The 288358-nt window shown below is 39.7% G+C and overlaps 2 protein-coding genes across 2 annotated transcripts; one reads left to right on the top strand and one right to left on the bottom strand.

The window, feature by feature from the left end:
* Positions 1 to 47002: 47002 nt before the first annotated feature.
* On the top strand, positions 47003 to 75610 carry LBR (lamin B receptor). The gene is made up of 14 exons (XM_060754189.2): positions 47003 to 47158; positions 56115 to 56292; positions 58635 to 58832; positions 58972 to 59058; positions 59430 to 59610; positions 60592 to 60788; positions 62251 to 62305; positions 64449 to 64643; positions 67032 to 67135; positions 69619 to 69744; positions 70880 to 71048; positions 72076 to 72156; positions 72243 to 72365; positions 73138 to 75610. The coding sequence occupies exons 2-14, from the start codon at positions 56128 to 56130 to the stop codon at positions 73296 to 73298; spliced, it is 1842 nt and encodes a 613-aa protein (XP_060610172.2). The 5' UTR covers positions 47003 to 47158; positions 56115 to 56127; the 3' UTR covers positions 73299 to 75610.
* A 1525-nt stretch (positions 75611 to 77135) lies between these two features.
* On the bottom strand, positions 77136 to 281964 carry DNAH14 (dynein axonemal heavy chain 14). Its single transcript, XM_067463629.1, is given in 87 exon segments — positions 77136 to 77348; positions 81436 to 81582; positions 82607 to 82764; positions 84192 to 84325; positions 90622 to 90734; positions 92130 to 92326; positions 93654 to 93835; positions 95277 to 95473; positions 96398 to 96595; positions 97429 to 97656; positions 99559 to 99661; positions 100669 to 100879; positions 104091 to 104247; positions 105468 to 105565; positions 106523 to 106732; positions 107860 to 108100; positions 108103 to 108575; positions 109401 to 109645; positions 110211 to 110332; positions 111139 to 111369; positions 111593 to 111808; positions 115714 to 115854; positions 117616 to 117711; positions 119426 to 119557; positions 126254 to 126413; positions 129426 to 129520; positions 129883 to 130008; positions 131524 to 131632; positions 133492 to 133673; positions 135212 to 135400; positions 140905 to 141066; positions 141918 to 142115; positions 144263 to 144352; positions 144936 to 145103; positions 147443 to 147613; positions 150599 to 150766; positions 151939 to 152079; positions 153178 to 153306; positions 154368 to 154552; positions 157325 to 157401; positions 158151 to 158271; positions 159731 to 159877; positions 162785 to 162901; positions 164337 to 164566; positions 164950 to 165067; positions 169200 to 169452; positions 172934 to 173151; positions 175166 to 175235; positions 177423 to 177638; positions 181255 to 181386; positions 182192 to 182281; positions 182587 to 182758; positions 183428 to 183461; positions 183464 to 183483; positions 186157 to 186236; positions 189107 to 189293; positions 189993 to 190061; positions 192837 to 192982; positions 194045 to 194098; positions 194715 to 194943; positions 203218 to 203468; positions 209672 to 209759; positions 212263 to 212337; positions 217576 to 217694; positions 217785 to 217889; positions 220298 to 220469; positions 221964 to 222085; positions 222456 to 222701; positions 224313 to 224503; positions 226253 to 226646; positions 227909 to 228250; positions 229945 to 230289; positions 236313 to 236485; positions 237622 to 237719; positions 239145 to 239199; positions 239948 to 240218; positions 241572 to 241737; positions 244411 to 244667; positions 256700 to 256831; positions 258651 to 258789; positions 263545 to 263607; positions 267035 to 267147; positions 269147 to 269311; positions 273114 to 273247; positions 275321 to 275452; positions 275854 to 275895; positions 281832 to 281964. Coding segments are annotated over 87 exon segments (14019 nt in total).
* Positions 281965 to 288358: the final 6394 nt, after the last annotated feature.

Raw genomic sequence — 288358 nt, 5'->3', positions numbered from 1 at the left:
ATCTTTCGCAGTGAGACATACATTTCAGATTGAAGGCAGTCCCGACAAAGGTTCGCTTGACGTGCACGTTTCTCTCTTTCACCAAAATGACGTGCACGTTTCTCTCTTTCTCTTCAAAATCTGAAGCACTGTAATAAGCTAAATTGTAATAAGGCCATCCCATTACCCACCTTCCCCATGGCCTGATTCCCACTGTTTCCACTCATTCTCTTTTTCATCTGCCACAGCTGCAGCTACGGAGCAGTCTCACCCAACTCAGAGATAGACAGGTACTAAAGCCCTTTTTTCAAAAATGGCTGTGGCTTCATCTTTGGTGTTTCATAAGAAATGTATTTAGTTGAACTTTGTTAAGTATTTATTTATTTAAAACATTTATATTCCGCCCTTCTCACCCCAAAGGGGACTCAGGGTGGAAACATTCAATGCTGGAACAAGAATTCATATATGCATACATAAACATTAAAAAACATGGTCCCATCTTTGTACATTATCCACCATTGCCATACCCTCCAAAATTTTACAGACGAAAAACAGGACGCATGGCCATGTAACATCAGTGTCTCAAAAGGACAAACACACAAGTTTCCAGAGACTGCACCACTTTCCTTTTTGCCTATTGAAAAGGGCAAGATTCCAGGTTTTTTTCTCCTCTTCTGCAGCATTAATTCAGCTCAATCCACCTTTGCACTTTGATCTCAAGAGAGCAACTGGGTGGTTTTAAAAGCAGTTGAACTAAGTGAAAGGACAAAGGACTAATCTGGATTTTCCCTGCCAAATGGTAACATTTGGGAGATATGCATTGCCAGATAGACACAGGGGAGCACATGCAATCTTTGGCTGGTAAATTGGCTCAGTAATCTCTCATGTGTGAGAGTCAGCGATCACAAAGTAGAGACAGAAACTTGCTTCTCTATTTATTTATTTCCCATACTTGTACCCTGTCCTTTTCACCCTGAAGGGGACTCAGGGCAGCCTTTTTGAGTTTTGGAGGGAATAGGAGCCTTTTTGAGTCAGTCCACACACAGCAGCTTTCCATGCAGGACATAATACCAAGAGCTCCTGTAGAAAGCTTCGTCTTCTATGGCTTGGCCGGGGAGTTGTACAGCCCTACAGCTTGGCTGGGGAGAAAAGGCTCTACAGCTTGGTCAGGGTTATACAGCCCAAAGCTTGTCCGAGGATCATACAGCCTTACAGCTCCTTTGCTGAGGGACTTCATCCAGCCATCACCAAAACCTGAACTCCTTTCCCCTGGAAGTCTACAAATCTCTGCTTGGTAAGGGTCGCTCGCAGATGCAGTTGGTACCGGGTGCAGGGGCTCCACACCAACAGAGGCAAAGACAGACTGCCCAGATTAAAAGTTAAGGATTTCCCCATTAGTTAGTATACAGTTATGAAGATAGTGCCTGTTCCCAGTGAACAAGATTGCAAGAGCCAATAGACTGTTAAAAAAGCTTGAAAGTACCTGCTTGTTTTCATCAATAAAGAACTTTGTTGGACTTACTTTAAACCTCTACAGAACTTTGTTTTGGGGAGGTCCAAGGGCCTTTAATCTGAGGCAGCCCCGGCGTCCCGTTGGGCACACAGAATTTATGTCCTGTCTACAATCATATGCACAGGCCCAGCATGTGACAGCACATGTATGCTTCCCTGAACGATGTCTGGTGAGCAATCTGGCTGCTGCCCAAAGGACTATTTGAAGTTTCTGAACAGTCTTCAAAGGCAACCCAAATATTTTTACTTTAACTGCATTAAAGTAATAACACCTTTCTGTTTTGTTTTGAGTTAATTATTTTCAACAAGAAATCACCCAATGCTTTTGTCTCACAGCATATCTTGCAATAAGTATTATCGAATTCAATTCAGTCCTCAAAAGGTTCTGCACCTTTAAGTTACAGCAGGAATGGGAAGTGTGTGACATCCTAGACATTGTAGGGCTGTAACTCTCATCAACTCTAGCTAGCTTATCCCATGGAAAGAATTCATAGGAATTGCACTCTAAAATATCTGGAAGGGCCACATGATCATACTTATATCACCAATTTTGGCATCACAATTGTTAAGTTGTCTCTCTGTATTTACAGATCACATTATAGATGGCTTGAATATATATATTTTTTTAAATCCAGGAAGCAAACCTTGATTTTGCCTCTGTATAAAGGGGCAACGTTTTCCTGTGGCATTGTAAATAATGGGATTTGAGCCTCCCCAGATTTTTGTATCCACACTTGGTCTTAGAACAGGCATGGACAAACTTTGGCCTACCACTGTTAGGAATTGTGGGAGTTAAAGTCCTGAAGGGCCAAAGTTTGTGCATGCCTGTCCCAGAACCAACCACAGTGCATGCCAAAGGAACACTGTATATATTCATTTTATCCACCATTCGTTTGAATGTATATTAAAATTCATCCCTCGCAAATTCCACATTTTCTCTTTATTTGTCTTTTAATCAATTTAGCTTCTGAAATCCAAACTTGTACTAACAAGGGATGTTCTAAAGTACTACTACTACTACTACTACTACTAATAATAATAATAATAATAATAATAATAATAATAATAATTTATTTGTATACTGCTCTATCTCCCCGAGAAGACTCAGGGCAGTCTCCAACATAGGTAAAGCATTGCACTTACATACAGACATATAGAATATTCATTAAAATAATTAAAAAACAAAAACATCATACTATGTATTCATTCAGCCCACTAGAAGGAGCTGGACTGCAACTCCCAGCATCCCTAACCAGGGCTGGAGCTACTTGGAATTGCAATTCAGCAGCATCTGAAGAGCTGCAAAAGTCTCACCTCTAATATAAAGTATTGATCATCTTAACTGGAGCTGATGAGTTATTTCAATGCGTCTGAGGCTGGTTCAATATTGTGGAATTAATGCCATTTGACATCATTTTGTTAGCCATGACTGTGGATTCCTGGGGTTTGTAGTTTGGTGAGGCACCAACATCTTTTGACAGAACAGTTAAAGCGGTGAGAAACTGTATTAATTCTACAGTGTAGATGCATCCTGGGATATCCCATGCTGGGAAACGCTGATCGAAATAACTGTATAATGGTTTTTATGAGCTTTCGCCTCTATTTGAGCCTCTCCCCAAATCTCTCCATAACCCAGGGAGTGTTTAAGAGCAGTTTGCAATACGGCACAGAAGTCTGATGTTCAAAGTTTAAATAGATAAATTTCATTAGCCATGGTCAAGATTCTGGATATAAGCCAACGGTGGCTGAATGTTTACATTTTGGAAAAGAAAGATCTTTTAAGTGTTCAAATGCTAAACATTATGCCAAGGAACATCAATTTGGTGATGTTTAACAAGCAAGAGGTATGTAACAAGCCCATGGGCAGAAGAAGATGAAAATTACTCCACCATCTTTGAACAAGAGCATATTGTTGAATTAAGGGCTCTCTAAAGATGACCAGTTCAAAACAGGTGAACTTTTATTGAATTCTTCTGAATGTGCACTGACTGTCAAACTGGCAGTTCAGTGAAATCACCCAGACAGCCAGGCAAAGGTTCATGAAATTGTGTGAAAGCCCCAATCCATTAGTAAAACAATGCCTAATACTATGACAATGCGATACATGACTACAGACAAAGAGTCTGTGGGAAAACGAAAATGACACATATAATAAGGATGTCTTTTCCACTCCACTGATTACATTACAATGCAGAGATTCCACACGGCTGATAATTCATTAGACAATGTTCCAAGAAAATTTCTAAGATGTTCCATCAATGGAAAAAAACTATAATTTTAATATATTATTATATATTTATTCTGAAGTTAACTGCCTTGAGAGGGTGCAGAAAGGTGATGGTGGAAAGTTTTAAATAAATATTAGTCATTTCAGCAGCTTTCTGGTCACATACACATACATACACACTCACTCACATATATAAATGAACCAAGGCAGCTGTCAACATAAGATGAAAGAAAATACAGCTAAAACAATTTGTAAAAAATCTAAAAAAAATAGCATCTCACAAATGTAAAGCTGTTTTAAAAGCTATACGTATAACATGCTCAAGTTCCACTATGAAATGATTCCAAAAGCCAGAATAAGCCCATCAAAAACAGTCACTTTCTTACATTTCAACAGGGTTTAAATACCTTAAGCAGTGGTTCCCAATGTTTTTTTTCTTTGACCAGGGACCACTTTGACCAGGGACCACTTTCCAACATTAGTACCAAAAGGATTACAAATCAAGTTTTGATCAACTTCAGATTTGGTTTGGTTATTTAGGGTGCTGATTCAGAAAAATGCATTGAGTAGACCACATCAGCTCTAGTTTCTGATACAGAACATATGGCATCCAGTAGTCAGCATCTGCTCACCCACAGAAAACCATATTCAATAATCCTCAGCACTATAAGAGGTTTTCGTGAGACCAGTCACTCTCTTTGTAATGGTGTTAGTTTTTGTGGACTACTTGTGGTCCATGGTGGTTGGAAACCATTGCCTTAAAGGCATCAACTTCTTTCTGATCTCAGAAGCTAAGAGGGGTTTGTCCTAGGTAGTACTTAGATGGGAGCTGTCAGTGAAGAGTAGGTGCTGCAGAGAGTCCTAGAGAGATATGATATTAGGTTTTAATTTTTTTTTATTTGGGGGCTTTCCACTGTCTTGGGGATCCTACACTCCTAACACAATTAAAAGTGGAAATCTGACTGTATTTCTATTTAGAGCAATCTCCTGAGGTAAATTCCATCAAAGTGTTTCCTGGACAAAACTTGTTCAGAGAGGGTTTGCCATTAACTTCCTTTGAACTGAAAGAAAGTGATTTTTCCTAGTTACTCAATGAGTTTCCATTACTAAGTAGAGATTTGAGCTCTGGTCTCCCAGAGTCTAGGGTGCATCTGCACTGTAGAATGGATGCTGTTTGACATCACTTTAACTCCCTTGGCTGAATACTATGGAATCCTAAGAGTTGTAGTTTGGTGAGGCGCCAGCATTCTTTGGCAAAGAATGCCAAATAACTTGCAAAACTACAGCTCCCTTGAATCCATAGCATTGGGACATAGCAATTAAAGTGATGTCAAGCTGAATTAATTCTACAGTGTATATCAGCGTTTCTCAACCTGGGGGTTGGGACCCCCGGGGGGGGGGGGGTCGCAAGGGGGTGTCAGAGGGGTCACTGAAGACCATGAAAAAACACAATATTTTCTATTAGTCATGGGGGATCTGTGTGGGAAGTTTGGCCCAATTCTATCATTGGTGGGGTTCAGAATGCTGTTTGATTGTAGTTTAACTATAAATCCCAGCAACTACAACTCACAAATATCAAGGTCTATTTTCCCCAAAATGCACCAGTATTCACATTTGGGCATATTGAGTATTTGTACCAAGTTTCGTCTAGATCCATCATTGTTTGAGTCCACAGTGCTCTCTGGATGTAGGTGAACTACAACTCCAAAACTCAAAGTCAATGCCCACCAAACCCTTCCAGTGTTTTCTGTCGGTCATGGGAGTTTTGTGTGCCAAGTTTGGTTCAGTTCCATTATTGGTGAAGTTCAGAATGCTCTTTGGATTATAAATCCCAGCAACTACAACTCCCAAATGACAAAATCAATCTCCCCCAACCCCACCAGTATTCAAATTTGGGCATGTCAGGTATTTGTACCAAATTTGGTCCAGTGAATGAAAGTACACCCTGCATATCAGATATTTACTTTACAATTCTTAACAGTAGCAAAATTGCAGTTATAAGGTAGCAACAAAAATAATTTTATGTTTGTGGGTCACCACACTATGAGGAACTATATTAAGGAGTCACAGCATTAGGAAAGTTGAGAAACACTGGTAGATGCATTGCCACTACAACAGTAAACACCACTTAATTATGATGTTTGACAGAGAGAGAGAGCAACATTAAACGTACTGTTGACTTTCTCATTGAACAAATCCTTTCAAGTATGGAAAACTGTGTTCCCCAAATTGTGATCTTCCGGGTATTTTGGACTTCAGCTTCCAGAATTCTTTATCAGTGGCCAAAGCAACTGAAGCTTCTGGTAACAGGAAGATTGGAGTTTGGGAATTATTATTCCTGATTATATTTGGCTAACTGGACCTATCCATATCTTTTGGCCAGCTTCCATACTCTGTGTCATTATGCTGGCTGGGGTTTATTATCATGGAAGAAATTTTTTTTGGAGGATATCCAGTTGTCCAACCCTTATTTAGATAATCACTTCTCCATACAAGGTCCAAGTTCTAGAGGTTCCAGCTGCAAGATCAATTAAATGTCTTGAGAGCTTGTGTGTGTGTGTGTGTGTGTGTGTGTGCATGTGCTGATACTGTTTCCTTTCCCCATTGCAAGAATTTATACTTGTCACATACCACTCTTTGGGAAAAAAACCCTGAGTTATCCCAGTTATTCATTTGAATTAAACCACTTTCCAAGCTATTACAGCTGTGGAAGAATTTCCCAAGCATACGCATTAAACTAAGACGTGTGTCAATGCCAGCAGTTGCCTTGCTGATATTAAAAACATGACACTCACATCAATCCAGGTACATACAAAAGTAATATCAGTTGGTATAAATCAACATATTGTACACCACAAAATAGTTCAAAAGTGAAACCATGAGGCTGTCAATGTTGTTCCTAAACAACCGGAAACTAGTCTGTTCTTTTTATTGCACTTTTCATAGATCAACAACTTTAAATAAAAGTGTAAATTCTGCCTCCTACCTCAGGATGCTTTGGGCTAAAGTGGGGATGCAGCCATCAAGCTAAATCTCGCTGAATTATTTGGAATAGAAAAGCTATCCGCTTTGCAAGCTGATGCAAAGTGTGCACATATCCTGGAGATGCTGAGAAAGAAAAGCAAAAACTGAATGCTGACATCTGCCTGTGTATTTGCTTTCAAGATGCCTTGGTTTGACTTAGGCCCAACTCCATTAATTAGATAGGGTTTTCTTGACAAGGAATAATAAAGGTGGTTTGTCATTTTCTCTTTCTGAAATATATGTAGCATAATGTAAAATAAACCACATGTAGTTCACGTTTGATCAGCCTACACACAGCCTTGTCAGAGAAAGAAAATATGCCACGCAAGTGAACAGTAAAGAACAAGTAGTTTACTCTTCTTAGTTCAGAACAACATATGTACAATATGATTAGTTGTACTGGTTGCTGGTTGCTGATGACTCAATAAATAAATAAATAAATAAATAAATAAATAAATAAATAAATATGATTAGTAGCACCAACTCATATAATGTCCTTTCATAAGAGATTTAAAAATGGTCTTTCTTTATCCATGTGGAGAATCTTCCTCCAGCAGCTCATGAAGCAAGAGTACACTCCAAACCAGGGGTCCTCAAACTTTTTAAACAGAGGGCCAGGTTACAGTCCCTCAAACTGTTGGAGGGCCGTGTTATAATTTGAAAAAAACATGAATGAATTCCTTTGCACACTGCATATATCTTATTTGTAGTGCAAAAGCCACTTAAAAAGAATACAATAATTAAAATGAAGAACAATTTTAACAAATATAAACTTATTAATATTTCAATGAGAAGTGTTGGCTGATGAGACAAGATTGTTGTTGTTGTTGTTGTGTGCTTTCAAGTCGTTTCAGACTTAGGTTGACCTTGAGAGAGGGCCGGGTAAATGACCTTGGAGGGCCACATCCGGCCCCCGGGCCTTAGTTTGAGGAACCCTGCTCCAAACCATCTCTCTCTGCTTCACTCTGCTTCTCTGCAAGCACCTGCATAGCTCAAGCTTGAAAAATGTAACAGTATCCAAAAGTCCCAGGCTCAGCCAGCTCCCCAGGCATAGCATCTTATTTTACAGTTGATACACACGCACTAATTGATTTCTTTACCTGCTTCAACAATATGGGCTGCAGCACCTGGCATTCCTACAACAACTTTTTCAAACTACTAAGCAAACTTTATCCTGATTAAATTCCAAGATCCGATGGGATCTGGTGCCTTCTGGATAATTTTGGTTGATACTTTATGCCTTTTTAAAGAGAACTAATGAAGAGTAGTGGCTGTAATTTCTTGTGGTCCCTATGGGGTTTGTGCGTGTGCATAAAGTATCATGCTGCTTGCTTCTGCTTGTGTCCAACTTGTGTCTTTGTAAATAAACTTTATTCAGCATTAAAAATGTCAGTACCGTAAGTCTCCAAAACTTTCCCTTGCACTGTTCCTGGTACATCTCACTGATTAAGTACATTCAGGGGAATATGGCAGTAGGCGAGAGGCAAGGAGTTAGAATGGATAAAAATGAGAATGGGGGATAGCAGCAGGCAAAGCAAAATTGTATTAAACACTGTGTGTGTCTTTAAGTACAATATTGTGTGATTTTCCAGTGTTACTTGAAGCAAAATCTGCCATAACCCTTGCCTAATTTCACAGCCGAGACGTATTTCTTTACAATACGTGGCTGATGCATTCCAGGTGGCTAGACATTCATATATTTGTACCAGCTGCTTTCCATTTTATATTTTCATCCAAAAAATGTTTGGTTTTGGACAGTATCCAGAGATCTTTTCAGTCATGGGCTATATCTCTACTGGTAGAGGTTTTGTTCGCACGATTTGCTGTGTTTTCCTTTTCATGGTGACTTTCTGAATGTTATGCTCTTTTCATGAATTCTGTAATAACTGGATTCAAAAATTCAAAGACATTGAGAATTCATATTTTGCACTATATATCTCAGGATAGCAGCTGAGTAACTTTCTAGACTCTGCTCTGCACAATTAGCTGATTTTCAAGCCTAGACTGATGTTTATTGCTGCACACAAAAATATAATCTGCACACATTTGTGTTTGATCATTATAAGAATGAACTTCCAAAGATGTGTGATTGTTTAATAACAATCAAGGAAATAGAATTTCTAAAAATAGCAGCGTGCAAAGGTATGTAGCACTTTGAAGTTTGAGAAGACAAAGTTGGGAGCATGCATCCTCATATCTCATCTACACTGCCATGTCATCCAGTTTCTGAATTCAGATTATCTGCTTTGAACTGGATTATACAGAAGTGTAGACTCATATCCAGTTTAAAGCATATAATCTGCATTTAGAAACTGGATTATATGGTCAGTGTAGATGTGGCCTTAAATGCATGGAGTGAAGAGTTTAGGAATACACTTTTATTGGCAGACTGTGTGTGTGAATAGTCATAGAAATGCAAAACCTTGTTAATGAGGTGGCAAATTCAATATTAAAGATGATTACTGGGGGACATTATCTAAAGGCAAAATTAGTAGATAACTATATGAATGGTCGAGGGAGTTATTGGAATGTAAAAGCAGTCCATGGAACAACAGACTGGTTCAAGATTGGGAAAGGTGTACGGCAGGGTTGTATACTCTCACCCTACCTATTCAACTTGTATGCAGAGCACATCATGCGATGTGCGGGGCTTGATGAATCCAAGGCTGGAGTTAAAATTGCTGGTCAAAACATTAACAACCTTAGATATGCAGATGATACAATTTTGACGGCTGAAAGTGAGGAGGAGCTGATGATCCTTCTAACCAAGGTGAAAGAAGAAAATGCAAAAGTTGGGTTGCTGTTAAACATAAAAAACCAAGATTGTGGCAACCAGACTGATTGATATCTGGCAAATAGAGGGAGAAAACGTGGAGACAGTGACAGACTTTGTATTTCTGGCCGCTCTTAATGAGTTCAAGTCCCCAGGGCCAGATCAACTACACCCCAGAGTATTGAAGGAACTAGCGGAAGTCATTTCGGAACCATTGGCAACCATCTTTGAGAGTTCTTTGAGAACGGGAGAAGTTCCAGCAGATTGGAGGAGGGCCAATGTGGTCCCAATCTTCAAGAAGGGAAAAAAGGATGACCCAAACAACTACCGTCCGGTCAGCCTCACGTCGATACCGGGCAAGATTTTGGAAAAGATTGTTAAGGAAGCGGTCTGCAAACACTTAGAAACAAATGCAGTCATCGCTAATAGTCAACATGGATTTATCAAAAACAAGTCATGCCAGACTAATCTGATCTCTTTCTTCGATAGAGCTACAAGCTGGGTAGATGCGGGGAATGCCGTGGATGTAGCGTACCTGGATTTCAGTAAGGCCTTCGACAAGGTCCCCCATGACCTTCTGGCAAGGAAACTTGTCCAATGTGGGCTAGGCAAAACTACGGTGAGGTGGATCTGTAATTGGTTAAGTGGACGAACACAGAGAGTGCTCACTAATGCTTCCTCTTCATCTTGGAAAGAAGTGACAAGTGGAGTGCCGCAGGGTTCCGTCCTGGGCCCGGTCCTGTTCAACATCTTTATTAATGACTTAGATGAAGGGCTAGAAGGCATGATCATCAAGTTTGCAGACGACACCAAATTGGGAGGGATAGCCAATAGTCCAGAGGACAGGAGCAGAATTCAAAACGATCTTGACAGATTAGAGAGATGGGCCAAAACTAACAAAATGAAGTTCAACAGCGACAAATGCAAGATACTCCACTTTGGCAGAAAAAACGAAATGCAAAGATACAGAATGGGTGACGCCTGGCTCGAGAGCAGTACGTGTGAAAAAGATCTTGGAGTCCTCGTGGACAACAAGTTAAACATGAGCCAACAATGTGACGTGGCGGCAAAAAAAGCCAATGGGATTTTGGCCTGCATCAATAGGAGCATAGTGTCTAGATCTAAGGAAGTAATGCTACCCCTCTATTCTGCTTTGGTTAGACCACACCTGGAATATTGTGTCCAATTCTGGGCGCCACAATTCAAGAGAGATATTGACAAGCTGGAATGTGTCCAGAGGAGGGCAACTAAAATGATCAAGGGTCTGGAGAACAAGCCCTATGAGGAGCGGCTTAGGGAACTGGGCATGTTTAGCCTGAAGAAGAGAAGGCTGAGAGGAGATATGATAGCCATGTATAAATATGTGAGAGGAAGCCACAGGGAGGAGGGAGCAAGCTTGTTTTCTGCTTCCTTGGAGACTAGGACGCGGAACAATGGCTTCAAACTACAAGAGAGGAGATTCCATCTGAACATTAGGAAGAACTTCCTGACTGTGAGAGCCGTTCAGCAGTGGAACTCTCTGCCCCGGAGTGTGGTGGAGGCTCCTTCTTTGGAAGCTTTTAAACAGAGGCTGGATGGCCATTTGTCAGGGGTGATTTGAATGCAATATTCCTGCTTCTTGGCAGGGGGTTGGACTGGATGGCCCATGAGGTCTCTTCCAACTCTTTGATTCTATGATTCTATGATTCTATGATTCTAGGCGTGAAGATTACTGCAGACGCAGACGGCAGCCAGGAAATCAGAAGATATTTACTTCTTGGGAGGAGAGCAATGACCAATCTTGATAAAATAGTTAAGCGTAGAGACATCACATTGGCAACAAAGGTCCACATAGTTAAAGCAACGGTATTCTCCGTAGTAACCTATGGAAGTGAGACCTAGACCATAAGGAAGGCTGAGTGGAGGAAGATAGAAGCTTTTGAACGGTGGTGTTGGAGGAAAATTCTGAGAGTGCCTTGGACCACAAGAAGACCAAACAAATCCATACTCCAGGAAATACAGCCTGACTGCTCATTGGAGGGAAGAATATTAAGGTCAAATATATACTTTGGCCACATAATGAGAAGACAGGAAAGCTTGGAGAAGACAATGATGCTGGGAAAAATGGAAGGAAAAAGGAAGAGGGGCCGAAAAAGGGAAAGATGGATGTGTGGTATCCTTGAAGTGACTGGCTTGATAGTGAAGGAGTTGGAGGTGGCAATGACAAACAGGGATCTCTGGTGTGGGCTGGTCCATGAGATCATGAAGAGTTGGAAGCGAATGAATGAATAATCAACAAAAGCAGATGGCAGGTTGAAATGGCTAGGAAACAGAAGGTAGGTTGACATTGTTTTAGCTGGGTATGCATAATGCATTTTTTAAAAAGTAACAGAGAATAAAGTATACTAAAAATTGTGATTGTGAGTGGCTTTGCTCACAAAAGGCTTAAGGGGAAAGTTCCAGAGCTAGTAGTATTATACATTTGGTGCATGAGTTGAAAATTAACCACTACTAAAACAATATTAAACCACACTGAAAAAGTAACCAAGGCGACAGCAGTTGCCAGGTGGGATTGCAAAGAAAGAGTAAATGAGAAGTAAATGTTACATTGTGCCAAGCTGAAATTAATACTTGTCAAAAATGTTTTAAAAGCTTACTTTTGTGGCTATATGCCATATGAGAACTATTTAATGCACACAAAATAAGAATGTACATTGCTGTGAGGGTCATTTAAAAAAATCGTCAACAATAGAACTGTCATGTTTGAATGGATCAAAGTTGTTCATGACTAATATTGGTTCATCAGTGTTCTGCATAGAATTCAAATGGACAGATTTCACCCTCAAGGAGTTTACAATCTACAACATGGCCTAGGGAAATACCAGAAGAAGTGGATGTTTCTGTTTACTAAAACAGGCCAAGTAGACATATGAAGTAATTAGCACACTATACAGTGGTGGGCTAATTGTAAGTCCCTGTTTATAATCTCACTGCTTCTAGTGTGAAAAGTTGCTCCTAGTGTGAAAGAATTGGTCTTCTACAGAGATGTTGCCCAGGGGATGCCGGGATGTGTAAGCTAGGAGGCTTTTTTCATGTCCCTGCTAGAGCTGACAGATGGGAGCTCACCCCATCTCATGGATTCGAATCGGCAACCTTCAGGTGAGCAACCCAACCTGTTCTCAAGTCGCTTCTGAATGATAAAAAAAAAATCTCACTACATGGCTGAGACCTTATATTACCACAGTGTTGCACAAATAATTCCCAGCAGGGTTACGTTCTGCTTGTGTGAGGCAATCCTTATATTGAATGCCACTGTAGTGCAATTCAAGTGAATCACTCCTAAACATGCATGGCTGACACTGCATCACATGATTTCAAGACATAATGGCATAAGCACCTTGTAAGCTAAACAGAATCAGCTCAGGTTAGTACTTACCATAGATGGGAGACCGCAATGAATACTAAACGCTGTATTTTAGAAGAAGGAACTAGCACAGTTGTTCCAACCTTTGGTTCTCCAAGTGTTTTGGACTTCAACTCCTAGAAATCCCAGCCAACTTACCAGCTGTTAGGAATTGTGGGAGCTAAAGTCCAAAACACCTGGAGGACCAACGGTTGGGAACCACTGAACTACCAAAATGTCCTTGGTATAATCTCAGCCTAAGAAAACCCTATTGGGGATCACCATAAATCAGCAGGTGACTTTCACGACACACACATTCTCTATACAGAGTTCTGCTTTCATTCCCATCGACTGGATATGACTGTTGTGTACTATTTTTAAAAAGCCCACTGTATGAGTAACACAACATAAACTATATGTTACTAATAGGAGACTGGCCCATATAGGCTGACTGATTTCTGAGCTTTGAGCTTGCAAGCTTGATGCATATAAAACCTCATTAAGGTGAGAGAATAGCCACTTATGAAACTTCTTAATTGAGCAAATGTGTTTTCTTTTAATAGAAAGACTCCTAGAGAGTCTTGTTGGTTTCTGGGATGAATCAAGCAGTATGGCTTGATGATTGAGTTGTATTACAACACATTGGGGAAAACACCAGGTTGGATACAGCTTCCATGCATTGTTCCAATTATTATTATTATTATTATTATTATTATTATTCACTGTTCACACTGGAGTTTTACAGTAACCTTTTCTTCAAGACTCGTCACAGTTAAATACTAGGTTTCCCAGAGAGGATCATGTTAGTCTGTTACAGGAAAAAAGGAAGAGTAAGAACAAACTGAGTCTCGCAATACCTTTAAAGCTGATGGATTTCATAAACTTTCATGAATATCAACAGTTGGGCCACACAGTTTAAAGAAAAAAAACCCCACACACGAATAGATACCTACATAAAAACTCCAACCATCACCCAAGTAAAAAAGAAGCACAATTAAAGCCCTGGCAGACTGCAAATCTGGCTACATGTATTAAAAACTCTAAAATCAGGACAGTAAATAAAGAGCAACACACAGAGAACCAAGGCATTCCAGATATGAAACAATCAGGGCCAGCTAACACCTCCCAACAAAGGATTCCCCCAGGCAGGAATTAGCAAGGCTTTGAAGCTAAAAGGCTATTCAGTGCTAATCAAGCTGGCCAATTGCAACATTCACATTTGCCTCAGGCAGGCAAGAACTCTTTCTCCCACCCTGGACATTCCACAGATTGATAAACCTCACTTGCCTAGTTTCCAACCTCTGAGAATGCATGCCATAGATGTGGGTGAAACGTCAGAAGAGAATGCACTCATGGAATATGGATAGATTACTAGCAGCAGTTACAATAACAGTGAAACTGAAAAGCTGTTAAAATGTGTTTTCCTGTGCCACTCAGGTAGGCACAGCCTTGCCGCTATTGTTCTGAGGTTGCCTGGGAGATCAACACTTCCTTTTTTCACAATGCAGTAATGTAGTTTGTGCCAAGCTAATTTAGGATGTGAGGTAGCAGGCATATAGTATCAAGACTGCATGCCATTTTCAAACCAAATGCAAACTCAACTCAACAGATCAATCATAATCAGAAACATTATGATTAATAACTTTTTTCCTGCACATTTAAATAATAATAATTAGTCTTACAATAAGTTCTAAAAAGGTGTTCTATTGATGTTACACTTGGGGCATATTTTCACTGACTACTTAGGTCAGTTTGAAACCAGTATTGAAGGAAGCAGTGCATATGACTCGATTGTAAACCCTGGAACCAGTTTGAGACTCAGGTGGTAATTACATACAGCACAGAGGTTGGCCTCAAATCTATTTCTGGATCTGCTCCAGAAAGAGAGAGAAAGAGCCAGATCCTTTCTCAAAGCAGCTGGAAAACATGGACTGTCTATCTGGGATCTGGCTGTGCTCTCCCCCCGCCTCCAAAATCCCCTCCCTTCAAGATTGTACGTTTCTGCTTGGTAAACAGAGGGTAGGCATAGATGGCCTAGGGCGTCCCAATGAAGAAAGCAGGAAGACAGGCAAACCAATTCTCCGACCGTCCAGGCAAGGAGAGAAATATACCTGCCAAGAAACTTAAAAAATCTGATAAGACATTCCTTTCTTGTGCCTGGTACAAAGCAGTTAGGGGGAAAAATTCAGAAAAGGTTTTCATTACATACAAATATTCACATCTAATTTTATATTCCTTATTATCTGGAAAAATTTTCCTGATAAATATGTATAAGGGGTTGCTCTATATGACGTAATGCTGCTTTTCATAGCCCATCAACAGAGGCTTTATGTAAATATGCAAGGCTGTAATTCAAATTCAAGTTTAAGTACTTAAAAAAAAGTACATTAGACAACTATTCCCCCCCCCCCCATTCTGCAGAATGCTAAAATTAAAGGCTGATTGATTTCCTGTATTTGAAGATTTTAAATACAAAACTGCACTACAACAAAGGCTCCTTCCACACATTTTCTGCTTTGAATTGGAATATATGGCAGTGTGGACTCAGATAACCCAGGGCTCTTTCACATAGCCCTATATCCCAGAATACCAAGGCAGAAAATCCCACAATATCTGCTTTGAACTAGGTTATCTGAAGCCACACTCAGATAATGTGGGATTTTCTGCTTGATATTCTGGGATATGGGGCTGTGCGGAAGGGTCCCTAGTTCAAAGCAGATATTGTGGGATTTTCTGCCTTGATATTCTGGGTTATAGGACTGTATGGAAGGGCCCAGAGACAAACCTGACAAGGCTGAGGTGGTAACAGGAAGTTATATAGAATTCTCAACCACAGAACTTTAGTGCTTATGAAACTGCAGTAAGACCTCATATTTGCTGGGGATACATCCCCGGCTGGATGGTATCTTCTCCGGGAGGATATTTTGGAGTCTGTGAGGGCAGAGCTACCCTATTGCTACCCACACATTCATGCCACATTTTCTGTGCCATCATTTTGAGGCCTACAGCTGCTTACTACCAATGGAAATATGTAATGAATCTACCTGTTAGCTGGCTAGGCCGAAGCCTGCTTGGCAGTGGCTTGCCTCCTGGCTGTTGTACAGAGAAGGAGGAGGAGTCAGGCTGACTCCTGATTGGGTGCAACAATCAGGGGTGGAGTCAGCTGAATGGAGGGAAAGGAGCTGTCTTATCTGACAGAAGGGAGAAGAGTCTGCGATTGAGACAGAGTAGGATGTAGATTTTTAGAGCAGGGAACTGACAGAAGGGAAGAACCTTTAGCTAGTCTCTAGGTGTAAGGTATATGCTGAAGACATTAGGCTAGAGCTTTACTTAGTTAGAGAGACTAGTAAAGGAGAGAGCTGTGTCTTATTGAGCCTAGGAGAGGTTTCAAAGATACCTTATAGCCAGTTGAGGGAGGCAGACAGGGGTCTGTGCTCTGTGTAAAACTGTGTCTAATAATAGAACAGTTAGTTAAAGGGACTCAAGCTGAGAAAGCTATTCTGTCAGAGAGGACTGTTTGATTTAAGCTACCAAGTTACTGCAACTGCATCAAGATTTTGTACCACTCATTCCATCAAGTTGTTGTTATTCTCAAGTTAAAATAAACTCTTTATTAGTTTACTCCTAACTGTTGTTCGCCTCAATCCATTCGTTTCCCTCACAAATCATTCTCTCAACACAGTTTTAATCTCCAGTCAGCCATTGAAGTTCAAGTGCTCAAACATCCTTTTACTTATTATACAATCACACCTTTTTGGTTCCTCAGGCCGGCAATTCTGAGGTGGTGGCAGCTATATTTTTACCAAGTGCTTCGGTCACTTAGGCTCAGCCTTTTGTTCCACGCTATATACAGAAGGGCAGAGGTGTGATCGTGGTGTCCACCCTGCCTCGATATTCTTTTAATTTTATTATAAAATACAATAGTAGGGTTGTGTTTTTGAAGGCTTTCATGGCCGGAATCACTGTGTTGCTTTCAGTTTTCTGAGCTACAGCCATGTTCCAGAAGCATTCTCTCCTGATGTTTTGCCCACAGCTATGGCAGGCATCCTTCGAGGTTGTGAGGATTGTTGGAAAACTAGTCAAGTGGGGTTCATAGTAGGTTTTTTTATGGGCTTTCAACAGACACATCTCTGAGGTAGATGGGTTCCTTCTTTGCTGTCTGATTTGCCGATGGGTACCTATGTCATATTTTGACCTCTTGAGATTACCATTCAAGAGGATTAGGGCAGCACTTTTAAGACTACTACAAACGCAAGTTTTTGCATCACAACTTAGACACTCTTGTTGTCTGCCAAAATGATTGTTCTTTTAATTCTTATGTCACCCCAAATTAATACATATTAGAAAGATGCTAGCCAAAAAGACTTGGAGTGGCCTTTGGTTCTGTCATCTGGCTTCCAGAAGGAAACAAAAAGTAGGCAAATGCCGAAAGGAATTGTAAGGAGATGCAAAAGGAAAGGCCATTTCCAATTAGGTTTTAAATGCTGTATTGTTTATTGCCTATTGCGTATTTTTTGTTTTTGAATTTATTTTAACTGTTTTGTATTGACTATTGTTATTGCTTTTGTTTATTGATGTGCTGTGGGCTTGGCCTCATGTAAGCCGCACCGAGTCACTTGGGGAGATGGTAGCGGGGTACAAATAAAGTTTTATTATTATATTATTATTATAATTAGATCTATTGCTTTCAATGTGCGGCAGTATTGGAAGAACCAGCTCAGTTGCACCTAGGTTTACTGCTATACCTGACACGGACTACATCAGTGGTTCCCAACCTATGGTCCATGGACCACCAGTGGTCTGCAAGAACTAAAATAGGGTCTGCAGCCTCACCATTATTACACCGTTGCAACGAGAGCGATTGGTCTCACAAAACGTGGGTAAGTGGTAGGCTCCTTGGCAGCCCCCTTGGTCTTAAGGTCCTGTTGATTAATGCCAGATCCGTTAATGGTAAGACCGCGGCCATCCAGGACTTGATCCTGGATGAGAGGGCGGATCTGGCATGCATTACCGAGACCTGGTTGGACGAGGTGGGGGGTGTAAACCTTTCCCAGCTGTGTCCTCCAGGTTTTGGAGTGCATCAACAGGCCAGACAAGGGGGGCGGGGAGGAGGGGTCGCAGTGGTCTTCCGGCAATCCATCGCCGTGACCAGATGCGTTGTCCCGCAAGCTTCTGGGTTTGAGTGCGTCCACTTGAAGGTGGGGAGCCGTGACAGTGTGGGGTTCCTGCTGGTGTATCGCCCACCCCGAGATCCAGCAGCTTCCCTGTCTGAGTTAGCGGAAGTGGTCTCCAATTCGGCCTTGGCCTCCCAGCGCCTGGTGGTGCTGGGAGACTTTAACATCCACGCCGAGACCACTTTATCTGGCGCAGCTCAGGACTTTATGGCCACCATGACGGCCATAGGACTGTCACAGATAATATCTGGCCCCACGCATCAAGCTGGGCACACTCTCGACCTTGTCTTTGTGGCGGACGATGAATTGATCAGAGTGGAAGATCAAAACATCCTTCCAGTGTCATGGTCTGACCATCATCTGATCACATTTAGACTTACTGCGACCCTAAACCTCCGCAGGGGTGGAGGACAAATTAAGATGGTCCGCCCTAGGAGACTGATGGATCCGGACGGATTCCTGAGGAATCTTAGGGTTCTTCCTGCCTTGGAGCCTGGCGATTCTATCGACGCCTTGGTAACTCTCTATAACGGGGAGATGGCCAGGGCGTTAGATACGATCGCACCCGAACGCCCCATCTCGTTGCGTCGTGACAGGCCATCTCCTTGGTTCACCGAGGAGCTGGCTGTGATGAAGCATACGAGAAGGGGGCTAGAGCGCAAATGGAGGAAATCTCAAGATGTATCTGATCGAACACGGGCTAGAGCCTCTCTTAAGGCATACTCCGTGGCCATGCGGGCGGCCAGGAAGTCATTCACGACCGCTCGTATAGCATCTGCAGCAAATAGATCATCGGAGCTGTTTCGGGTCGTGGGAGAACTCCTCCACCCACCTGCGGTGGAGGAGGTCCCTGACGACCCCGCAACTCGGTGTCGCGATTTCGCACACCATTTTGCAGATAAAGTCGCCCAGATACGCCTCGAGCTCGACTCCAATTCCATCGCAGTGCCAGAAGAGGTGACGGAGGCACCTGCTTGTCCAGTTTTATGGGATTCTTTTAGGCTTGTTCTCCCTGAAACAGTGGAGGAGATTCTTGGGGCTGTGAGAGCGACCACCTCATCTCTAGACCCATGCCCATCTTGGCTCATTAAATCAGCCAGAGGGGGGTTGCTTGATTGGTTTGTACTGATTGTCAACGCATCGCTGGAGCAAGGAATTTTTCCATCCAATTTGAAGCAGGCCGTGGTCCGTCCACTTATCAAAAAAGCTTCCCTTGACTCCACGGTGCTGAATAATTACAGGCCGATCTCCAACCTCCCCTTTTTGGGTAAGGTGCTGGAGAGGGTGGTCGCCTCTCAGCTTCAGGGTTTCCTGGACGATACCAACTACCTAGATCAGTCACAGTCTGGTTTCAGGCCTGGTCATGGCACCGAGACAGCCTTGGTCGCCTTGGTGGATGACCTCCGCAGAGAGCTGGACAGGGGGAGTGTGACCCTGCTGGTTCTCTTGGACATCTCAGCGGCTTTCGATACCATCGATCATGGTATCCTTCTGGGTCGTCTCTCCGGGATGGGCCTTGGGGGCACGGTTCTGTCGTGGCTCCAGTCCTTCCTGGAGGGACGAACTCAGATGGTGAAGCTGGGAGACGCCTGCTCTGACCCCTGGCCTTTGACCTGTGGGGACCCGCAAGGCTCTATTTTGTCGCCCATGCTTTTTAACATCTACATGAAACCGCTGGGAGAGGTCATCCGGAGTTTTGGAGTTGGGTGCCATCTCTACGCGGATGACACACAACTCTACTACTCTTTTCCACCTAACTCCAAGGAGGCTTCTCAGGTGCTAGACGAGTGCCTGGCCGCTGTGTCGATCTGGATGAGGAAGAACAAGCTGAAGATCAATCCCGACAAGACAGAGGTCCTCCTGGTCGATCGCAAACCAGATCGGGGTATAGGGTGGTCACCTGTGTTGGACGGGGTTACACTCCCCCTGAAACCACAGGTCCGCAGTTTGGGCGTCCTCTTGGATTCTTCGCTTACACTTGAGGCTCAGGTGTCGGCAGTATCCGGGAGGGCCTTTGCGCAACTGAGACTTGTGCGCCAACTGCGACCATACCTCGTGAAGGCTGATCTGGCTGGGGTGGTCCATGCCTTGGTCACCTCTAGAATGGATTACTGCAATGCGCTCTATGTGGGGCTGCCCTTGAAGACGGCTCGGAAACTTCAATTGGTCCAGCGGGCAGCAGCCAGGATACTAACCGGAGCTCATTATCAAGAGAGGTCTACCCCTCTGTTTAAGGAGCTCCATTGGCTGCCATTTGTTTTCCGAGCCCAATTCAAGGTACAGGTGCTCACCTACAAAGCCCTAAACGGTTTGGGACCACCCTACCTGCGTGACCGCATCACCATCTATGAACCCACGCGCTCGTTACGGTCATCTGGAGAGGCCCTGCTCGTGATCCCACCCACATCGCAAGCGCGCTTGGTGGGGACACGTGACAGGGCCTTTTCTGTGGCGGCCCCCCGACTTTGGAACGCCCTCCCAAAAGATCTCAGACAGGCCCCCACTCTAGCCGTTTTCAGAAGGAACCTAAAAACTTGGCTGTTCCGTTGTGCCTTCCCAGACTAGGAATCCCCACCCCAAGTCCTAGTAGCACCTTAGCATAACAAATTGTCACTGCACATCGCACTTTTAACCCTACGTGCCTCCTGCCATTCAGCACTTTTAACCCTTGTACCCCAGTGCGCCGGCCGAACCAGTTTTTAATAATGTCCTGATGTACTGTCTTTGTTGTTATTTTGCTTATTGTTTGATTTGCTTAGTATTGTGGTGTTATGTTATTTTGCTTATTGTTTGATTTGCCTTGTTGTTGTGATGTTATACTTTCTACTGTATTGTGTTTGAGGCTTCGGCCTGTGTAAGCCGCATCGAGTCCTCCGGGAGATGCTAGCGGGGTACAAATAAAGTTAATAATAATAATAATAAAACCTTCTTATAGTGCCAAAGCTTATTAAACATGGTTTTCCGTGGGTGAGGAGATGGTGACTACTGGATGGCATATGCTCTTTATCAGAAACTAGAGCTGATATGGTTTATCCAATGCAATTTTCAGAATCAGCACCCCAAATAACCAAACTGAATCTAAAGTTGACCAAAAACTGATTTGTAACCCTTTTGGTACTAATGTTGGAAAGTGGTCCCTGGTCAAGTGGTCCCTGGTTAAAGTGGTCCCTGGTCAAAAAAAGGTTGGGAACCACTGGACTACAGTCTGATTTTAGTGCACTGAGGACGTTTCCTCCTAACTATATTTGAACTCTTCTGTGAACGTTTTTGTGGTGTGCTGAATGCTGTAAACTTAAAATATCTTGGCAAACAAAAATCAATAATATTGAGAACTTTCTTTTGTGCCTTAAATCTTAACTGCTTCCAAGTGCAATTTCAGCTGTTTCGTGCCTGTATGAGGATTTACAGAGACTGGGAATGAATCTGCTAACTTACTTGAGAAAAGTCACATCACAGGTTTTTTTAAGCAGCACTGCCAAGAAAGCAACAGGCAAACCATACTGGCAGGAAATGATCTAAACCACAGCCCTGACACAGATGTGTGTTTGCCTGCCAGAGAAAAAGCTCTCATTTGGTAAAGCTAAAAGAGAAAGAACGAAGGAATTAAGATCTCCCTGTTTTGCCAATGAGTGTAATGGTCACAAGAAGAGAACAGCATGGAAAATGCAATTTTAGATCTTGGACATAAATAAGTGAGCTGTGTTCAGTACTATTCAGCTATAAACAATACAGTATTTATGTCAGATGGAGAGTCAAGCATTACTGTAATCATCCAATATCCTTTAGCATAGCAATCTGTCCAAGTTTGTTGATGGTCTCTCAGAATTAAGATGAATAGTCCTATTCAGATGCTTAAAATGTGATTAAGAAAACGCATGAGGAGGAGCAATATTCTAGCCTGTTTTACTGTACTATCATTTTCCTCCTTTAAGGAACAACACCGCCAGCCCTCCACATTTGGTGGGGTTAGGTGCACAGGATCTCAGTGAAAGTGAAGAATTATGAATTAGAAATGACTGCTTTTACATCTCTCTAGGGATATCTAGGTCTTCCAGCTAACCATAGAATCACATTGAAGGGCCAAGAGATTCCTAGTGAGAGCATTTTAAATCGAATCCATAAAAATAAAAACTGCCAATGTGAGAGGACAAGTGTAATCTGAGGAAGGCTTCTTCTATCCACAGAGGATCTTAACACAAACTGGAATTCCGATGGCTTGTACATCAGAGAATTACCAAAGGGCATCCTCTTTTCACTACAGCTTTTCACTACAGCTTTTCATATTAACAGAGCAAAGTTGCAGAGAAGTAAAACTAAAGTGTTCCTGCTCTGGAATTACTTGTATTTAAGTAGTCTTTACCCAAAATGCTTGAAGTGTTTTGAATCTTGGAATGCCTGTATTTTTTATATATGTGAACATAATGGGATATCTTGGTGATGGGAATCAAGTCTAAACATGAAACTGATTTATGTTTCACATACACCTTACATACATAGCCTGAATGTAATTTTATACTCGATATTTTAAATAGGTGGTGCATGAAACAAAGTTGTGTATATCTAACCATCAGCAAGTGAAGGCGTCACTATCTCAGTCACCTATATTGACAACTTTGGATTTTGGAGTATTTCAGATTTTGGAACCATGTATCTCTCTGCTTCTAAAGCAATTTCCAGAGCAGTGAACTCTGTTAGCCTGCTACTGAGGGGGTGGGAGGGGGGGATGTCTTGTGACACCTGAAAGATTCACACATTTGTGATGGCACAAGCTGTTGTAAACTACAGACTATGTCACCAATTCAGGTTGTGCCATAATAAATATGGTCATTTTTAAGGTGCCACTAGGTTCTGAGGATGGGCATTCGTCCATTTGTTGCACCTCAGATTGTATAAGAGGTGTCAGCTGGTCTTGCAGAACTAATGGCTCAGAAGCAATGGTGTGATCTTTCTTGGACTTTGTTGATTGTTTTTTTCCCTTTTGAGTTTGTCCAGTAGAGGACGCAGTGTGCACATTATTACTAGATGGGGGCCACTGCGTAAGCAATGGTGCTCCGCAATAAAGCATCTGTCCATTCGGAGCCATCTGCCAGAAACCTCCCTGGTACATAAAGGGAGGTGGGGGTTGAAACTGTCCACCTTGAAACATGCTCGCCTGGTTTGCAAACATCTGGGAGGGTTGACACTGATTCCCCTGAACCATTCCTCCTTGATTCATAAAGGGATGAACAGACTGGGGTTGACCTCCTTGGATAACTCCTCCATAGGACATTAGCGGAGGTAGTGGCTGGCAATGGCCACTCTGACTCACTGTCCCCCAGTCCTGGCTTCCTTGAATAGCACCAGTAGACGAGGGCATATTTTTCCCTCTGGATATATGGGAATTACTCCCTGGGCTGACATGGGCTCTCCCTTTCTTGCTTCGCTTCCTCAAAGGGGAGGAGCCAGAACTAGAGGAGGAGTCGGAGGAGGAGCTTGTAAGCTTCGGCGCCGAGCGGCTCCGACGCCGGCGTCCTCCATCTTTGGACGCAGTACGCGAAGGAGCACGGCCTCGAGCGCGTCGAGGAGTCATCTGGAGGATTCTAGTTGGCGAGGAGAGGGTCCTCGACACCGAAGCTGCGGTATCGTTAGGGCCTTGAGCCAAGATCTGCGTCGATGCCGAGGCCAGCAATGGCGCCGCGGCTTTTGGACCCGTCTCAGCAGGTAGTTGAAGGGTCGCTCCCTCACTCTTTTCCTCTTCGTGAGCCGTGAACGCCATTTTATTGGGCGGTTGGCTCTGTAAAGCCGTTTCTCCCTCCTTAGAGGGGTTTTGAGGCTTTTTCGGTTGAGAGTTTAGAGCCCCTTCACCTCTTTCAGAGGGCTTATTGGCTTTAATTTTATTTAGCTTTATTACTTTCTTCTTCTTAAGGGCCGGATCGGCCTTATCTGATGTACTCTCTATCGGAGGAAGCAGAGCCTGTTCATAAAGCGCTGCTTTTAGTCGCAACTCTCTATTTTTCCTCGTTTGCGGTGTAAAGGCTCTGCAAATGTCACATGGTTGGGAGAGATGTTCCTCTCCCAAACAAACAAGACAATGAGGATGAGCATCATTGTCCGGATATTTATTCGGACACAAAGCACACCTCTTGAAGGAAGTTGTACTCATTTCAGAAATCCTTGTACTTTCCTTGATGCTGCCGTTTTTAGCGCGGATTGAAAGAACTGACCGCAGCCCCTCAGGAGGGCTATTTATAGAGGGGAGAGGGGCGGGAGGGGCTGCTCCAACTGATCTCTTGGCTCGTGAACTTTCCGTTGCTGCCGGCGCGAGCGCCGGATATTACCATATATGTGTAAATTGCAGTGACCACGCAGGGAAAACAAAGTTGTGTATATCTAACCATCAGCAAGTGAAGGCGTCACTATCTCAGTCACCTATATTGACAACTTTGGATTTTGGAGTATTTCAGATTTTGGAACCATGTATCTCTCTGCTTCTAAAGCAATTTCCAGAGCAGTGAACTCTGTTAGCCTGCTACTGAGGGGGTGGGAGGGGGGGATGTCTTGTGACACCTGAAAGATTCACACATTTGTGATGGCACAAGCTGTTGTAAACTACAGACTATGTCACCAATTCAGGTTGTGCCATAATAAATATGGTCATTTTTAAGGTGCCACTAGGTTCTTTTCTCTGATTTTACACTGCCATTCAAAATCAAATAAATTTATTTGGTATTGTTAACATTTAGCTGTTGCCTTGCATTTGTGAATAAACTGTAACCTCTTCAAAGCCAACTCAATAATTGTCACATTATTAACTATGCCTAATTTTTCCATTAACAACTGTATTGCTTATGAAACCTCCATTGATTCTGTCATCACTAGGAATGCCTGCCCTGCTGGAGTTGGCCTTAATTGTACTGTATGGAACAGAAGGTACATCACAGGGCTGGCAAGAGCCATATGGGTCAAAGACATCTCTTAGTAGTTTCTTAGAAATTCTAGTCACGTTGGCTCTCTCTGTGTGTCTGGTTATCAATAACTAATCCTACTGGACCTTTAAAGAACCAGTCTGTTCACCAGAAGCTTGCCCTCATCCATTTTCAGCGGCTTTTCCATATAAATATACCTCAATGGCAATGCTCTTTTAGCTTGTAATCTAATGTGCAGGCTTTGCAATGCTGGATAACAAAAACACCACCACTTTCTTTATTACCCACCCTATCTCCCCTAGGGGACTCAGGGTGGTTTCCAAATAAAAGTGGCAAACATTCAATGCAAACAATAGGAGCATCTGGATAAGAGCACCACCACAAATGAAAACACTTGTTATTGTTTAGCACTAGAAGAACCTCTCCTAAGTACTTCTTGTGCCTCAAGTCATTTCCGACTTATGGCAACCCTAAGGTGATCCTATCATGGGATTTCCTTAGTAAGATTTATTCAGAGGTGGGTTTGGTATGTCTGGTACTTCAGTAAGAGTATTCTTCACATGGTTTAGATCAAAGTACAGTGAATGCACAAGCAGGAGGGAGTGTGCCTGCTCCTCCAACCCCCTTGGACATTTTGTTTGCTCTCGAGATATGGAGGATAAGATTTATCTGAATTCACCTGAGTCTTCTCAAGCCATAGAAATTTCGGTGCACTTTTCTTCAAGAGGCACATCCTGAATGTCTTAATGCTAACAAGCCTTGTTTTGAATATATTGTTTTTAGTTCCAGGCAAAAGCTAGGAAGGATGTGGAGGACCTCTTAAGAGGCCAGGATAATCCTAGTTTTATTTAAGTCATTTTTTTCAACACTGGGACTGGCATCTTGTTCAGTAGTTACAAGATTGTAAACTGGATTTATGATTTTATAAATTTGGGGGCTGCATCCAGACTCATTGAAAATTCCCAGATTTTATTCCTGCTTTTTGCCAACTTTGTATGGAGTCAAATAAAACAATCTTGGATGCTTGTATAAAAGGCCTTAGGAGTTGGCAAAAACCATTGTGATGTGAACAAAATGTATGTAGATCTCCAAACTTAAACTGGACAAAAAGATGAACAAACTCTAGGATTTTCCGGTCTTTTTAATCAGCCTTTTTGCATAGTGTGATTGGGTTTTAATGTCTAACAGCCAAACATGACTCAACCAGGCAGCAAACCAAAAATACTTTTTAGTCAGGGAGAACCCCATGTTAGGACATGGAGAATAACAGTGCTCACCTATCATGGGGCATTGAGAACAGGAGCTGGAGAGACCCCTTTCAGGTTTCTGCTTTGGGCCTTTCTACACTTAACTAAAACCATGAGGAAGTGGGTTAACCCTCCCCTCGCTTCCTCCCAGGTTTCAGTCCCCACCCTCTCCCACAACCCCAGGCTTTCCCTCGGGGGATGGCTAGATGCCATTCTAGGTCAACCACATTTCCCTCCGCTCTGCCTCTGGACGCGTCATTTTAGAGCGTCAGGAGGACTCTACAGAGGGGCGTGTGTGGCCAGCAGGCACCTCGGTTAAGTTTGGGGGGGGGGGGCTGGGGATGGTTGACACGGAATGACATATAGCCATCACCCAAGGGAAAGCCCAGGATTGTGGGAGGGGGTGGGGACTGAAACCTGGGAGGAAGCAGCTTTTTAAACCTACTTCCTTCCAGGTTTTAGTTAAGTGTGGAAGGGCCCCCAGTTTACTCTGCATTAATTCGGGTTTACCTGTGACATTGTTTCGATGCCTGAAGTAAACCCGTTACCTATTACGGGTTTTAGTGCTTGTTTAGAAGGGCCCCTGTCTCTTCTTCCTTTGGTTGGGGTGCTCCCTGGTTGAACAGATAAGAGATTTGTGTGTCTGTGTGTGTGTGGTACTGTCAAATGAAGGAGATTTATACAAGATATCAGCCAGCAAGTTCTGTTTTAAAAGAGGTTTTAACAAATAATAGGATTTGAAATCAGTAGTTTTTAGTGCTGATCCCCATATCTATGTTTCCAAAATGTGCAATTTGCAAGCACAGAAAAATATTGTGTAAAATAACATGGATATTCTTTGGGCCGAGAAAAGGCTCTCTGATTGAGAAATGCAACCACCTTTTGATTGAGGGAACATCTTCCTTTCTGTGCACACCTACACCTACAGTGTTTTGGAATGCCCATGAGAAGTATAGAATCTTTTATGTTATTTTTCTTCGGTCAGTTTTAATTTATGTGAGTTTTGATGGCAAATTGTCTCATTGTACTATTTATAACACCTTCTGTTCTGAAAATAATAAACTAAAATATAAATAAATACAAATAAAATAAATAATACACTGAAATTAAAATAAATATTAAAATAAAAGTAAAAATTAAACAATAAAACGAAATGATAAACAAATTTATGCAAATACACATGTAGAAAACTGATGTTGAAAATGTGTGTATGATGTCCTAAATATTCTAGGGTTAGCAGGTTCTAATCTAGTTCTAGACAAGGGAGCATTTCCTCATATAGTGCCTCAGGATACCACACTGGTGTAATAATCTGAGAGCTGCTTCCTGAATATAGGGTGGCGTCCATTAGCCCATTTCCTCTTAATTTATGAAAGAAAAAGTAGAAACTGAGCTGAAGCATAGCAAATTTAGGCTGAAATTACATTTTAAAAATGTTTAGTTTTATTTGCTTTTTAAAATATCAAGACTTATTTTTGTAGCATTGCTTGCTTTGGAATACAGTGTTATATACCATTGATGTGGGGGGGGGGGGGGCAATTCCTACAAAAGATAATGAGTATAGAATCATAAGAGTTGGAAGAGACCGCAAGGGCTATCCAGTCCAACCTTTGCCATGCCACCATCAATACATTCCTGACAGATGGCCACTCAGCTTCTGTTTAAAAACTTCCAGACTTCCCCACACTCTGAGGAGGCAGCATATTATACTGATGAAGAACATTTACCATTGGAATTCTTTTTCTAATGTCTAGTTGGAATCTCTTTTCCTGAAGTTTGAATCCATTGCCCTATGTCTTAGTCTTTGGAGCAGCAGAAAACTAGCTTGCTCCCTTCTCAATATGACATATTTCCAAATATTTAAACATTGCTATCATGTCAGATCTTAACCTTGTCTTCTCCAAGTCAAACAACCCCAGCTTCCTCAGCCGTTCCTCATAGGCTTAGCTTCCAAACCTTGAATCGCTTTGGTCGCCCTTCCCCGGACAATTTCCAGCTTCTCAATATCCCCTTTGAATTGTACTTTCCAGAACTATACACAGTATTCCAGCATTATTATCCCCCCAATCTCAATAAAATAGTGAAGAGCAGAGACATCATGCTGGCAACAAAGATCCACACCATTAAAGCAATGGCATTCCTCGTAGTAACCTATGGATGAAAGAACTGGACCATAAGGAAGGCTGAGCAAAGGAAGAGAGACGCTTTTAAACTGTGGTGTTGGAGGAAAATTCTGAGAGTGCCTTGGACCGCAAGAAGATCAAACCAGTCCATCCTCCAGAAAATAAAGCTCAACTGCTCACTGAAGGGAAGGATATTAGAGGCTTTGGCCACATAATGAGAAGACAGGAAAGCTTAGAGAAGACAATGATGCTGGGGAAAATGGAAGGAAAAAGGAAGAGGAGCCAACCAAGTGCAAGATGGATGGATGATATCCTTAAGTGACTGGCTTGACCTAGAAGGAGCTGGGGGTGGTGACCACTGACAGGGAGCTTTGGTGTAGGCTGGTCCATGAGGTAATGAGACACTATACTTCTATAGATGCAGCCTTTTTTAGCTGCCACACTTAAAACTAATTTCCTAAGTCACCAGTAATAGATAAAAACAAATCCACTTTTCTTGTTCCCTAGCAATAAATCAAAGAAATATTATTAAAACTGCTTTTCTCTAAAATGAAACAAGAGCCAAAAGTAAAAAAAAGAGGTGTGCTACAATTGCTTGCTGAACTTGAAGTCCCATTATACTCAGCGAGACTTACTTGCAAGTGAAAATAGCAGGCTAAGTCAATTTTGCTTAATTCATTTGATATATTAATTGCAGGAGAAAATAAAAAAAGTCATTTTTGTTTCCCTCAGAACAGCTCTCGAACACAGGTGGGCTTTCAGGTAATTATGAAATGCTAATGGTCAGTTTGTAGTTACACAAGTTGAGAGGCCTAGTCATTCACTTACATATAAAGTTCTATTTTTTCCTTTGACCACATGGCAATTATGGCAATCATCTGCCTAGCTTAAAAAAAATCCTTGACCAATACATCTTCAAGGTGCATCTACACTCAGGAATTTAGTTGGACAGCATATAAACTGCCCTGGCTCAATGCCATGGGAGTTGTAATCATGGGAGCTGGAGTTGTACAAGGTCTTTAGCCTTCTCTGCCAAAAAGTATTGGTGCCTCCGCAAATTATAGATCTCAGGATTTCATAGCATTGAGTCATGGCAGTTAAAATGGTGATGAACTAAATTAATTGTTCAGTGTGTGGATGCACCCTCAATCCATTTCAATTAGCTGATTTTGAACAGGCACTTCAGTTTGAGAGGCTCCCTTAAGTTTGATATGATAAACCAGCATAAATGCCATAATGTTTAACTACAAGAAAAGCTGATGTGAAGTTTCGGTAGAAGAAAGAGTAACATCTGCAGCTTGTAATAAAACTTTAATTAAAGGAGAATCCATTTTCTGTGCTCCCCTTTAATTAAATCGAGACAGAGATGATGTAATTATTAGGCAAACTTGTCTGCACAAGAAACATCCACCATTGTCTTTCAATACACTGTAGGCTTTTATAGAAATGTTGTGAAGTGTAGCTTAAACCAACACTGTAAAATGTGGCAAAAGGACAAATGCAAAAGGAAATCTGAAATGCAAGTATTGAACTATTAGCAAAATTCAAGAGGGTTGGGAAATGAATGATAATTCTTTAATGTTGTTCTACATATACTACTATTGAAATACCATATCCTCAGAATTTGCAAAAGCTTGGAAATATTACTTTTTTGTTTTTACTTTCACTCCCATCATGCCATACACAGTCCTTGTTGGCTGTAGGATTTTGAAAGCTGTGGTCCAAAGAAGAAGAAGTAGTAGTAGTAGCAGCAGTAGTAGTAGTGAAGATTCACAAAGTTCAAACCAGACTAAAACAAACAGGATTTATTTCAATTTAAGCAGAAAAAAAGATCAGATGTACAAATATAGGATGAGTAAAATACCTGGCTTCATGGTGGTGCATGTGAAAAGGAACTAGGAATCTTAGTGGACCACAAGATGAACATGAGTCAAATTTGACATGCAACAGATAAACAAAAGAACAACAAATAGACAAAAACCCTAAGCTGCATCAACAGAAATATGCAGTAGAATCCAGTTTGAGATTAGTAATGGTACCACTTTTCCTTACCTGCAGGGTGGGTGCACTTAGTCACATAAAAGAACTGATTTACATGGGAAAAGCAAAAAATCTTACAATGTCACAATTCATCCTTACAAATGACCTGCTTTTCTATATGTACATTAATTTAGCAATACACTTTTTTCTCAGGTTATGTAAAGTTTAACCTTTAGGGTGTTTTTTTTCTTCCATCCACTGTAATGGTAATTCATATGTGAGAGCTTTAAACATAGACTCAGCATCCCACTGACCTATTGTTCTTCCTGCAACACTTTGTATTCCTATATGATTACCTTCCCATAAAGTTCTGCCATGTTCCAACAAGTTTTCTTGTAAGAATACAGCCAACGGGTGTGGTTTGACATGACTTTAACTGCCAAGGGTCAATACCGTACTTTGGTATCATGGGAGTTGTGGTTTTACAAAATCTTCAGCCTTCTCTACCAAATGCTGAAACCAAAACAAATCCCAGGATTCCATGACATTGAGCCACAGTAGTTAAAGTGGTGTCCAACAGCATTAATTATACAGTGTAGATGCACCCAACATCTGAAGCAGAGGCATGTCTGTATCATTCACACTTTGATAACTTCTCACCATAAAACCTATTCAGCAAATGTGCAGAGTGGAGGAAGGTTCAGAACAATCAGTTCCTCTTCACTTTTATCTGTTGCTCTGTGCATTATCTGCATATGTTCTGTGCAGAAGTCCATATATAACTGTGGGAATGATCTCAAGTTTATTTCCTTCCCATGTATTTATTTCCTGATCATCTGAATAGGAAAGTTGTCTAAAGTTAGAGAAAGGCAACATGTCACCTTTTATACATTGCTGGACAGCAGCTTTCATTCACCCTTGCTGTTGAGCATGCCAAAGCAACATATATATAATAATAAAATAATAATATTATTTGTATTCTGCTCTATCTCCTGGAGGGGATTCAGGGCAGATTCCAGCATATACAGAGACACAAGGCAAACATTCAATGTTTTGAAACAATGAAACACGGACACATAGATAAAGGTAAAGGCTTCCCCTTTCATCTCTGGCTCTGGAGGTGATACTCATCTCCATTTCTAAGCCAAAGAGCCTGCTTTGTCCATAGACACCTCCTGATCATGTGACTGGCATGACTACATGGAGCACCATTTACCTTCCCACCCATTTGAGATCCAAAGGCTGAAACTTGGGGAGGGTTGCATGTTGCCAACCCCTTGTGCAATGAATTTGGGAAATGAGGCAGGAAAGATCACAGAGTTAAAAAGTGAGCTTGGTCACAAATACATTCTATGTTTTCAGGAACAGTCACAGTATTTGCAGGGGCCTAGTGTCAGCAGCAATTTCCTATGCAATCTGGCTTAACATTTCAGCCTGGATGGGAGAAGAAGTATTACCCTACATGGGCACCCAGTCAATTATTTCTCTACAATTATTTCCTCACATGACATTCCTTATCTAGTAGAAAAAGCAATGATAAAACTCTCTTCAATGAAGGAAGAAATACAGAGTGCATGTAAAGAAAAATACTCTATGTGCACTTGGAAAGCATACTACTGGTGTACAAAATACTAGCATACACTTCAGAGGAAGAATATAATATAGAAGTATACATTTTTCTTAGTTAGCTATTTTACTAGCCCATTAAAAAAAAAAGAGACGTAAGAGGAATCCAGAGTATGTCTGTTTTGCTTAATAATTTTGGTTGCCTCCACTATGTTCCCTCATATATAGTTTAAAATTGTGACCTTTACAGCTTCTTGTTCCAGGCATATGCTCACTCTGGCGATGTATTTTAAGAATGAAGGAAGGTGATATGGGTTCTGTGGTGAGAAGTAAACCGAGCAGGGGCATTTGAAGAGAAATATGATATAAGCAGAGGAAGGACAGTCTGTGACCCTGATTTCTTTCCACTCTCCAATTTTCTGTATGAGCCCACGTACTATGGACACTGCCTCAAATCCAAATTCAGAATCTGTTCCGTTTACTTCTCCTGATTTTTTTGCTTGCTCTATTTTGACCGGGGGTGGGGTTAGGGTTTGAAGCAGAACTACCTATGCATGGACAGACTTTAAAACAATTAATGTGCAGTAAAACGTATGCCATTTTATAATGTGATAGTAATTCATGGCCAAGTCAGAATGCTCCTTTCCTTACTTGTTCCTTCCTGGAAAATCCTGTGTTTAAAGTACAGAAGGCATTATGTTTTTATGCAGCATACAATGGCCTAGAGCCAAGCTGCATTTCTTAGAACATTAGCATCAGCCAGTGGAGGGTGCGGCTGTTTTGATTCTGGCAGAAATGTTATCAAATTCCATTTAATCACTGTCTCGCCTATAAAAAGTACTTACCATTTGATACTTCAAACAAGTTTGGAGATCTGTCCCATATTAATTGAGTGGTATAGATTACATGACTAATGTTACAGGTATAATTTTTTTAAATCAGTAGAAATTGAACCACTTGTTGAAAGGGTGCTCCTTTAATAAACGCTTTTAAAAACATAACTGTCCGTATCAGATCTGCTTCCTGTACCTGTGGATGTAGTGAGTATCAAACAGGAAAGTGCATAAAACACGCCCTAATGTATGTGAAGAATGATTGGGGCAACCAGAGTGAAACTCTTTTTTTCCTTTTTTTAAAAAAGAGGAAACGCAATGTTGAAACAAAGGCATTTGGCGCATGAGAACATTCAAATGCTTGCTAACAGCTGTGCACAGGAAGCCAAACATGAAACATTCTGCTTCAAAGTAACACCCTTTTGAAATGTCTGAGTTCCAATAGGTTGTGAGGAAGGCTGGATTTTTTAAATAAGTCATTTCATAGGCATTACTTACAGGTTACTTTCAGCCATTCATTGTATTTCAAAAGTATACACACACACACACACACACACACACTACTATGAAAACTACACAGCTAACTGGCCTTGTGGCCTATTGTTATTAATTTTTAATATCAAAACTACTAGAAGTATAGTTCTCTATACTGAGAGTATCTCATTAGAAATTAGTATCAAAGATGGGGGAAATTAGCATAGATTTTTATAAGCTCTGATTAAAATACCCTGTGACATCTATAAAAGAGTAGCCATTCCTTGCTGACATGTTTATAGAAATCTACAAAAAGACATGTTTCTTACTATTTTATTACTTACAATTCTATGTTGTTCTGTATGTTTGCCAGTACTTGAATGTATTTCAAATGCATCTTAAATTCACAAATATTTATTTACTTATTTACTTCATTTAAATACTGCTATTCTCACCCCTGGGGAGACTCAAAGCCGTTTCCTATATATTTACGGCAAAATTCAATGCTTTACAAAACATGAAAACCTAACATAAAACAGTAAAATAAAACTATAAATCAAATCATTAAATGTAACTATTTATTTATTAGATGCACTTATTGACCGCCATTCTCAGCCCTTACGGGCGACTCATTTAAACATTAAAACAAGGGATTTAAAACATATTAATATAAATATTTAAATTACACGATCCAAAAGCATCCATTGGTATTATAGAAAAAAGCACTTCAGTGCTTTTCCTTTGAGTTATTCTGTATGGTAAATAGTAGGCTTGGTTGATCCCAAAAAAAATGGTTAAAAACTCGTTTCAGATGTAGGAGACACTGGTGGTTTGATTCTAAAGTCACTTCCAAATTTTTCCGAAAAAAGTCAGAACTTTCCGAAACTTCCGAATTGCTTCGTTACTGGCGGATGCGATTGTACAATACACAGAAAACAGCACTGGCACTGGGGAAACTCCAGGCAAAAACATCGGGTTGTTTCCTAATTATGCCACATCCGAGTGAGCCTATCCAATCCTAGTAAATTGACTTATTGACACTGGGCTGAACTGACCAGGAACATATATATGTTGAAAGCATTTGGAACTGGTGCCAATGCAGATCCTTGCAAGAATCCTTTGTTTCTGCTAGTGAGCACTACTTGAAATATTTCCTCCTGCCTTCAGTAAAACATCATTACATGCAAAAGCATTTGGAGAGTACGGCTACGTTCCTGATCTTCCTGTGGAGAAAGAAGCCAATATGTCTGTTACAGATTATCTCCACTGCATCTCTGCTGTGCAATCCAGATTAGAAGATACTGAAGCAGAGCATTAGCCAACATAATGTCTAATAGGGAGGGGAATTCATAGGGAGGAGGGAGCTGGCTTGTTTCCTAGTCCTGGAGACTAGGATGTGGAGCAATGACTTCAAACTGCAGGAAAAGATAGTTCACCTGGACGTTAGGAAGAACTTCCTGGCTGTGAGAGCTGTTCAGCAGTGGAACTCTCTGCCCCAGAGTGTGATGGATATTCCTTCTTTGGAGGCTTTTAAACAGAGGCTGGATGGTGCTTTGAATGCAATTTTCCTGCTTCTTGGCAGGGGGTTGGACTGGATGGCCCACGAGGTCTCTTCTAACACTGTGATTCTATAAATTAGAAATGACTTGAAGACACAACAAAAGGTCCCATTCATTTGAGCAGTGTTTCCTTCTAAGGCATGTTGAGCTATGGTCATTGGCAGTTTCTCTGGTAGAGTAATTATAGGAGTTGGAGTGGGCTTATCAGAACCTTTACATGGCAGGAAAGGGTTACATGCACGTTTCCATGTTCCACAGTCTAGCTCTGATCCCTTCCCTTTGGGATGACTATTAAGTGTTAAAACAACTTCAACCAAACAGATACATACACTGCATGTCACCTAATAGGATACTAACAATTGCGGAATATTATTTGGAATGCAATAAATCAATGGAGGCTGACAACTCCCATCTAAGCTGGGCTGTGAATCCATTTCAGGTTCTGAATGGCTTTGAAAAGGCTTCTGAGGGGTCTGAATCTATGTGCAGGATAGAGCTCAGCACCTTGGAGAGTTCATTTAAAACCTGGATTAAAATTTGCAGTGGATTCACAATCCCACCCTCATAAGAACCACCAGTCTCTTCTAATGTAACAAACAGTGACTTCCGCATGGTTCCCCATGTTTTCAATTTACAATTAGTGACTATTGAGAAAGTGTATTTACAGATACCGCATTAGCAACAGTTGTTTGCCATACTAGCAGAATATAGTTGTCATTTTTTAAAAATAAAACTTCTACCATATTTATGTCTTCAGTGCAATATTGCTGGCATCTTTCAAAATGACACTTGCTTTTAATCAGCATTGGGCATATTGGAATAAGCATTCAACCATAAGCAGGAAACATCTTTGTTTTCATGCAAGGCTGCTTAGTTCTGATGCCTCTGTCAGTTCATGTTAACCCTTTTTTAGAAGAAAAAACAAAGATAATCTCGGCTATTCCTCATCCAGTATTACATCATTACTGCTGTGTATACAATAGAAGGAGAAAAGGAGACTCACTGGCCTGCATTGTTCGTGGGTGCTCTAAAGGAAATAATGATGATCACATTTGTCACAAGGACTTTTGACCATAATAGTCACCCATCTATTAATGTATTTACTGTAATATCTTGTCTTTACCTCCAGAACGCCGATTCAGTGGAGTTTAGAAAATTAAAACAATTAAAATACAGATAATATACAGGTTGAGTATCCCTTATTCAAAATGCTTGAGACCAAAGGTATTTTAGATTTAGGGGTTTGTTTGTTTTTTGGGTTTTTTTTGTTTTTGCAGTATTTACATATACATCATTAGATGCCTTGGAGATGGAACCCAAGTCTAAAACAACATTTATTTATGTTTTATATACTCCTTATACCAGTGGTTCCCAACCTGTGGGCCCCTAGGTGTTTTGACCTACAACTCCCAGAAATCCCAGCCAGTTTACCAGCTGTTAGGATTTCTGTGAATTGAAGGCCAAAACATCTGGGAAGCCACAGGTTGAGAAACACTGCTTTATACTCATGGCCTAAAGATGATTTTATATACAACATTTTCAATAATTTTGTTCATTAAACCAAGTGTGTATACATTGAACCATCAGAAAGCAAAAGTGCCCAGTCTTAGGTTCCCATGGGGAAGATTTTGGTTTGGAACATTTCAAATTTCAGATCTCTGGATGAGGGAGATTAGACCTGTGTGTGTGTGTGTATGAGAAAATGTTCTTTGAAAAACTTAAATAATTAAAAATAACAAATGTAAATAGAATATGTTTTTTAAAAATCCAATTACTGTATATTTTATTAACTCCCAGCCTTTTGTCATTTAAGAAAAGATTCCAAATGAGACTATGGGAAATGGCCCATCACAGATGTGACTAGAATTCTATTGACAGGGAAATTAAAGGGAGTAAATAGGCAAGGATATCCAGCATGGTATCATGGTTTGAATGTTAGACTAGGGAGAACTTTGGAGACCAGTGGTCAAAACTTTGCTCTGCCTTGGAAACTCACTGGATGATGTTGGGCAAGTCATACTCTCTCAATCTCAGAGAAAGGAAGAGGCAAAACTCTTGTGAAGAAAACCCTTTATATTGAAAACAACTTGAAGACACATAACAGCAGACAGATGGACTGGTGAGGGTCAGGCTTCCCCTTCCCTTCCTTTCATTGCAAAGGTGGTGGATCTGTGAGAGCATTTGTGGGTCACCAACATTAAAGAGCAGCCAATAACAGCTGCTATTTTTTAAAAAATGGGTCCTCCTTGGGCAGCAGTTGGGTGCATGGCAAGTTGTATCCTCTCAGCCTCAGAGGAAGGCAGAACCAAATCATCTTCAAAAAATCTTGCCAAGAAACGATTGCTATACATTGGAAACAATTGGAGGACACACAGCACACTGGGAAGGGTCATATTTCTACATCTGTTTCTACATCTGGTCATGTGAGTTTCCTTATAAAAGTAGCCGTGGGGTGGTGGTGGTCATTCTATTAGGGCCCATTTCCCCCCTGAAATCCTCCAATCTAAATTGCTGTTTGCCATAATTTAAAAAAATCCATAATTATCTCAAATTAGTGGTGGACAACTTGTTGTCCACTAGACATTGCTGGACTGCAAATCTAATTAGCCTTAACAGCATTGCCAATGGCAGGAGACAAGGGAAAATGGAAGGACATAAACCTTCCACTCATACTTGTAAGCTGAATATGTGATTAATATGATTTTCAAAATAAATATACCAAGATAGCCAAATACAGTAAAATGGCTCAAAATCAAGTATTGAACTTATAAAATAATCCAAAACTTCTTTAGGTGTTAGCTAATACAAAGTATTACAAAGTGCATGCGTATGCAGAAGAAATTATTGCATTAAACATAGCTTGCTGCACCTGTTTCAAAGGTTGCTCCAGATTAGCTTTTATATAGATATTACTTTTTTTCAAGTCTGTACATTGTTCGGACGCACAATTCCTCTGACTCATTTGCTATGGACGCTGAAAAAAAACATGTTTTGCGGAGTGCTTTGAAAACCTGGACCTGTTTGACTAGAAATCATTGTGGAACAGAGCAAACATGAAGGCAGCAGCAGTATTTTTCAAATCTTTTAAAAATGATGGAATGCAGTTTTGTGTGCTTCCCAAACTAATCCTTTAACCAGGCTTGGTTTTGCAAGCTTTGCATGAAGGATTTGTTAGAGTTACTTCTTCCCATTACTCTTCAGTATTGGCTCTGTAGGCTGTGGCTGATGAGAGGTGAAGTTCACAATACCTAGAAGTGAACAGGTGCTTGTCTATGTGAAACATCTATGACTCAGTCTTCTGCAATCCATGTTTCTCCTAATCATCTGGAGAACATCCAAATAAATAGCTTTTTTCCCTATGTACTACAGCAAAAAATATGTTTGCCAGGTTAATGAGTCAGGTAGTGTTCTGAAAAGAGTATTTCTACACATAACAAGTTGTTGGCAATTAGCTTGACAGTTGCTTTTTTGTTTTTTAATAGGCCAATTTCTTGCTTGCAGCTTGGATATGACTGCCTCTGCTGCATTAGTGCTGCATATTAATGAGACAAAACCAGATGGTGCTTGAGATTAGAAGCTGGGCGCAGAACCTTCCCTTTCTAGTCTTCCAGTAAGAATGTAGGCCAAGGGAGAAGCTGATTGCCAAGTGACAGCATGGTTGCTTACAGTGTGTATAGGAGTAAATGGCTTTAGTCCAGCTCCTGGAAGATAAGCATTACATGAATCCTTTGAGGTCATGACTGAAAGCAGTCTAAGAAAAACACTGGTAAGTCATAGTGCCTTTTACTTGAACTTCTTAGAGGCAAGCATTATACCAATTATACCAACAGTTTGCCTGAGCTTCTTGTGGGATACATTGAATATAAGTAAACATATTTTTCAAGACTAAATATTTACTGGAGTAAATGGAGAATATTTTAAATTAAACAGACAAAAGCACCACCTCCCTCTGCTTTTGAAATCTTATTGCCAACCAAGTCATTTGATATTAGTCTGGTAATTCTACCTTGTAATGAGAGATGGAAACTTTTCTCGGGAAGGGGTGTGCCTTTGTTTTGCATTGTGTGTCTCAGGGGTTGTGTTACTAGTTTTCCAGTCTTTTCCAATATTCCTGTCTAGTATTATTCAACAGATTTAGAAGATACATTTAGAAAATGTTGGAAGCATTAATCGAGTTTGAAATGGGAGTTCAAAAGGATATATGTGCAATAAAATAAATAATTTCAATCCTTAAACTCAGAGATGATCAGAGAATGTTGTAGAAAGTGAAAATAATTGCAATTGCCAAAAATTTACTTAGGAATGATGCCAGTTGTCTTTCTCTTGAAAAAGTCTGGTACTACCTTTGAGAAAATCTTACTTCACATCTTGCTAATCAAAATATACCTATAAATATCAAATACCATTCTGTGCTCCAAATGAAACAATGGGATCCCACATAAGAAAAAAAAACATATTCATATGCATTCCAGGAGCCCCTTAAGCCAAACTTGAAGCAAAGCTATTTTAGAGCCTGCATTTTCTGTTTAACTTGTCTGAGGGTTCACCACTTCTATGGAGCCATTTCTTTTGGTCAGGTGACTGTATTTTAGGGCAATGAGGGAGTACTTTATTGGGGCCCTCAGCACTACACAAATTTACTGCTTTGATGTTGTTGTTGTTCATTCGTTCAGTCATTTCCGACTCTTTGTGACTTCATAGACCAGCCCATGCCAGAGCTCCCTGTCGGCTGTCACCACCCCCAGCTCCTTCAAGGTCAATCCAGTTACTTCAAGGATGCCCTTGGTTGGCCCCTCTTCCTTTTTCCTTCCGTTTTCCCCAGCATAATTGTCTTCTCTAAGCTTTCCTTTCTTCTCATGATGTGGCCAAAGTACTTCAGATTGGTCATTGCTCTCGTCCCAAGAAATAAGTGTCTCCTGATTGACTGGCTGCAGTCTACATCTGCAGTAATCTTTACTCCTAGAAATACAATGTCTGTCACTGCCTCCACATTTTCTCCCTCTATTTCCCAGTTATCAATCATTCTTGTTGCCATAATCTTGTGTTTTTTGATGTTTAGCTGCTATGACTCCACATTAAGTGCCATGTTAAGTGCCATCTTATGTTTAGACTTCTCAGCTAGAGACCTCTAGTGCCTCATGAAACTACAAACCCAAAGTTTCATGGGGTGCAACCATATCAGCTAAAGTAGTATCATACTACTAGGACTTCATCAGATGCACGCCCCCCCCCCCCCAAGATTCTACACATTTTAAAAACAATTTAAAGATGGAGTCCCATGGAGCCCATCATACGACACAAAACTACTTCTGGTAGTTAATAGGGCTGGGCAATTCGTTTCGTTAATTCGTAATTCGTTAAAAAATTCGTTAATTTTTGAATTACGAAACGATTACAAAACTTTTTTTTAACCTGGAAGTGTTTTTAAATATCGAAACGGCAGGCGCCAAAAAATTTTGTATTTCTGTCCATTTCGGAAATACGTAAGATGGCCGCCTGCCGATGCTTGCTGGGAGCTGTCCTCTCTCGGCGCCGGATGAGCAAGCGAGCGAGAGGGCGAGCGAGAGGGGCGAGCGAGCGGCAAGCGAGAGGGGCGAGCGAGCGGCGAGCGAGAGGGCCCGCCAGAGTGAGTGCCTGCCTTCCCTCCTTAATAATAATTTTAATTTCTCCTCCCTATTCTACTAAATTAATAATTAAATTTAAAAAATATTTTAAAAATATTGAAAAAAAAGGGCGCCATCTTTACAAAATGTTTTGTAAATATTTACGAAATTTCGTAAATACCGAACTTTTTTTTTGGAAAATTTTGTAATTATTTTAAATATCGAAACAAAAAAAACCCCCCAATTACAAATCGATTTTAGAAACAAATTTTTGCGTTGTTACCCAGGCCTAGTAGTTAACCATGGGACTCAGTCTTAAAATGTGTTTCAAGTTATTATTATTATTATTATTATGAAATTTATTTATACCCCACCTTTCTCCCTGTAGGGACTCAAGGCTGTTAACAATCCTACACTTTAGTCAAGTTTGAAAAGTGCAATGCAAAAGTCAAAAACAATTAAATATTAGTGTGGTAAGAAAATATTAAAATATAATAAATGCACTTAAAATAGCCTTTAAAACTCACAGTCCCCGCATATATTTTCCTTATAAATGGAACGGAATGAAACACTGATAAGAAGGCAATTTTTCCCATTCCCATCTCTCTCATGGGATGAGGTCCCTAGAATTTCAAAGTGAAAGGGCCCTTAATAAACTGGGAGCATTTTGTTGCATGTATGGATATGTTAGCCCCCTTCCATACAACTGAATAGTATCTCACACTATTTGCTTTGAACTAGAATATATGGCAGTGTGGACTATGATAACCCAGTTCAAAGCAGATATTGTGGAATTTTCTGCCTTGATATTCTGGGTTATATGGCTGTGTGGAAGGGCCATTAGATTCTATAATTTGAGAACTGAAGCCAAGCCTCTTATTTCTGCATCTCCAACTTGTGACACTGTAGCCCTCTATCCCTGCACCAGGCAGTAAGTTCCATGTAGCTAGCCAAAGCTGTTTCCATCTTAGACTATTTCCTGCTTCTTCTTCCACGCTTACTCCATATCCCCCTTTGCAATTTCAAATTTATTTATTTTTAGGGTATAGAACTATACAATCTGATCAACTTAAAATCAAATTGGAACCAGTAAAACCATCATGGCTGCAATTAATGCAAATAAATGCCATTCAGATTAAACTGTGCAGAATGAAGGACCTATCTAGAGCTCTAACTACCCTTAAAAAGAGCTAACGATGCTCTAAAGCAGTTCAAAAGGACAAGCTTCAAAATTATACCAAATAATCCAAGAGGATGAATTTGACAACTCTAAAGGAACAAGACTCTAGTAGTCAGGTTCCATCAACAAAGACTTTCTCACAAGATCGGTCACTGAGCAATGAATCATGAGCATGTATGTCTGAGAAGAGATACTGTGCCAAATCATCTTATCATAATGCACAGAAATAGACGGGTTGCACCAGCTTTCTCGTGCAGCAATGGGCTTGCACACTTCCATAGATAAACAACACTTGTCACTGACATGCTGTTATGAAAAAATTCCTGATTGTATACACAGTGACTTCTTTTAAAGAAGAATTTAACATTTGTTTGTATATTACATTCTGGTTACCATTTTTAAAGCACAGCCCAAAACATGAGCTGTTCATAGCATGGCTACTATTTTTTAAAAGGTGTTTCTTTAGATAACTATTGGGAAGTTTTTTTTAGTAAGCAAGTGCATGTATATGTTGCTAAATATTACAATAATCATACATTTCACATTTGTATTCTAGGAATATATAACTATATAGTTTATATATATATATTAAAAATTATATACCTTTTGTTTTCTCATCTTGTACATTGCTTCCTACTTCATTAGCCAATGTTTGATTCTTGCCTATTCCTGTTCCAAGTAATACAATACTGAGGGTCCTTCAACACAGCCATATAACTCAGAATATCAAGGAAGAATAACCCACAATATCTGCTTTGAACTGGGATATCTGAGTCCACACTACCATGTATCCCAGTTCAAAGCAGATAATATGGGTTTTTTTTCAGCTGTGTGGAAGGGGTCAGACTTACTCCGAAAATGGCTTATATAACTTTGCTAGCTGATCCTAAATTTTTAACATCTAAAATTATTTCAACAGCAAGCTAATTAAAGGCAGATCAAAAAGTCCTATTGATTAGTTGGGTTGAGGTGACACTTAAACTACGCTAATATGAAAATACCTTCTAAATATCTACCACTGATATAAGTGAAGGCATATTGTGATATCACCACTTTAATCACCATTCTTTCTAACAGGATTGTAATGATAATTTCTGAAATTAGGCACAATGAGATGCTTTATGTTGTTCATCTTTCATAAAACAAAGTAGTACATTTTGCAAGGAATGAGGCAGTAAAAATCTGCTTTTGTCTTAAAAAATGTTTCTTCTCCTAAAAATGCAAACAATATTTGCCTAAAAAACATCAGAAACCATGTTAAGGGAATGAACATCTAGTATTGTGGATAATGTGATTAAGTCCTGTGATGACATTCCCCAAGTAGATGTGTGGGCAGAGTTGGCATCAGAGTTTGTGGCCAGGTCTTGCACCATATGTTGTGTCTCCTCCTGCAGCTAAGCAACCTTTTGAGATTGGAAGGCTGTCTGTAGATAAGTACAGATCTACAGACTGCCTCTCGCTTCCTTTCGGGTTCCCAACCAGCATAACACTATGGGTGGGCCTACACAGTAGAATTAATGGAGTTTGATACCACTTTAATTGCCATGGCTCGATGAGAGCTGTAGGGTCTTTAGTCTTCCCTGCTAAAGAGTACCAAATTACAACTCCCTGGATTCCATAGCATCTGAGCCACGAGGAGAGGCAGGTAAGAAATATAATTATAATTATTATGCCATGGCAATTAAAGTGGTGTCAAACTCCATTAATTCTATGGCGTAGATGCACCCTATGTTCCAATAACTCCCTCCACCATTCCTGTGGTCATCTTCTCACCATGGCTTTAGGCAATATTTTATACCTGCTTTTGTCCCATAATGACCATTATTGAAACTGAAATGCATATCTATCCACCATATCCGCATGTTTTGCATTCCTATTGCTATTCACATATACCTTTTGTTCAGTCATAACTATGAAGGTCTGTCCTAGGCACTTTATGCATCTGATGAAGTAACTTGAATCTATGAAATCTTACGTTACAAACTCTGTTAATTTCATAGATGCTACAAGATTGTTTGCACACTGATCCATGGCTATGTCTCTGAATCCTATATATAGGAAAAGTTGGGGTGCACCTACACTGCAGAACGAATGCAGTTTGATACCATGTTAACTGCCCTGGCTCAATGCTATAGAATCATGGGAATTGCAGTTTTACAAGGTCTTTAGACTTCTCTGCCAAAAGAAAGTCGGTGCCTCACCAAACTACAACTCCCATGATTCCATAGCATTCACCCATGGGTAGCTATAGTGGTGTCAAACAGCATTAATTCTACAGTACTGCAGTTTCTGTGCTTTGAACTGGATTATATGGCAGTGTAGACTCATGTAATCCAGTTCAAAGCAGATAATATGGATTCAGAAACTGGACTATATAGCAGTATAGATCCAGCCTAAGGCCCCTTCTACACTGCCATATAAAATCCAGATTATCTGCTTTGAACTGGATTATATGGCATATAATCCAGTTCAAAGCAGACAATGTGGATTATCTGATTCGAAAATCTAGATTACATGGCAGTGTAGAAGCCTCAGGCCCTTCCACACAGCTGAATAAAATCCCACATTATCTGCTTTGAACTGGAATATATGGCAGTGTGGACTCAGATAACCCAGTTCAAAGCAGATAATGTAGGGTTTTCTGCCTTGATATTCTAGATTATATGGTTGTGTGGAAGGGCCCCAAATTTCATTTTATATCAAAGCGACTAACTACTGCACCTGCCATTTACAGTTTCCATCCCAAACGCTCACAAAATAAATTGGCTGTAATTGTTGGTTAGTCCCAATTTATGTAGATCCATTGAACCGCATGATGAGTTGACACATAGGTAAACCTAACTGATGTAATGACTCTGTACTAGCTGGGATTAAAGCCAATGTCTACAGTCAAGCCCACATCTGTTTATACTTATTTTACACAGTCTCACAGCATAAGAATTTACTGCAGGCACATCTCAAAGTTTGCTATCCACCCAATGCATTTCAATAACTGCAATCCTCCAGTGTCCTCTTCCCAAAGGCCAGGCCAATGGAGCATTGCAATGTACCAGTGCTCTCTGGCTGAGAAGGCTGAAGACCTTCTGAAACTACATCTCCTATGATTCCACAGCATTGAGCCATGGCAGTTTAAAGTGGTGTCAAACTGCAGTAATTCAACAGTATAGATCAGGTATGGGTAAACTTGGACCCTCCAGGTGTTTTGGACTTGAACTCTCACAATTCCATTGTAGAAGTTAAAGCCCAAAACACCTGGAGGACCCAAGTTTGCCCATGTCTGGTGTAGTTGCACCATGTGTCTGCAGGGCGATATGCTTCAAGGCCTCCCGTGGATATTTGAAACTGCAAACCCTGTATATTTTGACTATGCTTGGGCTGGAAGCATACCATCAAACTGCAACAGAAAGGGAATATATTTTTGGAGCCATGGCTTAGTAAGTAAAATATAGCTATTAGTGGCCACATAGATGAAAACATAGTTCTCCAACATGTGCATATTTCAATTATGCATATTTTAAAAGCTATGTCAAAGCTGAATGTTTGTAACATCTATCTATATAAATAAAAATGTAATGTTAGTTCGTGCTACCATCAGAACTCAAAAACCACTGGGGGAATTGACACCAATTCCCTTGTGTCTACAAATTTGGACACAAGACACCGAACAGTCCAATTTATGTCCTCCACTCAAAAAAATTGATTTTGTCATTTGTGAATTGTCGTTGCTGGGATTTATAGTTTACCTACAATCAAAGAGCATTCTGAACTCCACCAATGATGGAATTGGGCCAAACTTAGCACACAGGGCTCCCATGACCAACAGAAAAAACTGAAAAGGTTTGGTGGACATTGACCTTGAGTTTGGGAATTTTAGTTCACCCATATCCAGAGAGCACTGTGGACTCAAACAATGATGGACCAAACTTGACACAAAAATTCCATATGCCTAAATATGAACACAGGTGGAGTTTGGAGGAAATATATCTTGACATTTGGGATTTGTAGTTACTGGGATTTATAGTTCACTACAATTAAAGAGCATTCTGAAACCCACAAACGACAGAAATGGGGCAAACTTCCCACACAGAACCCCCATGACCAACGGAAAATACTTAAGGCCATCCAGTCCAACTCTCTTCACCAGGGCAAGAAAATGTAATCAGAGCCCTCCTGACAAAGAGCCTTCCAGTCATAAATATAGATAGATAGATATGATTCTCTCTCTCACACACACAGATATAGTATCATAGATTTGAAAGAGACCCTTAAAGAAGGACTATGATATGTTGCATATTCCAGAGTAGGCAAACCAGACACTCTCCACATCAACACTGACAAAGAAACAACAAGAAATACTGTTTACTCACAAGCATAAAGGAATGACATATATTAGAAATCACCACTTTCTCATTACTTTATTTTCAAGATCACCAGATTGGGCCACAGCAACGTGTGGCAGGGGACAGCTAGTATATAAATAACAATGTAATGTTTGTTTGTGGGATTAACATAACTCAAAAATCACTGGACGAATTGACACCAAATTTGGACACAAGACACCTGTCAGGCCAACGAGTGACCATCACTCATTACAACGCATGCGCAAAACCACATATATAGGTGCACACAGGGGCGGCTCAACCCATTACGCAAAGTAAGCATTTGCAGTATAGTTGATTTTGCCCAGGGGTGCTCTTGAGGCGCTTTTGGGGGAAAATAGACCTTGACATATGTGAGCTGTAGTTACTGGGATTTATAGTTCACTTACAATCAAAGAGCATTCTGAACTCCACCAATGATGGAATTGAACCAAATATGGCACACAGAACTCCCACGACTGAACAGAAAACATATATCAGTGATTGCTTTGGGGCGGGGGGGGGGGGGATACTGCTTGCTTACCCTTGAAAATTACCTAGGGCCGCCTCTGTGTGCACACACACATATACACAAATATATACACACACAAAACACATATACACAGACTAGGCCACAGGAATGGTGGGAGTTGACGTTCAAAACACCTAAAGGAAGGACCCCAGTTTTGCTCACGCCTGGTGTAGATGCCCCCTTAAACTCTCTACTGGCAGTAGAAACAAGTTTAGAAAGATGTTAGCTATGACATTTCAATTCTAGATGCGTTTCCAATCGCTAACCGAGGGAAAATGCTGCCCGAGGAGGGCCAAAGGAAGGGCGGGAGGGGAGCTCTGGGACGACGCTCGCCCTCCTTCCCGCGAAGGGATCTCTCTCTCTCTCTCTCTCCCCCTCCCCCTCCCCCTCCCATTGGCTCCAGCGGAGGCCGAACTTCAGCGCGGAGCAGCCCCGAAGGGCCCGGAGAGGGAGGAACGCGCCATCCACGCTCGACCAATCACGGCGCGCCGGGAGCGATTCAAACGCGGCGGCTCGACCAATGAGGCGTCTTGGCGCCTCGCCGCTCGCGCCAGCCCCCGCCTCACTTGGGGGCGTGGCTCCTCTCGCGCCCGTAACCGTCGCTGAAGGCGGTTGGCTCTCGCGCCCGTTCAAACCTTCGGCGTCTTTTTCGTCCGGCGGAGGAGTCGTCCGTGGCTCGGGTTTAGTCCAGGCTCAAACGCGGCAAGTCAGCGGGCCCGGCGGGCAGGTGAGGGCGCGTTGCCGGAGGGACCGGGCAAGCACACCCCTTGGGCGCCTTGCCCGGCAGAGAGAGGGAGAGGGAGAGGGAGAGGGCGGGCCTCCTCCTCCTCCCTCCTCCATTTTCTGAGGCCTTCGCAGGGTCTCGAGTTAGCGCCGTTCTTGCCTGAAGGCCGCGTGGGGGCGCCACCGAACCTGCAGAGATAGCTTCTCTTCAGGGAGGCGGACGTGGAGAGGAGAGGGGAGGGAGATTGAGATTCTACACCAGGCTTGGCCAAACTTGGGCCCTCCCTCCAGGTGTTTTGGTCTTCAACTCCCACCATTCCTGACAACCTCAGGCCCCTTCCTTTTCCCCCTCAGCCGCAAAAGGAAACGGCCTGAGGCTGTTAGGAATGGTGGGAGTTGAAGTCCAAAACATCTGGAGAGCACAAGTTTGCCCACTCCTGCACTACACAGTACAAATCCCAGGATTTCATAGCATAGAGCCATGGCAATTAAAGTGTTGTCAAGCTAAATTAATTCTGGGTTGTTGTAGGTTTTTTCGGGCTGTCTGGCAATGGTCTAGAGGCATTCTCTCCTGACGTTTCGCCTGCACTTTGGCAAGCATCCTCAGAGGTAGTGAGGTCTGTTGGAACGAGGCAAAAGGGTTTATATATCTGTGGAATGACCAGGGTGAGACAAAGGGCTCTTTTCTGCTGGAGCTAGGTGTGAATGTTTCAACTGACCACCTTGATTAGTATACAATGGCCTGACTGCGCCTGGGGCAAACTTTTGTTGAGAGGTAATTAGATGTCCCTGCCTGCTTCCTCTCTGTTGTTGTGCTGTTGCAATTTTAGAGTTTTTTAATAAATTAATTCTGCAGTGTATATATAATGCAGCTTGAACTTTTTATTTCATTTTTGGTGGGCAGTGTGGATCTATATATTATTTATTTATTTTCTACATTTATATGCCGCCTTTCTCACCCTGAAGGGGACTCAGAGAGGCTTACAAGTTATATATGCATACAATATATTATATTACTAGCATAGCACAATATTAGTATTACATATTACTGTATTGTACTATACCACTATGCTGTAATAATATTAGTAATGTTACATGTAATAAGACATATAAAATATTATATTGTATTGTTAGTATTGTATTCTCTTGCATTATAATATAAATATTATATATGTATACAATATATATTATTAGCACAGTACAATACTAGTATTATATATTACTATATTGTATTATACCGCTATACTGTAATACTATTATTATCACATCTGTATAAATAAAAATGTAATGTTCGTTTGTGGGATTAACAGAATTCAAAAACCACTAGACGAATTGGCACCAAATTGCACATGATACACTTAACAACCCAATGTATGTCCTTCACTCAAAAATTGATTTTGTCATTTGGGAGTTGCAGTTGCTGGGATTTATAGTTCACCTACAATCAAAGAGCATTCTGAACCCCACTAACGATGGAATTGAACCAAACTTGGCATACAGAACTCCCATGACCAATAGAAAATACTGGAAGGGTTTGGTGGGCAATGTCCTTTGGTTTTGGAGTTGCAGTTCACCTACATCCCGAGATCACCATGGACTCAAACAATGATGGATTTGGACCAAACTCTACGAATACTCGATATGTCCAAATGTAAACACTGATAGAGTTTGTGGGAAATAGAATCTTGACATTCGGGAGTTGTAGTTGCTGGTATTTATAGTTCACCTGCAATCACAGAGCATTCTGAATCCCACCAACGATAGAATTGGGCCAAACCTCCCACGCAGAACCCCCATGTGGGCCACAGCAAAGCATGGCAGGGGATGGCTAGTGTAACATAAAATATGTAATAGATCTAGCCATAGTTCTGTCTATTCTATAGAATTCATGCAGTTGGTACCACACGGCTCATTGTTATGGAATCCTTGGGGTTGTAGTTTGGTGAGGCAGGTGTCCTCTGACAGAAAAGGCTAAGGGCCCTGTCAAACTGCAGTTCCCATAATTCGAGTGGAGTCAGACTGCGTTGATTGTACAGTTTAGGGGCACCCCATGATGATGATGATGATGATGATAAAACTTTATTTCTACCCCGCCAACATCTCCCAAAAGGGACTCGGGATAGCTTACAAAGCTATCGTAATGTAACAATACATACGATGCAATAAATACAGATACATCAATATCAAAGAAAAATATAATTCACATCATCAATACATAAAACAATATGAAATTCAGTCAGTCCCATTGAACTCTTTCTGTCTCTTTTAACGTTGCGATTCCATTGTATGCAAGGATCTAAATATCCAAAAGGCAGAAGTTTTTAACCAGGACACTGTGGGAAATATATTTATTTATTTACTGCATGTTTATCCCACTTTATCTCAACCGGGGGGGGGGGGGGGGGGGAGGACTCACAGCAGCTTCAAAATTGGCATTTTTCAATGCTGCATTAAAACATAGAACTACATTATGCATTAAAATCATGAAACATCATAAAACAATACCATATAAATACATTAAATAAGCTGTTAAACATTGCACATAGACCCAAAATAATAATTTAGTTATTATTTATTTATATATTTACCCTATTTATGCCTCGCCTATCTCTACCCCAAGGGGTACTTAAGGCAGCTCACATAGGGCAATTATTCAATACCTTAAAACACATAGAAACTTTAAGTTGAAAATCAATTGAATTAAAATTAATACATATTAAACATTTAAAATTACATTAAATTTTAAAATAATGCCATCCAAAAGTTATAGTCTAAGAGCCCCTGGTGGCGCAGTGGGTTAAACTGCTGAACTTGATGATCGGAAGGTTGCAGGTTCGAATCCAGGAAGAGGTTTGAGCTCCTGCTGTTACCCCCAGGTTTTGCCAACCTATCAGTTCGAAACATGCAAATGTGAGTAGATCAATAGGTATCGCTCTGGCGGGAAGGTAATGGTGCTCCATGCTGTCAGGCCGGCCACATGACCTTGGAGGTGTCTATGTACAATGCTGGCTCTTCGGCTTAGAAATAGAGATAAGAACCAACTCCCAGATTTGTAGACTTGATGTCAGGGGAAAAGCTTTTCCTTTAGGCAGTTCTGTAGTCACTGCACATATTCTAATTATATTATTGCACTGTGCTATTCTCTGAAAGCCTGAACCCCCCAGAGCCAGGTTTTTACTCTCTTTTTGAAGGCTAGGAGGGAGGGGCTGATTTAATGTCACTAGGGAGGGAGTTCCACAGCCGAGGGATCACCACAGAGAAGGCCCTGTCTCTCGTCTCCACCAGTCGTGTTTTTGAAGAAAACACGACGATCTTAATCTCTGAGGTGGTTCATAGGTGAAGATGTGTTTGGACAGGTAAACTGGACCAGAACCGTTTAGGGCTTTATAGGCTAAAGCCAGAACTTTGAATTGTGCTTGGTAGCAGACTGGCAGCCATTGGAGTTGATGTAACAGGGAGGTTGTGTGCTCCCTCTACGCTGCTCCGGTGAGCAACCTGACCAATTGAAGCTGCCAAACAGTCTTCAAAGGCAACCCCACGTAGAGCACATTGCAGCAATCTATATGAATGTAACCATACCATGGACAACCGTGGCCGTTCTGGTTACATTCCATTCCATTCACTTCATAGCTAGGAGCCCCTGGTGGCGCAATGGGTTAAACCCTTGTGCTGGTAGGACTGCTGACCAAAAGGTTGGTGGTTTGAATATGAGGAGTAGGGTAAGCTCCCATCTGTCAGCTCCAGCTTCTCATGTGGGGATATGAGAGAGGCCTTCCACGGGATGGTAAAAACATCCGGGAGTTTCCTGGGCAACGTCCTTACAGATGGCCAATTCTCTCACACCAGAAGTGATTTGCAGTTTCTCATAGCTTCATAGCTGCATGTTGCCCTGTAGTATTCTCCAAACGCTTGGTTCCATAGTCTGGTTTTAACTTACTTTCTAAAGAACAGGAGGGTAGGAGTCAATCTGATTTCACTAGGAAGGGAGTTCCACATTCGATGAGCTACCACAGAAGGCCGTGAGAAATACATTGGGGAAATATGTCAGGGGGTTCTTGAGTGAAAATGTAAAAAAACCAAATCAACTGATTATATTTATTTTCCGACCTTCACTAATGTATACAATACATTACAGTCGTATTCATTTCATATCATGTTATGGTTGTTGCATATCTAAAAAAAAAAAAAACCTATTCTTCTCCATGCTTTGAAATTATGATAATTGTTAGACCTGATGCTGGATCACACATGATCCCAGTCTTGCTGTGTACAAACTGCTGTGTGACTTAGTATGGCAGCATAGAATATGTAAAAATGGAAGGAGATCTCATGAGTTTCATCTTTGATCTTATGAAGTATATGGGTGGGATTGAAATTGTGGGAAAGTTTGTAAAACATAATTTTGAATCTTCCTAAAATTTGATTTAAAGACATGCTAGTGTTGAGTGTTATCAAGCTGTCTGCTGCTACACCTGTTTTTCACCTGACTGGCAAAGGTGTCCGTGGAACAAAGAACCTCTGCCCTAAATTCCTAATCTCTGGCCTTTGGCAATGATCAGCAATTATTAGAACCAAAATTGGAAACATCTGCAGGACTAAGTGTTTTGGACCTCAACTTCTGGAAGTTTCAGGTTTTGGACATTGATCAGGGATTCTGGGAATCAAAATCTAAAGCACTCAGAGGACCAGAATTTGGTAATCATTGCTTTAAATGCACCATATTCTACCTGATGTTGGAAGCTAATCACGGTCAGTCTTGATTAGCACTTAGAGCAGTGGTTCTCAACCTGTGGGTTCCCAGATGTTTAGGCCTTCAACTCCCAGAAATCCTAACAGCTGGTAAACTGGCTGGGATTTCTTGGAGTTGTAGGCCAAAACACCTGGGAACCCACAGGTTGAGAACCACTGACTTAGTGGGGAGGCTGCCTTCAAATCCCAGATACTGTAGGCTTTAGAGCAGTAGTTCCCAAACTTTACTCCTCCCAAGGGTTTTGGGCAAGCACATACAATTCCTGGCAATTGGAGAAGCTTGCTTGGCTTTCTGGAAGTTGAAGTCCATTTATCTGGAAGATTAGTGTTTGGGAACCAGTGTTTTAGAACAGCTACCTCTGAAGATTCCTTGCCCAAGCAAAACACCATAAGATTCATGGAATCACCATTAATTGACAGGTAGCTGAAAGGCACATGCCCCATTGTTTGCACTTTCCATGGTTCTTACTTTGTAGGTTTCAGAATCAGAGATCAGGAGACTTGTAAGGAATCACAAGGCCATGTGGCAATACACTGCTAAAGCACTTGAAATCTGTGTATCTTTTATGTTATGTTTTCTAAGGTTTCTGAGAAGAAGCAAACAAATGTCTTTTTGTATCGTCAAAGGCTTTCATGGCTGGCATCTCTGGGTTTTTGTAGGTTTTTCAGGCTATATGGCCATGATCTAGTAGCATTCTCGCTTGACGTTTCGCCTGCATCTATGGCAAGCATCCTCCTGAGTTGTGAGGTCTTTTTATTGGCTTAAACAGGTATGGGGAAACTTTGGCCTTCTAGGTGTTTTGGACTTCAACTCCCAGAAATCCCAGCCAGTTTATCGGCTGTTAGGAATTGTGGGAATTAGTCCAAAACACTCAGAGGGCTGAAGTTTCCCCATGTCTGGTTGATAAACTTGCATTTGAAATAACCCACACTTTTGAACTGTGTGGACTCTATATTTGATACCGCTGATCAGAACAAAATTCAAATTTATAAATGACCAATTTGTGAATCCTAATACTGTTTTGTTAAGAACCCAGATTGCTTTGTTTTTGCTAACTGTTGACAAGTTGACTTTGACTTGTGATTACCCTATATGAATATTAGTTGTACTTATTATTGCGAAATACATATGGCTTCCTATTACGAAACTTGTTCCACTTCTAAACTAATTTTCTATGAACAAGAAGATCGATTTGCAGGTAAGAGTGTGATATCTGATACTATAGTAACATTTAGAAGGTGAGTGCCACAGTGTATTTGTGATTTCTTCCCCCCCCCCCCCCCCCCGAGCAAAAGGAAACATGATAGCTGATTCTGAACTTGTTTCCAAATCTCATTAAAGTAATAGAAAGGTGCAATCATTCCCTATATTGCAAGGGTGGTCACCGAGAGGGATACCAAATCTACATATTTTTGGATTGGTTATGGAACAATATGCATTTTCTTGTGTGCTCCATTATTCTGAAAAGGGGGCGGGGAGTCTCAGAGGCACCTTAAAGTTCAGTAACTGCAATTTCCTATAATTTTCCTTATTAATACAAGATGAAATTAGTGAAAATGTGGGACTAGTGCATCTCTTAAATGCAAACATGAAAGCCCCGATTTGCAAACTGAAATATGCCATAATATACTTTATATGGCCCTTGCACTACACAGCTATAGCATTGTGATTCCACTTTATCTGCTGTCGCTGTATCTTTTGGAATTCTGGTGTTTGCAGTTTGCGGAAACACTGCGTTTGTCTGGCAGGGAATTGTAAACAAGTCTCCCTAAACTGCAAATGCTGGAATTCTGTTAGATGCAGCTATGGTGATTGCGTGGAGTCATTATAACTGTGTAATATAAAAGTGCCTAACTACAGGGACCATAGTTTATTATGAGGGATGATAGAAGTTGTAATTTTGCAGAATCTAGAGGGACTCATAATTCCCAACCCCTTGTAAAAGTTAAGATATATTTTAGTAAGCTATAACTGAAATTAGGTAGCTAGCATGGTGTAGTGTGGGTCCCCAGGAGTTTTGGCCTACAATTCCCAGAAATCGTAGCCAGTTTACCAGCTGTTAAGATTTCTGGGAGTTGAAGGCCAAACATCTGAGGATCAACAGGTTGAGAACCACTGATTTAGTGAAAATGTGATGATGATGATTTAGTGCTTTGAGATTTGGACTGTGTGATTCTTGAAAGTATTACTTGAATCCCTACTTGGTCATGGAAGTCCATAGTTCTCTTTTCCACATGACGTCTTTTCAGCTATTTGAAGACATAGTATCTTCTCTATGCAATACCCCTGAGTTCCCGAATCAACTCTTATTTCCATGCCTTTTGCCATCTTGTTTACCTCTGGACACATTCTATCCCATCAGTGTACTTGTTAAAGTGTAGTGCTAGATAAAATGTCTGCAAATTCCAATTGATTCAGTGAGCCTTTGCCACTTGAGACCAACAATTGGATTTATTTAAAAAATGATGTTATGGAGTATTTATTTCTTAGGTTTCATTGTACACAGCATCTTTACATTGATGCAGGTAATTAGCACATTGTATTCTGTTTTCTTAACTGATAAATAGAAAAGGATCTCTAAATTTTTACCATCCAGATCCCTTTTCCCTTGCCTTCCTTGCTTCCAAAACCTCATTTTCCTTTCACCACTCGGGGTGCTTTAATTGTGCTTTTCCTGTATGGCTGGAGGAGGTGAACATCCAGGCTCCTGAGGTCTTCCACTGAAATACTGTTAAGTTTATATTGATCAAAAAGTTTGCCCATGCTTGATATATAAACATTATATATAATATATATTATATAAACATTTCTTGCGGTTCCACGAGAAACTTGCTTCATTAAGTGCACTGTGACTGAAAAGTTTGAGGAAACCCTGGGTTAGAGTTGTTGACAGAAAGAAGCGGGGAAATGAAACACAGGTCTTAATTCCTTAGTCCATTTACGTTGTCAAAGCTGAAAAAATGTTTTTATGTAAATGTGTATTCAATCTTATTTCTTTAATCCTGTCACTTTAATATTGAAGCAGTATGATGTGCTCAAGTAGATAGTATCTATTTTGTAAAATATTATAATTTGATAGTAATTTAAAAAAATTACATGGAGTTAGTGGATTCAAAGCATGCCAAGAGTATGACGTGCCAATTTGGCATGAAGCTGTAATAAATCCTAAAATAGTTATTATAATAGGTAGTATAATGTGCTGTTAAGTGAGTTGTGTTATGTTTCAATTAGATGAACCAAATGGAAGGTAATAAAAGTTGTTTGATCGTGTTCATCTTTAAGAAGTCTGATCTCAAATATACTGATTTATGTTTGTTTTAACATTATTATGTTTATTTATATTCTGCTTTTTCTCTCCACATGGAGACTCAAATCTGAAGTATTTGTGCACTTCTGCTTTTGAACTGATGTTTTAGTGATCAATATAATTCTGAAAATTGACAGATTGGTAGACAGCAGTGAGGAAAATGTTTCTTGTGGGAAGCTTCCTTGTCTTACATCCTCTTGTATTAGAAGTGAAAATATGTATCTGGTTTTCTTTTATATTTTACTTTCTCCTTCATTGCATACAAATTGATGTAATAACATTTTATTGACTTGTATTGGGGAAAATAGTAGAGGAAGGTTACATGGAGCAAGGTAAGCAAGAGTTCACTCCATCCAAAGAGAATGTAAAAGAAGCACAAACCCCTCTATTCTTTCTGCTACTGATTCTGGACTTTTAAAATCCTTGGGCAGGGAAAAGGTAGAGCCATGAGCAACGTGTGTGTGTCTGTTGAACTATGAGATTTGTACAGATAGAGAATCACACCTTTTAGAAATCCTTGATTAGGCAGGAATGAGATCATTGTCATTCAACGGTGTACAGACTGTATGTTGCCTCAGGTCCATTTTGTCCCCATCTCAGCTAACCACACAATTAAGAAAAAAAAACTTTTGAGTCAGGAAAAAACGTGGCCACCTGAGTTTGTATTTTGTGAAAAAGGGCCGCCGCCATAGTTGCCAACTCGTAGACACTTGCAGTGTTCTAGCCTTACTAGAAGCTAAAGGGCTGGTAAGAGTACTCCCATTTTTTTCTGATATACATAGTGTGGCAAGACACTTGGGCTGAATTTCTGTTCTTTAGAGTAGGGAAACAGTGAAGATGTGATTGAGTTTCTGCAACTTCACGTGCGTTCAACTTATTCTCCTCTTTTCCTTTTCCTTTGAGGATTGTTTGAAAAATGCCCCGGAGAAAGTTTGCTGATGAAGAAGTAGTAATGGGCCGCTGGCCTGGAAGTGTTCTATACTATGAAGTTCAGGTAACCAGCTATGATGATCGTAACCATCTTTATACAGTGAAATACAAGGATGGAACTGAACTTCAGTTGAAGGAAAGTGATATGAAGGTAAGTTTTCTCCTGAATGAATAATTGGACTTTTGTTTGGTTTGTTCCTGCAGCATTCTATTGGGACTTAAACTGTGAGATTTTGCATACATACAGTGATCATTATTTTCATTTTGCATTTTGTTTGCTTATTTAGCATGTTTTGAGGTAAATTTTTTGACATTGTATGTTTTGAAATACATCCATTTTCTTTAACAACTCATGTAGAATTAATTTTTTTTCAAGAGCATGTACATTTCCTTTTCTAAAAGGATGGCAATCATGCAGGATGCATTTCCTATAAAATGCATGGAAATCATGCAGCCATCAAGGTATTGTGGAACTGCAGTCAGCCTTCCTCTTTATTAGTTATGCTGCCTAGGATTTCTGGGATGTGTAGTGTAACAATATAGCTGCAGCTCAGGAATATTTATTCAACTCACAGTTCATGTTTTACTATTCAAGATCTCTCTAAAAAGAGAGTATTTGCTACTGTCTTTTTACTGTCTCAGTTAAGCTGCAGCATTGTACTCTTGGTTGCAGTGGAGATTGGCATTCCCTCCCAGATCTCTCATAGAGTCATTGGCTATGCCTCTAGCCCATACTCTTTTTAGAGAGATCTTGAATAATAAAATATCTGGGTCCCCAGATGTTTTGGCCTACAACTCCCAGAAATCCCAGCCACTTAACCAGCTGTTAGGATTTCTGGGAGTTGAAGGCCAAAACCTCTGGGGACCCACAGGTTGAGAACCTATGCTCTAGTCAGATGTAAAGTAATTGCATTAGCTGCTGAGAGTTCAAGGAGATGCAGCATATGATACAACTGTTTTCGTTTGGCTACAAGGACATAGCCAGACATTTGTTAACCTGCTGGATCTTCTGAGGGCATGAATGCCTCAGCAGCTGTATCTTAGGACCTGGGGTAATGTAATGTTGTTAAATGACAATGAAGACTAGATACAGGCAGTACATTTTAAGTGTAACTCCAGCCATATATGTGTGTGTATATGTGTATTTATTTATTAGGAAATTTCTATATCACCTTTCTCTGGGGACCCAAGGTGGTTTACAACAACAGATAAACATGCAATATAAAATTTAAGCCATTAAAATAATCCCATATGTTCCTGTCGAACATAAAATTGTCATTAAAAGGAGTGGATAGATAGATAGAAGATAGATAGATAGATAGATAGATAGATAGATAGATAGATATGTAAACACACACATAGCTACTTGCATGCATGCTTTGGATAGCATAGGGAAGGGTTAACACCTCTATGGTGTTTGTTTTGTTATCTGTGCCCCTGTTCGGAAGGTTTCACCTCACTTTCTGTCCCTGTGATAATTGGGATAGCCCATGAATAAGTGAATTGACTTGACATTTAAAGATGCATGGGATACATTTGGCCAGATGCATTTGGCCAGTATGGAGCAATTAGCTCTATTGATGCTCTCTCACTGTATTTTGAGAAGAACCCATGGTATGATATGTATAGGAGGGAAAGCTTTGTGACCAAGAAATTGTTAGTGCATCATCAGCATGTGTACTTCCAGTCCTACCAATATTTTTTTAAAGCCTGAGAGTTTTTGACCATGACAAATCCTTCTACCTACAAACGGTCCCAATTTCTTCTGAAGTTGTTGAAACACAGGGAAATTAGGAGATAGTTATCGGAGCATAATCTATTCAGACTCAAATGATTTGTTTGGATTTCGCTCTTTCCTTCCAGATATGTTACTGTTCTTGAATTTATGTTTCTATCTGCCCGTTGAAACAATATGTCTGACTCTCTCATTAGAGTCTCAATGCAGACCTACTTGATTCAAAACATAAGTTTGGCTTGTCATATTTTTTTGTCCAAACTTGTACGCTGTACTCCTGAACCTTATGTAAAAATAGCAGCACTAGTCTGTCAACTTCTAGCTAGTTATACTTTCTGTTTGAAACTGACCAACTGTTTTAAGCATCATAACTTAACAAACTGACTCTGTTTTAACATTTATTTTATAAACTATCATCAAAAACATTCCAACGTCAAAGTTTAGTCTTTCAACCACAATTGTAACCGCTTTCCTGCCAACTCATCTCTGATGATGTAGTAATAGTTTTGGAATCTTCTCCTGGGAAGTAGTCCTGTTATCTCAGCCATCAACATCAAGTTCACCATTTATTTAGATAATCCCATTCTCACAATTTTCTTCAATATTATTTGATTCTAGGTGCCAGAAAAAGAGCACCCCCAAATGAGTAATTGGGATCCTTCGTTGCACACAATTTTTCTTATAATTGAGTAAATAGTAATTAATTACTATTTTGAAAAACTGAAATAGTGTAAGCAATCTCTCTCTCTTTTTTTTAGGCAGTGTCATCTTTTCGCCTTAGAAAAAGCAGCTCTTCCTCAGGTTCTCCATCACGACGCAGCGGTAGCAGATCTAGATCAGGTTCTAGATCTCGATCACCTGGTCGACCAGCAAAACACAAAAAACGTTCTTCCTCTCAAAGCAGAGAATCAAAAAATGAAAAAAATATGGTTGAGGAGCCGAATTTTACTCCTTTGGTATTTAATTTTTATTGATTGATTTGAAGTTGTCTAGTTTACTCTCACTTGCTTGTAGCATTAGTTTGCATTAGTTGCAAAATCTATTTTTTTGAAATATTTTCCTTAATAGAAACACTTATTGTTCTTCTCTATCTAGAAACCTCATGAAAACAATACCAACCAGTATAATGGGGAGCCAGAGATAAAAGAAGTGAATTTCCCTTCTCCTCGCAGCATTTTAGAGGTATGAAATAACAAAATGGTAGTGTCATACATATGGATTACAAGGAATGCTAGAAATCCTGTGGCTAAGTGTCTATGCTTATTTTTTTTCTTTTGGAAAGAAACTCTTTATATTGAAAGTATGATTTAGTGAACTATAATTCAGATTAAACAACGGTCTTCGGTATGTTGCAAAGCATTGCCAATTCTAATTATCCTTAAATTCTGTTCATTAATATTATATGAAACAACTGTGGAAAGTGTCAGAAAAAGGAAAAATAAGGGAAGCATTTTAAAAGAAGAATGTTTGAGCAGAGGGCTTGAGTTTGATTTTCAATAGATAATGTTTTAAAATTGCAAATTGTCCACTCTTTTTTACCAATTTTATTTTAGCGCCAAAGAATTGATTCTGAGCAAGCCAGAGAGCGCATTCTGGAACGATACAGTTTATATCCAAGAAAGGAGGAAAAGAAAACAAAAGAAAAGTATTCTGAAGAGAGAATTTTTGAGTCACCAAAACCCATTGGGAAAGTATGCCCAAAGACAAAAGAACTAGAATTTGGAGGAAAGATTGGTATGATAATCTTGGAAGTGGCGATTTATAATTGTAGATTATTTCAGAAGCTTGTGGCATATACACTGCAACATTCATATGACATTTCTGCATTTGGAAACAGCTGAGAGATAAGTTCTGAAAATACAGATTCTTTGTTCAGAGCTATCATTTTCGTTGAAATAAACCGGAAAATTTACTGACCTGTCACAATTGCTGTGAGTGACAGAAGTCTGTTCTTCCATCAGTTGGGATGCGGCAGACTGACATTTTCACACGTCTCCCGTAACAATTTGTTGCGTGAAAAGGGATCCTGCTCCTCACGTTTGCACAGGAAAACACTTTTGGGAGGTGGAAACATTGGTTTGCTGTTTCCCAGTCAGTTGGAGCACAGACCCCACCCATCACTTGCAATGGCTGTAGGTGTATTCCTTATAAGATTGGACATAAAGGACATTTTTATAAATAAACCACTTTTTATAAATGTTGCTTTTCACATTGTTTCTTAAGATCTAAATGTATATGTTCCTATTCTGACTTTTGTTCATTTTTGTGCTGGTCATTAACTGAGATATATATATATATATATATATATATATATATATACACACACACACACACACACACACACACACACAAAGAATCAATCAGAGATATAACTGTGAGTCTATATTATAATAACCACAGTTCCATCTTGGATTCAATTTTTCTTTGTAAATACTCTAGTACAGTGGTTCTCAACCTGGGGTCCCCAGATGTTTTTGGCCTTCAACTCCCAGAAATCCTAACAGCTGGTAAACTGGCTGGGATTTCTGGGAGTTGTAGACCAAAAACATCTGGGGACCCCAGGTTGAGAACCACTGCTCTAGTATTTTATGTTTAGGCTTATAACAAAGGAAGTATTGTTTATGTTGAAATCAGTTGTTCTTTTGTTTTCTATTTAACTTCTAATTATGTTACTTTTAATGTACTCCCTTTTGTTTTTGTTGTTTTTTTCTTCAGGTGCCTTCTTCATTATACTTCTTCAGCCTGCAACAGTGCTTTATTTGTTGGTGTTGTGCTCACAGAAAGATCCCAGTGTTCTAAATATACCTCCTTCCCTCCCAGCTTTTGAAAGTCTGTGGGAGGCAAGAGTGTTTGGTGTCTATTTGCTTTGGTTCTTTCTCCAGGCCATGTTTTACTTACTGCCTATAGGAAAGGTAAAGAATTTCAGCAAATAAAGATGTGGATTTGTATGGTGTATGCCTGCAGTTTTAAAATGGTTGTAAATATATATAGAAACAATTATGGTATACACAGGCAGTCCCCGAGTTACAAACATCCAACCTACGAATGGGCTCATAGTTACAAACCAGGGTGAGACAGCAGGAAGTGAAGGACAGAAAATGAGGTGAAATATTCTAAACAGGCACAGGCAGCTAAACAAACACCACAAGGGTGTTAATCTTTCTCTTTGCTATCCAGATATATATTTATGTATATGTTTGGTGTTACACTTAAAAATGTACCTGTTCCAACTTACAAACAAATACAACTAAAGAACAAACATACAGAACCTATCTTGTTTGTAAGTTGGGGACTGTCTGTATATGGTGGTGAAAGACAACTCAATTTGCAGTTTTCATAGTTGTTGCTATAATTTGCCCAATTCGTACATGTCAAGTTAAATGGTTTATTAGGAAATGTAGAATTACTTCATTGTTTTTGTGTGTGATGTTTTAATTGTAATTTTGGGCTTGTCCCTTGTAAGCCGCCCCGAGTCCCCTAGGGGAGATGGTTGGCGGTGTATGAAAATAAAGTTATTATTATAATATTACTACTATTATACACAGTTTGCTGGATTTTTGTGCTTTTCTTGCTGAGAGTGAACATGTCTGCCATACACATATCTTCCTACAAGGCATTGCTTAATTTGTAGTGTCACTGGGCTACTGTAGATTCAGCAAAAAGCTTCAACTGATAAATTTCCTTTTGCTTCTTAAGAGAATGTAGTAGAGCTTCCCTGTGGTTTCTCTTCAGATCATATAAATCTTTCGCCTTTTACTCCTAGTACTGTATTGTTAAGATCTCAGATTTCTGCTGGCAAATTGACTTTGATTTATGGTGACCCTATATGAATGTTAACATGTTTATTTTTGTGCAATGCATATGGCTACCATTAACAAACTGTTATTCTACTTCTAAATGTATTTTTGTGAACCAAGAAGGTAGAGAGGCATATGAGAATGTGACTTCTAATAATAATAATACCATAGTAGCATTTAGAAAAGGATTGCAACAGTGTATTTGTGTTTTTTTCTCTCTGCCAAAATAGAAAGAAATATAATCCATCAATCTTGTATGTTGATGACAATTTGGAAGATTAGCAAACCAGTAGGAGAGGAAGTTTTGGGGCTTTAGAAAGAAGGGGGACTCTACAAAGTTTTCCCCTTTGCCCCATTCTACTAGCAGGAGCTTTCTGTGCGATTTTCATTCAAGGATATCCCATTAGCAGGATAAAAACTCTAGATCCAATTCTCATTGTGCTTTAACATGTAGAAGGACAGTGCTACTTTTTCAAAATATGGTTGTTATTGATAATATGCTTCTTGCAGTTCTTTCAGTGTATGAAAACTGATGTACTAAAATTCTAGTTGAAAACTGCTCTTATGTTTATTCCAGGTTGTAGAAGGAACACCCCTTTTGGATGGAAGTAGATTGCTGTACAGGATAAATGGTAAGTATTATTTAAAAACAGTAGCTTTAGTGCCAGAGTACAAATACTATGGAAATAATAGTAATAGGTTAATGTATTACAAAAAATAAGAGCCATACATGTGTTTCAACAAGCTATTTATCCAGAACTAACAATATACACATGTGAAACTAAATAACAATGTCAGGCAATCCTTGCATAAATAAATAACATTTTGAATCTTCTAGTGACTACTTTGAAGTCTCTTCCAAAATGAATCCTAGAGGGTTTTTTTAAAAAAACTTCCTTTTCAACAGCTTGCACTTACGATTTCTATTTTGGTGTCCAAACTTGTAGACCTATGCTTTTTTAATATGCCAGGGTAACTGGTGAGGGAGGCTAATCTGCCTTTTCCCTTTGTTTCTGTTTTGCTTTGTACATAAAGATTCTGGAGGCAGCTGTTTATTTTGCCTGTTGTATGTAAGTGCACACATTTAAAGGAGGATCACATAGAGTAGAATTCCATTCCTATCCAGGTTAAGCATTATTGCATTATTTTCTGCATACACAGTATTTACCTAACAATCTCTTTTTCAAGCACTCCTTTACCACTTTCCCAATGTTCATGCTGCAAAAAACTATCTAGCTAGAAAGAGGACAAGAAAATTGGGGCTAGAGTGGGCTCTCAAAAAGATTGTTTTATAAAGGAGCTGCTTTGTCAGTGGCTTTGTTAACGGAGTTATGCCTATACTTAGATAAGCCAGGAGAAATGGGAATTGAGGAAGTTGTAAATGGGGTGACTACACACACACACACACACTGAAGTGTGCTCAAGATGTTTCTCTGCTATACCAGATTAGAGGCAATTTGAAGTAATGGGATGATGAGGATATTGTAACTCATTTCTTTCCGCCTGCAAATGACAAAGCTGAACAAAGAAGGCTGTTTGCATGGTTTAAAGTCAAAATCAGAATTTTTGTTCTGCCTGAGAAACTTATATTAAATTTCAGGTGTCAAGAGGCCGAGAGTGGAAAAAGTTTAAGAAGCTCTGGTCTGCCATGCCAAACCATGATTTGCAAAACTGTTCACCCACCTTCTCTTGATTCCTTGTTTGCCACCCAGTTAAACTGCTGGTTTAGCAATTCATACATTCATTTACACCACAACTGGTGTAGAGAACTTAAATATACATTATTCAAGATGGAAATGTTAGAATGTTGAGGATTCTGTACCAATCTGTTTAAAAACCAAGACAACTGAAGAACCAATAATCTTTTATATGACTTATAAAGTTTGTGTTAGCAATTTAAAGTGATTTTTAATTTCTATTTGGTATTAAGTTTATAGTAATGGCTGGTTTTTTATATGTCTTGTTTTGATGTAATTGTTAATAAGTCTCTTTGTTCAGCATTGAATGTTTGCCATATGAGTTGGAAACTGCCCTGAGTCCCTTCGGGGAGATAGGGCAGTCTATAAATAAAGTTTTATTATTATATTTTATATATGAAGGATTTTAAAGCACTAAAAGTATAAAACAAATTTCTAATGTAAGCTGAAGCTATATTATAGATGGATTTTTAAAGGTTTTGTTATGTAGTTTAGGTCATACATGTTAACACAGCTGAAAGATACCTGTTTTTATCTTATGGGATGCCCAACTTTTATTTAATTACTGTATTTATATACTGCTTTTCTCACCCCAGGGGGGACTCAAAAGTGGTTTACAATAAATAATGGCAAAATTCAATGCCTCACATACATATAAACCAAACTATTGGGGGTTAGGGTGCTGCATTTGTCCCTAGGAGATGTTAAAGGATACCTTCCCCCAAAAGTGAAACTTTTTTGCCCCAACATTTCAAATCTTCTATAAGCCATTCTTTTTGGCTTTATATCCAGAACATTTTAAACCCAACACATGTATATTTCCCACTAGAAGTAATCTACAAGGTCACCTGCTCTTAGGGAAGGCCTCTTTCCTGGGTCTGAAATAGCTGCAGGGACCAAAAACAGGTCAAAATTGCCTGCTTCCTCCAGGGGGAGTTCATTGGCATTATGGGTGATTTTTGTTTAAAATGGCAGGGCCATACATGGCTGCACTTATTCACCTATGCCTTGTAATAACAGATTTTTGACCTGTGCCTTGTATTAATTGTGTGGTGTTTTCCTCCCCCTTCCTTTTAAGGATTCTACGTGTTTATCCTAACAGCTGCAGCAATAGGAATAGCTCTCTATTTTGAAATAGAATTTTATTACATATATGACCATTTCCTTCAGTTTGCTGTCTGTGCCACAGTCTTCTCTTTGGTATTCAGCATTTATCTCTATGTCCGTTCCCGGAATGCATCTGGGAAGGAATTGTCATCAGGGGGAAATTCTGGTAAGTTAGCAATCTTGAAAACCTTTCCTGCTTTCATTTTTGTACGAAGTGTTTTGTGTTTATAAATATTGTCATGCTTTGTTGCCTTTGCACTAAAGTCACTGGCCTTTCAGTGGAACTTTAATGGGAATCTTGAATTTAATTTCTTGAACATGATTCCATGCAAACGATTGCATTTTCTTTAATCAGTCATTTAGATATTCTTTACTAAAATTGTACTATGTTTAAAAGGATACTGCAGAAGAATGTCTGCTTCTTTTCTTAGTATACTTAAGAATTTGCGATATCTTTTTCATAAATATGCCTTGTAAAGAAGTCCATCAGGCATGGAAATAATTTCTACATTGCATTCTACAGAACACTTATTTGAACTAAAGGTTTCACATGGGAAATGGATTTCATGAATAAAGGAGAAATCATCACATTATAATTGTCTGAATGGGAAGGGAAAAATGGAATGGATCAAGTAATTCAGTGGCTAGGATTGAATAGCATCAGCACTGTTGCCTGTATATTGTATATAAATATGCCTACTTGAAGGGCTCTGAGAGGAGTTGAATTTAAATACTAATGAAACAGATCTTTACTTAGGAATCCAAATATTAATGAATAAAATATTTTATATAATTACTTTTAAATTTAGGATTGGGATTTTTCAAAGTTTTTCAGTTGGCAAAGTGTCCAAATATGACCTACAATGCAGTGATAGGATCCCCTTTTCCGAAACTCCAGTCACCCATCTTACCCCCCAGTTGAGAAGTTGAAGCTGCATGCAGAGTAATGTTGCCGTTTCCCTTGATCTCAGTTAAGAGAGCTGAGGGAACAGGTTGAATTCTAGAGAAGAGGAAATGATGTTTGAGAGAAGTGGAGTTAGGGGATACCTTCTGAGGGGTACAATGTGGGTGATCCCTATGATAGCATTTGGCCTCATAAGCCAGTTTTAAACCTCATAAGCCAGTTAGCTCTTCCATCTCTGGTTCATTTTGATGATCAGAGTGGGGTGCATAATGGTGAGAGAAAACAACTTGAACAAGGAATTAAAATTGCTTTAACTGCAAGTGAATTAAACACAATAGAAATGCAGATTTTCTGAGGTAAATTGATCCATTTGTTGCTTTTTAGTTTTCTCATTCTAGTCCTCTGGTTAATGCAGTTCATGCCAAGCCCCTCACTATCATAATTGGATGCCTCTTAAAGTTATTTACCACTTTGAATCTCAGTTCTGAGAAAAATCAGGGTAAGAATATAACAACACCAACAATATGTTATTCAATAGCTTGTGCTGAAAATATTTCACTTTACAAAAAATATCAATAAAGCCAGATGAAACAAACTTTTGATAAATCTAGTAGCACAATAATCAAAGCTTAATACATAATTACAGAGTAATTGAAATTAATACTAATTAATTAGACTACAATAAATGTTTTAAAAATGGACTCTACTGGTTTTGCTGCACTCCAAAGGCTACAACACTTTGGAGGAGGCCTTTAACCAGGCTAAATGTGGTTCCTTTGTCCTCCATAGAGAAAACTGATGCCAGCAAAAGGGGAAAGGGATACAGCAATAATGGCAGGAATATTTCTCTAGTCTTTCTAATGTCTTGGCTCCCAATAGTAGTCTTATTGCACCTATCAGGCCAAGACAGCCTGGTGATACCAGGCTTAATAGAAAAACAGTTCCCTCACCCAAAATGAGTTTGGTAGCTCTAAGATGTAGATGAGCTGAGTAAAAAAGGGAGGAAAAAGGCATGTTAGCATGGGATGGAAAAAATACAGAAGCATGAAAAATAGAGCATGGATTTTGCATGGGTTAGAAGTGTTATCTTCAGAATGAAGAGAATTTTGCGAATGCCTGGATATCTCCTATTTTCTATAGATGTAGAGCCTTATGTTGCAGGAACATGATGCAGTGTGGCTTCTGCCCACCCTTTTATGCAAAAATATTGACAGTAGTCTCTTACTTCAGTAGGACTCTGTTGGATTATAACTTGTCTGTCTAACCTTGCCTATTTAGCTTTTTAACTTTTCTGTGTGAAGAATTGATTCAGATAAAAAAAAGTTTGGTTGTACCCAAAAGCCTAAATTTAAAGCAAACTTTGTTTGTTCTTGCATGTGTTCCTAGATAGCTAACATGAAAATAATGAATTCTTGTATTGGTGCTGTTAAGCATATTCTAATTGCATTGTGAAGGAATTGCTTCAAATTATTAAATGCTGGCAGAAATGCCCTCAGACTGACAAATCCTCATCATGATATTGGTAGATATTAACAATATGCAGCTCATTTGACATGAAACAGTTGTTCAAAAGTTATTTATTTTAACAGAGGAACAACCAAGTAGTCATCAGTAATATTACAGACTAATATATTCTTTTTTTATTTGTAGGGAATATCATTTATGATTTTGTAATGGGACGCGAGTTAAATCCCCGCATTGGAAATTTTGACTTGAAATATTTCTGTGAACTACGACCAGGCCTAATGGGATGGGTAAGTAAAAATAGAAATATATTGTTGAACATTTTATTTTACAAACAGACAGCAGTTACTAAAATGAAAATTACTGTGAGTAAAGTGTGTAAAATAATGGAGTGATGGAAACATCACAATAATCATGCTGGCATTACTTGTATGATAATCAAAATACAAAGATCACTGCTTTAATACATTTTTATAAAGATTAAAATAGAAAGTATTGTGAAGCAAACACAAACATGAAATAAAAAACTATACAAATGTTTTTGTACATATGTTAAAATAGTTTGTATTCAGGGAGAGGTCCTTTAAAACAATTCAGGAACCAGATTTATGTCACTGCACCTGGGATTTCTGCCAGTGTACTTTCTTATCCTCCTGCCCAGTGAAAGCCCTATCTGAGCCCTTGGAGGTGTGTTGTTGGTGACCCTGCAGACCAGGGGACTTCACCATTCACATTTAACTGCCCAAAGAACTTCCCATCCACTGATAGAATCATGTAATATTTAAGCACACCACTAGCCTAAGGCATTCTGCACCTGATTTTCTCTCATGGATAAGTAAATGAGGTTTTGTAATGGAGAGGGAGTGAAATCTTGATTTAAGAATATTGATATACTGTGTTTTTATTTATTTATTGTTTATTTAAATATTAATATATTTCTGCCCTGCTCTTTATCAGATAGACTATATATATTTTTAAACTATGAAATATTGCACATATTATGTATTACTCTATATAAAACCAGATCACCTTGTCAAGCAATGATGCTTGAACCTTTGTGCAAAAGTAAAATTGTAACTTAATGATGAATTGAGGTTGGTATCTGCACCAAATTGGGCTCCATGGGGAGTTGTATCCATACTTGGGGCACCACTACAAAGGTCTCTGTGTCTCTACATAAGGCACTACTCTCATTAGTAGGAAGCAAATATGTATTTCTGTTATAATGTCATATCTGATTTGTCTCCTGGTAGTCAGGGAAGCTGTTGGCAATGAAATAGTCTCCGTATAGAGATATTTGAACATAGAGACAGTATATTTTGATCATTCTATCTTTTGTAGCTGTCCAGCAGAGGGCAAAGTCACATGGGCTGTGACAGAACATTATACGGCCAGCTATCTACTTGGGGGGGGGGGGGGGTAGGAATGCAAGGGCGCAGTTAAAGTTCACAAAGAAAATACCATGAAATTGGGTGTAAAACCTGAAAATATGGAAGGCTGTCTGTATACTTATGTTACAGAGCCAAGTGTCCTGATTAGAATAAGGTTGTTTGGGATCAATACTGATGAGTGGTGGTTATTGACTGTAATAATAAATTGTCAATTCCTTGTTGATGGATGGAGGTAGTGCTCATGGTCTTGGAAGAGATTTGTAGGGAACTGGGACCAGGGAATCTGCATTATCTACTGCATAGAGAAAATTATAGCAAGGTTGGCTGAAGAAAGATGGAGGTGGCAGCAGCAATTACTGAAAATGTTGAATAACTCCAACTCAGGTTGCAAGGACAGGGAGTGACAAGTGAAGACTAGATGAATTGACAGGGATGAGGGTGAAAAAATGGATGGGAGGATGATCTTGGGATAGAAGTTTGGATGCAGAAGAAGGAAGAGATTCAAAACAGTGAGAAGGAAGGGATGGGAATAGCTGGAGGAGGTGAGAAAACGTAGGCAGAAGGCAGGAGCAATAGTAGTGAGCTGCAGACATGAACAAGAGGAATTCTGGATGGGAGCTGAGCATGCTGTATACTGCCTTAGTCCATGAACATGGGAGGGGGCGGGAACTAAGACAAACTTAATAAATTAAAAAAGATAACAATCTATGAGATAGAGGTGCTGGAGGAAGTCCATTGCTGGACAGCAAATCTCAGTTAGGGGAAGGAAGCTTTGGAGAAGAAAGGTAGAGATGTATGAATGGGATAAATTGGAGAGGGGTACTTTGTGAGAGGTTAGAGACTAAATCAGTAACTTAGCTTCTCTGGAAACAGGTCTATGAGAATTCCCATTCAGTCTCAAATAATCTCTTTGAGTAAACGATCTAAAGAAACTAGTAACTGAAATAGTCTTGGGTAAGATAGTGGATTACATTTTCTGAGAAAGAGAAACAGAGTGGTTTCTTGTCGATTTTCTCCAGAAGTTCCATTAACCAGGATAGACCAACTCTCTGCTTCTCCTTCACTCTGCGTGCATCCCACTGTCAGCTGGTGAAAGGGGCAACAACTGTGCTCATCAGCCCCTGGACTATTGTTGGACACTGAGGGATGCTTCCAGGCTTGAGTGGCTTCTATTTAGCAGTAGAACATGCCATTCAAAACTGGATATTATTTTAATATTGCTACCTACTTTAGGACTTTTAATAAATGGAAAAATACATAAAAATGACAATATTAAATGTTTGAAATTGTAGGCTTCAGTGGTCGTTTACAACTCTGTTATTTTAAGAATTACAAATAATTTTAAATATAAACTGACATTAATATGCATTTTGATTTTTAAGGCTGTTATTAACTTTGCAATGCTCTTGACTGAGATGAGAGTACACCGTCTGGATATGCCCTCTTTGTCAATGATCCTAGTGAATAGCTTCCAGCTCCTCTATGTGGTTGATGCTCTTTGGAATGAGGTAAATTTGCTTTAGGATTTGGAGTTATACATATATTCAAATTGCTGAAATAGCATATAGTGATTTACGTATTTGTTATATCTCCAAACTTCTGTTTATATTTGTTTCTGTGAGTGTAACGTTATTGCGAGACCGTGCAGCCAAGACAAGAATAAGGCCCTTCCTCTTCCACTGAAGGGAGTAAAATCTATCTTGAAATTGGTTGCTTTTTCCACTTATTACACAGAACAGACCAAATGATTCACTGAAAACTCCAAATCATCACAGGCTAATTGGGCTTAAATTTAGAGTTGTTCTTGAGACTGTTACATTATTGTGTGAAATATTCCTCTACTTTTCCCAGTGTGTGTGTGTGTGTGTGTGTGTGTGTGGGAAAGGGGGTTTGTAGCTTTTCCCAGAGTGTTGCATCATGAATGAGGGATTAAAGACTATTCCTTGCTGAAAAATACTAACCTCTGCTATCATGTTGTGATGCAATAGAAAAATCAACTGAGGCTCTTCATTAGGAGATATATATGTGTCATGTAGCTTTATCTGTAACTGCATCTCCCAATGCTAATTGCCCCAAACCTATCTTATAAGCAATATTGGCTCTACCACCCCAAACACAGCCATTTACATGATGTTGGATAACGGGTGTTTCAGTGGGGACACATCTGGCTATTTTCTTGTAATATATGTGCTGCAACAAGCCTCTGTGGGGACTTCCAGTGGTCCTCAAGAAATCCCTGCAGTTGACATGTGCTAACAGGATACCAACCTTTGCTCAGATTGACCTGAACCAGACCTAAGAAGGTTGCTATCTATGTGGCACATATCTGTGCCTCCCACCCTCACCCCATATTCCCAGAACACAAATGTAAGTTAGGAGTTTGAAGGATTCAAAAGGAACTTTTTTCAGAACTCCTTAACTATCTTTGGCTGGACAATGTGAACAAAGCTCTCACTTGTGTCCCCTTTCCCTGTTTTAGTCCTGTGAACATCCAGGTAAATGTGTGAATGGGGGTTTTCTCTTTGCAGCTTGGTGTAATTTCAGCTTGTAGATACCTAGAACTCTGCAGCAATTATAAATAATAATGAGAAATACGGTGGTCATTTGTAAAATGTCTGTCTAAATGCTAATTTAATTTCTTAGGAAGCTATTTTGACAACTATGGACATCATCCATGATGGATTTGGTTTTATGCTAGCATTTGGAGATTTGGCGTGGGTTCCCTTTCTCTACAGCCTACAAGCTTTCTATTTAGTGAATCACCCCAATGAGATATCTTGGCCTACGGCGTCAGGAATTATAGCTCTGAATTGTAAGTGATGAGTTAATGATTTAAAATGAAATAAGCAAATGAATTTTCATTTATTTTTAAACAGTCTTAATTTTATTTTTTGGTCTTTTTTGAAGCATGATCATTTTTATACTGCAGTTTTTCCAGGATCCTTGTGAGCAGAAACACAACTCATAAAATTTATAACTGTTAAATAATAGGTCAATATATGTGTAGTGTTTCTTGATTTTTAGTTTGTTTTCTTCTTCTTTCTTCTGTTTAAGAGCCAAAAAAAAGAGAACACATTCTTTCACCTCCTTAGTGTAATATATAGATATTTTCCTGTAGTGATGCTTTTTACGATGTTCACATATAGTTGACAGAGGAGTGTAATAGGATGTTGTCCAATCTTAAAACAAATAAATGTGCCAATATTATTGAAAACTGTTTTTCTGCAGCTGTTTCCATGCTGTTCAGCAAACGCTTACCACATTGTGACTTGCCTCATGGCAGCTTCATCTCACCACCTTCTCCCCTTGCACCTACGGTTCTTCATCGGGTTGAGTTCAAAACCTGACTTGCATGGATGCAGTACTAATGCCATTGTCACTCAACCCAATGAAGTGCATGCAAGAGGAGGGAGCAGGTGGGCAGATGAAGCTGCCATGAGGTCAGTCACTCAATGTGGTAAATCTTGCACCATCCCACACTAGCTTAACTGCACACTGACAGTGTACATGTGCTGAGAATTTTAAGCTCAAGCCACTGGTAAATGCATTGCTACTTTTAAGTGGCTTGACGTACAGAATTTCCCATGCAACAATTAGGTGATAAAAGGCTAAAAAATAATTTTGGGACTGTGTATATGGAAACCAGGATGTCACTAACCTATTTAGTGCAGAAGCAGTTCCATTAGATTAGTGATTATAGAACTGAAAAATAAATTCATCAAGGAAAATAAAGTTGTCTATGTTGCTATTACCAATATAAAATGAATAGGCTAACAGGATGTAAGCTGTTCTTAGTGTAATTTCTACAGTGTAACACTTCCTTTTTTCTTTTTATGAAGTTCTTGGATATTACATTTTCCGAAGTTCAAATTCACAAAAAAACTCTTTCCGAAGAAACCCAAAGGATCCAAGACTTAACCGTAAGTACTGTTTTAGGCAAACAAGTATTATTCAGATTCTGTGTTCTTCTGGGTAGTATAATACATGTTTATCTCTTACAATACAGATTTGAATATTATTCCCACTGCAACTGGAAAAAACCTCTTGGTTTCTGGCTGGTGGGGCTTCGTGCGTCATCCTAACTATTTAGGGGATATTATCATGGCCTTGGCTTGGTCCCTACCATGTGGTAAGATCATAAAGTGTCTTCTGGTGGCATAGCATTTTTCTTTTATTTTGTTTTTGCCTGAGCTGCTCGTTTTCTGCCTTTTGCATTGTTGTGATAGTTACTGAACCAAATAATTTTAGACAGATTGGATGAAATGAAAAAGAAAGGCATTTTCATAGAACTTTGTTGAGATAATATTGTTGACATCTAAATGCAAGTTAGTTAGCATAATACTCCCTTTTTATGCATTGTCAGCAATGTTATTTACCAATTGTTATATAAACACAAAATTCAGAAATGACAAACATTGATGATTGCATACTCATAGATAGTTTGCTAGACTTCAATGTTAATTAAGGAAAAGACTTGAATTTTGATAGGTCTTGGTAGTTGGACATTACTGTGTGTCTTCAAGTCATTTTCAACCTATTGCAGTCCTGAGACAACCCTCTCACAGGATTTCCCCCCTCAAGATTTGTTCAGAAGAGGTTTGTCTTTGCCTCCTTCTGAGGCCAGAAGAGTGTTGCTTGCCTAAGGTCACCCAGAGGGACTCAAATTCAAATCTTAGTCACCAGATCCACAGTCAAAAACACTATACTGCTATGGCTCTCACGCATTAGGTTTTTTTGTTTGTTTTTGTTTTAAAAGGCCAGTAATATTTCATACCAGCTGCCTTTTGCAAAGCAAATTATTTTTTATTAAATTGTTTTGGACACTGTGATTATATTGTAACTCATTTTGAATTATCAGAACTGGGTGGACAAACCAGTAACATTTATATATTTTCTTTCAGGAGTCAATCACATTTTACCATACTTCTATGTCATATATTTTACTGGTCTGCTTATTCACCGTGAAGCCCGTGATGAACGTCAGTGTAAGAAAAAATACGGCTTGGCTTGGGAGAAATACTGTCATCGTGTTCCGTATCGCATATTCCCTTATATCTACTGATCCCTCTTAACCTGGTGGATAATAAATACGCAGTTCCTGCAGTTCAAATTTTGTTTTTGCCATAAACAACATACCTCATACCATTGCACTTGGCACATAAGTTAATTCTGCTGCATTTTCTTAAAGATGAGTTCAGGTATCTTTACCAATAATCTTAAGAGATGCAATCTTTTCTGTGTTTTTATTGACTTGCCCATTTGAAGCAGCAACTAATTCTGGTTGTTTAGTGTGTTAAAAAAAGAAAAAAGATCAGGTGCTTTGTGAATTGGTTGTCCTGTAGATGACTTAAAAATGTGAATGAAAGGGCAATTGTAAATTTAAAACTCAGACCTTGCCTAATCTGTAATTTTATTTTTTTATAGAAGCAACATATATAATAAATTAACCCTGTAAGTTCCAGCAGAGCGAATTTGATTCAAGCCCAGCCCCTTAGTTGGAGTGGTGCTTACTCAGGTCTGTCAAGCACAAGTTCCCTCTGACTGTTTGCACTGGTGGCATTAGTAGGAGAAAGTAGGATTTCCAGGGCAACCAGCACATAGGTGTCTTTTTATATCCCTATTTTATATAATAGGGAAACATAATCCCCAATTTAAATTTAGAAGGGCCATTACATGCCTGTTGGGAGTTGTTAGTGGAAAAGATCCATGCCCTATGCATTCTGCTATAATCACTAGCTGAGTTTGTGATGTAAATGGGCTTTTAAAAATGTTCTTTTCAACTCACTCTTTGTGTCTCGGGCCTCAAATGCAAGTGGCAAAAAACAAAAGTGCTTCATCAAGTGATTAGTTAATAGTGCAAGGTGTGGCTTATTGTACAAAGAGTGAAAAAATATAGGTGCAGCTGCTTTTTCCAGTTAGGATTATAAACCAATGCTTTGTACCATAGCTTTCCTTTATATTATGACATTGAAATATTTTGATGTACAGATTGGAAGATGCAGTAGTTTTTTAGGACTAGATGATTTTTAATTTTTTACTAAACCATTTCCAGTATTTTTGAAACGTTTTGTAAAGTATTGCTACGAAATAATTTTTTCAACAATTGAACTGCTCTTTTAAATATTGTAATGACAAATGCATTATGAACATAGGAAATTTATTGAAAGTTGTGTGAACTGGCATTGCTACCTCTGTAGGTTATTTTGCCTTTTTTGATACTGTTGGAGATAAAAAAAATGTTGATATCTCACATTACTATTTAAATCGGTTTTCTAACGTGAATTAGTGATTAAAGTGTGCCACTTCTCTACTAATATATTTTTGTATATTTAATTATCCTAGCCTCTTACTAAAGCTATGGATTGTTTTTACTCCTTAATAGCTTTAACATCTGAATATTATTGAAATATTTTTACCAAATTGGCTATGATTGAAAGTGGAACAATTGTCATTTAATATATGAAGTTAGAAAGACAGATGTATTGAAATGATTTCTTCATAGGACGAATTCATAGGACGAATTCACACACTTTTTGTAGTCAATGAAAGACTTCCCATTTGATGACAATGTGAAAGTAGCAGTTTTTAATTTGAGTAGTGATATTTTGCATTAATGTATTTGTAGCATACATCTTAATAACTTTTGGGGTTTTTTGTTTTAGTTTTAAAGTATGTGTAAGGGTATGCAGGCACTGTGACAGGATGTTATGGGTGGTGTCCTTTTCTTGTCTAACCTGGAGTTTGGCTTGGTTTGAAGAACAGGGCTCCCTTTTTATGCATTTGAGTTGGGGAGAAGCAGGATTCGTATGTTCTGTGGTGATGATCTTTGCTGTGTCCTATATTTTTATATGAGCCATTTTAGTTACTACTGTACAAAGTTATTTTTGTACAAAATTGTATTAGTTTGCATATGTGGCATAACAGTTCAAGACATTATCATGACAACTTTCTTCAAACTGCATTATGCCTTCCTGTAACCTCTGTTTGTCTTGGATTACAAATTGTATCATCCTGATCATATGCAGTGCTGCCTGTAACTGAAGGAAGTTGTAACCTAAAACATTTTGGGGACGCCAGGTTTTAAACCTTCTGTGCAGCAGTTCAAATTATTTCTGTAAATAGTTATACGAAGACTGCCTTGCAATATAACCATTTTAGACATACTACTGTTTTTCATGTGTTTCTGGAGGAAAAACCCATCTAAAGGAAACCTGGGTTCTTTTCTGTTTTTACATAAGCATGTTTCTCCAGGAGTGTAGTTCCTGACTAATATAAACTGCAGTTTGTCATATTTCTTATTTTTTATACATTTACAATGTATATTCTTTAGATTGAATGAAATATATTGTATAATTAAAAATTGTCCAATAATGATTTTGTAGAGGTCTGATTGTTTTACTTGGAAGATACATTTCCAGCATTTTTGTTTGTCTTCTTAAGCAAGTCCTTTGGGGGAAAGGATGCATTCTTTCCTAGGAGCAAGGACTTGGGAAATGTAGGTGGGATGCCTTACTAATTTCCTGCCCAGAAGACGCTTGGGAGAAATTATCTAGCTGCCACACCTATTCCTGACATTGGAAAAAGCAAAAGAGCACAAGATTTCTTCTCCCAGTTTCAATGTAGACTTACAAGATATTATCTACAGTGCTATTCAACATCTTTATTAATAATTTGGACAATGGAAAAAAAGTTGTACTTATCAAATTTGCAGAAGACACCAAATTGGGAGAGGGACAGCTAATATCTCAGACACCAGGATCAATTCAAAACAAGAGCTGGGCCAAAACTAACAAAATGAATTTCAAGAAGGAGAAATGTACAATTATATACTTAGGCAATAAGATGAAACACACATATATAGAATGGGTGGCACCTGGCTTGAGAACTTCATGCGAAAGAGATCTAAGAGTCTTAGTGGACCACAAGCTGAACATGCATCAACAATGTGATGTAGCGGCTAAAGCCAATCTGATTTTAAGCAGCATAAATAGAAGAATAGTGTCTAGAATAAATTGAGGGAATTCATAGTCCCAGTCTATTCTGCTTTGGTCAAATCTCACCAGGGATAACATTGTCCAGTTCTGGGCACCACAGTTCAGGAAGGATATTGACAAGCTGAAATGTGTCTGTGGAGCAACCAGAATGCTCAAAAGTTTGAAGGCCAAGCCCTATGAGAAATGGCTTAGGGAGCTGGATATGTTTAGCTTGGACAAAAGAAGGCTGAAAGGGGACATAATAGCCCACGGATGGATGGGGCTACTGCTGAAAACTTATGTAATAGCTCTGGACAAACTTTGGCTCTCCAGCTATTTTGGACTTCCAACTCCCACAATTCTTAACAGCTAGAAGGTAGGCTATTAGGAATGGTGGAAGTTGAGGGCCAAAGTTTGCCCATGCCTGTTCTAGAACTTGTTTTGTGCCATGATATTTTATGTGGCCTGTGAGGCTTTCAATGCCAGAGCAACAGTTACATTTCTAAAGTCTTACAATTTTAACTGGCTCTTTGAAGGCTGATGTCCTCTGTGAAAATGAATCTGACATGCCTCCTCTAGAGGGTTCCAAATACATAGGCACAGATAGCCAGTTTACAGATGACCACCTAGAGCCAACTGTTGGTAAACTGCCCTAGAATATTTGAATAGTTGCTCATTGCCTAAGCAACAGTGCATGAATGGTGTTATGTCCTGACATCAGGCCTGGGATGGAGTAACTAAATAGACATGAGATTAAAGCAAAGAAAACCACAATGCAAAACTACTTACAGAGCAAAGTTGACACAAACTACTCACAGAAGATCATATTTATTCTTGAACATCAAACTTAAAACCCGGGTTGCGCATAACATAAGTTAAAACAAAGTATTTCAGAGGGGATTTATGATCCTGAAGAGTGGTGGTTCTCAGTCATCTAGTTGGCACAACATTGCAACTCCTCTTGTTATCCAATGACTCGGTGCAATAAGAGTTGGTAAATTGACTGCAGTTATAAAATTAGTTGACACACCAGTAGAAGATAGCATTCCGGATCTTTGGGGTGTTCTGTATAATGGACATTCATAAATTAGCAAGACTGCTTCCTCCTCTAAAAAACGGCATCTGGAGTTGTATTCCATCTATGTTTTTAAAAAAGATTCATAAATTATAAATGCACACCAAAGAAAAAAGCATACAGATGTGATTTCTATACTCTCCCCCCCCCCCCATGTTTCAATTATGTTATATGTTGGCAACTGTGGCCCTTCATATATATGTAGTCAATAGCAAGAGATTATTAATAGGGCAAAGTCATGGAACGTGTGGTGGCAACACAACTCCAGGGATTTCTGGTAGACACTGATTATCTAGATCCAGCACAGTCTGGCTTTAGGTCGGGACATGGAACTGAGACAGCCTTGGTCGCCTTGGTAGATGATCTTCACCGGGAGCTTGACAGGGGGAGTGTGTCCCTGTTAGTTCTGCTGGATCTCAGCGGCCTTGGATACCGTTGACCATGGTATCCTTCTGGGACGCCTTGAGGATATGGGACTTAGGGGTACTGCTTTGCAGTGGCTCTGGTCCTTTCTTGAGGGACGGTCCCAGAAGGTGTTACTGGGTGACACCTGTTCGGCCCCACAACCGTTGTTGTGTGGAGTCCCTCAGGGTTCAATTCTGTCCCCGATGTTGTTTAACATCTACATGAAGCCGCTGGGAGAGATCATCCGGAGTTTCGGATTGAGGTGTTATCTCTATGCAGATGATGTCCAAATTTGTCACTCCTTCTCACCTGTTACCAAGGAGGCTGTCCAGACCTTGAACCGGTGCTTGGCTGCTGTGTCGGACTGGATGAGAGCTAACAAATTGAAACTGAATCCAGACAAGACAGAGGTCCTACTGGTCAGTCGTAAGACCGAACAGGGCATAGGGTTATAGCCTGAGTTAGACGGGGTTACACTCCCCTGAAGACGCAGGTTCGCAGCTTGGGAGAGATCCTGGACTCATCGCTGAGCCTGGAATCCCAGGTCTCAGCGGTGGCTGGGAGAGCTTTTGCACAACTAAAACTTGTGCGCCAGCTGTGCCCGTACCTTGGGAAGTCTGATCTGGCCACGGTGGTCCACGCTCTTGTTACATCCTGAATAGATTACTGCAACGCGCTCTACGTGGGGTTGCCTTTGAAGACTGTTCAGAAACTTCAATTAGTTCAACGGGCGGCGGCTAGATTACTCACCGGAGAGTCATACAGGGAGCACACCACCCCGTTATGTCAGCTCCACTGGCTGCCGTTCCAGTTCCAAGCACAATTCAAAGTGCTGGTTTTGACCTACAAAACCCTTTACGGCTCTGGCCCAGCGTACCTGTATGAACCTGTCTCCTTCTACATCCCACCTCGGAGTTTAAGATCTTCCGGGGAGGCCCTGCTCTCGGCCCCACCTTTATCACAAGTGAGGCTGGTGGGGACGAGGGACAGGGCCTTCTCGGTGGTGGCCCCTCGCCCGTGGAATGCGCTCCCTGGGGAAATTAGGTCATCAACATCCCTCTTCTCCTTCAGGAGGAAGTTAAAAACCTGGATTTGGGACCAGGCCTTTGGGTAAGCTGGCAGATGGACAAAAGACAATGATGACCAGAGTAGGAAAGGACAAAGACAATGCTGGATGGATTATGGATTTATAAATCGGTGAACATTGACCACAAAATGGCCGGTCCAGCGGAGTTGGTGGCGGAGGACCATTGCTTCAATGCTGGTGGTCTTTGCTTCTTCCAGCACGCTGACGTTTGTCCGCTTGTCTTCCCAAGAGATTTGCAGGATTTTCCGGAGGCAGCGCTGATGGAATCGTTCCAGGAGTTGCATGTGACGTCTGTAGACAGTCCATGTCTCACAGGCATAGAGCAGGGTTGGGAGGACAATAGCTTTATAAACAAGCACCTTGGTATCCCTACGGATGTCCCGGTCCTCAAGCACTCTCTGCTTCATTCGGAAAAATGCTGCGCTTGCAGAGCTCAGGCGGTGTTGTATTTCGGCGTCGATGTTGACTTTGGTGGAGAGGTGGCTGCCAAGGTAGCGGAAATTATCAACATTTTCTAATGTTACACCATTAAGCTGTATCACTGGCATTGGAGAGGGGTTGGCTGGTGTCTGCTAGAAAAGCACCTTGGTTTTTTCAATGTTCAATGACAAGCCGAGCTTCTCGTATGCTTCTGCAAAGGTGTTTAGAGTGGCTTGTAGATCTTCTTCTGAATGCGCACAGACGACGTCATCAGCATACTGGAGTTCCATAACAGATGTTGTTGTGACCTTGGTTTTGGCTTTCAGTCTGCTGAGGTTGAATAGCTTGCCATCTGTCCGATAGATGATTTCCACTCCGGTGGGAAGCTTCCCATCAACAAGGTGAAGTATCATAGCAATGAAGATGGAGAATAAAGTTGGGGCAATAACACATCCCTGTTTGACACCTGATTCCACCTTAAATGGGTCACTTTGGGAGCCATTGCTGTCCAAGACTGTTGCCATCATGTCATCATGGAGGCGCCGCAGGATGTTCACAAATTTGCTTGGGCACCCGATTTTTTGGAGGATGGTCCAGAGAGCGCTGCGATTCACTGTGTCGAATGCCTTTGCAAGGTCGATGAATGCCATGTACAGAGGTTGATTTTGTTCTCTGCATTTTTCTTGGAGCTGTCGTGCAGTGAAGATCATGTCCACGGTTCCTCTGGAGGGGCAGAAGCTGTTCTGGGATTCTGGGAGGGTGTCTTCTGAGAGGGGCAGAAGGCGGTTTGCAAGGATTCTTGCGAGGATTTTCCCAGCAGAGGTTAGAAGGGAGATACCTCGATAGTTTCCGCAGTCTGTTCTTTCCCCTTTTTTGAAGAGGGTGATGATGGTGGCATCCTTGAAGTCTGCTGGGATTTTCTCGGTCACCCACACTTTTTCTATGAGCTGGTGGAGTTGGTGTGTCAGCTCAGGTCCTCCCTCTTTAAAGATTTTAGCAGGGATCCCATCCGGTCCGCTGGCTTTGTTATTCTTTTGTTGGCTGATGGCATTGCTGACTTCTTCCAGACTAGGCAGTGCTGCAAGCTCGTCCCTGGTTTGTTGTTGCGGGATTTGTGAGAGGACCTCTTCGGCCACATTGGAGCTGCGGTTCAGGAGGCTTTGGTAGTGTTCTTTCCAACGTAGTGCAATTGACTTTTGGTCCTTCAGGAGTTTGGTTCCATCTGATGAGCGTAGAGGCTGTATGCCATGGTTTCTTGGTCCATAGATGACCTTTGTGGCTTTGAAGAATCCCTGAGCATTATGAGTATCTGCCAGGTGTTGGATTTCTTCAGCCTTCTTTGTCCACCAGATGTTCTTGAGTTCTCTTGTCCTTCTTTGGACTTCAGCTTTTGCACTGGCGTAGATCTTTTTCTTAGCAGCACAGTTGACGTCTCTCTGCCATGTTTGGAAGGCTTTCCTTTTCTTGTCAATTAGCTGTTGGATCTCGATGTCATTTTCGTCAAACCAATCTTGATGTTTCTTGGTTTGATATCCAATAGTTTCTTCGCAGGCTGTGATGATGGAGGTCTTCAGTTTGTTCCAATGTTCCTCAACATTTTCAGGGTGTTCTGTGGGTAGATGGTTTTTGATGTAACTAAGGCACGGACCACCATGGCCAGATCAGTCATTTTGAGGAACATTTTGAGGAACAGGCGCAGCTGGCACACACAAGTTTTAACTGCGAAAGCCCTCCTGGCCACCGCCGACACCTGAGCTTCAAGAGTCAGCAGAATTCAAGTAGCAGAATTCAAAGTATATTTTGCTGAAGTATAATAAGGGGCAGGATAGAAGTTTCCCAATTTCAATTATGAGCACTCCTGGCAATGCTTTTGGGTCCCTTTTATTTTATACTTAAATACTGCTACATTCAGATTTAAAAAAAATCATTGATTTATTGAAATCATCAAATAGCCTGACCCTCCCAGAAATAAAAGGTTTGTAGTTTTCATTTATGATTCTTATTTGTAACTATTATTTATATCCATGTATCTGCTATTGTAACATCTATTACATCAATAGGACTTCTTTATTTTGATCCGAATAAGGGATGGGAAAGTATAGTGCACAAAGTAGCCAACTAGTATAAGAAATAGTTGAATTTTTCATTTCAGGGTAAGCACTTAATTGGTAATTTACAAGCTTTGTATAATTAACATTACGGCTACATGCTCTGAGGTTAAAATGAGAGTCTTAAGTACCTGTTGTGGTAAAAAAAGGATGTCTGGTAGTGCATGAAATCTCTCATGAAGTTCAAGCTCCTCCAATGACTCCGTAATGGGGCTCCAACATGCACCATCTATGTATAAGCCAAAAATTCTAATTCCAGTTTCGCACATAGAAGGTTCCTGAAAACCAATAGACATGACAAATAAGTGCCATATTGTATTTTCATATATACATTGAAGACAAGGGCCACACCAGTAGATATTGGTGATATGCACTGGTGTAACCTCCCAGACACCTTCCCACTACTGTCTAGCATCTGAGTGAAACATTATTGTCCTCACAAGCCTCCAGTGCAGGCATGTAGCTGGGGGGGGGGGGGGGGGGCTTGAGGGGCTTCAGCACCCCCCCCCCCCCCAAATTCTCATGGTGGTTCGCGAAAAGGCCTTACTGGTGCATTATTTAAACTTATGTTTATTCATATCATGATCTGATCACCATACTCAATATATCCCATATGCATGGGGGTATTGGGGTAATGCTACAAAAGGTTTGCTAGGGTAGACCCTCTTTCACTCAGACTAAGCCCCCCCAAAACTCAGCCCCCCCCGAACCCCGCTGAAAATTTTTTAGCCCCCCCCCCCCGCAACGAAATCCTGGCTACGGGCCTGATCCAGTGTACTTACTGGACACTTGGGAGAGCAATGGCTTATTTCTCACAGATGCAAACATTGTTTCTTAATGACTAAATGTATATGTTCTTATTCTGCCTTTCGTACATTTCTTGGTGCTCGTAATTAACTGTAAATAAATGTATAATAACCGATGCAAACCTACAGCTGGATGGTTCTTTGGAGCTTTCTAATCCCTGGCTACTGACAGGCCATGTAGATGTGCTTTCGTGATAAGGAACTGTCTTGTGACATTGGATATGGTTTCACAGGGTGAAACTTATTGAAATCTGGGTGAAATTTTTCAAGTGATTGTTTCAAGTGTGTGTTCTTGTAACCCCCAACTTCTCCAGTACAACCTCAATACCTCCAGAGATACCATCAAATTGTATTGTCCTTCACTCCAGACAACATTCATCTTCAAAATGTCAAATTGTGCTCACCAAGCTTCCAAGGTGTTGAGGCTATTTGCCCTCTGCACACAATATTTGACTCCCAAATACCATTGTTATAGAAGCCGGGGAATCTTCCTTACCTTAAAAGCTTTGTTTAAAATGGTTTCTTTTCTCTTTAAGCTTCTGAGATTTTGTTCCTCATCCTGACTGAGCGGCAGAACTTTGTGGACAAAAGTAAGAGAATCGACAGGTATTTCATTCTGTCGAGCATAATTCTGAAGGGCAGCAGTAAGAAACCCTGTAGGAATAAAACCCACATTGCAGCGAGCGGCAAGTGATGGGATAAAAGTCAAAGAATTGTCAAGGGGGTGGATATTGGATGCTTATTCTCTGGTGTACTATGCTAACTACAACTAACTATTTTACTAACTACAACTTATGAGAGCTTAAAACTGTCCTTTAACTATATGGAGATATTTTAATTTCTGCAGGAACGAAAAAAATAAACAATTTCCATATTATGCAATGTTTACCATGATGTCAGTCATCTAGCTATTAAAATTAAATTTTAAATAGGGCCTATGATATCTCTTACAGCAGGAATGGTAATCATGGGCCCTCTAAATATTTTAAAGGTCATTTTATGTGATTTTATTGTATTTTAATTCTGTTTTCACCACATTGCTACTATTTACCGTATATACTCAAATATAAGCCGAGTTTTTCAGCCCCTTTTCAGGCTGAAAAATCTCCCCTCGGCTTATATTCGGGTCAGGGAATGACGGAGGAGGAGGGAAAGGCGTGCACAGGCTTCTCTGCTTCCTCCTGCCGCTGCCCCCGCCACCGCAGCCGTGCATGGGACCAGGAAGAAAGAGAACAAGCCTGCGGAAAAGCCTGCCGCAGGGGCTTCCTTCTCCTCTTCCGCCGCCGAGGACAGCTCATGCTCCACGAGGGAGGAGGGAATAACAGAAAGACTGGGTGGTCATCTGTCAAACTGACCAGTAGCGGCTGCATTTTTCACCCTTGGCTTATACTCGAGTCAATAAGATTTCCCAGTTTTTTGTGGTAAAATTAGGTGCCTCGGCTTATATTCAGTTCGGCTTATATTTGAGTACATACGGTACTTGTTTTTTAACCTTTGTATTGCACTTTTAAAACTTATCTAGTGTGGGATTGTTAGCTGCCTTGAGTCCTCACAGGGAGACAGGTGAGGTATAAATAAAATTAATAGTAATAATAATAATAATAATAATAATAATAATAATAATAATGTTGGAGTGCAAAACCCCTACTTCCTCACCAGTTACTGATCTCATGGATCACAACACAGATAGGCATCTAACAAGCTTGCACAAACATATGAAGCCACCTCATAATGAATCAGTTCTCTGGTCTTTCTAACTAAAATTTGTTATATTCTTGATTAACAATGACTCAGGGAGGGCACAGGGACAGATGAAACATGAAACGGTCCCAATTCCCTTCTGTGATGGAAAATGAAAATAAAAATGAATTTTGAGAACTTGGAAAGTTGTTTCTTCCATTTTCCAAGTCCTCTCTACATCCCAGCATCAATTGGCGTGTTTATCTAGGGAGAGGGGTACTTGCTCCTAGTTAAACACCAGTTGAAAAACCATCAGCCATTCCAAGTGTGACAAAACAGGGATTCAGAAGAACTATAGCAGAAACGTGACATGGGTAAAGAACTGCTATGGAATCATGTACCATGTGGGAAAAAGAAACCTGGAAGCCAAAAGCAGCTGGGATGTCCCTTATAGTTGTCATTGACAGAGTCAGTTTCTTCACCAGTCTGAAGCACTGTTCTTGTTTGTCTCTGAAGTATCAGTAAATGATTATACCTACGTAAAACACAGTGAAACATGAAAACATTTTTAAACACAGGTTGCCAGTGGGCAGGGCATGTTGAGAGTTGGGGAAATGGGATATGACCCCCTTATCCACAGACTTGATATCCATATTTTCACATGCAAATGCTCCAAAAGGATTCCTCCCCAGAAGTTTTTGTGGGTCTCTGTAATCCTGTAGTGCCATTCTACGGTATGTAACCACAATACAAGGTTTGCCATTATCCATAGTTTCAGTTTCCCTGCGTGGCTATGCTGTGAATGCGCACTAATGGTAACCTTCTGCGCATGCGCAACATAGCTCGGAAATCTTCAGTTAAAATTTTGAAAAGGACGGCGGTTGGCCCCGCGCACACTCCCCATGATGCTATAAATAGGCCGCGGAAGGCTAACCGCCTCAGTTCTCTTCATCCGCGCTAAACGCTAACAGCTCGGTTTGAGTGAACTACTGTGAGGCTTGAGTCTGGAAAGTTTGCATCAAAATGTCGCAAACGAAGGGTTTCAAACGCTGTAGTGCCTGCCCTTCCAACTTTCCGGACAATGATGCCCACGATTTGTGCATAGCGTGTCTGGGTGAGGGGCATCTGACTCAGAGCTGCGTCATTTGCCAGTCATTTACTCCTCAGACAAGGAAGAATAGGGAGATTAAATTAAAGGCGGCATTGTATGACCGTGCTCTCCTCCCTCCAACTGAGGAACGCCGTAATGGCGACCATACACAATCGAATCAGGACTTACCTCAGAAGTCCTTGAAGAAAACCAAGAAGACCAAAAATGTCGAGAAAATGAAAGCGCCCACCATTACTGTTAAGAAGAAGCCCGGTCTCTCTAATGGAGCGGCTTGGCTCGCTCAGCTGGTGGAGAAGGGGGAGGAACCCTCTCCAGTCGCGGTAGAAGCCGGGCCCGAGCCGATGCCAGCACAAACGCGCCACGAGCGTGCTTTGCTAGTAGAAGGGGAGTCGACATCGGCGAAACCACGCCTCGCGCGTGCGCGGGAGGCAGTTCAGAGGAATGAGACCACTCCCCCGATGCCGATGCTCTCGGCACCGGCCCCGCCTCCATCCCTTTCGGGCGAAAGGGAGGAGGAGCAACACGGGGCTTCCCTAGCTGAGCCGTCGACGTCGGCAGGGAATCCCCCTACTGGGCAGGCTCGACGCCGATCGTGCGCGCCTTCGCGCGCAAGGAAGATGACGGGGGCGCGCAGAGATAGATCAAGCTCCAGTGACTCTGCATCGTCGTGCTCAGATTCCTCCTGCTCAGTGAGGAAGCGTCGGCGAGCGAGACTGGAGAGAGCTTTTTCGGTAGCATCCTCAAGGTCCTCTTATCATGGGGGAAGAAGGAGGATGACTGACTACCCCCCACCACAAGCGGGGTTTTATAAGGTGACTTCCAATGGGGAGATTGTATTCTACGGAGACGACACCCTACCTTCTCCTATGGTCCAGAGAATCAACAGGAAGTCAGTGCAAGATAAAGGAGCCAGGGCGTCAGATCATCGCCTTCAGCCACTTAAGAGCGCTCAGCCTTTGGATGTGAACATGTTGAAACGTACTCAGTGTGATGATTTGGATTTGGACAATGTTGTTGATACAGATGTCTCTGAGGAGGCGGATGAGATGCCTAAAGATGAAAAGGACATGGAGTATTCTGCAGGTCGATCGGATGACTATAATAAGTTCATGCAACTGATTGGAAGGATGATTACTGCCCTGGACATTGCTATTCCAAAGACATCATCAACGGTTGAAGACCCAATGTTTCCTTCGGAAGAGCAGGACAATCCTTCATCTGCTATTCTCCCAACATTGCCATATTTATTGAAGTTGACTAAGATTCCTGATATGTCCCCTTCTGTGGTCCCTGCCATCCCTAGAAGAGTAGACATTCTATATAAAGTTGATTTATCCACAGCTAAGTGGATTGCCCGTCCTTCTGCTCCTAACACCGTGGTTGCGGAGGCGGCAAAATCCAAAAAGCCTAAAAAATATTCAGTCTCTCCCCCTGATAAAGAGGGCAGAAAGATAGACTCTTTGGGAAAGAAGGTCCACATAGCAGCTGGGTTATTCACTAGAATTGCTCATTATGTAACGTACCTTAGTGGTTACCAAGGTTTCCTATGGAACAAGTTAGCACCATTTATTGACAAGCTGCCATTACAGGACAGACGATATCCTAGAGCATTCCTGAATGAGGCTATACCCCTCTCCAAGTTTCAAAAGGATATTGGGAAGCATATGGCGGAGTCCGCCGGTAAACTGCTGGCCACGGCTACCGCTATCCGACGTCATGCTTAGCTTCGAGCTTCCTCTTTATCTGAGGACAGCCGAGCTTTGGCCGAAGACCTCCCAATGACTGAGGAAGGCCTGTTTGATCCCACCACAGATGAAAAGATCAAACATTCCAGAGAGGTTATGCAGGCAGCCAAATATGAATACCCATGGCAGCCTGGTTACCAGCAGAGGCAACGCTGGCATCAACCAGCGAGTACATACCGTAAAAGTTATTTTGCTGGATATGTTAATAATTCGGGGTTTAAGAATTCTAACACCAAATTTCAACCCAATAGAAGGCAAAATTATAATGCAAGGGCAAGGTATCAACCATATAACACTAAGGCTAGGACCGGAGGGAATCAGAAGCGTCGTCTTTGATGTTCCCGATGCATCTGAGATCTTGAGACGATCGTTGCTAGATGGGGCAAATGTTTCGGTTACTACATCCCCAAATCAAACAGTGATATTTTTTGAAAGATTAAGACCATTTAGGCATGTTTGGAGTTCAATTACTACTGATAAATGGGTTTTGCAAGTTATTAGTGTTGGTTATGCCATGGAGTTTGTATCCTTGCCCCCGTTGGGCAATGTGAAGTCTACCCCGGAGTCACCTCCCTTGTTGGAGGAAGTAAATAAACTCTTAGATAAACGGGCTATATCTCCTCTTGATCCTGGAGTTTTGGCTGACTGTTTTTTCTCAAATTACTTCTTAATAAAAAAAAGGGGAGGTGGCCTTCGTCCCATTCTGGACTTGAGGGAAGTTAATAAGTATATTTTTTCGCAGAAGTTTAGAATGGTTTCCTTGTCGTTAATTCTTCCTCTGCTCAATAAAAATGACTGGTTCGCCACCATTGATTTACGGGATGCTTATTTCCACATATCAATAGCAGAACACCACAGGAAATACCTCTCCTTTATGGTAGGCGAGCGGGCTTTTTGTTTTAACGTCCTCCCTTTTGGACTGACGACGGCCCCTAGGGTTTTTACAAAATGTATGGCGGTCATTGCAGCTTATCTTCGAACTCAAGGCGTGACTATTTACCCATACATAGATGATTGGCTTTTGGTGGGAAATACTAGCGAGGGACTGAGAATGCACATCAAAACGACTCTTTCTCTCCTCCAGTCCCTAGGATTGGTTGTCAACGCAGAGAAATCGCACTTGTTGCCGAGTCGCAGAATCCAGTTCATCGGTGCAGTGTTGGATTCGGTGCATCAACGAGCCTTTCTGCCGGAAGATCGCTTTGTGTCCCTGCAGTCCCTGATAGATCAGGTCATAAAGGGGACCCGGGTGTCAGTGAAGAAAGTGCAAACGCTGCTTGGCCACATGGCCTCGATGACTGCCGTTACCCCGTATGCAAGGCTTCGTATGAGGCCACTGCAGTCTTGGTTTCTGAGTGTCCACAAGTCGGGAATAGACAAGCCCCATACCAAACTGGTAATGCCTTCGGTGATCAAGCAATCCCTCAGTTGGTGGTCGGACCCTGCCAACGTTCGGGCAGGCCATCCCTTCCAATTCCCCGAACCATCAAGGGTCATCACCACCGATTCCTCCATGCATGGTTGGGGGGCGCATTTCGAGGGACTCACAGCCCAGGGCGTATGGTCCCCAGAAGAAGCAATGTCACACATCAATGTGTTAGAGCTTATGGCAGTGGAGAAGGCCCTAAAGTCTTTCGAACATGCTCTGCTTGGTCAGGTGGTGCAGGTGGTGACGGACAACACGACCACAATGTTTTATATAAACAAGCAAGGGGGTACCAGGTCACAGGAACTGATAGACCACACAATTCATATTTGGGAGTGGTGTGTGGCCAGGAACATTTACTTAGTGGCAGTTCACCTACCAGGGAAAGAAAATGTACTAGCGGATGGGCTCAGCAGATCTCCTCTGTCAGTCCACGAGTGGTCCCTCAATCAGGACGAATTGCAACTTCTCTTCAATTCATGGGGAACGCCGAGCGTAGATCTCTTCGCGTCCCAGGAGAACACGAAGTGTCCCCAGTATTGTGCACGCAAGCGACCCAACCTCAATCAGGGTTGTCTGGGGGATGCCTTTGTTCTGAGATGGACAAAGAACTACCTGTATGCTTTTCCGCCGTTCCCCCTGTTACTCAAGGTAGTCACGAAGCTGCGAAAGGAGAGGAGCAACTGTATTCTAATTGCGCCGTGGTGGCCTCGGCAACCATGGTTCGCAGCACTTTTGGAAATGTCACAGGGTGTATACAAACGTCTGCCGGCCAGAGCGGACCTCTTAACAACACAGAATGGCAAAGTACTCTATCCCGACGTCCACACCTTAAAATTGACGGCGTGGAGGATACTGCTCCAGGGTTAAACAGTGAACTGTCTGAAAAAGTTAAGGAGGTGTTGGATGCGGCTCATAAACCATCAACCAAACGCTCATATGCTTACAAGGTGAAGCGCTTCACGGAATTTGTGAAATCGAGAGGGAAAGATCCAGTTACGGCACCAGTAACAGAGGTGCTGGAATTTCTTGGTTCTTTAATGGACTCAGGATATACATTATCATCAGTGAAGTGTTACCTAGCCGCAGTATCGTGGTACAGAAGGCAGCAGGGCCTACCATCCCTCTTTACAGACTACTATATTAAGCTTTTCTTGAAGGGGATGGGGAATATAAGGCCAGTGGTTAACCCTATCGCCCCATCATGGTGTCTGGAATTAGTATTGGAATCTCTCCAGGGCCCTCCATATGAACCGATGGCTACGTGCCAAATGTCCCACTTGACATGGAAAGTTTCCTTCTTAGTGGCAATCACGTCGGCCAGACGGGTGAGCGAGTTGTGTGCTCTCAGAGCTGACCCACCATATCTCCGTCTCCATAAGGACAAGGTAGTGCTGCGCACAGACATCTCGTTCTTGCCCAAAGTGACATCTAACTTCCACATGTCTCAGGAACTTGTGTTACCAGCTTTCTTTCAAGAGCCATCCTCCCCACTGGAGCGGAGGCTCCATTTGCTAGATGTACGGAGAGCTATTGCTTTCTATCTTGATCGGACTAAAGACATAAGAAAAACACCTAGGCTGTTCATAAAATATCGCCAAGACTCTTTGGGTCTTCCTGTATCCTCACAACGACTGTCGGCTTGGCTTGTTTCAGTTATCAAGTTAGCATATCAGAGGTCAGGACGGGAACTCCCGCTTGGAATTAGAGGCCATTCGACAAGGGCACAATCCACGTCAACGGCTTTTATGAAGGGTGTGTCGTTAGAAGCTATCTGTCGTGCGGCCACGTGGTCTACGCCTATGACATTTGTGACACACTACAAGCTCGACTTGACATCGAAGAAGGATGCTTCTTTTGGTCGAGCTGTGCTTTTTTCTGCGGTGGCATGACACCCACCAGCCACGGTGAGTAGCTTGGTAGTCTATTACCATTAGTGCGCATTCACAGCATAGCCACGCAGGGAAAATGGAAGGTTGCTTACCTGTAACCGTAGTTTCCCTAGTGGTATGCTGTGAATCCGCACGGCCCCGCCCATCCTCCCCGCAGTTTGTCATGCCTCCTCTTTGAGCAACTGTTGCGGCCGAAGAGAACTGAGGCGGTTAGCCTTCCGCGGCCTATTTATAGCATCATGGGGAGTGTGCGCGGGGCCAACCGCCGTCCTTTTCAAAATTTTAACTGAAGATTTCCGAGCTATGTTGCGCATGCGCAGAAGGTTACCATTAGTGCGGATTCACAGCATACCACTAGGGAAACTACGGTTACAGGTAAGCAACCTTCCATGTATCCATGGTTAGTCTTGGAACGTATCCCTTATGGAATACAGAGTTATACTGTTTTAAACTTTACAGTGTTTAAAACTTGATCTAAAAGAAGAATTTGGCTATTCAGGAGGCATCAGGTGGACAATTTCAACTACTTTTCACAGTATCTATTGCAAATCTTACCATTCAGAACTAATTTCTTGATATATCAAAGTTTTGCTAAACAAACATCCTAATATTTATATGTTGGTGGAATTGAAATTATTTCAGTATTTCGCATTTTACCTTGACTTCATAAAGGTGATAACACGATTAGCCCACATGGCAAAGAAATTCACTCGTACAATAAGGTCATCAATCCAGGATCCCAGAGGTTTGTGTGATTCGTAGGAATGTTGCTTTTGTGAAATAGTACATAAGATGCAATTACATATTTTTTACAAATTAAATACGTCCATATACATTACTCTCACTCATGGAAAAGTAGTTTACCTTCAAGGATGGAGGCATATAGAGCAGTGAGGGAAATGGAGATATCTGCCCAAATAAAATGTGGTAACAGATGAGGCAGCCAAATAGTCCATTCATCATATCTTAATCATCCTTACCTTGGGCCATATCTAGGCTGTAGAATTAATGCAGTTTGATACCACTAATTGCCATGGCTCGATACTGTGGAATCATGGGAGCTGTAGTTTTACAAGGTATTTAGTCTTCTCTGCCAGATAGTGCTGCTGCCTCCCCAAAGTACAACATTTAGATATCCACAAAACTGATTCTACAGTGTATTATTATTATGTATTTTATTTGCGATATTTGTATACTGCCCTTCTCAATCCCAAAGGGGACTCAGGGTGGTTCACAGTGTTTTATCAATGCCATCGATAAAAACAGTATAAAACATCAAAATTGACCCTCCCCTGATAAAACATTAAACATTATTAAACACAGCACATAAAATAACATCACATATCACACAAAGACAGAGCTATTGTAGATGCACTCTTGGTGACTTCTAAAGTTTTCTGCTTTACAGAACGTGTTCAACAGTGCAGAGGCTAGAAGTTAGGTGTTCTTTTATGAAAGAATGCATGTAAGGGAGATTTGGATTCTACCGCCGACTTTCTGACGTAAAATGCACTGTATAACCATTTTTGGTGTGGATTTTGAGCAAATTCTAAACTTGAATTGCTCTTGATCATTCCAGATGTGTCCCAGTGTGTATTTTCCAGCAGCACTTAGGACAGGCCTTTTGTTCTATCCATTAGAAATGGATTGGTTGGGCTGAAATTATTGCTTGAGATCATTATTCTTGGAACAGACTTCTAATTCAAGACATTAGAAAAAAAAATTGAAACCACAGACGGGGAAAAAAAATCAGTTGATAAAATAAGTCATTTTAAGAGCTTTGTACTATCTGCTGTGAAGATTGTTTTCCAAAGATAGCATTGTAGGACTCTGATTTAGCCTTGTGTCTATTTGTTTATGGAAACAGTGGGGGAAAGTGTGACCTTTGAATGGCACACATCCTTCATGGTCATGTCTGCCAGCCCTGGTTTTGAACCCCTACCCCATGTTCCCCTACAATTACCAGAAATCGGCAGCCTGCAAGGCCAATGGGTAAGTTGCAGTCTCAGTGGCCATATTGCTTGGGAAATTATTGGAGCTGTCATTTTAAAAACTACACTCTGGTTTTGAAGTGCAACAATAAATTCTTGTCCATCAGCTGCAGAAGAGAGACCACAAGCATATTTTGTATTCTTCAAAAGTCAAGTAAATAACCATTCACCTACCTGCCACTGTTCAGGCACTTTGGCTTTCAATATTGAATTATAAAGCTCCTCGAGTCCCGCGGTGAAAATTATATCACCTCTTATACCTTGCTGAAGTGTATGTAAGGATTGAATAATTATGGATAGCAAATTATTATATTGGTCTATCTCCTGTTGCAAGACAGTTAGAAAAGTTGAGCTGGTAAAAGAATCAGGACCTACAGGGAAACAAAAAAGCCCCACAGGATGCGCTTTAGACCAGTAGTTCTCAAAGTGTGCTCCACAGAGCTCTGCAGACTCTGCGAAGCATATTTAGGAGCTTTGCAGTTCCCTCCTCCCTGCTTCCTCCCCCTCGTAAGTTTTCCCTCCTCTTTCCTGCTCCTCCCCTCCCTCCACCTCTCTTGCCGCCCAAAGCCTTTTTCCCTTGGCCCCTTTGCTACCAAAAGCCTTTTCCTCCTGCCTCCCTTGTCACCCAGATCCTTTCCCCCTCACCTTCCTTGCCTCCAAAACCCCATTTCCCTCCCACTACTCAGGGGGTGCTTTGATTGTGCTTTTCTTGCATGGCAGAAGGGTAATGAACTGGATGGCCCCAGGGGTTTCTATTATTATTATTATTATTATTATTATTATTATTATTATTATTATTACAACAAAGGTGGTTGGCCATCGGTTGGGGGTGCCTGGATTGTGCTTTTCCTGCAGGGCAGAAGGGGATAGGACTGGATGGCCCCTTGGGTTAATCCTATTACTATTATTACAAAGGCTTTCCATCCATTTGCCACTGGCCTGGCCTTTATGTCAAATTTTAAAACACAATGTGTCAAAAGGTTTGCCCATGTCTTTTATATATATATACTATATACATAATATAATATATAATATATACACATTTCTTGAGGCTCCACTAGAAACCTTTGCTTCAAAAAGGGCTCTTTGACTGGAAAAGTTTGCAAACCCCTGCTCTAGACAGTTAAATTTAATATTTGGCAGAGCTGATCCTACTGTTAGCAAACATAGAAGGTTGCATCACAGTGGAGAGCCAGACCATTACTTAATGGCAGTAAACTGCCAGCTGTTTAATGTACCATCGCATTTACCTGAAGGGGAGGCAATGCGATGGCTCGAATTTTGAGGATGTCTTACACATATGTAAGGTCCCCTATCCAAGCAGATTGACATTTTTATCTGATGCATAACATCAGCAGTCTAGTCAAGACTGCAAAAGCAGAGTTGCCTTGTGCATTGATTCATCTATTGTGCATCGATTCCAAATGCATGAGCAAGTGGTGCCAACAACATGTCCTTGTTTACCTTGAGAGCAGCAGCTATTCTTAGGATTTTAGCTCTGAGTTATTCTAGTAACGGCACAAAATCACCATTTATATTGCCACACTCACATCCGCAGTGCCAAAACTTATAAATCTGCTAGTAAACATTTTTCTATATATGATGGAATAATTTAACACTCTGGAAAGCTTTATAATCTCCTTTTATTCTATGGCCAATGACATTTATTCCAACTTGAAATTATATGAGCCCTCTTACCTTCTGCAGCTTTCACAAATGCAGCCCAAACTGGACCCAACTTGAAGCTTCTGAATGTAATTTTCTCTTTGGTTTCACCTTCACTTTCAGGTGCCTGTCCAACATCCTCTACAATTAGTGGTAATTTAATTAAAATGTCTGATACTATTTCCAGTATGATTTCATCCTGGCTTCTTCCACCACTATTACAGGGTAGGACAGAAACAAACATAGCTACAATTATTACTGCAAATTTACAAGTTTAATACACTTTTTCATAGCTTGCTGCCCACTATTGTTAAAGAGAGATCCCTAGTCCTGCAAGAACCTGTGATGTGAATAAATTAAATTTAGTCAAGTCCTGATCAGGTTGTTGATGATAGCATGATTTGTAAAGGTCTCTCAATCAAAGGATCATCATAAATGAAAGTCAACTTGAAAGCAGTTAGTAACAACTATGCTCTCTTCCCAGACATTTTTTGGGTTTATCAAGAGATCCCATTGTTGAATTTCTTGCTCCAGTATCTAGAATCACAATGTTGTTGTGGTGGCAAAAAGACCCATCAAAACAAGCATGTTTGCTTTAGAACAAGGGATATGGTGAATGTGCACAATGTTTCTCAGATTGCCTCCCATCCGAAATCCTCTCTACAATGTGATTTGTTTTCAAAATTATACCTTCACTTTATTCTAAAGCAAAGATATTCAACTTAAGTATGGAGGAGGACTGTGTAGAAGAAAATGACACAAATGTAGTGGGTTGGGTGGATGTCAGTGTATCCCCAATGCCCACAACCTGGTCAATTGAGCTTTTCACCATTTGTGTGGGTTTCATTATCTGTGTTTTAAGTATACATGTTACCGTGCATTTCTCAATATGAGTAATGATGACATTCATCCTAAATGAATCTTATAAATATTTAAATGCAAATTGCATCTAGCTTTTGGATCGACACAAGTGAGTGCTGGCAATCACATTGAAGTCATAGCCAGCATCCAGTAATAAATGACATTCATTCTCTCTTTCTCTCCCTCATACATGTGACATATACATCCATCCATATACAAAGGAAAGATGTATTGGGAGGAGTTCAGCTAAAAAAAAAAAGAGTTCAGTAATGCATTGAATCTTGGTATACTGAGATAATGATAACTAAATGAAAAGGATAATGGAATAAAATAATATGATAAAAGTCAAAAAGCAGATTTCAGTCGAAAAGCAAGACAGATGGCTAAAGAAAGGAATTGTAAAATCCAGTACTTCAATGTAGCTAAGACTGTGCATATGTATCTACTTTATCTACTCTAAGAATCCAAACTAGAAGAAGATACCACTTCTAAACAGGCCTCTGAGGGCTGAGTATACTTAGTGGGCATGAAATGATGAGTGTTTGGGGAGGTGGGGGAGGTAAAACAGAAGGTAGTGACTGGAGCCCTGTACAGAAGCTTTCTGCAATATAACAATGTTGTTGCATGGCCTCACTTGGCAATTTCACTGCTCTTTCCATACAAAGATGTAATCTAGGAAAGCTAGAAAATTAGGGGATTGATTTAGAGGATGCTGATAAAGAATGAAATTAGTGGCCTTTGAGCATGCTTAGTCATCTGGAACATGACCATATCTAAAACTAGAGCAACAGTGACCTAATAATGGTGTCTGTGCTGATTGCCGGCTGAGTAGTAACAATTGACTCAACAAACAACTGTGCTTGAGATTTTAAGTATGCTTTTTCAGCACAATAATGCATTCCAAAGAGTTCTGGAGAATCAGCCTCTGGTAGAGATCGTAGATAGGCTCGGCAGTCTTTTAAAGTATCTTTTTCAGATATAGGTCGATACACCTGCAAAATAATAGATGAAGACTTTATTTTTTACATACACAACTGTAAAGTGATGTTGAATCTATCAACTTGGCTGTGGAACCGAACTTTTGGGACAGTGCAATAAGGTAGCAATAAGAAACCTCACCATGCTACCAGATTTGATGCAGATTTTAATGTTGAGACAAATGATTTTAATGATTTTAATGTTTATGCATGTGTATAGTCTATTTATGTCCCGGCATTGAATATTTGCCGTTTATATGTTGGGGTGAGAAGGGCAGAATATAAATGTTTTAAATCTATAAAAAGGTTCTGTTCGTTGTGAGGACGCCCAAAAAAACCCAAAAAACTCTGGGCCAAATGAGAAAAAATGGGTCAAAAAAGCCTCACAACTCAAGGTATGACCAACAATCAAAATACGCTCCCCCTCCCAAAAAAAGCAAAATAACTTTAAAATCCTTGAAAAGTACAAGACAACACAGTGCATGTGCACAAAGTCATCCCCAACCACCCTTCCTCACCACTCATTCCATTTGCTTTTGCCCCTCCCACCCAGCACGCTCTGCTCCATTAGGGATGGGGCTTTCCGGAGCACCATGATGGCGACAACCAAGGCTGGAGTCAAAGACGGCGGTTCAGAAATGGCCAAAAAGCCTGGGGGACACGGCCGCCCACTAGCCACTACCACCACTGCCTGCGGCAAAGACTCTCCTCCTGCAGCCTCTGCCACTTCGCTTCTTTCCCACCCGAGGCCTCCTACTTCTACTAATGGAAGCATGGCCTCGGCTTCCAGCAGCTTCCCTCCATTCCCGCTGCCACCTCAACTCCACTTCCGCCCAAAGGCCTTAGCACTATGGACAGGAGCGACTCACCAAAATTATCATATCAATCTTTATCCACTATATATTTAAGTAGTTGTGTTATAAAAAATGTTTCCCCTACCCAGTCCGCAGAATAAGCAAAATCTTCTTGCAATACAGATGGGTTGTAAAAATTGTCCAAAATGCTAAGCAAGCACCGACGGTCCCATTGATCAGTTACACGACCCCCATATGCCACTTCTCCAGTCAGATAATTCAATGCTGCCCAAGGAATCTCTTTTTGGTTTTGTAGAAGTAGCTCCAGTATGTGGATGGAAATCTTGGGAAGAAAAAGTCATGAGAATTCTCCCTCTCTCCCAACTCTTGTGTGTATAAGTCACAGGCTGCAATCCCCCAAACCATGTAACTAGCTCTTTATGCCCGAAGGAATGCTGGATTTGTGTTTCTTGGACAGCGGGTGTCAGACACTTCCACCCATCATCACCTGAGTTCACCGCCAAGAAAAATTGGAGCCACCCTAAAACAGTGTCCCCAAACTCCAACCCAGAGAGGCGACCCCGAAGGATGCTATGGTTGATGGTATCAAAAGCTGCTGAGAGGTCCAGCAGGACAAACAGAAAATCCACCTGTATCAACTACATTATCTAACTCAGATAGTTATTCTGGTAGCAGAGTAAAATGAAAAGAAAATGAACAGATACCATAAACATCACCAATTACTGTTGTATATGTTGCCAGGCATAGTTTGAAAAGGTGCATTGCCAGATATAGTTTGAATCCACTTGGCTCCAATGGGTGCCTCCCATCAATGAAAGGGAATGCTTCATCAGTAAATTCAGCAACCCATCATCTCTCTGACTCTTCTATAGGGCCCAGCAAACCCTTTTCCACTGTTGGAACATGTGTGATTATCTCTGCCGGTTCTCTATGTGTATCCCTGCCTGCCCATGTGCTCTAGAAGTTTGCTGGGTCCTATAAAAGAGTCGGGGAGATGATCCTGAGGCCGCAGAGGGAAGGGAATAAGCAAATATTGCCTTTCCCTTATTTCTGCCAGCAAGAGCATTCTGGTTCAGGACACTCCTGTGAGTAAATAAAAACTTGAGATTTGCTCCCTTGGTTATGAGATGTATTATAATCAGCTATTTCACATACCTCCAGATCTGAAGAACTAAATTCATATGGAATATTCCAGCCCAAAGCTCCATACTTCTTTCTCTCATGAACTACAGCATTGAAGAAACATAGACTAAAGAGTAATGTTTTCCATGATGGCCCACAGGAAGTCTTATTGAATATGGCTTCTGTTACCAATTCAGTACCACCCAATCCAAATGTCTGAAGCAATGTTCCCTTCAGTCCTTGGGGAGGCTCTATAACCATCTTTAGAAAACAAGCAGACAATTCATGGCTGAAATAAGACTTCAACAGAATTAATATATATTGAATTATATGACCCTTCATGTATTTAATTAAAATGGAACGTTTCTCTGTTTCAAAGTAAAAACATTTCTTTTTGAAACCCAGATGCCTTAATGCAGTTTTAAAACCTCAGACTTTTCATTCTCTATTTTCTCGGGGGGGGGGGGGGGCTTTTTTACACATGTACTCTGTGCACCAAATTAGGGTGGAATGGGAGGGGTGGGGTGATGGGAAGGTAGAGTAGGTGGCTTGACAGTCTGGCAAACATGTTCCCACTATCTTTTTTTCCAGTCTGTCTGGATATATAAATAACCAAACACTATTAGAGTTGTTGAAACTGTGCTGGTACGGCTGTACCAGGAGCTCCAACTTTCTTTTCTTTCTGTTATCTGTTTGCAGTCATAGGGCAGGCCTCCTGTCCATCATAATTAAGCTTTGGTTCTGCCCCTTGTTCAGGGCTCTGGAAGGGAAAGGAGCCATTTTTTGGGCAGTCTCACACAAGGAAGCTAAACTATAGGACGTAGACCAGCTCATCCCATAGAAAAGCTTCCTTTCTCAAGAGCATCCAGGGGAACTAACCATCCAGGGAAAAAATAACATCCGGGGATACAGAAGCAAAATTTCCAGGAGAAAAGTCCCAAAAGCTCTGGCTGAGAGCTCACAGCCTCTCAGCCTCACAGCATCAGAGGGAACAGCCCTGAAGTTTCTAAGAATTCTCGAAGGGAGAACAGCATTACAGATCCACGGAACTCCAGCTGAATTATCTTCAAGCCTCAGCTGGTAGGTCTACTCGATACCCAGACGCATTTGGAGTCGGCAGTAGGTCCCACACCGATGAGGCATAGATAGAAAGCAGCCTGGGAGAGGTTAAAAAGGGTTTTTCCTACAGAGAAAGTTTAGTTAATCAGTCAGGTACCAACCCATTGAGGACTAGACTATGAAAGCCTTGAAGTGTTGTTTGAACCATTGAAGATTTGTTGTTTGTTCCATAATAAAGACTTTGTTGCATCATTAAAGACTCTAAAGACCATCACTTCAGAAAAATCCCTGAGAACCTCTCTTTGAGGCGCCCCTGGCTTCCCGCTGGGCTTAAAGTATACGTCCTATAAAAAAGTACAGCTGTTACAGGCCCAGCGCGTAACAGAACAGAAATAATCAGTGTATGTATGAGTAGGAGATGAGCACAGTTCACAGTGGAGGGGTTATAAAGGGGTTACCTTGACATTTTTTACTTCAGTTTATGCATATATGGGGTCTTATGCATATGTGAACATCTACCACTAAAGAGTAAAAGAGGGTCAAAGAGATACACTATGACACAGGTGAAATGTATGTGGCACATGAGGGCATAAGAAAAGAGTAAACAAACCATAATGGAAAAAAGTAACAACAATGGTGATGAAACATTGTGATTTTTGTCAAATTGAAATAAATCTATTTTTCTTTGTAATAGTTTTTAACTGTTTAACTCAAAAATTAAATTATTTTAATTGTATGACACCATGAGATCTCATAACAGAGGGCAGGATAGAAATATTTTAATAAACAAACAAACAAACAGCAAATATTTGCACAGCTATGGAAGAGAACAATCTAGTTGAAATGGCTGTGTTAATAGATGATGAAGAATTTATGTATGTAGTCATCCCCTCTGAGTACACACAAAATTGAGGATGGAGGTGGCTTCCACCAACAAAGCTCAGTTTCAGAATATTTCAAAACATGTTTTTGCAGACCAAAGGGTGAAAAACAAATATCACGGTGCTTTTCTCTTACTTTATGAGCTGATTGTCTAAAAAAAAAAAAATCACCCTAAAATATCTGAATTATTTGTCTGGATGTGGGGATTATTTGAAGACTTACCTTCAAGCCATTTCTCAAGATGTATGTAGGAAAGGAAGTATCTGGTATTGAACTTAACCACAGTCTAAAATTAGGGTCTGTATTTCTATATGCTTGTCTCAACCTGTGGATTAAACATGTTTTATAACAACATTACCATAAAAAGAAGATGCTATACTGTATTGTACCAAGTTCACTGCTATTTAATTAAGAATTATTCTGTTCAAAACATAGTATAAGAGCAAATGTATCCAACGGGCAGCAGCCAGGAAGTTAACCGGGGCTCATTACAGAGAGAGGTCAACCCTCCTGTTCAAGGAGCTCCATTGGCTGCTGTTTATTTTCCGAGCCCAATTTAAGGTGCAGGTGCTTACCTACAAAGCCCTGAACGGTTTGGGACCACCCTACCTGCGTGACCGCATCTCCGTCTACGAACCCACGCGTTCACTTCAGTCATCTGGAGAGGCCCTGCTCGTGATCCCGCCTGCGTCACAAGCACGCTTGGTGGGGACTCGAGACAGGGCCTTTTCTGTGGTGGCCCCCCGACTCTGGAACGCCCTCCCAAAATATCTTAGACAGGCCCCTACGCTGGCAGTCTTCAGAAAGAACTTGAAGACTTGGCTGTTCTGATGTGCCTTCTCAGATTAGGAATCTCCAATACCAAGTCCTAGAAGCACTTTAGTAGAACTAAGATTGCTGCACACCGCACACTGCACTTACTTTATAATCCTACATACCTCCTGCCACATCAGCACTTTTAATCTTGTACCCATTACTCTGGCCCGGCCCAGTTTTATAGTGTCTGGATGTATTGTTTATGTTTGTTGTTATACTGCTTAACTGTTTTTAATTTGCTTTAGGTATTGTATTGTTGTATGGTGTTTTGAGGCCTTGGCCTATGTAAGCCGCATCGAGTCCTTCGGGAGATGCTAGCGGGGTACAAATAAAGTTATAATATAATAATAATAATAATAATAATAATAATAATAATAATAATAATCCTACCACCTTATACCAAACATTGTGATATCCCATCATCCCCTCAAATATAAACAACTTATCTCGTATCTGATTGTGTTTCATCTTACCACGTGTAAAGGTATAGCCCTCAGAATCTGAAATAGGACTTACGAATCAACAATTGTGCAGAGTCTAGGCATAAATGAAGCGGCAAGATGACAATTCTGAAGGAATGTCCACTGCCCCTCCAGTATCTGTGATTTGTATATCAATTCTTCAGCTTTGCTTCCTTGACCACGTCCCAGAGATATCATTTTCACATGTTGTGTGCTTCCTTTTATTTCCTGGGCAAGGCGCAGTAGGACAGCTGCAATGTCTACTCCTGTGTAATATGTGTAATAGCAGCTGTTTAGATCTACTTTCGGAAACCTTTTTTACATGTACATAGAAATATACCACCTTAACACATTGTGATAAGAAATGATTTGGACATAATATTTTAAGTAATCATGTTGCATTATAAAATGAGAAATTATACTTACCATGAAGGTTCATTCTGGGATGACAGGAGGAGCAATCCATTACAATTGGAGTGTGGGGGTAAAACCCAATTGTAATAGATTGTTTCTCCTGGCCATCACGAGAATGAGCAGAGACCTAACATACTATACTATATTTTATGGTTATAATGTTGTTGTTGTTGTTGTTGTTGTTCATTTGTTCAGTCGTTTCCTACTTTTCGTGATCTCATGGACTAGCCCACGCCAGAGCTCCCTGTTGGACGTCACCACCCCCAGCTCCTTCAAGGTCAATCCAGTCACTTCAAGGATGCCATCCATCCATCTTGCCCTTGGTCGGCCCCTCTTCCTTTTTCCTTCCATTTCCCCAGCATCACTGCCTTCTCCAAGCTTTCCTGTCTTCTCATGATGTGACCAAAGTACTTCGGCTTTGCCTCTACTATCCTTCCCTCCAATGAGCAGTTGGGCTTTATTTCCTGAAGTATTGACTGGTTGGATCTTCTGGCGGTCCAAGGCACTCTCAGAACTTTCTCCAACACCACAGTTCAAATAATGTTACATTTGCTGACATTCATTCCTGTTGTGCTCTTTGGCAGAGTATTTGTGAGATAAATAGTTTCAGATATGTTTGAGACCTCAACAAGTATGAAATGAAAGATAGTGAATGTGTATTTTTGTACAAATGGGGGTGGTTGGGAATATTGAGTGAGATAAACTATGTGATGTAGGAGGCATGTAGTGTGAGTGAGGTTGAAAGAAATAGAGAGGGAGTGTGGGTTATAGATAACAGTTAGGAAGAGATGCTGCTGCTGCTATTGATGATTTCTATCCTGCTTTTCTCTCTCAATTTTTTATTGTGTCAGAAGCAACTTGAAAACATACTGCAAATTGCTTCTGTTGTGAGAGAATTGGCTGTCTACACAGATGCTGCCCAGGGGACTCCTGGATGTGTTACAATCCTGTTGGGAGGTTTCTCCCATGTCCCCACAAACTAGAGCTGACAAACGGGAGCTCACCCCATCTCGCAGATTCGGACCGGCAAAATTCAAGTCAGCAATCCAACCATGAGTTCAGCAGTTCAGCTAGCACAACAGTTTAACCCATTGCACCATCGCAGCTCCTCATCTCAACTGAGACACAGAGGGATAATTAAAAGCAAGACTGCATTATGAGCAGAGGGGAAAATATGTTTAATATGTATTATGATATCATTATTTATTATTATTATTATTATTATTATTATATTTATTATTATTATTATTATTATTATTATTATTATATTTATTATACTTATTTATGCCCCGCTTTATCTCCCCAAAGGGGACTCAAAGCAGTTTGACATAAAAGCATTAGTATACAATTTAGAATCTACAAATATACAGAAAAATGGGGTGGGGGGTGTTGAATTTTTTTTTAGCGAATCATGAAGAGTAGTTCCATAACACAAAATAATTTACATTATATGGTTCATTCTATATTTTATATAGACTTACAAAATGAAATTGTGTCTTCCTGAGGCCGAGAGAGTGTGACTACCTCCAGACAACAATTCGTTGTTTTAAAGGAAGGAGTTGTCTGCAACCTTCCTCTATGACCTCACAATCATGACTTGAGGCCGAGAGAGTGTGACTCACCCAGGAAACAACTTATTAAATGTTTATTATAAAGGGGGGAGAGAGGGAGGGCACACTTCCTCTGCTACAGGTTGTGCCTTTCTAGAGTCAGCCCAAGAGGAGAACTCTGCTTAGTGCAGCCATCCAAACTTTCAGCCCAGCCCTTATGCTTTGCTGGGAAATCCCTGCCAATAAATGCAAAGGACAGGAACTGCCCAAATAGTAGGGTGAATCCCTGGGGCAAAGATATAGCAATAGAAACCCTACTATCTGGAAAAGGGGAAGGGGGAAGCGAGGAGGGAAAGGCCTAATTTCCTATTAGGAACCTGCCTCCTACCGCATGTGGAAGCAAAGAGCACAGCAGGGGGGCAAAGCAGCCTTAAATACCCTGCAGTTCCACCCCACCGTCCCCACATATAGTTCTGGATACTATAAGGAAAGCTTAACATCCCTGTGGTGTTTGTTTTGTTGTCTGTGCCCCTGCTCTGAAGATTTCACCTCACTTTCCATGTGATAAATGCATTTTGAAAACTTTGGCTTGTTGTGGAAACAAGGATTGGTGAGAAAGCTTCGGCAGACACCTTTTCCCCATGAGAACTCTCCCAGAAGTGAAATTCCCTTCTGGGGGGTAGATTTGTCTCACTCCTATTCTTAACTATGAATTGTTTGTAAGTCCGGTGTTTGTAACTTGGGAACTGCCTGTAAATATTAATTCATTTAAAGCTAATTAACAATTTGGCAAATACACTTTCACATTTTCTTGCACATATTAAAGTTTCTAGTGCTCTTCCATCAGGATAAGATGTCAAATCCCATTATATATAGTATAATTTTAATACATAACATTGCATGCTATGTTTAGAAAATATAAAATCTATTAAAAACAATTTGAAAATAATCTTGAGTAAATTTACATACCACAATTTTATCTACCATTATCTCTGTTTTATTTAATGATTTATTATGTATTTAACATTGACTTCCCAATTACATAGGACTTCAAAATTAAGAGTCATAAAACTTTTAAAATAATGTATGATAGTTTTATAGGAGATTGGTGTTCTAAGATTGAAAAATGACCCCAGATTTCCTTTATCATGTATAGTTTTTTCACAACTTGGTTTGATGTTTATGTCTTAAGATGTGACCTGAATGAAACTAGTATTAAAATCAGATTGAAAATTGTGAAATATCTGTGTGTGGAATTACATTTTAACTGTTTTGCAATTTCAGCATTTAGAAATATAATAAAAATAGCTACAACGCTGAAATTTTTTTTTTAAATTGTAAGCCTATTTTTAAAAACTTTCTCATCTTTTATTTTCATATGTTTTGTTAATGGCACAAACAAATGCCTAGGATTTGTTTTTCTGGATTGGAGCCTTTTTTATATTCAGAGACAGGAAGACATAAATTCAAAAATATGTTTCCTTGTACATACTTAAATCAATACAGCACTTACCATGAGCATGAATCAGAATTAGAGGAGTTGTAGGATCAGATTCTTCATATATTGTTTTGAAATCAATTCCTCCAGTCCAAAGATATTTAGATCCCAATTTCTCAGTTATAAATGCTCGTACTGCACAGTTTAAGCTTTCTAATCGAAGGACTTTTATCTAGAAAAAAATTAAGTAGAGATTTAATTAGAAACAAAAAGTTCAGTGGTACCTTGAAGGTTACATCAGATTCTAGCCTCCTTCATTCTCAGAACACAGACACAATGGAGGTACAAATCTGCACCTGAATGAAAACAGGCCTAAGTAATGTGTTTCATATATAGACTGGGTATGATTTGGATTCACATATCTTCAGTTTAACTTGGTGGCAATTAGGATCTAAACTCTAAACTCAGGTTGGGATCTAAACTCAGGGATATCTAGCCTGTGGACTGACTGTGATGATGCTTCTAGGTAAACCCACTGATGTTACCATACCTTGATCAGAGAGCTCAGGAGGAAAGGTGGATCTTTGACCTTTCCTAGAGCAAATGGCACCAAGATAGTCTCAACAATGCATTTCACTAAATGTGAAAATGATATTGGGCACCCACATTTATAGCCTCCAAAGCAAAGCAAAGTAGAAGTCTGATATAGTAAGCCAAAATGCATAACCCAAGGAATGTATTTGTAATATAATAATAATAATAATAATAATAATAATAATAATAATAATTTTTGTAGACTGCCCTCTCTCCCCAAAGGGACTCAGGGCAGTTTACAGACAAAAAGGCAAACATTCAGTGCCCGAACTTAAATACAAAACATTTTAAAATAAACAGAATAATACAAAATAATAACCATAAACGTGTGACAAAAGAAAAATTAACACCAAAAGGAGGACCAAATATTTATGTAGTATCATTATCTGGTTGGATCCAGGATCTGATTTATGTTGATGGATTAACACCACTCATGGAAGGTTTCTCCATTCATATTTTGGGATTCCTCTTTATGACAGGTCATTGCGAAGGAGCCCCTGAATCTCTATTTGGCACTTTCAGGGGACTACAAAAACATTTATTTTTGTAGCCCAATAGATTTCAATTGAATTCCACATGGTGCTTTACATAGCAATAGAAATCAACTGAAATGTTTTGGAAGAAATGAGATTATGAAGAGATTTAAAATTCCTTGGAAAAGAATGTTGAAGCCCTTGATAGAATTGTTTGTTCTACTATCCACAAATTTGTGTTCTGCTATCCACAAACTGTGTGTCCATAATATTTGCCATCATGAACAAAGAATTTTGTTCTACTATCCACAAATTGTTAGCGATGAAGCTGCAAATTAACCTTGACCAAAAATAGCCTGTATAAGAACAAATTAAAAAAACTTACCAAGATAAGTCTTTCAAATGAAGAAAGCTTATCCCAAGGAAAAATTAAAGGTGCATTATCTTGATCTTCTCTTGGTATTTTCAGCTGGGAGTCTGAAACTTCTTTAAATAAAAAATACAACTTTATGGAAAGATTGAAACCAATTAAACCGTCATGCAATTCAAATATTGTAACCACTCTCTCTCTCTCTCTATTGTAAGAGCCACAGTAGTGATGTAATTCTTCAATAAATTTCTTCTCAAAGGAAATGGCAAGTCATTTCAGCAACCGTATTGCCATTGTATGAAAGTCTTTGAAAATCATACAGTTTTAAAAGCTTGGGACATATTCAGCATAAAATTCACATGTGGTGAAAACATGCTAAAACAGTCTTTTCTGTATTTTCAACATAGAAACATTAATTCCTGCATATGAAATGATGTTTTCTGTACAGAAATAGCTCCTTATATTAAAATCAACCGTGTGTAAATTTTATGATAAATAAATCCCCATTGCAGCAGTTACTGCATAGCAAACAGCATTTTCTGTGCAGGAATGAACCTTTTTGTAGTAAAGGAAAAGAACCATTTAAAAATAAGGCCTTCCACCATTAACAAAGATAGAAAAGTGCACTTCTGAATGTTTGAAATCTGATGTTTCTCCTGCACATGTACTAAGTTTTAAGTAATTCAGACAGATGGCCAAGCTGTAGTGAACGGTTAAAATGGCATCTGTGGTAAACTCCCATTACAAGCAGTGAGCTGTAATTGAATTTTTAGTTTATAAAAATGGAAGTGCGGTGAAAATCCATAAAAAATTGTGTACAGTGTATGGGAATTGCCCAGTTGATAGGCGCACTGTTGGATGGTGGGCAAAACATGTGTGAAAGTGCAGAAACCAAGTTCCATGTCTAGACATATGCTGGACATCCTGCCACAGTCAACACTTCAGACATGTTGAACTGCATGGGTAGTATTGCTTTTGAGACTTTTGATCATAAAGAGAAGTGAAAAGCATGCAAAAATCTCAAAACAATATAATGACTGTCTGTTTTATCACTATATTTTAGCACTTACCTTGCTGTAATGGCACTGATCTATAAGATGTACTAATCAAGTAATATAAGTTCTGACTGTTCAGAAAAGATCTCCATTGCTGAGAATTTGATGAGAGGGAATCACATAATAGGCTGAATGCTGGCATGTGAGTACTCATGTACTGACATTCTTTCCATGTCATTTCAGTAATCCAATGGGGTGGAGGAGATGTCGTAAATGTGTATGAACCTAACCAAATAATAATATTATGGATTTAATGGCACATGTTTGCTTTTTAATACTTTTACCCAGAGAACAGATATTACCATATTATATTGAGTCTGATCATTACTTAGGCATTCCCTCTGCTGAGCCACTCCCACCCCAATGATTTCAGCTAATATAGTACATGAACATGCTGTATCCATTTCCATCTTGAATTAATTCAGTTTAAACTAAACAGATACTTAGAAAACCATCTACTCCATTCTTATCATTATACAAATCCCATGTAATTCTTGGTAATTTAATGTCTCAAAGGCTGGAATCCTAATCAAACTTACTAGAGTCCTCATGGATACAGCAGTATTACTTTTCAGTGAAGACCCATCATGCAAAGTTAAAACACCTCACAGTTAGGAGACCTTGGGCATATCTACAATGACTTTTTAAGGTAGTTTCAAACCAGTACTGAAGAAAGTGCTTTTGCTGTGCAGATGATTATACAGGAAATCCTGTATAAACTAGTTTAAAGTCTATAGCGGTGACACAAATCACAGAGCATTGATACGTATTAAGGAGGTTCTTTCATGCACTTTTGTGGGTATTTGCTGTTTGGCTGCTGCAGTTTGAAGCTAGCTTTGAAGTGCTTTAAATTTTAGTGTAGATAAGCACTGTATCCCCACCCTACCTAAGAAACTGCCAGAGCACTAGACTATTCAGGAGTCTTTCTCAGGATCTGCTACAATCACAGACACAAGAGAGAGCCTTCTCAGGGGCTGCTCCCAACTTTTGGAATGCCCTTCCATGGGAGACTAGGCTGTCCCTTCCTGCTGTCCTTTCACTGACATACAAAGACATTTTTGCCCCAGCAGGATTTTGACACATAAGCATGGAAGCTTTTTATGGGAATATTTTATTTCTCTTTTAAAACTTATGCTGGTTTTTTAAAAGTGTGTTTTTAAAGTGTTTTACAGCCATTGTATTAGTAATTGTTTTAATGAAATTAATAATTAGTAGTTTTAATGAAATTATCTGTAATCTTTAAAATATATAAAATGTCTATTATTTGTGGTGGCCTTCCAATGCAGAATAAAACCATTTTAACATAAAATATCCAAAAAAAGAATATGTTTTTAGAATATAGATTTTTTTACCAATATTCCCTGTGTCTTGTGTGTCCATAATATTTGCCATCATGCTAGAGTGCAGGAAAAAGTTCCACTCATTTTCTTGTATAAATCCAAGATTGTTATCAAACTGATTTTCCTCACTATTATTTTTCATGATTGCTGTGCACAGTAGAAAAGCAAAGCACAATTGATTTTCACTGAACAGAGCTGATGACACTGTCTGCAGGATAAGGAATAAAAATTCAGTATACTTTAGAAATACATTATAAAATTGCGTTTTCCATAACAAATAATTTGTCTAACAGATTCACTGACCTTATAAACATTACTTGTTAACTTCTCAGTTATATCATTAACATGTCTTTTTAAACAGTCAGTCTCACTTTCTTCATAGTCTTTGGTGAAAAGTCTGCTCTGCCTTCTTAGGATTAGACTTCTAGAACTTGCTGAAGAACTCAGAGAAACCTCACTTTTTTGTTTGACTACATCATCTATGGAATCTGAAAAGATCTTACAAAACCACTCCAGTGAAAACTGATACATATAGTTGATATGCAAAAGGTCCAGTACTACAAAGTAGAGCACCGCACCACGACTTGCAATAGGAAGATAGCCTTTACGCAGTGTTTCTATTGTGGCTTCTGTTGCTGCTGATGCTTCAACACGTTCAAAAATCTCTGTTGAGGTAATTTTCGTTCTTTGTAAATTGTCAATGAGGTCTTGATCATCTAAAAGGTGCCCTAAAATATAAGGTTAATCTATATTTGTAACAGAAAATATCTGAAACACATTATTGTCTACATATCTGTTCTGCAGATATTAAAAATTACTTACTAAGGAGATTCTGCGTCTTTGTGTGTGTCTTAAAGTCACCTATCCATTTATGGTGACTCCATGAATTTCATAGAGTTTTATTAGGCAAGGAATATTCAGAAGTGGTTTGCTAGTTCTTGGTATTTCTATATTACTAGAAATACCAGTCTAGAAAGTCTTAATGATGACCCCTTAAGTAGTACCTCATTCAGGAAGCTTGCTAACAATCAGTTCAATTTGCACAAACCTGCAATTATGTTTCTAAACTTTAAGTCATTGAACAACTTTCTTGCCAGCAACATATGCCAACTTCCCAATGCACATAACCTCTCTCACACAGTAGCCAACTAGCCATACAATATTAAGACACTAAGAAATGTCTGCTTGACTTCCTTTGGACTATTGGTTGGAAAAGAGAGGTAGAGATGACACAATTCAAATACTTAACTATTCACAGGGGCTTCAGATGCATGTAATATCCAAGCATGTTCATATGGGAGATTTTAATTGCTATGGGAATTATCTTTCCTCAGATCAATGTTTTAGTCCTGTGATGGAGATCATGGATTTGGATCTGTTTCTACCATACAAATCTACAGCTCTGTGCATTGTAGGTTATATAGAAAATGCCACAATGTATAAAAATAAACATTATACATGTAATTTCAAGAATCATTTCGTTAGAAGCCATTTAATGTCCATTATATATTTTGTTTATTGACAGTTAAGCATTTGTATAATTTTTTATTTACCATCTGTTTTTTGCAGAAGTCTAAGTGATTTTTGTTCAAGTTCACGAAGTGTCACTAGATCTGTGGATATACTTTCTAGTAATTCACAACGTTTTTGTTCCAGTTCAGGTTTTTCCTTAATTACGACAGCAGACAAAAGCTGATCTTGCAAACCTTGGAATGTTACAGTGAAATTGATCATGGTGACAGCATTACATATTGCTGGCAAAAAATGGGGGTTGGCTTTTCGTGTTGTCATGCATAAGCTGAAGGAACAAAAAGGAGAATCTTGATACAACATATCAACATGCATTGTCCATGTGGAAGTTTATTTTTTATTATACATTGTTGGATAAAAATTTGATACACTGATGGATAAAATAAAAAGTTAATACCATTTCATATAAGTGCTCTTTATGAAAATGTGATTTCTCCAATATAATTCTACAAGGTTTCAATGTTCCAATCCAAGAAATAAGCATGTTCAAATATTATGTATAAGAACCAAACAAAGTATGTTGATGTTGTTCAATTGCTTTACATCTTCCTCATTCCCATATGAGTGCAGGTAACCAAACATACAGGTAAGGTCACAAATGACAAATACTCAAAACAGTATATTACACATTTCCTGAGTTTGCAAGCTTGACCAATGGACATTGTCAGTTGATACCTGAAAAACAAGAGTATAGGAGACAACTGGATCTGCAACAGAAAGGGCTTACAAGATTAGGTTCCAACACAGAGAAAGTCACTTTGTATAATAGATCTTTTAGCTTTTAGGATTTTGGGAAATCACAAGCAACAGATATCATGGGTAAGAGCATTTACCTAAAGTTTTTGTTGAATTCAATTTCGGAATCGCCGATTCTGATGAAATCTTGTCCTCCTTTATTAAAGATCTCTTTTTTTAAGATTGATTTTATACTTGAATCCAATGTTTCAGTAAGATCCTAATAAATATAAAATCATGGTCAATACTGCAGTTACACTGGACATTATCCTGCCCAAAGAAAGGCAGCTCTAGTGGTGCCTCTCTTCCTTAGAAAGTACTTTTCTAAGAAAAAGTACTTTCTGCTTCTGTATATTTTCTGTTTCATTCTACTGCTGATAGGAAATCTGATAATGATGAATAGTCTCTTCAATGTTCTCATTAAACTAAGAAAAGCAAAGAGAAAGTAAACTTAACTGTCCCTCTGAATAAAATGTAACATTAAAATAAACACAATGTATGCATTTCTAGCACACAAATAGTCAATCTGCAATTGTGAAAAAAATCACACAAAGGCCAAAAATTATTTTCAGAATAGCCACAATTTTTGGAAGCCTCGAATAAATATAATTTGCCTTAAAGTGCTGGAACTCTTGAATTTCCTAGAATAACGACAACAGGTTAAAAATATAATCAATGCATATGAGAAATACAGCCAAAATTGAAAAATAAAACACAGTAAGGAGGAAAAGAAAAAGACATAAGAAATAAGGAGCAGGGATAAAAAAAATTGGAAAGTCAAGCTCAGCTCAATTTCTTCCCGAGACAGAAATCACACCAAACTCCTCATGTAGCACAATGTCCTCATGAAAAGACATGGTGGGCTGATGTTTGCACACCTAAGGGTGGTAGACTCAACAAAAGCCTTTTAGCTCGAAGATATGCTGAACATGATGTATTACTCAAATGGAAAACTCATATGTGGTATACAGCCATTATGAAGAAGATTATTAGTTGTGTGACAATACTTAGTGGAAGCTGAATTACCTGCAGCAGGACTGATTCACCAATACGCATAGAATTCTCAAGTTTTCTTAAGTAAGTGGCATCTGTAGCAGAAATCTCTTGCAGCTTGCCACCTGCCATTTGACGTATCCATTTGTAAGCTTGTCTTTCTGGATCAATTAGCAGAGGCCATCGTTGTCCATACTTAACAAATATAGCATTTTCTGTGGAGTACTGATCAAGTGGCAAACCAGCATTTTGCCACTTACGGACCTACAAAACATTATTTTTAATTGATTAGATAACATTGTCAGAATGTGTACAACATGAACACATAAAGTATAACTATCCCCCAAAATTCATGCAATACAAATGAACTTGCTGATGCATCATCTGTGAATTTTGCAGCTAAAAAAGAAATATCAACTTCCTAAAAAGTTCTTGAATTTAATTTCTACTGAAATCACATTGTGCATTTTTACTCTATGCATACTACCTCATTTTTTTCTGTCATGCAGTTTATTAGTGAGTAATATGGAGAAACTGGAATACTGTTTTCATGACAGAGTCTGAGACACTCATCCACTATCTGTTGACGATATCCTGCTGATAAAACACCACTGTAGACAATACAAGCAGCTGAAACAAGGGCATCACCTATGATTCCCTGAAGTCTTTGATCAAAGTTATTAACAGATTCCTTCCAGCGTTCCTAAAAAATCAACAGAACAAAAAAGAGGAATGGTTACAGCCACACATTAAGCCTTAAAAACTTAAGAACAAGCTAGGAGACCAAGATGCTCCTGTCTCAAAGTCCTAAAGGGATGGATTCAGAACAACTGTTAGGACTGTCCCTCCACTTCTTTATTACAATTGCTTAATACGTGTGTTTCTTCGTAGTAGGAAGAACTCAAAGTCAGAAAGCTCACTGAAAGCTTCACAGAGGGGAAATTCTACCATCCTGAAGGAACTATTGATTAACATTATTGACTAGCTTCACTTCGTGCGTTCATAGAAAAGCACCATATAAATGCAAAAATAAATAAATAATCTGAGAGTCCAATTGTATGAACTGCAGTTCCAGCAGTGAGGATGGGGAACTCTATTTAAATAAGGCTATTATACCAGTACTTAGAGAATACTACCAAAATATAATTCCCAATCAACAGAATTTGTAAAGCAAAATCATGTGGTTGAGGACTGACCACACACTGATAGTTGATCACATTTGTAGATTCCAGCCAAAGGAAATTGCTCTTTATTATGAGGCACAAACTATCACATAGTATCAACACATAAAAAGTGTACTGAATGAGAGTTTGGTACTTAACATGAAAGTACACTATTGGATGACTGCATGAGCAATCTGTATTATTATCTTAAAATAATAAAATTTTAAAATGGTTCAATATTAAGCATCTGTCATGGATCCTGTATTTGCCTGTTGTTTCCAGTCAAAGAAGAATCCATGACATTCTGCAACTTTGGGAGAGAGAGTGAAAGTGGGGGATAGTAAAATAGGGATGATAAGTGCTGGCACCCTGGCTTTTGTTATGGGAACTGTTCTTCCCAGCAGCATGGGAATGTAAGTTGTCTCTTAGAGTCCCACCATCTTCAAAGCAGCAATAGAGTATAAAAGGGGGAGGTTTTGTTGATTTGGTAGAATTAGTGTCCTCTGTTTACTGTGAAGGTTGAAATAAAGGTTGTGCCTGTGAGCAGTACTTTATCTCTGGGGCCTAGCAGGTTCTGACATTAAGCTAATTCTCATGGAAGACTTTCCCCACAATAAGGATGGAGAGAGAAACCCTTGGCTCCAATGTCAAGGAGGAATGGGGAACAGAGCAATGAGGAATAGAACCCCAAGTGTCTTCCCTTCACCAAGAGCCTTGGTGATGGACCTGTCAGCAGTGGAAGGTGACTGGGAGAAACCGCTGAAGACTGGCGATCCCTGACTTCTCCTAAGCTCTACTCAATTCCTGGTGGGGAAAGAAGTCACAGTGAGAAAGAAGATGGTACCAATTTCTGCCAGTGCCAGAGAAACCCTCCAAGATTAGGAGGCTTGGAGACAAAAATGGGTGCCTTGGAGAGAATGCTCCACACCTCGATACAGATAACTGAGATGAGGCAGGATGTGGAAGAATCCTGGAGATCAGAGTCACATGACCAGAGAGCACCAGCCAGCTGAGGTTTGCAGGAGCGGAGGAGATGGAACCCAGAGGGGGTGGGGGTGGTTTTCCCCTCCAAAACAGCTGGGGGAAGTCAGCTGAACCTGTGCCCTGGAAGAGTAGAGCTTAGGATGAAGTGCTCAAAGGGGGGTCACACATGGCCTCAGCACCAGCTCTGGGCAAAGTCTTTTTCTGGCCTGTGCCTTGGCCTCCACCCTGATGAGACTCAGTTGCTCCTTGCTGCTGCACTCCTCCTTTTCCTGGCCTGTGTCTGGTAACAAGGATAGTGGCTGCTCCTTCATCTCCTCTTCCTCCTCCACCACCTTCCTCAAAAACAAAGTCCCCCTTGTGAAGCCTCTCCAGGAAGGTGCACTGACCCCAAGGAGCGAGGGTGGCTGCTACTCGAAGAAGAGCAGGAGCGGGAGGGAAGGGAAGGAAAGGAGAGACCTGGGCAACTACATGCCAAGAGTAGGATTTGACATACTGTGCAGGCTCTGCTCTGCTCCATTCTCCTCCTGCCCCTGTTCTTCTTGATGGGGAACTTGCTTTGAGGGCAGTGGTGGAGGAAGAGGAGGCGGTAGAGGAAGAAGAGCTGCCCTCCTCATCTCCAAGGTGAAGGCCAGCAGGCAGCTGTAAGCGAACCCCCTCCCCTCTGTGCCAACTGCCCTTAGCCTTCCACTCCCACTCCCCTAACAGCATTTTCTGGGCAAGTTCTTAGCAGCAAGACTTTGTGATTAGACTAGTGTGAAGGAGAGTAGAGTCTATGTTTTCAGCAAAATTATAACTTTTGGATTCTTGCCTGAGATGCTAGAATAAACCTGAGTTTGGAGACACAGTTCCCCCTTTTCTTCTCCCCCATCCCTTCGCCCCTGGTTTCTCTCTTTTGACATCTCATCTTTCTTCTCATCTGCCCTGCCAACTTTGTACTGTGTTTCACTCTATAGTGGAAACTATGCTATGGGTAGCAAAAAAATCCATCAAAGAGCTGGACATAGACCATCATGGCATGCTATCTAATGATGCACCATACATGAGAGAATAAAGCTACAGAGTGAAAGGGAACAGGAGTAGATAAAGAGATGATATGATGAGAATAAAGATGAAAGAATGAGTGGACCGAGGGTAAAATATTGATAATATGATAAAGTAATACAATATAATACTAACAATAATACAATATAATAATTTTATATTCCATATTACATGTAATATTACTAATAATATTGCAGTATAATGGTATGTACATATAACTTGTAAGCCACTCTATGTCCCCTTTGGGGTGAGAAGGGCGGCATATAAATGTCGTAAATAAATAAATAAATAAATAAAACAAAAGTTGGGAGAAGTGGAGAAAGAGGAGGGAAATATGCAGAGAAGGAGGGGAAGAGAAAATGTATACATTTGAAGAGAGCAGATAGGTGTCATCACACATAAATAAAAGAAAGAATAAAGAAAACAGAATATCAGAGATGATCAGTGATGAAAATAGACAATTCTGCCTATGTAATGAAGTCAATGATATTGAAGAAGGTAGAGTAATATGGTAAAATCAGAGAAAGAGACTAAACAACTGGCACGAAATGGGAGGACAAACCAGACTAAAATCTAATGTTAAGAATATCAAGGATCCCTTTTAAAGTAATGCAATTTGTTTCCTAAATTTTAACAAGTGTATTTGGGATCAGCATGGTATTGGGAATCCTTGCTAAGCCATGGAAACTGACTGGGTCACTATGGGCAAGACACTCTCAGCCTCTGGGAAAACCAATGGCAACCCCATCTGAATAAATCTGAATAAATCTGGCCAAGAAAACACAATGATAGCATCACATTAGGTTCACTATAACTCAGAAATTACTTGAGAATATGCAGATATCCCTGAATTTTCCCCCTGTCAAATTTTCCCAGAAAATATAATTTTATAAAAATAACACTTAAATTATGGTGGACCTATTTGATGCTGGACTAAAGGCAAATACAGGTTTTACTTGCTAGGCAGTATATTGTCATGATGTGCAAGTAGCCACTTAGTAAATAATCTACCCATCTATTGAGTAGAACAAGAAAATGTGTTGGAAGAAGGGATTTTCACAACATGGCAAAACACTGCATTAGATTGCTACTTTTACATCACAGCAAGTTATAACTTAATTAACTGCATTGTATTTACCCAGAATTAATGTTCTGATGGTCACAGAAAGTGAATAAACCACAGCTGAAAAACCACACATATTTAATCATTATACACTGCTTTGAATCCCAGCCATGAGAGAAAAGCGGGATATAAATAAATAAATAAATAAATAAAATTACAAATCACTGCTTTAACACATGAAAGGAAGACATGTTATACATAGAAAATACCCTTAGCAGAAAAGGCAATCCAACAAGCTTACAAAATGAAGTTTAACTCTAATGAGGCAGAAGTGTTACAGAACGAAAAAGGCAATACCGTCTCATCTTTCAAAGCCGTACTTAACACAGAAGCACTGTACAAACGGCAAGTTGTTTGATCTTTTCGAGCTGCTAAGCTTTCTTGTTCAGCAATACCTTCTGCATACTTTGCTTCTAAATTTAGCTGATGTTGTTCAATCTGAAAAGTTATACATTTAAAACTTTAGATTAAAAGGTAAATTGTAGCATCATCAAATTATAATTCATTCCTTCTTTAAAAACTTTAGAATAGCTTATATGAGGCTCCATAAGTACTTTTTTCATGTTATATGCATTCTCTAAGTCCATACAAGGAATTGGTACTTAATGCAACTGTTGTTCTTTAAGCATTGTCCTGTACAGTTAAACAAATCAACATTCAGAACTTTCAAGAGCCATGTGAAAAGAATTGGGTGAGAAGTCTGCCTCAAAAGACATATACAGAAAAATTGGATGAAAGAAGATCAAAACTGATTTCTGCAATAGACAGGTGATGAGATCATTCAAATTCTATGATTCCATTCTATAAACATGTGCACAGCCATATGCAATACCAATTATTCTGGAGCAACATATGGATTTCAACTGAAATTTAACCACATTGAGATTAAAATATTGTTTAGATAGATGATGAGAGGTGTTTTTTTTTAACAGAAAGAAGCATTGAGACTTTTTTTCATAACAAGGAATAAGCACTGAGGCAAGAACTATGAAAGAACTATGGAAAACTACCATAGTAAGGTGCATGAGTGATAGGAAAATATAAGCCAATTTGTTCAAAAAAACATTTGACAACTGATTAAGAAAATGAAGAGTCTATAGCTTATCTTAATGCAGTTCTGGCAGACTGCTGGAAAAATATCTTATTTTATCTAGAGCTGTGAGAAAAAATCTCAGAAGAAACAATTAGATGAAATCGTGTAAAGGAACTTAAATAGGTGTGCTACTATCTGTGATTTAGAACACTGTCACGAAGAAACACTGTTTCTTAAATTATAGATCCCGATCTCAAATGGGGTTCCCTCTCAATGTTGAGGCCTTGAATTTTTTTTCTCAACATCACCTAGTGGGTGCTTCAGACTGTTATACAGCATTTACAGTAGACTCTGCATAATATATTTCAGCTGTTCAAGCAGTCCCCAAGTTATGAACATGACAAGTTCCATAAGTTTGTTCTTAAGTTGAATTTGTATGTACATCAGAAAAGGGACTTTTTAAAAGTGTAACTCCAGCCAAAATATATATTGTTTAGTTTTTGATAGCATAAGGAAGAGGTAACACCTCTGTGAAGTTTGTGTTTTTGTCTGTGCCTCTCTTCAGAATATTTAACTTCATTTTCTGTCCTTGTGATAATTGGTTTTTGAAAAAAAATGGCTTGTTGTGGAAAAACGGATTGGTGATAAAATTTGAGTTGAGACATTATTTCCCCATGATAACTCTTTCAGGATTAAATTTCCCATCTTAGAGGTAGATTTCTCTCACTTCATATTGTGTCACCTCCATTCTTAACTATGAGTTGTTTGTAAGTCAGATGTTTGTAACCTGGGGATTGTCTGTACTTCAAAAAAAGGAAAATCAGTCTGTTTAGCAAGCTTTGCAAATGCTGATTTGTTATCTGCAAGTGTTTGATTTTTATATATGTTTTATATATCTATATACCTGAGGTTATGCAAAAAATTATTGGGTCCCGAGTGGAAAAATTTAAGAAGACCTGATCTAGAAGATGTGAGGTTTTATTTTGAGACACAAGTGAAGACCTTTCTCTTGTGGCAGACCTACCCAGACCATTTTAACGACACATCATGAGGAAAATATTGAGAGGAAAGAACATTTTACACTAGTTTCTCTTCTTATCTCAAATGTAGATGAATACAATAAAGAACACAAACACAATGTCACGCACTAAACAGAATTATTTTACCAAGGCTAAACTTCTTTGTTTTTCAGCCAGTTTTTCATATGCACGTTTTAGTAGTTCCTCTGCTTCTGCTACCTTTGCTTGTTTTGGACCTACAAACTTAGATAAGAAGGTATGCAAGTTAGCATGAAGAAGGAAAAATTGCAATATGCAGCTCCTTGGAAAAAGACAGGTTGTATGTCATAAAGAAACAGTCACATACATATGTAGAGGGTATGTATACACAAAATCCCTAACAAACATGGTATCAGTACTGCACAGTAACTATTTTTAATACTATTTTAATTGTACTGTACCACCAAAAAAAAATTGCAAACAATTTGTTAAAGTTCATTCCTGCATGTTTAAAGCGAAAAAGATACAATTTCAAAGGGGAAAGGATTAAAAGGAAGTATGGAGAAAGCAAATAGTCCTTAAATAATCTATTTTCTATTAAATTAAGTCTGCGATTTGGACAAAAAAAACAAAACAATTTAGAGGGAACGAAACAATATAGGTTGGCTATCCCTTATCTGGAATTTCAAAAATCCAAATACTCTAAAATTCAAAATGCCCGCATGGATGGCTAAGATAGTGATACTTTTGCTTTCTGATGATTCAATGTATGCAAAGTTTGTTTCATGTGCAAAACTATTTTTAAAGACTGTGCATAAAATTACCCTGATGCTATCTTTATAAGGTATATATGAAATATAAATGAATTTCATATATATATATATATATATATATATATATATATATATATATATATGCATGCATTATAAACATATTATTGAATTTAATCCCATCTCCTTGAGATCTCATTAGGCACATATATGCAAATACAGGTGTTTCAAAATCTGAAATGCTCTCGGTCTAATAAACAACCAGTAAGCAGCTGAAAAAAATGGGGCTCAGGATAGGCCCTCTCAACCGTAAAGGCAGGCATACAACTGAATGGGGACTCCCATATTGCCAGCTGCTCTTGCCCCATTCCTATATTCCTGTACATTTGTAAAGAGCATGTAAATTTCCACATGTAGAAAATTGGTTAGTGTTCCCCATAACAAAAAATAAATGTCACGAAGAATACAGCATACTTCTTTTTCAATCGCTGCAATGCGTTTATCTTAAATACATTTGCAAAAATGAGCATATATTCTAGAATAATTTAGAACAAGCACAAATCTTATTTATTTATTTATTTTATTTGGGGTGCTTCTACCCCGCCCTTCTCAACCCCCAGGGAGTCCCCCTAGGGGGGACTCAGGGCGGCTTACAAAAGGCACAATTCGATGCCTAACAGTTACAAAATACAATACAATATACAATACACAGATTACCATATACTATCACAGTTATAACTAATTAAAACAATCAACAGTATACTAGCATCAATAAAAACATCTAGTGGTCAATGTTCACCAAATCCAAGTCCGTAAACCATTTTGCATTGTCATTGTCCTTTCCTGCTCTGGTCATTATTGGTTATCCTTGTCCATCTGCCAGCTTACCCCAAGGCCTGGTCCCACATCCAGGTCTTTAGCTTTCTTCTGAAGGAGATGTTGATGTCCTAATTTCCCCGGGGAGCGCATTCCACAGGCGAGGGGCCACCACCGAAAAGGCTCTGTCCCTCGTCCCCACCAGTCTCGCTTGTGATAAAGGTGGGGCCGAGAGCAGGGCCCCCTCAGCAGATCTTAGATTCCGAGGTGGGACGTAGAAGGAGATACGTTCGGACAGGTACGCTGGGCCTTTGCTTTAAAATTTTTGCTTTAAAGCTTCCATTTTGAGACCAATGTTTTCTAAAAAAAATTAAAATCATGTGTAAACCTACCTTTTGAACATTATGATAATGATCCAAAGCTAAAATCCATTGACAGATGGAGCAACAGGCAACAGACACAAGTCCCACTTTTACTGGGCTGAAGTCTGGTGACTTCACAAATTGTTTTAACTGCACGAACACCTAAAAATAACAGAAATGTATTATTAAAACAAATGACAAAAACTATATCCATTGGTGAATGAAAAAAGAAACTTTATTTGTAGTGTTCTGAACACCACTTTATAGTGGTGTTCTAAGGCAGCATTAAAAATATGCTGGAATTCATCCAATTTGCTTGTAGGGCAATCTTAAGCATGTCTGCATAGGTGTGAGTGATTCCAAGTAAAACAGAATTTATTTTCTAGAAAGCATAGTGAGTGTGGGCTTGAGTATTTTGGAGGTGTAGATTTCATTCCTTCTAAGAACAATAGTATTATTTACTCTTCAGTAAGTAAAGTGTGGATGATCAGCTCTTTGGGGCGGGGCGGGGGGGGGGGGGTTATACTAGGAGCCCTGCATAAGAATATTATATGCATGCAATACATACACTTAAAAATGCATTAAACAATGAAATAAAATTAAGGTATCAAGTTTCTATGACAACACATGCAATTTTGTATTTAACTAGTATCAATGCCTATTACTATCAAGACCACAGTGTAACTTTAAGCTAACATAAGAACATCTGGAACATTTTAGGAAAATTTTAGAACAATTTTTTTACCAGATTGTAAGAGACTAATAAATTCTGTTTGGTTATAAATTGTTAATAAAAATGTGATTTTAAGTATACAAGGAGTAGGAAGAAACTCTGAGTGTGTATGGGGACAAATAAAAGCTGAGTGAGAGAGGGAACCCATTCCATATGTGGTTTAGAAGAATTGAGATCAGTGATTTTTAAAACCCTCAAAGCTGATTTAATTAAGGAATATTCTCGACCACTGTTCAGTCCTAAACAATTCTCTAAACAGTTACATTCCATTACAACGATACTATTCGTGTACTGTTTAACACATTATAAACAACAGAGTAAAAACATCAGTACCAACAAGAAATTAATTAATAAAAATAATATATTGTGCTGCACTGAAAACTGAACACAGTACAACTAACTAATTAAAATAGATTATACAACTATACAACAGTACAACTAACTAATTAAAATAGATTATAACTAACTAATTAAAATAGATTATATATCTGAATATAGATATATCTATATCTATATTCATGAAAAGGTGCTTGGTGTTGAATCTTATTTTATGGTGTCTACTTGCCTTACAACAGTGATCAATACTAAAATAGAATTTAAAAATCATTAATATTAAATTATAAAAGAAGGAAATGAAGGAGGAAATCTGGGAAACAATAATAATAACACACGGTAAGATGGCGGGGAGCTAACAGCTGATCCCAGAGCGGTCCGGTGAGAAAAACCTAATCTGAGTCTAATCCCCCTCATCCAACCCCCCCCCCTCGACCACCAACCGTCACCTTGGCACCCGGGGGTTTGAAGGAACCCTCTGGGGGCCTTTTTTTTGGCGGATATACAAAGAGGGAGAGAGTTAGAAGAAGGAAGAGGCGGAGAGGTAGAACACTGAGGCCTTTGCCATCCAGGCCCAAACGGAGCGTTCCCTCAAAATCCAACCAAACTGTGGCTGCCGGACTGCCTGAAACCCCCTCCCCCCAAACGGACTTACGAATCTCACGTTGCTCTTGCCTGTCGCCCGTCCTGTCGCTTGGGAAGTGAGCTCTGTGCTGCTCGGGCCGGCATCGTGGGCGCCATTGCGGCTTCAGCGGCCTGTGTGACTCGGCGTTCTGCGGCGGTGCCCTGCTGTTCGGCTCTCTCGCTGCCTCGCTGCTTGCCCGCAGCGCTGCTGCCTGGCGCTGGGGCTGGCGGTCCATGGCTGGCTGGCATCCCGCTGCGCTGGGCTGCCTGCGGCCTGCCTGCAGCCTCGGCGTTCCTGCGGCCGCGCCTGGTTCGGTCGCGCCGCTTGGAGGAGAGCTCTACTCGGGCCGGCATCGTGGGCGCCATTTGCTGCTCAGCGGCCGGCGGGACTCAGCGTTACTCAGCGGGACTCAGCGTTCTGGCATCCCGCTGCGCTGGGCTGCCTGCGGCCTCGGCGTTCCTGCTCCGCGCGGCCGCGCCTGGTCCTCCAGGGGAGGTGGGCCACGATCCTTCCACGCATCACAGCCGAAGCCTAGTGTGCGGCTCGGCCTGCCCCGCGGCCGACTACGGCGAGGCGCCCGCGGCTGCGGCCCCGACATCTCCCGGCGTCCCGCCGCCCTTCGTGACCCCCCGTCCTCCGGGGGTCCTGCAGCGCTCGTGGTTCGAGAAAGGACCAGCCTTCCACCGTACCGGCCCCTGCTGGTTCAGTTCGGCCCTCATGGGCTCTGGCTTGAGTCGGCCCTGTGTTGACTGAGTTGTGTTGTCACCATCTGGCTGATTGACTGTGCTGACCGAGTTTGTGTTGAACTATCTGGCTGACTGTTTGTGCTGACCGAATTTGTGTTGACCGAGCTGAATTATTATCATCTGGCTGACTGACTGCATTCTCCAGCTTCCTGGGCCGGCAAGTTGCCTTGGAAGACTACCTATAACAGGCCGGTGCTGACTGATTATTGAGACTCTTATATCCTTGTGTTGATTTTTAAGACTCTCGGCCGAGCATTGTCATCCTTGTGAGGGGGAGGGGTGGGCCGTCCGCCATCAGGCGCGAGCCGCCTACCATCGCGGCCGTTAACTTAGAGCCCGGAAGATTAACACCAACCACCCTTTGACGCACATCCAATGTCCATTGTTCCTTATTAACAACTGTATGATTTTTGCACTATTTGCCGCACTTTAACAGACTATAAGCTTGCTGAATAGCACTTTGCCAACCGCCCCATCCCTAGAGCTGCTAATCCCAGACCTGTATGCTGCTATTGATCCATCTTAGCACTTAGCACTTTACCTCCATGCTGCACTTTAACAGGTTTTGACCAGATACCAACAGCACTTTGCACATCGCACTTTAAGAACTTGTAGCGCTAGTAAGTGTGCAACTGTACCCATGTGTTCCACCATTCTTTGGTATATACTATCGGTACTGTTAATTATTGGTGGAGGGGAAAAGGGACGTAGCGGGCTGGAGACTGTGGGAAACAATGGGGCGGGGGGGGGGGGAACAAAGGGAGTGGAAATGCGAACCAACTTAAGATCTTAACAAATCAAACAACTAATTATGAAGTGCAAGCGGAGCGCACTGTGACGGAATGTGGCATGGAGGGGGGAGGGTGTTCCACTAGCCGAGGGGCCCCCATAGAAGTGGTGGTGGGAAAGGGGAGATGCGGAACAAGGAGACCAATAATTCGGCCTAGGGATCGTGCACCAACATTAGTAATTCCAAACCGGTCTCCTTATATGGTAAATTGGTGTAACCAGGTTGGCGGTCCCTCCGGTTTGAAGGTGGTGCTGTTGAACGCCAGATCTTTCAACGGAAAAACCACCTTCATCCAAGACCTAATTCTGGATGAGCGGGCAGATCTGGCGTGCATCACGGAGACCTGGTTGGACGAGGCTGGGGGTGTGAATCTCACCCAGCTCTGCCCGCCAGGTTTCTCCGTGCAGCACCAGCCAAGATCCGGAGGGCGGGGAGGCGGGGTTGCAGTGGTCTATAGAGATTCCATCCCTCTGACCAGGGGCCCCATCCCGCAGACTACAAATTTTGAATGCGTCCACCTGAGAGTGGGTGACCGGGACAGAATAGGGATTCTGTTAGTGTACCGTCCACCTTGCTGCACTACAGTCTCCCTACCTGAGCTAGCGGGGGTGGTCTCGAGCCTGGCATTGGAGTCCCAGCAGCTCCTTGTGCTGGGGGACTTCAATGTCCACGCCGAGACGGCCCTTTCAGGAGCGGCTCAGGACTTCATGTCTGCCATGGCAACCATGGGGCTGTCCCAACAAGTAACTGGCCCCACTCACTGTGCAGGACACACATTGGACTTAGTTTTCTGCCAGGGATGGGAGGAAGGTGGCGGGGTTGAGGAGTTGACCATCTCTCCGTTGCCATGGACCGACCACTACCTGGTCAGATTTAGGCTCACTGCACCCCCTAACCTCTGCAGAGGTGGAGGACCCATTAGGATGGTCCGTCCCAGGAGGCTTATGGATCCGGATGGATTCCTGACGGCTCTTGGGGAGTTTCCCGCCGCCTCGGTAGGTGATCCTGTCGACGCCCTGGTTGCTCTCTGGAATGGGGAGATGACCAGGGCAATTGACACGATCGCTCCGGAACGTCCCCTCTCAAGTAGCCGAGCTAAACCAGCACCTTGGTTCACCGAGGAGCTGGCAGTGATGAAGCGAAGGAAGAGGGAACTAGAGAGTGTGTGGCGTTCGGACCCGAGCGAGCCAAATCGAACACAGTTTGTGTCCTTTCTGAGGGCATATGCCGCGGCAATAAAAGCCGCAAAGAAGGCTTTCTTTGCGGCCACTATTGCGTCTGCAAAGAACCGTCCGGCTGAGTTGTTTCGGATTGTCAGAGGTCTTTTGAGCCCCACCACTCAAGGTGGGGTCCCTGAGAACTCGATCTCTCGCTGTGAAGCTTTTGCTCGGTTCTTTGCAGACAAAGTCGCTTTGATCCGTTCTAGTCTGGACACCATGTTAAATGCAGTCTCTGTGGATGTAACGAGAGCACCTGCTTGTCCTATTTTGATGGATTCATTTCAATTGGTGAAGCCCGAGGATGTGGACAAGATACTTGGAGGAATGAGGCCGACCACGTCCATCCTAGACCCCTGCCCATCCTGGCTTCTAAAAGAGGCCAGAGGGGGATTGGCTGAGTGGGTAACGGTGGTGGTTAACGCCTTCCTTCGGGAAGGCAGAATTCCAGCGAGCTTAAAGCAAGCTATAATAAAACCGCTGTTGAAGAAACCATCACTAGACCCCACCAAATTCGACAACTTTCAGCCTGTTTCCAATCTTCCCTTTTTGGGCAAAGTCCTGGAAAGCATGGTGGCCTCACAACTCCAGGTATTCTTGAGAGACACGGATTATCTGGACCCGGCACAGTCGGGTTTCAGACCGGGGCATGGAACAGAGACAGTCTTGGTCGCCTTAGTGGATGATCTGTGCCGGGAGCTCGACAGGGGGAGTCTGTCCCTGTTGGTGCTTCTGGACCTCTCAGCGGCCTTCGATACCGTCGACCACGGTATCCTTCTGGGGCGCCTTGCGGAAATGGGCCTCGGAGGCACTGTTTTACAGTGGCTCCGGTCATTTCTGGAGGGTCGCTCCCAGAAGGTGTTATTGGGGGACACCTGTTCTTCCCCACAACCTTTGTCTTGTGGGGTTCCTCAGGGTTCTATCCTGTCTCCCATGCTGTTTAACATCTACATGAAGCCGCTGGGTGAGATCATCCGGAGTTTCGGGGTACGGTGTCATCTGTACGCAGATGATGTCCAACTCTGTCACTCCTTTCCACCCTCTACTAAGGAGGCTGTTGAAGTCCTGAACCGGTGCCTGGCTGCTGTGACAGTCTGGATGAGGGCGAACAAATTGAAGTTGAATCCAGACAAGACAGAGGTACTCCTGGTCAGTCGCAAGGCCGAACAGGGTATAGGGTTACAGCTTGTGTTGGATGGGGTCGCACTCCCTCTGAAGACACAGGTTCGCAGCTTGGGTGTGACCCTGGATTCGCCGCTGAGCCTGGAGCCCCAGGTCTCGGTGGTGACCAGGGGAGCATTTGCACAGCTCAGGCTCGTGCGCCAGCTGCGCCCGTATCTTGGGAAGTCTGACTTGGCCACGGTGGTACACGCTCTTGTCACATCCCGCCTAGACTACTGCAACGCTCTCTACGTGGGGCTGCCCCTGAAGACGGCCCGGAAGCTGCAACTAGTCCAACGCACGGCAGCCATGATTCTAACGGGAGCAGAGCACAGGGAGCATACAACCCCCCTGTTGCACCAGCTCCACTGGCTGCCGATTTGCTACCGGGCCCAATTCAAGGTGTTGGTACTGGCCTATAAAGCCCTAAACGGTTCCGGCCCAAGATACCTATCTGACTGCATCTCGGCCTATGAACCCACCCGAACTTTGAGATCTTCCGGGGAGGCCCTGCTCTCGGTCCCGCCGGCCTCTCAAGCGCGGTTGGCGGGGACGAGAGATAGGGCCTTCTCGGTGGTGGCTCCTCGGCTGTGGAACGCCCTTCCCGTAGATGTTAGGCTGGCACCATCTCTAATGACATTCCGTAGAAAGTTGAAGACCTGGATGTTTGTGCAGGCTTTTGAGTAATTCAATACATTCTCTGGTAATTGAACATAGGAAAGGAACAATGGACGACGAAATTGGATCACGTTTGGATGACCGGGGTGGGTTTTTTGTGATAATTGTGTATTGATGTGTTTATTGCTAGAAATGGAATTGTGTAGTTTTAACTGTTATGATATATTGATTACTGCTGTTTTTACTGTCCCTGTTGTTTACTTTCTGGAAACCGCTGTGAGTCGCCCTCGGGCTTGAGATACAGCGGTATACAAGAATAGTAAATAAATAAATAAATAAATAATACAGCTAAGAAAAAAATAATAAAATTGATGGGAAAATATTGAGAATTTGGAAAAGAATGAGTGTTTCTGTGAAAGAAATGTTGCCATAAGATGAATGAAACTGCCTTCATTGTACTTTTCTCAAGTAGAGCAGAGCAAAACAAAAAACACATACTGAAATTTAGTTAAGGAAATAACAATACACACAGAGACACACATTTTATAACTGAATTATAAATTAGTTTTCTGTTCTAAACTAGGCAGGTAGAACTAGAATATTCTTACTCTACTAAAAATGCACTTTTAGATTACCTTTTCTGGTAGATTATCTTTGTCAAGAGTAACCAACCTCTTAAGGAATCCAGGGTCTGCGAGTAATAATTTTGCTGATGACCAGTTAGGTTTCTTTTGAAGAAGAATACAAACTGCATTCATAACCGTTAATACAAGTGGGGGAGGATGAGTGTACACTCTGTACAAAATAAAAGTGTATAACATTTGCCAAATAAAACCCATATGATTTTATCAAAATCCAGTTATGTAAACGTTTCCTCCCAGATTACCGTATATACTCGAGTATAAGTCAACCTTAATATAAGCCGAGACACCTAATTTTACCACAAAATGATAAGCCGAGGGTGGGAAATGGAGCAGCTACAGGTAAATTTCAAAATAAAAATAGATACCAATAAAATACATTAATTGAGGCATCAGTAGATTAAATGTTTTTGAATATTTATGTAAAATTATAATTTAAGATAAGACTGTCCAACTCTGATTAAACCATTGTTCTAACTTTCTTCAATATAAATGTGCTTACATATCCTTCTAATAATAATAATAGAGTAAAATAATAAATGTAATAATAATAATAGAGTAAATAATGGAAATGTAATAATAACGGTAATAATAGAATAAAATAATAAATGTAATAATGATGATAATATAACAGGGTAAAATAATAAATAACTTTGACTCGAGTATAAGCCGAGGGGGGCTCTTTCAGCCTAAAAAAAAGGGCTGAAATACTTGGCTTATACTCGAGTATATACAGTATATATGTTGAGGATTCCTCATCGTCAGAAGAGGAAGGGGAGCAGGGAGGTGCTCAGGTCTTGGAGGGAGAGGAAGAAGAATCCGACAATGAGGTTTTGCAGGTGCCTACTTTTGTAGAAAGACGGAGGGAGTCAGAGAACAGGCGGCGGTCAGCTCGATTAGCTGCTCAAAAATTGATGAGCTAATTGGGTGACGCCCTAAGCCCTCCTGCATGGGGTATAAAAATCAGAAGCAGGAGAACTTAGCTTTTTGCTGCTAACAACTCTGTTACTGTCGGAACCTGCTTTGTGACTCCGTGATCTGTGCCTATATTGTTTGCTGATTTTGCTGGGACTTTGCAAAAGGCTTTCATTGGTGTCTGTAGTAAGATTTCCTTGTTTTCTTTTTCAATTGCATTTGCTTATTTTGTTTGCTGGAGTAAAGCATTTTTCTTTTACTTTCAATTTTGTATTGAGGCTGTTTTTAAGAGCAAAACAGGACAATATGGAAGCAATGGCAATTCAGTGCACATGGTTGAATTGCATTAGTATTAGTGAAAGACATATCCATTAGGTTGTCCTAGACTGGCAAGAAAATAATGCATAACCCAGTGGATTAGAAGGAAATTAGAATTTAGTGAAAACAGGTGAAGTATATACAACTTAACTATAAATGGTGTTATGTCCAGATGTTATATGTTTGGACAACAATCCTAAGGAAATTATCATTTGAACTGTCCCTTAAAACTTAGGAAAGGGTTACAAGTAGTCTCAATTACTGCACAATCATCATAGAACTAGCAAAGTCTAAATATGACTCATGAATGTTGTGTGCCACAAATTAATATGGCTTCCACAAGAAAAATCCCTTGTCTGAAAGTGTTATTTGTTAAAAAACCAGATTTTTAAATAAAAAATAAACCTAATAGGTTGCCTCTGTAAATAAAACATAAACCTAATAGGTTGCCTCTGTCCTGATCAGCACTTTGGTTGGCTTAGCTCAGCTGCTGCTGAGTGCTTGGAAGCAGTTTATCTGAGTCTTCCCATCCTGAGTAATGTTTAATTTACAGGCTTTGGGATTATCAGCGAGGGCCTGCTGAAATAAGCAGCAGCTGAGAATTTCTGCACCGAAATAAGTCTAGAAGAAATTCTTTTGGCTAGCAGTAACACAGAACCATGGGACCTGTGTCTTGGCTGTTAACCCTAGGTTGAATCTCAATACCCAGACCTTGTTGCTGTGATCCTGTCTTGAACTTGGCTAAATCCTGCTTTATATCTTGTTATTCATGGACACCTTGAACCTGAACTCTTAACTGACTTCCTGGCTTGACTTATTGGACTTGAATTCTAGTTTGTGCCTTTGGACTATGAACTTAAGTTAACCTAGCTTCTCTGTCTTGTTTTTGGAATACTGACTACAGTTTCTACCTTTGGAACATGTGACTTTGTTGGAATTACTTCAACCATGTGCTATATTTCTGTTCTGTTAGTCAGTCCTTGGAATTACTTTATGTTTTAGTTCTTTGCCTAAGAAAAATAGGTTTTGGCATATCCTGGGTTTTTTTTGGGGGGGGGGGGGGTTAAACTCTACCCTCATTATTGAGAGAGAGTCCTGGAACATGACAGCCTCTTTCTCTCTCTAGATTTTCAGTTGTATGGAAGCTGCCAAATAAAGACTGACCTATTTCTCAAACTCTGTTAGGTAATGCTTATATGCTCCCCGTGAATATTGTAATAGGGACTTCCACTACTGGCATCTGTGTTGGGATGTCCCCTCTTCAGCCATTCAACCAGTCTGCCATGGCCCATTCCTGCAAAGGGGAGTTCCTAATCTACGCTGACTGCATAATGTAGCTTGCATTCAGCTTCAAACAATGCAATGCTGTGAAAACATTACGCAGTGCATTTTAACCCCATTAAAATGACTTAAGCAAAGTCAGAGGAAAAAGCAAGTTGAGCATCAGTGTGTTCCAATGTAAACATATCACAGAGCAAAATAAGTTGTTCAGAATGGAATCCCTGCACAGACACCCAATATGCACAATTGTGCATATTGGGTGTCTGTGGATATCAAGCCATGCATATTAAGGACTCTGAAACTAATCTGAGGCCAGTTTCTGCAGGGTATGCAGTCACCATCTGAGCCTTGAACCAATTCCATAGAATCATCAATTTAATAATCTGCACAGAGAAATAAATTTCTGCTACTACAATGTGGAACATACTGAAGTGGCTAGTGTAGATGTGTCTATGGTCCTGCTTACAGAATCCAACCATATTATGTTTTGGTGAAAACATCCTTGCCTTCTTTTCCTCCTAAATTATTTAAAATAATTGTCTAAAATATCTACATTATTACAGTACTATTCGTGCTGCTAAATCATAATGAAAAAGGAATAGAGTGATGAGGTGGGTTTGAATTAAAGTTCACGTAGCAGCAATATTCTTACCTAATTTCTGCAATATGGCCTTTGTCAAGCGCATCAAGAGCATTAAGGGCTTTATCCAGGGAAGGCAATACAGCATTGAGCTCTTCTGTTGCTTGCTATATGAATTATAAATACAAAAGTCAAGCCAGTTTTGGGATATTATCTCTATAATAGCCCTCTTACTTCCCACTGCTTTGTATAGATTGCTAGGAAAGGATATGATTGGTTTTTATTTTCTTTACTTTCAAGTACCTGTAATCAAATAACACATCCTCTTCTTCATGGAAACTGCATTCCATTTATGATGCTATCAGAAATGGTATTGGCTCCCACATTCTGTATCAGTTATTTTATATGAAATACTCATCTTCTACCCAGTAGGACTGACACAGTTGTCAATCAGCTTGCAATATTTGTCAAGAAGCAGCAAATATCCACTATCCTGCAAATAAAATGGGAAAATGGAAACATGCTGTACCTGGGCATACTCTTCAACAATACGTGTTTCTGCAGCCATGTTTTCCTCATCCTGTTTTACAATAGTTCGAACTTGTTCTACCATTCCTGAATCTTTGTGAAGCTTTTCCACAAGTTCCTGTATTTCCTGGGGAAATATTCACACATATATTACTGCCAAACCCTTCAAATGCTTATGTAATGCTGCTTCATTTATGTCAATAGTAAACTTGCCTTCAGTGTATTATTAATATCAACAGATCTGTTACAGCCTCCTCTCCTGGAAGAATCCTATAATTTTCCATTGTTGTAACACAATTATTTCATGCTAACTGCAGTAGCAACATCCTGTGGAATCTTAGGATTTGCAGGTTAGGGAGGGGCCATAACAATTCTAAAGTTCATTTCACAGTTTAGGGGTGGCCAGTGAAAAGACCCCTGGGTGATGGTTGCCAGCTAGGTTGAAGTAAAAAGCCCTGAGATGACCTAAGTTTACTAAGGGGCATATTATATGGAAGAAGGCAATCCAGCAGGTAATCTTGACCCAAACTATACAGGGCTTTAAAGGTTATAGTAAAAGGCTTTAAAAGTAATACTTTGCCTGGAAACTAATTGGCAACGAGTAGAGTGATTTTAGTATAAGTGTAATATGCTCACTCATAGATATACCCATTACCAATCTGGTTGTCATTTTTTGAACTGACTAAGGTTATTATTCGTTTCCTTATTATTATCTTTATTTATATCCCATCTTTCTGAGAGCCTTGAAGGACCCACAGGCCAATGGTCAAGGAGTCAAACAGAATTCCCCCCCCCCCCACCACCTTCTGAGAATGTCCTCCTAGGAAGGAACAGAGTCACTGAAGAACGGTATCTCCAAGCCCTATCCCAGAAAGGCAACCCAGAAGTAGACCATGGTCAATGGTATCAAAAGCCACTGAAAGGTCCAGGAGAACCAACAGGAACACACTTCATCTATCTAGTTCTCCGCGTAGGTCATCCACCAAGGTGACCAAAGCTGTCTTTCCCATAACCAGGCCTGAAACCAGACTGAAATGGATCTAGATAATCTGTTTCATCCAGGAACCCTTGGAGTTGCAAAGCCACCACACGCTCCAGAACCTTGCCTAAAAAATGGGAGATTGGAGACTGTCTGTAGTTGTCCAGTACAGAGGGGTCTAAGGAAGGTTTTTAAAGATGTGGTCTTACCACAGCCTTCTTGAAGCCTGTGGGGACTGTGCCCTAATGTAGGGAAGTATTAATCACTTTCCTGACTCACTCCATCAGTATCCCTCTGGTCTGTTTTATGAGCCAGGAAGGGCAAGGGTCTAGAGCACATGTGGTGGCTCTCTCCAAGAATCCTGTCCACATCCTCAGACTGCACAAATTGACAGGTATCCATCAACACAGGACAAACAGGTGCTATGGTTACATCCACTGGAGCTGTATCAACTGTGACTTCTAAAGACAGAGCAAAGTTCCCAAACTTGGTACAGAGTTAGCCCAATGCACAGCTCATTGCAGTAATCTAACTTTGAAGTTACCAGCATGTGTACCACCTTATTTTCTGTGCAATAAACTTCTTTTCTGCACATGAATATGCTTTTAAAAATGTATCATTTTGTACAAAAAAACTTTTTTTGGTAAATTATTTACAATATACCTGTGATTTTTTTTCTATTTGAGGACCAAGAGTAAACAATTCCTCTTGCATGTCTGTAATATGTGAGGTTGCTTCCAGAATTTTGGTCAGACCAGAATAATAGCAGGTTCTTTTAAAAAATGATAAAAGTAGTTATAGTACAAATCAGAAAGTTAGAACTGACAAAAAATATCTACTGTATAACTTGAATTTCAACCTTTTAAATAAAACACCTTCCTCTGTTTTTGTTGCAACAGATCAAGATGTCTATTCTTTTTAGGGATTTATGACAATCACAAAATTATATCAGGTAGATGAACAGTCAACACTGATCTCAAAAGTAGTTACATAAATTTGCTTTTCACAGGGTTACAGACAAGTTATCCCTTAGTAACCTTGCATTTATGAACATTGATTTTAAAAAAACCCCTCCAAGGATTTGAAACAAGAGACATATTTCCCCATGTGATAAAACAAAAATATTGGTGTGAGAAAATATATGTATCCATCTCTGTTTCTTCTCTTGTAACACTGGACAAAAGTTCTACTAAGATAATGATTTCAGGCAGTAGAGAACAATGAATCTAACAAATGAAAAAAAAAATGAAAGTAACATCGGAAGTACCCTATACAAGATAATAATATACTTAGCAATGCCAAGAAGAAACTACTTTTTCTGTTTTCAAAACATGAGTTGCATTATATAAGTGTTGACTACTTTGATTAGCAGTACCTATCCAAACAACAATTAATGGTGGTTGGATTGCACACTGCTTTGAGACAATAGGTTATGTTAGGTTATGTTAGAAGTATCAGTGCTCCTGGCAGACAGCTTCATGAATGGTTTATCTTTGTTAATATGGCACAGAAGAAGGCAATGGTAAAACACTCCTGAAGCTTTCAAAGTTGAAAATCCTAGGATGAGACAATCCAACATGAAACGAGAGAAGATGCCATAAATTAATACTTCCAATAATATTAATATTGGCATTAATTTTGAGGAGAGAGGTGGCAAAAGCTATCAAGGTCTATACAGCAAAGTGTAATTGAATAATATCAGTAAGGAAAAATACATCAATATAACTATAATCTAAGTTTATGACCAACTACGATGGCATGATTGTCACTGTAATATAGATTTTCATTACTATCTGAAGCACTATTATCGAGAATATTGTAAGTAAAGCTTTCTCTCAGTGAGTCCAAAGTGTTCTGTAGGCATCAGTAGAAATCAGCAGATTTCTGAGTGAGTAGCAACAATGATACAGCCAAGTTGGGGGGCACTTGACCCCGAACTTTTATCACTGATATGCCTTTCCTGGACATATGTAAATAGGCAGCAAGGAAGCAACCTATGTATTTTGTCCAACACTATAACCTAGATGTCACAACATATGTAAATGCAGTAATTTTTTCTGCTTGCAATATCTTCCTACAACCACCAGAATACTAGGGGCCGTACCACACAGCCTTATATCCCAGAATATCTGCTTTGAACTGGGTTATCTGAATCCACACTCTGATAATGTGGGATTTCTGCCTTGATATTCTGGGATATAGGACTGTGTGGAAGGGCCATAGGTGAGACGTACGTGTGAGCGACAGGGATCACAAAATAACAGGTTGCTTATCTGAAAATGGTTTTTTAAATTGTCATCTGTGAATTCATAAACATCTGTGTGTTATGGCTATCTTTGTTCCATGTATTTTGCTACAACCTTCTGTACACTGTAAAAAATGGAAACTGAGGAAAAAAGAGAGGGAACACCTATGCATGTTCATTAGAGAAAAGTTGGGGTTACCATCAAAAATGGAATTGCTTAGCTATAGAATTCTTCAATAGTTTTTATGCAAAACATAGCAACCATATGTGTGAGCCATGGAGATAACAAAGAACTATCTTTGCATACAATTACACATGAAATGTAAATATTTTTCTAAAGTAATGGAATATTAAAATAATTGAAAAGTAATAAATATCATTCTTACCTGTCCTTCACAATTTTTTCTTTTATTGACTGCAATATAGTTGAAAAGGTTTTTATGAATTGCAGGTAACTATTGGGAGTGACGTAGTAGTGTCTTTTAGTTTCTTTCAAATACTTCTCAATGATCACAGATACATTTTTATGAATGTAAACACACACATCAACAAGCACATTTCTGAAATTCTGGGAATAAATGTGACATTGAAAGGATTGCATTTGTGTATTTTGCATTTCTGTTTAAGAGCATTTTGTTTCTGGTATTTGCAGTAGTTCTCTGCACTTATCTACAACTGTTATTCTAGAAGTTGCTATCTATAGCTAGTTAGGAATCCAAGCCCTGGGTGAACATAAAAATAAAAAGAGAGCAGGCATAAGGCAAACTTGGTCGGGAATTCCACAAACTAGAACCTCAGCCAAGAAAGTTTTCCCCATTCTTTACGAAATATGACTGTGAAAGTGCTGGGACCAAAAGACAGCCCTCCGCCAAGCATCTCAAAACTCAGGCAGGCTCATATTAGGAGGCGGTAGTCTTGACTCAATCTGTATGAGCTTTAACACACAAGCAGCAATTTGAGTTATGTTGATACCCAGTGAAGCTCTTCAATAAGGGTGTTATATATTCCCTGTAATTAGTTCTGGTCAACAATCTCACTTCAGTGTTTTGGACATGCAGTGGTTTCTGAACAGTTTTCAAAGGCAGTCCATACAGAGTAATCCAAATGGGATTCCATCAAGCCATGTGTTACAATGACCAGAACTCTAAGAATAGAAGCAACTGGCACACTCCTGGCAACTACTAAAACCTGGGCCTCTATGAGCCGAGTATCCCAAAACTATAAACTTGAGATTTCAGGAGGAGTTAAGTTTCATCCAAAACAAACTGAATCCTGATCAGAGGTGAATTAAGTTTCAGTTATTTGCCCTCCTTTAATATACACTGATTTAACACCAAATGAACTTCCTTGGAATTAGATAGTAAGGAGGGATAAAGCCAGGTATCAGCAGCATATATGTAAGTATCTTCACATAGCCTATAGACCTATGGAGACCTATAGAGACCTTATGGATTTCATAAGGTTTTCTTAGGCAAGGAATTTGCAGAGGGGTTTTTTTTTTACATTTCCTTTCCCTGAAATATAGCAAAGATGCCTGATATTTATTGGCAGTCTCCTATCAAAGTACTAAACAGGGCTGACTCTATTTGCCTTCCAAGATCAGATGGGATCTGATGACAGCTTATCTGATCCCCCCAAAAAAATGGGTAACCTCTCCCAGAAATTTTATGTAGCTGTTAAATAGCACTGGAGACATAACGGAGCCTTAAGAGGCCAAAAGCCAGGGGACCACTCCTTTATGTGAGGCTGGAATAATTGTAAAACCCCAAACTCCATCCCAAAGAAATGGCCCAGAAGGATGTTGTGGTTGGTCACTCTTCTTCTGCAGTTCCCAGTGTAAGCAATCCACAAAGGAACTATTTCTGTCACATAATCAAGCCTGGAGCCAGACTGAATTGTAGATTATCTATTTCATGCAGGAATCCCTGGAGCTTGTAAGCCACTGTGAACTGCATAATCTTGTTAAAAATTAGATATTTTGAATGTATAAAATAAATTATAACCATGCATGCAAAATTTGAATTTATCCACAAAATCTCTTTGTGAAAAACAATAAAATGTTGTAGTTTCACATCAAAAATGTAAATAATGTACCAAATACCATACCTCATTCCCGAATACATCATTATAACGAAAATAACTTTTTGCAACATGGCAAAGGGCTTCTTCAGGCCAGTCTTTATACCAGTCAATTGTACAGCAATTAATAATAGCAGGATATGTCCGGCAACGTTGACGAAAAACCATTCCTGCAGGACTTATTGTCAAAACCACATGAAGATTGCTACGTACCCTCTGAAATAAAGACACAATCCTGAATTAAAACAGAAAATGTTATGTGTTTATATTTATAGTGTTGTGTCTTGGACTTGTTCCTAATTGGAAGTGAACTCCATCAAAATCAACAGGACTTTCTTCTGATTAAACATGATTACATGTTTAATGTACAGGGGCTGCTTCTGAAGAGTGCTTGGAAACTTCAACTTGTCCAAAGAGCTACACCCAGTTGCTAACTGGGGCTGGCTACAGGGAGTGGACAACCCCCGTTACAGCAGCTCCACTGGCTGCCAGTCTGTTCCTAGGCACAATTCAAAGTGCTGGTTATACCTTTAAAGCCCTAGATGGTTTAGGTCCAGGCTATTTGGCTGACCCTACCCCCTTGTACAAATCTGCCCGGGCCCTGAGATATACAGGAGAGGCCCTTCTCTTGGTTCCACCTCCATCTCAAGCTCAGTTGGTGGGAAAAAGAGAGTGGGCCTTCTTAGTGGCTGTCCCTCGACTCTGGAACTCCCTGTCCAGGGAAGCCAGAATGGCCCCCTCCCTGCTTTCCTTCCAGAAGCATGCTAAAACCTTCTTATTCAGACAGGCTTTTAAAGTAGAAGCTTTTTAAAGATCAAGTCAGGGGGTTCTGGGGTTTTTAACTTTGAATATGTTTTAATGGTTTTTAACTGGGAATTTTTAAATACTGTTTATACTTAATCCTGTTTTAATGTCTGCATATTTGTATATTTTAAATTGTTATGCAGATGCTTTTATGGTAAGCCACTTTGCATCTCCTATGAAGACTCAAAGCATTGAACCACGGAGAAATGGTCTATCCCATAAATTAACCTGACAATGTCCCCTTTTAGATTCACACTACATTGTACTAACAATTCATTGTCCCTGGTAGTTTTTTTACCAGCAGGCAAAATGGGTGGAATATCACTAGCAGGTGAGTTAGCTAGCTCGGTGTCATGTTCTATCTGTGCTCTGACCAATAAAGCTATGTCATTTGGACCTGAAACTATAACTTGCCCCTGCCCATTTTCTAATTTTCTTTGCAATCATATGCCCATATACAAGGCTGCTAAGAGCACAATTGATGGCAGCAAGTGCTGAAAATGAGCTCTGATGAGATCTATTTGCATTAAAAACTGCTAATTTAACAGTGGAAAACAGTTCTTCTAGCACACGGTTTCAATTCTGAGATAGACGCTTTTATTTTCACAGTAATATTACAAATATTTGTATCTGAAATCCTTTAGACATACTTAAAATGCACATGTAATTTCTCTAAATTTGCATCAATAGTGCTCTTGCCTCCAATTTATTCTGTATATACAACAAGCCTGTCCCACATTTTCAAATTTAAACTGCAGCAGTTGCATGCAAATTGGGGATAAGGAATGTGTGTCCCTTGCAGATATTGTTGGACTGCAACTACCATACACTCTCATCACTGGTTAAGTTGACTAAGGATGATGTATACATGAAACACTATAAGAAATAGCATAAAATGATGAGAAGCAAGGCCAAAATATAAGCAGTGCTCCCTCATCAGTAAAGTTCAAAGCTAGTATAAAGATGCCTAAGAAGGTTGATAGTGTCCAAGACTGTTGAAAAATCTATCAAAACTAACAGGGATGCCCTTTTTTCTGCCCAATTCTTAATGAACATCTTTCACTAAAACCGTTTGTAAAAGTTAGAGAAGAATCCAAGCAATCAGAATACACCCAAGAACCAATTGCCACCACTCATCTAGCCAAGACTCATTTGGCTTTAAAAGACAGGGTCAATTGAGATATGGATGGGCTCAAACCTCCAAGTAACCTATTCAAAAACTCATGACAGCGTAAGATAGAAGCCACTCACAAAACAGGAGTAGTAAATGCCATAGGTATAGCCTGGAACCCAATTCTAAACCTATAGCACAGCTTGAAGTGGATGAAAGCCAATACACTTACTCGTAAAAACATCAAAAGTTAACTACCCAATATTCTGAACCCTCATACATATCTCATACATTATTACCCCCCCCCCCCCAAAGTATGTGTATGTCCATAACTACTACTAGGAAGAGGTCTTGCATGCCTTCCTGACTTACGGTGACCCTAAGAAAAACCTGAACAGATTTGTTCAAAGGGGGGTTGCAGTTGTAAGAATGTGACTTACCGAAGGTCAGTCAGTGTCCATGACTAAATGGGAATTAAAATCCTGGTTTTCAGCAATTGCCCTAGTACATATAATTCAGCCATGTTGTTGTTGTTCATTCGTTCAGTCGTCTCCGACTCTTCGTGACCTCATGGACCAGCCCACGCCAGAGCTCCCTGTCGGCCGTCACCACCCCCAGCTCCTTCAAGGTCAGTCCAGTCACTTCAAGGATGCCATCCATCCATCTTGCCCTTGGTCGGCCCCTCTTCCTTTTGCCTTCCACTTTCCCCAGCATAATTGTCTTCTCTAGGCTTTCCTGTCTCCTCATGATGTGGCCAAAGTACTTCAACTTTGTCTCTAGTATCTTTCCCTCCAGTGAGCAGTCGGGCTTTATTTCCTGGAGGATGGACTGGTTGGATCTTCTCGCAGTCCAAGGCACTCTCAGCACTTTCCTCCAGCACCACAGCTCAAAAGCATCGATCTTCCTTCGCTCAGCCTTCCCTAAGGTCCAGCTCTCACATCCGTAGGTGACTACAGGGAATACCATGGCTTTGACTAGGCGGATCTTTGTTGCCAGTCTGATGTCTCTACTCTTTACTATTTTATCGAGACTGGACATTGCTCTCCTCCCAAGAAGTAAGCGTCTTCTGATTTCCTGGCCACAGTCTGCATCTGCAGTAATCTTTGCACCTAGAAATACAAAGTCTGTCACGGCCTCCACGGTTTCTCCCTCTATTTTCCAGTTGTCAATCATTCTTGTTGCCATAATCTTGGTTTTTTTGACGTTTAGCTGCAACCCAGCTTTTGCGCTTTCTTCTTTCACCTTGATTAGAAGGCTCCTCAGCTCCTCCTCGCTTTCGGCCATCAGAGTGGTGTCATCTGCATATCTGAGGTTGTTAATGTTTCTTCCAGCAATTTTCACCCCAGCTTTGCATTCATCAAGCCCCGCACATCGCATGATGTGTTCTGCATACAAGTTAAAAAGGTTGGGTGAGAGGATTCAGCCTTGCCGTACGCCTTTCCCAATCTTGAACCAGTCTGTTGTTCCTTGGTCAGTTCTTACTGTTGCTTCTTGGTCCTTGTACAGATTCCTCAGGAGAGAGACAAGGTGGCTTGGTATGCCCATCCCACTAAGGACTTGCCACAATTTATTATGATCCACACAGTCAAAGGCTTTAGAATAGTCAATGAAGCAGAAGTAGATGTTTTTCTGAAACTCCCTGCTTTTCTCCATTATCCAGCGGATATTGGCAATTTGGTCTCTCGTTCCTCTACCTTTTCTAAACCCAGCTTGAACATCTGGCAACTCTCGCTCCATGTATTGCTGGAGTCTTCCTTGCAGGATCTTGAGCATTACCTTACTGGCATGAGAAATAAGGGCCACTGTACGGAAGTTTGAGCAGTCTTTCGCATTTCCCTTTTTTGGTATGGGGATATAAGTTGATTTTTTCCAGTCTGATGGCCATTCTTGTGTTTTCCATATTTGCTGGCAAATGGAATGCATCACCTTGACAGCATCATCTTTTAAGATTTTAAACAGTTCAGCTGGGATCCCGTCGTCTCCTGCTGCCTTGTTGTTAGCAATGCTTCTTAAGGCCCATTCAACCTCACTCCTCAGGATGTCTGGTTCTAATTCATTCACCACACCGTCAAAACTATCCTCAATATTATTATCCTTCCTATACAGATCTTCTGTATAGTCTCGCCACCTTCTCTTGATCTCTTCAGCTTCTGTTAGGTCCCTGTCATCTTTGTTTCTTATCATGCCAATTTTTGCCTGAAATTTACCTCCAATGTTTCTAATTTTCTGGAAGAGGTCTCTTGTCCTTCCTATTCTGTTGTCTTCTTCCACTTCCATGCATTGCTTATTTAAAAATAGTTCCTTATCTCTTCTGGCTAACCTCTGGAATTGCGCATTTAACTGGGCATATCTCCCCTTATCCCTGTTTCCTTTTGCTTTCCTCCTTTCTTGGGCTACTTCCAGTGTCTCAGCAGACAACCATTTTGCCTTCTTGGTTTTCTTTTTCTTTGGGACGTACTTTGTTGCTGCCTCCTGAACAATGTCTCGGACTTCTGTCCATAGTTCTTCTGGGGCTCTGTTTACTAAATCTAGTCCTTCAAATCTGTTCTTCACTTCCACTGTATATTCGCTAGGAATGTTAGTGAGATCATATCTAACTGGTCTGTGTATTTTCCCTGATCTCTTTAGTTTTATTCTAAATTGGGCAATAAGAAGTTCGTGATCTGAGCTACAGTCAGCCCCAGGTCTTGTTTTCACCGACTGGATGGATGTCCGCCACCTTTGGCTGCAAAGGATGTAGTCAATCTGATTTCGGTGTTGACCGTCTGGAGAGGTCCATGTGTAAAGCCGTCTTTTAGGTTGTTGGAAGAGAGTATTCGTTATACACAGCGAGTTTTCCTGGCAAAATTCTATCAGCCTGCGTCCCGCTTCATTTTGTTCTCCCAGACCATGCTTGCCTGTGATCCCAGTTGTCATTTGACTTCCCACCTTGGCATTCCAGTCTCCTGTAATGAAAATAATGTCTCTTTTTGGTGTATTATCCAGTAGTTCCTGCAGATCCTCATAGAACTGATCTACTTCTGCTTCTTCAGCAGCTGTGGTTGGGGCATATATTTGGATCACTGTGATGTTGAAAGGCTTTCCTTGCACTCGAATTGAGATCATTCTGTCATTTTTTGGGTTGTATCCAAGCACCGCTTTAGCGAATTTCTTATTAATTATGAAGGCTACTCCATTTCTTCGATGTTCCTCTTGTCCGCAGTAGTAGATCTGGTGGTCATCTGATGTGAAGTGGCCCATTCCAGTCCATTTCAGTTCGCTGACCCCCAGAATGTCTATCTTTAGTCTTGACATCTCACCAATAACAACATCCAATTTGCCCTGGCTCATAGATCTTACATTCCAGGTTCCTATGGTGTGTTGATCTTTAGAGCATCGGATTCGTCGTTCACCTCCAGTACCGTCGGCCGCTAGCCTTCCTTTCGGCTTTGAGCTAGCTGCGTCATCACATCTGGGGCTAGTTGAACTTATCCTCTGCTCCTCCCCAGTAGCATTTTGGCCATCTTCCGACCTGGGAGTCCCATCTTCCAATGGCATACCGACATATCTCTGGTTGTACTGATCCATTTAGTTTTCTTGGCAAGGATACTGGAGTGGTTTGCCATTGCCTTCCCCAGGGATCACGCTTGGTCTGACCTCTCTGCCACAACCGTCCCGTCTTGGGTGTCCCTTCACGGTTTCGCTCATGACATCATTGAGGTGCTCAAGCTCCAGCGCCCCGACAAGGCGGTGATCCTTTGCTGGAGAATTCAGCCATGAAGACTGATATTAAAGAAAACAGAAAAACACACAAGAGACATTCTACCTGTAAGAAGAATGAATATACATCTTCCATTTTGTTGGAGTGTTTACTCTTTTCAGCAGAAGATGTAAGTGGTGTAATGATGTTATCCAACTCATCCTTTTCAAATAAGTCAGGCACCTGTCCTGACTTCAAAATACAACTCAGATCTTCCAAAAATGCCTCCTATGAAAAAATATATTAATTAATAATGTTCTCATGGCTGTTTAATTTTCAAAAAACTTAGATCACTCTGACACAAAATTAATCATGGCTATATCTACTAAAACCCATGGGCTTTATTTCAATTCACTTTTGGTTGTATTTCAGTGACAGCATTTTTCAAAACCTATGTGATTTGAGTGAACATAATATCATTTTAATTATTTTATTTTATTATTAATGAGAAAGTACTGATTTCCTCAGGGAAGTACTTTTTTTTTTGCAGAGAAATCAATTTTACCAGATTTTAATGACAATATTTTGGTGCTATGGACATTATATTCTGTCCTTATTCATTCAGAAGGTTTCCATTGTGATTGTGAATGGTGTATGAAATGAAATGTGCTAATGTAATATACATCTGCATAAGGATGACTATTATATCATTAGAGCTGAGTGACATAGCTATTCCCACATACTTTCAACCTTTAGTTGGATCCATAGGTATCAACAACTGGGATACATTTTTGCATGCTACAACAAGGTATTGTGAGTTAATGTGGTCGGAAATAATATGTTTTCCCTGTAGCCCAATGACTGGAATTGCCACACTGCTTACAATTCCTTGATATACCAAGAGGAAGCTTGAGATCTTGATAACAAGTTATTGTATTAATTCCTCACAATTTAGCATTTATGTTCTCGGTTACACTAGTTTGTAAGAGTTTTGACAGAACTGCTGTTAAAGTCATGTAAACATTCACTCATGCCAAGGCTATCTAAAAACTATATGGATTAGGTACATGGATGAAAATCACAACTAATGCTTAATTAATATGATATATATAACAGTTTTCCACAGTGGAAAGACTTGCCTGAATTATTTCAGAATCTGTGATGAGAAAAACTACCCTCTTGCCTTCCAAACCTGCTTGTTTATAAACTGTCTTGAGGTCTTCTCTAAAATTTACAAAGCTGTAATTGCATGTAATAGATAACCTGTAGAGGATGCAGTTAGCTAAGCAACAGGCTAAGGATGCACAGGTTACTTTCCCATTTCCGTCCAGACCAATCTGCAGAAATACATGGATCATTATTGAGACCAAAATTACAGTAGAGTATAACAAATGAAATAAATATAAATTATAGGACTTGAAAAACCTGTCCCTGTTAATTCTGCTGGACCTCTCAGCAGCCTTCGATATCTTCGACCACGGTATCCTTCTGGGACGCCTCATGGGAATGGGTCTTGGAGGTACTGTTCTGCAGTGGCTCTGGTCCTTCCTAGAGGGCCGATCTCAGAAGGTGTTACTGCAAGACACCTGTTCATCCCCACAACCATTGCCTTGTGGGGTTCCTCAGGGCTCTATATTGTCTCCCATGTTGTTTAACATCTACATGAAGCTGCTGGGGGAAATCATCTGGAGTTTCGGGGTATGGTGTCATCTGTACGCAGATGTTGTCCTACTCTGTCACTCCTTCCCACCTGCTACTAAGGAGACTGTTCAGGTTCAGAACCAGTTCTTGGCTGCTGTGATGGTCTGGATGAGGGCTAATAAATTGAAACTGAATCCAGACAAGACAGAGGTACTCCTGGTCAGTCGCAAGGCCAAACAGGGCATAGGGTTACAGCCTGTGTTGGATGGGGTCACACTCCCCCTGAATTCGCAGGTTCACAGCCTGGGTGTGTTCCGGGACTCATTGCTGAGCCTGGAACCCAGGTTTACGCTTCCATGTATTCCGATATTTGTTTTGTCTAATTCTCCTGCAAGGAATCTCTCCCTCCACCCTTCTCTGTTATTTTCTGTTATTAACAGTTCAATCAATCTACTTTGTAAGTTTAATCTTTCCTTTCTTACTTTTTCTTACTTTTAGTCATTAATTTCAACTCTCTTTTGTCTATCTGTTGGGTGTTTTTTTTCATGAAGTGTAGGATAACAGTCCTTGACTTATTGAATCATTCTACTCAGGTACTGCCAATAATTTGGAGTTCATTGTTTCTTCTCTGTTTTTCTGCCTTTCCTTCTTCTTCTCTGTTAATTTAAACAACCTTTAGTTCCCAGGGGATCTTGAGGGGAAGTTGTGTGAATTGGTCAGTCAATTGGCAATTTTTACCTGAAAACAGCTGCTTTTGGTTGTGTGTATGCTCACTTCTTCTTCTCCCTGTTTCTTCCAGGAAGGCTATAACCCCACAGGAGACTTCCACAGATTCACAACTTTCCCCAGTCAACTGCCTTGCTAAGGAATCTGCAGAGGCATTGGTACTTCACATTGGCTAATTTATGAGAAGCCAGGTGAATTCCTTACCCTTAGGGGGTTTCTTGAAACCAAAAATCAAAGTGGATAGTAATGGGCTGATTCCATTAAATGCGCTGGAAGTTGCATTTAAATTCTTGCAGTTGTTCTGGCAGTCATTCAGTCATGTTGCCTGAATAAATATTTAGCTTTGTGCTTTATATTGGCAATTTGTAAGAATCTGATCTATATATGAATAGCTAAAATATAGTGAAGAAAAGCAACTACTGTGTTCTATCATGTTGAGCATCCCTATGCACATTTATGCAGAAATTATTCACATTAGGTTAAAAGGAATTTGCTCCTATATTTGACTAAGGTATTACAGTGACACAATGAGTTGCCAAGCAATCCAAATTTCAACACATTTCTATCATATTGTTAAATAATTTGTGTTTCAAACCAAAAAGATAGAAATAGAATTCAAATGAAAACCTTGTATCAAGTCATATAAACTTTGAATACAGGCAGTCCTCAAGGTACAAACATCTGACTTATAAACAACTCATAACTACAAATGGGAGTGAGACAATAAGAAGTGAGAGAAATCTAACCCTAGGAAGGGAAATTTACTTCTGGAAGAGTTATAATGGGGGAAAGGCATCTCGACTGAAGCTTGATCACCAATCCTTGATTCCATAACAAACCCAATTTTCCAAAATCCAATTATCATAGGGACATAAAGTGAGGTGAAATCTTCTGAACAGGGGCACAGATAGCAAATAAATAGCACATGGATTTAAGCTTTCCCTATGCTATCCAAAGCAGATACACTAAAACATGTATCTGTTTCAACTTACATACAAATTCAACTTAAGAACAAACCTTCAGAACCTCTCTTGTTTTTAACTTGGGGATTGCCTGTATATATAATCATTATTAGGATCCTTAGTAAAACGTTAAGTAAAAATGTATATTTTCTTACAATTGTCATGTGACCACCTTCTTGCCGAAACATTCTTGCTGCTCTTGTTATATGTTGTACAGCTTCTTTGAAAAATACAATGGCAGTACTCTAAGGAATTAAGGAGAACACATTCAAATAGGTTAGTATACTTTAGATGGTATTTTATACCTGCATTAATCACTAATCAATAATTAAACATGGCATTTATGATAGAGGAACAAATGGAGGAAAGAGAGCTAAATGACCATCAACCAAAAAGAGTTTATTTTTCTGAACCCAAACAAAATTTCGATGTATGAGTCTGTTTTTAAAGTTCAAATCAAAATCAGAGTAAAAGAAGGGATATATTCCAGTAGGATACTGTGTCATCTCTGCCCCTTTTCTCATATAGACATCATTCTCTTTGGCAGTTGAAGCATCTTCTATGCAGTACACGAGGAGAGAGATTCAGCATAAACATTTCATGCTGGGGTGTCAGCACAAAGGAGAATTGCATTCTAAAACAATCTAATTTTTTTTTAAATAATAAATATTAGCATTTGTAATTCTCTCAGTTTCTAGGCCATATCTCAACTTGTTTGTCTAATTAACCTACTACATTTACATGTGCTGGCACTTTGAACTAATGTGTTTAAGCTGAACATATGGAATTTTTAATTTCTTAAAGCCTAATTTAGAATTTGTGTGTTACCTCAGGCTTTTGAGACTGCATTCTCAAGTAGGATTCTTCTAATATCAAAAGAAGACGCTTCTGGCTGGTAACATTTCTATAGATTCTCTTCTCCACAGGTGTATTTGGATCCAGAAAATCCACAAAAATAGGTGAATCATCTATCATTTTTTCCTTTGTCCATGAAATCTATAGATATAACTTAATTAATTATATAGTAATTGAGGGCAATTTCACACATAATATTTTTACAACACCTATACTGATTCCTGATTTGCTATTTACCGCTGTGATATGTTGATCATTCTATATTCAGTTATCTGTCCAGAAGGCAACATTTTAACATCCACTCTTTTCATGTTCAGCACCGTGAAAAGAGTGGATGTTAAAATATTGCCTTCTGGACAGATAACTGAATATAGAATGATCAAAATATCACAGCAGGAAACAGCAAATCAGGAATCAGTACAGGTGTTTTCACGTTCAGCACCAGGAGACCCCGGTGGCGCAGTGGGTTAAACCCCTGTGCCGGCAGGACTGAAGACCGACAGGTCGCAGATTCGAATCTGGGTAGAGGCGGATGAGCTCCCTCTATCAGCTCCAGCTCTTCATGCGGGGACATGAGAGAAGCCTCCCACAAGGATGATAAAAACATCAAATCATCCAGGCATCCCCTGGGCAACGTCCTTGCAGACGGCCAATTCTCTCACACCAGAAGCGACTTGCTCCTGACACGACAAAAACAAAACAAAACAAAAAAGTTCAGCACCTTCTCATGCATTTTTCACTCATGTTTCTCTGAGTAACCTTTCTAGATCTCCAACCTCTTTCTTACATAATCCCTGGTCCCAGGACACTCTGCTCTGGCTACCCAGATGTGGTTATAGGGGAGAGTGGAGATGCAGAGTGATCTCTTACTTGGTTAATCTGCAGGCTGGGACTGGTCAATATCCTACAGAAAGGATTGTCCTCTGACCCCTGCAGTACCTATCCTAGGACTGGCATCAGTCACTCATCAGTGACTGATCAGTTCCTGTGTGAGCAGACAATAGTTCCATTGTATAAATTAAATTATTAACTTTTTGATGGTATAGTGATCTTATTTAGGTAACTTGCATACTAGGAGGTATTAACTGTTTCAGAGGAAACGTATAATGTAAGCTTGGTCACCACAGTGGTACCAGTGCATTTTTTGGGCTTCTGCTACAGCTGAAGAATATCTTGAGAAGAATCTGTAGATTTTTTTCGTTGCTACTGTAGGGAATAGGCCTATTTGTAGGATTCCAAATATTTGAATTAAATGGCAGATTGCTTGACTATAATCTCGAGTCAAGAAGCAGACAGTCTTTGACTATTTCAATGCCCTCACTATCCACTTCAATGTTATTTTTCTGTGGTTATTGCTTTTTTTTCTTTATATTTAATTGTAACTCTGATTTTAACTTTCTTCCTTAACTTTCCAAGTTCTTGCCATTTTTTGCAAAGGCATGGTGTCCTCTGCATATCTTAAACTGCTTATGTGCTTATGTGTTTTTCTCCAATTTCCATGCTCCTTTCCTCCAAATTTAATTCAGCATTCTGTATGACATGTTCTGCATATATATTAAATAGGCAGGGTGATAAAATTCATCCTTGTTTGTGGCCTTTTCCAGTTGTTGACCATTTTGTTTCCATGTTTTCTGTTCTTAGAGAGGCCTGTCATCCTGTCTAGAAGTTATGCACCAGTATGACACAAAGCTGTCACTATCTCATCCTCCTATATGGGTGCTATTGGATTTTGGAATATTTCTGAATTCTGGATAAGGGATGCTCAACCTGTATTACCATAGGTGTTAAAACATACTATAAAACAAAAGGGAATTAATAACAAATACCTAAGATATGCAAACAGAAATTCTCTCTCTCACTCACTCTCTCTCTCTCTCTCTCTCTCTCTCTCTCTCTCTCTCTCTCTCTTTGTTGAGGCCTGGTCTGAGGAGGGGGACCTTTTGGTGGTGGGGTCTTGTGTTCCTGAATTGGTGCCTGAATTGGAGTTCCCTACTCCTGTAGTGTCTCAGGAAGAAAGTAGCTCTCCTCTGGATAGATCTGTGTTTAGTGTGAATGTTTCCCAGTTAATGCTGCCAAAGGTGAGGGAGGTGGAACATGCTGGATTGTTGCCTATAACTCCGCGCCTCCAGTTATGGAAAGACAGTGCCAAGCAAAGGTTTTCTCAGGTTTGAAAGATAAACATTGGGATGTCAAGTGTTGAACACATAGTGTCTCCATGGGAATGAGTTTGGTTTCTTAAGTTAGCCACTTGAGTTGTTCTGTGTGAGAGCACCTTTGAAGTTTCAAGGGAAAGTCACTCTTTTCTTTAATAAACTTTAAATCAGTTGATTGATTTCTGTTGGCTGATCTATATTTGTACTAATGAGCTCTTCATTTTGGATGAAAAGGTGTCACATAGGTGGCTGGGCTGCAATACTCTCTCATTCTCTCTCTCTCTCTCACACACACACACACACACACAGATATTTAAACAGACTTACTTTAAAATAATTATTGAGCTCATTTGAAAGAAATTGGTAAAAAATCTCTTTGTCTGCAAAATCTATCAGACGATCATGAAAAACCCGGGTTGATTCATGCACAAAAAACAATGCCGTTGTTTCTTTTGATACAATCACAGACGGATGGGCTTGGAGCAATCCTTGAAGCAGCTGTTAAAAATAACAAGGAAAATTAATGCTTTGGACTGAGAGAGTGCCATCTTAACACATGGGCAGCACTCTACTGACTCATGTTCAACAAAAATCTCTAGATTCTTTTCACATATAGTACTGCTGAGTCGATCACATTCCCGTACATTTTATTTTTGTGGTTTAAATGTAGAACTCTGCATTTGCCTCTGTACAATTTCATCATGTTAATTTCAGACAAATTTTCAAGTTTATCAAGGTCCTTTTCAAGCAATCAATCAATCAATGATTTATTACGGTCTTTGACCAGCGCAGTATAGAATGGGGCACTGGTGCCCAAGGAAGGGAATCGCAGTTCCCAAGTAGGTCATGTATAAAAGCAGATTAAAAACATGTTATAAAAGAGACAAATTAAAATAATAAAACAGACTAAACTTACAGTTTAAAGTGCATGTATGAATCCAAAATAGGGGGTGGCTAATAACAAATATCAGACAAATGGGAAGCTCTAAAAAGGGGTGAGAAGGGAACATTTACAGCATTTCAGTTATTATAAATCATTCTAACTATATTCCCGGCAGGAAGTTGCCCGGTGGAGTTGGTCATCAGCCGTCTAATGTTAATTGCTGCTGTACAGAACTTGGCAACACTGTAGGTTGTCGCAGAGCAAGAGTCCGAGAGCAACAGGGAGGTGTAATATCTTTCAGTGCGCCCTGGATGTTTTAAAAGCCATGGAGTGATGAAATTAGCTCTAATGTCTCTATAGAATACACATGGGAGGAGCACATGTTCAGTTGTTTCAATGTAGCCAAAAAGGTCCTTTTGAATTCTGTTCCTATTTTCCTATGGGTTAGCTACCCCTCCCAGATTTCTATCATCCACAAATTTAACAAGGATTCCCTCCACCCCATTATCTAAATCAGGGGTCCTCAAACTTTTTAAACCGGGGGCCAGTTCACTGTCCCTCAGACCGTTGGAGGGCCGGACTATAGTTTTTTTAAAAAATCAATAAAATATTCCTATGCACATTGCACATATCTTATTTTGCTGTGTGGAAGGGCCCTTAGAGGGGGTTCTTTCTAGCCCTCTTTAGGCAGTAATTCCAGGAGCAGAGAATGGGAAATCTTCCTATTTCTAGTCTGAACAAAATCTGGCTACCAGTATTAAAAAAACTCTAAAATTATAACTGTAAATAAAGAACAACACTCAAACACAGGGGAACTCCAGACAAGCTAATCACCTCTCAACAAAGGATTCTCCCTAAAAACTGTCAGGCTATGAAATGGTAATCCAGGTGGCCAATTAAAACATTCATACCTACCTCCAACAGACAAGAGTTCTTTCTCCCACCCTGGATGTTCCACAATTTTCCTAGTTAAAGGTTTTCCTCTGACATGAAGTCCAGTCATGTCTGACTCTGGGGTGTGGTGCTCATCTGCATTTCTAAGTCGAAGAGCCAGCGTTGTCCGTAGACACCTCCAAGGTCATGTGGCCGGCATGACTGCATGGAGCGCCGGGGCAGCCTCCCTTGGCTGGTTTACGCTGCCCATCGGGCCCGATGGGCAGCATGAACCTGCCAAGGGAGGAACAGCCTCGCGCCACCTACTCGAGCATAAAGCACCTCGCGAGGTGCTTTACGCGCGAGTAGGCCACACGGAGCAGCTGCCCTTGGCTGGGTCACACTGCCCATCAGGCCCGATGGGCAGCGTGAGCCTGCCAAGGGAAGAGCAGCCCCACGCGGCCTACTCACGCGTAAAGCACCTCGCGAGGTGCTTTACGCGTGAGTAGGCCACACAGAGCGGCTGCCCTTGGCTGGCTCACGCTGCCCATCGGGTCTGACGGATAGCGTGAGCCTGCCAAGAGAGGGGCACTGTGTGTGGGGGGGGGCGCTTCTTCGCGGGCCAGATAAATGCCCTTGGTGGGCCGGAAGTGGCCCGCGGGCCGTAGTTTGGGGACCCCTGATCTAAATTATTAATAGTCCCTAAACAGAATGCTGTGGACCTCTACTTGGACCACCTTTCAGTTTGAAGCACAACCATTGATAACAGCTCTTTGTCACTGTTTTTCAATCAATTCTGGTACATCTGGTGGTGTTTTAATCTTTCCTGTTGTCTAATCAAAATATCATGGGAGATCTTATGAAAGGCTTTTCTGAAACTCAGAGAAATAATACCCCTTCCATTCCAAATATCTACTCAGTGAGAAAAAGATATAAGGTTCGTTTGACAGGATTTGTTCTTAACAACCTCTTGCTGGCTTCTACTAATCATTACGTTGTCATCAAGATACTTCTAGACAGACTCCTGTATAATTCTGAGTCCCCCCCCCCCCTTTTTAAAAAAAAAGACAGGAGCAATGTTTGGATACAGTCTTCAGTACTCTGGCATCTCACCTATTTCCAGGCTTTATCAAACACAATGGCAAGGAGCTATGTGAATATGTCAGCAAGTTTCTCTAATACCCTGGAATACAGTTTGTCTGACCTTGCAAATTTGAACTTATTTAGATTAATTAGGTGATTCCAAATCCTTATCAATCTGTATTTGCAACATGTATTCCTTGCCATGGTCTCTTCTGAGGCATGTCCTCGTTTGGAAGGAAAACAAAGCAAAATAGATATTGAGTAGAGCTTCCATCTTATTCCTATCAGTTAGCAATAAAAAGCAATGGAACAATGAGTTCAAATCGCAGAAAAAGACATTCTATGTAAGCATAAGAAAGAGCTGTTAAGCAGTGGAATATGCTGCTGCCTCCAAGTGTGGTGGTTTCTCTGGAAGTTTTTTAATCAGAGGCTGATCGGCCATCTGTTGGGAGTGTTTTGATTGCATTTTCCTGCACTGTAGGAAATTGGATTGGATGGCCCTTGTGATCTCTTCCCACTCTATGATCCTATGATCTATCATAATAAGCTGTGATCTGCCTTGAGTCTCCTTCAGGGTGAGAAGGGAGGAATATAAATGCTGTAAATAAATAAATAAGCTGAAACATTTTGTGAATTTAACACACCTTGAAAAGATCTCTCAGGTTAAAAGTATAATGGCATTTAGCTGGAGTTGGGCGCATTTTATTAAACATTCTATAGTACAAAGCAATAGAGGAACATGTTAAGTAGTCCTTGCATTTCTGAACTTCAACCATGAATCTTTTGTTGAAAAAGTATGCTCCTAGACGCACCTACAAGAAGCAAGACACATGATTATTAAAAACAATCTATTAAATGTTTAATTTCAGAAGGTAAGCCAATGTAAATTAATCCATTTTAGATGTTTAGAAATTAGTGCTTTCAAATACATATACATCACCCCAACAATTTTTTGTATCAGATAGTGCACCTGTTAGGTGGTTTTTAGTGGCCAAATCATATCTCAATAGAGAAACACAGCCATTCTCCTTGTTCTGTTCATATTTGACTAGTTCTGCCTGGAACTAATACGTCATTTTATTTCCAGTAATACAAACATGCACATGCACCCATATTCTAATACACATAACTTAGACACTGTAAGTTATGCCTTATAGATTGTACTCTTATCTGTTTTATGCCTTAACTCAAATTTTACATGCCTCAACACTGACAATGAAACCTAATGTCAACCTGGAATGTTCTTGGCCTTAGCTCTTCATGTTTCCTAATTACAGTATTTCTGATCTCAAGGTAAATGATTAATCCTTGCTCTCTGCTTTCTCAGCCCTGGTTTCTGATAGTTTCCCACTCCACTGCTAGAGATTGCAATGAAGTCAGAGCAGGGTGTGGCTGCTCAAAATCATGGGACCCCTGAAAATGCATATTTCAGAAATTTGGAAATCACATCTCTAATTTTATCAGGGGGGGGGGGAGGGGTTATATACCAAGGCACCTAGGTGGAAAGAACATACTAGCAAAGGATTGCTTTGCAATGTTTTATGCATTTTTCAAAGAATTTTCAAGATGCTATCCATGAATTGATGGAGTAGCATATAGACATAAACTCAAGGAGGCCAAAGTTCATATTACTGTTTGGCCATGGAAACCTACTGGATTACTTTGGGCAAATCATATTCTTAGCCTCAGAGGAAGTAAATGGAAACATCTCTGAACACATATTGACAAGAAAACTTCATGTCAGGTTTGGGTTAGGTTTGCCATAAGTCTGAAATAACTTGAATGCACACAACAACAAATATGGATCAACACACCACTTTTCTGTACTTTCTTTATTATTTCAACAGAAAAAATAAACATAATTAATTAATAATAAGTAAATCAATTTCTGAAATATAATAGTAGAAAATAATGAGCTCATAAATTATTAAAAATGAGTGAATTAATTTCATTCAAAAAGTAACATTTCAAGCTCTACTTTTACCTGGAAAATACGCTGCAAAGATTGCAAAGAAGTTGAAGGCAAACGGAATGTACAAAAATGTGTCAAAAGACGGGCACTAATCTCATTACTTCCTTCACTGGGAGGTATACAACTTGCAACCAAGGAAACATCCTGAACATACTGTTTGGAGAAGGGAAGGGAGTCATTTTAAAAGACTGGATGTAAAAAATTCTGAATGATGCTTTATCAGTTTAGGAAATGGTGATGAACTCGACAAATTTTTCCACATATTTTCGGAAAAATTGTGGAAAAAAAGAAAATACAATGTGTAACTAAGAACAATTAGAAGGACAGGTTGCTAACCAACAACTGTGTTTCTTCAAGTGGTCATGTGTGAAATTCGCACATAAGGGTCTTCTAGTGCATGCACAGACAGTTTTGGAATTCTCTAGACCAGTAGTTCCCAACCTTTCTAATGCTGTTACCCTTTAATACAGTTCCTCATGTTGAGGTGACATCCAAACATAAAATTATTTTTGTTGCTACTTCATAACTGTAATTTTGATACTGTTAAGAATCATAATGTAAATATCTGATATGCAGGATGTATTTTCATTGTTACAAACTGAACACAATTAAAGCATAGTTATTAACCACAAAAACAATATGTAATTATATATTGTGAAATATTTATTTCTAATTACAAATAAATTGATTTTTTTTGTCTTGAAGCATGGTGTAGCATGGGTAACAGTCTTAAGATAACAACAGTAGATTATATTGCTAAATTTTGCGACAGTATGTCTAAAAAGCCAATGTCAGTGCAACGGTTGAAGTTGCTTCTTTCTCACCAGATCAGAAATTCTCAGGGGAGAAATGAAGAAATGAGAGAAAGAAAGGTGGAAAGAGAAAAAGAAAGAAGAGAGAGCTAAAGGAAGGAAGGAGATAAAAGAAGGAAGAAGAGAGAAAGAGAAATTAATGAAGGAAGGAAAGAGAATGAAAAGAAGAAAGAAAGGAGAGAAAGAAAGAAAGAAATGAAGGAGAATGAGAGAGAGAAAGGAAGGAAGGAAAGAAAGAAAGGAGAGATAAAGGAAGGAAGGAAGGAAATCCAGGTTGAAGAGGCTAGAGTGGCTATGTGAAAAGGCCAGGAGGAGCCAGGTGCTGAGCGGAGCAATCTGCCTCTAAAACTAGTAACAGCTCCAAAACGGACTCTGGAGGTCTGAAAACTGGACTACACAGAAGACTACAGGAAAGAGAATGAGAAGGGAAGAACTGTACCTTCCAATCAAGGTGCTGAGTGTCATAAATTCCTCCCAGATCTAGAAGCTGTCGGATTAGCTCAAGTGGTGGCTGGGATCCATATTCCTCTGCTACTGGCATATTCAGATCATCAATAAAAAGTAGCACCTTAAAATGAGAATATCACAAAGAATACATGATGTACACTAATAAAAATATTGAATATACAGTCAATTCTTATACATTCCTTGGCCCCAAATAAGGACCATGATTCAGTAAACTGTATAAACACATACATATGTACTCATCCAAAGGATGTCCTGGACTGCACCCAATACCCTTCTTCAAATAGGCAATTGGTAGTGACAAAGACCTTCTAGGTATATTTATCTGGACTATGTGGTTGTCACATTGCCATGCCCAAAAGGTGACTACGTGCATTGTATAATTTTACTAGAGGCACAACAATGAAGACGTGTATATCACTACCATGGCATGCAACCATTCAACCTACCACATCTGTGTAGGTAAAAGTAAAAAGTGTAACTCTGAACAGCCATGTTATTTCTAGGACTGTAATAAAACAGAAAGTGATTACGATTGGATAGTAAATGAGGGACTGTGTACTGCAATACTGGAAGGATAGGTGTCTTGTTCATTAACCTCAAATGTTAGAAAGAGTCCCCGAAAGTAGAAGGATACAAACTTATTTTCAAGAGAAAAGTGGATTATAAAAGTGATAGAAGTAGCAGAAATTGATAAACAATCTTGTTTGATAATAAGGAAATCAATAAACACTTTTAAAGTGATTGGAAACCTTAAATGTCTAATATTAAAAAGAAGGAAAATGTGAAGACATTTGTAGGGTTGGAAGAGTTTTAAAATATTATTGAAGTTATAAAATAGAAGAAGATATTTTAAATAAGGTATGAAGTGGAATTATATATAACTTTGTATTTAATAGGTCTTTCAGAAGGCAAGAAGTCAAATTTAACTTTTAATTTATATTCATTATAGGAGAAGGGTGAAGGAGAAGAAGGATATTTGAGAGGGAACTTCAAATAAAAATGTGTAACTAATATTAGAAATGTACAAAGTATGAAAATAATGAGATATTTAAGGAAATGCTGGTGAGGTTAATTGTGAACAAACTCCTAGTATATTTCCAATTATATTCCCCCAATAGTTGGTGTTGGTTTGTTTGAGGGGTTTTTTTTTTTGTTCCTTACCTGCTTAGATTTTGGAGCACCCAAGATGTCTTTATTTTTTAGTATTAATTTCTGAATAATCCATGCCTTTGTTTGGGCAGCACTGGTATGGGCTCCCAGTTGTAGTGTGGAGATAATGGCACTTCTTATACTTTCAACAGGTTGCCTTTCTAGATCAGGTTCTTCTCTTGGTGAAGTCAGACTCACTATTATATCACAGTAATAACATGTTATTTTAAATGTGTTTACTGATAACAACCATTAACAGAGCAAATATATTCTGCCTTAACTTTATATACATTTTTAAAAAATCAAATAACAAGGTTAGGAGGGACGGCTTGAACATGGTGGTGAGACTAGTTGGAGAGATTTATCTGCTCCAGACAACAACAATCACTTAAAGGGTCAGAGAGGTCACCTAGGCTAAATAAATGGTCAAGGGTTATGTGTGAACTCTTTGATCAGCGGTAGATGCACAGGAGGAGCTGAAGACCCACAGAATTCCCCGCAGGAAAGATACAACCTCTCCAAAAAGCAGTGCTGCTGGGAAAAAGAGAGAATGGCCCATATGTTCATTGTTGCTGCTTTTTCCAGCCAATATTGCTGACCGATTCAACAACTTTTTATTTCTTTATTTATGTAATTTATTTATGTTTCTTTACAACTTTCACACCCTTCAGAGTTAAAAGTCCAATTAACGAGAAGAAGACAAGAAATCTATGCCCAAGGAGGAAAAGGAAAAAGGAGAGGAGGAGAAGAAATAAACAAATTTTGCATTACATAATTAATGGCAAGTACCAAGAAGAATGACTTAACGAGTGAATGACTTCTATTCTTTTACCCTCAAAATGCACATATTAAACAGTTAGGAAAAGGACAGATCAAATTAATAAATAATTAATAAGTAGCTAAGACTATTCAGAAGCTTTAACAACATGTAAGAAAAGAGAAGAATGAGAAAAAGAGACTTTTAAATTGAAATGTAAAGGGCAGTATTTTCTTTTAAGAATTTAACCATTTATAAATCTAAGGCAATAATACTTGTAAGCTACCTGACTAAAGAGAAAAGACTAAACTGATTCTGGAGAACATGACCTTGAAAAAATATTATTGGGTCAAAATACATTCCATTCTATTCCAAACAATGACTTGTTTTTAACAGAAAATTATTTGATAGATAACAGAAAGATGACATCTAGTAGACTAAAAGAGTCTCATTGATCTTCAATCAGTTCAAACGTTTGACATGATGACCAACTGCAAGGTTCAAGGCAGTAACAAAGAGAGAGATGACTGCATACAGGGCCGTAGTCAGAAAAAAATTTCGGGGAGGGTTGACAATTTTGGGGGGGGGGGTGAAAATTTCGGGGAGGGTTGAACATTTTGGGAGTGGGTGGGGTTGAAACCTGCCTCCTAGCTCACGCTGAAGCAAAGAGCACAGCAGGGGGCAGAGCAACCTTCAATAGCCTGCAGCTCCACCCCTGTCAACCACCTCCACCAAGTCTGGCCCCCAACTTGGTTGCTTCACTACATCTGCTATTGCTGCAAGTAATGACAGTGTGAATAAACTGTCAATATTTGCTTAAGATAGTGCTTACAGTTCTGGAGGGACTCTTGATTTTTTGCATCTCATAGACTTAGCATGGGGATTTGGTTAACCAGTTAAAATTCATGAGTAAACCAGGTTTTTTAAAAAAATCTGAAACATTTCGGGGGGGGGGTTGAACCCCTAAAACCACCCCCTCGCTACAGGCCTGACTGCATACAATCCATGAGGCTACAGACTGAAATTCTGAGTGAGTATGTGAACAGTATTAATAATAGGTTGGACATACTAGATAGCATCTCAATTAAGATTCAATCACTGGACATCAGGCAGGAAAATCAAGTTCATGAAGTTGATGAAGAAGATGATGCAGCAGAATGTGAGGAAGGAATCAAGTGACAGAGAGGTAATGGAAGATAGAACTGATGACACACAAGATCAACATCAAGTAGAAATGGATCAATTGGAACAACAGCAGAGTGATCACCAGAAAGGAGTCCTGCAAGGAAAAGTACAGCCGAAAATGGTTGGTTAGTTTGCATGTGGTCTCAAGTCAGATTTGGATGCTAATCCAAAATTTCATGGAGGGGCTTGGAATGGAGGAATTTGATGTGGAGAAACAGACAGAGCTGGAGAAGAAAACAAGAAGAACATGGAATGATACAGAAAATATGACTATTAAGCTTGAAAAATAGAGAACAATACTATTCCTCTTTTTGTCATAGAGGATATATGCATTTGTTATATTTTTAATACTTTAAGGAATGTGCATAATGGTAATAGATGAAGGATTGGATTTAACAAGCATAATTTTGTATAGTATCTTTTCCTCCATCCCTTCAACTCCCTGCCTCTTCTCCAGCGACATACTAGATATTTGTAAAGAGTTAATCTACTAAGTCCATTACTCGACTGTTCCATTTTCCTCTCTTGTGTGAAAAAATCTGGAAACATTAATAAAATTATAAAAAAACAACAAGGTTATATAAATTCAACTATGAAATTACTAACATACCCTGCACCTTCCCCACCCATGACCTAAACAGTTATTTTCTTTGTTAACCTGCTAACTTTTTGTTTATTTATTCTCTTCTCTTTTTAGCACCTGCCAAACACATCGATTCTAGGACATTCGGTTTTAATCTTGATTATATTTTTATTTGCCTTTTTAGATGTTGTATTATAACTCTTGTGTTTCAATATTATGCAGATTTGTTTAATCTATATTTTAATTGCTTTTAAAATGGATTGAATCATAATCATAATCATAATACTTTACTTGTAACCCGCCCTCTCTCCCCAAAAGGACTCAGCCTTTTATGATATAAAATAAGTAAAATAACAACATGGTGCCTTTCACAACATAGATTAAAATAGAAAATCTAATCCCAAATCTTTTCCTCAATTCATATAGAAACCAAGAATATTTTACCTAAGTCTTTAGTTGTAGTCGTTGTTTTCCGAGTACGAAATGCATCTGCTCTGAGGGAGCTTACAGTCTTCAACAAGCTAGATAGAAAACATACATATGAAGAAACAGAAATAATAATCAAATAAGTTTTGTTACAAAATAATCATTATTGTATTACCATTATTGGCTGCTCACTAATATATACAATAGCCACAAAGCAACCTCGAATAAAAAGTTCAAGCAGGTTTTTTAAAAAAATCCAGGCACACTGACATATTTGTACATATTTCGTGTTACCAGAGGGTGCTTCCATTAATGGGGAAAACCCATGCCAAAGTGGATTTTAAAAACCCACGTCAGCATGGGTTTTGTCCCCACACTCGGAAAAAAGGGCTTTCCAGGTTAAGTGTCCCCATGCCATCCCCATAACTTCTGGGATGGCATGGAGCCACCCAAACACCTCACAAAAAGCCCTAAAAAGAAGTAATTATATTAAACATATAATAGAACAATCTAAAATAAAAGTGGACTTTTTGTTTACAGCACAGTTATGACAGCTTTTTGGAGAGTTTGGTGATAAACAATTAGATGTCCTATTGATATTCTGGAAGCTAATTATCAAGTCATGTTGCAGTCAATTCAAAAAGCTGCTATGCTGTATGGAAAATACAAGCTGTAATAAAAAGACTAATCTTCATGAACATCCCTAGAATGGAATATGAATTAATGATATATATGTACCCAGATTAGATGTTAAAAGAGCATAGATATATTTAGCTTTACTGTCATGTTTCTAATGGCATCACATTCAATGTAAATCAATTATGGAAAATTTCAGATTTATTACCTTTCACTATAATAAAAGACATCTCCTAATATTGTTCCCATTCTCATATTTAATCCACCTTGCTTCTGAAGTCGTCCAAGCATATTCTCTATCATAGTAGTCTTCCCACTCCCTGGATCCCCTAAATGTTAATAAATACATTAACAGGTCAGTGGTGGTAACAGTAAACAGACGGGTTTCTGTTATTTGTTTTTCTTTTTTCTTTTCTGAGCTATATCAAATTATAGTTCCAATATTCTGGAAGCTTATATTGTCTGTTAATTGTTTTATATATAACTGATTAATTCACTACAAATATAATATACTACAAATATAATGTAGTTCAAATAGTGAGCATACTAAAGACTGTTTTAGGTCTATGCCCTACAGAACACGAATATCTTTAAGGGATGTGCAAATGTTTTTAATGCTTTAGTTCTGGCCACAAATCAGATTGAGTTGGCCCACAAATTAAAAGTTCTTGATTTGTGAACTACAATATATGCAGCAAAAGACATGCTCTTATCCCCTGAATAACATTAATTGTAATATTGTTTCCCATAGGCTGTAAATTATACAAGTCAAAAAGTGCTTCTACATCAGAAACTTGTGTTTTTTTAATGTAAAGTTTCACTGCTCTTGCCACAGCTAGCTTGTGCCTTTTCAAAACCTAATGGATGTGTCTCTTTGCAGAGAATAAATTAATGCTGACAATAGATCCAACCTTTTTACCTAAAACATTGTTTGCAGGATGAAGTAGTACGCATTGCTGCAATCAATCTTTTAGGTCAAAAGGCTGGATCTCAACGTTAACTTATTCTTTGAGATGTCAACGTTAACTTATTCTTTGAGATGTAACACAAGCTCTCATTAATAAAGCAGTCCGTCTGCTTTGAAACCCATCTCTCAGAGTGATTGCTACCAGCAAAATCACCTTTAAAGTCAATACTCTTAGAGAAGTTTGATAGTGGTTGACAGGGTGTACCTGTAAGCATATTGATTGCAATATTTAAATCCTATACTGGAAATCTATGCAAAGTCCATAGTGCTTTGCAAAGTGTTCCTTTCAAAATTAACTTTACATGTTAATGATCTGCTGTAATTTCTTCTTGCCAATAGGCCAAATCTTATTAACACCAGCAGATTACATGCTTACATTATGTGGGTGCACCAAAACATGATAAGGTTTTAGGAAATTTCACAAATTCTTTGCCTCAATTCTTCCTTTGATGCCAAGATCATTTCTGTCACAGGATGGAAGTACATAGTAAAATTAATGAAGTTTGACACTACTTTAACTGACATGGCCCAATGCTGTGGGATCATGGGAGTTGTAGAGGACCGGTGCTCTTTGGCAGAAAAGACTAAAGACTTTCTCTGCCAAACTACAGTCTTCATGATTCCATATAACTGAGCCGCTGTCATTGAAATAGTGTTAAAATGCATTAATTCTATAGTTTTTTCTAAGCAAATATTTCTATCAGTAGACAAAGTTAATACAGCTTAAATAATTATAATGCAAATATAAATCACTTACCTTTATTTTAGCAAATAATTTTCACAGTTTTTAATTTTACATTTCTTGTTCAGAATGATCTTACCTATGATCAGAACTGGATGTCTATTCATTAAAAGAAGACTTGTTAGGAAACTATGCCGTATTGTATCAATATTGGGAATAAATGTCAAGCTCTCTGTTTTCTTTTCTTTGTTTTCAGTCATATCGAAATCTGAAAGGTTTGAAGTCTCTAGATTTAATATAAATAAAATGTTATTGTTTCATAAATGTGGAGTATTTTCCTCTAATATTCTAAATATATTACCCTGACAGTTTAAATGAATGAGCTAAAGGGAGGTAAGAATCTACTAGTAGATCGCCCAATTACACTATGTAACAAAATTTGAAAAATGTTCTGTTCCTGGCCTCAAAGTATTATTTCCTGTTTAACTGTGCAATATTTACTTTGCAAGTGGTTGTTATACTCCCAAAACATTGTTGTGGTTGCTGCAGACTATGTTGAATTGGTTGAGACTCTATAAAATAGTCATTGAAACACTATAGCAAAATGTGCTGCAGGATGTTCTGCAAACACAAAATATTTGCAGTTTAATAAACTTTTTCCATGTTTTTATGACAGACTCAATTAAGACAAGATATTTATAGTCCAGGAATGAAAATCATGTTACATAGTGTTATTTGTAGTAAGTGGGTAATAGCTGACTAGCTTTTTATCATATAGCCATGTAGACAAATATTAATTGGCCGCTACAATTTTTGATATGTAGTAAATCAGAAGTAAATGTGTATTTGTAGGTTTGGGCTGTGCAGCAAATCTCTAACACATTGTTCACATATTACTGTATTTGTTCCTACTCAAAAACTGCATACTGTAGGTATATTTAGTGGATCTTGGTGATGTTGCAAAACAATCACCACTACTACTTTAAAAATCTGAAGTCTGCTTAGGAGGGTCACACAATCATATTAATATGTTTCTTCAATTTCTTTTTTTTTTTTACTGCAACAGGGGTGTTTTTAAATTGTTTTTTTCTCACCACCTGCAATCTGATCTCTTTTGCAAGGTCCCTTATTTGATCTCATGGAAAGATGGGAGTGATATCCTGATGATCATCCTGGGTCTCTCTGTGGCTTTGGATAGCATTGATCATGGTATCATACTAGACCAATGCTACATAATGAGGGTGTTAAAGCCGTTCCACTCCTATCTACAGGGCTGATTCTACAGTATGGCACTGGGAAATTCTTGTGGTCATTATCTAGGTTCCAATTTATCTCCTGAGGTGTTCAATATCTACATGAAAGAAGTCATTAGAAATTTGGGTGTCAATTGTATGCTGATGATACTTAGCTCTACTTCTCCTATGATCTCATCACACTCACCTAAAAAAGCGTCCTAGGACACTTTCATCCTGTCATGGGGACTGAGCCCTATGCCGGACATCACACTACATCATCTGACTTCTGGTTGAGGCTGCACCCCCAACCAGGGCGGAAGATTAATTGGACACTTCCCCCCACAACATGGGAGGCCTTCTGTATTGTGCTGGCTCCAATGGATCCTTGGCACTCAGGTGATGCTTCCCACGTGTGATGTGGGAAGCACCTATGACCTCATCACACTCACCTAAAAAAAGCGTCCTAGGACACTTTCATCCTGTCATGGGGACTGAGCCCTATGCCGGACATCACACTACATCATCTGACTTCTGGTTGAGGCTGCACCCCCAACCAGGGCGGAAGATTAATTGGACACTTCCCCCCACAACATGGGAGGCCTTCTGTATTGTGCTGGCTTCAATGGATCCTTGGCACTCAGGTGATGCTTCCCACGTGTGATGTGGGAAGCACTGCTGAAACGGAGCTGCCTGCGGGGTGACAGATTCGCCCACTGCACTTCTCTTTTCACCTGACCTTTGTGATGAGGCCACTAATCAGAATCTTCTGAAGTTTAATAAAATGTAGTCCAGTGTACGGATGCTGTAATGGGCCAGAAAAGGGCCAGTAAGTTGAGGATGACTCCAGATTAGATGTAAGCTCAGTGCATTAGTGAGTCTTGAGATTAGGACCTGGTTAATCTGTCCTAAATGGAGTTGCACTCAACTAAAAAACAGGTGTTTAGCTTAAGAGCGCTCTTAGATCAATCTCTGTCACTAGAGACTCCCATGACTTGGATTGGACTCTTTGGCCTAATGTACTTGCCACTAGCTTCATTTGCTCTACCAGCAATTTTTTTGCATCAGGTTAATGTAGCTGCAATAGTTTATGCACTGGTTCAGGCTAGTGTTACAAGCAGTTTATGTGGGGTGGCCCATAAAGACAATTAAGAAGCTGCAGCTAGTGCAAAAAGAGCAACTATATTATCTATGATAACATCACACAGAAACCAAGTAATGTATTAAAGTAATTACACTGGCTGAAAACATGCTTCCACTAAGAATTCAATATGCTAGTTAAGGCGTTTGAAGCTCCAAATTGTCTGGGACGTTGGTTCGTCAGAGAATATCTCTGTATAGCTTGCCCAATACTTCACATTTGCCTTATTCGCCTTTGTGTCCAATCACTGTTGTGTGTGTCTGTGTTTGATTACTTCTATGGTATCCTGCTGTGGAATACCTTCCTCATACAGGCCATATTTGTACTAACACTGGGGCAATTCCAGTTCCAGGTATTAACATGTTTTCATTGGTTTCAGTAAATCCTTTAGACCTAAACGAATTCATATAAAGCCATACATGTGTAGATTGGTGTAATTCTATTTTAGTGTTTATATGCTTTAAATTTTAAATTGTATACTGTATTGTTTTTAGGATTGTTTGCCGTTTTGAATCTCTTTTAAAAGAAAAAGCATGAGATAAAAATTATAATAACAATATAATAATTATAATACTTTCAAAATGCTGTAAACTTTTTACATTGGTTTTAAGCAGCTTGATTATGAGCCCTTGAATTGTTTAATGCATTTTTAGTCAGGGGGAATTCTCTTTTTCTGTTTTAAATAGCTTTAAAATAGTCAGTCTGATTTTCCTGTATGCAGCCTTTTCAATATAGACAGACTATAAATAGTTTTAAAGTAAATAGTAAAATAAGTACTGCCATGAAAAACAAAATAATGTTTCACAGTAACTCTTCTTACCTTTTTGAATAAGCAACTGTGTACTAGGAACTAAATTTCCCCATGGCTCAAATTCTCCTGTTTGCAAATCCACAAAATAATCAAAAATAGTCTTGTCTCCAGATGGAATCTGAATATCTGAAAGCCAGAAAAAAAGAGTCCCATGCTACTATAAATATGAACTAATTCTGATGAAGCAGACACATTGGCTTTAAAGTTTGTGGAGAATATAATTTTTGTCTTACAGTTGCAATAAAATGATATGTTGAGATTCAAGGGATGTTCTTGCACCACACAGCAAAATAATCCTCTTTTATTTCTTTATTTTAAAAAGAAGTAATCCTATAAAAATTTTTTGCAGCCAGCAAATCTGAAAATCTGAGCCTTTCTACATTGCCCTAAATCCTGGGAGGAACCGGGTTATTTAAAACCCGTTCTACCCGGGATTTAATCCTCACACCCTCGCAGAATCGTGGGATTTCCCTGGGGGGTGGCTAGATGCCCTCCCAGGTCAACCAAAGCTTGACGTGGGAGGACATCCAGCCACCCTCCAGCCTCCCATTTCCCCCTCAAAATAATTGGTTTTTTAAAAGGATTTCTTTCCTACCCCCCCCCCCCACCCTTTGACGCATCATTTTTGTGCATCAGCAGAAGCAAAATGGTGAGTGCCATCACATATCCCTAGGCTACTCGAGCCCATAGAATATGGGATGGACATGTAGACAGTTGCAGCCTGTTATGACATAAAATTATAGAGTTGGAAGAAACCACACAGGCCATTCAGTTCAGCCCCCAGCCATGCAGGAAAATTTTAAAAATTAAAGCACCCACAAAAGATGGCTATCGTGCCTCTGTTTAAAAGCCTCCAAAAAAGGCACCTCCACCACACTCTGAGGCAGTGAGTTCCAGTGTTGAACAGCTCTTACAGTTAGGAAGTTCTGGAATATATAGAGATTTGACATCAAATAAATATCTAGTTAAGGGTATGTACAAATTTGGTACCTTTTACTGAAGCATTTTAGAAACATAAAGAAAAAAATGGCTGACCACATTATGTTAAAGGGATTATACAGAACTGCTCTGAAACTGTAATAAACCACAGTGATTAAACATAAACACATATACACAAATCTAGAACTATTATGTCCCTAAAAGTTTGATGCACAAAAGTATTGTTATATAAAAACAAACTATGGCTAATTCCTTTCCTTACCCAAATCAGAATTTCATTCTGCTTCTATAAATATTTAGTAACAACATGCTAGTATTCCTCAAACTCAGTCTTTCCAGCTAGAGTTCCCATCATCTCAAGAAGGCTTGATCAATGGATAGGGATAACTGGAGTTATGATTAAAAAATCTGAAAGAATTCAGCCTGGGGGTGATTTCTGTGTGTTATGGGATCTCTATAAAAGTCTTCAAGAGATGGTTCGTTTTCCAAAATATGTCAATTACATAATACTTTCCTCCTCTCAATTCTATTATTCTATAAAGCTTTTAAGACTTCTGTGTATTACTTAAAATAACAATATACAATTACCACATTGAGAATAGGGCAAAAATGCAGCACTTACTAGCAGGAGGTTGACTTTCAAATATCTCATGAACAAGGTCATTGAAGTCTCGTGTCACATTTGCAAGATCATCATGGCTGGTGTCTATACCAATTAGAGTCTCACCCTCATCCTCTTCCTCTCTTCTTAAAATCCCTCCAACAGCCCAGGTAAACGCAAATATGAACAATTTCCCTAATAACACCATCAGTTTATTAGGTTGCTTCTCCCAAAACCATTTTGGACCTTCTCTGAAATTAAGGAGGAAAAAAGAGATTTAGTATTCTGAGCAGATCAGATTTGAGTTTAGTCTTGTCATTTCTAAACTTAACAACCAGCACTCTTAGCATAGAGAGCATGCATGGTGTAGTGATTTGAACACTGGACTATGACTTTGGATATGAGGTTCGAATCCCCACCCATGGAAACCCTCTAGGTTACCTTGAGCAAGTCACACACTCTCAGCCTCAGAGGAAGGCAAAGATCAACTGAAAATTTATTGCGAAAAAATCCCACAATATAGCCAACTTAGAGTCACCATAAACTAAAAAGAACTTGAGGGCACAGGACAACAAATGCTCTGGACTTAGAAAAAAATTAGGTGTTAAATGCAAAGTATTCATTGTTCACTTACGTTTTCTTCTTTACGGGTAGGACTATTCCACTAGATGAAGTGGCTTTATTTGAAAATGTAAGAGCATTGTTCTGTATCATTGTTGAAAAACTCACTGAACAACGTCCTCTTTTCCTACCTTTAATATAACAGATCAGATAACAGTTTTAGTCCTTTGGAAAATAACAAAATATTACATTTGTGAAGTTTGTTTTCAAAAGGTACCAAATGAAAACAAATGAAAAATGAGTTATAGCTGGCAGCTCATTGTTGGCTAGGATTATCAGAATTTTATGTACATATCAAAATTATCAAAATGTATTAAATCACTTTGGTACAGGGCTTAGAAAATTGCAGTTTCAGCACACTATTTTTCAATTTCTGTAAAATTTGTTCAGATGGATTTGTACTTTTGGAAATAAACCCCATATTTGAAATAATTACAGTTTCAGATATAATTACATTTAGACCTTTATCATAATTTCAGAACACACAAAGCTTTTGTAGCTGTCAGAAATTAACATTGCAATCCATCCACATGTAAGTCTCACGAAACATTTAATCATTATCATCATGTTAGTAAAAGCATTCACTTGTGAGGGGGGAAATATGGGTTCACCAAAAATGTGGAGCAGAAACAACTTCTGACAAATAAATCATAAAGGAAATGTCCAGGACAAAGATCCTCAAACTTTTAAAACAGAGCGTCAGTTCATGGTCCATCAAGCTATTGGGGAGCTAGACTACAGTTTGAAAAAAAATGCATGAATACGCTCTGCACAATATTTAAAATTAAGAACACACAATAGTGCCTCCTGATGCCCAAGCAAGAGTGTCTCCATACATGTCCCGTGCATTTTATTCATTGTGCCTTCTGCTTGGCTCTGTTGCCACAGTTGGCCACCAGGAAGCTGAACTTATTGATGCACCACTTGGCCTCACTGCTGCCCCCTAAAGAGTCCATCTCCCCAGCCTCATCGTTATCTTCGGCCAATGGGGTGCACGGCTCAGAGTCCATGCCACTGGAGTGGGCCAGGGCAACCTCAGCAGCCCCCTTCTCATTCTCCCCACCTCCACATCCTCCGCTTTGGCTCTTCACCATGGGCAGTACCCTCAGCATCATTGAACCCAAGGTGTCATGATCCCTCAGGAACGCTCCCCACAGACTATCTGCTTTACCATCAGGCCGACTGGGCATGCCCATTGCTGAGCCATCCTCACAAGTCCACCCCTATGCTCCAGGCATTGCTTCATGGTGTACGGGATGGACGCCACACACTTTCAGTCTTACATTGTTTCAGGGCTCTCATAAATGAGAGTGGGGTGGGGTAAATGAGGGAAGGGGTGGGTGTATAACCTTAGAGGGTCATATCTGGCCCATGGACTGTAGTTTGAGGACCCCTGGTCTAAGGCTTTTATCCACCAAGGGAGTAAGGCATTCGAGGATGTTCTCCATCTGGACAGTAGACTGAGAGGAATTATGTTCATGTAAAAACCAAGGAACCCCCCCCCCCTTTATAAATAAAACATTCTAATGGATAGTTTCCTAAAAGGGACAGAGGCTGCAGATCCAGATGCTGATACAACTGCATCGCTGCATTAGCAATCACAACACAATGGCATTGTCTTGCTAGTCAGAGAATTGGTGCAAACTATGCCTGTTGAAGCCACTGTGGCTTGATCAGTGCATAAGATGGTTGACATCAATATCAATTTCATCTGTAGAAGGAAAAGAGGAAAGGCATGCAATCTCTTTTCTTTTCAGTCATACAGATGAGTGTCTCCCAACAATTTCATTGATGTGTGGTTCCTTTCTGCAGTGGACATTTTGTGCAATGTCAAAGACAGATTGAACAAAGCTCTTAGCATTCATTTGTGAAAACTAGTAGAAATTCAACGCAGCATCTTGGTCTTATCATTGTTCTGCCCCAGTATAAGGGTTATAGAAGAAAGATCCGTCTGTTCAGGCAGTATGTCCAGCAGATTTAAAGTGAGATCTCGAACACAGTTTGAGTGATTCCCTACGCACTTATTGTTGATGCAAAACATGAAAATGTTTCCTCTGATATCTGGATGACAAATCTGAACAGAAGAGACCCAAATATTAAATGAGTCTTTCACCACAAGCATCTCTAGTTCATTGGTCTGCCAGTACTGTTCCAAAAACCATTGCTTACTGTCATGAAATACATGGATGAGGATTTTCCGAGTTAGCTTTGGTGGCCATGAGTGTGCACTGAGGTAGAACACTTTGTTTGCAACTACTCTGTTTGCCATTGAGCTAAGAATTCACAAGCAAGGCTTTGGCTACTCTGTCTTGGTCTTGGTCGATTGTCTCCATTGATTTTATCAGCTTGGACTACAATACTCTCCTGTCAGTGTTTTGAGGTTGAGGCTCATGACACTTACATTATGATTATTATGTACTACTACTCCCCAACCCAGCAGGGATGTGTCTCTTGATACTGAATATATTGGTGTGAACATTCAAAATTACAGGCCCTTGAACAGCTTGGTGATGGAAGTCTATCACAATATGATATAGTAGTATTGTGAACCACTTAATTTGAAGATTGGTTATATGTTCAATGTTGGTAAGTAACCAGTGCTGTGGGACAAGGCTTCCCTTGCTCTGCTCTGTCTCCACAGCAATGAAGTTAACAGTGGAATGTCTACAAAATAAAATACAACTATCCTCTTGATTCTCAGCACATTGATACATTGCTGGAACTGATGGTAGACTCAGCTACAGTTGTCGAGCTACATCCCAATGAGTAGTGAACATGTAGATTGCCATAAGAAAAGTTGACTTGGCCTGGATACTTTGTAAAACTGGATTCAATGTGGGATACTAGGGTATTTTGTCCTCCAGTCTCAAAACAATGCCATTCAGAACAGCTGTTGTAAATAAGATGACATATCCTTTGCACCGAGGAAGATGAAAGGGAGTTTTCCAAAGAATGATGATGATGAAAATGTTGAGGACAAGGAGTGAAGGATCATGAATCTCAACAGATTCATGATCCTCAACTCCTTCTTCATAAACTTCCACCTTTGCTGAGTACCTTTAGCATTTCAAGACACGGGATTCTACACATTATTTCCCTGAGCTTGATAAACCTAAACTTCCTGAAATCCAAGGTCTGTGTTTGACTATAATCTTTATTTGGCCTACCTGCAATCGTAAATTTCTAGTACCATATGGTCACTTCTCCCTAAATTACTGACTACTATGATCTGATTGATCAACTTCTCCCTATTTGTTTGGTTCAAGTCTTGGATTACTAATCGCTTTGGGTTGTTGTCGGTTTTTCAGGCTGTATGGCCATGTTCTAGAAGCATTCTCTCCTGACGTTTGGCTTGCATCTGTGACAGGCATCGTCAGACCTCACAACCTCTGAGGATGCCTGCCACAGATGCAAGCCAAACATCAGGAGAGAATGTTTCTAGAACATGGCCATGAGGCCCGAAAAACCTACAACAACCCACTGATTCCAGCCATGAAAGCCTTTGACAATACACAAATCCCTTTGTTCCTTCCTCTATTTTTTTAAATGGAAAATTATCAGTGATTTGTTGGGCAGTATATTGAACAAAGAATTTCCCAGCAATATCAGGTTAATTGAAGTCCTCCAGGACAACTGGTGCTTGCATCTTTGAGATTTATCATTATTTTTTATCTGGAAGGCATTGCCCACCACCTCTTCTTGCTTTGGTGGTGTAAAATAGACTCCTATCACAAAGTCGCATTTAGTTATATGTCCATTTATTTTCACCCAACAGGTTCAACTGGTGCTTTCTGATCACTCTATGATGTTCTGTACAAATGAATTTGTCTTTTACATACAATGCTAATTCCTGTCCTCTTTGTGGCCACATCTTTCTTTTTGAACAGGTTAGATTCTTCAATTGTTATATTCCCATCATGTGAGTCATCCTACTAAAGCTCAGAGATCATACTGCTTTCAATATTACTAAGAGCAAAACTGACCCACTCTTAAATCAATGTTATATGCTGCTGATATATTTCCATTTCAAATAGCTCTGGTCAATAATATATCAGTGGTCTCTTATACACCTATGAAAAATAAAACATTATAGATTTTACACAGAATCCTATAATCATTTTTTACTTATCAGTCACCAAGTGGAAATCTAAAAGAACAGCCTTATGCTTGGTAGTAAGTTCAGTTAAGTTCAATAGGATTCACCCCAACATAAATATGTTTAAGATTTTCTCTAAATATTACAATTATAATTAGTTTACTTACAGTATTGTAATCCTTGACTTTGCCAAATTATATTAATGAATGAACCAAGAATTCTGCAAATATTCATTACAACTCCCATCTGTTGTACAGAGAAAGCTAGCATTTTCTTATTTTTATTTAGAAATTCTATCCCTCTTTGTATACTGGAGTGAAATAAACTTTCAAGGTATTCAATATCATTTTGTGCTATCAGGTCAGAAAAGTCTTCCAGCCATGACTTGACATATGGCTGCCATCCTAGATCAATGGGGTCCTACAAATAAATAAAATGGAAGAATCCATTAGAAATGTGTATTTCTAATTCCATGTAATTATAACTATGTTATTTTAATTCTGCTCAAAAAGTATGAAATACAGAAAAATGAAATATCAGGTTTTCATTACCTTCAATGTCAGTTTTTCATCAAATGCCCCATTGGGGCCCAGTATTATTAATATATGAATGACAACCATATTTGTGATGACATTCTACTTATATCCAACAAAACTGTTTCAATTCTAAACTGATGCCTATCTTCAATAGTGAATTGAACAAGGCAAGCAAATTGAAACTGAATTCAGAAATGAGAGAGCGGTTCATAACAACAACAACAACAACAACAACAATTTATTTATTTATATTCCACCCTGTCTCCCTGAGTGGACTCAGAGCAGATTACAGTATATACAAACACAGGCAAACATTCAATGCCTTGGTACAATTGACAGAAAATCACAGAAAAACACAATGGCAGAGGCTCATGGGTCTGTCAAAAGAAAAATCAGGGAAAGGAAATTCAACGTGTGCTGAATATGGTTACATTATCCCTGAAGATGCAGGCCCACAGCTTGAGTATACTCCTGGATTCAATTCTGAGCTTTTAAATTTAACTCTCTATAGTGGCTAGGAGTGTACGTGAATAAAAGTGTGCAAGACATCCAATTCAACCATGGCGACAGTTACCTTAGGAACAATCAGTTTGGATTACAGTAATGTATTCTGTGGTTTGAAAAGTATTCTAAACTTCAGCTGGTCCAAAGAACTGTAGTCATATTGTTAACAGAAGCTGGATACACAGCTGGACACAACTCCCTTTTCACAATAACTCCATTGGTTGCCAGTCTGTTTTTAATGCATATTTCAAAGTGCTGGTTGTATGGCTCAGATCTAAGTTAACTGAAAGGCTGGATTCTTCTATATGAATCTGCACTTGTTTTGAAATGTTCTGATAAATATTTTCTCTCTGTTTCACCACCCTCTCTATCTAGCGTCAACATTGGAACATGGGAGAGGGCCTTCTCAGTGGTTGCTATTGATGTGCATTGGATCTCCCAAGCAAATGTCCTGATGTGCTTCGGATTGTACTGATGTGCACCAGCAGTCCCTGGTCATTGACCCAATGCACACTAAGACTGATGTGCATTCTCAGTGTTAACTTTGGATTCACAATGTTGTGTTCACTTTGGATTCTCAGTGTTTACTTTGTTGGCTTCCTAAGTAATAACAGCATAGCAGTCCCTTGCTAAATATAGACAATATGAAACTAATTGATTCTGTTTGCTGAAGGTGTAAATCCACTCATAGATGTAATTCCCACATTGAATTCCACATTATGTTTAAAACTGGTTTTAATTTTATTGATAGTTATTTATAATTTGAATTTTTCTATGAAGTACATATTTTGCTATGTTTGTTTTAATTTTTTAATTCACTAGGACTGAGGGAAAAGATGAGACTATAATAATAGTATCAACAATTTTTTTAAAAAAATTATCAGCCAAATATGGAGAATGGGACATGAGGATTTGGTGAAAACCCAAATGAGAAACATCAGAAAGCTTGGTAACAACAACTATACGAGCACATTGGGATGATCCTTTTACCCCATCACAATTCATACAGAAATACTGAAATATCCACAGTTTGAAATGGGTTTGTCCATCTACTATTATAAGAGGGTTCTTTTGTGTTTCACTGTTCTGCATATACAGGCCAGGTTTAGAACAACAATATGTTCTATTGTAATTCTCCCACAGTTCATCTCAAACATTTAATATGCTTTCTTTAATACCGGTTTCAGTCCAGCTTACCTATCCGAACGTATCTCTCCTTATGAACCATCTAGGACATTAAGATCTTCTGGGGAGGCCCTGCTCTCACTCCCACCTTCCTCGCAGATGCGCTTGGTGGGGCCGAGAGACGGCCTTCTCAGTGGTGGCCCCTCGACTGTGGAACGCCCTGCCTAGGGATATAAGATCGGCCCCCTTCCTCCTTACTTTTCGAAGGAAGGTGAAAACCTGGCTTTTTGAGCAGGCTTTTCAAAGTACAGCATAGCTATATGAATTCATGGAACGACTGACAATGAAACTGAATAATGACTTGACATGGAGACGCTCGTTGTTGTTGTTCATTCGTTCAGTTGTTTCCGACAATTTGTGACTTCATGGACCAGTCCATGCCTGAGCTCCCTGTTGGTTGTCACCACCCCCAGCTCCTTCAAGGTCAATCCAGTCACTTCAAGGATACCATCCACCCGCACACCATCTGTCTCCACTGTTTTTAAATCTTCACTATTTCTATTTCTATATCTCTTTTTTTTCCTTTTCCCCCTTCTTCCTCAACTCCTGTTCTTTTCTTATTTCTCCTTTTTCTACTTCTCTATTCTTATTCTCCTTTTTTATTTTATTTATTTCTTTTATTTCTTTTTATGTTATTATATTATTACACTTCTCAACTCATTTGCACTGTATGTAACAAAAGGAAACTTTCAATAAAGATGATATTTAAAAAAAAGGATACCATCCACCCATCTTGCCCTTGGTCAGCCCCTCTTCCTTTTCCCTTCCATTTTCCCCATGGAGACGCTTACGATAATGTTTTTTAAGGCTTGTATGGTTTTTTAATATTTTTAAATATTTTTATACTCTTATATTGTATGTTAAATGTTTTAATGCTATTTTATGATTATTTTTAACTGTTATAATTGTTGTGGCATTGAATTGTTGCCAGCTGTGAACTGCCCTGAGTCGCCCTCAGGCTGAGAAAGGTGGTATATAAATATCATAAATAAATAAATAAATAAATAAATACAGCATGGATAGTTAAAAATGCTAAAAAGTAAGATTATCTTTCTTATTTAAACATCTGGTGAGGATGACTGCAATTTACATTAAAATTCACAAATAAATTGGATAATCAACACTGAATATTCTCTATTATTTGTACACTGAGGAAGCAAATCAGAAAATGAAGTGAAAGCAAAGACAAAATCACTAGTGCAACCACAGTAGGCTTGACTGATATCTGTTTTTATCTCAACACAAGTTATCCTAGAAATCACAATAGGTAGTTATAACAGACTGAATCAACTTTTTCAGTGACATCCTAGATTAATTTTATTGTGAATTTCTTAAACTAATATTTGTATAATAGAACCCATGTTGTCAGATGAAATACTAATCTGAGTAGAGAACAGCCAACCCAATCTATCCTGGTAAAAAGCCAGGATATATCAGAGGTAACAGTCCTATCAAAAGCTTTGAATTGATCAAATGAATGCAAGATAGCAACATATTTTATTATGCTGTTACTTTCAAGCATAAAGGAAAATAAATCAAACTATCTTTTAAGCAACAGATATACAACTAATCAGTCAAACTCACTTGATATTTTTGCTCAAGGTGTTAAATGAATACACTCACTTATGCGTATAAAATGTTTTTAAAAGCTTTTATTTTCATTTATTTTCACTTACCACATAAACCATGGCACATCTACTAACAGTAGCGGGACTGGCTTGAGAGAGGCTGTCCACCTCAAATATCATTCTAATTCCTGGTGATAAGTAAATTCTTTCACTGTTAGCAAGACATAACATTCTGGTATCATCTAGCACAGAATTTAAATTTTCTATCCAAACTGGATCAACTGGCCCATCCAAGATTATCCATTGCCAATCAGTAATAATTTCATCTACAAACAAAAACAACAATTCACTAGTTTAAGAATTTCCTAGAACTGTATGTAAAATTGAAATACAATTAAACAAAAAGTTGAAAACTTAGAAATGGCTCAGGTACTTGAATTGTTACCCTGAGAAAATATATTTTAAAACCTAAAATCCAATTATATATTTGTTATATCAAGTTGAAGAAAAAAATTGCCCAATCACTTTTCATTTCTGTTTCCATGAAGAATGTTGTTCACTTTTTTCTTAAATACATGTATTGCACTTATTATATTAGCAGTAAGCTACAACCAGGCATCAAGAAAATGCAGGATGACCACAAAAAATGGTACCAAACCCAAGTTGGCTATGGATAGTAGATGACAGCATACCCCCCCCTTCCCTCACAAAAAAATAAATAAAATAAAAGAAGCACTGAGAGGCAAAGGGAGAGAAAAAATGCTATGGATATCACCATATATATACAAATGAAGAAAGGCAAAGTAGCTGATTCAGGGTCCCAGCAGCATCTAGATGTAACAAGGCAACAAAAAAAATAATGCATTAAAATGAAAATTTAAAAATGAAATTCAATTTCTTTAAAAGTTTTGTAGCAAATTTCTTATTTTCCATAGTTTAGGGGATGATCTCTAAAACTCCATTTGTATTTAGCATCATCATCTGCTGCTAAAGCTGTATAGAGATTAGATTAATTGGTTCTCCTCAAAGTAACTTAATACAGGCAGCCCCCAAATTTCAAACAAGATAGGTTCTGTAGGTTTATTCTTAAGTTAAATTTGTTTCTAAGTTGGAATGGGCACATTGTTAAGGGTAACTCTAGCCAGATAGATAAATAGCTTTGGAGATACACACACCCATATTTACTCGAGTCTGATGCATGATTGAATCTATTGTGCCCTTCAATTTTCAAAACCCTGAAACCAAAAAAAAAAAGAAAAAAAAGAAAAGCATTTGCTGGCAAATGTAGTGTGCAGCAGCAAAGGATGCACTCTTTGTGATATGTCCATTACTGTTGCTGCCTGCTTAGAATTCCTTTTTAAAAAACAATTGTGTTAGAATACCAAAGCTTTAAGAAATGGAAAAGAAACCTTGGGGTGCACCTATGCTTTAGAATGAATCCACTTTAATTGCCTTTGTTCAGTGCTATGGACTCATGAAGGCTACACGTTTTGCAAAGTATGGAGCCTCCTCTGCCAAAGAATGTTGATGCCTCACCAAACTACAAATCCCAGGATTGCATAGCATTGAGCTATGACAATTTACACATGATATCCCTCTGGGTGCTCCTGAAGCAGCTTCCCCTACTGCTTCGCTCAGCACTAAGATTATCCTATTACATGAACCTAATGCGCACTCTAATTTTGGCAAGGTGGTTTAGCAAAAAAAGTGAGCGTTAGATTTGAGTAAAGTCAGTGTGTGTGTTCAACACACACACACCTCTTTCAGGAGTGGATTTCCCGAGGGGATTTCTCACTTCCTGTTGTTTCAGCATGCTTTTTTTTTTTTTTTTGTATATTGTAACTGTATTCTCAGTCTGCTTCTCACGCGATAAATAAATAAATCAGCATGTTGGGAACCTCTCTGCCTATTTTGGCTGTGATTATGACATTTTGAAGTGTTTTCTCATCTGATATACAATTTTTAGATTAGATGCAAAAACACTCATCTAATCAAAATGTTTCTTCTCCTCTAGTGATGCCTTTTTTGTGGGACTCTTGGTCTATGCCGTTATTGCCCTTCCTTTAAAAAGCAGTGACAAAATACTTCACACAGATAGCCAGTCTTACTGGTCTTCCCTTAAAGTGAGGAGTATATTGTTAAAAAGTGTCAACTCTGACAACACATTAGCAAGAGACAGTGTAGAGTTGGTTATTATATGTTATAACCATGATCTCAAAGCACGATCAGAAGAATTGCTCAACTAATAATTACTGTTGCATAATTTGTACCCACCACTGGAGAAAGAAAAAGAAAAATAAGGAATTATGTCATGCAAGTCATTAAAGTACTTATACTGACAGTTCAAATTTTCCATTGACTGCATGGTTTCCTCAGGTGGAATAGCATCAGCTACATTCATTGTATTCAGCTGAAAACAAAGATGAGACTAATTACATTTCAAATCAGTTCACAAAATAAATTTAGAATGTTTAAAAGCAAATTGACTATTACTTTTAAAAACCTGATAAAACCTTGTTAATTTTCCTGTGTGATTTGGTAGCAAGAAACCTCTACAATCACAGTGCCAAATGCTCAATTAATTTTGTAGCATAACTATAGAATGCTCCTGAAGTATTAAACCAAAAAAGTAAGCTTTTCCTTTCCCCAACAAATCTTGAGAAGGCAAATGTGTACCTAAATCTATGTTGGTTCCCACCAGGTAAAGTCGCAAAAATAGTAAGAATACTTATATAGTGGACCCCCGCGCCAATGGCTACCACAATTTTCAAATGCTGAAGCCCCACTATATAAAATGTCTTAGTAAAATGATGCCCCTTATATCAAAGAGTAAAATCAAGGTTTGTTTTTCAAATTTTTTAAAAATATATACATTTTCAAGTCATGGATAATGGAATTCATAATGTAGAAGTATATACAAAATTTGAATACTGTACTCTATAGTTCACCTGAGGAACTGGATTGTAATCCAAGCAGGCATGTAGCCCGGGGGGGGGGGCGCTTGGGGGGGTTTCAGCCCCCCCCCCCCAAAAAAAATTCATGGTGGTCTGTGAAAAGGCCTTACTGGTACATTATTTAAACTGTTATGTTTATTCATATCATGATCTGATCACCAGGCTCAATATATCTCATATGCATGGGGGTATTGGGGTAACAATACAAAAGGTTTGCTAGGGTAGACCCTCTTTCACTCAGACTCAGCCCCTCCCCCCAAACCAAACTCAGCCCCCCCCCCCCCCCCGAATCAAAATCCTGGCTACGGGCCTGAATCCAAGCATAAAATCTTACTGCAACAAGGAAAGCGAACATGGCTAACACTGAGAAAACAGTTATATGTAGATGAAAACAATGCAGTTTGTCAGGTTAGTCTGAACAAATAAAGATTCTTCAGAAAGTAAACCTGGATTAAATATTTAATATCAGTGGATACTGAGATCACGAATGCAGCTTTTATAAGAAAGAATAAGTTGTTGGACCTACTATGGAGGTTTGTTCTGATATGGTCAGAATAATAACTCATAACTACTTGAGTCTTCCACACAGGTTAACCCAACAGGCATCCTATTTTTGTTCACTTTAAATGACCGTAACATTCAAGTTGCATTTTCATTGGTTTCAACAGAGTTTTTGACAGTATTTTAAAAACTAAATTTAAATTCCATGAAGGAAATCCATCTGAACCTGAAGCCCCATTCAAAAACATCTTTACATCAGGATGAGATAATACTGATTGATTGTCTTAATAGAGTTGACAATGGCAATGATAATTTCTGTGAGTTTGGCTTTAGACTCTGTTCTATCCATCTAGCATGAATTGCAGATCATGAACAACATCAAATTGTCCCCTTTTCACATTTCAATCTCTGCATCATTACTTGAATACCTTCTGTGTTCTGTTGTATATATTTTGAGTTAATTTCCTTTAGATGAGTCTCTGGAACTTTTTATATTGGTCCTATGTCCTATGTCCAGTAAACATTGAATTTCCTTCACAACTACCTGCCTTTTCTTGCAGTCGTTTGTCACTGGTGAAGAGAAATATCTGTGTATTTCTCTTCACAGAATCAAATGGGATTTTGTAGCCCAATGTAACCACTTGAATTATTCATTGATCTGATGAATCCATTCATCTCTGTATAGTAGTAATCTGCCACCAACTAGTGTTGTTCACCTTTCAGTATTGAGGCCTTCCTCTTTTTGAAACTGAACCTCTCTTCAACCTTGACGCTGTTGAAAATATTGTGTTTGCCTTCTAAATTGGTTCTTTGATCTAAATCACTAAGATAATAAAATATTTTCTTTTGGAATTATAAATAAGCATGTAAGGCCAGGTGTTCATATATTTATTCACTCATAATTCTTTCTAAAAACTATGTAATGGGAAGTATTTTATGTAAGGCTATGTAAATATCAGGTAGGTAACTGCAATTCCTCATGCTGGAATACAGAGGAAATTAATCTTTATGTAGAAGTGAAGTCCAAACATTTTGGGAAGTTTAAAGGTTAGCTACAACAGTATGACACAATACAAAAGTATATTTACAGAGTATGATATAAATTATCAATGCAATTATAATAACAAAAGTGTTGTACTCACCGTGTATAAGTCCTGCATTTCAGAATTTCTACCAAGGCTTGTGTCTTTTTTCTTAGGTTTTCTAACTGCAAGTTTGGCAAAACTTCTAACTGCTGACGACAGCAGACCATCTGACCATTCCATTGTGCTGGGATTTGTCTCTCCAAAAAGTTCACCAAGAGTTACACATTTTGGGTTTATAACAAAAGTGTCTACTTTGCCTCTTTTTAAAGAGTTCTGAGGAGAAAAATAATTCTCTTTTAAAATCATATTTTAATGTATTTCTTTTTATAGTACAAGTATTAAAGGGGTAAAAAGAACAAAAGAATTACATGTTTTCTGTTGTGAATATTCTAATAATTAATTTATTTTAAAGAGGATATTAATTGCACTATATTTCAACAAATACAATTTTTAACGTACTAAATATAAACACTGAAATTCTGGATGTCCCAAGTTTGTACCAAAATAATTGGAATAGATTTCAAAGCCAGTATTTATTACTACTGTGACATTCAGTATTTTTTTTAAACATTTACCATTTTTTAAAAATTCATATACAAAATTTATTACATATGGACTGTAATAGATGTCCCAATTTCTTGCCCAATCTGTCAGAGTCCAGTTGGGGAATGGCCTTCTTTATTTTCTTACTTTATTTTTCGAATCTGACATTTTTTAAAAAGCTGGCAGGAGTTACAGGCTATGGCAGTGAGAAAAGCTAGAGACACATTTTTTCCTTTCTCAGTGTTATTCAGGGAAGGATGCATGCTGGTGGCTTGAATATCTTCAACGTGAAACTGCTGGTAAAGCCATTGGCTTTAAAATGCGTTTGAAAAAGAAAAGGGAAAATATAAACAAAAATGTAAACAAAAGGAAAAAAAGAAAAGAAGAATCCTATATGCTCATTTGATACATTTCTTTTCAGCAATGAAATGAGAAATTGTACTTACCATGAAGGTTCAACCTGGGATGGCAGGAGGAGCAATCCACTACAATTGGGTTTTACCACTGCGCACCAACTGGAATCGTGGGATCCAAGATTATTTTTCAGTCGATCCATTAAGACCCTGCCCCTTTCTCCAACAGTATTATCAAGCTTTAACTAATGTTAATTCTGAGAACCACTTCCACTTGTCAACTAATTTTAATTTGCTTGTTTGTTTGAGGGAGGGATTTACCCAAGCCCTTCTTCTGGGTTGGAGATTCACTACAGATTGCAGCATGGTGCTTCAAAAGCTGCTCATGCTGACTTATATTGGTACAACTTATAGTGTCTCACAAACCCTAAAGCCTCAACCTATCCTGCAGCATTGCAAATATTCTGTAAGGACACTTAAACAGAATGATCTTGTCAAATGATGCCAAACACATTTTGGCTGCAATTTATTCTTATAGTTATAGTATTTCTATATGTATGCATCAATTCATTTTATCATACAAAAGCTGACTGGTACAACCTGGGGATCACAATCCAACAGTCAGAATTGAGTTATGGATGGATACTTGGCATTAGAAGATGCATGGGAAAACAAGGTCTCCTTGGCCGATCTGATGGGATTATGCAAAGCTAGGGTCTGGCCAGAAGGCACACTGTTGTCACAGATGGGTTCTCATATCTGGAGACAAAGAGAGAGTCTGGAGATGTAGATCTGCAGGAAGGATTGCAATCACAGTTTTGGTCTGGACCTTTGTCCTGTGACTCAGGATGTCTCAGGATGACTCAGGATGTCTCAGGACCGTGAATGGATGGCCTCTTGCCATCCCAGGATGGTCCTTTGTCCAAGGATTATGACCAATCTCTGGTTGGCATCTGTGGTGTGTATGTGATATCTAGAAGATTACTCAAGGGATAGGTTATTGGAGTTCACAGTTTTTGGGTTCACGCACATTTGCCTTACTTTTATAGGGTTTGAGAAGAAGAAGAGGAGGAGGAGGAGGAGGAGGAGGAGGAGGAGGAGAGAGATACAAAGGAGGAAGGATTGCCAAGGCTGAGCAGCAACTGAAGATATCATTTGTAATATTTTGTTATATTTTTAACTTATCCAAATATGTGTACATTTTCAAGAAAAAGAAAATAAATAATAAAAAGAAGATGAAGAGAAGTGAAGGGGGATACACAGTAGCCAGAGAGGGAAGGAAGGAGATACAAAGTGGCTGGGGCCAGGAAATGGAGGTGCTTTGGCTATAATGTAGCTGTCCAGCTGGTTTCCTGGTTGGGAAAGGGAGAGGATCAGCTGGCTGACCTGTCTCTGTATTGCTGAGTCCCACAGCTGTGATCAGACTGAAGCAACATGGCTCAGTCGGGGGGTGTGGAGGTCCGGGGGTCATGTTGGAGGGGCTGCTGCTGGTTTTTTGGAAGGACCCAAGGGGACCGCAAATGCAGAGGCCGCTTCTAGTTCATTGGGTCCTCCGTCCTTGGTAACACTACAAATCATGGAGTCCAATTCATTTATATTTTTATTAGGGGTGTAGTTGGAGGACTTCGATAACAATATGATTGCTACTGCAATATTATTCTGTCTTTTGGAGCCACTGCCTTCAAGCTACTGTTTTTAAAATGGCAGTTGCAGCTTTCTGTGACGGGTTTCATTGCTACTACAATGTTGTTCTCCACTTTGGAGACATCGCCTCACAGCTCCAGTTTTCAAAATGGCTTCTGTTTTTAAAATGACAATTTCAACATTTCAGAAGAGATATCATTGCTACTGCAATGTTCTCCACTTTGAAGGCATTGCTCTGGGCTTCAGTTTTCAAAATCATGTAGCAGCTTACCAACAGACATATTATTTATTATCTTTCCTAATTTTATACATGTTATTTATCCTTACTAACATCCTTGCCTTTTTAGTTTGTCAGAGAAGGGCAAACATGACTGGTTAGGCAGGTTTGAAAAAGCTGCTGGAGAAGGGGATGGGTTCTTAATGGCTCAACTGAAAAATAACCTTGGATCCTGCCATTCTGGTTGGAGCATGGGGGTGAAACCCAATGGTAGTGGATTGTTCCTCCTGGCCATCCCAAGAAAAAAGACATCCTGGCATTGGTTGTTCTTTCCTACCACACCAACAAGCAAGATATTTCAGTTTTTAAATAGTTCCCTCTAGTGCAGTACTTCACAAGGCACGTAATGTGAGGACAGGTGGGAAGTATCCCAATAACTAAAGAAAGAAAGATGACTTTTCTTAAATGTTTTAAACTTTTAAAGCAAAACTAAACTTAAATATTTGAAATTTTAAAATGTGGAAGATATTTTTGAATAATGTAAATACTTTCTTATAGAGGTTAAGGCAAAATTCAGAACACTTGTTAAACAGGTTGCTGGTGGTACTTAAATTTGTTTAATGAAACACTGAACATAAAAATACTTCATTTTATTTGCCTCGAAACCATTTCTACTTTTTAACAATAGTAGTAAAAGAGAATCTCTTCAGTTCAGATCAAGATCAAGGCTGCAGAAGAATTTTTTGGAGTTTATTAAAGTTCCCTTCAGTTTTGCAGGCAGTTTTAATTGGTCCCTGAAACTCATTCTGGATTGGATTAATTTATTTGGCATTTCTAAATGCAAGTACCCTAGCATGAAGTTTTTTTTCATAGCCTAAAACAATCCCATTCCCAGGAACAGTGCATCTAGAGTAAAAGACTGATCCTTTAAAACATTTTAAAAATGCAGTTACCAGAAATATGCAAGCAAAACTATATGGGAAAAATGTTAGTATTGTGGCAATATTTTGAGTATAGCATAATAATGCTATTTTCATAGCCAATCTGTCAGGCATTTGTGCTTATTAGAGAATACATATGAACACCAGTTTTAAAACAGGTCTAAAATTAATGGAAAAAATCCCATTTTTACCTGAAGAGTATCAAGCTTTGTACTACTGTCTATCTCCATCAAAGGTAAGATTACTAAAGCCTTCTCTAAAATTGTTCTTATGGTAGTCTTTCCTCCACCTGTAGGGCCTACGAGCATCACACCAACACGAGTCTAGAAATACATTTTAAAACGAGTTCTGAAATATTAATAGATCTTTAATATTGTTAAGACACAATAAATCTTTTTGAATTATGTTTTTCAATAATATAATTAGAATTCTTAGCATGTGTATGGGTGTAAACCTTCAATTTGCCTGTTGACTTAGGCAGCCTCATCAAATTTATGTGGCTTTCTTAGCCAAGGAATACACAGAAGTGGTTTCGTCAGTTCTGTCCTCTAAAATATAGTCTATGTCATTTTGTATTAATTGTTGGTCTCACATCCAAGTACTAACCAGGGTTGACCTTTCTCAGTTTTCATGATCAGACAGAATCTGGTACCTATAGGGTATGTTTTAATTTCTTGGATTTTAATAAATAATGTTTTAATTGCTTGGATTTTAACTTGTTTTAATATATGTGTTTATTTCATGGACGTGTATGTGTAGGGCATCGAATTGTTACCTGTTGTAAAGCCGCTCTGAGTCCCCTTCAAGGTGAGAACGGTGGGATACAAATGCGGCAAATAAATAAATAAATAAATAAATAAATGTGGGTCATCTGTTCTTCTTAGTACAGCATCTATGTTGCTGCATCAAACTTGCAGTACTAGATCTCCCTGGAGTCTTTTATATTCAAATACTTGCCCCAACTACACTAGACCAACTAGATTTAGACTTACTAAAATGCTAACATACCATTCAGCAATTGATCCAACAAGTCTACACTGGTGGTGCTAGCAATTTGATTTAACCTCTGATTGCAATGTGTGTACCACATGTAAATGCTGTGACACATTTAATTTCAAATGTACTTACCATAATTTGGTTGTAAAACTGTATAGCCTTCTCTATCTGACTTTCCCAGGACTGCAAATATAAGTGCTGTATTGCAAAAGATATTGCACTCTAAAATGAAAACAAATGCCTGAATTACAATGATCATACAATAAAATAAAATAATCACTGTCTAATTGTTAATGAAATGTTGTAATAAAACAAGCAGGAACATTAAAAAATTCTTGTAATTATGGCTGAAAAGACTCCGCAGAAGCCTGATGGTTTGTTTTTGTACCACTTTAAAGAGTGCAAATTTGCTCCCTTGAATAGCACAAGAAGTCAGAGTTTGATCATTATCATTTTAAGCCTAATGTTAAGCAACATTTTTTTTATTTCTAAACACATCATTTTCTATTGATAATATGTTTTAATACCTCTAGTTGTTTTGGATTTACTTTTGGAACTTTCATCCCTGGGAAGAGATCTGTCATAATGTCTTCGAATAATGAAGCATCATCGACTAGAAACTTTGGTAGATTAACTTCTTTCAGAACACTGATTATAATGAGAGATTCCTCCACTGCAGAAAACATTTTCTTTTTATTTCTACATAAATTTTAAAAGAAATTCGTGGTTAATAATAATAATAATAATAATAATAATAATAATAATAATAACTTTATACTTATACCCCATCATCATATCCCCGAAGGAACTCGGGATGGCTTACAAGGATGAAGCATGAAATACAGATTAAAATCCACACAATAAAAAACAACAGCAACATCAACTAACATCAACCACAATACACAAATTAAAAACAGTATCATGGCTGAAGGATTTAGTGCTGAGTGCGGGAAGATCAGGGAATGTGCAATCATTCCTGGGCAGAGCCAGGGAAAATGCAAGCTTCAAATTCAGTTAAACGTCACAGCTGGGAGGGTAACATCCTTAGGTATTTACAGTAACAGGATTACAGGTGAGAGAGCCAACTAGGGTGGGTGCTAATCTGCTCTCCTTAGGTAGTGAGTTCCAGAGCCGAGGGGCCACCACCGAGAAGGCCCTCTCCCTCGTTCCCACCATTCGTGCTTGAGACGACAGCGGAAGTGAGAGCAGAGCCTCCCCAGATGATCTTAGGGTCTGCACTGGTTCGTAGGGGAAGATGCAATCTTGAAGATAGGCATCATTACATTGTTCACTTTCTTTCTTTTTTTGATCTGAGGGAAATTGTTACTTTTGCCTTTTTATTCCTGAGACATTCTAAAATATTCTTACATGTATTTATTTGATGTTATATTGCTTTCTGCAAAGTCAGGCCAACTGAAGGTGTGCTATTTAAAAATAAAATGTATGGTTAAACTTATTCCATATGTCCTTAATTCTAGACATTTTATTCCGAAGTCTAAGACTCCTTATTAAAAGGTTTGACATTCGTGTAATAGAATATAAATTTGTAAGAGATTTATGACTAGATTTTCTGTATGTTTTTTTAAGTTTAAAAAATCTTCATATTGCTCATACATTTTTCCTATACATGTGAGAGAAAGACAGAAAGCAATATCAGGAAAATTCTGCCCACTTATATAGAGCTGACCTGAAGTTCGAACAACTCCCAATATCTTATCTCATTTGACTCTTTAGTTCTTTAGGCATGATTCATGAGTGGGTTAATAGAACACTGGAACTGACACAATAGTATTAACAGAACAATTGACCCCCACCCTACCCCAGCTCTTCAACAGTTGCACAGCAATGCCTAGTCCCTAGTTGTTCTCTACAATAGTCACGCAGCCTTGCACTTTATCCCATGCTCTTTCTACATTGTTACAGCTCTGCACTTATCTCATTCCCTTGTCCTGTTGTTTGCAGCCTGGCCACATTTGCAGCAGCTTAACACCACTGATTGATGAGTACAGTTTTATTGAGTCTTGGTTGTTGTTTTTATGCTTATGTGTTTTTTTATTGTGTTTTATACTGTGTTTTATTTTATGATCTGTTTTTAGGCACCTTTTGCTGTGTGTAAGCCACCCTGAGTCTCATCTCATCTCATCTCATCTTTAATTACTTATTAATCGCCCTCCATCCAAGATGCTCCAGGCGATTTACACTGCAGAAATTACACAGGATAAAACACATACATACAAATATTAAAATTAACATGAGTCAAATGCTCCAGTAAAAGGCCAGGTCTTAAGTACCAGGACAAAACGCCCCAAGTCGCGCATGGCTCTCAAATAGGGAGGCAAGGAATTCCACAAGGCAGGGGCAGAAATAGAGAAGGCCCTGCGTCTGGTGCTTTCCAAGTGCACTTCCCTAGGACCCGGTATATAGAGCAGATCACGTTGGGATGGTAGTGGCGACCTCCGATGATAGTAGAAGGAAAGACGGTCTCTAAGATACAATGGACCCTGGCCATATAAAGTTTTAAAGGTCAGGACCAGCATCTTATACAAACCATGATACTCAACTGGGAGCCAGTGTAGATGCCGCAGCACTGGTGTTATATGGCATTTCATGGGCGTTTTTGTGAGTAACCTGGCTGCAGCATTCTGGACAATACGGAGCTTTCGGGTCGTATAAATAGGAAGGCCAACATACAAGGTGTTACAATAGTCCAGCCTAGATGTGACCGTGGCATGGATGACTGTTGCCAGGGCCTCATCCGACAGGTAAGGTGCCAGTTGCCTCGCTTATCGTAGATGGAAAAAGGCCTGTTTGAGTCCCTTTGGGGAGATGGTGGTGGGATACAAGAATAAAGTTGTTGTTGTTGTTGTTGTTGTTATTACGACTTCTGAATTACACAGTGAATATGTATTTTTTGTTGCTTTTCCACAAGTCGTCTCCATGTGACAACACATATTGGATTTTGGAGCATTTTGGATTTCAGAATTTTGGAATATTTTGGATTTCCATATTCTAGACAAGGAATATGAAATCTGTAATAAGTAGTGCTTAAACCATCTTGGCCAGCTTTATCCATCTTTGCCCTTGCAATTGCATCTGGAATCCTCCAAAGAAATTGAAGAATTCAATCATTGTTGCTACAGTTTTGAAATCTGTGGTAAATTCTCTTTTTGTATATCATTTTGTACATCATTTTAATCTGATTATTCACCACTGAGTTTAATGGGAATTTTTAAAAATACATTTCTTTCTTCTGAGTTTCATCCAAGATTAATTGCATTTTCTATTGTCTTTTTTCACAAGCTATATATTTTATTGCATAAAATATCTTCTCATACATGCATTACTGGCATCCAATACTATTCACCTCACAGTTCCTTTATCCATATGATTGTAAAAACATTGTTTAAAATTCTTCTTGGCTTTGTTAACAACTGCTTTATTTTGCAAAATAACTCATTCAATCTTCAATTAAAATAGTTTCTTCTTCAAAATCAAAGTTACAGGATTATGATCAGAAAAAGTCTTAGGTAAGAACTCAATTTAAGACATCTGAAGCCCAAAGGTACATGAAATAAATAATATATCAATTTTGGAAAAGGGAAAGCATTTTCACATTTAAAGTCAGAAAATGATTTAGTGAGTTTAGCTTATTTAATTATAATGATTCCATCTGACTGTTCTATCCAATGCAGGTTGCACAATCCCCTCAAAAATGGTCTTTAAAATGCTGCTATCTATCTATCTGTCTATCTGTCTTTTTTCTTCCTCCCTTCTTTCTTCCTTTTAATAACATAGAGAAGTTATCACACAGGGTTGTTCCTATGTAGGATTTTATGACAAATAATCCAAGTTTTTAATAATGACATGAAAGGATAGCATCAAGAACATAAGATCATAGGGACAAAGTCTGTGATAAAGAATGAAGACTACATGAAAAATGAAAGATGGATATTTCTAGTCTACTCAGACCTAGATTTGTGGACATGACTTTGATGTCCACAGTTCTCTTCTCTTCTAAAGTTTCATGCATTGGTCATCCAAATTCAAGAGATAAATTAATAATGAAATAATATAAAGTTATTAAAAATCTTACTTACTGGGATTTTAATTCTTGTCTCTTCTGACCAGCTCTTACTAACACAGTTTTTATCGCTCTCATGCCAAAATCATAATGATCCTAGAAATAATAAAATAAGATTTTTCCCCCCTGCTTTTTTGGAACCTCTTGCAAGTGTACTTGGTGAGTATCAAGTAAATGGAGACCATGAACAGCTAAGCTGGCAATGCATGGGACATACTCATTTTCTTACTCTTCAGCAAGCAGTCCTCTTAGGGTGCTTCCAGACATGACTAAAACCCATGCCAAAACGGATTACAGTAACCTGCTTCAGCATGGGTTCTAGTCCCCACCCCCAACCCAAACCCGGGGGTTAGTGGCTACATATCATTCCGAGTCAAATTGAGATGGCATGAAGCCACTCCGAAGCCTCCCATTTAGATTACCAGCACATCCTGCTGGCAGTACAGGCCTCTCCCTAGTCTTTCTGACATGAGAAAATGATGTGTCAGGAGGAGGGAGTGGGGAGGGATTTCTCCTGATGCGCTGTTTTCTTGTGCCAGAAGTACTGTAGGGAGAGGTCTGTGCTGCTGGTAGGCCCCTCCAGTACGTTTGAGGACCTAAATGGGGAGCTGGAGGGGAGGGGGTGGGTGCCATCCTGTTCCTCTGGGCTTTTCAAAGCCTAAAGAAGTGGAATGGCTGTGGGGGCTCACCCCCAGTGTCATGGAATGCAACCCCGGAAGTCAGTCCCCACAGGCCCAATACTTCATTGGACCCAGCCCTTTCAGTAAGGCCCAGATCTAATGAGGTATTTAATTAAAATGGAATAAACAAGCGAAACTTTAGTTTACACCACATTAATTTGATTTTACCAGAGATGTAATTCGGACACCTCCAGTAAAACTGAGACAGGACCTGTGTTTTGGACCTGTGTGGGTGGGCCCTAAGTTGATGCTATTGAGACAAATAATAATTTTTACACTGGCCATGTAATCCAGATCCGGTCAGGAGCATTATGCTCTGGACTAGCCCCAGTTTGACAGTGATGCCATGCCATAAACCCTGAGCCAAATCCTTGCAATACCACATCAGTGACTAGCTGATCCAGCTGGGACAAGACTGCTTTGGTCCTGCTGTCCTGTCCTTTTGTCCTAGTGTTGCCACTGCCACTCCTCATTGGCCATGGAACTCCCAGTGAGAGTTTGGTCATGGCAGTCCAGTTTGGTCATGGCAGTCCAGAACCAATATGATCAATCAAGAGGTTGTAGAACATCCCTTTACCTGTTGATCATGTGGGCACATTGCTATGACTGCAGCTGACACAACTATGATCGGCAGACCCTCACAAGGAGTTCTATGGCCAGTGATGAGCTGCAGTGGTGACATAAGGATGACCCATTATTTTTCTGCACTAATAAACTCAGGGGGAGGGGGAGGGTGATGATGTGTGTGTGTGGACAAAGGATAAAACTAAATGGCACATGAACATTCAGCTGTCCAGATAGCTGAAAACTCCAATGACACTCCACAGTTTCTTGCAAATTCTAGAATATTAACATGGTTTTGCTTACTTCAAATGGGATTAAGGGATAAAAGGTCTGGATTCTTACCTAAAGTCATCATGTATTGTGAAAATTGCTAGCTTTGGGGAAAATGTGGCTTTCTCAATTTGTGTAGACACTGTCTTAGTTAAAACTGCTGCTTCCATATTTTCTCTGTTCTAAATTGATGTTTTCTTCCTCTGCATTAACCCCCTTTTCAATATACTGTCACACACCTGACTGCAGCCCCAACTACTGTTATTCTTTATTTTATGTTCTTATTTTATGTCTTTGTATGTTGTGTTATTAATTCAATTAGTCAAATGTGCATAGCCTCTTTCCTTGCATACTGCTTTAGCTTTGAACTTTATCTTTTTGCACTATGTTAATTATGAACTGTAACTCTTCATGAATGTGAGGAATGATGAATGCTTACTTTGCTCAAATTGTAGGGAAATGGAAAGCTGATGATAGCTCCTCATTTCAAATGACAGGAATATTGCAAAACAGCCATAAATTAATAGTTTCTGCCTTTGAACAACAACACAGCATGAAGTAAGTTTGCTGAAGGAAGTTATACATTAAGTACTATCTTTCAAAAGTCCGGAAACAATGTGTAGCCAAAGGGTACAGTCTGCATTGGCTATAATATTTCGTAAACTGCCTTGAGCTTACAAAATGTTATAGCCAATGCAGGATATAAATGAATAGCATTATTACTATTATTGTTATTATTATTATATTTATATTAAACTTTCCTCTCTTAAGGTAGGCTAAACGTGACAAAATCATCAAACTAATACTGAACTAGCATATGGTTTCTGTAAATCATAAGGGTTTGGAAATTGGTAGCATCTTTGGGCACCATTGCTGTATCTTTTGGAAGTAGCAAGTTTCTTATCCTGCTCCTAGCAGTCTCCCCATGTCTTCTATTCCTCAGCACTGTCTTGATAACCCAGCATACCCAAACCAAAAGTTTTGTAACCATCATACCTTTTGCTTAGTGAAAATCACAGTGTTTATACATTTAAGAGCTGTTATTTTTAAAATATCTACGCTAGAGTATACATCGATTTTCCCTCTCCTACATCTTCAGTACTGACACTGGTCATTCATCACCTTATAGTGGCAATCTTGTATACTGCTACTGTCACTGAATTGCCTCTGAAATCTCCCACATGGCCAGTCTATGGTGTATAGGGAGCAGATAGGATTTCAGAAGCATCTTAGGCAAGGATGTCTATATTACTATCCAAAACTCTGTTACTGTTATGATTGCTTGCAATGTTTGTATTTTTTCACTTTACGGTTATAAAGCATTCAAGCACTATGTAAATATGCCAACTGAGGCGATTCAAAGTTTGCAATGTAACACAATTTGTTAAGGTGCTACACAATACTTTGTTATTTTTGCGGTAACAATTTAACACATTTGTCAGAAAGTTTTACCTGCTGTGATAGCTGCTTGCTACAAAGATGATAAAGATTTACTATCTTCCCTGAAAGTATTTTTGCTGATTTGAAACCTTTTGAAAATAACATCATTTCAGCAATGAGTTCATAATCTGGTACCATCATAGACACAGGACGAAATAGTGACTTCAGGTTGTCTGGGAGTTCTACACGACCTTTGTATCTGAAAAGAAAAGAAAAACTATGAGTTACTTTTTAAGTTCATACTAATAAGATTTTAGCATGGCTGTTTGAACACTTTCAACGATAACAAAACAGTTCACAATAGGAGCCAAGTACTAAATAAGAAGATAGGAGATTTGCCTATGATATAGCACTGGGACCACAGCTATTGAATCAAGCCTATTCCAAAGAAAAATAAACAATAATTTATGTGCCATCCAACATTTTGGCTGTCTTTAGAAATACCTCTTTAGTTAGATATAAAAAGATAAACAAAGGTATTGGTTTAATATGGCATTGTTTTAGAGAAGTCCCCTGTATCCTCAGATTCTGCATCCATTGATTCAACTATTCATGTCTTGAAAATATGTTTTGAAATCCAAAAAGCAAACCCTGATTTTTGCCATTTTTTAGAAGAGACATTACTTTACTATCCCATAATTGAGCATCCATAGAATTTGATATTCACAGAGGGTCCTAGAACCAAACCTGAGTGGATAGCATGGGTCCACAGTTGTTCAATGGTAGGTCATATATTTTTGCATGCACAAAATGATCCCACGTTCAATCTCTGGTAAGGTTGCATGAGAGAGGCCAATATGTTTAATTCAATGGTTTCAATTTGAGACAAATAAGTATGTTCATATAAAAATGATTTTGCTAGCTCTTTTAATAGTCATAGGCAACATTTATCACTTACCCAGGATTCAAGGTAATAAAGATTGCACAAAATGGTTTCAGACGGATTTCTTTTCCTTCCAATACAAACCTATGACAAATATTAGATTATTAAAGACAGTTTCTTAAATGGGAGGAATTCTTGTTAAATCTATCATACTATCCTAGGGACACATATACACCGGCTACTTAGGTAAGAGTATATGTGGATCAGCATCATAAAGGGCTGATCTGCCTTAACTCTGAGCAAGGCCTTCCCCCAGATTCAACTAACTTGAGGGTGGGATCTGAATCTTGACTCAGGATTAAAGTTCTCCCCAGAATTAGGGGCCATCCACAGCTGGGCCAATTCCTAATCAAAAATTGTGGCAACTGTCTTGATTGCCATCTTGCATTCCCCAGGCTCTGGTGACCCAGGGGTATATCATAACAGCTGCAACAACCCTATCAGTTAGACCACCATTGGCCAGACTGCCCACTTGCTTCCTCCCATCTCCTGATGTCAGCCAGAATTCCAAGAAGAAGGTAGTGTGCTGATGTCATGGTTGGTGACAACTGCGACATGGGTAGTCCCATAGGGCGGCTGCCCAGTGCAGCTAACCATGTTTGGTATGGTTGGTTAGAACTCCCTGCTGTCTCTCAGGTAGTTCAGGGAGTCCCAATCCTGCTGCCATGGCATCCAGGCACCCAGGACACCGGATTTACCCTGCATTATCCATTTGTGTGTAACTACCTCTAGTTTGTTTTTATATTGATTAAACTTATATCTCAACAATGCCTGAAGTAATCTATGTAAACACAAAATACAACAGAATAAAACCCACTAAAATATAATAAAAATGAGAACAATTCGAAACCATTTGAGAACTAAATGGCCATAAGAGGAAACAGTTCTTAGACTCAATTTAAGATAAAACTGACTAACCAATCATATAGTAAGTTAAAGGAATTTAAAAACTGAAATAATAATTTCCTCTTTTTTGCACAAAGTATAATTTAAAATGATGGCATGTACACAAAATGCTGCCCTTTGGAGGCTAACAGCAAAAAGTCCTAATCTGGAGCAGTTATCCCAGCATGCAGGGCCATTGGCTTCTTAACCAAGACCTCTATTCTGATCATAGAACCAGGGTATGAAACAATGGGAGATTTTAAAGATACTTTTAGCCCAAGTCTTATAGTATTTTAATGATTAATTTAAAACTTCCACTCTATGTCTAATTTTTGCTTTGTGTATTTTAATATGTATTTTATGGAAATATGCTTTAATATGTGTACTATACGGAGTGTTTTTTAAATGATTGTGTGTTTTGATTATGTGTTTTAGCAACGTTGTAACTGGCCTCAAAACAATCTATGTACAGAGAAAGTATAACATCCAAAGAGCACTGAATTGAGCTGTGTACTGAGGATTTTGGTAAATTGTTACTGTATGCTCTTTGGATGTTATACTTTCTCCTTACATAGATTATTTTGTGTTTGTGTTTGTTCTGATACCCTACAAGTATTCTGGGATATTGTATAGTAACTGGCCTCAAGCCATGAGGAGAGGTGGATAAGAATTTTTTTATAATATTATTAATTATCAATCTTAAAAAAACTTGATCTGAGCTTTGAAAGATAATGGGAGTCAATGCTTTCTATTGTAGTCCCATATACATCACTAAAATAAACTAAGGTATAAATTGACATTAAATAAATATGAATCACTGACTAATTGGGCTAAAACGAGATAACTTGTCATTTCTAAAATCAGTCTTTCAGGAAATACTTTCCCTGCACCTTGCAGGTCCCAAAATGTTTCTTTTTTTATCTGATGTGTGTATGTGTGGATTACAGCCTTGTATAAATGGAAAGTATTGTGGTATATGGTTTTTACTTCTTAATTTCTTTCCTTTTTCCATTTGCAATTATTTGTATGACTGTTGTGTTCACTATACTCCCCCTTTTATAGCCTAAGACATGCTATTGCCAAGATCCCTTTATAAGCATGTGTACACATAGGACAAGTTCTGAGAGTGCCTTGGACTGCGAGAAGATCCAACCAGTCCATATTTCAGGAAATAAAGCCCGACTGCTCATTGAGGGAAGGATATTAGAGACAAAGTTGAAGTACTTTGGCCACAACATGAGGAGACAGTAAAGCTTAGAGAAGACAATTATGCTGGGGAAAATGGAAGGAAAAAGGAAGAGGGGTCGACCAAGGGCAAGCTGGATGGATGGCATCCTTGAAGTGACTGGCTTGACTCTGAAGGAGCTGGAGGAGGTGATGGCCAACAGGGAGATCTGGTGTGGGCTGATCCAAGAGTCAGAAACAACTGAACAAATTAACAACAACAACACATAGAACATTTATTAATTCATTCATGTGCTCTGTGGGCATACACAATAGAACTTCTTAGTTATTTGATAAATAAATACAAATCATTTCAATATTAAGGTTAAAGGGAAGGAATTTCTTTTAAAAATGCTTTCAAAAAGCATAAGAACAGTTTTCTCCAGAGTTGTACAGAAAACCCATACAGGTAATATACAGTTGACTGTATTATTAGCTTTCTAATTCATACACAGATATCCAGCAGTCAGAACTTCTTTCAGTCCTAGAGTCAAGATTTCTAAACAAGTATTTGTTTTAAAGCCTTCTTTGAAGTAAAAGATTTAAAACACCAACATAGAAACACGTATATACACGCATGCACATATATACACAATGCAAAGCCACATGCATCTGCATGTAATGTCATTTGAACATGCTGATTGGGGGATTCTGGGTAGTTGTGGGATGTGTTATCCAATAAGTAATGTTTCCAAATAATACAATAAGGGAGAGCACTTTCAAATGATCGGAATATTTTCATATAAATACCTAACAGTGAAGCTGTCTTTAGCTGCCTTGATTGTTTGAATCTGTGAAGCAACTGCAGAAAGTACTTCTATATCAATCCTGTTGAATTCATCAAAGCAACACCAAGCGCCTGACTGAACTAGCCCGCAGAATAATTTCACCATCACCTTAAACAAAAAGGTATATTTTGATCAGCATTGAACTTTTTTTAACGTGACACACCCAATTCTCTATTTTTTTCTGTATATCAGTAGATGTACTCTAGTGTAAAAGCTTATTAATACTAAAGACTTACCACATGAGGTTTATAATATGAGCTGCAGCCTCCTGAAGCACAAATGGAATTGCCTAGTTTTTAATTCATTCCAAAACAGTCAGCAACTCGTCTGTAGTAATTTTCTAAAAATGTGCAACTCCTGTTTTCAAGCAACATAAAGAACTCTGAAGCACTTTCAAAGTGTTTTCAACTGTGCAAAAGCACTTCAGCTATGAGTTTGGGGGTTGTGATGTGTCATTAAGGGTGTGCTGTTGGTGACACTTTAATGGCTTCATTTTCCTATGACCATAGTGTTAGTCATTTTACTTCTGGCCATAAGAATGCATCTTCTTTCCCTCCTTGCAAAATTCAGAGATTTGGGCCAGTATGTAGCCTCCATCCCAAGATGAAGTGGGACTCAAAACCTCAATTTCTCTCGGATTTTTGGCTTGTATAGAAGGGCCCTGAGTTGCAATAAGCAATAGTCCCTTCCTTCACAGAATACATAAAAGAAGGAAAGCATTCTACAGTAGATGCAAAATACATAATTCCATTTTTATTATTATTCTAATTGCAACACTGTTGTCGAACACAACACTCCTCACCCTGGAGACTTATAGTTTTACAAAGGCACTAAGATAAAGAGAGCATTTTTATTTGACAAAACCTCAGCAGTTCCAGCAATTAGCTATACCAGCAGACAGAGCAGTGACCAACATTCTTCCATGGAGATTAATCTTATTTTTATTTTTTTTAGTAAGGTCTGCAAACATGCGCTGATACATACCAGTGCATGAGCGGACTGCATCTGTAGGAGTGAATCTCATACAAACACTTCATCATTTATCTTTAATAAAATGTTTCTTTTACACTGGGCTAACTTTCCTGGTGTAGATGAGCCCTTAATTCTACAAAAACAAATCTAAGGGTACAAATTTCTAAACTGCGTATTTTAAAAAATTATGTACTGTACCTGATCATCCAAACCTTCAGAACAGTTAAAGGAAAGACAGAGTTTCCCTAATGCCTAATGAAAAGAGAAACGATGCTTTAGGGATGAAAACTGTTATTTATTTAATAAGACAGATTAATAAGATAGAAAAGTTTCAAATGTGGAATAAAATTATAGGTCTTATTATATTTTCAGTTTGTTTTCAATTTTTCAATTAAAAAAAACACCCCTAAGAAATCTGCCTTTCTAAACTTAAAAAACAAGTGAAATTTTGTTAAATTAAAAACTGTGCAGACAAGAAAACGTGACACGAACATTTCAATATAACCATTCGGTTAATTCATAAACAATATGGACTAAATCTAAGCCCTGGTCTAAATTACAACTGACTCACACAATAGCTCTTTTTTATTTGAGCAAATAACTGGATCTAGTTTCAAAATATTGGAATCTATTTTTAATTTTGCTTCTATGAATAAAATGGCATTCACCAAACAGGATTGTTCCATAACCAGCTTATTTTGTAGACCCTCGCTGTTTCGTTGTGCCTGAGGCATGAAGGCCTGGCAAAGATAGCACATTTCATGATGTATGATTCTCCAAGGCAGAGAAAGTTTTTGGCATATAGTATGATGATGAATATATTGTTCTATGAAAGAAAACACATTTTGATATCAAGCCTAGCACTTACTTTTGCTAGATCTTTAACAGTTTCTGTTTTTCCTGTACCAGCTGGACCAGCAAGACAACCTCCTAAATTCAGTTGTAGAGCTGTAGTCACAGTTAACCAACACCGATCTGTGAGAGGGGTAATAACCAAACGTGGAGAGCAGCCCAGGTATTCATAACCATATTCAAAGGAGGCATAACCTTGAATAACCCTACATGGGTAAGTGGTATGCCATTCATAATGCAACTGCCTGGAATGAAAGCACATTTTAATATGTGAGTATGAAAGAATGATGTTTCCTGTGAATATTCATCCCTGGATGGCTGAGGGAGCAATTCACACACTCCTGGATGGCTTCTAAGCAGGAATCCAAGATTCTTTTTCTGTTGTCCATTGACTCCCTTTTGTTCTCCACTAGTTTCATTCTGAAGCCTGACCTACGATAATCACTTCAAAAAATATTTTTTTATTTATTCCGTGGAGCAGCAAATTGGGATAAGGTAGATAGTTTCTTCAGCTATCCAAGAATGAACGAAAGTACCAAATTTTCATTCTCTGAATGGCAAAAAAGAAGAAATCTATGCACCCTTTAGATTTAGTAAGGAAGGTGTGGCTACTATTTGTTCTCACTGGTTGCAGAACAATGAGACAACAAGGAACCTGTGCTAATTTGAATATAACTATTGCCCTACACATGTGAACACCTCCTTATATCACGTAGCATTGCAAACATATTCCAATGATGCTGAAACTGCATACACTGTACTACTTGCCATAGAGCGAGTTAAATGCAGCTACACGCACTTTGGTCATGGCACTCTGGCATAGTCATAGCATTGAAAGACACATGCTTTCAACCATCAAGCAATCATTGGCTTTGATTATTTATAGAATCATAGAATCATAGAATCAAAGAGTTGGAAGAGACCTCATGGGCCATCCAGTCCAACCCCCTGCCAAGAAGCAGGAATATTGCATTCAAATCACCCCTGACAAATGGCCATCCAGCCTCTGCTTAAAAGCTTCCAAAGAAGGAGCCTCCACCACACTCCGGGGCAGAGAGTTCCACTGCTGAACGGCTCTCACAGTCAGGAAGTTCTTCCTAATGTTCAGATGGAATCTCCTCTCTTGTAGTTTGAAGCCATTGTTCCGCGTCTTAGTCTCCAAGGAAGCAGAAAACAAGCTTGCTCCCTCCCCCCTGTGGCTTCTTCTCACATATTTATACATGGCTATCATATCTCCTCTCAGCCTTCTCTTCTTCAGGCTAAACATGCCCAGTTCCCTAAGCCGCTCCTCATAGGGCTTGTTCTCCAGACCCTTGATCATTTTAGTCGCCCTCCTCTGGACACATTCCAGCTTGTCAATATCTCTCTTGAATTGTGGTGCCCAGAATTGGACACAATATTCCTGATGTGGTCTAACCAAAGCAGAATAGAGGGGTAGCATTACTTCCTTAGATCTAGACATTATGCTCCTATTGATGCAGGCCAAAATCCCATTGGCTTTTTTTGCCGCCACATCATATTTAACTTGTTGTCCACGAGGACTCCAAGATCTTTTTCACACGTACTGCTCTCGAGCCAGGCGTCACCCATTCTGTATCTTTGCATTTCATTTTTTCTGCCAAAGTGGAGTATCTTGCATTTGTCCCTGTTGAACTTCATTTTGTTAGTTTTGGCCCATCTCTCTAATCTGTCAAGATCATTTTGAATTCTGCTCCTGTCCTCTGGACTATTGGCTATCCCTCCCAATTTGGTTTCGTCTGCAAACTTGATGATCATGCCTTCTAGCCCTTCATCTAAGTCATTAATAAAGATGTTGAACAGGACCGGGCCCAGGACGGAACCCTGCAGCACTCTACTTGTCACTTCTTTCCAAGATGAAGAGGAAGCATTAGTGAGCACTCTCTGTGTTCGTCCACTTAACCAATTACAGATCCACCTCACCGTAGTTTTGCCTAGCCCACATTGGACTAGTTTCCTTGCCAGAAGGTCATGGGGGACCTTGTCGAAGGCCTTACTGAAATCCAGGTACGCTACATCCACGGCATTGCCCGCATCTACCCAGCTTGTAGCTCTATCGAAGAAAGAGATCAGATTAGTCTGGCATGACTTGTTTTTGATAAATCCATGTTGACTATTAGCGATGACTGCATTTGTTTCTAAGTGTTTGCAGACCGCTTCCTTAACAATCTTTTCCAGAATCTTGCCCGGTATCGATGTGAGGCTGACCGGACGGTAGTTGTTTGGGTCATCCTTTTTTCCCTTCTTGAAGATTGGGACCACATTGGCCCTCCTCCAATCTGCTGGAACTTCTCCCGTTCTCCAAGAACTCTCAAAGATGGTTGCCAATGGTTCCGAAATGACTTCCGCTAGTTCCTTCAATACTCTGGGGTGTAGTTGATCTGGCCCTGGGGACTTGAACTCATTAAGAGCGGCCAGGTATTCCTGGACGACTTCTTTCCCAATTTGGGGTTGGATGTCCTCCAATCCCTCATCCACTCCATCTTGCTGAGGTTGAAGACTCTCTTTTTGTGAGAAGACCGAGGCAAAGAAGGCATTAAGTAGTTGTGCCTTTTCCCTATCCCCTGTCAGCATTGCCCCATCTTCTCCTCGAAGAGGTCCTATCGCCTCCTTGTTTTTCCTTTTTCTACTGACATAAGAATAGAAGCCCTTTTTATTGTTTTTAATGTCCCTGGCAAGTCTGAGCTCGTTTTTTGCTTTAGCCTTGCGGACCTTTTCCCTACAGGTGTTGGCTATTTGTTTGAATTCTTCTTTGGTGATTTTTCCCTTTTTCCACTTCTTGTGCATGTCTCTTTTGTGTCTTAGCACAGTTAGAAGTTCTTTGGACATCCATTCTGGCTTCTTTGCACTTGTCCTATTTTTTCTCTTTGTTGGCACGGTTTGCAATTGCGCCTTGAGTATTTCACTCTTGAGAAATTCCCATCCATCCGTAACTCCCTTGTCTTTTAGTATCTGTGTCCACGGAATGTTGCTCAGTGTTTCCTTCATTTTTTGGAAATCAGCTCTCCTAAAGTCCAAAATGCGGGTTTGACTTGTCTTGGTTTCGGCCTTCCTTTGTACCTCAAATTGCAGGAGCACATGGTCACTTGCCCCTAAGGATCCTACTACTTTGACCGCATCGATCAGGTCCTCCGCATTTGTTAGGATGAGATCAAGAGTAGCCAATCCCCTGACAGATGGCCATCCAGCCTCTGTTTAAAAGCTTCCAAAGAAGGAGCCTCCACCACACTCTGGGGTAGAGAGTTCCACTGCTGAACGGCTCTCACAATCAGGAAGTTCTTCCTCATGTTCAGATGGAATATCCTCTCTTGTAGTTTGAAGCCATTGTTACACGTCCTAGTCTCCAGGGAAGCAGAAAACAAGCTTGCTCCCTCCTCCCTGTGGCTTCCTCTCACATATTTATACATGGCTATCATATCCCCTCTCAGTCTTCTCTTCTTCAGGCTAAACATGCCCAGCTCCTTAAGCCGCTCCTCATAGGGCTTGTTCTCCAGACCTTTTATCATTTTAGTCGCTCTCCTCTGGACACATTCCAGCTTGTCAATATCTCTCTTGAATTGTGGTGCCCAGAATTGGACACAATATTCCAGATGTGGTCTAACTAAAACAGAATAGAGGGGTAGCATTACTTCCCTAGATCTAGACACTATGCTCCTATTGATGCAGGCCAACATCCCATTGGCTTTTTTTGCCGCCACATTACATTGTTGGCTCATGTTTAACTTGTTGTCCACGAGGACTCCAAGATCTTTTTCACACGTACTGCTCTTGAGCCAGGCATCCCCCATTCTGTATCTTTGCATTTCGTTTTTCCTGCCAAAGTGGAGTATCTTGCATTTGTCCCTGTTGAACTTCATTTTGTTAGTTTTGGCCCATCTCTCTAATCTGTCAAGATCGTTTTGAATCCTGCTCCTGTCCTCTGGAGTATTGGCTATCCCTCCCAATTTGGTGTCGTCTGCAAACTTGATGATCCTGCCTTCTAACCCTTCATCTAAGTAATTAATAAAGATGTTGAACAGGACCGGGCCCAGGACGGAACCCTGCAGCACTCCGCTCGTCACTTCTTTCCAGGACGAAGAGGAAGCATTGGTGAGCACCCTCTGGGTTCGTCCATTTAACCAATTACAGATCCACCTCACTGTAGTTTTGCCTAGCCCACATTGGACTAGTTTCCTTGCCAGAAGGTCATGGGGGACCTTGTCGAAGGCCTTACTGAAATCCAGGTACGCTACATCCACGGCATTCCCCGCATCTACCCAGTTTGTAACTCTATTGAAAAAAGAGATCAGATTAGTCTGGCATGACTTGTTTTTGATAAATCCATGTTGACCATTAGCAATGACCGCATTTGTTTCTAAGTGTTTGCAGACCACTTCCTTAACAATCTTTTCCAGAATCTTGCCTGGTATTGACGTGAGGCTGACTGGACGGTAGTTGTTCGGGTCATCCTTTTTTCCCTTCTTGAACATTGGGATCACATTGGCCCTCCTCCAATCTGCTGGAACTTCTCCTGTTCTCCAAGAACTCTCAAATACGGTTGCCAATGGTTCCGAAATGACTTCCACTAGTTCCTTCAATACTCTTGGGTGTAGTTGATCTGGCCCTGGGGACTTGAACTCATTTAGAGCGGCCAGGTATTCTTGTATGACTTGTTTCCCAATTTGGAGTTGGATGTCCTCAAATCCCTCATCCACTCCGTCTTGCTGAGGTTGAAGATGACTTTCTTTTTGTGAGAAGACCGAGGCAAAGAGGGTATTAAGTAGTTCTGCCTTTTCCCTATCCCCTGTCAGCATTGCCCCATCTTCTCCTCGAAGAGGTCCTATCGCCTCCTTGTTTTTCCTTTTTTTACTGACATAAGAAAAAAATCCCTTTTTATTATTTTTAATGTCCCTGGCAAGCCTGAGCTCGTTTTGTGCTTTAGCCTTGCGGACCTTTTCCCTACAGGTGTTGGCTATTTGTTTGAATTCTTCTTTGGTGATTTCTCCCTTTTTCCAGTTCTTGTGCATGTCTCTTTTGTGTCTCAGCACAGTTAGAAGTTCTTTGGACATCCATTCTGGCTTCCTTGCACTTGTCCTATTTTTTCTTTTTGTTGGCACGGTTTGCAACTGCACCTTGAGTATTTCACTCTTGAGAAACTCCCATCCATCCGTAACTCCCTTGTCTTTTAGTATCTGTGTCCATGGGATGCTGCTCAGTGTTTCTTTCATTTTTTGGAAATCAGCTCTCCTAAAGTCCAAAATGCGGGTTTGACTTGTCTTAGTTTCGGCCTTCCTTTGTACCTCAAATTGCAGGAGCACATGGTCACTTGCCCCTAAGGATCCTACCACTTCAACCGTATCGATCAGGTCCTCCACATTTGTTAGATGAGATCAAGAGTAGCCAATCCCCTTGTTGCCTCTTCTACCTTCTGGACCATGAAATTGTCTGCAAGGCAAGCGAGGAATTTGTTTGACTTTGTACTCTTGGCTGAGTTTGTTTTCCAGCAAATATCAGGATAGTTGAAATCGCCCATGACTACTGCATCTCTTCTCTGTGCCTGTTTGGTCAACTGTTGGCAGAAGACTTCATCAAGTTCTTCCTCCTGGCTTGGAGGTCTGTAGTAGACTCCTTCAACAAGAACTTTTTGAGTCCCAGTTCCCTTGATTCTTATCCAGATGCTTTCAAGCTGGTTTCCCAGATTGCTGTCATGCATTTCTTCTGCAGCATAAGAGTTTTTGACATATAAGGCTACTCCGCCTCCTCTCCCCTTTGTTCAGTTTCTGTGAAAGAGGTTATAGCCCTCGATGTCTACATTCCAGCGATAGGAGTCATCCCACCAGGTTTCAGTGATGCCTATGATATCATATTTGTGGTGTTGTGCTCTCTCTATGGCTCAAGGTGAGATAAAACATAGGTAAAATATCTGGATTGAAGGAAATGAACAATGTCTAATGTTAATGTCAATTTGTCATGATCAAACCTGCATAAATTTGGTTTTATGGAAAGAACCATTAACTTTGAGGCACTCACGAATGTTACTGATATCTAAAAAATCACCTCAAAAGAAAAAAAAACCCTTCAATATGGCACTTTAAGTGTTCATACGATTAAGCCTAAATTCAAATGGTCTGTGAGAAAACTATGTAAAGTTGGTAGTCCTAATATAATAGCCACTTTAATAAAAACAAAAAACCTTTTGACAGCATATTACCTCCTGGCTTTCAAACTGTGTTAGATTTTAAACACATAGAAACATCCCCTTACAAAATCCAAGCACATCACCAACTTGAATGTCTTCTAAGCTAAGTGGTTGGTGCACCAATTCCTATGTTTTCTGTGTCATATTATAGATCTGATATGAGTAAGTCTCCTTTATAAGTAGTTCTATATTTCCAAATTATGCGGGCTGGAACTAGCATCCATGCGGTGTGGCTAGGCAGTAGGGACACCCTCCCACTACCAAGCAGATCAGGACACTCTCAGCTGCTTCGACAGTGGAAGGACATCCTTACTACCCAGCTGCATGGAAGTTTCTGAATGGACCCAACTACCACCTCCTGTTCTCCCTTTTGTTGCTAGCTACAGTGCAACAAGAATTCCTATCTGCTGCTCCACAGTCTCTCTTCCTTATCCCATCCATAAGCAAGGAGGGAAAGTCAGAGAGAGAAAGAGAGAGAGAGGGAGAGTACAACCATTCTGTATCCCCAGACTGCCTAATCCCAGAGAGCATGGGATGGCCATTGGCCAGTTCCACGTAGATACCAGCTACAAGTGTCTACACTGCCAAAGCTCAAGTTGAAGGATTCGGGATTTCCCCTGAGTACTTCTAACCTGATATGCAGCTATATTAAGCTGCTTTTCCCAAGTTAATCTGGATCAGTCCGCATGTGTTTTGTGGCTGCCCACAGGCTGATCTGTATTCACACCAGTCTACATTATCACTGTAGATGTGCCCTGAGTTAATAGGCATGTAATACTCTGAATATCCCTGCTGACTAAGGAAATGCCTCTCAATGTACAATGCAATCATCTTTAACTATTTTGGATTGTGATGAAATATTGAACCTTGATTAATCAAATTACAATTTAGCATATCAGTAGCTGCAGAAAAATCTGCATGTAAGCACATGAAACCACATATAAGCAATAGCACAAAATTACAATGTTTAATAATAATAATGATGATAATTTTATTTTTTAACTACCTCTCCCTATGGCTCAAGGTGAGATAAAACATAGGTAAAAACACACAGGCATTGTATAAAATACATATATTAAAATGTATTTCTACAAAATACATATATTAAAATACACAGGAAAAAGATTAAAATATACAGAATACAATACACAACTTTAAAATTCATAATAAAAACTAAATTATGTTTTTGTTGGTATACTATTTTATTTAGATCTGCTTAAATTTCATGCACCACTACAGGACATTTTACTCCCACTGGTATGTTTTGTTGCAGAATCCAAATGTTAAAAAGTTTGATCTAAAATGTAGGCATAGTGTAGCATTTTTAACTGGCAGTTGTAGACAGTTTGCTGAAATCTCAGCTTCTTGCCATGCACAATATTTTCAATGAACAATAACAAAAGGACACAATTTCCGACTACTATCTCCCTCCAGTGCCGCATCACTGCCTCCACTGTAGTGTACTGGGACAAATAAATAAGATCACTTGCTTTTTTGTGTTGTATGTGTGTGAAAGTGAGCCATGCCACTCCAAAGCATAAGTGTCATGCTCTGTTTGTTATTAGTTTGGCTCTATGAAGGATGAAGATTAGAATGCTTTCCAGAGTTAAGATATTTAAGAAATTAATATTTATAGTACACAACCAGAACACCAAAATTCTCACCACAGGCAGGGAAAAAAAAACAGATCTCATTCAATTGGCTCCTCCACACGGATCAGGAGGTTGAAGTATCATTGTTGCAATTCACAGGAGACTGCCCCTACCTGCAAATCACATTCTTATTGTCCCAAACAATTTTGTGGTGGTTCCAAGTATCATCTGAAAAACTGTATTTAAGTAGGGTGGTTTTTAATTCTGAGGCGCACGAGACACACACTCTTCCTATGGGTGCATTAGTGTACCAGCACATCAGTGAATTGGAACTTTACAATGTAGCACTACAGCATTCAATCTTTTAAAAAAATCACAGAGAAGAGAATTTCCCTTCATGCCAGAGGACTATCTCAACAAAGTTTCCACTGGCTTAGTTTTTTTAAAATTAAAAGAGCCCTTAAGCAGATTTTTAAAAACCCTGCTACCAGCAGCTGCAAAAAGTATGAAGACAGAAACAGCAACAACTGGAAAATATGACAAAACAAAAAAAAACCTTATTTTTAAAAGTCACATGTCATTATTTTTTTCACCCTCTTGCATGAGATTAAAGTATTTGACCTCAGTTTTACATATATTTATTTTAAAAAACAATGAATTGATTCAGTTTTATATATATCCATCTATTATATATCTAAATTTAACAAACAAATAATAATTTCAAGAAATACCTTTTCCATTCAAAATCTTCAAGATTACAAATGTCATGATCCAACAATGTAGTTAATATCTCTCTACAGTGGATGAACAAAGTAACCAATGCCTCCAATGTGCTTTCTTTGTGGTAGGGAAGAACATCTGAAGCTATTTCTGCAAGTTGCTCTATAAGGTTGATTAGATCATTACGACCTGATATCATCTCCTGTTTTGGATTAGAACTTAGCAAACACACTTCACATTCTTGAGTAAACATGATTTGACTCTAGAAAAAAAAGTATATTACCATTAATAGTAATAATTGGTTTGTTTGTTCTCATAGTTATGCCTTACTTTCATTTCTTTTCTTCTCTTTACTCTTCCTTATATGTGCTGGAACTTTATAAAAAGCTGCATAAATTCACTATCAAACAATACATGTTAATAATTCCTCTGAAACACTTTTCAAAAGATTATCACACAACACTGAAAATACAGGTCCTGTCAATGAAAACTTGATTTATCTGTGAAAAATAAGAACACAGAATCTATTAACAAAATAGATTGTATTCTACAGGATGGTGTGTGTGTGTGTATTCTTTTATTGTGTATATGTAAAAAAGGTTAAAAAAAAAACCAAAAAGGCATACATAATGTTTTAAACAATTGATACAGCAATCAAATGCAGATCATGTAATAACTACTAATAACTGTACAATTATCACTTTTTAACAAACTCATACCACTCTTATATTTATTTCAATTACTTCTACCCCGCCCTTCTCACCCCCGAGGGGGGACTCAGGGCGGCTTACAAACGAAGGCACAATTCGATGCCTATATCAAGTTATACAAACATACAAAAAACAGTTTAAACAAGTTAACAGATTAAAAACATCAATACATAAACAATCTCATGCTCAGTGTTCAGAGTTCCGAATGTCCATTCCGTTCCATCGATTCCTGCTCATCATCGGGTTTTTCCTTTAGCTGCCAGAATGTCCAAAAGCTTGGTCCCATATCCAGGTCTTCAGTTTTTTTCTGAATGACAAAAGGGAGGACGCTGATCTAATCTCCCCGGGGAGTGAGTTCCACAGGTGAGGGGCCACCACCGAGAAGGCCCTGCTCCTCGTCCCCTCCAGTCTCACTTGTGATAGAGGCGGGGTCGAGAGCAGGGCCTCCCCAGAAGATCTTAAACTCCGAGATGGGACATAGAGGGAGATCCGTTTGGACAGATACACTGGGCCGGAACCATATAGGGTTTTGTAGGTCAAAACCAGCACTTTGAATTGTGCTCGGAATTGGATCGGCAGCCAGTGGAGCTGGCACAACAGGCGGGTGGTATGCTCCCTGTATGCCGCTCCGGTGAGCAATCTGGCTGCCTCTCGCTGGACTAGTTGAAGTTTCCGAGCAGTCTTCAAAGGCAACCCCACGTAGAGTGCGTTGCAGTAATCCAATCGGGATGTAACAAGAGCATGGACCACCGTGGCCAGATCTGACTTCCCAAGGTACGGGCAGCTGGCGCGCAAGTTTTAATTGTGCAAAAGTTCTCCCAGCCACCGCCGAGACCTGGGGTTCAGGCTCAGCGATGAGTCCAGGATCACTCCCAAGCTGCGAACCTGCATCTTCAGGGGGAGTGTAACCCCGTCTAACACAGGCTGTAACCCTATGCTCTGTTCGGCCTTGCGACTGACCAGTAGGACCTCTGTCTTGTCTGGATTCAATTTCAATTTGTTAGCTCTCATCCAGTCCGACACAGCAGCCAAACACCGGTTCAAGGTCTGGACAGCCTCCTTGGTGACAGGTGGAAAGGAGTGACAGATTTGGACATCATCTGCATAGAGATAACATCTCATTCCGAAACTCTGAATGATCTCCCCCAGCGGCTTCATGTAGATGTTAAATAACATCGGGGACAAAATTGAACCCTGTGGGACTCCACACAACAACAGTTGTGGGGCCGAACAGGTGTCACCCAGTAACACCTTCTCGGTCCGTCCCTCAAGGAAGGATTGGAGCCATCGCAATGCAGTGCCCCCGAGCCCCATGTCCATGAGGCGCTCCAGAAGGATACTGTGATCGACGGTATTGAAGGCCGCTGAGAGGTCCAGCAGAACTAACAGGGACACACTCCCCCTGTCTAGCTCCCGGCGCAGATCATCTACCAAGGCGACCAAGGCTGCCTCAGTTCCATGTCCCGGCCTAAAGCCAGACTGCGCCGGATCTAGATAATCAGTGTCTACCAGAAACCCCTGGAGCTGTGTTGCCACCACACATTCCATGACTTTGCCCAAATAGAGGAGATTGGAAACTGGCCGACAGTTGTCGAATTGTGTGGGGTCCAGTGATGGTTTTTTCAACAGCGGTTTTATAATAGCTTGTTTTAAGCTCGCTGGAAACTCTCCTTCCTGTAAGGAGGTACTGACCATCACCTTTACCCACTCTGCCAAACCCCCTCTGGCTTCTTTTATCAGCCAGGATGGGCAGGGGTCTAGGATGCATGTGGTGGGTCGCACCTCTCCAAGGATCCTGTCCACATCCTCAAGCTGAACCAATTGAAAAGAATCCAACAAAACTGGACAAGCAGATGCTCTCGTTACATCCCCAGAGACTGACCCCTCCCCCCTCGTCCAGCCAGGTCTCCGTTATACAAGCCAGGTCGGCTCGTTCTTCTTGAATTAGATCTTGGATAATGGAAGTTTTTCCATTTACCGACCTGGCATTGAACAGCACCACCTTTAGCTTGGAGGGGCCACCGTCTTGGCACCTCAGTTGTATTTTGTCAGGAGAAAGTTTTGGAATCGCCAATCTATTTTTGTTGATTTCGGGCCGAATAGTAGCATTAATTTTTGGAATTGCCAATGTCCTGTTGAAAATTTTGAGCCGAATTTGATTTTGTCTTTGATGCTTACCATTTTTGGAGGTTGCCAATTTATTATTGTAAATTTGGAGCCAAGATGGGTGTTTTGTTCTCCCTTTCCCATATCTCCCACTACCTGTCACCACCTCTATGGTGGCCCTCCCACCCGCAGACCCCCCCCCCCCCGGGGAAGCTGCCTCCATCTCCAGCAGTTGTTATCTCAATAATAGATGCTTGCTTATAGTTATGGTTACCTGTCTCTGGATCCCAGTATTCCCGCCCCTTGACACTACCTACTCCTTCCAGTATAGCAAAAGCTGTAAAGTGCACTTGTACTGAAGTTGTTATAAAGTGCACTTGTGCTGGAGATTGAAAAAAATATCAATAGCAGCAGGGGTAGTGTAAACATTGACATATAAGTAAAGTGCTGATGTTTAACAATATGTATAATTGATTAACTCCAAAGTGACGGTGCGGGAAACTCAGAGCTCAGAATATAAAGTGCACAGTCATAACCACTTGACCTGATATTTTGGACCACTTAATAATGATATGGGTTCTGGCAGAGCGAACTAAAGTGCTGAGATAAAGTGATTTAGTGCTGAAATGGATCTATAGTGCAAAATTAGTGCAAAGTTATTGCCATAAGTGCAAAATTAGTGTAGGGTTATTGCCACTCAAACAGGACAGACCAATTCAGCCATAGAACCCGGCCCTTTGGGCCTATGGAGAAACAAGCCGGCACCCAGAGACCAGGCCCCTGGTTCTTCTTGATCGTCTCGAAGGCAGATGACAGAGCAGGAACAGATGGTAGCCTGCACAATGAGGACAACAGTTACAACTATTGCTAGTTAGCAGCACAATTTTGCAGATTGCACGTTATATGGAAAGATGTTATTGCACGTTTTATCTTGACCACAGAGGGCAGTATAAGATGGATGAGCATCCAGTTCTTTGGGTGCAGAGCTCTGGAGATTGTACTAAAAACACTGAGTCATGAGCGGACAAAGCTTCCGGTTTTCGTTTAGGCTCCAAGTGTCCGTATTGCGATGTTAAATCCTATTTTGAGCCCAACGACCACACTACGTTGTTAAATTGGTGTTATTGCACTGGTGTTACAATGGTGGCGTGGCCATACAACATGCCATCGGTGTTTATCCGGGTTGTTTCCTCGCGGCCTCGATGTTTCCTCACGGTCGGGGGGCAGGAGCGCGGGGGAATCCCAGCAGAGGAGGCGCAAAGCTCCAGGCCGAGGCCAAACCTCTGCTACAGTTAGTGCTTGGATGGGACGCCGCGGAGTGCCACCGCCACTGATGGAGGGAGGGCAGTTAGCGAGGGAAGCGGCGCCGCTGAAAAGTGCCGAAAAGTGCAGCCTGAAAGTAGCTGAATTTAGAGGCAGTTACCAGCAGTGTGGAGTGATGTTATTTGCACCTCCGGCCAAAGGGGGCAGTGTTGAAATAGATTACAGGTCTTAGTCACTATGAACCTCGATGGCAAACAACAAGACACAGGAGAACGCTGAGGCCTATGTTGGGCAGGCCCGGTTGTTGCCTAGGTCCACCGCGTCCACTGTTTAAGCCTCACTCCACCGGCCTTTCCAGGCCTTTCCTGCAGCTCGGCTCCTTCCACCCCCACCTCCGGTCCGGCAGGTGGGAGGGCTCTTCACCCGCTCCGCGCAGGCCTGATGGCAAGGCAAAGTCTCCGGGGGCAGGGCCTGGATCCCAGCCTGCGGGCCCACAATGCACAGCAATGCTGGCGCTCGATGGAATGGCGGCCCCGCTGCAGTTTGCCTTGGCAGCTGGAAGATGAATCCACGGCGGCTGCGAGCAGGTTCGGCGGCCCGGCACTCCCCCCCCACCTCCTGTCCGGCAGGTGGGGAATCTTTTTACCCGGTGGGGGCTGGTGGGCGGCTGATATGCCTGGGCGCCAGGCAAGCCTGGGCAGGGGCCTAAATTATTTGTGCCGCTGGCGACGCCGGATGTGAGTAGGATGGCGGCCCCGTTGCAATCTACCCTCAGTAGTCTGGAGGTGACTCTGCAGCGGGCTGAAGAGCAGCGGTATGGTGGTAAGGTGATAGGTAAGGTGATGGTGTGGCGATAGCAGCAGTGATATCAGAATCCACTGCAATTGGATTTTACGATTGAGGGAGCTGGCCGCGATGCAATGGCGGCGTTCTACCTCACTTTCTCTTCTCCGTTTTCCCTTCCTTGGGGCTGATCTGAACCGCCCGGGCCTCCTTCGGGACCCCTGACTATTCAGGGTTCCTGGCTGGGTCTGGGAGGGGGATTAGGGGGGAGAGTCACCTTAGATTTCCTCAGATTGAGGATCCCACAAGCGCAGCTCAGGATCTTGTTGCTTGCGCCATACCGGAACCAGTATAGTGCCCACCACCACCACCAATGAACCCACCACCTAAGACTTCTGACGCTACTCAGTGTGGATCATAAACCCATTAAGAATTTACCCTTGTATCTTGTTTTAATAAATTCCCTTTTTGACTACTTTCAAATCTACCTTTATCTTCCTTTCCAGACATCTAAATGCCAACCTCCATTTATCTGCAAATTCTTTATTATTTCCTCCTCTAATACCATTTGTTAGTTTGGCCATTTGCATATAGTCTAATAGTTTATCTCTCCAGTCTTTAATGAATAAGTCCCTCCCCCCTTTCCAGGATTTTGCTATTGTTAATCTTGCAGCTACAAAACTGTATTGGCAAATTTCTTCATCTCCTTCTCTGATTCTCTTTCTGAATAATCCTAAAAGACACATTATTTTTCATTCTACAAGACGGCTGTGGGGAAATGGGAAATACTATTTTTCATATTCTTACTTTTAAAGAAGCGAGAAAAGTGCTAACATTTCTATTAAAATATCCCTGCCCATTAGACAGGAGGTAGCAGCAAGCAATTTTGCACACTAGCAGAGCATAGCATCCTTAATATCTTGTGCCCTTGTGGCACCATTGAATTTCAGTGACCTCATTCACTTAGCAAGGGCAGGAATGAGACTAAAATATGGTCTAATGTAAAGAAAGACACAACACATTCTCTGTAGCCATATATATTCTATTAGTTCTTTGCAAATAGATCAAGTCCAAGATTTTCAGAAGGACAAGATGCTTTCTTTAGAATTCAGTTAAAGTGGCAGAGAATTATGCATACACACCAACCTTCCTATCCACTTCCCTTTTTGCTGAACTTTCTCATTACACCATGAATGGGAATTATGCAGGTCTTCAGATGTCAATGCAGCAGTCATAGACCCCTTCTACACTACCATATAATCCAGACTACCAAAGCAGAGAATCCACATTATCTCATTTGAACTGGATTATATGAGTCCATACTGTCAATTCAAAGCAGATAACCTGTATTTTATATGGCAGAGTAGATGGGCCCCAGTCAGCATGGGCAATCATGAGAGATGCTGGGACAACTCAAAGGCTACAGGATCCCACCCTTGCATGAGAGAAAAGTCAGTAAACATTGTGAAGTTCTCATTCAAACTGATTATCTCCATGTATTACTTCAAAACCCAAACACACATTTTATATTTGCAGTTATTTGTATATGTTCAGTTAAGTAGCATTATCATAATTGTTTAATGTACTTCAATTTGTTGCTTACCACTAGTAGTACCACCTGTCCTGGATGTGTGAAAAACCATTCTTTAAATTCCATTTGATCCCATTCTGCAATGCCAACTGCTATAAACCTTAAAATAAATTATATAAAATAAATTGTATAAGGAGAAGAAAATTATGCAAGGTGTTCATTACTAAAAGCAAAGAAGAGTCTTGTTACACTTTAAAGACTATAGTGGTTATTTGCAATAATACTTTGTCTTCAGATAGAGAAAGGACAGCTAAGATGTGAATATTCACATTAGGTAAAGAAGCCTAATGAAGGAAAAGATCGAGCCCCCCTCTTCGCTGCCATATAAAATTCAGCTTATCTGCTTTGAACTGGATTATCTGGCAATGTAGACTCATATAATCCAGTTCAAAGCATATTAATATGGATTACCTGCTTTGATAATCTGGATTATATGGAAAAGTAGAAGGGGCATAGAAGAAGATTCAGTGTCAGTGTCAGAAGAATCCACTTGCTGTGAAAGATTTACAAATGGAGCTGGCTGGGCTTGACTGATAGTTGATCAGTTCATGTACTGGAACGTGTCCAGAGGAGGCCAACTAAGACTCTTTCAATACTGTCATATAAAATCTAGATTATTCACTTTGAACTGTATATGGCAGTATAGACTCAAAGAATCCAGTTCAAATCAGATAATCTTGATAATCTGCTTTGGTAATCTGGATTATATGACAATGTAGAAGCGGCCTCAAATGATCAAAGGTCTAGAGACCATGCCTTTTGAGCTGGATATGTTTAACCTTCAGAAGAGAAGGTTGAGAGGAGACATGATAGCCATGTTGAAATAAGGATGTGATAAGGAAGAGGGAGCAGGCTTGCTTTTTTGCTACCCTGGACACAGGTAATCCAGGTTATCAAAGCAGAAAATCCACATTATCTGATTAGAACTGGATTATCTTAGTCTAAACAGCTGTGTAGAAAGGGCTTAGGACTTGAAGTTTGAATGGGTTCAAACTACAGGAAGGGAGATTCCACCTGAACATTAGGAAGAACTTCCTGACCACAAGAGCTGTTCAACAGTGGAACTCACTGCCTCTTTCTTTGGGGGCTTTGAATGGCTGGATGACCATCTATTTTCATTGTTCTTTTCCTGCATGTCCGGGGAACTGGATGTCATATGGGGTCTTTTTCAACTCTGTGATTCTATGACTGAAATCAAGTACATTTCTATTCACTAGTATTTCTCTGAAATCAGTAATGAGCCCTGTTGGAGTCTCATTTGATTCATTGTGGTATAAAATTTCTATTCTTCCTTTGTCTCTGGAAATTGCTTCTTCCAGAACAGGAATAGCTTTTATTTCTGAATATCGTTTGTCAAAATATTTCTGAAGATGGTTTTCCTTTTGGCATCTTACCACTGTATTTTTACTTGCCTCAAATCACTGTTACAGAGATCATTCCTCCAATTTATGCTCACTGGATAAAATAAATAACTTTCTTAAAACTGTTCCTGGAGTCTGATTGATTGTGTTATTAATGTTATTATTTTTTTCAATATGTGACAAGCACTTGCAGTCATTGGTGTGGTTTTGGAGAACAGCTCATCTTCTTACTTGCCTTTTCTTTTTTTTCAGAAGGCAAACAGGACTCCTCTCTGTTACCAGTGACAGTTTCTCCACTTAATCACTAGCTATTGATACCATGTGTGTCTGTTTTAATCCTAACCTAACTAGTGAAGAAAATAGTGTAAATACAGAAAGGGAAGACAGTAAGGTAATTCTGACTGGTTGACAAAAAAGAAAATTAAAACTGATAACAGAAAAAGAGAGGAGTCAACAGAACTATGGATCCCTGCCCCAACTCACTGATGAGAGAGACTTACCTATTAATAGAGGATTGTTCCTGTCAGGTTTTACAATGTATTGTAATGTAATATAGCTGAGTCATGCACTGCTAATAGGCTTCTATTGGATATGCTGAGTCACGCATTAACTATACAGAACTTCATTTGGGGAATGTGTTCTGGCCTAGTCCAGAACACAAATCTGGGGAGCGGCGTGAATGATGTAATCCTGGGTCTGAGTTAAGTTAATGAGTTGGGAACCAATCAGAGATTGCTATGTGTAATTGTATAGAATTGTATATATGGAAGTCATGTAGAGTGTATACTCTCTCCTTGTGCTGTGATGCTGTTTGTCGAAGGCTCTATGTAATTAATTAAAAGAACCTGTCTGCTAAGACAAGATATAACTGTGTGTTGTGGTAAGTTTGTAATGTCATCTAGACCGGGGAAAGACAATGGTAAAACTGACAATGACCGGGCATGTGCTCAAGTGTCTGTAAAAGAGTTCCAGAGTGACTGCAGTTTGTGGGAGCAGTTGACTGAAAATAATGTGCAGGAAGAAGCTACTGGAAAGTGCTGAAGTTGTGCAACTGATCTGCTGCTGAATTGTGAAATTAATCTCAACAGTTCCTTAAGCCATCATCATAATAACACTTCTACAATTAAGTAATGCAGTATTACAAAAATCTTATTTTAAAACTGTTATGGATAATACGAAAGGAAAGATTAGTGGGGGTTTTTTTGCTATAATATATTTAAATATATATATATACACACTTACTTTTGCACCATATCATACATAGTACTCTCAACATTTCCTAGCCACTGTTCAGCAGGACCTCTAATACGAATACTCCTGAAACAACATTTGAAAATATATTTTATTTATTTTGGAAGCATTAATACAGCCCCAACATTCAGTTTAAACTCACTGCATATCCATATTACCTTGGTTTTCTGGACCTTAGCTCAGTGGACTAGTAGAATTGATTCACTGAGATTTCTACTGGTATTTTTGGCAGTCAATAAATAAGAACCATCAATTTTCTTTTTACAGTGCCAAAAATATCTACTAATTTATAAACTGGTTATATTCAGTAAACAGATAATTATCTATATACTCAAAACAATGAAATAAAGCTCTCTCTCTCTCTCTATATATATATATAATGCTAGTAATATAAATATAAATAATGCATAGAATTCTAAACATGTCTGATAAACATGGACATGTAACAGTTGTATTACTTCAGCTCGATCTACACTGACATATAATCCAGATTCAAAGCAGATAATCCAGATTATCTGCTTTTAACTGGATTATATGAGTCTACACTGTCATATAATATGGAGCCCCCAGTGGCACAGTGGATTAAAATACTGAGCGGCTGAACTTGCGGGTTCAAATCTGGGGAGCGGCGTGAACTCCCCCTGTTAGCCCCAGCTTCTGCCAACCTAGCAGTTCGAAAACATGCAAATGTGAGTAGATCAATAGGTACCGTTCCAGCGGGAAGGTAATGCCACTCCATGCAGTCATTCTGGCCTCATGACCTTGGAGGTATCTACAGACAACGCCAGCTCTTTGGCTTAGAAATGGAGATGAGCACCAACCCTCAGAGTCGGACACGAGCGGTCTTTATCTTTACCTTGGCAAGTAGTTGCCACTAGGCATTTGGTATTTCTATGTGAAACAGGAGTTGATAACAGCAAGGAATAATATGGGAAGGAATAATACACTGCCATATGATTCAGAATATCAAAACATTATCTGATTTGAACTGGATTATATGAGTCTACACTGCCATATAATCCAGTTTGAAGTAGTTAAACTGGATTTTATCTGGCAGTATAGATGGGGTCTCAGAAGAAGCATCTGGAAGAAGCTGGTGTACGCAGTGAGATGGTGATTTCAGTAACCAGAATTCAAGGAAAATGGGAAAAAAATGAAGAAAGAATACTTAAAGTTAAATAAATTCCAGTGGAAATGTTACATTAAGTTACATTTGTCTGTACTTGACTTAATTTTCCTTTACATACTATATTTCAATATTAATGTCAAGTCATTATAGAGTTTATAGTATGGTATAGTTTGGGATAATTCGGTCTATTTTTAATAGTAAATCTCAAGCATCCAGAAACTACATTATTTGGCATCTGCCCATCGCTATGGGTGCTGGTTAACTGTCGGTCTACTCTAGTCTATATCTATAAATTTCCTACTGGCGTCCAACGGGGAAGCAAAACTCTAAAACCCCTCCACAAAACTCCACCAAAATTGCCATGCCCCAAGGACAACCCACTAGGTACAAACTAATCCAGTCAGAAATCAAAACAACACAACCACACACAGAAAAAATGGCAAAACAACTGAGCATGCGCACTGGCGCAAAGTCCCCAGCGCGCGCGCACACATGGCCGAACGGCCAACGCACTTCCCTCCCTCCCTCACCCCGCCCAGCGCGAACACGTCACCGCACTTCCCCACGGCACACACACACACACAAAGAACGCAACTTCCCCCGCCCCCTTCCCTCCACCCCCTCCTTCATCTTACTCCTCCCACGCTGCCTCCAAGCCTCGCCGCGCCACATCCCCACTGGAAAGACATGCCCCCTCCCTTCGCCCCACCCCTTTCCTTCCAGGAGTCAATCAGGGAGGGAAGGGGTGGGGCGAAGGGAGGGGGCGTGTCTTTCCGGAGGGGGTGGGAGGAGGGAAGGAGTGACTCAGGGAGGGAAGGGGTGGGGAGAAGGGAGGGGGCGACTTTGAAGACACAATGATGGATCCGGACCAAAGCATTCAATACGCCCAAATATCCACACAGATGGAGTTTGAGGGAAATAGACCTTGACATTTAGGAGTTGTAGTCACTGGGATTCAGAGTTCACCAAGACTCAAAGAGCATCCTGAACCCCACCAACGACAGAATTGGGGCAAACATGCCACACTGAACCCCCATGACCAACAGAAGATACTCAAGTTTACACACAAGCATAAAGAAGGGGGAGGAAGGAGGGATGCCAGAGAGAGAGAGGGGGGGGGGGGGGAAGGAAGGAGTGTGAGAGAGAGAAAGAGGGAAAGAGGGCGAGTGAAGGAAGGAAGAGAGGCCAGGCAGAGACTTCAAAACTCTTACTAAAGGCCACAGCAACGCGTGGCAGGGCACAGCTAGTAATAAAGAAAGCTCTGTGGAAATTGTTGAAAGTACATTTATGAAATGTTGCAGGAGTCTAGCGATAGGTAAGGCAGTGGGGAAGAAAGGGAAAGTCAACTGTACTATGTATCATCACATTAACAAAAATATTAGTTTATTTTTCGATTTCTGGTGTTGTTTCTCGAATTTCCATTTTCTCACGTGTCTTTATTTCTATAGTTTTTGGAGAAGGGATGTTGCCATATTTGGATAGATGGGCAGGAGAATAAAAACTGATGTCGAAGGGGCAAGGGGTCCTAACAGTTTCAGCATAAAGGAATGTGGAGTTCTGCCATCGAATGGCATGTGGGAAGAACCCAGCAGTTGTGGATTGCTCCCACTGCCATCTTGACAATAATACATTATTTATCCCTGCCCCAACACTGGAAATAATAATACTTGTTAAAATGTAGTCCATAGGAAGAAAAGATCAACTCCTTTCCTAAAGCTAGTGTTGAAGCAGTTATTATGCATTCACATACTGGTATATATTGTAACTGTACAGAGCTGCCCTTGTAATTTTTTGGAAAGCTGAGTCTTTTGTCTCTAATCCCTTACCATTATGCTCACACCTAAAATGTCATCTCTTCAGTTCTAACAATTTGACACAGCAGTACCATGCAATAGGTATCCTGGTTGCTGACATTGGAAAGATGGCAGTTGTATCAACACAGATAACCACAGAAAGAACACAAATTACAGATAAGCAATTTGTTCTTCTTCATCATAGTATCAATGACAATAGGAATAGGCTTTGAGCCCACGAGCCTGTCTGAGCTTTAAGATCTGCAGAACAGACACTTCTCTCTATCTCACTGTCTTTATGGCATGGTGTGTGGGGATACTGGCAAAGGCCTTCTCCATAGTTTCTCCTATTATTTGGAATTTTCTCCCTAGGGAAGTTAGAATGCTTTTTCCTTTTCTTTCAGTAGTAGATCAAGGCATCTTCTTGTTGTACTCTCTGCCTTTTTGTAAGCCATCTTGAGTCCCAGCCTGACATATAGCACTATATAAAGGACGGGATGAATGGATGGATGGTCTTTCTGCATTACCATATGTCTGACAATTACCATACTTATCAGTCTTGGCAGATAGGAGCATGTGCCACTAGAATTAAATTGAAGATAGAGCCAAGTGACATATCATTTCTGGCTCTGGTGCTCTAACTAATCACACCTTTCATAAATGCTGATGATGTAGCTATAGAGCAGGGGTCCTCAAACTACAGCCCGAGGGCCGGATACGGCCCTCCAAAGTCATTTACCTGGCCCTCGCTCAGGGTCAACCAAAGTCTGAAATTACTTGAAAGCACACAACAACAACAACAACAACAACAATCCTATCTCATCAGCCAAAAACAGACCCACACATCCCATTGAAATACTAATAAGTTTATATTTGTTAAAACTGTTCTTCATTTTAATTATTGTATTGTTTTAAAGTATTTTTGCACTACAAATAAGATATGTGCAATGTGTATAGGAATTCATTCATGCTTTTTTCAAATTATAATCCGGCCCTCCAACAGTTTGAGGGACTGTGACTTGGCCCTCTGTTTTAAAAGTTTGAGGACTCCTGCTATAAAGTATGAGACTATTTAATAGCAGAAGCTTTGCAAGTTGCCAAAATAATATGATAGCTTTAAATATTCACTTTGCAGATACTCGTAGTGATAACTTTGGATCTTTTTTGGGTCTGGAATAATGTTTGTTCTTTGAGACAGATGAAAGAAGACAGCCTAGTTATTATTTTAAAAAAAACAGCAATCCTCATGTTGAAATAATTGTAGTGCAAGAGATGGATACAGGATATGTGCAATGACTACCTGAATGGCCTAGATAATGATTGCGGAGGGTATGGTTTTAATAGCAAATGTAATGTTTTTAAATGTTTTAATGTGTATTAATTGTTTTAATTTTAATTTTAATGTTTATTTTAATTGTATGTTGTTTTAAGACACTGGATACTTGCCTATGTGTAAAGCTGCCTTGAGTCCCCTTTGGGGTTGACAAGGGCGGAGTATAAATATGGTAAATAAATAAATAAATAATTCTAGGCATGACCAAGATCCTCAGGAAAATCAACAATGCTACATTTTCACTCAAATGTATACATATGTGTAAGAATGTAGCAACCTTATCCCTGTGTCAGATAATATAAATGCAATTTACACAGAATGCACAACTATTATAAATGCCACTTTAATAAAGTGGTTGTCTAGGGAGGCTATAGCCAATTATTGAATTGGTGCTTTAATCAAATGCAAAAATACCATCAATTCAGATAAGCTACATTAGAGATTTTTCTAAGAGTTTAATGTTGCCGACCTCTCTATGTTTTTAAACATTTGGTAGAGAAAGCATTGACAGGATAACTCTATTTTCTTAATACAAAGAAAGAGTTAAAATGATCCCTTCTAATTCTGGATTAACAGTGGATAGTGGTCTGGAAAATGACAACATGCTAGTATAAAAGGAAATTGTCAGTATAAAATACAATTCATTATAATTTACAAACAGGGTAAGGGTGGAAGTTCTGTTAAGAAAATTACTGAACTATAAGGATTCCTGCTATCGCTCTTAGGCCACAAAGCCTAGCTATATAAGAAGCATCTTGTTCTAGGCACCCACCACCACCACTCAACTTCTTACACTTAAAACAAAGGCCAGCAATGCCTCCAGAATTAATATTTTTAAGGGAATTTGTTTTCCACTTGCTCTGCCCTTTTAAAATATTTATTTATTTACATTCTTCAGTAGTAGATTTTAGAGATAATCTATCTACTCACAAACTTCCAAAAATACCAATAAAATATAGTTTTGTAAATTGCCTAAAAATCACTAAAATCCTATTTTCTTAACAAATTATTACAAGCATTTTAGAAATGTAAAAAAATGCATACTGTACTTTGGCAATAGAAGCATTTCTCCTTCAGCAGATCTAATCATTAGAATCACTGGGGGTCTCTGTTCTTGTGGGCGTATATATATTTTTCTTATATTTGCAAAACATTTCACAAGATGAGGCTGTAGCACAGATGTGAAGCAAAACAGAATTATAAACATTAAGCCGATAGCTGTGCGTAAAATTTAAAAGGAAAAAAGTGACATTATTACCTGCACAGCATCAGGATTTTTACTTTCAGCTAATATATCAAGAAGTTCTGCATTGCTGAGAAAATAAAATCTTGGAAAAATCATACGTTTAACTTCAAGGTGGTCCTGTCCCCAAATTAAAAATAAGATAACATTTAATTAAAATTATTAAATGAAATAAAACATTTTACACATTTTCTACATTTCACCCTATATGAACTTGTTTCAATAACCTCATTTCCTTCAACTTGTTTCCATTTTTGTCATTATTTGTGTTAGAGTTAATTCAAATAAACAGTGGTGCTTATATTAAATCATCTTATAAAGATTTAGACTATCAACCTCACACTGCTCAAGTCTGGAGTCCTCAATAAGGAACAGCAAGTAACTATTAGGCTAGACTGAGGGAATCCACCCCCCACCCGCCGCTCCTGAATGTCTGTTAATGTATCGATTCGTTCTCTCTCTGTCTTTCTCCTCCCATTTTCTAACTGAAACTTCATGGTCTCACTTCTGCTTTTCCCATTTTTGCATGCAGATCTCTCTCTACTCTGGGTGTTTGAAAAAATGTAGTGTTTGGAAGTTTTTCCTCTTTTGAACCTTAGAAGAAATGCAGTTAGAGAGAAACTTAAACCCAATTCTTTTCTATCAAGAAATGTAGTTCTTATATTTAAAAAATAAACCTTTTTGAAACTTTAAAGATCGAACTCTGCATCTTTGCCTGATAAGCTCAAGAAAGGAAGCAGATTACAGGAGCTGTTTTCATAGACTTCGACTCCCAGAAATCCTAATAGCTGGTAAACTGGCTGGGATTTCTGGGAGTTGTAGGCCAAAAACATCTGGGGACCCCAGGCTGAGAACCACTGATATGCTGACGATTGTGCCGTCACCGCTCAAGCAAGGAGCTTTGAAATGGTTGAACAGAAGCTCCCTGAAGCTTTAGGTGCTCTTACTGCTTATTACAGGATAAACCAGCGGATTCCTAATCCACCTAAAATGCAGACATGTGCTTTGCACCTTAAGAACAGACAAGCATCCCGAGCTCTGAGGATTACCTGGAAAGGAATCCCATTGGAGGATTGCAGCACAACAAAATACCTAGGACTTACCCTGGACCATGCTCTGACTTACAAGAAGCATTTCTTGATTATCAAGCAAAAAGTGGGTGCTAGAAATAATATATGAAAGCTGACAGGCACAATCTGGGGATCACAACCAGATACAGTGAAGACATCTGCCCTTGCACTTTGTGACTCTGCTGCTGAATATGCATGCTTAGTGTGGAACACATTTCACCATCTTAAACCAGTGGATGTTGCTCTTAATTAGACTTGCTGCATTATCACAGAATGTCTACGCCCCACATAACTGGAGAAATTATACTGGATTGCACCATCTGACATCTGCCAGGAAGTAGTTACTATGAAGGGACCAAGGCAGTGACATCTCCAACCCATTCCCTATTCGGATATCAGCCAGCACGCTAATGCCTTAAATCAAGAAATAGCTTCCTAAGAACTACAAAGATACTTTCAGGAACACCTCACCAAGCAAGAGTCCAAAAGTCGCAGGCTAAAACCCAGAACCTCAATCCATGGCTGATGCCAAAAGAGACTCCCTCCTGGGCACACAGAAGACTGTGTGACTTGGAAGGCACTGAACAGACTGCACTCTGGCATGAGATGCAGAGCCAACCTTAAGAAATAGGGCTAAAAAGTGGAGTCCACAACATGCGAGTGTGGAGAAGAGCAAACCACAGACCACCTACTACAATGCAGTCTGAGCAAAAAAAGATGACTAGCAAAACCAGTGAGCAAAATCATTGTGTCTCTTCCCTTCTCTGTTGTGTGATGTGAATCTTCAAATGGGAGACCTCATGGATATCTATATGTAAAAAAGGATATGTAAAAAAGGAAATATGAACTGTCTCAATAGACATATGCATCAAAAGACAAAAGGTAAGAAGCAATGAGTCTGGTTTGAGCCAAGATTGTGAGATCACTTGTTGCAAAGCAAGCAGAAGAAGGAGCATTACTAGTGCTGTTCTTCGTGAGTCTACAACTTGGAAAACTGGAGCAGCAACTGAGCCTGATGCTACTCTTTGCGGCTGCCTGATCCACTCACTACTTATCTTTGTTCACTGTCAATCTAATGTTGAGGTAATCTAAATTTGGTAATATGCCTTGATATTGAAAGCTTGATTTTCTGACATCTACCACAGTTAATTTCTTCTGGATAAAAACCAGAGACTATTTAGACTCCTCCCAAGTTAAAAAAAAGTGCTCTGATTGATTTGTAGAATAAAAATTTGGACATCTTAAAGAGCATATATAAAATGGATACCTTCCAATTGGATTTGACTTTAAATTATTGAGACTTTTCCCAATAAATTAAAATAAACCTGCAATTCAGTTTCATCTCAGCTACTTTATGTGCATGCTCTAGATCTGTGAACAAAATTTAAAAGAACAGAATAACATATATGCATTCAAAAGAAAATCCCCATTGCAAGCAATGAATCTTTTATAATTTACCTCAAGTGCCTTCTGAATTTTTTCCAGGCATGCATTGTTGCTCTGCATCATTTCAAGAACTCCCGGAGCTGTAGTGGCCCTGAGCGCATTTGGACGTTCTTCTGTACGTTTCATGATTTCCTTCCATTTATTATCAACTTGGGAGAAAAGACCTGCTTCTCCTGGAAGCTGTCTGTTTGAATTGTAATTATTTTTGGAAACAATTTATCAAGAGATATCTGATTCTTAAGTTATAAAAGATTTGTCTTTAAAGCCCTACTTCTATGTGCTAATATTGCTAATGCAAAGCTTTGCTGTTATGTGCAATCAATGTGTTAACCTATCATAAGCCTATGAATGACAGACTGGCAAGCAAACTTATAATTAATAGCCCTGTTCAGGTTCTGAAAATTTGGATTGCAGCATCCTTATTTTTTCAAGAAAAAGATAAAAGACAAACTGTATACTTTTGGGAGACTGTTATTTATTTATACCCTTTATTTATGCTCCACCTTTTCCCCCGTGGGGACTCAAGGCAGCTAATATCCACTCTGTGGTCCTTATTTAAAACAAAGCAAGTATAAAAATTCTTTAAAAACCCCAATTCAATAGTACTATGTGAGATTGGTTAAAATAAAATTAAAATATAAGAAATATATTGGTTTGGGGCAATAGTACATTTCTTGTCACCAGTGTCCCAATTTCTCTTGAGAGGAGCACAAGCAGGGCTTTTCTAAACTTGCAAAAAAACCCACAAACAACCCAAACTTATCCCAAATGGCTGCCCTCATGATGCAAATCAGCTTCCAGTGAGTATTGCATTTTTTTGTTCTTTAGACTTAGTTTGCCCTGCTTTAGAATAGCTTTATTGTCATTGTATACTGTACAAAAAATTAAATGCTTTCACTAGCAGACAACACAAAAACAACATACCCATCCCTCAAACTCCAGCCACCACTGCACAGCCTCCAATGCCATATCAGTGTGAAACCATGGAGTAGAACATAGTTACAGCTCTATGATAAAAAAAACTCTCTCTCAATGTGTTATCCTTGTCTTTGTCATCTTGTACTGCCTGCCAAATAGTAATAATTCAAAAAAAGAATATGCTGGGTGAGATAGAATACAGCAAAAGTGCTATTTTTTCAAGGAGGTATGATTAACTCCCTTTGATTCTTTTTTCTACTCTTGATAGAAAGGGGGGGGGGGCACACAGCATTTAAGCTAGAAATAATAAAATGAAACTGTATCTTTTAAAAACACTTCAGGTCTTTGGAGCCACTAGTGAGCAAAGACACAGAAAATATCTTTTATATGCTAATTGTCAGTTGTATTATGCAATCTGAATGTATATTGGCCAAATTGTCAATCCAGCTTCCTTCATCCTCCCTATCTTTCTCCCCAACTGGAACATTCCATGTAGTTTAAAAATGCTTGAAATGCTTGAAAAAATTCAGACCACAAAGCACTAGCTGTATAAAAGTTGTCTCCAGGCATGACAACAGATTCAAATAGGTGTAAATAATTCAATTCATCCATAAACTCATGGAGTTGAGAAGTACACTTTAAAAAACCGTATTTTAGAAAAATAAATACATATATCCTGAAAAAGACATTTAGAATATGCAGACATTTAGAACAAGCAGCTAACTGATATTTCATTTTAGCTTGCTGCACTTTAGTGTACCTTTTGATTTCTGGAGCATGAAAAATAGGCTCAAGGTAAATCCAATTCCTCTGACACGTCAGCCATTCTTCCAAAGTACAAGAAAAGAGGTTTAACTTACGACCCCAAATATCTACAAGAGTCTATTGCAGAAAACAGAATAACAACAAAATAAGGATGTGATAGCCAATAATACAGATTAGCTTAGTGAATAATTCTAATTTATGTACGTTCACACTGATTTTCAAATTGACCCAGTGCATAAGATGTCAAATGGTAGACTGAGATTCATAACTGAGTCATCCCAGCAATGTTGTGACTGCTGGGAATGAAGAAGATAAAAAACAGAAGATGATTGGGAGTGGGGAGCTACACGGACATGTTAGAGGCAGAAATCACAGATAAGAAAAAATATATAAAGTAAGTTTCTTAAAATTGGTCTACTCTGGGAGTAACAATGTGTTATGCTTAAGAACCAGACTAACTATCTCCAAATGTCTCCAGGATTTTTACCTTAATTGGTCCAACAAAACAAGAACCTTTAATTGTTGAAATTGTCACTTGAGAATCTTCCAACAGAGCAATTAAGTCTTCAGCAGATGAAATAATTAATGTAGATGATGTTTCAGTATGATATGGCGATAAATGAAAATCAGTTTTGTGCCATAGGTCCATTATCTTTTTCAGCATCATTTCAAGAGTTGTTTCATTCGTAGCTGTTATAGAGACTTCATTTATTTCATTTTTATACTGAAACATCTAGAAGTCAAAAAATCAGAAATATTAATAACATGATAGGTTGCATCCTGACCAAGAAAAAGCCCTAATAAAAGTCAGGCCATTCTGTGTTTTGAGTACATTAATTTGCATGATTGTTTCTGCCACTGCGTTCAGTCATACCTCAAAACATATCAAGATCTGTTTTGACTGCCATATGGCGTTGGTGGGTTTTCTTTCCCTTCTCAGAGACCAGGCATGTAGCCGGGGGGGGGGGGCCTTGGGGGGCTTCAGCCCCCCCCCCCCCGAAATTCTGATGGTGGTTTGCGAAAAGGCCTTACTGGTGCATTATTTAAACTGTTATGTTTATTCATATCATGATCTGATCACCATAATCAATATATCCCATATGCATGGGGGTATTGGGGTAATAATACAAAAGGTTTGCTAGGCTAGACCGTCTTTCACTCAGACTCAGCCCCCCCCCCCCGAAACTCAGCCCCCCCCCCGAAACTCCCCTGAAAATTTTTTTAGCCCCCCCCCCCCCCCGAAACGAAATCCTGGCTACGGGCCTGTCAGAGACTTATTGACAACAGGCAGGCAAAGGCTCACCCCCATCTATTTTGTTATCAGTGGGAACAATAATGATAGAAAGTGAAACAAGGGAGCCAGATGGGAAACTTATCTTTGGCTGTTATGGTGGCTCCTGGTAATATCAAAAGAACCTCCTCCTACCCTAGTTGCAAAAAGTTGCAGTTGTATATACAAAAGGACCAGAACAGAATGCATTAAACTGAAATTTTAAACAGTCCCACAGTCTGTACAATGATGCATCAGGCCAAAACCGAGCACTTTTATCCAGTGTGCACAAGCTCACATTAGGTAGAGAAAATTTGTTTTAAGGAGTAACTGATACATAAATTTGGCCAATGTATTTGCTAGGTGTAAAGTGAACTGAATAACTAAATCTTATTAACAACTGTCCTCTGCAAATGCTCAACAAATTTTAACCAAAGAATGTGCACATCATTAACCCACAAAGGGAATCCTAGCATATGGATCTGGCCACCTTGATGCAGAACAGTGCCTAATTCCCACAGCCAGAGAGGTTTGACCAAGTGGAGGCATATTTTAATTGTAGCAGCAATTATTACAAGCATCAATGGGATGACACCAATGCTGCTGCTACTGACACACTAGCAATTATTTCACACACAACTGTTTAACACATTCTAATATATTCAGCAAAAATGTCTAAAGTTGGAAAACTTTTACTTGCCCCAAAGCCAAAAAAAAAAAAAAAAGGAAAGAAAGAAAGGAAGGAAGGAAGGAAGGAAGGAAGGAAGGAAGGAAGGAAAAGGAAAGGATAGGAAAGAAAACAAAAAAGAAAGAAAGAAAGATTTCATCTTGTTTCTGAGGGTGATTGAAAGGAGATTTATATCAAGGGAGCTGCAGCTTTTCAAGTCATATGTCTCATTTGAGACATTGACTGATTTGTATCACAAAGCATTAAAACTATAGAGTAAAAACTACAAAAAGTGTTGTTTTGAAGGCACCTAATCCTAAGGTAATTTTTAAACACATCCCAATTCATGCATGTGGATTTGACAGTACAAAAAATAATATTTTAAATTATAGTACAGATATAATTACATTAAGTTCAAAAATCTTTTCCAAGGTAATCCTTTTATCACCAGAAAATGACTGTCCAACAATGTTCTGTATCATTTCCCAGTGTCTTGGCTGTAGACAAGGATTTCGTAAAGATATAATGATAGGCAAGAATTCCTTAAAATCCATCAATGATGTCTTCAGAGCTGGTAAAATTGTATTTTCTGGCAAACCTTTAAAGTATGAAAGTGTAATGGACACATTAAAAATACTTCTTATTCCAAGTATATCTTATATAACAGATACTCTTTCTAATATGAGCTACTATTTCATATAGCCATGAATAAGGTGCATTTATTTATTTATTTATTTATAGTATTTATATACCACTTTTCTCACCCCAGGGGGACACAAAGCGTTTTACATAGAAATAATGGCAAAATTTAATGCCTTACATACATAAATCAAAACTCAAATGAACAACATATAACTAGGCAGGGCTATTTATTTGAGTGGAGAGAAAGGGGCGGGGCTACTCTAATGGTCAGGGAGTTAGCTCGTGAGTGTGCGTTGCTGCCCTGCGTGAGCGCAGGAGTGTACCAAATGTGTGGTTCACAGGCTAACCACGCGGGGAAACTAGGAATAAAATCAATAGGACAATTCACCATAAGATAAGATAAAGGACATTTAAAATATGAAATATAAAATTTAAACATCTAACAAAAGCAATTCAAATCATATAATCCAACTCGTAGACTGGGTCATTCCAAATGTTGATTACATATATTCCATATTTGTTTATTCTACTGCATTACTTTTCTAGTCAAATGCTTGGTTCCATAACCATGTCTTTGTTCTTTTTCTAAAGGCCAGGAGAGAGGGCACAGAGAGAGTTCCAGAGCCAAGGAGCCACCACTGGAAAAGGCCCTGTCTCTCGTCCCCATTAACCGCCCTTGCGAAGCAGGTGGAACTGAGAGCAGGGCCTCCTCAGAAGATCTTAGCCTCCTTGATGGTTCATAGAGGGAGAAACGTTCAGAGATGTAAGCTGGACATGGGTGATTTCTCTCATACACATTTTCAAAATCTTTTTTAAAGTTTAAAGCATAGGCTGAGATTTGGTAGAGGAAATGTAGCTAGATGACAAGGGCATGATTTCTTCTCCCAATCTGATTCCTCCAAATCCACTTTAGAAACCAGGCAACCTTATGATCTAAAGGAGTTCTGAGGCACTTGCAAGGATGGGGCTAAAAGACAATGCATTTGGACTCCATTCATCAATAAGCTGTGGATGAACAAGCAGTGGCAGGTCCAATGAGATGTCCTTGTTGTACTGTAGTTCCATCTTCATCACTGTTACTGCACCTTGTTGATGGGAATCTTCCCACTGGCCGAAACCAAGGTCACAACAACATCTGTTACAGAACTTCAATATACTGATAATGGAATCTGTGCTCATTCCGAAGGCAACCTACAATCCACTCTAAACATCTTTGCAGAGGCATACAAAAACCTTGGCCTCTCACTGAACATTGAGAAAACCAGTGCTCTTTCAAGAGACACCAGCCAATCCTTCTGCAATGCCAGAAATACAGCTTAATGGTGTAAAGTTAGAAAATGTCGACCATTTCTGCTACCTTGGCAGTCACTTCTCCACAGAAATTAACATCAACACTGAAATACACCATCTGAGCTCTGTGAGTGCAGCATTATAAATACTACACAACATACCAGTTATAGTTTGCATTTTGCAGGAATGAAATGACAACGGATAGATATAGGGCAAGGTAAAAGGACTTGCCTCCTTTGTACATAGCACTGATTTGTTTGTTACTCATGTTAAAATACCCTTGCTATTTAAAAGTGGGCCTTCCCTTTAAAAACCTTCATTTCTGAACTACTATAATTATATATTATCAAGATTTTAATCTTTAAACATTGTTTGAATTCACCTCAAATAACTGCAATTTTAAAATACATTTTACCTTTTTCAAGAATTATTATGATCTGAATGAATCTGTTAACATCTTTTTGAATTAAATCAACATCAAGATTCCAAAAAATGGTGTGTTTCCATCTATAGAAAAGCTTGGTCCACTCTTCATGAGAATCCCACAACAATTTGCGCAATGCAAGTTCGCCTTCAATTTCAGCAAGTTCAGCATTCACCTTCTGAGAATTTCCAGAATGATCAGCATGCGACATTTTGTCCAATGACAGTGATTTCATGCCACTAACAGAACTGTCAAAAACAGTCTGGTAATTTGAATAATTTATAATTTTTTCACTAATTACTGCTGCTTCTTCAATGAGGCTTTCAATCATCTCTTTTGCTGTTTTAGGCAATGTTTCACTGAGGAGGAGGACAGGGTTTCTCACCTAAACAATAAAATAAATGATAAAATGATCACAATCATACAAATATGCAATTCCACCATGAACTATGCATGATTTGCCTTCCAATCAAAATATATTTTGTAATACATGCACAAGTTAAAAGGACAAGTGACATTCCAGTAAAGCCTACTTGTGGTTGTAATTTTGGACTTTTTCTCCATTCAGCTTCAGCTGCTTCCATCTAACCTAATTGTGAGTGCAGGTATCAGCCACTAGATCTATATAGCCAATCCTCCTGTCTCTGGAGCTCAGTCTCTGATGAAACAGAAGATGAGCTAGTATTGTTGAAGACTTTCATGGCCGGAATAACTGGGTTGTGGATTTTTAGAGCTATATGGCCAACACTATTTGTTTGTTTGCATGTATGTCTAAAAGGGTAGGTCTTCTATTGTCAATAGTATGGAGACAGACCCTGCCTCAGTCTTCTTTCCAAAGGAAAATACTATTCTAATAAGAATTTATGCAGTAAGAGGACAGCAGCCTGAAGTAGGTAAAGCGCTAATGAAGGAATACCTAGCTACTCTAAATGTAAGCTAAAGAGTGCTAAAGGAACTTGGAAGTGATGATAGTATTATATGTATCCTGCTTTTTCCTCAAAATAATGGTTCATAATGGTTCATAATGGTTCATATTTTAAAAGAACAATACAATTAAGGCACAGGATTAATTTGCACTGCTGTGGGATAGGGACCTATGATGTGGGTATCCGGCTTTCAACAACGATGATGCAGAAAATGTTGAGTGGAAAGCCATACCCGATTTCCCACTTTAAGAGGGGCTTGTGCTGCCTCTTAGCACCTGCAAATTGCTAATTTGGCCAACTACAATTGATCACTCAGAAGTGGGGCTTTTGGTGGCTGCTCCAACTCTTGAACTTGCTCTATAGAGAGACAAGTGTGGCCTCATCCCTGCTTGCCTTTTTCAGGCATGTAAAAACAGGGGCTGGCTCCTGGGGCTGTCAGGAGTGGGATTTTTTTTTGGGGGGGGGGGAGGGTGTAGTTTCTAACTGTAGTGTTAATTCTATTTTATTGTTAGACTTCATGGCAAAAAGATTGATCTTTTAAAAATGCATTCATATTTACATGTAGATACTTTAAAAATGTGTATTGTGTCATGTCTGCAGCGGCCTTAAGTCCCTATATCAGGAGGACAGGATAATAATAAAAAACCCATTTCTTCATGCTGTGGTCTCATTCTTCTGCAAATACTAAGATCACATTTTTTTTTCTATCATAGTAACTTACTTTGTTCTTATATTCCCTCATTTCTGCCTGCAGATTGTCAATATATTCTCCCAAGCCTTCACTGAATTTTATAATATAATCATCTTTCATTTTTTCACAAATGAGAACAGTTGATTGAAGATTCTGGAGTGTACGCACAATGGTCTGATACAGAGCTAGTTGCTGAAGTGGAAGAAAAATGTCATAGTCTTTGGCAATAAAGTAGAGCTCAGAAAGACTATTATACTGCATGTTAATTTTGGGTAGATTTGCGGTAATTTCTTGGAGGTATTGCAGGTGCTCAATAAATCCATCCACTGTTGTCAGTTCTTTGCTCAGCTTTGCAAGTGCTGTTCTGGTGACCTACATAAAATGAAATATTAATGATGTATTTAGATATATTAAATCTATCAAAAAATCCACAGAAAAATGCATGTAAAACTTTGTGATAGGCCTCCTCAGAGGATGTAGACAGGACTGTGAGGCACTTAAGAGGTGAGGAATGATATTTCTAAGAAGGAATTTGTGTTAGGTGGGGTATTTGCAACAGGAACAGACATAATTCTGACGGAAAGGATTTAATACTGCAACTTTGTCATAGTGAGGAGAAAAAGTATTAAGAAAGACATTTATGAACAGGGGCGGCTCAACCCATTACGCAAAGTAAGCATTTGCAGTATAGTTGATTTTGCCCAGGGGAGCTCTTGAGGTGCTCTTGGGGGAAATAGACCTTGACATATGCGAGTTGTAGTTACTGGGATGTATAGTTCACCTACAATTAAAGAGCATTCTGAACTCCACCAATGATGGAATTGAACCAAATATGGCACACAGAACTCCCACGACGAACAGAAAATATATATCAGTGATTGGTTGGGTGGGCGCCAAAATACTGTTTGCTTACCATTGAAAATTACCTAGGGCCGCCTCTGTTTATGAAGTTTCAAGACAAAAGGCTCTACTACTGCCAGATTGAGGAGACCCTGACCAAGGAGTGCTGTTGTTATCGAGCACTGCTATCCCTACCCTCTAATAAAAAGGAATGTATAGTTCACCATGAAAAAGATTTAAAGTTTTCCAAAGGCAAGGGGCCAAAATGAATCTGGTTCCACTGCCGAAAAATTGTCTACTCAACAATGAATTTTTCCCTACAACATTTGGTAGGCCACTCTCCTACTTCATTAATGGATTCTATGTTCTGATTATTCATTCAAGAATATTCTTAGTGTGGTCAATTTATTCCTCAATGCTAGCACTTACTCTTACATTTTCTTCCTCTTTTGCTTTTTTTGTTGGAGCATAAACTTGGATTGTAATCAATTTTGCTACATCTCATCTCACTATGAATGCCATCCCCACTTTTTCTTAAAAAAATCATTTCCACGGTGTATATTTATCTGGTTAAAAATTGACCATTCTGGTCCACTGTAGCTTCTCATACCAAGTACTATGTTAATACATTGTTTTTTGTTTTGTTTTATGGATTCTAGTTTTGCTTGATTAAAATGCCTCACATTCCATGATCCTATTATATGCCTTGTGTGGCTTGGAAATTGACTTTCACATCTGACCACATCAGCAGCTGAATTCCTTTTGGCTTGCATGTGATTGTTTTGTTTTGATTTGTTCTATACTCACTAAATAGCTGGTTGAGTCTCTTACATCTTGAGAATTTGTTAACTGTCTCTGAGAGATCCTTTGCTAGTTCCACTCCCTACTCCTATGTCCAATAGCTTCACCTCATTGTGCTCACAATTAGGAAATTATAAGTAGGAATGTTATTACCATCAACATTTCCTTTTGCTTACTTTCTCTTAATAATGTCTTAAAATATTGAATGCAATGCATGTCCTATCAGTTCTAAAGATAGCAGTATCTATATATTTTTAGTACTTATCTTTTAAGCAGCATTTTGTTTCCTAGTAATGGTAGCAATTAATGTTTCTCATATAATGTCTTTATGTTAAATCTTTGTCATAGAAAAAAATGCCACCCTCAGCACAATTTTGAAGTGGAATATAAACTTAACAAATTAATTTCAAAATGGATGCACTTACTTCTACAAGATGTATATTCTTTGCTTCCATAGCTGCATAGAAGGAAACATGAATTTTATTAAGCAGAACCTCAAAATATGGCAGACAATCCATCTGATAGTTAGAGCTTTTGACATGAAACATAGATATCCGTCTTTCAACTATCATGCACACAATCTCCTTGATATCAATTGTATAGTTTTCCAAAATGGTTCTGAACTCATCTGTAGACAACTCTCTTTTTAGCGATATCTTCTCACTTGTAGTTTTTGCTTTATCTACCATACTGCAAAATTCCATATAATTTCTGCTGTAACATTCAACTTGGCCCAGTGAACAACTCTGAAGAGACAGAAGGCTCAGAACCTGCACAATTAAAATGGTAATAAATAATAAAGTAAAACTCTGAAAGTCAAAGGTCAATATAACCCTGTAATGGTTTTATTCACCCATATAATCTGGTTTTAACACAACCCAATCACAATTATATAGACATGGGAAACACAAAAAAGGGAATCAAGCATGAGTATCGGTACATTATAAATTTACTCATTTTAATTTTTTTATGAAGTTCTCAATACCACAAAAACATCAATTGGTGCTACTGACTAGGACCCTATAAACCTACTTATAAATATACTTCAAACTTATAAAAAGTAGTGCCTTGTGCTGAGTATAACTTTCTCTTTTCAATTAATCATTTTAAAAATATACAATAATGAAAGAACCCCCCAAAATTACCCACACCCCTCCACACACACACACACACACATCTTAAATAAAATAACCTAATGATGGTTGGCCTCTATGAGCTAAAGAATGCTGAATGTCATTGTTCAATATCTGCAATTTCTTTTTTTAATATACAGGGAGGTTTCTTATAGTGTAGTCCTAACTCAAAGATGTGTCATCTGTAGCTAATTTGATTATGACAGAATGCAAACCTCCAATGCATATTACAGTTCACATTTACAGTTCACATTTAAGGTTATACAGCACATTAAAGAAAGTTGCAGGCAAGTCTGAATTCAAGTCATTAATGCACTTCAGCAGATCCAAGTGTACCCCAGATCCCAGGGTGAAATATTTCCATACATTGCAGAATGAATTCTGAATTTGGGGGGGGGGGGGTGAAGAGACTGCCAAGTAAATGTCCCAAATGCATGACTGGTTAGTAAGGGGCTAACTGACTTGCTCAGAGATGTAATTGCTTATCTTCTCTATCTGTCAATCTCCCCCCCCCCCCAAACTGATTTAATTGATTTAACCACCCCTCTGTCCACAAACAAGTTCCAGATTTGTTAATGTCACCCACAAAGCAACACCAGTTCCTTCCAAACCTGTTCCAAGCTGCATTATAGTGTCAGTGTAGATGCACACTTAGTTATTTCTACTATGATAGCTTTCCAGAGCTTTAGGAAAAGTTGTTCTCAAAACCTACCTGAAAATGTCAGGGACTGAGCTTGGGACTGTGCATAAAACGCCAATGTCCTCTACTAATTAACTATACCCACACTTCCCATTGAAATAGTAATAAGTTTATATTTGTTAAAATTGTTCTTCATTTTAATTATTGTATTGTTTTTAAGTGGGGGTTTTTTTTTGCACTACAAATAAGATATGTGCAGTGTGCACAGGAATTCATTCATGTTTTTTTCAAATGATAATCCGGCCCTCCAACAGTTTGAGGGACTTTGACCTGGCCCTCTGTTTAAAAAGTTTGAGGACCCCTGGCTTAAAACAACAACAGGAAACTCCTGTTTTTTAGCAGCTGAATGCACTTTGAATCTGTGCTCAAATATTTTCAGATTTGTGGTAAATCCAAAAATACTCCAATAGTGAGTTGGGGCCTGTAATTTGTGATTGTGGGAACCTTGAGGGCATCACTTCCTCGTGGTCATGGTGCCAAACATTTTAACTCCAGCAATCGCAGAGAGATTGAGACTGCAAGGCCATTATTATCCTCTTTGGCCCTATATGCTTTATTTTAAAAAAGAAACAAATCTGCAATTTACTGCCAATTCTAGACACTTATTTATTTATTTATTTATTTATTTATTTCATTTACTTATACCCCGCCCTTCTCACCCCGGGGGGGACTCAGGGCGGCTTACAGTGGGGGCACAATTAGATGCCCAAGGCAATTCACAAACAGTACAATACAAACAATTCAATAATTAATTAAAAACATCAGTACATAATAAAATCATAAAACAATCTCATGCTCAGGGTTCAGAGTCCATATATCCATTCCATTTGTCCTTGTCTATCATCAGATCCTTCAGTTAACTGTCAGAATGACCAAAGGCTTGATCCCAGATCCAGGTCTTCAGTTTTTTCCTAAACACCAAGAGGGAGGAAGACGATCTAATCTCCCCGGGGAGTGAGTTCCACAGGTGGGGGGCCACCACTGAGAAGGCCCTGCTCCTCGTCCCCGCCAGCCTCACTTGTGACAGTGGCGGAGTCGAGAACAGGGCCTCCCCAGAAGATCTTAAGCTTCGAGATGGGACGTAGAGGGAGATCCGTTCGGACAAATACACTGGGCCGGAACCGTATAGGGTTTTGTAGGTCAAAACCAGCACTTTGAATTGTGCTTGGAATTGGATCGGCAGACAGTGGAGCTGGCGCAACAGGGGGGTTGTATGCTCCCTGTACGTCGCTCCGGTGAGCAATCTGGCTGCTTCTCGCTGAACTAGCTGTAGTTTCCGAGCAGTCTTCAAAGGCAACCCCACGTAGAGTGCGTTGCAGTAATCCAACCGGGATGTGACAAGAGCGTGGACCACTGTGGCCAGATCTGGCTTCTCAAGGTACGGGCGCAGCTGGCGCACAAGTTTTAATTGTGCGAAAGCTCTCCCGGCCACCGCTGAGACCTGGGGTTCCAGGCTCAGCGATGAGTCCAGGATCACTCCCAAGCTGCGAACCTGTGTCTTCAGGGGGAGTGTAACCCCGTCTAACACAGGCTGTAACCCTATACCCTGTTCGGCCTTGCGACTGACCAGTAGGACCTCTGTCTTGTCTGGATTCAATTTCAATTTGTTAGCTCTCATCCAGTCCGATACAGCAGCTAAACACCGGTTCAAGGTCTGGACAGCCTCCTTGGTGACAGGTGGAAAGGAGTGACAGATTTGGACATCATCTGCGTAGAGATAACATCTCATTCCGAAACTCCGAATGATCTCTCCCAACGGTTTCATGTAGATGTTAAATAACATCGGGGACAGAATTGAACCCTGTGGGACTCCACATAACAACGGTTGTGGGGCCGAACAGGTTTCACCCAATAACACCTTCTGGGTCCGTCCCTCAAGGAAAGATCGGAGCCACTGCAAAGCAGTGCCCCCGAGCCCCATATCCATGAGGCGACCCAGAAGGATGCCGTGATCGACGGTATCGAAAGCCGCTGAGAGGTCCAGCAGAACTAACAGGGACACACTCCCCCTGTCCAGTTCCCTGCGAAGATCATCTACCAAGGCTGTCTCAGTTCCATGTCCCGGCCTAAAGCCAGACTGTGCCGGATCCAGATAATCAGTGTCTACCAGGAACCCCTGGAGTTCTGTTGCCACCACACGTTCCATGACTTTGCCCAAGTAGGGAAGATTGGAAACTGGCCGAAAGTTGTCGAATTGAGTGGGATCCAGTGATGGTTTCTTCAACAGCGGTTTTATAATAGCTTGCTTTAAGCTCGCTGGAAATTTTCCTTCTTGTAAGGAGGCATTAACCATCACCTTCACCCACTCCGCCAAACCCCCTCTGGCTTCCTTAATCAGCCAGGATGGGCAGGGGTCTAGGATGCATGTGGTGGGTCGCACCTCTCCAAGGATCCTGTCCACATCCTCAAGCTGAACCAATTGAAAAGAATCCAATAAAACTGGACAAGCAGATGCTCTCGTTACATCCCCAGAGACTGCCGTTAACATGACATCAAAACCTGACCGAATCCGCTCAATTTTATCCGCGAAGAATCGAGCAAATGCTTCACAGCGGGCCACCGAGTTGTCCGAGGCCTCACTTTTTGGCGGATTTAACAGGCCCCTGACAACTCGGAAAAGCTCTGCCGGACGATTCTTCGCTGATGCAATATTGGCTGTGATGAATATTTTCTGAGCTGCCGTTATTGCCACACCGTAGGACCTTAAAAAGGCATTCAGGTGTGTTTGGGCTGGATTGGTGGGGTTCTGGTGCCACACGCACTCTAACCTCCTCTTCTTTCGCTTCATCGCTGCCAGCTCCTCGGTGAACCAAGAGGCTGGTTTAGCTCGGTTACTCAAGAGGGGGCGTTCCGGAGCGATAGTGTCAATTGCCCTAGTCAACTCATTATTCCAACGAGAGACCAGAGCATCGACAGTATCACTAGCCAAGGAGGTGGAAAGATCCCCAAGAGCCGTCAGGAGTCCATTTGGATCCATAAGTCTCCTAGGGCGGACCATTCTAATGGGTCCACCACCCCTGCGGAGGTTAGGCGACCCAGTTAGTCTAAATCTGATCAGGTGGTGATTGGTCCATGGCAACGGAGCGATGGTCGGCTCCTCCTTCCCGTCACCCTCATCCCATCCCTGAACAAAAACCAAGTCTAAAGTGTGCCCGGCACTATGGGTGGGACCCGATATTAGTTGGGACAGGCCCATGGTTACCATGGCGGCCATGAAGTCCTGAGCCGCGCCAGAAAGAGGGGCCTCGGCATGGACATTGAAATCTCCCAAGACCAAAAGCCGTTGAAAGCTCAACCCCATGTCCGAGACCACTCCTGCTAGCTCAGGTAGGGAGACTGTAGTGCAGCGGGGTGGTCGGTACACTAACAGAATCCCTATCCTGTCCCGGTCACCTATCCTGAAGCCGGCACATTCAAAGGAAGATGATTGTGGGATGGGACATCTGATCAGTGGAATAAAGTCCTTATAGACCACTGCGACTCCGCCTCCCCGCCCTCCAAGCCTTGGTTGGTGCTGAACGGAATAACCTGGTGGACAGAGTTGGGAGAGATTGACCCCTCCCCCCTCGTCCAGCCAGGTCTCCGTTATACAAGCCAGGTCGGCTCATTCTTCTTGGATTAGATCTTGAATGATAGAAGTTTTTCCATTTACCGACCTGGCATTGAACAGCACCACCTTTTGCTTGGAGGGGCCACCATCCTGGCACCTCAGTTGTATATTGTCAGGAGTGAGTTTTGGGGTTGTCAAATTATCATTATTAATTTCGGGCCGAATAGTAACATTAATTTTTTAGAGTTGTCAATGTCCTATTTAGAATTTTGGGTCGAATTTGCTTTTGTCTTTGGATTGCCAATGGAATCCAAAGGAATTACAAGGAATTTCCTTCTTGATAAGAATTTCCATACTATTTGCTAACTTTTATGTTGTTTTGCGACCATACAAGCAATTTGTTGGAACCAAACTGCAGCAAACCACAGCCTGAGAATATTTGGGAATGAGAAATAGGCCTCTCCCTTGCAGAATACACAAACCAGGGAAAGGATTTTAATTGCAAAATGCATTTTTCCATCTTTGTTAATTGAAATCACCACTTTGCAAAACAAGCAAGTCCTACAAGCCAGCATGCACAAGTTTGACAATGAAAAGTAGCCCTCTCCTTTGTAGAATATCCAAAACAGGGATAGACTAGGTAATGCAAAATGTATGTTTCCCTTTTTATTAATATTTAGTGTTTTAAAGGGATGTCACTTGTAAATATGAGGAAGTATTTAATCAGAAATCTCATCTCATGGGATTTTGGACTTACAGGGTTACACAAATTGTCTGGAAAGGGGGGCATAGTGAATGGGCAAAGTGTGGAGCTCTAGTGAGCTAGTGGCCATTACCAGGCACTTTTGCTGACATCAGTAAAGGAACACAGCAATGGCCCGCCAGCTCTTTAGAACTCAATGGTTTGCTGTCACAATGTTTTTTTTTAAAAAAAGCAAGGACAGTAGACTCCATACCAATTCAGCAGGATAGAAGAAGGAAGCGTAGCCACCCCTGGAGTACTGCCATCCGGACTAGCTTTGGATTTTGTGGCTCATATAGATTAGTCCTATTCTTTATCCCTTCTGTATTATTTGCTGCCTTCAATAGGTAGCTTGAGAATTTTGGAATATTAAAAATTACAGAAAATGAGAGAGAAAAACCTAAATGAGTTGACAAATGCAGGAGAATAAGAAATAAAGGAGACAGAGATGAGGAAAGTATCAAACCGGAAAAGAATTTGATTCCTGCCTCAGTCTGCTGGCACAAGGGATTGCTTATGTGCTTGCAGATTGCTCCTCCAACCATCCAGATAATATAAATAATTTTACAATACACACAGATAAGCTGATGGCTGAAATAAAATTTTACCAAAATATTCTTTCAGTTCCCCAAAGCTGATTCTTACATAATTTTACTTTCAAAACCTACTTTATTTTCATAATCTGGATCTGTTCCCAGAATGAGATCACAATGTGGCCATGTTGTTACATAATCTTCTGGTTCAGGATCAGTGTAAGTCTCATATGACTGCATTCCTTTATTTAAAGACTGATCAACAAAGATTGATAGTTGAGGGTCTTGAGAAAATGGCACAATCTGATCTAGTGAGAGATAAATAAAAATATTTATGAACTCAAAAATTCACTGTGCAGCATTCAAAATAAGTGCTAAAATCCACAGTGTTGTACAAGTACTGAATCTCAGTTAAATCCTGCATCACATAATATAATTTAAAGAACAAATACCAGATTTTTAATACTACAAAATAACATATCCAACCACAAAGAAGTAACAGAAAATGCTCACATCACATCCCACAAGAAAGCATTTAGTTGAATCTAACCGTTTATTTTTTAAGGAATATGATGACCATACATAGTTTTAGATCAAGCTAACAGTTTTTATATATTTTATCTAGGAAAGTAATCAATTTGATTAAACTGCAAAGGACAATGAAACTAATTTTTCTAACTTCATTAATGTCAAAGTTAGTGGCTTCCAACAAAAAATTAAAAATCAGATTTGTTGATTTCAGTAAGGATGCTTCTTACACAGAAGGAATGGTTGAGACACTTATATTCAAGGGTCCACATACAGTAATAAAAAGTATTGCAATTGCTGCAGTGATCCTACAAACAACTGAAAAGCAGACTATAATATTAAAAAAAGATTTAAAAAATCTTTGGACTAAGAAATGGATCCAAATATAAATCCCACAATCATTGCATTCCTTCTAGTCAAAAGATTGTCCCACAGATGTCATTTCCCATGACTATATGGGCGAAGTTGTATATTACAAGTTATTGTATGCTGTCCTATCAGCAAAGATGGCAGTGGGCATCTCTATTTTGTTGTTTAAGGAACAAAACCTAAGAGAGTTCATCCTACAACTGTTTCCAAGCAAATTAATGATAATTTTTAAAATAATCATAATTTTATTTCTTACCTGCCTCTCCATGTGACATGAAGTGGGTTACATAATAACAGAAATTAATATGTTTGATAAAGGCTAATGAATATACCTTCTAGGTTGCTATTTTCCTGTATAATGTAAGTATAAATGATTTCCTAAAGAACAAGAAATCATCTATACTTATACTAGACCTCTTTCTTTCAATAATCAAATGCACCATCACCACAATGTTTAGCTTGTCACCTAGTAGACGATCAGTACTGGATAAATTAATAAGTGATAATTATACTTAGAACTGCATATTTATTAACATAGGTTACTTACCAATAGCATTTTCCAGTCCATCCAAAATTCCTTGCAACTCTACTGAAAACTCTCTTCTGTTGGGAGTTAGATATACACCTGTAGAGAATTCTGGAGAACTACAAAAGAAAATAATATATTTTGTCAGCAAAACATCTTCAGAAAAAATATGGTATATTTCAATTACACATATTCATTAGTTTGCTTTATATATTTTTTGCATTTTATCTGATTTGTTTTGCAACTGCATTTCACATCTTTGTGTTATTTTATTCCTTCCTCTGTGTGCATATATTTTATATTGTATGCCTTTGGAAAGGAGAGAAGAGTAAGAAATAAAATGATTATTTTTGGTTTTGGTTATTTACCAGGTATGCTTGATGGCACTATATATATATAAATAAATGATAATAATAACAATATTAATAACAACAACAGAGTATATGTGAGAGACTGAAATTAGATTCAACAGTAAGTGTGCTCGCTCCTCCCTATGACTTTTCCTCGCATATTTATACGCAAGTGCTTCCTCCTCCCCAGTTTCCATGACTCTATTTTTTTATGGCAGACACATATCTGAGGAGATTGGGGGTCCGTGCACTAAAACACATTGAGAGAGTGGAGGTGTGAAACTGATAGTGTGAATTCACATTTGACCCCCTGAAGAAAAGCAGTTATAGGTGAACAACCTGTTTTTAAATCCTGTTTTGTGTCCAGTTGTATCTTGTCTGACAGGAATGGAACTGGAAGTTGGCCCAGAAAAGCCACAGTAAAGTTTCTGAACTTCGGCACCCAGAAAATTTGCAGAGGGACCAATTCCATCATAAAATGCCACAGAAATATAAAACTCTCACACACTTGCATGCACATACACGTGTAGAAGCACAGATATCAAAACTCAAGACAACTCTATCCCTTCAAGAGCACTGACAAAGACTAATACCATAATAAATTTCTTATACAGTGATACCTTGAGTTAAGAGTTTAATTTGTTCTGTGACAAGCTCTTAACTCAAATAGCTCTTATCTTGAAACAAACTTCACCACTGAAATGCTATTAATTTGTTCCGGCCCCCCAAAATTCCCCCCATTTTTTGTTACATGTTTTTAAAGAAGAAAATGTGCTTTGTAAAAATAACAAATAATGTATAAATGCACATTCATATGGAACAATAAAAAAGAAAGATAAACTTTGAAACAGTAGAAGCATAAAGTTGTGGCAAGGAAGCACAAAGTGAAGAGGCAGAAGCATAATTTTCCTCATACTTCATTCCAGCCTCCCTACCTCCCTCTCTTGCTCTCCCTCTCTTCATGAAGTCAAACATACCAAGAAGAAAAACCGCACAAAATCTACTAACCCAAAATTCCCCAAAGCAGATAAGAGCAAAGCAGACAACCATCTCCCAAAGCGAGGTTCCACTGTAGTTCTATTTGATGATAATAACACAATATGCTAACTACTTAGATAAAGATTTAGTATCTACTACAACGTATCACAATTACATATGTAATGTGTAAAACAAGATTCTTATGATTATACATACCTTGCATATGAGATTGATTCGTTACTGGATTCAGAAATAGATTCTTGATTTAGAACTGACAATAAAAGCAAATGTAATTAACCAAATAGCTTTTGAAAAACCTCTTTTCTAACTGGTTGTAATATTCCTGTTTATTTGATTGTAAATTGTAAATTGTTCCAGAAGGTGAGAGATTTGTATCTTGGTTCAAATATCAAACGGACAATTTATTGGGAATCCCACACCGGAACAACATATTTTATGTGGTCAAGACCCAAAAATAACATATACAAAAGCTCTTTTTTAAGCAAAGAGAACCATATATGTGGGGCTGATCGGCTTAAAAACTACAAGCCCCATAATTCCATAGCTTTGAATCATGGCAGTTAAAAGTGATGTCAAATGGCATTATTTCTACAGTGTAGATGTACCCCTGTTTTGGAACAGCAAGAAGAGCAGAAGAGAAAAGCAAATGCTTACAGCTTTTATTAATTAAATGAAAATTGCTGACATGCTTTCCATTATCATGGAGAGATGCTTTCGAGAGTATCTTCGAAAGTTATAAGTGACTCTATAATGGTGTATGCTGAGTATAGAGTACCTCCAAAAATATTTTAAATGTTCTGCAATGTTAACTATTTCTTACAATACCGTACAGGGAAACATTGCCTTTTTAATGGGATTTTGGTGCTCACATAGTCATATTGTCCCTGTACAATTTAAGTTTTGGAATGGTCGTACAACTAATGTCACCCTGAACTACAGATTTGATTTTGTTCAATAGCAAACATAGCATTAAGCACAAAGAATACTGTAGCTCTTACCATTAGAGTTCTTCTTTCCACTACGGTGTGCATTTGACTCCCATGTAGAAGTTTCTTTGCTGTCACGCTGAGCTAAATTTTTAGAATCTTCACTATGTTCTAACTCTTCTTTCACATATTCTAATGGTGTTTCTGACAGATAATCCTCATCATCTTGATAATATGTTCTACAGTAGTCCTTTTCATAAGGAATTCTCAGACATATATTTACTTCAAATATTGGTGAATATTCTGCTTCTCCTTTCAGAAGCCTTTTTACATCTTCCAGAATCTAAGGATGTACACAGTTATAACTGAAACTAAAATGACTAACATTTTACATTTTTCTTTGAAACTTTTATAATGCAAATGACAGAGCAACTGTACAATACTGAAGACAATTCTACAAAAATAATTTATTTCTAAAATCAAGTATTCTAGAGGAAAATACTAACATAGGTAAGAGTAGAAAATGAAGATGATAAACCATGGTATTAATTCATTCATCATATGGTCACTTTTAGTCAATTAAGCAAATTTAAGCATAGTCTGTTTTAAGGAAAATATGTGTGCTGAGAAAGTGATTAATTTCTGTAACATTAGGCATTTCAAATTTCCCATAGCCAATGATAAGATTTAGGATAGTCAAATTGCATTCTGAAATTAATGAATCTGTGATACACCCTGCTCTCATCCTCTGGAGACGATGACAGCAGGTTGTATGAATACACAGACACCCTCTAAAAGAACCAAAGCTGTTCTTTCCAGTCTCTGTGATTTATGGGAGAGAGAAAAAAACTAATTTCCTAAAGATTGTGAGTCATGCCAGGACGAATGATACAAATGCAAAGTGGCCATGTCCAGGTGGAATATTCTACTGTGATGAATAAGAGGAGATTATGGTACTTAAAAAACTGGACAGGTTGAGGAAAATTTAGAAACACAGTTGGCAGGACTACCCCAGAGTGATCAGATTATTATCTTCCCTCAATCTTTGTGATAACCCTCATGAAGATAGAATGGGAGGGAAAACATACAGCATGGGGGGGAAAAACCCTCTGTACCTTGTTAGTTGCTAGAAATAAGCTTTCAAACTACTTTTTAAAGAAAGTGTACAGGTAGATTTTAAAATTACATTCCACTGAAGAAGCCAAAAATATCTTTAAGCCAGAATGTATTGGGTTCAACAATTAAAAAAACTCTACACTTTGTATCTTTTCCACATCTTCTTTGTTTGTGTCCCACAATGAGGCATAAACCCAGAGTGGAATGGATCCAAGCAATCCATTTCATCCAAGAAATCATGGAGTTGAGGTGCCACAACTAGCTTTGGGTTCTTAATTTAAAGGGAGAAATTGGAGACTGTTCGATAGTTACCTAAAGAGGTGGGGTCCAGTGAAGGTTTCCTCAACAAAGGTCTCATAATTGCTTTTTAAAGAGAGGTTGGAACATATTTTTCTTTCAAAGAAGCATTTATAGCCTCTGTCACTCCACTGGCCAGTTCTCTAACATTAATTGGCTAGGATGACATCCAAGTAATAGACAAGCGTCACCTCTCCAAGAAACTTGACAATTACATAATGTTGAACAAACTGAAACTCATCCATCAAAACCTGACAAGTATGTGCCTAAGAAAACAACTTGCCTTGTCTATATCACTGGTGGTAATAATGTCTTGTGGCATTTCATGTTCCTTTGGAGGGCATGATAATTCCTGAGGTCCTTGAAAATAATTGTTTTGATGCATCCAGGGACATCGGATTTCACTGAGCAAAAGATCATCTGCTCGCTCAATTGTTTTTTTAAATGATCTGCATATGTGGAAAGATCTTAAATTAAATTTTCAATAAGGTTATTCATTTTTAATAATTTATTCAATGTTTCCAAATACCTATTTTCTTGAAGATGCTTAGGGCAGCACATATGGGTCAATCTTGTTGATGAGTGCCCATTGCATGAAGGAGGGGCACATCATATCTTCTCACTTGTATAATCCCAAAAATATAGATTCACCAATAAAAACACCAAAATTACATGCCTTCTTACTGAGTGTTTTTTTCTCATAAACTTTTGTGAATTAAAGGCTACTTCAGTAGCGAGATGAGCATTGTTACAGTTGGTACTGTATTATATACACACATAGGAGAATATGACAGAACAAAAAAGCTAAAAGTACCAATTTTGCTCATTACTTTAATGGTGGTTACTAAAAATACAAGGATAACAAAAACACCCAAGCACAAAAACTGATTATGATATTCAATTGTCTTTGCCCTACTGAATCAAAAGAGACAGGGAAACCCATGATACATTTGTGGGTGAGAAACTATAACCAGTAGAGCCAGAAGAAACAAATGAAAAACATGCGAACAGCTATAATAAAACATTCATTAATACTGAGTGTCTTCAAATAATTTCTGATTCATAGTGAATCTAAAATAAACCTATTCTGACGGTTTTTGGCATGTTTTGATGACAGGGGTTCACCCAAGGTCACCTAGTGTCTTTTCCTGATCAAACAGGAATTCAAATTCGGCACTCCAATCCTTCATTGACTGCAAGACTCCAAGTCTTCACTCTGCCAGCCCATTCTCAGAAGGAGAATATGGGTTTGTGGTCTTATCCCTTTTTGTTTCAGCCAATTTGGAAAATTGTTCCCACAGAACTTTCCACCTCTATCTGTGGTTAGATATGCTCCAAGTGACTGTCAAACTCCAAGCTCCAAGTGGGTACAAAATTCACACATACAACTACGTAAACATCATGAAAAAATATTAAAATACACTAAAAATACGAAGTAAATATTGCTTAATTATTCATGTTTACTGGTTACAATCAGTAGATGAGAAGGCTATATAGATTGTACTTATTGAGAAAATTAATTCTGGGATGATGAGGAAGAATCCATTACCAATGGGTCTTCCCACGTGCCAACCCATGCACCTGCAGGATGTTCTTTTTAGGGTTATTTTCATTGCAGCCACTCCCTTCTCCTTTAATTTTTTCCCAAAGATTTGCCCAACTAAACATCAAACCTATCTATTCTAGCTCAAAACAGTTAAACAACCTAACAACTAAATAGCTTATACAAAGGGTGGGCTTTCAGGGGGCTTTGGGTGAATTTGGGAGGAAGTGGGAGGGGGTAGGGGGGGCTGTGAGTTTTAATAGCTATTTTAAGTGTATCTATTATATTTTAATGTTTTTACTACACTGTACTATTTTATTGTTTTATAACTTTTGTTTTAAAACTTGACTAATGAGTGGAATTGTTAGTTGCCTTGAGTCCCCATGAGGAGAGAAGCGGGATATTAAAAAAGTTAATGATAATAATAATTGGTTTGTTGTAGGTTTTTCAGGCTGTATGGCTATGTTCTAGAAGAATTCTCTCCTGACATTTCACCTGCATCCTCAGAGGTTGTGAGGTTTGTTGGAAACTGGAAAATTAGCTTTATATATCTGTGGAAGGTCCAGGGTGGGAGAAAGAACTCTTGTCTATTGGGGCTCGGTGTGACTGTTTCAATTGGCCACCTTGATTAGCATTTGATGGCCTGACAGTTTCTAGGTGTGCCTTGTTACTGCCTGGGGGAATTCCCTGTTGAGAGGTGATTGGCTGTTCCTGATTGTTTCTTCTCTGGAGTTCCCCTGTGCTTAAGTTTTGTTCTTTATTTCCTGTTATAATTTTAGAGTTTTTAAAATACTGGTACCCAGATTTTATTCATTTTCATTGTTTCTTCCTTTCTGTTGAAATTGTTCACATGCTTGTGGATGTCAATGGCTTCTCTATGCAGCCTGACATGATAGTTGTTAGAGTGGTTCAGCATTTCCGTGTTCTCAAATAAAGCTATGTCCAGGTTGGTTCATCAGGTGCTCTGTTATGGCTTCTGCTCACCTGAAGCTCTACGTTCTTTTGACATATATTTTCATCACCTGTTATGTCAGGATTTGGAAATTACCTGATATTTTCTAAGTGATAGCAGAGTTAATAACTCTGGCCTAACCACCTGTAAAAGAGCTAAGCCACTGTAATTAGAGTGTGGTGGTTAATGCAATGATAGTAGTATATAGACTGTAGCTATAATTTATTCACAATCTAAAAATCAAGCAAGAAAAGCATCCAGGAATGAAGGCCAAAGAGGAAGGAAAGTGCGGGACAATTAATTTGATGCTGCTAAAGCATCAGACAGACAGAAAAAAGAAAGAGTTTAGGCAACAAGCAAAGGGATAAGATGCCTAAAGGTGGACTGGGTTACCACCAAAAATCTTATGTAATAACTCTAGAAAATTCTGAATGATGCTTTGTGCAAGCACAAATTACCCATTTGTGTGAATTCAAAGATCACGAAAAACACTGATTACACACAGGCCCTTCACTTACTATATATCTCAATGTTCATTCATATGCATATTAACAAAGATATTCAGAAACTAAACTATGAAGCATGAAGTTTTAGACATAGACCTTAGTTATAAACATGGAAAACAACCTTATAAGCTTCTCATTTGTCTTCTCTTTTGGAGCAACCGTCATACTGGAACCTTTGAATATTTCCAAAAGATGATCAATAGCATTGTGAACCAATCTGCGAAGTAGTTCTTGAAAGATTCTATCAACAAGCTGAAGAAATCTAGAAAACCTCTCCATAATATATCGCCATTCAGCCTTTTCAAAGTGTTTTGAATTTTCTGTGACATCATCTGGAAAATGTTGAAAAAGCTTTTCTGCTCCTTTCATTTCAGCCACCTAAGTAGTTCAGAATAAATTATGAAAATGAATCAATATGCTAAATATCCTCCTTTCATCAGATAAAATATGTCAATTTTATTATACTAAATCTCTAGTTATCATGAGGACTTCAAATTAGATAATGTGTTATGGAAGTAAATTTAAAATTTATTCTCATACTAATAAAATTACTGCTGATGGCTCCATTGTTAGCGAAGTAGCAAATGTACTCTGGTTTTAGTCCAGATAGTAAATGAGTGATCCAAACTGCTCTGTCTAGTCTGAAAATGCTTCAGCACTTTCGAGAGCTCCTTTAAAGTTCTCACTGGAAAAGCTTCTCTTTATACCCCAGTCACTAGAAAATGAAGTACTGGTGTATCCTTCGTCATCTCACTGATCAACAATGAAGAGAGGCATGTGCTACTCTTTACTCCACTCCTTGAGCCTTCTTTTAAGTATGGCTTTATTACTTACTTACTTACTTACTTACTTAGGCGATCCCTCGTAGTCCGAGGATGATGGTCCTCCAAGTGTAGTATCCTGGCGGTGGGTCTGGAGGTGACTGTGGAGCCCTATTCTTGATCTACATCTTCTCCCACAGTGAGGGCATCAGTTTCCAGGTGGAAGGCGGTCCCGCTCAGGGTTGGCTTGATGCACCTTCCTCTTGGCACATTTCTCTTTTTCGCCCTCCATTCATGCCTCTTCAAATTCTGCAGCACTGCTGGTCACAGCTGACCTCCAACTGGAGTGCTCACAGGCCGGGGCTTCCCAGTTCTCAGTGTCTATACCAGAGTTTTTAAGGTTGGCTTTGAGCCCATCTTTAAATCTCTTTTCGTGCCCACGAACATTCCGTTTTCCATTCTTGAGTTTGGAGTAGATCAACTGCTTTGGGAGACAGTGGTCGGGCATCCGGACAGCATGGCCAGTCCAGCGGAGTTGATGGCGGCGGACCAGCACTTCAATGCTGGTGGTCTTTGCTTCTTCCAGCACGCTGACATTTTTCCACTTGTCTTCCCAAGAGATTTGCAGGATTTTTTGGAGGTAGTGCTGATGGAATCGTTCCAGGGGTTACATGTGACGTCTGTAGACTGTCCACGTCTCGCAGACGTATAGCAGGGTTGGGAGGACAATAGCTTTATAAACAAGCACCTTGGTATCCCTATGGATGTCCCGGTCCTCAAATACTCTCTGCTTCGTTTGGAAAAATGCTGCACTCTCAGAGCCCAGGCGGTGTTGAATTTCAGTGTCAATGTTGACTTTTGTGGAGAGTGGCTGCCAAGGTAACGGAAATGGTCAACATTTTCTAATGTTACACCACTAAGCTGTATTTCTGGCATTGGAGAGGGATTGGCCGGTGACTGCTGGAAGAGCACTTTGGTTTTCTCGATGTTCAATGACAGGCCAAGCTTCTCATATGCTTCTGCAAAGGTGTTTAAAGTGGTTTGTAGGTCTTCTTCTGAATGCGCACAGATGACGTTGTCATCAGCATGCTGGAGTTCTATAACAGATGTTGCAACCTTGGTTTTGGCTTTCAGTCTGCTGAGGTTAAATAGCTTGCCATCTGTCCGACAGATGATTTCCACTCCTGTGGAAAGCTTCCCATCAACAAGATGAAGTATCATAGCGATGAAGATGGAAAATAAGGTTGGGGCAATAACACATCCGTTTGACACCTGATTCCACCTTAAATGGGTCATTTTGGGAGCCATTGCTGTCCAAGACTGTTGCCATCATGTCATCATGGAGGAACCACAGGATGTTCACAAATTTGTTAGGGCACCCGATTTTTTGGAGGATGGTCCAGAGAGCGCTGCAATTCACTGTATCAAATGCCTTTGCAAGGTCAATGAATGCCATGTACAGTGGTTGATTTTGTTCCCTGCATTTTTCTTGGAGCTGTCATGCAGTGAAGATCATGTCCACTGTTCCTTTGGAGGGGCGGTAACCATTCTGGGATTCTGGGATTCTTTCATTCAATCCTTTGGTTCCATATGATGAGCGTAGAGGCTGTATGCCATGGTTTCTTGGTCCATAGATGACCTTTGTGGCTTTGAAAAATCCCTGAGCATCATGGGTATCTGCCAGGTGTTGAATTTCTTCAGCCTTCTTTGCCCACCAGATGTTCTTGAGTTCTCTTGCCTTATTATGGTGCATTTGTTAAAATGATGCCATTGTGGAAACGCTTCATGCAGAATGCATATTATTATGACTTGTGAAAAACCTAATGAATTCATTGGTGGGTGAACCTGGCCAGAATGCCTCAGTTGAAGATTTGATTCCAGCCAGGCGTGGGTCTATTTTACCTTTACTCCTCTATGCTCAGCCTGTGGTTGGGCTCATTGATCAACAGGCAGGTTGGCTGTCACCTGGATCCAGACTCATACATGTGCCAACCCTGTCAGCAGTTCTAAACAATAAAAGTTCTTTCATTCAATCCTTTGTATTGGTGTGTGGAGTAGGACTCACCCCTGAATGCTCATTTTGATTTAAAATACATTAGTTGTTACAAGAAACTTTTTGTGTTGGACAGACAGGAAAAATAAAAATAGAAGGAGAAGGGCTCAGAGGGAGTAGGAGAAAAGAGGGATATGACATAGTGCTAGCCGGTGAAGAATACATTTATAAAACTAGATTTATACACTGCACATTTTCTTCTAATGGATGAGAAGTACTCCTGGATGGGATAGATTTGACCCTGGGACAAAGAAAACTGAACTTAAGCTGTCAACTACAGGTGGGAACTACCCACAAATATATAGAATGGTTAAGGAACTTAGAAGAAAAATGCAAAACTTAAGCAGTTAAATATAGTTGTCATTTAGGAAACTGTGTAGGGAAGTTAAAATAGCAATGAAAATACTGCAAAGCGAATGAAATCTAGTAAACTGGAGTAGCATTCTAGAGCAATGGAACTAGAAACTAGAGAACACATGGCATTTAAGACATGCAGAGGCGGCCCTAGGTAATTTTCATTGGTAAGCAAACAGTATTTTGGCGCCCCCCTCCCCCGCCCCAACCAATCACTGATATATATTTTCTGTTCTTCGTGGGAGTTCTGTGTGCCGTATTTGGTTCAATTCCATCATTGATGGAGTCCAGAATGCTCTTTGATTGAACTATACATCCCAGTAAATACAAAATCAACTATACTGCAAATGCTTACTTTGCGTAATGGGTTGAGCTGCCCCTGAAGACATGAGTGAACACATATTTTTTAAATTTAAAACTTTATTTTTAACAATCATATTGCAGAGATAAATATAGGTTGCCTGTGAATTCACACATGTGGTAATTCCTGCGCGTGCGCAAGCAGCAACGGACATTCACGAGCTAACTCCCAACTGACCGTAATAAAAAGAAATTCTGGGCATCACCACAGAGTGGGGAGGACGGGCGGGGATGTGTGAATTCACAGGCTACCACTCGGGAAACTATGTTTACAGGTAAGCAGCAACCTATATTTTCCCCGCGTGGCTAGCCTGTGAATCACACATGTGGTAGACTAGCGAGCTGCTAACCTCGGTGGTGGGTGTCATGCCACAGCTGAAAATTTTTTTCATATTGCAGAGATAAATCATCAGACATATACTTTTCCACTAACTATCTCATCCAGGGTTTTATCAATTTTATCCGGTGCATTTGGCCCGCCCACTGTGTGTTATTTTTCTATCATGTTATTTGCAACTGTTTATTCTATATTTTGTTATATTATTTATGTTATTTAATGTTATTATTTCTTTCTTTTTATTTTATTTTGTTGTACTGTAATTTTGGGTGTGGCCTCATGTTAGCCACCTCGAGTCCCCTTCGGGGAGATGGTGGTTGGGTGTTGTTGTTGTTCATTCGTTCAGTCGTCTCCGACTCTTCGTGACCTCATGGACCAGCCTACGCCAGAGCTCCCTGTCGGCCGTTACCACCCCCAGCTCCCTCAAGGTCAGTCCAGTCACTTCAAGGATGCCATCCATCCATCTTGCCCTTGGTCGGCCCCTCTTCCTTTTGCCTTCCACTTTCCCCAGCATAATTGTCTTCTCTAGGCTTTCCTGTCTCCTCATGATGTGGCCAAAGTACTTCAACTTTGTCTCTAGTATCTTTCCCTCCAGTGAGCAGTTGGGCTTTATTTCCTGGAGGATGGACTGGTTGGATCTTCTCGCAGTCCAAGGCACTCTCAGCACTTTCCTCCAACACCACAGCTCAAAAGCATCGATCTTCCTTCGCTCAGCCTTCCCTAAGGTCCAGCTCTCACATCCGTAGGTTACTACAGGGAATACCATGGCTTTGACTAGGCGGATCTTTGTTGCCAGTCTGATGTCTTTACTCTTCACTATGGTTGGGTACAAATAAAGTTTTATTATTATGTATAAATAAAACACATACTTCAGAATAGTGCCTACATAATTGTTCCTCATTACACTATTTTCCCCCTTTCACCCCTCCTGTTGCAGTGATCTCTTGTCATTTGGGTTGAAGACATTCAAGGTTCCTTCCCTGGGAAGGAATCTTGTCCTTCCTTCCGAGTAAAACATTCACCCATTCCTCCATTTAGCACAAGAATAATCATCTAAAAATTACAAGAAAGGTCACCGAAGTGTTAACCCTCTATTTCTATATATTTTCATCTGTTCCTTCTTTTATGTCAGCCAATCCCATGCCAAGCTTTTCTTCTCTTGCTTCCACTGGTGTAAATAAGTCCATTGGGTATTCTCTTCTTTCTGTTTCTCCAGCATTGCTGTTTTTCCCAGCAGTTCTTGTACTTGATGCACCACCACCATCATGTCAGTTCTCATCTGGGCAAACGATTGTCCCACTTTTTAAAATTCTGCTATCACTTTGACCTTAATTCCCACAAATAATAATAATACTACTACTACTAATAATAATAATCCTTTATTTATACCCCGCTAACATCTCCCGATTATTTATTTATTTATTTCGCGCATTTCTACCCCGCCCTTCTCAACCCCCGAGGGGGGACTCAGGGCGGCTTACAAAAAGGCACAATTTGATGCCAACACAGACAATAAGATAAAAACATACATAACATATATAGGACTCGGTGCGGCTTATAAGAGGCCAAGGCCCAACACATCAATAAAACAACAGCATAACAAATACAACAATAAATAAACTCATAAAGCAAAGCAATAAGCAATAGCAATAAACATTAGACAATAACACCACGACGCATTTAAAATTGAGGACGGGCCAAATGTAATGAATAACATTTTTTTAAAATGCTGGACATGACAGGTGAAATGGATAGGTTTTTGGAGATAGGTGCGGTGTGCAGACAATCTTAAATCTCTAATAAAGTTCATTTGGGACATGATGCTGGGAATTTCCTATTCTGGGAAGGCACACTGGAACAGCCACGTCTTCAAGCTCTTCCTAAAGACTGCCAACGTTGGGGCTTGTCTGATGTCCTTGGGGAGAGAGTTCCAGAGTCGGGGGGCCACCACAGAGAAGGCCCTGTCCCTCGTCCCCACCAAACGCGCTTGCGACGCAGGTGGGATCGTGAGCAGGGCCTCTCCAGATGATCGGAGAGATCTTGTGGGTTCATATATGGAGATGCGGTCACGCAGGTAGGCGGGTCCCAAACCATTTAGGGCTTTGTAGGTAAGCACCTGCACCTTGAATTGGAACCGGAAAATGAACGGCAGCCAATGGAGCTCCTTAAACAGGAGGGTTGACCTCTCTTTGTAAGGAACACCAGTTAACAACCTGGCCGCCACCCGTTGGACCAGTTGGAATTTCCAGGCTGTTTTCAAGGGCAGCCTCACATAGAGCGCGTTACAGTAGTCCAATCTGAAGGTGACAAAGGCATGGACCACCCTGGCCAGATCAGCCTTCATGAGGTACGGTCGCAGTTGGGGCACGAGTCTCAGTTGTGCAAAAGCCCTCCCGGCCACCGCCGACGCCTGAGCTTCAAGCGTAAGTGAAGAGTCCAAGAGGACCCCCAAACTGCGAACCTGTGACTTCAGGGGGAGTGTAACCCCGTCCAGCACAGGTTGCCACCCTATAACCCGATCCGGTTTACGATCGACCAGAAGGACCTCTGTCTTGTCAGGATTAATCTTCAGTTTATTCATCCTTATCCAGACAGCCACAGCGGCCAGGCACTCGTCCAGCACCCGAGGGGCTTCCTTGGAATTAGGTGGAAAGGAGTAGTAGAGTTGTGTGTCATCTGCATAGAGATGGCACCCAACTCCAAAACTACGGATGACCTCTCCCAGCAGTTTCATGTAGATGTTAAAAAGCATGAGAGATAGAATAGAGCCTTGCGGGACCTCACAGGTCAAAGGCCAGCGGTCCAAGCAGGCATCTCCCAGCTTCACCATCTGGGATCGACCCTCCAGGAAGGACCAGAGCCATGACAGAACTGTGCCCCTGAGACCCATCCCAGAGAGACATCCCAGAAGGATACCATGATCGATGGTATCAAAAACCGCTGAGATGTCCAAGAGAACCAACAGGGTCCCCCTGTCCAGTTCCCTGAGGAGGTCATCCACCAAGGCGACCAAAGCCATCTCAGTGCTGTGGCCAAGCCTGAAGCCAGACTGTGACTGGTCCAGGTAATTGATGTCATCTAGAAAGCCCTGGAGCTGGGAGGCGACCACCCGCTCCAGCACCTTGCCCAAAAAAGGGAGGTTGGAGATTGGTCTGTAGTTGTTCAACACCGTGGAGTCAAGGGAAGCCTTTTTCAGGAGTGGTCAGACCACAGCCTGTTTTAGTCGAGATGGAAAAAAACCCCTGCTCCAGATCTGGATGAACTGATTTCTCATTGCTTGGACCTCTGCCAGAATAATCTGATTTAAATCTCCCATTTAAGCTGGTATTTCAGCTGATGTTCTTTTTTTCTTATCTATATGTATAAAAATGTAATGTTCATTTGTGGGACGCACATAACTCAAAAACCACTGGACAAAATGACACCAAATTTGGCCACAAGACACCTACTAATCCAAGAAGTGACCATCACTCAAAAAATCACCAAAAAAGTGAAAATAACTGTAAAATTTAAAAAAAGGTAGGAAATGACACAATGCATGCACAGAAATGCATTCTATGACCCCGCCCCTCCTGTTCAAGGACACAGCAAGCGCAAGAAGCACCAGCAACCATCCTCCCTCTTCCAGCCAGAGCAGGAGCTAGGAATGGATGGCATAATGGTGGGTCCGGTAAGGGGGGGGGAGCCTCATTCGTCACCAGAGATAGAAGGAAAGAAGGAGGAAAGGAAGGAGATAAGGAAAGGAGAGAAAGAGGGAAAGAAGGAAAGAGAGAAGGAAGAACGAAAGCAAAGAGCAAAGGAAGGAAGGAAAGAGGTAGAGAAGGAAGAAAGATGAGAAAGAAAATGGGAAAGAAAAAGGGAGGGGAAGGAAGGAAAGAGGTGGAGAAGGAAGGAAGAAGGAAAGACAAAAAGGGAAGGAAGGAAAGAGGGAGGAAAGGAAGGAGAGAAAGAAAGGCAACAAAGAGGGAGGGAAGGTTGGCCACAGCAACGCGTGGCGGTTACAGCTAGTTTAAATATATAATGTCTATGTCCAGGAATTACTTAGTATTTCAAGACGGCACAGCTGTTTGGTTGGAATCCTTCTTCTATTGTAGTTATCTCACTTCCTTTCATAATGATTCTGTATTTCAGCCTCTCATTTCTTCAGTCATATGTCTTCTATGTAGTGTTTATTTCAATTTGTATGTGTACAGTCGCGTGGGTATTAAATGGCTTATTATCACGATCTCTCTTTGTAGCCATGTATTGTACTTTATTGATACAGGTGTGACCTTGATACTGAATGTAGTCATAACAATGCAGGGCTCTCAGCTTAGTTCTTTTTCAAGTAAAAACTTGTATACATAATTATATAATTCCAAAATAGTTCCAAAATACAATTTATTTTATTATTATAAGTAGAATTATCTTTTCAAAACCAACTCAAAACATGTAAAGTAGATAAGGAGATACTCTTTCTTCTCCTCTGGATGAGTTAAACATGTTCCTGTTGTTATTATTGCCACTATCATTTGAATGAAAGTTAAATGTAATTAAATATCCTACCTCAAAGGACTTCCTTGCACTGTTTCTTGTTGTGTGTTTAGTTTCTTTTCTGGAAATTCAGCTTTGATTGAAGCTTTGTTCCCAAAACAATAGTCTTGTTGCAATTTAAACACAGTGTGGCTTATTGTTTTTCCAGGGGCCCCCTCTGACTTTATGTATATACCACACAAATTAGTACTCTAATGTCATTTTGGGGGGCTCAAGCTGCTGCACTACAACTCCCTTATACCAAGGGAAGATTTTCCTGTTTAGAAGTTATTGCTTTGCAGCGACCACTGTGTTTCACTTCCTCTCCTCAGAGAGCTGTGAGGAGAGGACCTCGCTCCTCCACAGTCAAATTGGAAGTCCTGAACACATAAAATTCAGCATGTTATGGAAACCATTGTGCCTAGGCTTTTTTTTAATGTTGATCAGCCATTTGCAAATTTACATCTCAGATCTCCTCTTACAAATTCAGATTAGTAATTTTTAAAACCCTGTCAGACACAACACAAGATCACCAGGATTTCCAAAAAAAGCCCTCAAGACTGGGGCAAAGATGAAACATTTGTATCAGAACTATAACTGAATCTCAGGAAGTGCTGATGACACAAATCTGGAAATGGGCCTATAATTCTGTAACTATATAGGCTGTGATACATAATCTTTTCAGGTTGTTAAGCATTTAATATGGACTTTTGATCTTGCAAGACTTTCTCGTAGTTATTACACTAGCTGTGCCCTGCCACGCGTTGCTGTGGCCTATAGTAAAACTTATCAAAGTTGAGGTAGATATCTGGACTATTATGAAAGAGAGGTCCCTACCTATTCCTTCCCCCTTTTCCTCCCCCTTTCTCTACTTTCTTCCTTCTCTCCCTCTTTCTTTCTTTCCTTCTTTCACTACTTGGTTTCATCCTTCTCTCTTTCCTTCATTCCCTCCCCCTTTCTTCCTTTGCCTTTCTTCCCTCCCTGTTTGCTTCCTTCTTTCACTTTTTATTTCCTTTTATTTCACCACCATCATAACAATAACAATAATGCAATGCATTGCCTCTGGGACCTGACACCTCTCCCATTCCCCCTAAAAGGGTCTCATAGGAACAATAGCATCATCATAATAATAATAGAAATAACAACCTTTACCCGCCACGTGTTGCTGTGGCCAATCTTCCCTCTTTCTCTCCTTCTTTCCCTCCCTCCCTCCCTCCCTCCCTCCTTCCTTCCTTCCTTCCTTCCTTCCCATCTTTCCTTCTCCTCTTCTTTCTCTATCTCTTTCCTTCCTTCCCCCTTTTTCTTTCTCTTCTGCTGTCTCTCTTTTCTTTCCTTCCATCTTTCCTTTTCTTTCCTTTTGTTCTTCCTCTAACTTTCCTTCCTTCCCCCTTTTTCTTTACCTCCCTTTCTCTTTCTTCCTTCTTTCCTTCCTTCCTGTCTTTCCTAGATTTTGACAGGGCGGGAAGGGGCGGGGTGGGGTTTGGAGGTGGCGTGAAGTAAAAGGAGGTAAGATTGGGGCAGGGGAGTGATGGAGCGTGGGGTTGCGTGTGTGTGTGCGGCAGCAGGGGGAGTGATGGAGCGTGGGGTTGCGTGTGTGTGTGCGGCGGCGGGGGGAGTGGGGTTGCGTGTGTGTGTGTGGTGGCGGGGGGAGTGGGGTTGCGTGTGTGTGCGGCGGTGGGGGGAGTGATGGAGTGTGGGGTTGCGTGTGTGTGTGTGGCGGCGGGGGGAGTGGGGTTGCGTGTGTGTATGCGGTGGCGGGGGGAGTGATGGAGCGTGGGGTTGCGTGTGTGTGTGCGGCAGGGGGTCTGTGTGTGTGGGAAGTGGCGCGGTGGGGCTTGGAGTGGGCATGGTTTCCGCAGAGGGAACGTTGGCCGGAAGGCCATGTGCACGCGCCAGGGAACTTGCGGCTGGGCGCCAATGCGCATGCTCAGTTGTTTTGCCGTTTTGTGAGTGTGTTGCTGTGTTGTTTTTTATTTTGAGTAGATATGTTTGTACTTTGTGGGTTGTGTTATGGGCACGGGAATTTTAGTTAAGTTTCGTTGGGAGATTTTTGAGTTTTGTTGTTTTGCCGTTTTGTGAGTGTGTTGTTGTGATGTTTTTCATTTTGAGTAGATATGTTTGTACCTTGTGGGTTGTGTTATGGGCACGGGGATTTTGGTTAAGTTTCATTGGGTTTTTTTGAGTTTTGTTGTTTTGCCGTTTTGTGAGTGTGTTGTTGTGTTGTTTTTCATTTTGAGTAGATATGTTTGTACCTTGTGGGTTGTGTTATGGGCACGGGGATTTTGGTTAAGTTTCGTTGGGTTTTTTTGAGTTTTGTTGTTTTGCCGTTTTGTGAGTGTGTTGTGTTGTTTTTCATTTTGAGTAGATATGTTTGTACCTTGTGGGTTGTGTTATGGGCACGGGGATTTTGGTTAAGTTTCGTTGGGGTTTTTTTGAGTTTTGTTGTTTTGCCGTTTTGTGAGTGTGTTGTTGTGTTGTTTTTCATTTTGAGTAGATATGTTTGTACCTTGTGGGTTGTGTTATGGGCATGGGAATTTTGGTTAAGTTTCGTTGGGGGGTTTTTGAGTTTTGTTTCCTCGTTGGATGCCCCTAACAAATTTATATATATAGATTATTATGGTGGTCCCTAAACATGGAGGCATGATTGCTATGTTTAAAAGAATTTTATAACTTGTTACTACCACCCAGAAAAGTTATTTTTTTCATATGCCGGCTCCCAGAAACCAGACTAATGGCATCCATGATCCAGTAAGTACTTATGACACACAAGTGCTCCCTAGCTATATTCCACATAACATTCAGTATTATTGAAGATCTAAAAGATCTGATACACACAAAATGCTGTTTGATATACATTTAAGGCAGAGATGGGGGAAATGCAGGTCACAAATTGTATCTAGCCTCCAAGAGTGTTTTCTCTTCATGTTCCACAGTGTTTTGTACACATTTTTTAAAAAAGCTAAAATGTCCCACTTGGGGGTGATTTCATCATACTGACTCACCCATCCCCACTTACCCCTTAGGCAAATACCTCTGTTCTTAATTTTGTCACATTATGTGCAGGTAAATGAATGAGAGGTGAGCTGGAAAAGTTACTTCCTTTCTGATGACAGAAGTCAAATAGTAATATCAATACTGGGGAAGGAACAAAATTCACAAAAGTCTATCTTTACCCTCACTAGTTTCACTGAAGCACAAGTGGAGTGCATTATGATTCCAGTCTGAAGAGCATCCATATTTAGGCAGAGATTCATAAAAATTATCTGTGTTAAACTCTATCTTGATTCTATTTAGCAGAATTGCCATTCTCCCTCCTCCCCTGTGATTTAAGAGGGAAAAGAAAAGATCAAGAGAAGCCTCTAGAAAAAAATGACTACAATTATTGTTTTATGGAACCTGGACCAGAAGGATTAGAGAGAAGAGAAATGTGGATGTAGTCCTCTTGACTGAAGAATGATTCAGAGATTTCAGAGTATCTCAAGATACTATGAAATATCATAGCCTTGAAATATCAGAAGCACCTTAGGAACAGAGGTGAAAGAGCAAATACTGTTTATGGTCAATTTCCGTGATAGAGAATCATAGAATCATAGAATTGTAGAGTTGGAAGAGACCTCATGGGTCATCCAGTCCAACCCCTTGCCAAGAAGCAGGAATATTGCATTCAAAGCACCCCTGAGAGATGGCCATCCAGCCTCTGTTTAAAAGCTTTCAAAGAAGGAGCCTCCACCACTCTCCAGGGAGAACATCAGTGCAGTACTTGTATCTACCCCTGAGTAAGTCCAATTTCTTAAAGTGGAAAGAACAAGATCTCATTCTATTCTGTATCCAATATTATATAATTTATTCATTCATTTGTTTTTTATATCTGAACATTCTTCATAAATAATCAAAGTAGCTAACAAATAATATTTGATATGGTACAATACACAAATATCATTGAAGTTCTAAATGTAAAAACTGAGCTACATAATAAATACAGTAAATATATGCAAAATAAAAATGTAAGAAATAAAGGGATTTATGATATTACCTTTAATAAAGAGCTCTGAATTACTTTGATTACTTTGTCTTTAAAAGTTTGTACTAGAGAAAGTGCTTGTTGACTCTGTTGATATTGTTTCTCACAAAATTCATTCAAAGAGTAAGTGTGGGAAGTGTCTACCTAGTAAAACAAAGAAAAAAATCACAACAAATATAGAGATTTCCTATCAAACTTTTGACTCACATGTGAAAGTATGTTATTCTCAACATACACAAAGCAACTTGAAGAAACTAGGTTCTTGTGGGTTTTCTCGGGCTATAGAGCCATGTTCTAGAGGCATTTCTCCTGACGTTTCGCCTGCATCTATGGCAAGCATCCATCCAGAACTTGAAGAAAATTTGTTTTAAAACAAGAAAATGTATTACAAATAATGATGGGAACTTACTTTTTCAAGCTAGCAAATGTGACAACTATACAGAACATAAGAGTCAAATTAATTATACTTAGCATTACTTAAGTCCCAACTAGTACAAAGAATGAGGGGAGAAAAAAAACAATTGACATTTAGGGTAGCATCTTGATCAGTACTTGTGACTGTAAACTGGCAACTTTTGGAAATCTGGCTTATAATGACTAGTAATAAAACACAACTCCAAAAACCTAATTCTTAGAAGGGTATCCAAGGGCAGGCCTGTAGTGAGGGGGTGGTTTTAGGGGTTCAACCCCCCCCCCCCGAAATGTTTCAGATTTTTTTAAAAAAACAAATCCCCATGCTAAGTCTATGAGATGCAAAAAATTAAGAGTCCCTCCAGAACTGTAAGCACTATCTCAAGCAAATATTGACAATTTATTCACACTGTCATTACTTGCAGCAATAGCCGATGTAGCAAAGCAACCAAGTTTGGGGGGGGGGGGTGTTGAATGCTCTCATTAAGGAGGTCAGACTTGGTGGAAGTGGTTGACAGGGGCGGAGCTGCAGGCTATTGAAGGTTGCTCTGCCCCCTGCTGTACTCTTTGCTTCAGCGTGAGCTAGGAGGCAGGTCTCCACCCACCCCCCTGAAATTTTCAACCCTCCCTGAAATTTTCAACCCCCCCCCCCCCCACCGAAATTGTCAACCCTCCCCGAAATTTTTTTCTGGCTACAGCCCTGTCCAAGGGGTTACAAATTGGGTGTTCAGGACATTGTGACTGCAGTGCTTTCCCAGAAATTTGTTGTGAACAGTTATAGCAGAACACTGAAGGATCTCTTTAGTAATCAATCTCAATGTGTCCTACAACCAGGAGAGTTCTGAGGTCAGCATTTGCCAACATCCCAATCTACAGCACCTCAGAAATTCTTCAGTTGGTGTACTGCTTGGCTTAAGAGATGAATTGGGTGGGGTGGGATAGCAGAAGCAGGAATAGTGATGACAGGTTTCAATTATTGGAGCTACATTTGATAATGAAGGATTTTGTTCATTTTCTCTCCTGTATCAGCTGAAAACAGAACTAAATACTAATTTATAGTTAGGGTAATCACATTACAGTATCTTGTTACATTTATAACCTTTTTTCCCAGTGAATTCAAGATAGCACTTTACTTTCACAGCAATGTTATGAAGTAGATTGGACTCCGATATAGTGACCGGATCAAGTTCACCCAATATTCCATTCCGTGGTGAATAACTGGAGTATGCATTAGTCTCCTAGGTTCAGTCTCCCATGGCAAGCAAGTCCTCTCTCTTTCAGCACTCCTCGGGCCACAAAAGATATTTTGAATCAATTGAGCATTTAGTCATCAACTGACTTTTACAGACAGATATTTAAAATGTGGGGTGTTTTCACTTTATGTTTTTAAATCATTTAAGTTGCTTTAAATGCCATATGTGTCTGGGCTTTCAGATAATACCTTACTTGACTATCTGTAGCTTTTAAATTATTCATGTTGTTGGCTGAGATAAGTAAACAAATACATTTAGATTAGGGTTTTTTTTGTATTCTAAATATTGTTTCTTCTCACCTTTAAAAAATGAATAGTTAGATCCTCTGAAGATTTATTTCTCTTAGGGCTACTCACATCCACGCACAACGCTTGGATATAAAGCAAGCATCTTTGCAATATCTCATCAACAAAAAACAGTTGTTTGTATATCACCATTCTATAAACAAGAAGTTTGAAATGTTAAATTCTCTTTACAGAAATATATTTGATGTCAACACTTATACTGGCATTATAAGCTGCATACTGCATCTTCAACTTAATGATAGAAATGTGTATACTTGGAAAAATATCCCTTATTTGCTCTGGCTTTTAGAAAGAAATTAAAATAATGGTTTTGTGACCAGGCTTTTGGACAGTAGATGTATGTAGCACTTTAGAGGGACATTGACTGGAACGGCGATATGGCTAATAAGACTGTTTTACTGTTTTAATGACTGCTGATGTATTGTTTTAATTATTATTCAGGTACAATTGTGGTATTATTATTGTAATTGTTATGTAGTGGCATCGTATCGGTGCCCATTGTAAGCCGTCCTGAGTCCCCCTTCGGGGATAGAGAAGTGACGGGGTAGAAATACCAAAAATAAATAAATATTTTCCTGATCCACATGAACTCATGCTTGCTACATTAGCACCATATGCAGCAATCACATCTTGGCAAGTTTGTCTTTGGCATCCTCACGTATCTCCTGGGCAAGGTCATCTTATAATAATAATAATAATAATAATTATTATTATTATTATTATTATTTGTACCCTACCACCATTGTTGTTTTTAAATGGTTTTAAAATTGTGTTAGATTTTAGCCTGTTCTTGTAAGCCACTCCGAGCCCCAGGGGAGTGGCGGCATATAAGTTTGAATTATAAATAAATAAATAAATCTCCCCAAGGGACTCAGGACAGCTCACAAAAGCACTCCAAGTGCCACGTGCAGACAACAATACATAAGTGTAAATACAATGACCTAAGTGCATAAAAATCTCATTAATAAGATTATAGAAATTTTAAAATTATAAAATTCCTAAAATTATAAAATTCCTAAAATCCACTTCCTGGCAGAAACAATCATGTGACTTGTTGGCTTTTATCAACCAATTTGGGTCACCCTCTACACCTCCTCCAGCACCAATGCAAACTGCTCAGGACTGTTACACAAAACAAAACCTGTAAATCATTTGTATTCAAAATTCTGGGTGAAAGGCAATTCTTAATAAAGTGGTTTAAGGATCAAAATCCCAATTGAAATACAAAATGTCATGAACCTTGTGTGTCAAGATAGTAGGCAAGAAGAACTATAATTTTTATTTTGGTCTTTGTAGACAGGGCCCTTGTTTGCTGCATGATCACATTCCACCCTATTTTTTAGATTCCTGTGCAGACTTCTTGGGATGGATCTACACTGCCAAATAATGCAGTTTGAACGGCGTTATATGGTCAGTGTAGACCCATATGAGGCAATTCAATACAGTTCAGACTGCATTATATGGATCAACGACGACCATATATTGCAGTTCATACTGCAACTGCATTCTTTGACAGTGTAGATCCAGACATAGGGAACATCTACACGAACCTCTAAATCTGATGCTAGCCCAGAGCAGTAGAAATCTGATTCCTGTCCAGATGTCTTAGGACACATCTTCATATCCCACTAAATTTGAGGTTGGTACTGGTAACCCATATGAAACTCATAATTCTTAACTATGACAAATTAGATAGCCCATGCTAACCATCATTCCTCCTCTCTCCTAAGAATGTAGTAAGAGCAGTTCTGGATCAAAATAAGGGTTTACCTATTCCACTATTTGGTGACCAGATTTCTATGGTAAGCTCAGCAGCAAAGCAGTACAATTTTTTGGCTGATAGGTTAAGTGCTATAAAGAGATAAACTGCCTCTGATAATGGAAATAATACATACTCATCATGGGGAAAAGTAATTTTGAACCTTATCTTTAAAGTGTGTATCTGTATCAACAACACACACATGAATGAATATGCCCTGCCCACCCTTCATGAATTGTTTCCAGCAGGACTGCCCAGTCAATTTTAAACTGTGAATTTTAAGTTTACTTTCTATTTGTATTTTAATATTTGTATTTATTTTGTATTTTATATTGTACTAGCTGTCCCCTGCCACACGTTGCTGTGGCCCAGTCTGATGATCTGGAAAATAATGTAATTTCTTTATGCTTGTGGGTAAACAGTATTTCTTGTTGTTTCTTTGTCAGTGTTGTTTAGATTGTCTGGTTTGCCTACTCTAGAACATGCAACATATCATTGTCCTTCTTTAGGGGTCCCTTTCAAATCTGATACTATAACTCTCTGTGTGTGAATCATATATATCTATCTATATCTATGGCTGGATGGCTCTTTGCCAGGAGGGCTTTGATTATGCTTTCTTGCCCTGGTGAAGGGAGTTGGACTGGATGGCCTTAAGTATGGGGGTCCTGTGTGGGAAGCTTGCCCCAATTCTGTCGTTGGTGTGGTTCAGCATGCTCTTTGTAGATGAACTATAAATCCCAGTAACTACAACTCCCAAAGGTCAAGGACTATTTTCCCCAAACTACATCTGTGTTCATATTTGGGCATATGGAATATTCATGCCAAATTTGGTCCAGATCCATCATTGTTTGAGTCCACAGTGCTCTCTGGATGTAGGTGAATTACAACTCCCAAACTCAAGGTCAATGCCCACCAAACCCTTCCAGTGTTTTCTGTTGGTCATGGGAGTCCTGTGTGCCACGACTGGTTCAATTCCATCATTGGTGGAGTTCAGAATGCTCTTTGATTGCAAGTAAACTATAAATCCCAGCAACTATAATTCCCAAATGACAAAATAATTTTTTTGAGTGATGGTCACTCCTTGGGTTAGTCAGTGTCTTGTGGCCAAATGTGGCGGCAATTCGTTCAGTGGTTTTTGTCATGCCCCCCACTTCTGGCTCATTTGCGGCGGAAGAGAACTGGTGGCTAGCCCCGCCCACGGACTATATGTACTCGAGGAGGGTGGGCGGGGCTAGGCAGGAATAAAATGTCTATTTTTATTTTCCAGAAGTTTCCGAAAGCTGTACTGTGCAGGCGCAGAGATACCAAATGTGCAATTCAGTTGACTACAACAGGAAACTTGTGTGTGTGTGTGGCCATGTGTGTGTGCTTGCATTCTGGTGCAAGTACGGTCAGCAAGTCTTGCAGAATGGTTGCATTGTATTCTCTTCCAGCAGCTTTATGATTTTAAAGCAGAGAGTCCTCCCTATGTGATGTGAGGGCTGTTATTTTGAAGTAGAGGCAGTAGTAATAGTAATATTTTGAAGTAGAGGCAGCTATCTGGACAATTATGAAGCGGATGTACCTACCTATTAGATGTGGATGATGATATTATTACTACAACTATGAAGCAGAGGCATTGGTTATAACATTATGGTAATGAAGCAGAGATATCCAGTGTTTGGATATGTTATGAAGCAGAGGCTGAAATCCGTGTTGATGTTATCGCTATTGTGTGTGTGGCCATGTGTGTGCACTTGCAAGCATGTGTATTAGGGAAGGTTTGTTTTCTCCCTCGTGTAGGAGGGGTTGAGCCAGTGAAGTCATTGTAGTGCTTACTGGTATCCTCTTCTAGCAGCTGCTGGGACATTTATGATTATAAAGGTGAGGACTGTTATTTTGAAGCAGAGGGTGCAACCAGTGTTGTTGCGGTTTGGCTGAAACTGAGAACATCTTCCCCGCCCACCCGCCATCACACACACACACACACACACACACATCAATTTGCTCAAAAACAAATGCAAAGCAGTGCTTTTAATCTATCTGGATCTCCTTTGTCTCTGCTGCCTCTGATGATTGATTGCTGAAGGGAGGAAGCCTTGCAAGTTTTGCAAAGGCAACGGGAGTAGCCGAGAGAGGAGAGTAGAGGCCCTTCTCTCTCTCTTGCTCTTTCTCCAGGCTGTCAAAAGAGCCTTCTCTCCTCTCTCCCATGCTTCATTCTCTCTTTCCTCTGTTGCCACAGTGGGCGAGGAGGAAGAGGAGGAAAGGGAAGGGGAAGAGGTCATCGTGGTCAGGGAGATTGCCCATCAAGTGGTGAATCCAAGGGGAAGGAAGGAGGGAGGGAAGGGTTGAGAAGGAAAGGAAGCTGCTGGAAGGGAGAAAGGAGAAGGAGGAAGAGGATGGGCCTGTTGGAGGGAAGAACTGATGCACTTTCACAGACATTAATTAACTAATTCTTCAGAAAGAAGAAAGCGAAGGCGAGGTAGAGGTCTTTGCCTGAGGGAAGGTGGTCTCATCTCAGTTATGTTATAAGCACGGGCTAGGCTCTGGAGTGGAAGGAAGCTTGTCTTCCAAGCCCTGGGCATCCTGGACGCCTGCAGCTTGCTTTGCCCTTCACTTACACCTTCCCGGTGAGGCGCCCCCTCACATCATCACAAGGACTGTGTTAAGTCACTTCTTTCTACAAATCCTGGTGAGTGGATTTCCTTCTACTGTACCTGTACAGCATCGCTCTTGCTGCTTGCATACAGCAGAGATGCAGCCACAGCCGTTTTTGAGCTCCCCCCACCATATGTGGTGACTGCAGATTCTCCAGTCCAGCACAGAAGTTTCAGCACCTGCCCTATAAAACAACACCTGGCGTATAAGACAACTTTTGATAAGATTTTCCTGGGTTAAAAATTAGTCTTATACACCAGAAAATATAGTATGTATTTTGTGGTAGTTTGTTTTAATGTATGTGTTTTATGGTGATATGTTTTATCTGTGTTGGGGCCTTACCTCGAGCCATGAGGAGAGGTAGGTAACAAATAATATTTATTATCACCGCCATCATCTAGAATGGTATTACAATATAAAACTAAAATTTTTATGTATTCTAGAGATATGTTCTTAAACGGTCCTGTGCTCATAACACTCCTTCACACTTACTTGCTCTTCTTTACTTTTGATCTCTTAACTTTGCTTTTCCACACAATAAAATATTTAATTTTTCTGGAAAGAAAAGAAAAGACTTTATGAAAAACGGGGAGAAATCAGAAATGGATTTTACTTGGAAAAGCATGTATTTAAAAGATTAAGACACTCCTGATGTGGCCCAAAGTTGGAGAAAGATGTTAATCCAAAATTTCATGGAGGGTCTCAGAACACAAGAACTTGATGTGGAGAAACAGACCAGACCTTTGGGGCAAATTCTGAATGTGCTACAAAATTGCTGTCAAAAGATTAAGAGACTCGATCCTCAGATGGCAACTGGGAGACCCTGTAAAAATGGATGTCAAGAAAACGGTAATTCTGAAAGACTTTGGATACAGCATAAGAGTCTGTGAAATGGTCATAATTAACTTCAGCGTTATTACTAATAACTACAAAAAAAATTCAAGAAGAGTGAGTGAAATTTCAGGACTTGTTGGATAAAAATACTACTACCCTATATATACACTTTTTAATACTTATTAACACCTCATTCAAGAACCTCTGGATAAAAAAAACCCCTAATGCAAACATCTGTCACACATTCTCTTTGAGATTGACCAACTTTCTCCCAACCTTTTCCACTCCAGATTTGGAAGACTACAACGTCTATAAATGATTAATGTTATGGTCCAAGAATAAGCATTGCTAGCATTTGGTTATGCTAGCCAGAGTTGCTGGGATTTGCAGTTCAATAGTCAGCATCACAGGCTATCTATCACTTGTGGCCAAGTATGATTGCCTTCCGAGTGTAGGGTCTTGGCAGTAGATCCGTACATGACTATAGAGACATATTCTTGATTTGCATGTTCTGTTGCAGTGAGAACATCCATTTCCAGATGGAAGGTGGTCCCAACAAGGGGTGGCTTGACGTGCCTTCCTCTTAACACATTTCTCCCTTTCATCTTCCATTTGTGCCTCTTTGAATTCCACAGCCCTGTTGGTAATAGTTGACCACTGCTATTTGTCCACCTGTCTTCCCAAGAGATTTGCATGATTTTTAGAGGCAATGCTGATGGAATCATTCCATAAGTTGAGTGTGATATCTATAGATTGTCCATGTTTCACAGGCATACAACAGTGTTGGAAGAACAATAGCTTTATAAACATGCCTTGTGATATCCCTACAAATGCCCCAATCCTCAAATATTCTCTGCTTCATTAAAAAAAAAAGCTACAGTTGCAGAGCTTAGATGATGTTGTATTTCAGTGTTGATGTTAACTTTTGTGGAGAGGTGGCTGCCAAGGTAGTGGAAATTGTCAACATTACACCATTAAACTGTATTTCTGGCCATGCAGATAACGCCTGGGGCCTGTTGAAAGAGCACTTTGGTTTTCTTGATGTTCAGTAAGAAGCCAGTCTTTTTGTATGCTTCTGCAAACATGTTTAGAGTGGCTTCTAGGTCTTCTTCTGAATGAGCACAGCCTACATTATCATCAGCACATTGGAGTTCTGTAACAGACGTGACCTTGGTTTTGGCTTTCAGTCTGCTGAGGTTAACTAGCTTGCCATCTGTCTGATAGATTTCCACATGGGTGTGAAGCTTCCCATCAACAAGGTAAAGTATCATAGCGATGAAGATGGAAAATAAGGTTGGGGCAATAACACATTCCTATTTGACACCTGATTTCACTTTAAATGGGTCACTTTGGGAACTACTGCTGTCCAAGACTGTTGACATCATGGATGAGTCGCAGAATGTTCACCAATTTCTCAGGGCATCCAATTTTTTGGAGGATAGTCCAGAGAGCACTGTGATTCAATGTGTCGAATGCCTTTGCAAGGTCAATGAGTGCCATATACAGAGGTTGATTTTGTTCCCTGCATTTTTCTTGGAAAATGAGCATATCCACTGTTCCTCTGGAGAGGCAAAAGCCATTCTGGGATTTGGAAGGATGTCTTCTGAAATAGGTATAAGGAAGTTTGCCAGGATTCTTGTGTGGATTTCCCAGCAGAGGTTAGAACGGAGATACCTCGATAGTTTCCACAATCTGTTCTTTCCCCCTTTTTGATAAGGATAATGAAATCTGCTGGGATTTCTCAGATGCCCAGACTTTTTCAATGAGCTGGAGGAGTTGTTGTGTCAGCTGTGGGTCACCCTCTTTAAATATTTCATCAGGGATCTGCAAGCTTTGTATTTTTAGTTGGTTGATAGCTTTGCTGACTTCTTCCAAACTAGGCTGTGACTTGTAATTCAATAGTATCTAGGGTGTCATAGGATTCCCATTGCTGTTATCTATATAAATAAAAATCTAAATGTCTGTTTATTCAAAACCTTAAATCTCCCCAAATACTTCACTGATTGCTTTCAGTTTTTGACGCAACATAGCATTCAAATAGGCACGTTTTTATGTTTTCGCATACTATTATATATATGTCACACCTGTGACAAATAAAAATGTATTTTTTTCAAAAAACAGCGCCTTTTGCAGGACGTCAAAGTAACACACACTATACTACATATTTTTCTATTTTATTTCAATCTTTTCAAATGTATTGCTATATCGAATTCTCTTTTCAATTTAGCTTCATTTTGATTTAATTGTGTTGGAACTGAGATGTGCCATTTACCATAGTGTTCATTTCATGAGTATAGTTTATTGTTGTCCTTCTTTGCTTTGGAGTGGCTCGCTCTGCCCTGAAAGGGGGGGATTGCGCGGGGGCACACAATGTTGATGGGCCTCGGGGTCACGCCTTTGTCTTCCCCCCTCAACACTGCTTCTCTGCCTCACTCCGAACATGCACCTGAGGGAGAGGGAGCTCCCCTTGGCCACCTGCCCAAAGAGCCAATCCTCTTTGGGCAGGTAAGGCAGGCCTCACCCCTTGGGCTCTGTGCGGACATGCACATCATGTCCCCTCCATTCGGTTTCCCTAACTTCAAAGCTCTTCCTTTAAAAAAAGCCCTCGCTGTCAATCATTGTATCATCTGAGGGTGCCGGGCCTTCCTCCCTCCTTCTCTCCTCCAGTGCCACCCCGTCCTCAGGAATGCTTTTTTACGTTTATTATTTACTTCATTGGGGTCCTTTGGGTGCCCTGTGTCTTTCTTTAGGCTCCTTCCACACAGTTGTATATGATCCACATTGAACTGGGTTACATGGCAGTCTTGACTCAGATAACCCAATTCAAAGCAGACATTGTGGATGATATGCCTTGATATTCTGGGTTCTACGGCAGTAAGGAAGGGCCCTATATCTACACTGACATATAATCCACTACGAAGCAGGCCTTGTGGATTCTCTTTCTTGATATTCTGGAATGAAGATGTCCTCATTCCTTGCATTCCTATGGTTCCAATGAATATGCTATTTCTACTTAGGAGATTGCAATTCCCAATTGGACTGGTGTTTGCAATCACCATCAGTATATAAAGATTTCAAGTTATATCAGAAAATGCCTTTCTATATGTGGAAGAGTACTTCTTGATCAAACTTATACTTAAGGTCTTACCTGAAGTTAAAACATATCTTAATACTACGTAAGGCATAATAAAGTTGTCTTTCATATAACCACTCTATTACTGGCCTTATTTCCATTTTTTCTTCTCCACACACCAAGGTAAACTAGAAAAATGAAGTAAAATCAGATTTAGGAATTGATTCAGAGTCAAAAATTAATTGTTTGAGCAGCTATTAAATTACTTTCATAACTATGAACTATTTTACATTAGCAGTTTCTTTTACATGAGATGAATGATTATTTAGACTTACAATATGCTCTTTTAAGATTTCTATTTCTGTAAGTTACATTCATTTTTGTATGGCTTCAAACATTTATCAGAGATAAGCATAAATGTCAACAGTTTCCATAAAAGAACATAAAGAAAACATTAGGGCTGGGCAACCACGGAAAAATTTGTTTCTAAACTCGATTCGTTTTTGGGGTTTTTTGCGTTTCGATATTTAAAAGAATTCCGAAATTTTTCTTTAAAAAAGTTCGATATTTACGAAATTTCGTAAAATTACGAAACAATACAAAATGAATACGAAACGAATACGAATCAATTCGTTAATGGCGGACGCGACCGCGCAATATGCTAAAAAACCTCCATATGGGACAGGGGGAACTTCTGAAGCTTCCCTCTCCCTCTGTTGTTGACTGTTGGTGTGATATTTATAATTTTTTTTCACTGATTAAACAAACAACAGCTATAAAACTTGCCCCAGACATGCGGAAATAATAACGAAACGATTTCGAAATGAATACGAAGCAATTACGAAACGAATTGAAAAATTCGTTTCGTTTTTTAGATGCTCCTGAATGGTTCGTTATCGCTTCGTAACCAAAAAAAATAACGATTTTTTAACGAATTACGAAATTACGAAACGAAATCGCCCAGCCCTAGAAAACATGACTCAAAACTTTATTTTGCATTATCCATTCTTACCTCTAGGTGGGGATGATGAATTATCAAAAACTTCACTGTAATGTATATATAAACCAATCTTTGAATCTTACATCCACTTTAAAAAATAAAGAATTGACCCTATGACTTGCGATCAACTTTGAGGTGTATAAAATGACCTCATGTACAAGTACAGAGCAGGTTTTCAGGGCAAAATTAAGGGTTTTGCTACAGCCCACAGCTAAGTTAAGGGTAAAACGTAGGGGCTTGTAACAAATAAATCTTATTTCCTTTTAAAAATTCATAGAAGGAACATACTTAGGAAGAGCTAAAGAAGAAAGGATCTTTTTGTCCACATGTATACAAATACAATGTCTACATCTATGCAAATAAAGATAAAGGACTATAAGTGAGAAGGAATGAGAATGCAGCATGGAAAAAAAGGGAAGGGAAAAGATCAAGGAAAGAAACTGCTTTTAGGGAGGCAGTGTGAAGACAGTGATGAGAAGCAGATAAAAAGCTTTTTGGTGTGGCATAGAAGCAATGTTCCTACATTACTGTCCCTTCCTCACCAAACCAAAGAAAAGCAGTCCTCCCATCTTCCTCACTTTCTTTTTCGGCTTGAGTGGCAGTAAACAGCAACATGGGTGAGCCTGATGAATATTTTTGGGCACTTGAGGTGAAGCTGTGCAATGGAAGTAATTTTTAATAGGAGTTTGCACAAGACTAATTAAGTAAAGGTTTACCCTTGACATTAAGTCTGACTTTGGAGTTTGGTGCTAATTTCCTTTTCTAAGCCGAAGAGCCAGCGTTGTCCATAGGCACCTCCTAGGTCGTGTGGCCGACATGACTGCATGGAGCGCAGGAGCAGTACCTATTGATCTTCTCGTGCTGTAGTCCAGTGGTAATCACATGCAAATGTGATCTTCTCACATTTGCATGTTTTCAAACTGCTAGGTTGGCAGTCCCTTTCCGCCGGAGCAGTACCTATTAATCTACTCACATCTGCATGTTTTCAAATTGCTAGGTTGGCAGAAGCTCACCCCGCTCCCCGGATTCAAACCACCAACCTTTTGGTCAGCATGTTCAGCAGATCAGCAGTTTAACACACTTTACCACTGGACTACAGCACGAGAAATAAGGGCTTGCTATATAAGCCTTGCTAGACTTGGTAGTCAATAGTTTGAAATTGTGACCTGGAAAAGAATTTATATTACCTTAGAAACATATGAAGCTGTAATAGTCCAATATTCTTTAAATTGTCTAGCCAAATTTGCCGAAACTACTTGAAGGTCATAAGGATCGTAGGCTGCTTTAGGATCATCCCTGCTTCTTATAAGACAGTACACATACTCTCCATCATCTTTCTGTAATGAAACACTCTGATTCCAGAAAATAAATCAATAGATTATTCTATGTAAAGATTAAAATATGTACATCTTTTACATGTTTTTTTAAATTGTACCAGAATTGTGGGAAGTATTGACTAATTTAAAATAAATTCAAGTAAAATAGAATAAAAGTTACTTGCTACCACACTATGTATTTGAAGAATTTACAAGTATTGATTAGTGAAGGAAAATAAAGTGAAATTATAACCTAAACAGACATCTGAACTTCAAATTAATAGAAGATGTCTTGCACCAAATAACACACTTGGGTCAAATGAGATCACGGCCTGTGTGACAGATTTGGCCCTTCAAGGTCATTTATCCACCCACCGCCCTTAACATTAGACTTAGGGTTGACATAGGTCTGAAATGACTTGAAGGCACACAGCAACAACAATCCTAATTAACTTGACTCATCAGCTAAAAGTAGGCCCACACTTCCCACTGAAATACTGGTAAGTTCATGTTGGTTAAAATTGTTCATTTTAAATGCTGTATTGTTATTTCATATATTTTTGCACTCCAAATAAGTTATGTGCAGTGTGCATAGAAATTTGTTCATGTTTTTATCAAACTATAGACTGGCCTCCCAATAGTCTGAGGGACCATGAACTGACCCTCTGCTTTAAAAGTTTGAGGATACTCTTTTTCATTTCTGTCATTGACTATTGATGAGGAGAGAGTGAAATACTAGATATCATGATGTCATGTGAGGAAGAAAGGACAGAGTCCATAACACCTAGGTAAAGGAGAGCCGTAATGGAGGAAAGTATGCTTTATAAAATGTTGGAAGTTCTTAGAAATTTAAATGTGAAACAGGACTTATTCAGAAAGTACATTCTTTGATGGCTTGAGGCATAATTTACTATGTTTTCCTATGTGTGAATCTTTCCTAGACAGGAACACATTATTTTTCTATTTCAGTCATTAGGTACTTACCCCTTTTCTAACAGTTTTGTACGTTGCCCTGCATCAACCTAAATAACTACTCAAACATTTAAATGGTTACATTGCAACTTAATGCTCAAATTACGCAAAATAAGCAATCTATACCTTAACTATTCTACCTCTTTTTTAATGGCAAAAGTGGAAGTGGATTATGCCTCTGGCTATTCAAGAATGAACGTTCATAGTAAATTCAATTCCACATTATCGCTGGAGCAATAATCCACTAGAATTGATATATTCCCAAGTCTCAATATTTAAAAAAATCCAACACTGACTGCAGCACCATTCTTTCAAAACCTGCAGTCGCTAATACAAATTTACTCATCTTGTAATGCCTCACAAATGTTGTTGAATCCTTCCAACCTAGTTTTGCAAATGCCTTTCAAAAATGAGACAGTGCATATGCCACAGTTATTGAAATCAACCTTATCGAATGAGGCTTCACAACTAAATCATAGCACAAATAAATATATGTTTTCAGCCATCTAGCTATGATTTGTTTGAATGCTTTCTGGACCAATATATAATAGGGAATGAATAAGCCTTCTGTCTGAATTCTGCTTGTTCTCTTTACACAGCTTGTCTGACATCAAAAGTATGCCAGACCTGCTCCTTTGAATGCTATGGATTTTAACAGAATATTTGTTAAGATCTTGTATTAAATCCTGTTCCTAAATTAACATACTTTGGCACAAAAGCTGAACTTAACAATAAGACTTCTTTATCCGTCACTATGATAAAAAGATATGAACTGATAACATTGCCTACTTTAACACATAAATTCCTGATGTTATTGCGACTAATAGCCACTTTAAATGAAAGTATGCCATGTGATGTCTCTCTTATTGGTTCAAAGGGCATTCAAAACTAAATTCAAATCCCAATGAACCTTTCAAAATTACTCCTTTCAGAAATCTTGGGTTTGTATGTAGTACTGTGTCTTCTGTCAAAAATTTGGTATCTTCAGCAATGCTCTTGGTAGTATATGACAACTGCAGAAGTAAGGGAAACCAAGGTCTCCTTGGCCAATATGGCGTTACTAACAGCACATGGTCTTTTGATGCTGTGCCTCCTGAAATACATTTTGTTTTCACCATCTGATGGAATTTGAGTAATAGCCATGCCACTTTCAACACTATAAGATTGACATTGTACTGCTTGTATGTTTTCATCCAAAATCCCTGGCCTGCCATATTGTCACAGCATGCTTGTTATCTGAAAGGCTAACATCCGTTGTCACTATAATATGGTTTATATCGTTATTGGGATTCCTGCACTCAATTTTTTGTCCACTGGCAGCTCTTTAAACTACTTACTCCCCATCACCAATTGATGTGGTATCAGAAATCTTTGAAGTCCCCTGCTTCCAAATCTTCCCCATATCACTAAGTGAATCATGAACGCCAGCAAGTCCATGACTATTATTTCTCCCTTAACAGTTGTGTGTATGCACCCTAACACAGTTAGTCTACAAGGATTTTAACATATGAGGTTTCTGTTAACAATCCAGGGCTTTGTTTTGTTCTTTTGTTTGCGAAACATCTGTTAGAAATGTCTGAGCATTTAATCTTTGTGGAAAATACAGTTCTGATGGACATGTGACAAGCACCTGGGTAATGATTTAAAGGGAATCATTAATTTTTTCCAAAACTGCCAGGGAACGTAAAATGTATGACTGGTTGTTATGGTAGGAAAACAAAAACTGTCAGAGGAGGGATGAATAGTTAATAGCTGCAAACAAAAAAAAGAACATGGTTCTTGCAGGAATAGGATGGGGTGTGGGAGAACCCAACACTAGTAAATTACTCTCTGGCAATTCAAAGAACATCTTGATGTTCTAGTTAGAATACCCATGTAAGTTACAAGGAAGTGCAATTTGGAAACAGTTCTCCCTTGTTATTGGCGAATTGCTGCTGCCTTGTGGCTTTTTTATCGCTTCTGCAACAATATTGATTTAACTGTTTGGGGAACTCTGGACTCACAAGCCAGGCTCTATCACATATTCTGCCATGAAATAAAGTGTCTTCAAATTTCAATTATAAAGGGACAGTTTTCCCTTAATAATTGAAATAAGCAAGTTCTGTGAAATTTTATGGAGAGTGAAAGATTTTAATGGTAGCCACAGATATATCAACGTAGCTAGCTTGTGACATTTCTTCTCTGGCTTCCACTGTAAGTATGTCATCAAGCAAACTTATCAGTCAGCCTCTGTATGTCAATATACTAGCCCTTTCATATTTCAGGTTCTGTACTTGTAAAATAGGGATAAGAAACCACACAAAATAAATTTTACATCTACTCACTATTTGCTTCTTAAATTTAAGAGAAAATCAAACACAGTTGAATGTTTCTAAGAGTGCTGAGGGATGCTGTGAGCTGTAATGTGAAAAGTAGCTTTCCCAGTTCATTGACCAAATACACATCCATTTCTGGCCTAGTTGCAATTATAACATTAAAGAAGCATCCAAAAGGCTAAGATATAAACTGAAGCACTATTTCAATGTGCCAGCTTGAACAACAGAATTCCAATTCTACCAGTCCAAAACCAGAACCTGGAAAAGTTACTTTGGGTGTCTACAATTCCCAGAATTCCCCATCTTGACCACGTCATGCAAATTATTTTAAATAATATTGAATCCCATTTTTGGGAAAATACAGAATATGAATAAAAATATGAGTTTCAAAAAGTAACTTGCTAGAAACTAAATAGCACTTCACCATTACTTAATAGGACTTAATAATTAATCATATTAAAATCATTTCTTTTATTAATTAACTACTTATTTGGGACTTGAACAGCAAGCAAATAATTATTTAAAAATGAACTGAATGGAAAATAGAATACCGGCAAAATAATCTTCTGCTTATCAGTTCTACCATCTGCGTCAGCTATAAATCCACATCTTGGTAATGATGTCTCCCATCCAAGTTTATCTCTCAGTCTCAAAATATGTGATATTACATCATCAATAATGGGCTCTTAGAGGGAAAAGAGGCCAGTCAATGTTACTTTCAGTATTGTGATATTTGTCAAAGTTGGCGCGTTGTTGGGTTTAACTATGCTACCACATAAAGTAAAGACTTTTGTGATAATCCACACAAATCATTCTTACATTGAGGTCACAGTAAGTGATTTTGGGCACATAGAGACTGCAGTGACATTCTGCTAAACTGTATTTCAGCACACTATGGGTAGGGCTCAGACTCTCTTCCGTTTACTTCACATGCTCTGTCCTTTGCACAGATAAACAGGTTTGCAAGCTTCCATTACTGTCTGATTATTACAATGTACAATTCATTGTGTAATACAGAATAATTTGAATGATTTAAAATATGGAATATTACACTGCTAATTTACCATGAAGGTCCAGTCTTGCCAAAAAGGAAACATCCAGGAATAGGTTAATCTGTTGCCCAGGCTAGGCAAGTGATTACATCATCTAAATTAAGTCATTTTAATTAGATCCGTAGCTCCTCCATGCAGTTCAATACAAAAGCCAGAGGCAGAATAAAAAAAAGAAAAGAACATGTTTGCCACCAAGAGGCTGGATGTCTTCTCCTTGGCAAGAATAACCTTCATAGTAATTCCCCAACATACCATTCTCTGCCACCAGAGAAAGATACATCCAGAACTGGAATATACCTAAACCTGTACCCATGTTAGGAAGGAACATGTGGTAAGGAAGAAAACATTGGAATGAATTTAAGAGCAGACTACCTGCTCGAGGACCCTCTTGCCAGGATACAAACCTTTCCAAAGTACAATGCTTGATGAAGACAGGATGCTCATGGAGCATATCTACAAATTTATTCTAAAGGAATATTGTAGAAAATGCTTGCAGAAGTGACAGCTGATCTGGTTGAGTCTGTTATTAATGCTTTACATTTCTTTATTCTTATTCTTATTATATTCTTATTATTTTATTACTCTTCTTGTTGCACTATAAAAATGTGGTAATTTGCCTGGCATACCACTCACAGTGAAACTAACTAATTCCTGACAAATATGTAATGAATGAGAAGTTGAAAATCCCCAGAAAACATTTGATGAAGTTAGGATGCTAACATTATTAGCAAAGTCAAGCCACTAGGTGTCACCTATAACTTTAATATGTCTCCAATAATCAGAGTGAGAGGGGGGAAAACATGGTTTGGGAAGGGACACTGATTTACTAGAGGCTGGGGAAAACATGCTAAAACTAAAAAGCAACTAAAGGATTTTTTTATTTTTTACAATTTTTAAAATTTACTGATAGAAACTAAAGAATAAACACAAATAAATTAAGCATAGGTTAAGAAAACAGAAGTAGTCAAGAAGCAGTGGATATGTTCTGGTAGCATGAAAAAACTGCACAGAGAAACTAGGGAGTCAATGAAAAAGACCCATCTTTTGCCTTTCCTGGCTGGCAGAAAAGATTACATTCCTGAATGGCTCCTTTTCCACTACCAAAAGAATACTGTTTTACTCCATCTATAACAATAGGGAATAATACTATCTTCCAAACACTGTTTGACTACTGCTTTAAGTATACTGTGCCATTAATTATACAGTTACAGAGAAAATGTACTATTCTTGATACATAAGGTAACTTTAAAACAAAATTATTCCAAACAAAATTATTTCAGAAGCCATACAGTTTAATTTATTTCATTTATTTTTTCCTAGCTATGTTATAAAGAAAATTAATTAAGTAAAAGCAAACAAAATTGTTTAGGGAAACATCTAGGCACACATGAGATCAGGAAAAGACTACCAGTATGTTTGTTTGTAGCAAATTAAACTAAGCTATATGCTTATGTTGTGCGAGTACAGGAAAACAATATAGCCAGGATAGGCAAGAATAGGTCAAATAGCCAATGCTAAAAAATGCTGGGAGTTACAGTTCAATAAAACGTAGAGGGTATCGTAGTTCCCACTATTTTAAATGAGGCGCAAACATTTTATCTTTGTTCTGATAACTCACAAAGTAAGTCAATGCATAAAATAATGAACAACAAATAGTGTTGGCTTCAACAACATAAGTGGCAACATCTGAGTTTTGATGTACATACCAGTTTTATCATAAGAGGGAGGAGACTTTTCCCTGACAAACTTGTGATCGTACCCTGCTTGAAATTTCATACATGTTCTTCTGTGGCAACTTAACTGTGAAGAAACGGGTTGCACTTCAATTTCTTCTTGAGCTGCAACAGAAAATAAATATATGTAACTGCTGCTCGAAGTAGCCTGTGACATACTATAACTGAACACTGCTTTTTATCAGTGTTCCCATGATGTCCAAGTAATTTCTGATGCCTGCACAGCTCAAAGACTTGTTAAATGCCTGTTGTGTTTTTCAAAAGAACATAAGAATCAGTATCTGTATGCAGGATAATTCATACTCAGGACAGGGAAAATCACACAAAAGCTACAATTGTGTATTATAAAAATAAAATTGAGTTACTATTTCTTACTTAAATTAAAAAGGGACATAGTTCCAAATAACAAGAGCAAAGTAACCATATAGTCCTTTGATTTGGTGCCTTTCTTTGCAAACAGAAATACACGAGTTAAGAGATTATCCTGATGGTTGGCAGTCAAATACCTTTTGCATAGAACACTTCAAAAGTGTCCTCCTCCACATCCTCTTCTCATATCTACAAAAGGGTGAAAATCTAATTCTGCTTGCATAACTTTCACCCATTTACATATAATACACAAATTAAAAGAGAAAATATTATTTCCCATTCAATTTTATTTATTTATTTATTTATCGCATTACCCTGTCCTTCTCACCCCGAAGGGGACTCAGGGCAACCCTACAATAGGCAACAATTTGATGCCTTATTAACAATTTCCTAGCTGCATTTCCAACAAAGGCCTATCTATTATACTTTCCTTCATGTTCAACGAAAGTATCAACAGTGCAGCTAGTATCTTCATAGAGAGAAGTAATAGAAAGCTTCTCTGTGTTCTTGCTTTTCAGAATGGAATATTCTAAGCCCTTCTGTTCATCCCACTCGGTCACTTCATGAGCATGGTCAACAACTCGTTTTGTTCTTTCCTTCTGTATTCTTGAGAAACTAAAAAGCAAAAAATAATATATATCTATATCTATAAATACCACCATATTTACTAGGCAGAGGCAACTTTAACAAGACAGTACCAACTCCTCCAGGACAGTACTGACAAGGAAACTGTGACAGATATTGTCCTATTGTGCCTAGAATAAAACATTCTTTGAAAGACCTCATAGCTACTTGCGTCCATGAACCCCAGAATCTTTTTCCTCACCACAATTTAACTGGGCTCACTGCCAAGAGACTAACAAATGATATGTAGTACTCTTCATTAAAAAATGAAAAAGGGGAGACAAACAGAAAATCCAGTTGAGTTGTATTGAGAGAAAGAATGGGTTGTTGAAGAATAGTTCCAGAGCTCATTTCATGGATACTAATGGCTATGAGTTCTTCCAGAGAATCTTCTACTTCAGGCTGTCCCAACTTGGTAATATCAGTCAATAAAAAGAAAACATGGGTTGCTTACCTATAACCGTAGTTTCCCATCGTAGTCAACTGTGCTTGTTGGACTGCCTGGATTCTGACTACGGACTGATTACTGGACTTCTCTATTAAGTAAATATGGGTTGCTTACCGGTAACCATAGTTTCCCGAGTGGTCACCTGTGAATTCGCACATCCCCACCCATCCTCCCCACTCTTTAATCCACGTCATGCCTCAGGACTTCTGACTGCTTCTTGTGGTGGAAGAACTAGGCAGTAGCCCCTCCCACGGGCTATTTATACTGACAGGGAGAGTGGACAAAGCTGCCTGTGCCAGTGCAGGAATAAATCATATGTGAGATTCACAGCTGACCACGATGGGAAAACCCTTATTATTGTGGCGAACATGGTGGCTTCTTAAGCCTTCAAATGCTGTGCTCCTTGTTCAACACCTTATTCAGAGAACGATGGACACTCTCTCTGCCTTCTTTGCCTAGGGGAGGGCCATTTGGCCAAATCCTGTTCAATCTGCCTTGCTTTTACACCCCAGACCAGAAAAAATAAGGTGTCTCACCTTAAGGCTGCGCTATACGAGCGAGCCTTGCTTCCTCCCTCCCAGGCTAAACACACTGCCATCAAATCTGCCCCCTCAGGGGGTCATGGCAATGACTTACCTTTAACAGCTGTTGAAAAAATGGCTCCAGTGGCACAAAAGAAGAAGGCTAAAAAAGCCAAGGCTAATGATGGTTCTGATAATGCTGTAGCCAGGCTAATCCCTCCTGAAAGGGCTGGGACCTCTGCTGCCACACTTTAAATGACACCAGCCCCTTCAGCAGAGCAGGGGCATGGCTCTTTGAGCCAAACTACACTAAATGATTTAACAGTCTGCCCCCAACTGCCTGAGGAGATTTTGGCCCCAGATCCTACCCTGCCAACTCTCTCTATCCCAACGTCGTCCCTCCCAACGCCCTCCATACCAGAGTCACAAGATCAGGAACAGGACGGCGTGGTGCTGGCTCCGCCCCCACCTTCGGGCCAAATACATCTCACCCTGTGGCCTCGAGGGCCTCTTCACACCGGAGGTGCGCTCAGCCACCCTCTCGAGAACTGATTGTTAGACAGAATGCTTTATCTTTCTTTCAGAAAGCCAGTCATTCCCCCTTTACATCAGTATGTGTTCGATAAAGAAAGAGGTCCATACATGACCAGACACCTATATAGATCACAATTTGCATTGCTTTGACGCTGCAACGTATTTCTTTACAAGATACAGCCAAGAATCATTTGATGTATGACCAGGTCCCCTAAGTATGCAAAAGGACCTTGTAACACCTTTAAGAAAAGCTGAAAGAAATTGAGAGCTAAGCTTTTGTAGACTTAAGTCTACTTCATCAGATGCACGAACTTACATGCCTTAAGAACACATATTTATGATCAAGAAAGTGATAGGTCCTTAACAAAGGTAGCAGTAAACCCTTCCCCTGAAGATGTAGGAGATAGAATCTTTCAGATGTTCTGGACCCAAGCTGTATATGGCTTGAAAGGTGGTAACTACTTGTAGTGGTAAATGTATACGTTGCTGTTCCACTAAAAAATAGTATTCAAAGTGACTAAAAAAATTCTCCTAATCCTGATTCATTTCCACCCCACAGCTATTATTCTTAATATCTACAGAAGATTGAAGGGGAGGCGACACCTTAAGATCATGCATTTAACATCACATCTAGGTTAACCCCAATATTCTGTAGATAAAATCAAACTGTTACTTGTATATCTACTAAATCAATTGCATTTATATAAGTATTGACTAGCCAAGTTGTTAGTCTCAATGGGACTAACAACTGAATTTATCTCTACCCTTTTTGACTTTTACCAAGTAATTTAAAAGTGATATGAAGTTTACGTACACATACTCAAAACCCAGCTCTCCTTTTTTGTTTTTTTCTTTGCGTTTTCTTGCAGTATTTGTTCTACAAACAGCTGTGCGGAGATCTGAAGGAATATCTGCAGGAAATAACTTTAAGAAAAGAGCCAGTGAGAACTTATTGACTTCAGTTAGTCAGAATACTGTGGTCCGTATTAGACTGTGTAGCATTGCAGTTGAGTGGGCATAACATATTGTTCATTTTATTATGTCACACCCACATTAAAATATTCTCATTTTATATCATGATTGAATTACACGGCCTTGCTGGTGGTCTTAGCTTGCGCCTACCAGTGTTCCTTAGCTCTACTAACTAGCTGTGAAGGAACTATTCCAACAACCTCTAGAGGACAACATGATTCCCACCTCTGGTCTAGGATACATGTCATTCAATATTAAATAACATGTCAAAATATCAAACACTAATATTGTAATAACGGCTACTAAGCATTTTCTTTTAAAAAGCAAAGCTCTGTTTTTCAGGAAACGTTGATTTAGGCAAAGTCCTAGAATACTCCAGAGTTTGATTGATACTCTCAAGTGTTTTAGGGCTTCAGAATACTGGACAGGTGATCAGGTCCATTTCAGCTGATCATAAGAAACAGCAACAGCAACACAGAGGATGCAGTGAACATAAGGGGACCAGTGCAATCTTAGCTGATCTGGACAACAGCTGCAAACCAGATTTACACTAAACTAGTCTGCTCAATATAGATGAGCCCATAGACCCGTCGCAAACTAGGTTCCTGCGGGAGAAAACCTTGCTAGCACGTCCCTGACGTCATGAGCCTGCGCCTCTCTCCCCGCCCCTTTCTCCGCCCCTTTCTCTTTGCCAGCGTGGTTTTTCCTTTGCTAGGGCAGCATTGCCCGCATTTTCTCTCAGTTGAATTCTGCCAACTGAGAGAGTATGCTGGCAATGCTGCCCTAGCAAAGGAAAAACCACTCTCGCAAGGAGAAAGAGGCGGAGAAAGGGGCGGGGCGAGAGGCGGAGTCTCATGACGTCAGGGACATGCTAGCAAGGTTTGCTCCCGCAGGAACAGAGTTTGCGACGGCTCTTAGAGCCTTAGACAGCACTTTCCATTTTAAAGGTAATAGAAATGTGAGCCACAGATAAATCCAACAAGTTTAAATGTTATAGACTGAGATTTTGGCTTCTGAACATTCTTTCTCCATGAACTGCACAGGGGGCAGGTTAAGATGGGCAAAGAAAAGCAGAGCTATTGATTATTATTTATTTATGAGAACATATGGAGCATATCTTGTGATATAAAGTAGGAATGAATGCAACCCTGGCACATGCTACTCTACAAAAGTTCATCAATAGTAGGGTTAAATAGCTGCTTCCCTTTCTAGAGAGTTGCATTCACTTTCTTTTTATATTGCAGGATGGGATGCTGCTGGTGCTCTCAAAGAAATTGATTTAAGAGCAATAATTTTTAAATGAAAAAGAGTAGTATCCTAATAAATATCTTTTTACTCAATGCCCAGGAATTTCATAAAGTTCTATGTACACATCAACATTTAAAGCATTAAATAATACAGTACTATAGTATTGTATGATCTAAAGTCACCTCTTTTACTGTTACACAATATGCAATATGTTAAATCTTTATTAGGCCCAACACAAGGCACATAATTTGACCTGACCTTTTGAACAGCCAGTGTCTTATTAATGGGGCTATGATGTTAAAAAAAACTCATGTAGGCAAAAACATTTTCATTTGCATCAACCCTCCCTCAAGACCATCTTAAATACCATCAGAAGCAAACACAGCAACCAAAATTTCAATATCAAATACGGTATACTTCTGAAATGTCTCTCTGGGACAAAGCTTAGCAATACAATTCTACAGTGCTGTTTGTTCCTGGAGGAACATTCTCAGGATATGATGCTAGGCTAGGGGATTCCTGCTTGACTCTTTGGTCTACAAGAAGCACATAACTCTCTAGTTGCAACAGTTTGTTGCTGATTCATTTCACGATTCCAGCATGATTCAAAGTGCTGGTTTTGACCTATAAAGCATTATACAGCTTCCATCTGTTATTTAAAGAAACATTATCTTATTTTAACTCCTTAGGGCTCTATGATTATCTCTCTGAAGAGGCCCTTCTCTTTGGCCCCTTCTGCACTGCCATATAATCCAGATTATCAAAGCAAATAATCCACATTATCTGCTTTGAACTAGATTATGTGTCTACATTGCCATATAATGCAGTTCAAAGAAGATAATCTGGATTTTATATGGCAGTGTAAGAAGGGGTCTGAGTCCCACCATCTTCCCAAATTTGTTTAGTGGGAGCAAAGCAGAGGCCTTCTTGGTGGCTGCTTCCACTTGGGAACTCACTCTATAAAGGGGCCAGGATGGACTCATCTTTGCTCCCCTTCCATCAGCAGATTGAAACATTTATATGCCACTGGCTTTTAAAAACTGCCCGGGATAGACTTTTAATGCTGTGTGATACTCTTTTTTAAGGTTTATATGTGGTCTTTTAATGGATATTTTTTAATGTTTTGACTTCATACATTGTTTAATCTCTTTTTATATTTAAATCAATGACTTTGTATAATTTTATTTTATCTTTGGTTATTTCTTTCTGTTATTAAGTCTAAATTTAGGGTGCTTATATATATTGCTTGCTGTGATCTGTTTTGATGTAATTTGTTTGTATGTTTTTCCTTTTTTGGCACTGAACATTTGCCATGTATGCTGGAAACTGCCCTGAGTCCCCTTGGGGAGATACGAATAAAGTTTTATTACATTATTATTTTATGTTGTTTTAAAATATGTTGTTAGCCACCTTGAGTCCAGTTATTATTAGAAGAAAGGTGACCTATAAATGAAATAAATTAATCAGTAAGATGGAGATGCAACAAGGTAAGCTTTCTTCCCCTGCATCATTTTAACCATCTTTGTCTGATTAAGTTAGTAACCTTTGAAAACTATAGTTATGCATTTTGTGCCTTTTTGATGGTTAATGCAACAAATATGCCACCATAACCTTTTGTCACAGTTATCATGAAGGTCAGGAAAAAAAGCCTAGAGACATATTTTGGATCATTATGAAAGGTAGCACCATAATGTCTTTCAATAGTTTAAGTAACATACTATTCTATACATTGTAAAAATTAAAGTTTCTCTCACATGTGGATGTTCACCTTCTGCAGTTCTAGATGCTTCTTCATGTTTGAGAAACTTTCCTTTCACCATATGTGGTACATCTGTGTCATCTGGTCTATGCTGCAGACGAGACGCCAGCAGTTTTTGCTGTCGTCTTATCTTCTCATTCATCTTGGCCTATATATAATTTGTTCCAACACCAATAAATAAATAAATAAATAAATAATCAGAATACTCATTTAAAACATAGTACAATTTGCACTTGCCGACCTATGTAAACTACCCACATAGTAACATTTAATTAAATATGGTGAGTTTATGTTGGTCTTTGACCCTCCAGGCCTGCACAACCAATGGCCCTCCAGGTGTTTGGGACGCCAACACCCAGAAGCACTAGCCAGCTTGTCCAATGGCCAGGAATTATGGGAGCTGAAGTCCAAAACATCTGGAGGGCCAAATTTATTTTTAATTTATTTATTTACGACATTTCTACCCCGCCTTTCTCACCCCGGAGGAGACTCAAGGTGGGTTTACATACAGGCAACGATTCAATGCCTTAAAACACAATGTACACTTAAATAAATCTATATAAAGAAAATGTAACGTTCATTTGTGGGATTAGCATAATTCAAAAACCACTGGACGAATTGACACCAAATTTGGACACAATACACTTATCAGGCCAACAAGTGACCATCACTCATAAAACACTGGAAAACACAATGGAAGGGACTTAAAAAGCCAAAAAATAAAAATATATTACAACACATGTGCAAAACCACATATATAAACACATATACACATACATACATACATACATACATACATATACAAAACACACATACACAGACTGGGCCACAGCAACATGTGGCAGGGGACAGCTAGTATTAAAATAGAATTAAAAAGTGCATTAAAATAATTAAAACATTTAACAATAAATTCAGAGTTAAATACGTAATCCACAAGCATAATCCCAGCCGTTCTAATGATCATTTCACATTGTTCCAAGCAGGCATGTAGCCGGGGGGGGGGGGGGGGGGGCTCGGGGGGCTTCAGCCCCCCCCCCCCTGAAATTCTCATGGTGGTTCGCGAAAAGGCCTTACTGGTGCATTATTTAAACTGTTATGTTTATTCATATCATGATCTGATCACCATACTCAATATATCCCATATGCATGGGGGTATTGGGGTAATGATACAAAAGCTTTGCTAGGCTAGACCCTCTTTCACTCAGACTCAGCCCCCCCCCGAAACTCAGCCCCCCCCCGAAATTTTTTTAGCCCCCCCCCCCCCCCCCCGAAACAAAATCCTGGCTACGGGCCTGGTTCCAAGGCTATTTATTGCACAAGTTCTCTAAAGTTTTGCTCACAAAGCCACATTTTCACTGTCCTGTGGAAGGTCAGGAGGGAGGGGGTTGATCCATGGGAGGAGAGTTCCACAGCAGAGGGGCCACCACTGAGAAGGCCCTGACTCTTGTCTTCGCCTGTGAGGGAGGCGGAACAGAGAGCAGGGCCTCCTCAGATGATCTTTAAAAAATGGTAGGTACACCTGCTTCAATCAAATTACCTGCAAATCTAGTATAAAACGAGCAGGATTTAAGCAAATCCATACTTTCATAAGTTCAGAAATACTTACATAAGTTCAGAAATACTTTCAAATGCATTCATATCAAATCATATCAGAATTGCCATTTTCTACCTCAGAGCTTTCCAAACTGTGTATGTGCGCCAGCTGCATACAGAGAAATTTCTGAGTCTTTTAAAGGAAGGCTTTTAAAGATGATTATATTTAGACCATCAAGGGCTGCTGTGATATTATGAGGTGATTTAATATGCTTTTATGGTTTTAACCTGGATTGTTTTAATATGAATGTTGTTTAATATTTGTGTATTTTAAGTTGTACTGAGATGCTTTTATTTGTGAGTCTCCAAATGGAGAGAAAAGGTGTGATATAAATAAATAAAATAAATAAATTAAATATGTGAAATAAGCTATAAATCAGATTTTCTAAAAATATAAATAAAAGGTTTTAATGAGATAAGTTGTGTCCCCATACATCAGGTGCGGGCAAACTTGGGCCGTCCAGGCGTTTTGGATCTGTATATTGTGCCAATAGGATCTAAATCATTACCCTTTTCAATCTTTGCTTTCCAAAAGGTATAAAGTCCAAATCACACGGAGGGCCAAAGCTTGCCCATGCCTGCCATACATTGTGTTTACAATTTATATGTGTGTCTGAATCTCTTAAAAGGGTTTGGTTAACTTTAGCCTCAGAATTGCTAGAAAACTGAATTACTGTGTCTACGAATGATGCATGTTTACGAAGTATGTTACCAAGATGCAATGTTTGGAAAGTACTGTTCTACCCCCTTGATTTTCCAGCAGTTTTCCTCTCCTCATTTTGCTTTTATTTTGATGCTAGTACACCAAGTGATGATCTATGCCCAACACCGTTGGAGAAACAGAGCTTCTTGTGAGTCCCTACTCTCACTTCCACCACTGTCGCAAATATGACTGACATTGAGGGAGAGTGCATATTCGGTTGCCGCCTCAACTAAACCCTGTGGAACACCCTCCCAAAAGAAATTAAAACAGCTCCTTCCCTTTCTTCCTTCAAGAACCAATTAAAAACTTTCCTGTTTAGACAGGCCTTTAGTGAAGGAAATTAAGCTGGAGTGGTAAGAAACACCATAATGTTTATGGACTGGAACAAACTGCAGTATGATCTGACATGATGCCACAAGAATGTGTATATATATTATTGTTGTTTTAAACTGTTATTTTATGATGTTTTATACTTATTATCAATGTATTTGGATTGCTGTTTACATTATTTTAATATGTTGCCACTTTGGGTCCCATAAGGGAGAAAAATGGGATATAAGAGCCGCCGCAAACTAGCGTCCTGCGGGAGCAAACTGCGCCAGCACGTCCATGACGTCATGAGACTCCGCCTCTCTCTCCACCTCTTTCTCCGTGCCAGCGTGGTTTTTCCTTTGCTAGGGCAGCGTTGCCAGCGTATTCTCGTTGTTGAATTTTGTCAACAAGAGAACACTGGCAACGCTGCCCTAACAAAGGAAAAACCATGCTGGCACGGAGAAAGAGGCGGAGAAAGAGGCGGAGTCTCATGACGTCATGGACGTGCTGGCACAGTTTGCTCCCGCAGGATGCTAGTTTGCGGCGGCTCTAAAGATTTATTATTATTATTATTATTATTATTATTATTACTGTACTGCCTAGCTGGTACCTGCCAGGGAGTAACAACCAGCAATGAAAGGACCAAGGTAGTGACATCTGTGGCCCATCCTCTATTAGGATATCAGCCACCATGCCATAGCCCCCGATGGCACAATGGGTTAACTCAGGCATGGGCAAACTTTGGCCCTTCAGATGTTTTGGACTTGAACTCCCAGGCTGTTAGGAATTGTGGGAGTTGTAAGTCCAAAACATCTGGAGGGCCGAAGTTTGCCCATGCCTGAGTTAAACCCTTGCACAGGCAGGACTGCTAACCAAATGGTTGGCGGTTTGAACTATGATGAGTGGGGTGAGCTCCCATCTGTCAGTTGCAGCTTCTCATGCAGGGACTTGAGAGAAGCCCCCTACAGGATAGTAAAACATCCAGGCGCCTACTGGGCAACGTCCTTGCAGATGGACAACTCTCTCACACCAGAAGCGACTTGCAATTTCTCAAGTTGTTCCTGACACACACACAAAAAGCCAGCATACCAACGTCTTAATAGATTTCTAAGATCTACAGAGACACTTGCAGGAAAACCTCAGCAAGCAAGAGTCCAAAAGTGGCAGGCTAAAACCCTCAATCAATGGTTGAGATTGGATGGGAAACTCCCTTCTGGGCACACAGAAGACTGGGCAATTTGGAAGGCGCTGAACAGAGTGCGCTCTGATACCATGAGATGCAGAGCCAACCTTAAGAAATGGGCCCACAAAGTGGAGTCCATGACATCCAAGTGTTGAGAAGACCAAACCACAGACAACTTACTACAGTGCAGCCTGAGCACTGCTGCATGCACAATGGAGGACCTTCTTACAGTGAGCCAGCTTCTAGTAAGTAAGTAAAGTTTATTATGATCGATGACCAGATCACAACATGGGTATGGAGGAGACGTCATTTTAAAAAGGGAATTTTCAGATATTTCCCCAATGCCCATATGTCATGATTTACTGCCATATTGGCCTATTTCTGCAGTATGCCTATGTTCACAGAAAATGCTGATTGTTTGAGAAATCAGTGCTCCAAAGAAGAATTTACTATTCAAGGATAACAGTATATCCGGACAAAACCAGCTAGCTGTTGGCTAGATAGAACCCCCAAGCTTCCCAGTCGCTCTGAAGCCATGTTTGCAACAAACTAACAGATAAGATACAGTCATGGTCAGAGAACAATAGACCATAGTTATGTTATAGTTGTGCCATTGTTAGGATCCCACGTGTGCTATAATGTCAATCAAAATTATAAACAACAAATGAACAACTGCATAACTAACTTAGACCAATGAAATGATTTGTCTTTGGGAACCAATGAAAATGTATATTCCATTTACTATAAATGCTCTGCAGCCCCATTGGGGGTTGTGACAAACCCTTTGATTGCATCCCTGTGTGCTTGTTTGTCGTTATTGCTATGGCCACGCAATAATAAATAGTTTTTTGCAGTTTAAAAGATTCAACTTTCGTGGTGTCCATCCTTGCCCTCCCTATTGGAAAGTGGGCTTCTGCCTTTTTAGGAAATATTCTGGTTTCGTTGCCCCTACAGGTACCCAGTCCCGTACATTCACATCAAACTCAAGGGGTTATACACTTCAAACTTCAATAAATTTTAAAATCTAATCTAAAAAGCAATGCAAGTAGTTATTAAAACCTAACTCAACCCACAAGATTATCTGACACAGTCTAAAGAGGGGTAGTGGGGATGGCCAGCTTCTAGTCAAAGGAAATTTAGCATAATACCAAATGGCGAAGTGCTGCTAAACTTGTCAACTGAGCTGCTAAACTTATCGACTGAAAGGTCGCAGGTTTGAATCTGGGGAGCGGCGTAAGCTTCCGCTGTCAGCCCCAGCTTCTGCCAACCTAGCAGTTCGAAAACATGCGAATATGAGTAGATCAATAGGTACCACTCCGGCGGGAAGGGAATGGCGCTCCATGCAGTCCACAAGTCCAAGGAGGTGTCTATGGACAATGCTTAGAAATGGAGATGAGCACCACCCCCAGAGACGGACACGACTGGACTGAATGTCACGACTGGACTGAACCTTTACCTACAAGGTTTTTAAACTTTGCGTTTTTATACATTACTAGCCGTCCCGTGCCACACATTGCTGTGGCCCACATGGGGGTTCTGTGTGGGAGGTTTGGCCCAATTCTGTCGTTGGTGGGATTCAGAATGCTCTGTGATTGTAGGTGAACTATAAACCCCAGCAACTGCAATTCCCAAATGTCAAGATTCTATTTTCCCCAAACTCCACCAGTGTTCACATTTGGGCATATTTAATATTCGCGTAGAGTTTGGTCCAGATCCATCATTGTTTGAGTCCACAGTGATCTTTGGATGTAGGTGAACTACAACTCCAAAACCAAAGGACACTGCCCACCAAACGCTTCCAGTATTTTCTGTTGGTCATGGGAGAACTGTGTGCCAAGTTTGGTTCAAGTCCATCGTTGGTGGGGTTCAGAATGTTCTTTGATGGTAGGTGAGCTATAAATCCCTGCATCTACAACTCCCAACTGATAAAATCAATTTTTTTTCCAGTGAAGGACATACATTGGGTTGTTAGGTGTCTTGTGTCCAATTCGTCCAGTGGTTTTTGAGTTCTGTTAATCCCACAAACGAGCATTACATTTTTATTTATATAGAAGATAATAATTACGTTCTCAATTTGCTTCTGACACGATAAACAAACCAAGTGACGAAAGAAGAGTTCATTTCCAAAGCTCACGGATGAATAGCCTGCCTCTCCTGTGGTTGGGTCTGAGGTGAAGGGAAGCTTGGGCAGGAAGACATTGGTGAGCAGCACCTCAGACCAATACAAACAATACTTTCCCTGTGAGCGCCCGCTTTTCCCCCCTTTAATATTTCGTTTTTTCCTCATACGACATGAGGCACTCTCCCCATCCCCTCATCCACCTTTTAAAACGGTTATCCCCTCAGACTTGGAAAGGCGGCTGGACGGGAAGAAGGAGAATGAGCTCCTCCTTAAGCAGCGCCTCCCAACTGTTCTCCCTTCCCAGGCGTGAAAAGTGACCGTTATTCCAACGGCAGGCTCCTCCCCTTCCTCCCGTCCTCTCATGTGATTGGCTGCCCAACTCGCGCTGGCGCCGGGAGTGACTATTATTCCAACGGCCAGCTACTCCCCCTCCCTCCCTCGGCTTTCGTTCTCTCATGTGATTGGCTGTCTATTTTCCCCAAACTCCGCCGTGCGCGTGCGCAGCCTAGTCTCTCTCTCTCTCACTCTCTCACTCTCTCTCTCTCTGTCAGTCTCCGTGGCCTTTTTTTCTCCCATCAAGGGAGTGTTTCTCAACCCCTTAATACAGTTCCTCATGTTGTGGT

This window comes from Anolis sagrei, chromosome 1 (genome assembly GCF_037176765.1).
Source record: "Anolis sagrei isolate rAnoSag1 chromosome 1, rAnoSag1.mat, whole genome shotgun sequence".
NCBI classification, from domain to species: Eukaryota; Metazoa; Chordata; class Lepidosauria; order Squamata; family Dactyloidae; genus Anolis; species Anolis sagrei.
This window is presented reverse-complemented; position numbering and strand designations above follow the sequence as displayed.

Coding starts and splice junctions, on each gene's coding strand:
- LBR (XM_060754189.2), top strand. CDS start 56,128: ATGCCCCGGAGAAAGTTTGCTGATGAAGAAGTAGTAATGGGCCGCTGG. Junction 58,833..58,971: donor AGCCGAATTTTACTCCTTTG/GTATTTAATTTT, acceptor TTCTCTATCTAG/AAACCTCATGAAAACAATAC. Junction 62,306..64,448: donor ATTGCTGTACAGGATAAATG/GTAAGTATTATT, acceptor CTTCCTTTTAAG/GATTCTACGTGTTTATCCTA.